The sequence below is a fragment of the Staurois parvus genome, unplaced genomic scaffold, assembly GCF_062004578.1.
Source record: "Staurois parvus isolate SC_StPar_1 unplaced genomic scaffold, SC_StPar_1.0 ptg000172l, whole genome shotgun sequence".
Taxonomy (NCBI): Eukaryota; Metazoa; Chordata; class Amphibia; order Anura; family Ranidae; genus Staurois; species Staurois parvus.
In genome coordinates this window covers 1,589,164-1,877,521 of record NW_028317968.1, presented here as the reverse complement: position 1 = coordinate 1,877,521, position 288,358 = coordinate 1,589,164, and the positions used below count along the sequence as shown (strand labels likewise).

General features: G+C 42.0%; 1 protein-coding gene and 2 pseudogenes across 2 annotated transcripts; 1 reads left to right on the top strand and 2 right to left on the bottom strand.

Moving 5' to 3' along the window:
• Positions 1–51,123: 51,123 nt before the first annotated feature.
• LOC149462581 (U2 spliceosomal RNA) lies at positions 51,124–51,216 on the bottom strand (annotated as a pseudogene).
• Positions 51,217–73,007: 21,791 nt separating this feature from the next.
• Positions 73,008–286,786, top strand: LOC149462579 (ras GTPase-activating protein 4-like). 2 transcript variants are annotated; one of them, XM_089676574.1, is made up of 21 exons: positions 73,008–73,329; positions 143,375–143,431; positions 150,456–150,564; positions 169,577–169,638; positions 192,067–192,196; positions 208,035–208,116; positions 209,342–209,473; positions 215,180–215,271; positions 225,098–225,215; positions 228,932–229,085; positions 230,827–230,891; positions 237,559–237,671; positions 245,811–246,003; positions 250,956–251,093; positions 253,141–253,285; positions 254,943–255,112; positions 263,129–263,266; positions 264,239–264,374; positions 265,674–265,794; positions 276,284–276,342; positions 281,518–286,786. In XM_089676574.1, the coding sequence occupies exons 2-21, from the start codon at positions 143,413–143,415 to the stop codon at positions 281,646–281,648; spliced, it is 2,307 nt and encodes a 768-aa protein (XP_089532700.1). In that variant the 5' UTR covers positions 73,008–73,329; positions 143,375–143,412; the 3' UTR covers positions 281,649–286,786. The 2 variants fall into 2 exon arrangements, with proteins under 2 accessions (XP_089532700.1, XP_089532699.1); XM_089676573.1 differs by having other exon boundaries at positions 150,451–150,564.
• On the bottom strand, positions 260,971–261,176 carry LOC149462580 (U2 spliceosomal RNA; annotated as a pseudogene).
• Positions 286,787–288,358: the final 1,572 nt, after the last annotated feature.

Below are 288,358 nucleotides of genomic sequence, written 5' to 3'. Positions count from 1 at the left end.
AAGAAGTGGGAATAAAAACAATTTACAAACTTCTTAAGCATTGATTTACAGTCTTGGAAACACCCAGCAAAACATACTTATAGTTGTCATAAACACTAACAAAATACAGAGCAGTCAAGGCAGCAGACATCATGAAAATGCTACACAATGGCCGCAGGAACCCTCTGTCAAGTTAGACATGCTTATTACATGATTAATAAAGTCATCTTCCTATTTCTCTGTTGTTATTATTATTATTTCCCATCATACACCTAAAATTTTAGTTTTTAGTAAACTTCCTCCAATTCACTAATCATTATTAAAAGTGACTTACATTTCTTATTCTCTTTTTTTATTATCATCCTGAATTCCACAGTGTTGTATGATTCAGGAGAAAGGGGTAGCACTGCAAGCCTAATAAACATTACTTTATTACTTTACAGGCAGCACAGTGGTTAAATGGTTAGCACTTCCATCTGGTATCGTACGAGAAAAATGTTCATACTTGTACATAATTTCACATGAAAGCTGTGTACTAATGATTAGATTATCGTGCGATCGCTTCGTATTCACAGTAATTTAGTACAATTTTCTGATCGAGTGTACTAGGCTTAAGTACAAGTGATAAAAAGTGTTTCCTGGCATCCGAAGCATTCATTATCACAAAGGGAGATACTGTAATGTGTTGGAAAACGTATGAGTGAAAGTATGTTCTCTTTTCAATGAAGATCAGAGGAAAACTTTTGTTTTGCGCTTCATATCCCAGCCATGGAGAAGATCCTGTTGTGTCTCAATAGTCCAGTAATGCATGTGAAGATACTTAGAACGTTCACTGTTCATTAACCTTTGTGAAAGATCTGCCCATCTTTGAACAGTTTTAATTTGTAGAATGACGCTTGTTTAGAAAATTGCAATTCCTGTATCTATTCAAACATTAATGATATCTGAAAACTTATTTTAAGCGAAATCTGTTTGGGACAATTATTGTTGAAGAAAATTAAAAAGAAATTGGCAAGTCTTACTCTGAAGTTGGACCAGGTCCCAGAATACAAACAAATTACACTGTACAAAAATAGATTTCTATAGTTGTTCTCCATCACATTAGAATGAACAAATGCAGAATTTGGCACTCAGTTCAACTGGTTTACCTACATCTAAGTGCTTTTCACAGCATCAACAAGGTCTAAATTGCCTATAGCAATAAACTAGTTTAGCTCACTTTTGGGGGGAGGGGGAGTTTATGAAAAATGGCCCTCTCCCTAAACAGGATATTACACTAAACCTGTAGGTAAATAAGAAAACCAGCACATTCGCTAAGTAGAAGAGTGGGTTTGATAATAAAAATATCAGTGTCTCCACTCAGGATAGGGCCTCTGAGGGGATTAATAAGTAAAAAATAAAATCAAAGTAATTGAAAGCCATAGCATATAACATTAACCATAAGTAAATGTACACCAGTATGGGAATAAAACAAGCTTTATATAAGAAAAAATCATAGTACATACATTCAATGTACAAACAGGTATTATCAACAAAGGGCCCAACAAGAGTCCGGTGAAACTGTGCACATATAGTTATTGATAGAAATACCTCTAGGAAAATGTTGCAACAAAGTCCAGTTGCAGAGGCCCCTGAGGATGATCAAAATTCAGCATCCGTCTTTGTGCTGGAGAGCTGAAGACAAGCTCAACAGTGATGGGAAGATAATGTAACTGTTGTCCAACCAGCCTGGAACTCAGCTTCTCATATGTAGAAACCGTGATGTGGCACTGGAACTCAGAGTCAGCCTGTTTGCTCATCACTTTAGTCCCCCCAGTATTTTGTAATTTGACATGCAACCAGGCTTTTTTTTTTATTTAGTTTTTATTGGGTTTTGAAAGGTATACAACAAGCAGAAGATTGCATAAGGTTGTGAGTAAACCGTCACAAATTAACAAAAGGAGAGAGGAAACAGGTTAATCGATGAAAATGCAGATACATACAATGTCAGAGTATAACCGTGAATTGGCTAGAAATATCAGACTTCTGAGTAGACCTAGCGGAAATTAAAAGATCCCATGGTTAACACACTGCTTCAAAAAGGGAGACAAGACTAGCTTGCATAGCGGTGAGGTACTCCATTTTTCTAATCTCAGCAACAACCTTAACCAATTCCGACCATGTAGGAGGCATAGTAGAAAGCCAGTGCATGGGAATGGTTCTCCTGGCTGCTGTTAGGACATGAGAAGATAGTTTCTTGGCAATTTTAGAGAGTCCTGTAAAAGGTAGGCCCAGTACAAAGGGAATGGGGTCAAAGCAGATGTGGACCTGTAGAAGTAGCCGCAAAAGACTAAGGACCTCTCTCCAGAAAGGTACAATGTGTTGGCAAAGCCTAAAAATGTGGAAAAGAATGCCAATTTCTTCACCACATCACCAGCAGATAGGAGAAACACTCGGATTGCGAGCATGGATAACCTCAGGAGTCTTGTACCAAAACATCGAAATTTTATAAGTATTCTCTTTATATACCACACATATGGAAGATCTAAAGGCAGTCTCCCAAATCTTGCTCCATTGATCTAAGGGGATATCCTGTTGGAATATTCGTGGCCACTTTTGCATGTACAAATGTGTTTCAGTAGTAAGAGGGTAAGTGTTTTGAAGCAACTTATAGATAGAAGAGATTAAGCCCCGTTGGTATGGACCCTGAATGCAGATACGTTCGAAAGGAGTAGGCTTCTCTAGGATCAGGGAAGGGATCTTGGAGGAGAAAAAGTGCTGTAGGTAAGCATAAAACTGGTGGGGAGGCAGGTGTGAAGATTTTTGTAACTTAAGCTTAGGGGCCACTGGGTGGATCAGGTGTCACAATTGAAACAAGTTGGCTTTAGCCCAGGGACTTATGTGGGCCGGGGTCAAACTATCAGGCAGACTAGGATTCAGAATCATACTGGTCAGAGGTGAGCATGATTAGGACAAGGCAAATCTACCCCTACACCTCCTCCATATGGACAGTGTAAAAAGCATGGGTCCAAGCAGGAGATGCCTATAGGAGGAGATGTCGGTGTTGTTTATAGACCAAAGTAGAGAGCAAAGGTGTTATGGATATAACTGCAGCCATTAAATCTTGCATCACTTGTTAGGGGGGAACTGAGCAGACCAAGAGGTGAGGGTACGGAGGTGAGTAGCCAAAAATACGATACCATATCTGGAGCCCCCAAACCCCCCTAGATCGTAGTGAGAGAAGAACCGAACGGGCAATGCAGTGAGCTTTGTGCCAGATAAAGTGAAGAAGCGATTTCTGAAGGGAACGGAGCTTGGACATAGGGACAATAACAGGGAGCGTCTCAAACAAATATAAAAGTTTGGCAGTATAATCATTTTCAGTACATTGATCCTTCCAAGAAAGGAAATGGCAAGGTTGTCCCAAGATTTTAAGGATTGAGAAATTGCATGAAAGAGAGGGGGAAAATTAGTTTCATAAAGGGAATTGTAGGAAGAGGTAAGGTTGGTACCCAAATACCTCAAGGAGTGGGGGCACCAGCGATAGGGATAATCTGACTGAAGAGAAGATAGCATGGCGGGGGGTATGTGGAGTGGTAAAGCTTCTGTTTTAGACGTGTTAACCTTACACCCTGATAAAGTCCTAAGAGTTGGAGAGTACAATGCAGAACAGGAAGAGTAGTGTGGAGTTCCCTCAGTGTTAGCAAAATATCATCTGCGAACAAGGAAAGGTTAAAATCACTATCGTGGGTGCATATTTCCTGAATATCCTGATAGCGATAGCCAGGGGTTCCAGGCAGAGAATAAACAAAAGAGGAGAGAGGGGGCAACCCTGGTGCATACCATTAGACATCCATAAAGAAGGTGATAAGAACAAAGCCAGCTTGACCTGGGAAGAGGGAGTAGAATAGAGGGCTTTCAAGGCTGCCACAAATGGCCCACTAAAACCAAATCTCTCCAAAACAAAAAACATATAAGGCCAACTTAGTCAGTCAAATGCTTTCTGCGCATCAAAGCTCAGCGAGAGAGTAGGTTTCAGGACCGAGGACTTGTTGACAAGATCTATAAAGTCAATGGTCCTCCTGGTATTATCAGCTACATGTCTAGCTGAGACAAAGCCCACCTGGTCTCTATGTATAACCTGTTGGCCAGCATTTTCATGAAAATTTTGTAGTCAGTTTAATAAGGTAATGGGATGATAGCTAGAGGGAGAGAATGGTCCTTATCCAGCTTCGGGATCACAGAAATATAAGAATGTGTAAAATCATTGTGTGGGGGAAACCCGTGCAGGAGATCCCAAAATAAATTTAGAAGATGAGGGGCTAAGATGCCAATGAAGGCCTTATAATATGAGTAGGGAAGACGGTCCAGACCCGTGGACTTGTGGAAAGGTCAGAAGGTGGTAAATCTGGTAATGATAAAGAGTCAAAAAGGCGTCAAAGGTAGATGTCTAAAGAGGAGGGTGAATGTCAGGGGACAGACAGTTATAAAGCTTTTCTGTCAGGCAGGGCTGTGGAACGGACAGGTAGGCCTAGTGGCAGGGTAACGCACTGGCTGACGACAACCACCACCAACAGACCGAAGTCCCTCAGGGCGCGGAGTCTAAGTCCCAGGCTGCCCTTCACCAGGGCCCCTGATGGTGGGGATGGACTTGACGCAGCCAGGAACCAGGTCGCGGCCCCCGAGACACCCCGGCTGCGGTAATGGCCGCCGCCAATGGCGTGTAGCTGGTGAGAATGACAATAGCGTAGTCAGGCAAGCCGAGTCGACAACAACAGTACAGAACAGTAGACAGAGAATCACAGGTCACGGGCCGGGTTCAGCAACGGAAGGTCAGATCGAAGGAAAACACAGAGAATGGTCTTAGTCACAAGCCGAGTCAGAATACCAGAAGAGTCACGAGCATATACACAGAGCTGTAGCAAGACAAAGACACAAGACACAAGTGCAAAGAGCATGTGCGGATCACAGGCTTATATGTACTCAGCCACACCCCTCTGGGGGATGGACCTCAGAGACCTGAAGGCATAAAAGCTTCTCACCATGCTCAGCAGAAATCCAAGATGGATGCCCGCACATGGAGTAACATAACCTCTGGGAAAAGGTAGGACCTTGACAGTACCTCCTCCTCAAGGGCCCCTCCCCCTCCGCGGCTCAACAAAAGGTTTCTGAGGAAAGCGGGTATGAAAAGCGCGGAGGAGGGCAGGAGCATGGACATCCGCGGAAGGAACCCAGGAACGCTCCTCGGGACCATAACCGCGCCAATGAACCAGGAACTGTAATCGACCGTGCACCAATCGAGAGTCCAGGATCCGACTCACCTCATACTCCTCATGACCGTCAACCCGAATGGGACGGGGCCGAGGCAGAGAGGCAGTGAAGCGATTGCAGATCAGAGGTTTCAACAGTGATACATGAAAGGTATTGGAGATCCGCATCCCAGGTGGAAGGGCAAGGGCATAGGCCACCGGATTCACCTTGCGGAGAATGCGAAAAGGACCGACAAAACGGGGAGCTAGTTTGGGTGTGGGCACCCGAAGATTAAGGTTACGAGTAGACAACCACACCCGATCGCTGACCTGGTATGAAGGAGCGGGCAACCGTCTGCGATCAGCCTGGAACTTCTGACGCTGAGCCGAGTCCCTCAAAGCCCTCTGGATCTGCCCCCATGAAGAACGCAGGGCAGCAAGATGGTTCTCCACAGCTGGAATGTCCTGTGGTGAGAACCTCTCAGGTAATACCGCGGGTTGGTACCCATAGTTGGCCATGAAGGGAGACATCCCGGAGGAGGAGTTGACCGCTGAGTTCCTGGCAAACTCTGCCCAAGGCAGGAGATCGGCCCAATCGTCCTGATGGTCCGAGACATAACACCTAAGGAATTGTTCTAAGGCCTGATTGGAACGCTCTGCAGCCCCATTGGACTGCGGGTGGTAGGCTGAAGAAAAGGAGAGACTAATACCCAACTGGGAGCAGAAGGCGCGCCAGAATCTGGACACGAACTGACTCCCACGGTCCGAGACAATCACCTTGGGCAACCCATGCAGGCGAAAAATCTCCCTGGAAAAGACCGTGGCCAGTTCTTGCGCTGTTGGTAACTTCCTGAGTGGAGTACAATGGCACATTTTGGAAAAACGATCGACGACCATGAGAATGACCGTATGACCCCGAGACACCGGGAGGTCTACAATAAAGTCCATGCCCAGGTGTGACCAAGGACACTCCCCATTGGGAATGGGTTGCAGAAGACCCATTGGAAGATGCCGTGGAGATTTATTCTGGGCACAGATCGAACATGCCGCTACATAAGAGGCGATGTCGGCACGGAGAGTTGGCCACCAGAACAACCGAGAGACGACCCAAGACAACTGGTTCCTCCCCGGATGCCCGGCAGTTTTGGAGTTATGGTAAGTACGCAGCAGACGGGTACGCAACCCCTCGGGTACAAAACATCTACCCTCTGGTCTCTCGGGAGGAGCGTCAGTTTGAGCCGCCAAAATCTGCTCCCCAAGGGGAGAAGTCAGACTGGTGCGAATGGCAGCCAGGATCTGATCCGGAGGTATGACCGAGGTTGGCTCAGAGTCCTCCCTGGACAACTCAGAGTATTGCCTCGATAATGCATCAGCCCTGACATTCTTGGAACCAGGCAAATAGGAGACCACATAGTTGAACCGCGACAAGAACAAGGCCCATCTGGCCTGACGGGGTGTCAATCTTTTGGCCTCCGAAAGATAAGTCAGGTTCTTATGATCGGTAAGAATGAGGACCGGAACCGCGGAGCCCTCGAGCAGGTGCCTCCATTCCTTGAGAGCCAGAATGATTGCCAACAACTCCCTATCTCCAATCTGGTAGTTGCACTCTGCAGAGGAAAGCTTCCTGGAGTAGAACCCACAGGGAAGTAGGGGTCCATCGGGTGCCCGACGTTGAGACAGGAGAGCGCCTACTCCTGTCTCGGATGCATCGACCTCAAGGATGAAGGGCAATCCAGGATTGGGATGACACAGTATCGGAGCCGAAGCGAAGGCGGATTTCAGAGCCTCGAAAGCTACGATGGCCTCGGATGGCCACTCATGAGGATTACTGCCCTTCTTGGTTAGGTCTGAGAGAGGCTTTGCCAGCGTGGAGAAGTTCCTGATGAACTTCCGATAGTAGTTGGCAAAACCCAAAAAGCGCTCAATGGGCCGAAGACCATTGGGACGAGGCCACTGCAGAACCGCCGAAACCTTTTGAGGGTCCATGGAGAATCCCTCCGCAGAAATGATGTAGCCTAAAAAGGCAACTTGGGATCGATGGAACTCGCACTTCTCGAGTTTACAAAAGAGTTCGTTCTCCCGTAATCGTTGCAGCACCCGCTTGACATCCTGGATATGGGACTCCATGGAGGTAGAGTAAACCAGGATGTCATCCAGGTAAACCACTACGCACTGCTGCAACAAGTCACGAAGGACATCATTTATGAATTCCTGAAAAACTGCGGGCGCGTTACACAACCCGAAGGGCATCACCAGGTATTCGTAGTGGCCGGTTCTGGTGTTAAACGCGGTCTTCCACTCATCCCCCTGTTTGATCCGTACGAGGTTGTACGCCGCCCTAAGGTCAAGTTTGGTAAAGACTGTTGCCCCCTTAAGGCGGTCGAACAACTCAGTAATCAAGGGAATCGGGTATGCATTCTTAGTGGTGATTCGATTGAGACCCCTATAATCAATGCAAGGCCTCAATTCACCACCCTTCTTCTTTACAAAGAAAAAGCCCGCTCCTGCTGGGGAAGTAGACTTACGAATGTGCCCCCGGGAAAGCGCATCCACAACGTATTCCTCCATGGCCTTATTCTCTGCAACCGAGAGAGGATACACCCTGCCACGTGGAGGAGTGGCACCGGGTTGCAAGGATATGGCGCAGTCGTAGGGACGATGAGCAGGTAAGGCACCAGCGCGTACCTTATCAAACACGTCCTGGTACTCCCCATAATCAGTAGGCAACGCAGAGTCCGAGGAGGCACACAACACCTTAACCGGCCCACGGATGCACCCGGCCCCACACTGTGGAGACCACGAGAGAATCTCAGCAGTTTGCCAATTGAAGGTTGGATTGTGCATCTGGAGCCAGGGATACCCCAAAACCACCGAATAGTGTGGAGAAGAAATCACCTGGAAACAGGCCAACTCCCTGTGAACAGCCCCAATAGCTACCTCAACTGGCATAGTCTCGTGGGTAACCTGCGGTGGTTGCAGGGGCCTGCCATCTATTGCCTCGAGAACCAATGGGGTAACTCGAGCCTGCAGGGGAATGGAGTGCTGGGCAGCAAACGAGCTGTCCATAAACAACCCGCCGGCACCAGAATCTACCAACGCCTGGGCCGTCACCGAGCCCTCCGCCCAAGAGAGGACAACGGTGATCAGTGGCTTATCTCTGCGGAAGGCCGGGGACGTGGAGACTCCACCCAAGATCTGTCCCCGACAGGATCTCAGGTGCGAGCGTTTCCCGGACGGACCGGACAGGACGGCCGAAAGTGCCCACCAAGACCACAGTACAGGCAGCGACCCTCCCGACGCCGAGCGGCCCGCTCTCCCTCGGAAAGGAGAGCAAACCCCAGCTGCATGGGCTCACCACCAGACAATCTATCCCCAGGAGGCGTGGGAGGAGAGGGAGGAATGGGTGGGACAGAAAACGCAGGTGCCAGTCGATTGGAAGGCCTCCGCAGGCGTTCCTTGAGTGAAGGCCTCTCCCTGAGCCTGGTATCAATCAGGATCAGTAAGGAAATTAGTGCTTCCAGCTCCACAGGCAATTCCTTGGCTGCGATCTCGTCCTTCAATGCATCAGAAAGACCCTGAGAAAACGCAGCCACCAGAGCCTCATTGTTCCAACCCACCTCTGCTGCCAGGGTACGAAACTCTATGGCGTACTCGGCAACGGTCCGTGAACCCTGATGCATAGACATGAGCAGCTTGGCAGCCGAGGCGGAGCGAGCCGGTACGTCGAATACCCTACGGAAGGCATCGACAAAACCGGAAAACTCGTGAATCACTGGGTCATTCCTCTCCCATAAGGGATTCGCCCAGGCCAAGGCCTTGTCTGAGAGTAGCGATATTAGGAAACCCACCTTTGACCTCTCAGTCGGAAAAGCGTGGGGTATTAATTCGAAGTAAATCCCCACCTGGTTGAGGAACCCACGACACTGACTCGGCTCACCCCCAAAGCGCTGTGGAAGAGGGGCTGAACCAGTCATACCTCTGGGCGCCGCGGGTGCCGCAGCAGTCGCGGCGGTATGCGCAACAAGCGGAACAGCAGCGGGAGCGACCACCGGAGTGACAACCGGCCTAATAACACCAGGAGTAAGGTGCGCGATGCGTGCCAGCAGAGTTTGCAACGCCTGAGCAAACTGATCCAACAGGAGATCCTGTTGATCCAGTCTGGCGACCAACATTGGAAGTGAAGGCGTACCTGCACCGTCAGGATTCATGGCACTTGTGTAATGTCAGGCAGGGCTGTGGAACGGACAGGTAGGCCTAGTGGCAGGGTAACGCACTGGCTGACGACAACCACCACCAACAGACCGAAGTCCCTCAGGGCGCGGAGTCTAAGTCCCAGGCTGCCCTTCACCAGGGCCCCTGATGGTGGGGATGGACTTGACGCAGCCAGGAACCAGGTCGTGGCCCCCGAGACACCCCGGCTGCGGTAATGGCCGCCGCCAATGGCGTGTAGCTGGTGAGAATGACAATAGCGTAGTCAGGCAAGCCGAGTCGACAACAACAGTACAGAACAGTAGACAGAGAATCACAGGTCACGGGCCGGGTTCAGCAACGGAAGGTCAGATCGAAGGAAAACACAGAGAATGGTCTTAGTCACAAGCCGAGTCAGAATACCAGAAGAGTCACGAGCATATACACAGAGCTGTAGCAAGACAAAGACACAAGACACAAGTGCAAAGAGCATGTGCGGATCACAGGCATATATGTACTCAGCCACACCCCTCTGTGGGATGGACCTCAGAGACCTGAAGGCATAAAAGCTTCCCACCATGCTCAGCAGAAATCCAAGATGGATGACCGCACATGGAGTAACATAACCTCTGGGAAAAGGTAGGACCTTGATATTTTCATAGTATTCCCCAAATATGGTAGCCATAACGTTCGGGCCATTTGTGGGTTTGCCATCAGCTTGAAGTAAATGACCTGGTAGGGAAGGGGATGTTTGAGACTTAAGTCTATTCACTAACATGCGGTGTGGTTTTTTGAAGAATTCGTAAAACTTTTGTTTAGCCCAGGCGAGACATTGAGCAGTTTTATGCAAGTCAAGAGCCCTGATTTGATCACGGAGACGGGAAACTTTCTGTAACCATGGTATGGATGGCCTATCTACTAAATGATGTTTCACTGTGGATAATTATTGGATAAGGGATTGTCTAGCGCAACCAGAGGCCTTCTTCAAACGGGTGCCCATGGAATTACAGAGGCCCCTAATAACAGCCTTGTGGACCTCCCATAGGGTAGAGAATGAGGATACTGAGCCAACATTGAAAAATAAATAAGCAGCCAGTCCCTGGGAGAGCTCCTCTCAAAGCATTTCCGAGCGCAAAAAACTCTCTTTGAAGCGCCAGTGGCAAACCCTAGGAGTGGATTCAGGAAAAACAAGGTCAAGTGATAGGAAGGCATGGTCCAACCAAGTTAAAGGATTGATCTCCAAAAAAACCAGGAAAGGGAGCAGGGGGGCAGTAACAAAAAAATTATCCAATCTAGAGTATATGCGATGTGGAGTAGAATAGAACGTGAATTGCCTGCGGAGAGGGTGTTTGACCCACAGGTGTCGAAGAGACGATGCTCCAGGATCAGTTTTCGAAAGGCTGTGGAGGAGGAGCATAGCCGCTTCGACGAGGTGGAGGCAAAGAGCACCTTTCTATCTTTATGGGGTGACATAACTAAGTTGAAATCCCCCTCAATGATCATATTGGGAGATGATAGCGAACATAACTTGTCTAAGGTCTGGGAGAGAAATAGCAATTGGCCAGAGTTAGGCGCATACAAATTCAAAAGTACAAATGGGGAGCCCGCATACATACATTCCAGCAACACTTAGCGGCCATGTGGATCGACTCGAGAGAAGGAGACACTCAGGGAGCAGTTTTTTCAGATCAAAATAGCTACACCAGCTTTCCCAGAGGGATCAAAAGCTGAGTAGGAATGGGGAAAGCTCTTGGAGGCAAAACGAAAGGAGCCATTCTGTTTGAAATGAGTTTCCTGGATGAATATAATATCTGCTCCCAATGATCTAAATTCGTTCAAAATCATCCACCGTTTTTGGATTCAGTTAAGTCCTTTGACATTATGGGGTTTATTTACTAAACCTGGTTGACTCAGAATCTCACTTCTGCATAAAAACCAATCAGCTTCCAGGTTTTATTGCTGAAGCTTAACTGAACATGCTGAGGTTAGAAGCTGATTGGCTACCATGCACAGGTGCCCAAGATTCTGAGTCAACCAGGTTTAGTAAATAAACCCCTATATGACAACAGCCATCGTGAAACAGCAAAGGGTATAATTGCTGCGTAACCTGAGCACATAAAAGAAATTATCATCAATGAGATATAACAGAAATAAACAGAGATAGAAAACCAGGTGATTATCATGGCAACAGGCCTAGTGCAAACAAATGTATCACAAAAAGTAGAGGCAGCAGATACTACAGCCAGAAACAAAGATATCATCAAAGATATATACCCAGGACATTGATGATATCCCAAGTTGTCAAGGCTGGGAGTCTGACGCTCAAGGGGGCAACATGGCAGCCGACCCAAAAATGACAGATGCCTACCTCAGATAATCATTTAACAGCTGTAATCAGGACACACAAGTGAGGGAGGGGGTAATAGACAAATTTTAAGGCACACATGGGAGCAAAAGAGTTCATTTAGCAAGGCGGGAAACCTGATAACTAAAAGAGTCAGGTGGTGGGACCCACCGAACCAGGAAGTCAAGGCTGTTGGGGAGCGTGTGGAAACCTCTTCCTCCCGGGTCTAGCGGGGGTCCAGATCTTACATGGAGTAGCAGAAGACCAGGATGGAGTAGGAGGTTGCAAGAGAGCCTCTTTCGGCAGGAGTCCCAATTGTTTAATAAAGGAGTCCGCCTCATGAAGATCACGGAGGAAATCTTGGGAATTATGTTTGGAGACAATAAGCTTAAAAGGAAAATCCCATTGATAAGCAATACGATGCTGCTGGAGGTGAGTGGTAACCGGCTTCAAGACACATCTCTTTGCCAGGGTAATGGGGGATAGATCACTAAAAATCTGAAGCTTGTCTCCTTTAAATTACAGGAAGGATTTGTTGCGAGTAGAGGCAATCACAGCTTCTTTGCTTTCAAAGTAATGGAAATGAATAATAACGTCTCTGGACCTAGTCAGGAGGCCGCAGACCTAGCAATCTAAGGGCCCAATCCATATCCCAATCATCTGGAATTTTGGGGGCCAGAGTGGTAAACAGAGACAGCAGGTGGCATTGAAGTTGTGAGTCAGGGACCATTTCAGAAATACCTCGAACACGAATATTCTGGCGGCGCTCCCTGTTCTCCAGGTCCTCCTGCTGGAGCTGGAACATGGAATGTTTCAAATTTGCGTTATCCTCTTCCAGGACATGCACATATTGCACCAATTTGTCAAATTTTGATTCAAGGTGGTCTGTGTGATCCCCCAATTGAGTAATCTCCCCCCTAAGCTCCTAAGCCAATTTCCCAATTTCAGCAGAGATAGTGCGGGTGATATTGTGTAAAAATACTTGCAATTTGTCCTCCAGGATATCCACCATCAGAGAGGGGGGTGCCGGCATAGTAAGCAAGGCAGCAGGTGCGTCTTTGTCCGCAGACTCTCTGGAGAACCCGCTTAGGCCCCCACAACTACTCGAGGCTGGGGATGCAGGCCTAGTAAAGAAATGATCCAGCATGGAAGGCTTCGGGTCCAGAGGAGGCGGCATGGGTGACTTCCAGCGACCAATTTTTCCCATGGATGCGTCCAGATGTGTCTTGACACGCATGGGAACACTCTCGGTCTTGTGGCTGCTTTAGAACGGTGTCTGGAGGCCGTTGTAGTCTGAGGGTTGGCAGAGCTCACCCTTCTTGTGTCCGCCATCTTGGTTTGCCGCACATGCGCCTCACAACCCTTTAACTACCACAAGTGGCTGTCGGATGCCTAACCTGGCTCAAGCCTATGCTGGTTATTGAGCCGTAAGTTAAAATTAGCTATAGAATTCCAGACCAGAAGGGACAGGGTTAACTAAAATAACTGCATATAAACAGGTTCACCTACTAATATACTGGAAGGTGACCACTGCACACATACAGTATCACAGACCTAACTATCTGACACTGTGCATGTGAAAAGAGACTTGTCTGACACTAAGATTCAGATTAATAATTTATGGGCAGTGTCAGGCACCGCCCGGCGGAATCTCTAGTGATCCACAGAACGGGATTCCCCAGGACGCGGAGTCTAAGTCCCAGTCTGCCTTTTCACCAGAGCCCCTGATGGTGGGGATGGACTTGATGCGAGACTGAAACCAGGTTGCGACCCCTGAGTGCACCCAACTGTGGTAGAGGGGTCCCGCCGAGGGTACGTGCCGGGGGGGTGAGCCTGCTGTGAAGAGGCTGACAAGTCCAGGTCCCAAGTGGGATAGATGGATGACAGTCAGGAATGAGCGTAGTCAGACTAGCCAGGTCAGTAACGGTGGAGGCAGGTAGGTACAAAACAGTAGACAGAGAGCAGCCGGGTCACGAGCCAAGGTTCAGCAATGGGAGGTCCAATAGTAATATACAACAGGCAGGAGAGTAGTCAGGGACGAGCCGGGGGTCAGAGCAGGAGAAGGTCAACACAAATCAGGACAAGCAGGATCGGCAACAGGAACACACTTCAGAACACAGGTACAGGAACTAGACCTTGCGGCAACCTAGTCACCATCTGGCCAGTTTAAATAGTGCACCCTGCACAGTCATTGGTGCAATTGCCGACGCCCAGGTCCTAGTGCCTGCATATTAGTGCACCTAGGCAATCTGTGTATGTGCAGACCTGTGCGCCGCTGCGAGACCCACAGTCCCTGACAGGCAGTTACAGTTAAACAGCCAGAACACAGGAGCAATTACCTAATAGTCTCTGCTGGTCTGAATAAAATAAAGTACTGTAGTAATGCAACTTCTGTATGTGGACATGTTGTGTCAGCTCCTCTCTCTTTTAATTTCCTCCCTATGGGGTTTTTGAAAGCCAGCCTCCAAGAGACAGGAAGTGCTAATACATAATTATATATAAGACTGTGATATTAGCATCGAACGGTAGAGGGCAGAAGATCCCCACACTGGTCTCTTACATGAATTGAGCACAAATGTCAACAGAAAAATGAAATCTACATAAGACCCTTGCAGGGACAACATAGTGCACCCACACCGTCCTTTCTGCCCCAGAAGACCCTGATCCCACTCAGAACGCAAATCACAGAAAGCAAACCTGTGCAGCTCCTTGGTTCTAAACTGGGCTACTATGCAAGTTTAGTTTTTGGCTAGGCTGTAGTTGGCTCGGACTGATTGTACAGTTTCTTATTTGGGTTTCCCCTAATCTCAGTTGGGTTGTGCATTTCTCACTGTTGCCAGTAGGTGTCATTGGTACCACAGGTCACAGTATGAGATTAAACACATAGACTGAGTTATGAATATTTATATTTCTTCCTCTGCCCAGTAGGAGGTTCTATGGCCCTGGTGCATTCTGGGAGAGGATATATATATTTAGGGCAGGCCATGTGCTCACTTTCTTGCCTCAGGCCCCCCCAGGCCCGAGGAGGTGCTGCTGGGAAGAGCTGCATGTTAGGCCCAGAAGCCTATCCGCTTTCAAGTGGTCCTGAGGTTTTCCTGCCTGGCGTGGAGGAGTCCCAGCCAAGGTGAGAAGATTCAGGGGAGACCCCCTGCTGGAGAGAGCCAGGATGAAGGCTGGTCTCTCAGAGGGGCCTGGTGACTCGCTTGGAGGATGCACTAAACTCTGAAAACATGCTTGCAGTGTTGCCAGGGTGGCTTAAAGGTTAAGACACTGTGAGGCTGGACTTTGTTCTGGATCCAAGGAGTCTTTAAGTGATCTGTGTGGCATCTGAAACCCCAAACCCTCTCCTTCCACTGCCTTTCAAATTCAATATTAAAGCTTTGGAAGAGACTTAAAGTGACTGGCGCCCAATTTCTGTTCCGATCTTTTTTTAGCCATGGACTCAGCCCTGAGGTAAATGCTAGCTCGTTCCCTGCCCTTTGGAGGTACCATCCTGTCTTCAGGGGAGTCAGGGGGCTTGCTACACCTGTCTTAAGAGAAACATAGTGGCTACAGCTGAAGTGTTGTGAACTTAGAAGATGCTAGTTGCCTGGCTGACATGCTAACCCTTTTATGTGTTTATTCTGAGGATTATACAATATTCAAGGCAAGAAAATTAAAGTGGGATTTTTGACTTTTGCACAGTTGTATTCATTTGATAACAATAGTTATTATTATTATTATACAGGATTTACATAGCGCCAACAGTTTGCACAGCGCTTTACAATATAAGGGAGACAGTACAATTACAGTACATTTCAGTACAGAAGGAATAGGAGGGCCCTGCTCGTGGAGCTTACAATCTAAAGGAAAAGGGGAGGTGATAGCTGCGGGGGATGATCTGGTGGAGGTGATTCAAGTACAGTTCTTAGGTGTAGGTGGGGTAGGCTTCCTTGAAGAAGTGAGTTTTCAAAGATCACCTAAAGGCAGACAGGGTGACCGGACATACTGTGGTAGGGAGTTCCAGAGGATGGGAGAGGCTCTGGAGAAGTCCTGGAAGCGAGCATGGGAGGAGGTGATGAGGGAGCTAGAGAGAAGGATATCTTGGGAGGAGTGGAGATGGCGATTTGGGCGGTATTTTCAGATGAGGTTGGCAATGTAGCTAGGGGCAGTGTTGTGGATGGCTTTGTAAGCTGTGGTTAGTATTTTGAATTTTATACGTTGGGTTAGTAGAAGCCAGTGAAGGGATTGAGAGAGAGATGCAGCAGTCACTGATTGGTTGGTAAGGTGTATGAGTCTAGCAGCAGCATTCATAATAGACTGAAGGGGGATAGCCTGTGTAACGGTAGACCAGTGAGGAGGGAGTTGCAGTAATCAAGGTGGGATATAACCAAGGCTTGGATAAGTTGTTTTATGGTGTCATTGGTCAGGAAGGGGCGGGAGGTTGAGGAGGCAGGATTTAGCCAGTGAGTGGATGTAGGGCCTGAAGGAGAGGTCAGAGTCTAGGATTACGCCTAGCACCCTGGCATGAGGGGAAGGACCAATGGTTGTGCTGTTGATATTAATGGTAAAGTTGTGAGTGGGGGATCGGGGAGGAGGAAATATTACAAGCTCAGTTTTAGAAAGATTGAGTTTAAGGTAGTGGTGTGACATCCATGCTGATATGTCGCTTAGTAGATTTGTGATACGTGAGGAGATTGAGGGGGTGAGCTGGGGAGTTGAGAGATATTTCTGGGTGTCATCAGCATAGAGGTGGTATTGGAAGCCATGGGAGGTTATCAGTTGGCCCAGGGAGGAGGTATAGAGAGAGAAAAGGAGGGGCCCAAGGACAGAACCTTGGGGTACCCCAACAGAAAGAGGAAGAGGAGCGAAGGAGGAGGTGTATGTGACACTGAAAGTGTGCTGAGAAAGGTAAGAGGAGAACCAGGAGAGAGCAGAGTCACTTCAAATAGTGACAGCTAATATGGGGAACTTCTCCCCGTATTGCTGTCACAGGGAGAGAGGGCAGCAGGCGGCGGCTGCAGCAGTGGAAACATGTTCCCAAAGGTGAACTTATCCTTTAATACTGGCATAGTGGGGGCCCTGCACGCAGGACAAAGAGATAGCATACCTTGTGTGCTGTCTTTGCTTACATACAGTAGATCCTTTTTCTATAAATGAGCTGAATGATTAAAACAGTGTAGGAACAGCAATGATGTACAAAATACTGTATAATAATGAAATAAGAATTAAAGGCTGATCAGTCTGAAAGATCAGTGGTCCTACTATAGGAACCAGTGGATGTGCAGAACAAAAAGGGTATAGTTACATAGGCTGGTATATATCATCATATGTACTTTGATAGCATGACATAAAGCACTACTGTGACAAAAAACAAACATTTTCATTCCAGACATGCAATAAGAAATGTACATTAATTTATGATTGCTATACAACTCTTAACAAAGCTGCTTGTGTAGTTTATAAATAATGAGAATAGATTAAACAAATCATTCATGCACATCACCTATATGCAAGAATAGATTTTTTTTAAAATGCCAGCAGGCACAGAGCTAAAAAGTCAGGTAAAAGTATTTCAATGTTTATTTTGAAGTTTTGCCTTGACATTTAAAACTGTGACTAAAGAATTTGGTGGCTTTGCTTTCCTAAGACATGAACATGAATGTTTGCTCTGTTCTGAATATTTTTTTTGCCAGAGGTGGAAAAGTAGAACATGTTATTTATTTGTTATTTAACGGCCATTTCACAAATAGTATGGTGACCAGTTTTTTCCATACTGGAGGTACACCAGTCATTGCTAGGACATACAGAAAGCAATTGTTTTTTATGTGTCCTATTCACACTGCAACAGATCCCAGAGTTGCACTGCAATGCTATGCTATAAAATGCAGACTTTCTGCATTTTATAGTAGTGTACTGGATAGGAATACACTGCGCTGCTGTACAGGGTCAGGACTAAACTGTTACTTTTGTGCACCTCATATAAAGCTGAGTGGAAAAAGAAAGGAACTGTGTGATGCACTGAAACACACACCACACTGCCCCCTACTGCTGGCTCACTGCAGCTGGAATGTACAGCTGCTCATTAACCGCTTCCCGACTGCCCTATAGCAGAAATACTACTACAGGGCGGCACGGGTGCGCAAAATCACGTATTTACATGTGATTTTGCATCTTTGGGTAGGGGGCATGCGTGTCCTACCTGCAACAGCAACGCAACTGCCTGCCAGGCATTTGAGCAGCACCATAGAATTGAATGGGAGGCTTCAACTCCTCCTGACTGGACATGAGGTGCCAGTTTTGCTGTGATGCGACGCCAATGCTTCAGTGTGAACAGCACTGTGTGCTGCCATGTGCAGAATTTTCATAGACGTTTGAGAAGTGTTAAAAACAAAGTACATTCACATATATTAATGTTGCTGATGTTTGGCCTGTAGCTGCTTTACAGATTCTCCACATCTACTACTGTCATAACAGGCTGCATGTGTTTTTTCACAGGGTCTTATTTTTTGCTGGCTGCAATAGATTTTTTAACATCCTGTCTATGCACACAAGATTTATAACATCCTGCATGTGTTTTTTCACAGGACATATTCCCAAACTGTTGCTAACCACAGATTTTTAAAGGCCTTTAAAAAAAAAAGTGATTACAAGGCAGGAGATTGCGGGAAACAAAGCAGAGCATTATCACTAGGGTTGCCACCTCATCCCTTTAAAACCGAACACATATTAATTACACAGGTTCTGAGGCTAAACTAACACAGATAATGCACAAAAGTGATTTTAATTACCACCTTAATCAGCCACAGAACCTCTGTAATTAATATGTGTTTTAAAGGGATGAGGTGGCAACCCTAGTTGTCACCCCATGACACAAAATGCCTTTATATCAGAAGCTTTTAAAGCTTGTTGAAATTTCAGTGGCTGGGTTTACATTTAATTTAACAAACTATGGTTGAGTTCTTTGCATTCTTTGGACTGGGGTACAATTTCTTTTAGTGCCCTGTCTGTGTGCACAGATATCTACCCCCACAAACCCTTTTAAGGACTAATATCTGACCGCAACAACTGATTGATAGCCAGCTCATCAGCTGCCAAAACCAAGCATTTTTATTTTTTGCCCGGGCACAAGAGCCCAGTCATTTGAATGGACTCCCGTGCGCCTGGACACACAGGAAAGAAGTCCCTGCACTACTTGGGGAATCGCAGCCCGCACGGGAACTGAGGTTCCTAGTACGGTTGCGATTCCCAGTGCAGGCAGGCCCTCTGTGTGGGTGGTGTGGCTGCAGGTATTTTGCGGGTCCCACAGATGTGAACCAAGCCTAAAATGAGGTTTATCCTTTTCTTTTTCTTTTTTTTTCTTTAGTTTATAACTTTTATCTAATGGCAATTAGAGTGCATCAGGCATTGTTGCTGACAGTCCATCCAAGAGTTGCCTGTTTTCTCAGCACCTCACTACATTAGTTGAAAAAAGTGTAAAAACATTGTGTGCCCAAAACACTGCAGGGATCTCATGCACACAGGATGTTTATTTAACCCTCCTAGAAGCCAGCAGTGTTTTTGCAGTAAAAATGCCTGACGCCTGTTAAAGCATTTAAAGCTTTTACAAACTTTAGGAGCTTTTACATGCATCAAGCTCTTAGGCATCAATTCATATAACTGGCAAGAATAAATAATTTATCCTGTTCATTGAAATGAATTAATGCTCTAGCCCTAATGTTTGGCGCGTTTAGCAACTTTTAGTAGCTTCAAGCATTTTTTCTGCCCAAACTCTGCTGCTCCTGGACGTACTGGCAGTGGGTTTTAATTCCTGCCTCTAAACGCTCCTGCCATTAAATGCTGCTAAAAGCCTATGTGTGCGTGGACACATATGCTAACATGGAGGGGCGCTTAGAGGCAGGAAGAAAAACGTCATACGCCCCTAGAAGTGGCTGTAAAAAACAACTTGTGTGCATGAGGCCTAAAAGTCTTCTCAGTCCCAAGCCACCTTCCCCCTTCTGCCCCCACTGCCCTAAGGCCGTATCTGACATAACGTGTAGCAGGGCAGGCTGGTTCTTCAAGTGCATATTGAGCCACCTCCAGCCAGTGGTACATTCTTGACACCCAGTAGTTTTTCGGAATGCTCACAAATACAGAGCTCAAAAGTCAGGTAAAAGTAATTCAATGTTTACTTTGCAGATTTGCATTGACATTTATTACAGCTGTAGCTAAGGTTTTGGCAGCTTTCCTTCCCTAAGACATGGATATGAATGTTTGCTCTGTTCTGAATAACATCTTGCCAGAGTTGGAAAAGTAGAACATGTTCTTCTTTAATTTGTGTGATCTGTAAGCCTAGAATAGGCAGATAGTGAGAAAAAAATGCAATTTGATAAACAATACATTTAATATGTTTAACAAAGTCACTACTGCTCCTCCACTTTTTTTTTGTATCTTTCTAAATGTGGATGTGTAAAGCTCTTATTAAATGAATATAGTTTGACTGAAAGGTAACTAGGGAGTTTTACAATATGTGCAAGAAAGCCAAAAAACCTCTTTTATGTCACAATTAATGATTTGGCAGGTAACTGACACTCAAAAGGCCTTTCTAACAAAATCATTTCTATATAAAGTCATATCATCACCGTCGTCACCATCATTTCAAACACAAACTAAAGCTAATGCAATGAATTCCTTTATGCCCCTGTAGGAAACTAGGCATTAACCACATGCCCTCCAGAGGATTTAACCCCCTTCCTGACCAGGCCATTTTTTGCGATACAGAGCTGCGTTACTTTAACCCCTTCGCACCAACGTAACACAAATATGCGGCCTCACAGAACTGGGCTTTTTTCCATGGGGCTGCATATTTGTGCACCTGTCTTTGTGCTGCTGCACAGCGCACTCCCAGCACAAAGACTGGGGTGTCACTGAGAGCCCCGGGTCCTGTTCTAATGATTGGGATGGAGGACTCCCAATTCTGGGTCACCTGATCGCTCTGATTGGCTGTCACAGTGATCAGCCACTGTGAAGCCCGCCCCCCTTGTTTTTTTTCTCTCTGAATGGAAGAGAGAGAAAAAAAAAGATAAATAAATAAATATTACAAAATAAAATAGAAAAAAAAAGAAAAAATACTTAGATCAAGGTTTGATCTAGTTCAGTGCCAGGGTTAGTATTTGGGTCAAGGTCAGGGTCAAAGGTCAGGATTTTATTTATTTTTTTAATTTTTTTAATTGGTGTCAGTGTCAGATGTAGGTCAAAAAACAAAAAACAAAATGCATATTATTGTTTCTGGGCTGTACTACAGGTACAAACAACAAATAGCACATAGGTGGTAGTGCTGTGATCATCACGAGCTGGAAAATGTATTTTGGGTTGTTCTTTGGTGGTAGGTTATGGTAGTAACAAGAAACACACAGCTAGATTTAAAAAATATTTTTTTTTTTACTTTTTTGGGCCAGTTTTCCTCTGATAATAAAAAAAATCAGGGGATATCCATTACCATTTACCAACAAATGAAAGCCCAATTTGTCCTGAAAAAGTAAGGTATAACCCACCTGGATGTACAAAGTAGTTGTGATGATATGTACGGTTTAACCAACATGTCAAAGTTGTAAAATTTTACTTAAGCTTTAAGATTTGTTTTACCCTTAGGCGTGAAGGGGTTAAGTGCCATCTTTGGACAGTAGCATTGTCAGTCTAGGGGGAGAGTAGTGTTACACTAGCAGATTTTGATGGACTTGACTAACAAATTAAAGCTGAACTCCAGCTAACACTTCATAGGCATTCAAAAGAAACAGTTTTATTCCTTTAGGGATAAAGGGTTTCCATAAATGAATAAAAGCTGACCATTGCATAAGCACCCCTGTTAGTGGTAACTAGTTTCTCTCAACCTTCTAACTGCTACTTTGCCTGGATAGCTTGCTCTATTAAAGGAAGTTGAAAAATAACAGACTTACTGGCTGGATCACCAGGTGTAAAATAAAGCGAAAAAGCCAAAAAAAGAGAAAACTAATGCAGCCACCATATCTAAAACATGGTAAGCTGCAGTTTAATATTTTTTTTGCTTTTAGGTTTAATAAATGTTAAAGGATACGTTCACCTTTCATAATCTGTTACACCCATATTCATGTTATGAAAGCACCAGCCCCCGCTCCAGCAGATCCCACTTTGACATCCTGTACGGGCTCGCAGATATACTGACAGATCTGCAGGAGACCTGCATGGCACCAGCAATCTACTGAAAAATAATAGAAAAAACTAGCAAAAAATAATAAATGCACATTTTTTTAACTGCAAAAAAATGTGCATTTATTATTTTTTTTACCAAAAGGCGAACTTATCCTTTAAATGTCCTCCATTAAATCACTTTGAGATACAGTATTGCTTTTCTTAGCAGAAAGCATTTACTTATATTAGATAATGTGAATGCTACAGAGAACATTCATGTGCACTGTACACCTTGTCTGATCATTATGTTTCTAACAACTAGGGATGAGTTTTGGTTCAGGTTAAGCATGGGTTTGACTCAAAAGAACATTTGAGGTTGATAAATAATAAATTAGTATACCAGCACACCATCGCTTAAGTTAAGCATGGTCACTGTAACCAAAAAATACTTCAACAAACACAGACAGCCCAAAAGATGGGTACAGTGGTTACTATTGGTGAAAATTTTTCTCTGGGCTGGGATGCCACAAAAGCAGAACTAAGTTCAGAGTGTAATCAAACAAGAATGCTTTATTATCAAATATTGGTTAAAAAACCACCAACGTGGATTCCACGCAATTGCCACCATAAATACAGCAATAATTAAACATGCATAGACAAAAAGGACAAGACAAACATAAAATAAACGTCCAGACGCATATAGAATCAGACATGGGATCTGTATCGCAATACACAATGCATATTGATTGAGATCTCATATATACATTTTCCCATGTGTGGGTCTTAAAACCCCTGTGAACTGAATAGTGCTATAAGGCATAAAGTACATTGAAGTATATAATAATTAACAAGGCCTATAGAGCATGCTCAATCTATGTAGCAGGGCCTGAGTGAGTCAGTGAATCTGTCCTTTTTTACAAGTTTATCCATTCAGTAATTTGATCCCATGTGGACTGATACTTTTTCCCACATAGAAGATCCTTCTGTGAGATATTGGAAGAGGGGAGACAATAAAGATCCTATGTGATAGTAGGCTTGAGTGTGAAGTGTACATTGAGCAGCATCACCAAAAGCCGTAAAGTCATCTGTAAATAGCACAGGTATGAGATATGAATAGAGCAAAGACAGCAGAAACCGTATAAAACCAAATTATGGACAACAGAATGGGACCATTACTCCATGTTCCTCCTGGTCCAAACTGACCCTTGTGTATGGGGAGTACTTGAGTGGTCCAGTGTCCATATAGGTCTGCACTGCTTCACAGTGAATGCGGCTGACACTTCACCGCTTCTTGCAGCTGTCCTCTTTGCTCCCTACATTCACAGCTCGTCCTGTGTCAAATGAATATATAATGGCTGCTACTCCCTTAGCCATGGTACATATCGCATGTCTCCCCTTACTCTTCGTTGGCTCCTTCAGACACCATCAGCTCTGGGTTTCCATATTGAGAGACTGCATCACGTGACGTTGCCTGTGACGTCAACGCATTTCGCTAGGCAGTAGCGTAGCTTCGTCTGCAATGGGTGTGAGGCAAACTTAGAAAATGTTTGGTTTATGGTTATGGTGAACTGATGGGCAATTAAGGGATTAAGTTAGGCTCAGCATTTTCCTGAGAATTTATTTTAGGGGGAAAGCTCTGTCCATGTGTGCTTAGCCGTGGCCTGGATAGAAAGTGAGACCAGAGACAGAATGGAAGATGTAACCCACAGTAATCTGCAAAGCACCATCAAGGGAGTTACACCAAAGGCCAGATTACAGACTTTAAGGACCCTTACCTTGGGGAACATATGCACAGGTCACCTTGCTGTTGGATAGTTAGGGAGAGACGTATGCAGTATGTTTGTTATGTTGCTGGATGTTCAATAAAGTTGCATTAAACACCACATCACCTACATGTATGTGATAGGGTTCAATGGTTATACTGGGATTATGGCTGCAGCTGTCAGCAATAACATTGGTGTTTTCTTTAGCTTGCGATTCTCTGCAAAGTAAAAGCAATCCAAGCAGCAAATTATCCACTGGATTGCTTTTACAGGTGGCACAAGAGGGACCGGACCTCTCCCGCTGTCCTCCAATGGTCCTGGCAGGGAACTAGGGATCCGATCTGATGGGCCGAGGAGATACCGCTCAGGCTACCGATCAACATCAAACCAACACAGGTGCAGACCCTGGCTCGCCATCACGTAACATGCAGGGAAGAAGGGTTGGCCACACACCGGAGGAATGATGAAAAATTTGCAAATGATTTATTAATCCATGGGACACAAAAAGCACCAGGACATAGGCATGGCTGTTAACGTGTTTCACACGATCACATGGTTAGTCATAACCCGTAGCTGCAGGAGGAGTTAATGAAGTCAAAACGTGCATGCAGGTCTGTGCCTGTACATGGTGGGGCCCATACTCATTACTGGGAGTGAGGTGATAGGAAAGCTGGATTGGTGGAATGGAACACAGGCTCAGCAGTGTTCCCTTTCAACATTCCACAGGACAAGGTATGCGGTATCATGGTAAAAAGTGGTTCACAGTATGGAGCCTCAAGTACAATACAGCTGCACCAGGTGTCACTTCTGAATACGGGGTGCTGCCTTAAAGTTGAGTCCACATGAATGAAGCCCTGCCTGGTCCCAGGCATTAGTGAGCACGCACACAAGAACAGGAGAGGAGTCCATGCGTGTGGGGAGAGTTCACCTTTCATGTACTCAAACTGTTGTGTATCTTGGGGAATTTAAGGGTGGGGGAGGGAAGGGTTTACCTCTAACATTACAGCTGCTTTACAGTATCTCTGCATTCATTACTGTCATAAAATGTGAATGTATTTTTTCACACTGCAAATTTTTTTTTCTGGCTCCAGTTGATTTTTTCACAGCTTGTCCCTGTCAAATTCATTACAGTCATAATACGCTGCATGTGTTTTTGTTAACGGAGCATATTTAGTAATTTTTGCAGGCTGCAACTGATTTTTTCACAATCTGGCCACATGCACAACATTGAAGACAGGTTGCATGTGTTTTTACACAGGGCATATTTCCAAATCGTTGCTGACTGCAATTTTTTTAAAAGGTTTTTTCTTTTAAAAACAAGATACTATTCCTGGGCAATGTGCACCAGCACAGAAGCTTATTTGTTTCCTTTGGGGAACATGCAACAAGGTAATTTACAGAGATTGTGGAAGATGGGGAAGAGCATTGTCACAATGCCTAAACATGGACCTTTACAGTATATCAGAATAAGCAGCTCTTAAATTTTAAAGAGATTTTAGTGGTTGAGTATACATTTAATTTAACAAACTTTGCTTAAGTTTGTTGGAACACAGTGCTGGGTACATTTTGTTATTATATTGCCCCACCTGTGTGCACAAATCTGTACATTCACAATCCATTTAAGCATCAATATCTGCCTGCAACAATTTATTGATAGATACAGGTGAAACTCGAAAAATGAGAAAATCGTGCAAAAAGTTCATTTATTTCAGTAATGCAACTTAAAAGGTGAAACTAACATATGAGATAGACTGATTACATGCAAAGCAAGATAGTTCAAGCCGTGATTTGTCATAATTGTGATGATTATGGCTTACAGCTCACGAAAACCCCAAAATGTCACTTATGTGAGATACAAACTGTCGGATTTTTTTTTTCATTGAGTCAAAAAAGTCATGCATTTTAGAATTGCCTGAATTTAGTGCATGACCCACTGTCAGAACCAAAAGTGTTGCAAATGCTTCATGAATTCATGCCTCATTGGTGCAATACATTAATGAGAGGGAGTAATGTCAGAAAAGAGGTGCAGCAGCTTTATTGAATTCACTGCATTGTGCACCCAAAACAGTGAGTACCCTCAACCCAAATTTTTAAAAGACCACTTCTCAGACATAAATCCCACTGATTGAGTTGAATCCTCCTGATTGCATTGACACATGTAACAGGGCAGACTAGTTCTCAAGTGTATATTTGGCCACCTCTATGAAGAAAAAACGAAACAAAAAAATAATAATTTGCAAATACTGTTAAAAAAACATGAAAACATAACAAAACAGTAACAGAGGGTAGAAAACGGCTGAGTCTAGACCAGCATTTGGCACTAAGGTTTCTGTCATGCGGATAGCACAGAGGGGCCACTATCAATTTTTACTGTGACAATCTGGTTCTCTACTTCTGCTGTCCTGCTAACAGTTAGCCAACAGTTAGCTAATAATACTGACAGAAGCAGTATTGTTTTTAATTTCAAAACTAAATTTACTTCTGTGAAAAGTTATTTAAAACTGCAATACAATTATATAAACTGAATTTACAATATGCTTGTTTATATGTTTCTCAGAAATGCATACAATGAACACTTTTCTTAGAAACAGCTTCTTACAAATCACATTGACATGCAATCTAACTATGTGTGTGACTGTAACAAATACAATGAAAGAACCTACAGGCATATGTGTATCAAAGGGAGAATGGAGGAGACCTTCACTGGTGTTCTTTTAGAAGCTGAAATGGCTGCAGTGGAAATTGTTATTCTTAACAAACATGAGACACTTCCTGTTCTTGTTGAAGGGAATAATAAAAACAGGTGCAGTTGCAGTGAACACCCAATAGATGGCTTCCTACTCAACACAATGATGATATACAGAACACTACTCCTACATGTAAGGTGTTATAACTTGTAGCCATCATCTGTGCTAGTTGGGTGTCAATGTTTTTTGCTGCAAAACTTCCTTTTAAAAAACAAGTGGCTTGGGTTGGTACTTTTGTGTTGCCATTTCTTTTGGGGAAGTTTATTGTTTATCAGTTTATGTCAGTAGAGCTTTTCTTTCACGTTTTTTAAAGGAAAAAGACTTTTGTGGTTTTCCTTTCTTTTGTATTTTTTTTAAATATGTATTTCATATTTATATGTTTTGAGAACTGAAAGTACAGCATTCACTTGTTAATGATGACTATCTGTTCTAGAACTGCCTTTTGTTCGCAGCAGGCCACTGCATCTTTTGAAGAGACTGTCTAAGCTGGGGGTTCTATGCACCCATTAGGAGGTGGATGAAAGGGGCATGTTAGCAGGTACTAAAAAAAATGGATGCTTTGAGCCCATAAGGAGGAGGAAAATTATGTTTTTAGCAGTCCTTTAAGAGAAAGTGGCTGCTATAGGCCCTTGGGCAGAAGGAGGAAAAGGACCAGGAACTTTCCACTAGATTATAGAGGGTTTTTATTTTCCTTTAGATTTTTTCCAATGGCTGAGAAGAATAAACTGAACATCAAAAAGAATTTGCATACAATCCAACAGGACTGAAGGTTGAGTTTTGAAAATTTAAAACAAACAATCAAGACATATTCAGTGAAAAGTGAATTTAATGCTAAGTAAATATAAATGGCACCTACAGAAAAGATCTTAATCTTATTAGCCAAATGGCCAATGTCTATTCTACCAGCTGCAAAATCCGCCCTATGATCATAAGGTGTATAGACAAAAAACAAACAATTTGCACTAGTAAAAATACAAATATATGTGAATAAATGTCCAAAAAAAATATAAATAAATATAAAGTCCAATAAAGTGAAAAAAAATATACTGAAAAAAAGTGTCAATCCACCACCAAATATACTAAATTAACTCACCACAGCTAAATGCTAACAAATTGATTTCCAGGGAGCAATACTCTGCAATTGGATGTGGCACTAGGAAAATCCTCTTCTTATAGACACCACCATATCCATATCCATAGGGTATTAGACCAGGCACTCGGGAAAAAACAACAGCTCATAGTGCATTACCTTTTAAAATTAATTCATTTAATATGCACACATCGCACTTACAACAAATGGTGTCCTAGCCGACACCAGCATCAATAGCATGTCAAACACAATAGACGAACCCAGCCGCTAAGCACATGCGCCATGGACCACTGGGAAACGTAATGATGTCACATCAATCAAGTCCCGCCCTATGCGTTTCGTCATCGACGTCCTCACACAGCGGATGAAAAGTGAATTTAAGCCTGAAAACTAAGGAACATGGTTGAAAAAAAGGAACTTGGTTGTTTGTGAGGGAGAGCCAACAGTTCAGCCTGAACCTAGGTTCATGGAAAACGGATGCCTGTACTTTTGCCTATTTGGCGCCCTGTTCAACGGAAGCCGAACATCCTATATAGAAGTGGTATTTCTATATATGATAACTTCCTGCAGTCAATGGTTGCTAAGGAAGTGGAGGGTGTCAGTACCCATTGTGTCCCTAGCAATTGTTGAAATCACCAGCACCATCAACTTACATGGCTGGGAATTTCCAGTCACGTAAGCAGGGGACTGACCATTTGGAAACTCGGGCACTGCCCGAGGGCCCGGGGTCAGTAAGGGGCCCCATGAGATGCCCCTTTCATAGGCGTTTTTGTTTGTGGTTTGAGTGTGGGCAAGGACACAGGGGCCCCATGATCCCCTATTGCCCGGGGGCCCGTGATCCCCTATTGCCTGGGGGCCCCATGATCCCCTATTGCCTGGGGACCCCATGAGTTGTCAGTCCGCCCCTGCACGTAAGCTAAGGAGATAGCAGTGACATGACATTTCCTTGCATCACACTGTTTACTCTTTCTTTTAGTTTAATTTTATTTAAAGTGCAAAAACTGACACTTTGTTCATGTCTCCACACATTGCATTGCACCACAATGCAGTGATGTGTGATGCCATCCAGTGTTTTTTTCCGCACTGGTATGTAGCCAATGCGGAAAAACTCCAGTCATTGCATTGGTACATGTCAGTAAGCAACTTCCCATGTAATTTTTCACAATCCTTTGCCTTTTAGCCTTACAAAAGAGCAAAATTGATTATCATAATTGACCTTACCTTATCTAGATGGTAAACAATTATGTCCTCAGAGAGAATTTTTATTATTATTACTGTCCGCCAGGCTGCCTAACATAATCTGGGCATGGATTGGCATGCTCTTACTTATTCTTCTTCCCTGGTGGTATAAGAATTTAGTTGAGGTTCCTTTACATTAAAAAAACCCAACAGTGGAATTATCCACATAGCAAAAACTCACCTAACTAGGACTAGGAGATACAGTGCTCCTCAATCCAACATATTTCAAGATGTTATTGCTGTTTATGTCCCCACTGGGGAGATTTCACCACAGTTTCTGTTTCTGAGACTGGTGCCACCAGGGACAGGAAGGAAGGGGAAATATCTGCAAGATGGATAAAGATAGAAATGGGAATGCTATTATCTAGAGAGAATTATTATAATCTATGCATTTTTTTTTTTGTGTCTCTACTGGGGAGATTTTTCTTTGCTTTCTGTACCAGAGACCAGTACCATTAAAGATAGAAACTGAGGAGAAATCCCCCATGGGGGATGACAGTCAGTGTACCGCCAGGGCTGTATGTCCATATGTACCGGTATATGCATGTTTACTTTCAGAGCTGCACAGACCTACCTATACAGCCCAATCCTGTAACTCATTTGGACAGGTGACAATATGCAACATCTGTGGCTCCCAGGCACTGAATCACGGCTGTATTTTGAATTATACGAGTCAATACACCCATGTGCCAGAGTCGTTATGTGTGAAATTAGGAAGAATACTGGACAGTCATATATGCTGAAGTTTTTAATATGTCAGAATTCATGTACATTTAATATACTTCAAACCTTTAGTTCCACCAATTCCAGGGGACATGCTCCAAGCTTACAGTTTTTACTCCCCTGTGTTTGTAGACTAATTTGTAACAGATGGGGTGCATAAAACGATGACACAGTAATGAAGTCAGAGGATTAAGTTCTGAAAATAGCATTTTACCTCAGTTAACACCAAGAAACCTATTTACATTAACAACATATTGATGCAAAAGTGCTGAACAAAGCCTCATATAAAGCTTAACTATAGAGTGGGATGCAAGCACTTTACATTAATTGTTTATCCTAAGAAAATGTACAGTCTATTATGGAGCTTAATGAATAATAATCCATCTGTGATAAATGAATAGTTATTAAAACAGGTTTTGTGATGAGCAGAAAATGTGAAAAGTTGCAACATGTGGTCTTTCAACTTCTTTTAACCACTTGCCCTACTGAGGATTTATCCCCCTTCCTGACCACGCCATTTTTTTTTGCATTACAGCGCTGCGTTAATTTAACTGACAATTGCACAGTCATGATACGCTGCACCCAAATGAAATTTACGCCCTTTTTTCCCCAAAAATAGAGCTTTCTTTCAGTGGTGTTTGATTGCCTGTGAGTTTAGATTTTTTGCACTTTAAACAAAAAAAGACCAACAATTTTGAGAAAAAATTATATTTTTTACTTTTTGCTATTAGTCGTGTCCAATAAAAAAAAATTTAAAATTAAATTTTGTCATAAATTTAGGGCAAAATATATTCTGCTACAGTACATCTTTGCTAAAAAAAATCAAAATACATGTAAATTAATTAGTTTACGTAAAAGTTATAGTGTTTCCAAATGGCAGTATATATACTGGAATTGTGTTTTTTTTTTACTAGTGTGGGCGGTGATCAGTGACTTTTAGCAGGACTGTGGCAGGCATTCTGACACTGGGGGGGGGACTGACTTGGTGTCACTAACATCCCCAGTGACACCAATGCAGTGATCAGTGCTAATAAAAAGCTCTGACTCTGTACTAATGTCACTGGACAGGAAGGGGCTAACATATGGGGCGATCAAATGGTTAACTATGTGCTGTTTTACTGTGTGCTGTTTCACAGTATGCTGTGTGTGTGCTTTCCACTGTAAGCACACTGCTTTATATGGCCCGTCAATGCAGAGCCATACAAAGCAGTGTGCAGGAGCTGACAGGGGAGAGAACTGTATTGTTTACATACAGTTCTCTCCCCCATCGATAATACTCGGTGACAGGGGCGGACTGACAACTCATGGGGCTTCCAGGCAATAGGGGATCATGGGGCCCTTGTGTCCTTGCCCAAACTCACAAAAGCGTATGAAAAAGGTGCCAGGGGCATCTCATGGGGCCCCCTACTGACCCCGGGCCCTCGGACAGTGCCCGAGTTTCCAAATGGTCAGTCCGCCCCTGCTCGGTGATCATCGGGTGCCAGTGCCAACGTGTAATCACTGGCCATGACCTGGCGTTTGACAGCCGAGGCCGCGAATGGCCTACCCGGAACTGCAAAATCATGTGTATAGTATTTCTGCTATAGGGTGGAGGGGAAGTGATTAAAGTGGACCTAAACTCTCTCAGTCACTATTAACTATTTTTAAGCCTTATGTTGCTAGCCTTAGTAAACAGAAAAAATATACTTGTTTACTTGATAAAAACATTTACTTGTTTTAAACTTTTTTTTTTTTACATTTCTTCAATTGCTTAAACAATTAAAATCTCTCATGGGACTATCAGTGGCATGAAATTAACTATATGTATAAAACAATGGGCTCCATTCATGAAACAGTATCTACCATTTTAAGATCCATGGTAAAATACCTCTTAGCCTTTTTCACAAATTTTTTTGTAATTCATGAAAACACGTTTCTAAAATACCGCATGCAGTATTTCATTAAAATATGCAGTATTTATCTCTTGAAACCATTCGGTATTTTATCTGATTGATGCAATATCCAGTAGGTTGGATACAATGGAGAGAGATCAGATTTCACTTCTGTCTGTGCCCCCATTAGGGAGATTCACTCTCTCTATATTTACTGTTTCTCCTTATCACTGAAGGTGAAAGGAAAGGAAATTCCCACATTTTAAGCTGACATCGAACACAGTGGGGAAATCTCCCCAATGGAACACAGATGCCAATAAAAAAAAGACAGGTTTTTTCCCACCCAGCAATGTCGTCCATTAGTGCCCATCGATGTCATACAGCAGTGCCGTGAGTCAGTGTCAACAGTCAGTGACGCCAGTCAGTGCTGCCAGTCAGTGCCACCCATAAGTGCTGCCTATCAGTGCCCATCAGTGCCACCTGTCAATGCCCATCAGTGCCGTCTGCCAGTGCCCATCATTGCTCCATATCAGTGCCCCCTCATCAATGCCAACCAGTGCCGCCTTATCAGTGCCACCTCATCAGTGCAGTTTCTCAGTTCCCATCAGTGCTGCCCATCTGTGCCACCTCATCAGTGCCCATCAGTGCTGCCTATCAGTGCTGCCTATCAATGCAGCCTCATCAACACACATCAGTGAAGCAGAAAATGACCTGTTTGCAAAATTGTATAATAGAAACAAAGAAAAACTTTTTTTTGCATTTTTTTGTTTATAGTGCAAAAAATAAAAACCCCAGTGGCGATTAAATACCACCAAAAGAAAGCTATATTTGTGTGAAAAAAATGATAAAAATGTCATATGGGTACAGTGTTGCATGACCGCGCAATTGTCATTCAAAGTGCAACAGCCTTGAAAGCTGAAAATTGGCCTAGGCACGAAGGGGGTAAAAGTGCCCGGTAGGCAAGTGGTTAAAGTCTTTTTTGCTGTGATATTTGGCAAAGTCATTGCTATATCTTTGGACAGGTCTGTTTTGTTATTCTCTAATGTTCTTGAACGTATCACTCTGGTATTCATCCACCAAACCATCAAATTGAGGACACCCCTCTCCTAACAGCTCAAATTCCACACCTTTGTAAGAATACTTGTCTATTCCTATTCTGATTCTGTCTTGTGAAAATTTTTGCTAAAGATATCTCCAAAGAATTTTGTAAAAAAGTAAAGTATTCCCACTACATATGACATACAGTATAGTCTAACAAGGAATCCGACCATTGTGATATATATTGACATTGTATCATGTTTGGAGTGATTCGGAGGTTTATGTAACAAATTATGCATATGCTTGTATATACACACACAGAACATTTGTTGAAATGGCAGGAGAAAATAAATATATTTCACTACTTGGGGTGATTTACTGAAGGCAAATAGACTGCATTTGCAAGTCCAGTTACCCCAGAGCTTAGTAAATGAGGGGAAGCTCTGCTAACTTGCATCATCCATCATGCTGTTTTTTTAATTTTCTTTTCATGAGATTGGGTATTCTTTGTAAAGTGAACTTTTACCTCATTATGTAAGCTCTGGAGCACCTGCCCGCACCGGATCGCAAGGTACTTTTGTACAGCGCATTTTAAAAAGTAGTGCATGCACTACTTTGGTGTGGTCCAGTGCAAATGTAACCCATTCAAAATTAATTGTCTTAAATTGCACCACACAGAACCACAGATCAATCACACAGGAACGCACAGCCAATTCCTGTGCAATTCATGTGCAGGTATGGTGTGAACAGGCCCTCAAAATGAATGGACTGAAATCGCATTGCATAAAACTGCATGTGAATCACACAGGAATGCACGGTGCTTTCCTGTGTGATTCATGTACAGGCATGGTGTGAACCGACCCTAAAATAAACGTGTGTGACAGACCCAACAGGGACAAGGGCTTTGGGAGGGGATTAGGGGCTAGCCTTCTACCCACTGATTATGGCCCATGGAGGAGACCGGGCATTTTGTCTGCTTTATCCGGTCAGAGCATGGAAAAGAGCTTGGTTCAGCCTCTGATCACATGTAGAGAGCGGATCAGTCTGTGATGTTGGATAAAACCATGAAGAACTCTGAGAGCAAGGCTTGGTTTGATTCTCTGCATAAAGACAATACATCTTCCCTTCCGGAGTGGATGAAAAGATGTATTATGGTGGCCCTCATGCGGACTGGGTTGGAGAAGTTCCTCTATTTGGCACAGAAATATTTTTCAACAATCTCCTTCATGAAATCTGTGAAGATAAGTTAATTCCACTTTTCAGACTGTTGGAATATTGTATGAGTTTTGTTCTATGATGGACAGAATATACAACTAAAAGCAAATACCTGAAAGACAGCATGTGTAATGGACTTTGTGTACTCAGGGGTGGGTTTGTTGCCAGTCTGTCTGCGGTGGGCTCCCTGATTAATCAAAGCATTGTTAGGGTGCTTACTGTTAATTAGATCACTGTTAGCTGTACTGTTTACCATTTATACTGTTTAGGATAATGTGATCAAGCTCTTGCCTAATTAGTGTGGGATGTTCACCTCAATGTGTAATACGTTTTTTATTGTGGGGACTACCCCTATTTCTGAAGTAGGAGGGGCGACTGAAAAGTTATCGGCCTACCCATGAAGCATTTGTCTTAGCCCAATTTTATTTTTGCTACTCATAGTACATATCTTTGCAAGGTTCCATACCAAATATTTCACAAACAGCTTTTTCTTTGTTTCAGTTATTGAAGACTGAAGCGCAGAAGGTCATCATTGTCTGAAAGATGGAGAAAGTGAGCAAACGAGCTGTTATCCAATACCTGCTGAAAAAGGGAATGAGTGGACCCAAAAAAGGCTGTAAAAGCAATCATTTCTCCTTCTCTGCGGCTACATTCCTGCAGCCATTGAGAAATACTGTGCAAGCTTTCATTGGTCACAGCTTGTCACATGGTACAAGGCTGTTGTGAATAGCTTTGTACCATGTGACCTCTGTGGTCATTCACAGATTTCACAAGTAGTAAGCAATGATGTCAGGAAGTGGCATCTTGTTTACTACTATTCATGTGATCACTGATTGACCAATTAGTGATCTCTTGAATCGGGATCTCATACAGAGGTCCCCTACAGCGATCTGTGTCAGGAGGACACAGCGGGCACTGATCACAGTGCCCTGCACTCCCAGGGAGCGTGCACAGGCAATGGATGCAAGGGGACGTTTAGAAACGTCCACCCACATCGGCAGTACTCCTGTCTGGCCCATTGCCGATAAACAGCTGGACAGGAGCACTGCCGATGCAGGTGGAGGTTAAATATATATTTGAATGGACAATATCATACTGAACAAATCAATGTCATACATGACTAAGCTAGGACATATGAAAGGAAAGAAAGCAGTCTCCTACCTCCTGGGTGACTTACCCATCCAAAATATTCTCTGTTTGATATCCCTGGACATTATTATTATTATTATACAGGATTTATATAGTACCAACGGTTTGCTCAGCGCTTTACAATATAGTGGGGGACAATACAGTAACAATACAGTTCAATACAAGAGGGATTTGAGGGCCCTGCTCCTTGGAGCTTCCAATCTAGGACAAGAAATATAATGCTGAACAAAATCTACAGTATCAGTTTTCAGAATGCAACCTATACATAGTGGAAGATATTAATATCAGTATAAAAGTGTGTGTAAAGGGAGGGCCCATTACAATCATAAACATGGTGGCCTCCCAGCCACCATCCCTTAAACCGGGTAATTGGACAGATGGCCTCCGTCAACACCCCCCTTGATGTCAGATAAAAAAGAGATTGCAAGCAGATTTGATAGCTCTTGTTTAAAATCAACCAAGGAACACCTAACTGGACTTGAGAGAGCCACTGTACTATTTTTGCTTGATCAGTTGGACTCTGGTAGAAACAAAGCTTCTGCAAGTATTCTTCATTTTCAATTCCTTTTTAATTCTCTGTTGTTTTACTGTCTCTTTATTTCTTTGTAACACTTGTTTTCTGTAAATATTTTATTTGCACAATTTTGACCTTTTCAATATTAAAGCCTATTTTTAAAAGTGTTAAACTGTCCCTAAGGCTTTTAATACAAACTAAAGAATCCCTTTCTCTTGAAGAGTGCTACTGCATAAAACATATCTCTGAACATACCTGTCTGTGGAGACAGTGTGTGTACAGACGTTTATTTTTTCATATTTGTTCTTACTAAGATTGTGGGTTTCCACCTTCTCAGTCAAAAAGTGTTGGTAGCTTAGTTAACTTAACCCAGTGACAATCACTATCAGGCTGCTGATACATAGATTGTGGTCCTACGAGCTGGAAAATCTTGGTGCAGGGTGCAGCTGAGAGTGGCATTGTTGCGTAAGTGACAGCGAAGTGTGAGATTGACAAGTCCTTTGTCATGAGTTGGTGAGAGCTGGGGTCAGACACCACATTCTTCACAACCATGAAATTAAATGACCTTGCATTCACTTACTTGAGCATTTGATACTTACAAAAATGTCATCCAGATCACCCCAATGTCATTGTTGCAACTTAGGCTTCAATCAGACAGGTGCGGAATCCCATCTTGTGCGCAGGTTCCCTTAGTTGTGTCCAATCAATACATACATACTTATTATATTATTTATGTTTTATATACACTTTTTTAAACATTTGTTTTCATTTTTAAACTTTTTTTTTTCTACTTAGGGGGTCTGAATTTGATCTGTGGAGATTGATTCATACCCTCCATGAAGATTTACAGCAGTAGATCACTGCTATTATAGTCATCTATTGCTGGCTGCAATCAGCCTGCAGTAGATCACTATAGCAGTGATCAGCTGCTGTGTGGAGGACTGGGCAGTGCTATGACAACTCTACCTGACCCTCTGTAGTGAATGGGTGTACAGTAGCATCATCACACACCCAAAGTAAACACAACACAGAAGTATTGTGTTTACACTGGCTTTCACAAAGCATTCCTTTGAAGCACTGTGCAAAAGAATCAGAAGCCCAGGAGCTGATAGTTTCAGCTCCTGAGCATAGCACTGGATGCCAAGTGTGACAGGCTGCCAGTGTTTTCAGCCTGCATCCCTGCCAAGACCTGAGGGAACTTCTGATCCCAGTCGTCATTTAAAACTCCACTAGGACAAACAGCTGCTATCCCAGTGGAGACTGGGAGATACCTAAAAGTGAATGTTGTAGCAAAGTCCAGTTGCAGACATTAAGGATGATACAGCATCTGTCCTTGTGTCGGAGACCTGAACACAAGATCTGTGGTCATCGGGAGAATCTCCAACTGTTGTGCGACCAGCCTGGAATGGAGCTTCTCACCAGCAGGTACTGCGGGTATGGCACTGGAACTATGGCACTGGAAATCAAGAGTCAGTCTATCTGCTCTACACATTAGCCCCCCTCTAATAGTTTCTAATCTGACATCCAACTGGACCTCTAAGCCTATGATCTCAACATGGCCGCTGGAAGCCTGATCTGGCTCTAGCTTATGCTGGTTATCGAGCCCTAAGCTAAAACTAGCTATAGAATCCCAGTCCAAAAGGAACAGCATTAACTGGAATAACAGGAGCTGCATAAAAAACTATATTGCAATAAACAGGTTCACCTACTATTATCCTCGGAGGTGACCACTACACAAACCTAGGGCAGAGACGCTCTGTCTGCTATAAGGATCTAAATATAAACTCAGCAGCTGCAGACAAACCATAAGATCATAGGGATACTTGCATTTTGGTCTCTTCTGGTCCAGCATTTAGCAGCATGGACAGGACTTTCTCTATCATTACATTTCCTCCTTCCAGGGTTTCAAAGTCAACATCCCAGGGACATGTGCATACATAATACATTTACAGGCATTTACCAATTCAGACAGTAGAGGGCAGCAGATTTCTACACTATTATATTGTGTCTCCCAGGAATAAATACTTCCTGGGATATAAAATATTTATATATATATACTTGTATAGTTGGTAAAATAGTTCTTATCATCCCAGGCTTTTCCACAGTTTTATGTTTCTAGAGTTCCTTTAAATTTACACCTATTCTCCTTTTTGAATAGTGGCAAAAAATACAGTTTTGTGCCAAATACAATTAAATTCCACTTTAATGCACATATTATATGGAAACATGTATTAACTGATTCTTATGGGAGAAACAAAAATTAGACATATGACTTTAAGCCAGAGCTTGTGCCTACACATCTATAGTTTCAAATAAATGGTTTTTGTCAAAAGCACAGCAAGTGATCTGTGACTGTCTCAAAGAGGTGGGTGAAGTATTTAACAATGAATTGCATTTCAATAAAACACATTCCAGCAAACAAATCATTAATAGTGTATCAAACTGTTTGAGGCAAATATGTTTTGAGAAAATCCAGAACAATTGGTAGATGACTGCAATTACAGTTTATTGTACAGGGCAAGCTTCTGTGAACTGACATTCACTTGGAGCTATTAAATCACCAGGAGAATGAATGTGGAGGGAAAATACAGTTTTTATAAATAACCAGCTTCATACAAAGTCTACATAATAGGACTGCTGGAAGGTAAGGCAAATTTCTTTTTATGAAATCTATATGGATTACATACTGTAGCTAAGTGTGTAAAGAAGCAACATCTCTAGTATTCCAGTATAGTGCTTGCAGTATTAAAATGTGAATTATATACAATATATATATATATAATACATATAACATTTTATATATATACACACACACTCAACAGCCACTTTATTAGGTACACCTTGCTAGTGCCAAGAAAATATCTCCCACACCATTACACCACCACCAGCCTGAACTGTTGATACTACAAGGCAGGATGGATCCATGCTTTCATGTTGTTTACACCAAATTCTGACCCTACTATACCATCTGATTATTGCAGCAACCAGTCTGCCCATTCTCCTCTGAACTCTGACATCAACAAGGCATTTTCATCCACACAACTGCCGCTCACTGGATATTTTCTCTTTTTCGAGCCATTCTCTGTAAACCCTAGAAATAGTTGTGTGTGAAAATCCCGCTAGATCAGCAGTTTTTGAAATACTCAGATCAGCCTGCCTGCCACCAATAACCATCCCACGTTCAAAGTAACTTATTCCCTTTCCTCCCATTCTGATGCTCAGTTTGAACTTCAGCAAATTGTCTTCACCACGTCTACATGCCTAAATGCTGCCATGTGATTGGCTGATTAGCAATTTGTGTTACCAAGCAATTGAACAGATGTACCTACTAAAGTGGCCGGTGAGAGTATGTACTGAATATACACTATAATGCCAAAAGTATTGGGAAGCCTGCCTTTACACGCACATGAATTTTAATGGCATCCCAGTCTTAGTTCAATATTGAGTTGGCCCACCCTTTGCAGCTATAACGGCTTCAACTCTTCTGGGAAGGCGGTCGACGAGGCTTAGGAGTGTGTTTATGGGAATGTTTGACCATTTTTCCTGAAGTGCATCTGTGAGGTCAGGCACTAATGTCGGACGAGAAGTCCTGGCTTGCAGTTTCTGCTCTAATTCGTCCCAAAGGTGTTCTATTGGGTTGAGGTCAGGACAGTCAAATTCCTCCATCCCAAACTCGCTCATCCATGTCTTTAAGGACCTTGCTTTGTGCACTGGTGCGCATTCATGTTGGAACAGAAAAGGGCCATCCCCAAACTGTTCCCACAAAGTTGGGAGCATGAAATTGTCCAAAATGTCTAGGTATGCTGACGCACTAAGAGTTCCCATCACTGGAACTAAGGGGCCAAGCCCAACCCCTGAAAAACAACTCCACACCATAATCCCACCTCCACAAAACTTTACACTTGGCATTATGCAGTCAGGCAAGTACCGTTCTCCTGGAACTGCCAAACCCAGACATGTCCATCAGTTTACCTAACAGAGAAGCGTAATTTGTCACTCCAGAGAACATGTCTCCACCACTCTAGAGTACAGTGGTGGCGTGTTTTACACCACTGCATCCAACGCTTTGCATTGCACTTGCTGATGTAAGACATGGATGCAGATGCTCAGCCATGGAAACTTATTCCATGAAGCTCTCTATGCACTATTGTGCTAATCTGAAGGTCACACAAAGTCTTTAGCTATTGGCTCTGCAGACAGTTGGTGACTTCTGAATACTGTGCGCTTCAGCATGTGCTGGCCCCACTCTGTCATTTTACGTGGCCTACCACTTCGTGGCTGAGTTGCTGTTGTTCCCAGTTGCTTCCACTTTGTTATAATTCCACTAACAGTTGACCGTGGAATATTTAGTAGCAAGGAAATGTCACGGATGGACTTATTGCACAGGTGGCAACCTATCATGGTACCATGCTTGAATTCACTGAGCTCCTGAGAGCGCCCCATTCTTTCACAAATGTTTGTAGAAGCAGTTTGCACACCTAGGTGCTTGATTTTTTACACCTGTGGCCATGGAGGTGATTGGAACACCTGAATAAAATGGTTTGGAGGGGCTGGCCCAATACTTTTGGCAATATAGTGTATCTGTGTGCGTTAAAATATTAAAATATTGTCAAGCTGAGGATTATTGTGTAGCACTACCCCCTAAGGCTCAGTTCACATCTATGCGGGTGGCTGCAAGTTCAGGAATTGCATCAATTCTCGCACCCACTGTAAAAAACGGCTGCTGTGAGAAAACACACAGGGCTGCCATTGATTCTAAATGGCACCCCTACGCATGTAAAAATTCAGCGCGTTTGCGGGTGAAGGAACCACAGGGAAATGGCATGGTCAAAATAATAATGAGATTTCCCTGTAGGCTGCTTTTCGTAAAAGGTGCGTGCACCTTTTTCTGCAGAAAGCGCAAGCACAGCAGCCCATTGAAATGAATGGGAAAGGGAAAATGAATGGGCTGCTGTGCCCAAGTATACTCTGCCCGCAAAAGCAGTTATATATGTGAACCAAGCCTACAGGGCAACTGGTTTAACTGATTTTAACTGGTTCTTCCCTAAAAGTACAGAGACCTCCCACCACTGCAAGCACCAATCCATTCACACCAGCTCCAAAAACACAGTCTAAAGGATGTCTTTTTAGGATTTATTGCTTGATGAAACTTAACTGGAGACGAGTTAGGGCATGGGATACGCCAACAAATTAGCACATAGCAATCAGAGTACAATCTTCTCTTTAAAGTGGAACTTTATTCATAACAGTTTGATAACAATTAATGCTCTTTAACAAAAACATATTCCACAATAATAATTATGCTACCAAAATGAGTTTGTGTACTGCAAATTGCCTCCAGCACTGCTCTTGTTTCTTCTTGCTGGAGCACACTAATTTCCTACATACACATATAGTCTGTCATACCCTTTGCACTCCTTTACTGCATATACTGCCCACTAAGAAGCTTCTGTTTGTTACTTCCTCAGCCTTTCCTGTTCTTGAATGGGTATAGTTTTGCTGGTGTTTTCTAAAATAATTAAATGAACCAAAGCCAAGCCCCAGCATAAGCAAATAATGTCTAGGTACAAGAGTCATGTGTGTGTTCTTACTTGAATCTTGGTGTGCTTTGTGTATTTCTTCCAGATCTGTGCAGTAATCCAGTGTGAAACTTTGCCTTTGTGCAGTAACTTCCTGTACCAAAGACCAGTTACTGCTGCTCTCCCCTTGTGCTGGATGACTGGTCTTGTCTCTGCCCCTTCTGTAGTTTTCTACAGGCAGCCTATAATGGGTGGGTCCACTGAGTCCCTCCAACAGCTCTGCTCTCTGCACAAGCTATGTACACCACAGTGATGAGGTCCCAGCTAATTCTTCAAAGTAATATATTGGTTTGTAAAGGCATTTGGTGCACAAAAAGTAGATTTATATCTTTTGTGTCTAATGAAAAATATATTTAAATGACTCTGCCTGGAGTTTAGCTTTAAGTAAGATCGAGTAAAATGACTTTTCTTTGCTAATTAGACTGAATAAGATACATTTTCTTTGCTAATTTGCCATTAAATAGCTTAAAAGGAAAAAATTTAATTAGACAGTGCATGTGATCAAGAAAGACTGTTGATTTGTTCTATAATAGCTCACTGCATTTGGTGGAGTCGAAATGGCATTTTGTAATTGCTTAGAATATGAGCTCAATATGTCTATCAAATTACCTATGAAGTATCTAGAAAAGCGTACAGCTATAAAACAAAAATAGTCACTGAGTCATATAAAAACTCTTAAGCACAGAAAAAGTATCTCTGTAATTTTCTCCACAGCTTGTTGGCAAAAACTTCACAATCCACATGTCTGTGGTTTCTGAATTTCCATAGTAAAAAAAATATTATTTCCCTTTTCCAATAATGAAATATTCTGTCGAATGAAGAAACGAAAAGGAATAAAAAGTAAATTGCATCCATATTTTAAAATTTTTATTATAACGCACAATAATATTTTTACCTAATAATATCTAATACCTAATAATTTTGTACTGATGTGTTGGAAATCATTGACTTTCCTTAGTATTGTTATAATCCTTTGTTTACAAAACACTGAATATGCAGTGTGCTCCAAATCATTAACCAGTGCATTACAAGCTAAAAAAAAATATATACTAAACAAAAACGCAAGAGGAGGAGAGGGTCCCTTCCAAATATGCTCTCATTGCTTGCAGTCTCAATGGCGGCTAAAAATAATGTGTAGTGTGGCAAATAATGATCATTATACCTTAGCGGTAATTGGGGCTATAATCACGCATTGTCTATTTTTGCACAATGTATAAAGAAAAAAGTGCTAACAAGAATATTTTGTCCATACCATTAAATAGCTTCAAACTGTCATGTCATGTCTAGAGCATACTGTAGAGTTGAAAATGAAATGATTGTGAGTGCCTGATAGAGGCAAAGACTATTGGTATGTCTACTGGGGTCAGCAATGGTTTGCAGGCATAGATCTTTCCCCTAAGCAATTGCATGGGTCATGAAGGACATTCAGACCTCTGATCCCCAATTTGACTATAAGTGGTTGGTTCCAGTGAGTGTTGTGTTATAGAACTGTGGCCAGGCTATGGACTTTTATCTTTTTGCATATTATTCACTATTTTCAGGCTTTTTCTCTCTAAATGCCCTTGAGTCCCAGAGTATTTTTTTGATTTGGCGATGTTTCGGTTGTGCACAGTATACTTTTTAATGTTTGTAGTCTACCCTAGTGTCATTGTTATGATAGAAAGAGCTTTAAAGTGTTACTAAACCCAGGACCTTGCATCCACTATATCTAGTCTCCCACTGTACACAGAACATGGAAGTGCAATAATTTTTAGTAAATATAAATTGCTAAATACCTTTTCTCATCAGCAGTTAGAGCAGTCTTGTGACTATCTGTGCCCAGCCCACCACTAGCTAAAGCTTGTAGGAGGAGTTTTCATTCTGCTCTAGGAGGATGCAAATACCCTGTCCTCTGTCTGGACAGTGCTGATTGGCCCTGTGCTGATCACATGCACTCTCCCAAGAAGAAAAAAAAACCTCTCTAACAATATACACCAAACTGAGCATGTGCATGCCTACAGTTCAGTCTGGAGACAAGACGTGGTCACTGGAAAAAGGGGAGGACCAGAGAAAAAAAGTATCAAATGGTCTTTTTATGCAATACAGAGGATTATCCCCTTAGGTTCCACAGTGAGTATAACAAGCATGCTTTTACTGTATATACAGACTGATTTTACTGTTGTGGGTTTAGTAACACTTTAATTTAGTAGCAAATGCGGATATATAATTTTTTGGACAAATATTTTTATTTCCTTGGTTTTTATTTGGAACAAAAGGTAAAACATAAGGAAATTACAATTTTTTCTGTAATTTTTCCCAACACAATCTTTATGTAATGTGCACACCCCCATATATTTACCAATATAATAAATCTGGTGATTAAAATTATACCACATTGTTTGCTGCTTTACAAAATTGGTGGTTTCCATTGTATATGCAATTTACTAATGAGGACTGGACTGAGTTTGTTGAAACCTAAAGCTTGCTACATGTGTCAGTTTTTCCCCTTGTAGATCCCAGAGAGTGCTGCTGTACTCACTCTGTCCTCTTTGATCCCTGCTGTTCCAGGTCTCGGTCCCATTCACGCTACACTGTTGAATGTATCCTCCCAAGCCAGCCTGAGCCCAGCTTGGAGGCCATTCCCCTCTGGACCTAGGGGACCACTCCCAGGCACCAACTGTCTCCTCAGCACTCCATCATCCAACCGACTCTTCTGACAGCCTGACTCTCCCATATTTATGAGTCAGTCCACCACTGTACCAAGGCCTCCAAACCTGGGATTGGCCGGACTCCCATAAAAATGCAGATTAGTTCTCCAACCATTCCTGCTAACCGACTTCTGGAAGGTTCTATGGTCCTTCAGAGTCAGGAAGAGGATAGAGCCACAACCTGTTAAGTCATCCAGCTGACCTGCCATAACCCGACCTCAATCACGGACTCACACGGTTACCATCAGTCATACACAATGATTTTACCTGCAACACAGTGCACTATTCTAGTAGTACACTAGAGGGTGCTACAATTAAAACAAAAAAAAACACTCAAAAAAGCACCTGCAAAGACCATCAAAAAAGCCTGTGCAAATGCTCAAGAAAAAAGCATGTAAAAGGAATCAAAGACTCTCAGATCAAGTTTTAATGTTGCCTAAGGAATATTTCTAGTTAGTATGAAAAAGGGAATGTAGCAATGTGGAAAATGTCAACTATGCAGTGACCATTCAAGTTTCCAGGAATGTATCGTGGTACAGGGAACCAACCACACCTTCACAAACAGTATTTCCTCTCTGAACTGTGGTGCTTATACATTGTAAACTTGCTAGACAGTTTGAAGTAACACAGATTTAGGAGTAGGATGTGAACTACTGTATTTAGTAAGTACACAACACAACCCTAGAACAGATTTATCACTTACAAAAATACAGCGGAATCCAGTTATACGTGTCTAAGCCTGCCTAGCCTGTAGTAACTAACACATAACAACTAGGTAACAGTTGTGGAAGTTCCTTTTTCCGAGTACAGAGGAAGGATATTATTTTTATCTTAGTTTACAATATTTCTAAATATGTCTAGCTGTAGATATTTTAATTTACCATGGGCTTGTATATACATACTCAGCTGGTGAAATCATTGCAAAAAATGTAGCTCTCTTTTTGTTTTTTATGTGCACTTCTTGGAAGAAACATCCCTGTACCTACACACAGACATAAGCTGGCCACAGCCTGTGTACTGAATGAAACAGATCTAACAGATTTCTCCATCCACTTTGCTTTCTGAATAGACAAATCTCCCACTGTGCATATTGGATTCTGACAGCCTCAGTAGTCAGCTGTCAGAACACCTGAATATTGGCTGCATCTAATTAGATGCAGCCACTGTTTGGATGGAAATGTTCCATCTAGCTCCTTTAGGTTTTCAATTAAAAGATGTCAGACAGAAGGGGACCAACAGGGTCACCCATGCAGCAGAATCCCTGCTGTGTATTCCAGGATTCCCAGGACCTCCACCACCTCCAGGACTTCCAGAGCACCCAGTAAAGGTGTTGGGCATATCCTTTTGTATTTAAGCACCAAAGTGGCCAGAGCTGTGTCTTATCAGCTATCACAGAGCTAAAAGCACTATACTACTACTTATGTACTGCCTGTTTTTTCTGAAATGGATTGACCTGATCACTCACTTGCCTGCCATCTGCCAAGATTACTGCTTGAACCTGACATCTCTCTCACTTGCCACTTGCCAAGACCTAGACCTGACAACTTCTTGTCAGCAGCTTTGTGAACAGGCTGGGGCAATCATGAGGACTGCAATCAGGTCTCAATTTGCAGTAGGATTCCCGGCCCATCTCTCCCATAAATTCTGACAAAGACCAGCTACCACTTAGACTCTGCAACTTGAGTGAGTCCATGTCACTGCCAGGGTACGCACTAGCAGACTAAACTGGAACAAAGTCCTAATGTACAGGTAACTAGAGTTGTCTGCTATGCACTACCTTTAATTGCACTTTGAAAGTTACTTCTTTGCATGTGGGTTTTTGTTCTTGTCTGAATTTTCTCCCCATAGCAGCAAAGGAAAAGCAAAAACAGCATAATGCAGCTTAGAAGGCAGTTAAATGCAGTTCAGTAACACGCAAGTTTAACCACTTGCCTTCCAGAGGATTTACCCCCCTTAATGACCAAGCTTCTTTTTGGTACTCAACGCTGCACCAATTCAACTGATAATTTTGCGGTCATGCAATGCTGTACCCAAACTAAATTTACGTCCTTTTTTTTTCACTCAAATAGAGCTATCTTTTGGTGGTATTTGATCACCTGTGCGCTTTTTATTTTTTGCGCTATAAACAAAAAAAGACTGAAAATTTTGAAGAAAAACTATATTTTTTACTTTCGGCTATAAAAAATATATAGTAAACTCAAAGTTAGGTATAAATTTAGGCCAAAATGTATTCTGCAACATGTTTTTGGTAAAAAAAAATCCCAATACGTGTAAATTAATTTTTGATTGAAAAGATACTTTTATTACAGAAGCATCAAAAACAACATGATACGTGTAATCGGGGTACATCTCACCCTGTACTGCGACGCAGCGCACCACATAGCAATACAGTTCAAGCATACAATAAATACATTCAGAAATAAATACATTCGCTCAGCGGTATGATGCCTGACGTGATGTGCAGAGGATGAATCCCCAGACCGCCACGTCATGCATGACGCCGCTTACCCCAAAAACCATAGCATCCTGATACACAGTGCTAAGTCATGCAATAAACGAAAGCGAAAAAACCGAAAAACCGAAAATCAAAGTTTACAATAGGCATCGGGTGTGTGGGGGGGGGGGGAAGGGAGGGGGAAACACAGGCCCGAAGCTTTATTGAAAAGACAAAGACACGCAAGGGGGAGTAGGGGGAAGGGGGAAATCTTCAGACGTCCTCTTCCTCCTTAAAGTCCATCAAGGAATAGTCTCTGAGCAGACTGAGGATCAGTCTGCGGCAGTCCTCAATGGACATCCTCTCCCGCTAGTGGATGAGGCGCTTTCTGGCGCACCATAAAGCGTCCTTAAAACAGCACAGCACCCGCCAGGCGCCGTCAATGTCCTCCAGAGAAAAGGTTCCACAGAACAGTCCATTCAACACCCCAAAGTGAGTGATGGCTGTCTGTGGCACAAAGTCTTTGAGTTCAGGTTCCAGGGCCCCCAACAGGGCCTGAGCAAATGAGCACTCCCAGAAAACGTGGTAAGACGTTTCCTCGTGGATGATGCAGAAGGGGCAGTGTCTGTATCTGCTCAGGTTCCTGGCATGCATAAATGTCCTGAGAGGCAGTCCCCCCTGGATAGCCATCCATGCCAGGTCTTTGTGCCTGTTGGTGAGGATGTTGTAAGACACATTCTTCCAGACCACCTTACAGGTGTCTGAAGGCAGGCCTGGAACCGACTCCAAAATGTCGCTGGCTCGGATGAGCTTGTAGATAGTCTTTGGCTTCCACAAGTCAGGCTTGACTCCCTGCAGCCCTTGCTCCCTGATGAACTTGAAGGTGTCCAAGTAGTACCAAGGAGTGTCCCAGTTGTAGGGGATGGAACTATCCCAAGTGTCCCACCCCAGGGACCTCCAGAGAGGCAACAGGAAGAAGCGAGACATTGCGTTCCCGCCAGAGTCCATAATCCGTCTTGGCAAAGTTCTGCGGATGCAGTTGCAAGCAAAGAACACCCTCAGCTGGGTGGCGATGTCGGGCACGCCCTTACCGCCCTTGAGGGGTTCCTTGAACATGACTGACCGCTTCACTCTGTCCATCTTGGAGCCCCAGGTGAAGTGAAACACCGCCCTGGTGATGGCCTTGCAGGTGTTGACCCGAGGGGGCCCGGCCTGGGCGAGGTACTGCAACACAGGGAGAATCTCGCTGCGGAGTACCAGTGTCTTCCCTTCGATGGTGAGGTCTCTGAGGCTCCAGAGTCCAAACTTTTGGCGCATCTTGGCCAGTCTCTCCTCCCAAGACTTCAGGGCTGCGCCCTCGGCACCAAACCAAACTCCCAAAATCTTCATGAAGTCTGTCTTGATGCCAAAGGGCATGGATGCAGAAGAAGGCAGGAACCACTTTCCGAAGAGCATGACTTCCGACTTCCCGCAGTTGACCTTTGCCCCCGAAGCTTGGCCGAAGTCCTCGCAGGTCTGGACGAGCAGGTTGATGGAGCGCTGGTTGGCACAGAACACCGTCACGTCGTCCATGTAGAGCGAGCACTTCACTTCCCGTCTGTCTGGTCCCGGTGCGGTGATTCCCCCGATCTCTGGATTCCGTCTGATGCATTCGGCGAAGAGCTCTATACAGCAAACAAAAAGCAGAGGTGAGAGAGGACAGCCTTGTCTGACCCCGGAGAGGACCGGGAAGGGGTCAGTCTTCCAGCCGTTCACCTGCACGGAACTACAAATGTCATTATACATGATGTCAACATATGAACAAAACATTTCCCCTAGACCAAACCTGCGCAGGGCTCTGCACATAAACCCATGGGAGACACGGTCAAAGGCCTTTTCCTGATCAAGACTGACCAGGGCCGCGTGCACACGGCGGTCCTTGATGTATTGGACCGTGTCCCGGACAAGCGCTAGGCTGTCCGCAATCCTGCCGCCAGGAATGCCACAAGTCTGATCCGGGTTGATGATCTGTCCGATGACAGCCTTCAGCCTGTTCGCCATGACTTTGGCGAGGATCTTGTAGTCCACGTTCAGGAGAGAGATGGGACGCTAATTTTTCAAATCACATCTCTCCCCCTTACGCTTGTACAGGATCGTGATCATCCCCTCCCTCAACGAAGGAGGCATCTTGCCCTCCACCACCATCTCCTCGTACAGCTCGAGCAGGTCCGGGCCCACGAGATCCCACAGCGCTACATAGAGCTCCGCTGGGAGACCGTCGCAGCCCGGGGTCCTGCCTTGCCTAAAGGATTTAGCGGCAGAGTGCAGTTCCTCCAACGTCAAGGGGGCGTTGGTGGCCGACAGACCTGCAGGATCAATAGCGTTAGAGATACCTGACAAGAACCTGTCGGCCGCTTCCGAGTTTGTTTCTTTGGGGGAGTAGAGGTTGGAGTAGTAGTCGCTGACCACTTCCATCACGGCCTCCTTCCCCTTCTGGAGTGTTCCGGTCTTGTCACGCAGCTCCGACAGGGGTGTGTGTCCTGAGTGGAGTTTCCTGAAAAAGAAAGAGTTACACTTCTCACCTTTCTCGAGATGCTCCACCTTGGCACGGAAGACAATGTGCCTGGATTCTTCCTCAAAGTGCTTTTTCAAGCACTTCTTGGTGTCCTCCAGGTCTTGCCTCACGTCCCAGCCACAGTGATGAAGGTCCTGTAGGGACTGCAGCTGACGCTGCAGCCTCCTGCGTTCCTTCCTCCTGGCACACACTTGCTGGCGTCCCCTGGCCTGAAAGAAGCTGCGCAGCTTGACTTTCACGAACTCCCACCAGTCGCTTACCTTAGGAAAGAAAGACTTCTCCTCTCGCCAGGCACCGTAGGTTTCCCTGAGCTCCTCTAGCAGTTCCTCATCGTCCAGCAGGGTGCAATTCAGCTTCCAGGAGCCTGGGCCCGGGGCAAAGCCCTCTCCCAGATCACCTTGAAAGTGAATGGCCCTGTGGTCAGAGAAAAAGCAGGGAACCATGGAGAACCCGCGGTGCCTGACTGCCCTGGAGGTGAGTACAAAGTCAATCCTGGAGCGCACAGATCCATCGGGGCGGCTCCATGAGTAGTTCACGGAACCGCGCCCCACGGATCCCACTGCGTCTCGCAGGGAAGCCTCCGCAATCAATTTTGCGTACATGCTGGAGCTGCGCCCATCCTCCTCTATCGGACAGTTAAAATCACCGCCGATTACTACTGTTCTCGTTGTGGCGAGTTGCGTCCGCAGGGTTTGGAAAAGTTCCAGCCGCGCATTCTTCTCCGGGGGGGCGTACACGTTGATGAGCCTAACGGGCTCCCCCGCCCACGAACCGTCTATGACCAGAAGGCGGCCACAGACGAGCTCATGGACGGAGTCAACAGTGAAACGTCCTCCCCTGATAAGAACCGCAACCCCTGCGGACTTGCAATCGCCACCCCCAGACCAGTAGGAGGGACCGTGGGTCCACTGGGAGGACAAATGAGTGTACCTCCTCAGAGGGGGAAGTGCGCACTCCTGAAGCATGTACACATCATTCTGCTGTGTGGAAAGAAAGGTCAGCACAGTCTGCCTCCTAGACACATCCTTGATGCTCCTCACATTAATGGAAAAGATAGATATCTCAGCCATCATGGGAAAGAGATGAAGGGGTTAGTCGGCAGGGGCTGTGCCTACCTCCCCTGGAGAGGGGGGGCGACCTCTGTGACCTCTGCAGCCTGACAAGTGTCCTGGCCCAGACCAATCTGATTGAGGACCTCGTTGAGGACCTCATCGAAGTCGGTGGAGAGATCTAGTTCCGACTGGGTCGGAGCCATCTCTTCTTCCACCTCTTCTTCCTCCAGCGTGTCGAGGTCCTCCCCCACGGGGTCGGGACCTGCGGCATTCTGGAGGACGGCAGGCCGCTTGGTGGCAGAGGAGGTGTCCTCCGCCGCCGGGCTGGCCTGCTCCTTCTTCCGCTTCCTGTACCCCGTCGCAGAGTTGCTGACAGGGGTGACAGGGGGAAGGGGCGGGAAGTCCTCCTGTGAGGACAGGTCAGGGGGGGGTGGAACCGGGCTCGGGGCAGGGGGACCAGGGGCAGGGGGCCCAGGGGCAGGGGGGCCAGGGGGACCAGGGGCAGGGGGACCAGGCTCTGCCCGTCCACAGAGGTTGCAGGTTCTGGACCTCGGGCAATCCTTGGTCTCGTGACCTGCAGACCTACAGAACCTACAAGAAAGCACATTGCATTCCTTACCCTCGTGCCCCGGCTGGCCGCACCTGCGGCATGACTGGGGTTGGTCCGGGTAGTGTAGGAGTCCTGTTGACGATCCCAGGGAGAAGCACTGCTGCAGGTGTTGGAGATCTCCAGCGGGACGATCTCTTAGTAGCCTGAAAAACACGGCCCACTTAGCTGTCCAGAAGCCGTTGGTGTCTAGTATCCGGACTGGGTCCTTCAACACGACACAAAACCTTTGGAGGTAGGTGGCGATGTCTCTACCAGGGACGTGAGGGTTCCTCATGGATACCGTGATCCGCCTTTCGTCCCTTTGAATGGGAGAGTTCGCAGTGAACTTTCGGAAGAGGGAGTCGGGTCCAGAGGTCTTCACTGCCTCCCAGTACCTTCTGCATACCTGTAGGGAGACAAAAGTGACAAGGAACATACCTCTCACGAAGGACTGCACCGACAGGGTCTCTGCCTTGCTGAATCCTTGTTCAAGGATCATTTTCTTCCCAAAGACTTCCGGGGTCATGTCCGGGATTCTGCCTTCCACTTCTTTCAGCCGCAGCACGACTGTCTGCTTCATCCAGGGCTCCAGGGGAGGGAGACCGTCTGCAGGGCCGGAGCGATCTGGGGTGGAGGTGGAGGCGGAGGGGGCTTCTCCCGGGGTCTTGGCGGGGGCGGCGGTGGCGGTGTTCTGTGGCTTCTTGGTCTGTCTCTTCCCCATCTTGTCGCAGAGGAGTTCTCAGGAGGGCTTCCCAGAGATCTTGATCGGATTCCTTCTCCTTCTTCTTCCTTGGCGGCTTCACTCTCGCTTAGCCTTTGAAAAGGCTATTGAGCGTCTACTGCCCGGAGGTAGTAACGCAGAGTGAACAAGGGGGGGGAAGATCACAAACTCGTTCTGTGTGGGGGCTAAGCCTCAAACCCAATAGCAGCGAGCAGGTGAAGCCGAATTTAATCGACGATCCTACAAGGCCGAGAAGAGGGTACCCCACACAGACCAAATGGCTGGGATAGATGCAAGTGGTTCTCAACGTCCTAGCTGGAAGCAGGGACACCCCTAAAGGCAAGGTCGATACTACACTTGATCTTAGCCAAAAGGCCGAGAAGCGATCGTAAATCGTTAATACGTGTAAATTAATTGGTTTACGTGAAAGTTATAGCATTTACAAATAGCGGTATATATACTGGAATTTTTTTTTTAATACTAATAATGGCGGTCATTAGCGACTCATGGCGGCAATCAGCGACTTATGGTGGGGATCAGTGACTTATGGCGGGACCTCGGTGGACATTCTGACACTGGGGGGGAACTGACTTGGGGTCACTGACATCCCCAGTGACACCAATACAGTGATCAGTGCAAAAAAAAAAACCACTGACACTGTACTAATGGCACTGGAGAGGAAGGGGTTAACAATTGAAGGCAATCAAAGGGTTAACTGTATGAGGGGATTGTTTTACTAGAGGGCGGGGAGTGTGTGCTTCACAGTAACACACTGATCCGGAAAGCTGAGCTCAGCGATCCAGAACAGTGTGCTCAAACTGACAGGGAGGAGAGCTGCAGTGTAATGTGCTCCCTGTCAGTGATTGCCGGTAATCGCCGGGCTCCGGCGAAGGGTAATCACCGGGTGGGACCCGGTGATTGACACCTGCAGTTGCGATTGCTGGTGCGGGTAGGGCGGTTGCGCGCCTCGCGCTCCCCCTACCCGATATATATATATACGTGATTTTGCACAGCAGTGCTACCCTGCCACAGTAAATGTACTGTGGCTGGTTGGCAAGCAGTTAAACACCAAAACCATAAATAGGCAGGCACTTGCTCAATAAAATCACAACATATACGTATGTGTCATGTAACATGAAAGTTGAAATACAACTATATATAAAGTGCTCTCCCAACACCACATGTAATAGTGATTCCAATACAGGGTATGGTAAAGTCCAGAAAATATAAATGAATGAGAGTCACATAGGAGGGTGTCACATTGGTCCAATTGGTTCTTCTCCACCACTTGTGAGTAATAAATTAATTTCCCACTCACCAGAAGGTATTGACCCCCACTCTGGTCGGTCAAATAACACTAGGATAATCAAATGACATATAGATTCCCAACTGTAGGCTCTCATTTGGTGGGTCTCCAGGCTCCCATTCTTGTAGTAGTAGCTCTCAAAGAAGCATCTGGGTGGGAATGTAGGCGAATATGTCCAACATTGTTGCAGCTGCTCCAGCCTCTGTCACACAATCGGGCCCCAATCCGGAAGCTCTTAGACCGCCAAGCAGCGTCAGCCCTATGAAGGACCCGCATAGGTGCCCAGGTGGTGCCTGTTGGAAAATTAACTAAACAAAGCTGCCTCATGAACCATAAAAAGCACCAAGCATAGCTTTACTTGTCAGCAACACTCAACAACTTGTGAAATTCCACTCTCTGCCTTAGTATTAGCTGTGGCATACCAGAGAGATGGGTTTGGGGAACATTTGCTGACAAGTAAAGCTATACTTGGTGTCCAGCATGCCATCAGACCCAGTCTCTCTGGGATAGGCTGGGGCTCTATCAGTATTCATGCTGCTATCTGCATAGCTCCACACCTTCTCAAGCTTTCTAGATGCAGAGGGATCTTTCAACCTGGCAGCAGATGATCACACGGAGTAGTCCTAACTAGCAGAACACAGTAGCACTGATTACAGTGTGCAAATTATGCTTTTTCCTAACAACAATCACAGTCACACTGACTAAAGTGTCACAACTAAATTTATCTAACTAACCTAGCACATATCTAGGAGGGTGCTACATTTTTATTTCAATTGTTGTTATCTCCATCCAACCTAATGATCATAGCCTATCCCTCACCACTCCGGAGTATTGTTGAATATTCAGGTGTTGTCTTGGAATTAATCAACATGCCCATGTCTTATGAAACTGGGAAATTCTGTCATAAGAAATGTGAATTAGTTCCTCAAATTCTGCAAACTTTTCAAAATGAGAAAACCATTTGCCTACAGTCGGGGGTTCAGGTGATCTCCAATGGATTGGTATGCAAAGTCTGTCTGCATTCACCATATGCATAACTAAGGATTTTTGATATTGATGCTTGGGCATGCTAGTGTGATGCAAAGAGATTTGCACAGGGGGAAAATCCAAAGGCAGGAGACAGATGAGAGTATATGATAAACCAAGGTCCAAAAGTGACATAATGCTGGACAGTTCCAACAAATATGGAGCAAAGTACTGGTTTGGGAATGACATCTCCAGCAGGTGTCTAGGACTGCTGGAAAAAAATGTATGCGGTACCACCTGGCTTGCAATTTAAACCCATTTTCCTGAACGGTTACTTTCAGTCAATTTTGGTAATTTTAAACTGCCAATGCTCATTAGAAAGGGCACAGTATAGGTCCTTTTCCAATTTGCGACATTTTCTCAAATCTGTTGATTCTCTAGAATTTTCTGAGACACATATAATAATTATTTGGTGTCTATAGGCGATTTCGGATAATTAAAGAGCCAGCCAAAAAAAAAATAAAGTGTGATTTTCTTTTATCACACAATGGCTTAACCACTTGCCTACAGGGCACTTATACCCCCTTCCTGCCCAGGCCAATTTCCAGCTTTCAGCACTGTCACACTTTGAATGACAATTGAGCGGTCATGCAACATTGTACCCATATGAAATGTTTATCATTTTTTTGAGACAGATAGAGCTTTCTTTTGGTGGTATTTAATCACCTCTGGGATTTTTATTTTTTCTTAAACAAACCAAAAACCACTGAAAATTTTGAAAAAAAAACGTTTTTTCTTAGTTTTTGTTATACAATTTTGTAAATAAGTGATTTTTCTCCTTCACTGATGTGCGCTAATGAGGCTGCAGTGATGGGCACTGATAGGCTGCACTGATGGACACTAATAGGTGGCACTGATGGGCACTGATGAGGAGGCACTGGTAGGTTGCACTGATGGGCATTGACAGGCATCACTGATGGGCACTGAAAGGCAGCACTGATACATGACATTGATACATGACACTGATACATGACACTGATAGGCAGCACTGACTAGCACTGATAGGCAGCACTGACTGGCACTGATAGGCGACACTGACTGGCACTGATATGTGGCACTGATTGGCAGCACTGATAGGTGGTACTGATTGAAATTGATAGGTGGTACTGACTGGTACTGATGAGTGACACTGAAAGGCAGCTCAGATGGGCACTGATATGTGGCATTGATGTGCACTGGTATTCACTGATATGTGGCATTGATGTGGCACTGGCATGTGGCACTGATGGGCACTGGCACTGATGAGCACTGACAGGTGGCACTTCTGGGGCCACACTGATCATCAGGGCGGAAGGTGGTTAAAATAACAATGTAAAACATATCATGAATAAAAGTTCAGTGTAGGGAAAAAAAAAATATAAAAACAGAAGTTATAAAGATGTGTCAAACTTATTGTCATGGCCAGGGGTGGACTGACCATTTGGAAACTCGGGCACTGCCCGAGGGCCCGGGGTCAGTAGGGGGCCCCATGAGATGCCCCTGGTACCTTTTTCATAGGCTTTTTTGAGTTTGGGCAAGGACACAGGGGCCCCATGATCCCCTATTGCCCGGGAGCCCCATGAGTTGTCAGTCCGCACCTGGTCATGGCTATTCTTCCATGTGCTTCTTTTCTTGTTCAATGCAGCTGAGTTTTAGCAAGAAGAAGGAAGTGACGTGATCTTAGGTCTCTAAGAGAATGCACCTGTTTCAGCTTCTCAGTATGTGAATAACGACAGCATCTTCATGCTTTGCTTCTGTGTGTGAATGGACAGACATGTGTATGTATGTGTTGTGTATTGCGTCCTTCGCATCTTTTAGGATTTTTTTTATGTTACATGTAGATGTCATAATTCTCATAACTCAGAACTTTGTATGGCAAACAGTTCTGCTTAGTAGAGCAATTTCATTGAAGGGAGGGGATACTACATACAGGGGTGGACTGACAACTCATGGGGCCCCCGGGCAATAGGGGATCACGGGGCCCCTGTGTCCTTGCCCAAACTCAAAAAAGCCTATGAAAAAGGTGCCAGGGGCATCTCATGGGGCCCCCTACTGACCCCGGGCCCTCGGGCAGTGCCAGAGTTTCCAAATGGTCAGTCCGCCCTTGACTACATATATGGTATTTTGATTGACAAGCCCATATGTAGTTGCTTCATAAGTTGACAATGTTGCATCAGCCTATGCCTGTGACCAGTTTCTCTGTTTAAAGGATAGTATAACTAAGAATCTATCTTTACAACATATCTCAATAATGTTGTATAACCAAAAATCTACTTATGTAACACATATTACCAACTTATAAAACATAAATTAGATACACACAGATAGTATTAGAATATATATTATTTCATACTAATTCTATTTTGGTTCACTTCAGACTCCCATGATATCCTATACAAGAGATCTTCTAACCAGCTATGCCCATCTATAGAAATGTCCTAAATACTCAGCTTCCAGCTAGTTAACTTAACTTCAAATATGCTGACAGTTTACTGTCTCAGCTATAACTAAAGAATTCAACACTATCACTTGTTCAAGGCCAACCACACATTTTAATGCTAATTATGATTAATCATAAAAACCAAATATTTTGCAAGCTTGCCATAACTATAATATAATTCCTATAAGTGCCGAATTATGAATTTTGAATTAATATTTAACAGATTCACAGTCCCTAAACAGGGTGAGATAGAGGATATAAGGAGAATTAGCTGTACAACTAAGTTTAAAAGGAGTACATGGTCTTGAGTACAGTGTATGATCTCTTGGTGAATTAAGAAAGTGACGGATCTGGAAGTAGGTTCACAAAGGAACTGTCCGTTCAGGAGAGGTTGTGGGTGGGGCCAGCCAATCTAAAAACCGGCCTATGTCAAAGAAATGTAGAGCCCATACACATGGTTCAGGCCAACTCTTTTGCAGGAACTTTCCATCCAAGCTAGGTGGAAAAGTAGAGTTATAGTGCAGAAACAAAAGGGGTCCTCTCTCCAATGAGATGGAATAGGCAGCACATATTTTCCATTGTTTATATAGTGCCTGCAAATTATGCAGTACATTATAGGGTATATGCACACCAGCCATTGTTCTACAAAGGAGTTTTGCTAACAGAAACCCAGTTAACCTAATAGTACATTTTAGGATTATGGTAGATAACATTCAAAGTCTATGCAGATATTGGGTGGGATTGGCACCCAGTGCTTCAAAGGAATAGTGTTAGCCACTTTGCTGCCTACTATGGGCTCCGCTCTTTCAAAGTTAAAAAGCAGGGTCAAGAGGAAGCCATGCTGCTCATAATGAGCATTTTTATTTGTCACAGAAATGTGTCAGAGTCACTATAAGATTCCTTCTTCATGGAATGACAGCATCCTCTAGTGTTTTTGAAACTCTGCTGTTTCTATGTGATTAATAAAAGTGCTCATTAAGAGAAGTATGGTGTACTGGTGGCTTTGCTTTCTAATTGCTAAATATGATACAACGGCACCATGGATTGTCTGATTGCTACAAACCTTGCCTCGGTCTATTGCCAACTACAGTATATCTGATATCACTGTTCAACAGGTAAAAAGTTTTGGGCATAAAATTAGCTAATCTTACATAATTTTGGGGTGCTGAAAACGAAAATGACCCTAAAAAATGTTGATTGGCTCTAGTTTCCATGATATATTCACCCATCTAATGACGTAAGCCATTCAAAATTATGATGCAAATTCAGCTGCATATTGCGCAATTGATACTGGTGACCAATAGAAAATTGCATGTATACTGAGATGATGCAATATTAGCCTTTAGTTGCATCACTTCACTGCATAAAAGCTGCAGTATCTGTAGCTGATTGTAGTTCGACAGCGTCTTTACATTTCGTTTTATGCTTATATAGGCTACTCAGTAATGCCTCGAACTTGTGTGAATAAAGGAGATAATTTCTGCTATATCTGCGGTGAAATAACTTTTATCTCACAAAAAAGGAGGATAACAGGAATGATTAAGAAAGCCTACAACTTGTATTTTGGCTGCAAGATAGGAGACCAGGACAAGAGCTGGGCACCACATATATGCTGCAATTCTTGTGGGACAGCACTGGAGCAATGGTTGAATGGAAAAAAGGCATCTATTCCTTTCGCTGTGCCAATGATTTGGAGAGAGCCAACAGATCATGTTAGTAATTGTTACTTTTGTATGGTGCCTCCAATTGTAAAAGGGCTAAATAAGAAGAAAAAGTTATCTGTGCACTATCCAAATATTCCATCGGCAATACGTCCAGTTCCTCATGGAGAGGGGCTACCAATTCCTAAAGCACCAGAATCCTTCGTGGTTGAGTCAAGTGAGGAAGAACCTGAAGCGTGTAGTCACGTGAAGTTGTAAGAGATAGCCCTTTCCTCGAATACAAGAGAAAAGCCAAGAGAAGCAAAACCGACACAAACTGAAGACAAAACTAGTGAGAATCCTAAGTATTAAAATGATTCAACTTAGCTTATGGCTATAATTTTTCTTGGTAATCCTATGCAATATATTATGCCATTTAGGCTTTGTTATGTAGTCAATATCACTTGCTTTATATTTGTGGAAAGACATCTATCTATATAATTATTGTGCATTATGTAGTCATTACGCCTATAGTAGAAAACTTTCCGTTTACAGAAAAACTAGAGCCAATTGACAAATTTCATTGTTATATTTGAACTCAGAATGTGAAATTCATTAAGAAATGGATCCTTTTCTTTCCAAAACTGGCAAAAAATAAAAATTTGTTGAACAGTGTATTTAATTATTTACCAGCACTGCTGGAGAAATCATGACTTCAGATTGAAAGAACAGTAAGATCAACCTGTCAAAGGCCATCTATCATTTCTGTCGCTGTGCTGGATCATCTGGTGTACAATATGTAAAAGCTGTTTGTATTGCAGTCAAAAGAAATACCAAGATGATGAAATTACTTAGTTCTGTTCCCTGTTTTTTAAATATTAGGTAGAGAGGCAAACGCATATGTTGTTGCAAATACCACTGCTACCACCAACAAAGTTTGTTTACTCAAGCCAAGTCAGCTGGCCCAGCACAAAGGACTTACTGTTTTACCTCAGCAAACCAGTCCTGTCCATCAGCAATCACTTGTTTTTTCTGTAACATGGAAAATCCACAAAACAATATAGTTTACTGTGCACTAATTATGCACAACTGCTTTATGAGATTTCTTTCCACGTCACTTCCAGTTTGCTTAGAGTATTGAATCCCTCTGGACAGTTTAATTATTGGAAATCCTGCAGGAACATTTAAAAAATCTGTTCTGTTGCAATCCCTAAATAAATGAGATCGCTTCATAGAGCCCATGCATATACCAGCTATGGTCTGAAGTGTTTTTTTTGGCTAGAGGGATGGAAATAAGTCAAAACAGGTCAAAAAGACAAATTAAAGGATAAGGTTTTGTTTTGCTGCAGACTTGGAAAAACAAGATTTTTTTTACTGGCTCTATGTGGTCCATTTATAAAAAAAGAATCATTGTACAAATGTTCCATGCATTCCCTCAGCTATAATGAATAATTACCATATTTTGCTAACATGATTTTTTCCTCGATTGTCAGCTGCCTCTAGTGGCCATAATGAGGTAATTTTCTGAAAAACCTCAATGAGGAAAATTTTGCACTATGGCCACTAAATTACACTGTCGATAATACGAAATAATAATATTTGATAAAATACAGAAATAATTTGATATGGCTGGTCAAATGTGTGTGACATTCATTCTTAATAAATAGACCTCATGTATATACAGTGGATATAAAAAGTCTACACACCCCTGTTAAAATGTCAGGTTTCTTTGATGTTAAAAAAATGAGACAAAGATAAATAATTTCAGAACTTTTTCCACGTTTAATGTGACCTATAAACCTTACAACTCAATTGAAAAACAAACTGAAATCTTTTAGGGTTGGTGAAGTAAACCTAAAAAACTAAAATAATGTGGTTGCATAAGTGTGTACACCCACTTATAAATGGGGATGTAGCTGTGTTCAGAAGTAAGCAATCACATTCAAAATAATGTTAAATAGGAGTCAGTACACATCTGCCATCATTTAAAGTGCTTCTGATTAACCCCAAATAAAGTTCAGCTATTCTAGTAGGTCTTTCCTGACATTTTCTTAGTCACATCCTACAGCAAATGACATGGTCTGCGGAGAGCTTCCAGAGCATCAGAGGGATCTCATTGTTAAAAGGTATCAGTCAGTAGAAGGGTACAAAGGAATTTCCAAGGCATTAGATATACCATGGAACATAGTGAAGACAGTCATCATCAAGTGGAGAAAATATGGCGTAACAGTGACATTACCAAGAACTGGACGTCCCTCCAAATTTGATGAAAAGATGAGAAGAAAGCTGGTCTGGGAGGCTGCCAAGAGGCCTACAGCAACATTAAAGGAGCTTGAGGAATATCTGGCAAGTACTGGCTGTGTGGTACATGTGACAACAATCTCCCGTATTCTTCATATGTCTGGGCTATAGGGTAGAGTGGCATGACAAAAGCCTTTTCTTATGAATAAAAACATCCAAGCCTGGCTAAATTTTGCAAAAACACATCTGAAGTTTCCCAAAAGCATATGGGAAAATGTGTTATGGTCTGGTGAAACCATGGCTGAACTTTCTGACCATAATTCCAAACGATATGTTTTGTAAAAAAACAACCCTGCACATCACCAAAAGAACACCATACCCACAGTGAAGCATGGTGGTGGCAGCATCATGCTTTGGGGCTGTTTTTCTTCCAAATACCAGTCAATATTGGCACAAAACCTTCAGGCTTCTGCTAGAAAGCTGAACATGAAGAGGAACTTCATCTTTCAGCATGACAACAACCCAAAGCATACATCCAAATCAGCAAAGGAATGGCTTCACCAGAAGATGGTGAAAGTTTTGGAATGGCCCAGCCAGAGCCCAGACCTGAATCCGATTGAAAATCTGTGGCGTGATCTGAAGAGGGCTGTGCACAGGAGATGCCCTCGCAATCTTACAGATTTGGAGTGTTTTTGCAAGGAAGAATGGGCAAATATTGCCAAGTTAAGATGTGACATGTTGATAGACTCATACCCAAAAAGACTGAGTGCTTTAATAAAATCAAAGGCGCTTCAAGAAAGTACTAGTTTAAGGGTGTGCACACTTATGCAACCATAAAGATTTCAGTTTGTTGTTCAGCTGAGTTGTACAGTTTATAGACTATATTAAAGGTGAAAAACATTCTGAAATGATTTATCTTTGTCTAATTTTTTTACATCACAGAAACCTGGGGTGTGTAGACTTTTTATATCCACTGTATAGAAACTTTCTTTTGCACAGCATAGGGAATGGCAAAAACCTGCCCACACGGAAGAAAAATATATTTGAAATATATTTTAAAAATATTCTTCCCAAATATATTGGCATATATTTGAAATGCTACAATTTTGGCCATATTCAATATATTTCAAAATATATTTCAATAAATATATATACTACTTTCCAAAAGGGGGTAATTTGGGGGGGGGTGTTTGGTGCTATCCTGGCATTTCAGGGCCTCCGAAACTGTGATAGGTAGTCAGGAAGTGTAATGAGGAAATAAAGCCCTTTAAAAGCCTGAAGGTGCTTATTGGATTTTGGAGTCTTCTGCTTGGCTAGACTGCCAAAAAGTCTCTCATATGTGGTACCCCCATACTTGGGAGAAGTAGCAGAATGTATTTTGGGGAGAAATTCCACATATACCCATGGCATGTGTGAGCAATAAATCATTTAAGAGACAATTTTGTGTCAAAAAAAAAATATATTTTTTTTTGTCATTTTCCAAAAACTTGTGGTAAAAAAATAATTCTTCTATGGACTCCTCATGCCTCTCAGCAAATAATTTGGGGTGTCTACTTTCCAAAAAGGGGTCGTATTGGGGGGTGGGGGCATTTTATGCCCAGCATTAGAAGTTTATGCCACACATCATTCACTCTTCTAACCAACTGAAGACCAAGCCTTTTCTGACACTTTTTGTTCCCTTGAATAAAATCTGTATTTTTTGCTAGGAAATTACTTTGAAACCCCAAATATTATATATTTTTTAAAGCAGACACCCTAGTGAATAAAATGGTGGATGCTGCAATTTTGTATGTTACATAGTACTCACGCAGCGATTTTTGAACCGCAGACTCTTTTGCAAAAATACACTTTTTTTACTTTTAATGCACAAAAATATATTGGCCAATTATTTGGTAACATATAAAAGATGATAGTATGCCGAATAAATGGATACCAAACATGACATGCTTTAAAACTGCTCATGCCTCGTGCAATGGCAACAAACTGCATACATTTTTAATATCCATAGGCAACCCTTTACAGAGGAGGTCTAGTGCTAGAATTACTGCCCTTGATTTGACGTTCGTGGCAATACCTCACATGCATAGTGCAACAGCTGTTTACATATCGGCACAGGATTCACGCTTGCGTGGGGGGGTGAGTTTGCTTTTTTTATTTTTTCTTCTTCTTTTGTTATTTTGATTTTTTCAATTATATTTACACTGTCCCTTTCATGTTTTTTTTTATCACTTTTAATGCTATCACAGGGAATGCAAATATCCCCTATAACTTCAATGGGCATTGTCTTATATTCTTTTTTGAGAAATCTGGGTTCTATCAGACTCTAGATATCTCCTCTGCCCTTACATTATCTAATCTCACCAAGATCGGTGTGATCAGATGCTTTCCCAATTTACAAACGGCGCTGTTTATATCCTGCAAAACTGAAGTGATGAAATGCTCGTAGCTTCTTATTTCTTAGACTATAGAGATGATTGGCACCATTCTGGTCTCCAATCAGCTCTATGGTCAGCTGGCAGAAACACCGGCTGCATTCTCAGGTTCCACCAATGGCACGGGACTGCCTGAGAAGGCCATGGAAGGCAGCAGGGGAGGAGGGGGCATCATCTTCTGCTGCTAGTAAAAGCAATCCTGCAGCTAATTAGCCACTAGGATTGCTTTTGCCTGAAAGCCGATCACCGGTTAAAAAAAAAATGAGACCAGGATGAGACCTGCATCTGTAGGCATCATCCTGGTATATCCATTCAAATTCCAGTGAAGTACCAGTACGTTGCTCGTCTTTGTTGGATATTTATGCTATGATTTTTTTTTGTAGTCAGCCTGTGGGCTGAATGAAAAAAAGAGAAGAAATCTGTGCCAGAAAAAGTGTGTGGTATGCCCACCATTAGAATATACCACCCTACATCCACCTACATTAATTAACCCCCGTTAATTTAACTGACAATTACACAGTCATTCAATGCTGCACCCAAATGAAATTTTTCGTCTTTCTTTTCTCACGAATTGGGCTTTTTTCGGTGGTATTTGATCGCATGTGTTTTTTTTATTTTTTGCGCTATAAAAAAAAAGAGAAAAAAACAATATTTTGGCCTTTTTGCTATTAAACATGTCCAGTAAAAAAAATTTAAAATCTAATTTCGTCATAAATTTAGGCCAAAATGTATTCTGCTACATGTCTTTGCTAAACAAAAATCCCAATTAATTGGTTTACGTGAAAGTTATAGCGTCTACAAATGGTGGTATAGATACTGAGATTTGTTTTTATGCTAATAATGGCGGTAATCAACAACTTATGGCGGCGATGAGGACTGCGGGACTGCAGCGAACATTCTGACACTGGGGGGAAACTGACTTGGAGTCACTGACATCTCCAGTGACACCAATACAGTGATCAGTGCAAAAAAAAGCACTGGGAAGGAAGGAAGGTACTAATGACACTGGGAAGAAAGGGTTTAAAATTTGGAGGCAATCAAAGGGTTAACTGTGTGATGTGAGTGTTTTACTAGGGGGCGGGGGTGTGTGCTTCACTGTAAGCACACTGATTGGGATGGTTCTGCTCAGCCATCCCGATCAGTGTGCCCAAACTGACAGGGAGGAGAGCTGCACTGTAAACAATGCAGCCCTCCTCCCTGTCTGTGTCTGCCGGTAATCACCGTCCGGGACCCAGTGATTGACACCCGCGGCCACGATCGGTAGCACAAGTAGGGCGGTTGTGCGCCTTGCACGCGCCCCCTGCCCGGAAATGCAAAGTCAAGTATATATACTTGATTTTGCGCAGCGGTGCCGCCCTGCTGCAGTAAAAGTACTGTGGCTGGTCGGCAACCAGTTAAAAATAAAAATCTACATTTTTGGAATGCATTTACAAATATATGTAAAAATATATGTTAAAATGACTTTTTATATTTAAAAAAAATCTGAAGAATATATTTAAAAAATATATATATTTAAAATATATGGCAATATATTTGGGAAGAATATTTTTAAAATATATTTCAAATATATTTTTCTTCCATATGGGTGTGTCAGGGTATTTTGTTGTCTGTGTACTGGTTGGCAGATTTCCTTTCACTTCCTCTTCTGGAAATTCTGGAAGTTATTCTCTCCAAAGTGAGGGCACATCCAACAGTTGTCACTGGAACAGCTGTCCCCAGTGGAATATTTCCCCAGACCTTCTATTATTGTGACACCAATAACATTTTGAATTTCCCATCATCTGTTCCCAGCAGAGTGCCAAACCTAAAAAAAAAGTTTCTAATCCTTACCTACATGGTGCTAACTTAAAAAAAAATGTTTTGGCTATAGTTCCAATTTAAGCACAGTGCAAAAGTTGTTTACTCGCATCCTTAATGGACTTGCAAGGAACTGTCCTGCTTGGATCCCCATCCATTAGCCAATTACCATTAGTGAAAAAAGCAGTAATTAAACTCATAGAGGACAGTAGCTCCACATATCCAGCACAATGCAGAAACTGCCCATTAGGAGTATGGATTGTTGTCCTTCCAGCAGCCTTGTAGGTGATTAGTAAGACTAAGAAAAAAGCACAGGCTGAGGATTGTGGCCAGGGAAGGACGGGCGTAGGGAGCAAGGGAGACATTTGCTCCCTGGACCAATATTAATAAGATATGCTGGAATGGTGACTCAGATTTAGCATATTTCATCGTTCAGACAGCTATCACACCAGGACCCATAGTCAGTGACACATCTTAGACATTATACAGTTACTTCATTTTAATCACACTGTCTGGCAGTAGGAAGAATTGTGACCAACTTTTGAAAGCCACATAGGAAGCTGATGCTGTGAAAATGTGAGTCACAAGAAAACACGTCTTTTATAAATACCCACCTATCACCATGCCCACCATTCAATACGCCACTATGATATACTTTGCAAGCTACACTTTACTAAACCCATAGTTGTGTTTGCCTCCCAAGCCATAGTTTCCTAATCCTTCCCTGGTTGTGGCAAACCTAAGAAGTGGAGATTTCCACTTTACTAGAGGAGGTGGAAATCCCTTAAAGTATATTAAAACGCAAACCTCTTTTTCTAATCTTTTCAATGTGACGGCTATCCCCTCTTAGACAGTTGTTATAGGAAGAGGTGTCACCATTGGATGATTTCCCCTCTTTTTCTGTTCAGATGGCAAGTCCAAATAATTAATTTACCCTTACATTTCCAGTGATATTGGTGACCAGGACAATTTAAGTGATTGTAAAGGATTTTTTTTTGTTTAAATAAACATGTTATACTTACCTACCCTGTACAACACCTTTGCACAGAGAAACCCTGATCCTCCACTTCTTGGGTCCCCCGCTGGCATTCCTGGCTTCTCCCCCTTCTGAGTGCTACCATACAAGCTTGCTAGGGGGGTATTCGTGCGGGCTCACTCTAAAGCTGGCTCTGTATGTCCATTGACACGCAGAGTGTGGCTTGGTCCCACCCCCTGCTCAGTCATCACTGGCTGTCACTGACAGCAGCAGGAGCCAATGGCTCTTGCTGCTGTCTCTGAGCCAATAAGGACGGAGAGAATCGAGAGAGCCCCTGCTCTCGTGCACATTGCTGGACACTGCTGCACACTGATGGTTTTTTTTACCTTCATGCTTAGAATGCACGAAGGTAAAAACTCTTCTGCCTTTGAAACAACATTAAAGATTGACAATCTCCTTAACAGTGACCCAGACAGCACAGAACACCTGACAGTAATTTTAACCCCTCACCACTCTATCCAAGTTGTTAAAAAATTGTATTCTTCATAGCATGCTAAAATTCCAACCAAACATCCCAGGACAGATAAAGACTTTCCTCCCTGTGCTCTCATTTTCATACATACTGTACAGATGAAGGGCCAGATAAAATAACAGCACTCTGCTCAATGCATGCTCTGTTGTGAGGTGGGCATAGGTTCTGTAAAGCTGATCTCTGGTCTGTGCCAGGCCACAATGGAAAAATGAGCACAAGGTGAGGAAATGCCGCTCCACTTCTTGGAGCAAAAATCTGCAATACGCTGTTGTACAAGAATTTGTTGGGTTTTTTTTTTTTCTTTAGCTTTGAACGGGGTGGAGATAGATTAGAACACCTGTTAGGATTTCATTGCTGTCTGTGCCCATTGGGAGATTCATCCTCTCTATTTGTCCTCATTGATCATTATCACCCAGAGTAAAAAGTGAAAGAAAATCGCAAATTATGAGTTGTCACCAACAGGAATAGGTCTCTAGTAGTAATATGTACTACAGTTATTGCTGCTGCCTTCTCATTTCCATGCAGAGTGGCTGCCCTGCTGCTGAGTAACCACTGGGGGTTACTCACTCAGCATAGGCATCATTTACTAAATGCCTTGCATTTTTGTTATTGAATAAAAGCAGTTCTCTGATTGGACGAAGGTGGAAATTGTGTAATCACCATCCCACATTTCAACCTTGTCCAGTCAGAGAATGCCTTCATTGAGAAAAATGGTGACCATGGTGAGCAAGTGATCCTCTGTGCTCACTATGCAGCAGGGCAGCTACTGCTGCTGGGCATCAAACCCAGAGGGCAGCTGCAATCACTGTAGTATTGGTGAATACTACTGATTTCCAGCTTCCATAGCGGCCCCACAAGTAAGGTATATGCATGCTTACATTGCTCCAAGCAGAATCAGTGTAACTGCAATAATATCTATAACTGGAATTCTGTAATGTGACTAATGTGCAAGTGGATCTTCCTTAAAAATGCATCAAAGGATTTCCTGTCAAGTGTGCAGTGAATGCCTTCATAAATAAATGTTAAATGTCCCTGTCCCCCAGCATTCAAAGAATTGAATAAGCAGCACCATGTAAAAGAAGATGTTAAATACTTACATGTCCAGTAGGTGTCCATTTGCAGGGCTACTGATGCCTCTATTATTCAACACTGTGCCCTGTAGTGATATAGTGGTCAGAGGAGGATGCCTATCTCACACATTTGAAGGTGTCAGACAACAATAGTGCCCAGTGGTGTATTTTGGTTTTGTCCTCCCTTGTTTCTTTTTTCCACTTTCATCACCATGCTAATGTCATTTTTAAATAAAACATTTCCATTTTCAATACATTTTAGATCCAATGACATCATCACCAGGTCTCAGTGCTTCTCTGTGCAGGCTGATCATGACTAGTGGAGGAGTGGGCTTTCCTAGAAAGGGTGCATTTGCATGCAGGCCAGCTTAAGTAGCACCCACATTATCCTGAGCCTCTATGATTGAAAGAGCTGAAATCCAATGAATGAAAGGGGTGGCTAAGGACAATAAGACTGCGGAGGAAAGGGCTAAATAATTCTCGATGTCCTCATGTCAGGAAATGAGGTGGGCTCTATCTGACGTTCTGCAGCTTTGAATGTGCATTCTGAGGAGCTCACAGTGTAGTGAAATCAGAGTAAACAATTTCAGTACAGAATAGCCTGTACTACATTGCAAACCTAATTTTAGGTTTGGAGTTCAGCTTTAACCTCTTCCCTTCCAGCCCATGCCGATAAATGGCCAGATGGAAGCACTGCCGATGCAGGTGGACGTCCCCCCGCATCCATTGCCTGTGCACGCTCCCTGGGAGTGCGCGGCACCACCATCGGTGCCTGCTGTGACTGGAGGACACAGTGAAACACAGATCACTGTACGGGACCTCTGTGTGAGGCCCTGATTCATGTGATCACTGATTGGCCAATCAGTGATCACATGAATAGTAGTAAACAAGATGTCACTTCCTGACATCTGAAATCTGTGAATGATCACAGAGGTCACATGGTACAAGGCTATTCACAACAGCCTTGTACCGTGTGACAAGCTGTGACCACAGCTCTCATAGTATTTCTCAATGGCTGCAGGACTGCAGTCAGAGAGAAGGAGAAATGATTGCCTTTACAGTCTTTATGGGTGTAAAATCAATCAGTGTAAAAAAAGAAAAAAAAATCTTCATCACCCCCCACACCTAGTACAGTGTCACTATGGTGACATTGTACTGCTAGGTTGACAGCATGTAAAAAAAAAGTACATAAATAATAATATAAAAAAAATAAAAATGTAAAAAAAGTTTAGAAAAATTATAATTTTTGTTATAAACTAATTTGGGTTTTTTTTTTTTACTATAAAGATAGATGAATACATTTTGGCCAAGATTTATGAAGGAAGATTATTTGCAAAATTTTATAAGAAAAATACTTTTTTTTCAAAATGTTGTCTTTTTCTTTTTTATAGCAAAAAAATAAAAATCCCAGTGGTGAATAAATACCACCAAAATAAAGTTTTATCTGTCTCAAAAAAATGCTAAAAATTTCATATGGGTACAGTGTTGTATGACCTGAAAGCTGAAAATTGGCCTGGACTGGAAGGGGGTGAAAGTGTCCGGACTTGAAGTGGTTAAAAATATAAATAATAGCTGCTTGAGGAAGTCCTCTATATTAACATATCTGGGACTCCTTGTGACTTTTGAAACTCAATACAAAGTATTAAAAAAACAGAATAAATAAGTGCAACAATGTACAATGTATGGGCAGCACAGCGGCTAAAGGGTTAGCACTTCCGCCTGGCAGTACTAAGGTCATCGGTTTTAATCCCAACCATGGCACCACCTGCCTGGAGTTTGCATGTTCTCCCTGTGGCTGCGTGGGTTTCCTCCGGGTACTCCGGTTTTCTCCCACACTCCAACTACATGCTGGTAGGTTAATTGGATTCTGTCTAAATTGGCCCTAGTATGTGTATGTATGAGTGTAAGTTAGGGACATTAGATTGTACACCCCTTGAGAGTTAGGGACTGATGTGAATGTACAATATATATATGTAAAACGCTGTGTAAATTGATGGCGCTATATAAGTACCTGACATAAATAATAAATGTATGTAATTCCTGTGTGAACTCGCTTCAAAGTAATACAGCTTTTCATTTAAAGCACACAGCGACTCGCTTCTTTAAGGGCCTTTTTGCCCAATTTTATTTAAACAAATGTCCCATAACATAAAGCTTCCCACGCAGGGGTATCCACCATCAAACAAAACAATGATTCAGCCTCCTGGCTTATACTCAGCTTGATGTCTATCTCCTGCAGACTTCTTCAAGAATTATGGCTCTTGCACACAGCTGGCCACTAGCACACAGCTAGTCTCTAGCAGCCCCTTGCTGCTTTTGGCTTCCACCTCTCCTAGGTAAAGCCCACCTGACTTCCAGGCAGTGACCTCCTGTCTTCCAAGTGGAGCCCTCCTAACTGCCGGGGTGGAGCCCTGCTGACTCCTATCTGCCGGGGTGGAGCCCAGAACCCTGGTCCTGACTCTATGAAAAGGCCTGCACACACCTGTGTAATCAGTCTCCTGGCCATTCCCAAAACCTGGTCCCAGGATTGGAGATTTCATCCCTCCCAGATCTCTTTGAAATCTCCAGGCTCCAGATCCCAAAGCAGACCTTACAAACAAAGGAGGAAAGTGAAAAGCAACTTCCCTCCGTATCAAACACTTACCCTGGAGCCCCTCAACCTGCCTTGTTGAGAATCCTGGGTGACAGATCGTCACACTGTCACATTCCTTACAGCACTTCAGCCTGTTTTTGGTGAAATTACATAATTAATATATAATAGTCTATGAATAGAACGATGTTAAAGCAGACCTTCACCATTAAAAAGAAAATTTCTCCTGCTGCAGCCCAACATCTCCTGCTTCCGTGTCTATGTGAGAATGACACCTGCTGTGTCCTTGAGTGTCCTCATCACACATCCCAGGAGGCAGTGTTTTACTAAGTGGCATGTGCACACTGCCAGATTCTGTGCATGCGCAGTATGACACTGCCAGGTATACAAGGGGGGGATTTGTCCTTCTATTTGTACTGTGACCACTGTCACCAAAACAAAAGAGTAAGAAGAAATCCAAAATGGTAGAGTTTTCCCCAGAACAAGAAGTGAGGGAAAAGCTTCTAATAGACACTTGTCCTAGCCACGTCTGTCTAAGCTAAGCTTAGGTCTGCAGCTGTTTCTACCACTCTCTGAGAAGTGATCCATGTTGGTTCACTTTTCAAAGGGTGGTAGAAGCTCGGCTTGTTCAGGAGATCCTATTTCCTTCTGGATACCTGTTTTGCTATTTTTTTGCAAAATGTTGATTTTCAGTTAACGGTAGATTACTACGCCATGTCCCATTGACTTCTATGGGCAAGTAAGACAGGTGCCGACACTTGCCAAATTCGACAAACCAAGTTAAATTTGCCATGGCCTGTGTACAGCCCCCTTCAGCTGCAGGTTATCTTTTAGACTGCAATTCAATGCCTGTTTTTACCACCCCCTTGCCATCCATTTAAATGAGCCCTAAGAGGGGAATTCTTACTTTGGGAGATTTCCAATAACTTCCTGTAGTGTCTCTGGGTCAGGAATTGAAGGGCAAAAAAAAATTACAGGGGCCCTAGCCCTCCCCTAAGCTATTCAAAAATGTATTAAAAAATGTTTGGTTCTTCGCGTAATTTAAAGCAGCACAAGGTGATATCATTATTCTCTAAAAATAATCCACACACATCCACTACTTAATGATCCGGTAATCTATTTTTTTACATATCTTCAGTCACTTCCTGGTTTCCAGGCCTAGGAAAAATGATGTCACACATCCCAAGAGTCTTCAGGATGGAAGGGAGGGTTTTCTCAGCTAAGCACATCCTTCTGAATGCATGCCTGAGCTAGGGGCAGATGGATTCCAGGAAGTAAATGGTACATGAATCATCTGCCCTTACTCAAGATGGCCATGATCAATGATAGGGGGTGTTTATCAAGGCGATTTCTCAGCAAAATAAATCATGGAGACATGGATGGATGTCGAGTTTCTTTGAATATTAAAAATCAAATAGCATTTTTGGTTTGTGGTGCTCAGATACAGTGTAGTTCCAAGTGTTACTTCACTTCTACAGAAAAAATTAAAAAGTGAACACTGTACACCATAGTCTACACTCAATAGTCAATAATCCATATTCCATAGTCTATAGGTCCTAGTTCATATTCCATAGGTTATAGTCCATATTCCATAGGTCATAATTCATAGTCCATATGTCATAGTCCATAATCCATAGTCCATATTCCATGGATCATAGTTCATAGTCCATAATCCATAGTCTACATTCCATAGTTGATAGGTTATAGTCCATATTTCATAGGATGTAATCCATATTCCAGAGGTCATAGTCCATAGGCCGTAGTCCACAGTCCATAGTCTGTAGTCCATAATCCATAGGTTATAGTCCAAAATCCATGTCATAGTCCTTATTCCATAATTTGTAGTCCAAAATCCATAAGTCATAATCCAAAATCCATAGGTCATAGTCCTTTTTCCCTTGGTCATAGTCCAAAATCCATATTCCATAGGTTATAGTCCAAAATGCATAGGTAATAGACCATAGGTCATAGTCTTTATTCCATAGGTTATAGTCCAAAATCCATATTCCATAGGTCATAGTCCTCAGATCATAGTCCATATTCTATGGGTTATAATCCAAAGGTCTAAGTCCATACACTATAGGTCATAACCCATAGTCTGTAGGTCATAGTCTATAGGTTATAGTTCATAGGTCATAGTCCATACACTATAGGTCATACTCCATAGGTCATAACCCATAGTCTATAGGTTATAGTTCATATGTCATAGTCCATACACTATAGGTCATACTCCATAGGTCATAGCCCATACACTATAGGTCATACTCCATAGGTTATAACCCATAGTCTGTAGGTCATAGTCTATAGGTCATACTCCATAGGTCATAGTCCATACACTATAGGTCATACTCCATAGGTCATAACCCATAGTCTGTAGGTCATAGTCTATAGGTTATAATTCATAGTCCATACACTATAGATCATACTCCATAGGTCATAACCCATAGTCTATAGGTCATACTCCATAGGTCATAGTCCATACACTATAGATCATACTCCATAGGTCATAACCCATAGTCTGTAGGTCATAGACTATAGGGTATAGTTAATAGGTCATAGTCCATACACTATAGGTCATACTCCATAGGTCATAGTCCATACACTATAAGTCATACTCCATAGGTCATAACCCATAGTCTGTAGGTCATAGTCTATAGGTTATAGTTCATAGGTCATAGTCCATACACTATAGGTTATACTTCATAGGTCATAACCCATAGTCTATAGGTTATAGTTCATAGGTCATAGTCCATACACTATAGGTCATACTCCATAGGACATAACCCATAGTCTATAGGTTATAGTTCATAGGTCATAGTCCATACACTATAGGTCATACTCCATAGGACATAACCCATAGTCTATAGGTTATAGTTCATAGGTCATAGTCCATACACTATAGGTCATACTCCATAGGTCATAGTCCATACACTATACGTCATACTCCATAGGTCATAGTCCATACACAATAGGTCATACTCCATAGGTCATAACCCATAGTCTATAGGTTATAGTTCATAGGTCATAGTCCATACACTATAGGTCATACTCCATAGGTCATAGCCCATACACTATAGGTCATACTCCATAGGTTATAACCAATAGTCTGTAGGTCATAGTCTATAGGTCATACTCCATAGGTCATAGTCCATACACTATAGGTCATACTCCATAGGTCATAACCCATAGTCTATAGGTCATACTCCATAGGTCATAGTCCATACACTATAGATCATACTCCATAGGTCATAACCCATAGTCTATAGGTCATACTCCATAGGTCATAGTCCGTACACTATAGATCATACTCCATAGGTCATAACCCATAGTCTATAGGTCATACTCCATAGGTCATAGTCCATACACTATAGATCATACTCCATAGGTCATAACCCATAGTCTATAGGTCATACTCCATAGGTCATAGTCCATACACTATAGATCATACTCCATAGGTCATAACCCATAGTCTATAGGTTATAGTTAACAGGTCATAGTCCATACACTATAGGTCATACTCCATAGGTCATAGTCCATACACTATAAGTCATACTCCATAGGTCATAACCCATAGTCTGTAGGTCATAGTCTATAGGTTATAGTTCATAGTCCATACACTATAGGTTATACTTCATAGGTCATAACCCATAGTCTGTAGGTCATAGTCTATAGGTCATAGTCCATACACTATAGGTCATACTCCATAGGTCATAACCCATAGTCTGTAGGTCATAGTCTATAGGTTGTAGTTCAAAGGTCATGCTCCATAGGCCATAATCCAAAGCCCATTTTAGGAGCAAGCAAGAGAGTGTGTCTAACTTCCTACATACATTTCACAGCAGCAAAAAAAAAAAATGGAATTTGGAGGAGGATGAGGGGAATAGAAGGGACTTTTCTGAGGTAAGAATACATATTAGAATTTTTTTTTCACCATAGTCTACTGTTACCGTAAAGTCCCCTTTTTCCTCAAGGACAACCCATAGTAGGTTACCTCAGGGCAAAGACTAGTGAACCAATATGGTGGTTTTCTGAAGTGTGGAAAAGGTAATTTCCCTGACGTCAGACCTCGCTCGCACAAGCCTAGAAGAGGCAGAAGAGAGGGATGGCAGTGCAGTGGTGTGACTATTTGAGAAGTTGTCAGCACGTCACCCGGAGCCGTCACCCAGAGCCGCCCCCCAGCCCGGGACTCCGCTCCACATTGACAGACTGGCAGAGTCGTGGAGAGAAGAGGTCTTGCCCGTGTGCACTTTCCTGGCCACGCCCTCCCCGCTCCCCTCCAGCTAGTGGCTGCGATGTGATTGTTATTTGTTCCCAGCTCCGACCACCTGCCATACAGAGCGCTGAACGCACAGCCAGCCGAGGAGCCGTGCAGGAGAGGCGCCTCATCCCTGTCTGTGTGCTCAGCCATGGCTAGAAGGAGTTCTCTCTTCATCCGGATAGTGGAGGGGAAGAACTTACCGGCCAAGGACATGTAAGTGAGGGGGGAGGGGGCACATGTGTCTTGTTGTGTACACATCTGTCAGCCTGCAGCCCGTTATATCCTGACACACGGTATGGTCATGTGATCTGCCATCATCCTGAGCTCATCACAGCAACTTTATTCCTTTATTGTCACCTCTCCATGTCATGTCAGTGAACAGGACTGCAATCATTGTCCTGGATGAGAACAGCCAGATGACATGAATTAGGCACGCCAGTCTTCGATGTATCAAAAGTCATGCGTACAAATGACATGGAGCGCGTTCATATGGACGCAAAAAATGCTTTTAGATCCGTATGGTGTTTTTTTACAGATCTGAATGCAGAAGTTACGTGTACAGTGTATATATCCATGCACACAGTCGCATTGTGCTCTGTAATATTGCAGTGCATTGCATAAAACTAGAACATTCTGCCTCATTGCTCCTGTTTGTATGAGCTAAAGGAAAGAAAAAAAACGTTTTACCGATGTTTGCTCACCTAAGGGCTCATTTACACCTAGGATTGTGCTTGTCAGCCTTGCCCAGTGCAGTCCAAACGCCCCGCACAGCCATTCACTGGGAAGACCAGCGTGCTGTTTCCTATTAGGTCAGTTCACACCAGTGCGTGCAGCAGTGTGCGCTGACAAAGTAGTGCATGCACTTTTTTTTTCCCCAATGCAGCACACAGTCAACCTGTAGGAATGAATGAAATGGCACTTTGTAACATTTCATTCAAAGTCAAGAAAGAAAAATGGTTGGCGTGTGATGGGCTCAGCATAGCAGTCTTCTTACTGCACACTAGCAGCTGCGATGTAATGCAAATAAGCCCTAAACTGGTGTAAACTGAGCCACTTTACAGACCATTACATAGGATCCTTCTGCCAGCAGGATCCTGTGTAGATTTCCATGTTTTATTATGTCAGTGTACATGAGCCCCTATATATCCAGACAATCAGCACCACTACAGGTAGGCAGCGAAGTGCCGCTGCAGTAGTAGTTGTCTCCAGACAGCAATCTTTGCCTTGGGCTGTGAAATTGCAGGAGCTGTCTACCCATCATAGTCGTCCTGTCACACAAGCCGGCTACTGACATACGTGCCATTTGCTTTTATTAAGCACCTATACCCAGAACATGAATATATTGCTTCAGATCCTGACTACGTTAGACTTCATGATGTGTTAGCTTTTGTAACGATCTAGTGACATATACACAGTTATGCCAAACAAACATAGAAAGCATTGGAGATGTTAGCATCTCATCGAAAAATGTAAGATTTCAATTAAGATTAGGCTATTACCTGTGGCAGTTTGTTAGTTTGGCACAGACTATTCCAATGAATAATGGCCACCCAAATGAGAAAGGCAAGGAGATCATCTGGAATCATTGTTTATCTCATCCTTCTATGTGAAATACTTAGATACTGTATTCCCTCGTATGATAGATATTGTATTGTGTGTGCTGGTGCTATCATTGTATGTATTTGTGTGCAAGGATCAGAGCACAGCACAGTAGTGAGTTCAACACTCAATCTACCTGAAAACAGTAATAAAGCTAAATACAATAAGGGTTTATTCATTCATTATTACAGATATTGATATACCACCGTCAATTTACGCTGTACTTTACATATATATATATATATATATATACATATACATACACAAATACACAGTATATACCACATAAGATATATATAGATATAGATACATTCATATTACACATACATAAACACACATATACAGTATATATCACATTTTATATATATATATATATATATATATGTACAGATACATATATATTACACACACACACATATATATATATATATATATATATATATATATATATTTATATACGGTACACGCGTACACAGTATATATCACATAAGATAGATATATATATATATATATATATATATATATATACACACAGACATACACAGTATATATCACATAAGATATATATATATATATATATATATATACATATATACACAGTATATATCACATAAGATAGATATATATATATACATATACACACACACATACACAGTATATATCACATAAGATATATATATATATATATACATATACACACACACAGTATATATCACATAAGATATATATATACATATACACACACACATACACAGTATATATATCACATAAGATATATATTTTTATATATATATATATATATATATATATATATACACACATACACAGACACACACACACACCAGTCCCTGCCCTCAAGGAGCTTACAATCTACAGTCCCTATCTCACATTCATATATAAACATACTAGGGCCAATTTAGGCAGAAGGCAATTAACCTACCAGAGTGTCTTCAGATTATTATATTATTATTATTATTATAATATAATAGTTTATTGTATTGCAGCCTACCAATTTGTGGACACGATGGCTTTATTAGTTTTCTTTTTTTAGACTTTCTTTGTGTTATTTTCTTCTTGTAATCCTGTCAGTAAGTCTGTTGTTTTTCAACAGAACAAGTTGTCCTGAAGATGTGGCAGTTAGCGAGTTGAGACAGACCATTTACCCAGAGCCGGATCTACCCACATGGAAGAAAAATATATTTGAAATATATTTTAAAAATATTCTTATATTTTAACATATATTTTTACATATATTTGTAAATGCATTCCAAAAAATGTAGATTTGTATTTTTAAAGACATACAGTATATTTGAAATGTATTTTTAAAAATATTCTTCATATATTTTGTAATGAAAACGCATTTCAATATGCAGTATATATATATATATATATATATATATATATATATATACATACAGTGAAGGGAATAAGTATTTAATCCTCTGCTGATTTTGAATGTTTGCCCACTCACAAAGAAATGATCAGTCTAAAAATCGAATGGTAGGTGTATTGTAACACAGAGAGACAGAATATCAATAAAAAAATTCAAAAGAAATGCATGTCTAACAAATTATGCACTGATTTGCATGTTCATGAGGGAAATAAGTATTTGATCCCCTATCGTTCAGCAGGATTTCTGGCTACCAGGTGTCTTTCATACAAGTAACAAGCTGAGATTAGAAGCAGTCTCTTAAAGGAGTGCTGCTAATCTAATTTTGTTATCTGTATAAAAGACACCTGTCTACAGGAGCAATCAAGCAATCAGATTCCAAACTCTCTACCATGGCAAAGACCAAAGAGTACACACCTAATAGCACGTAAGCATGTCTAAAACCTACGTGTGTATTTATTTCAATGGCCAGAATAAATTAAAATTCTGATCAATGATATGAAAGAATGCCCAAAGTTTATATTTACTATAATAATTGCATTTCCATGTTGTGTGTACTGTGGGAGACCAGATATAGTAAATGCAGTGTCCTGGGTTTAGTAACACTTTAACCCTTTCTAGATTTACAGAATCTGCATTATCACCAATTACAAAACAGTTGGTAACAGTCACAGATTTAGTTGGAGCATTTGCTGCATTGTAAATGCAAGTCCTGTTGCTGCCCAGAAAGTGGTGAATCTGCATTCACCTGGTCATTATAAATATACCCCTAGAATGCACAGTGATTGCAGGAAAAGACTGCCTGTTAATACCCTTGCTGTACATGTGTGTGACTAACAATGAAAACTACCACAGCTGTTGCGATTATGTGCCTATTGTGTAAAAAAAGAAAAGGTGTGTGACTGCACAGGTGGCAATCATTTCCCTTCACGTGTAAGTACTGTATGTATAGGCAATCCATAGACAGATATCAAAGATGAATCGTAGTCCACCACTTCCATCCTGACAATCTCTCATTCAGCACTTGCTTGTTGCAAAATTACATTCACTGGGTTTATGTTGGGCAATCATAAACCTGTGCTCAACCTGGCCCTCAAAGCCTTCTGATGTGGCCCTCGACTTCAAACCAGGGAAGCGCACTTCTGTCATATCCTGTGTTTTTGTTGCACTTTCTAAAAGCATAAAAAAACTGAATTTTCAAAAAGTGCACCACACCCGCAAGATATAATAGTAGTCTATAGCAAAGCGCGGCTAACCCACAAGAAAGGCAGGTACAGGACAGGGGTCTTATAGGGGGCTCAGGACAGCATTTAAATTTGCAGTATGGGGGCTGTATATTCCGATAGTTGAGATGTGTTGAGATGTCACCTTCTGTTTTATGCTTGCACAGGAGGGGCGGAGGGGGGGGGGATATACAGGAAACGATCCTTTCCATTTTTCTCCTACAAGCTTTAACTAGTGCTCTGCTGGACACTGCTAGAAGTAACAAAACTGCTCTATCTGCTGATGCGAAAAGGTATTTAGCAGTTTATATTTACTACAATAATTGCATTTCCATGTTCTGTGTACTGTGGGAGACCAGATATAGTGAATGCAGGGTCCTGGGTTTAGGAACACTTTAAGAAACCTAGCTCTCCACAGCATAGACTTTGCTAGACCCTGGAACCTGGGGCACATAAACAAAATCTCCTGTCTGGTGTCCCAGTCTAGCGACATCTCTCTTTGTCCAGAGTAATTCTGACTTTCCTGTGGTCTAATTCTGACTTTCCTGTGGTCATGGTAAAAGCTGTGTCTCTCGATTACAATGTATTTTATAGACTGTTTTTAAACAATCTTGTGTGGAATAGATAATTCAATAAAAGGTGCAGCACTTAAGACATAAAACATATAAAACTGATCCGATTGTCCAAATACGTGACAAAATAGTAATGTATATATATGTAAAAAAGAGCTGTGCATGTGACAAATAGATATATCTCATAAACCACTGATCAAAGTGCAAAATATTTGAATAGTCCAAGTGATGGATCAAACGTGCTTATTGTGATCAAAGGTATCTTCAAGTGGGTGATCTGTGCTTCACAACCGCTCAGGTGATGTGTCAGAGAAGTTAAAAATGCACACTCACCAGAAGAAAGATCATGAAGCGCATGGTATATCAAATACAGCCAGAGGTTCCCTTTTAAGAGGTGGTCAGCCTGGTCAGGTCCAAAGGATCTCCTTCCTCCCTGGTACTCTGTCCCACAGCTAGCGTCCTCCGGGTATGGGCTCTAGGAAGGTATTGGCTCACAAGGAGCCAGAAAGAAGGATGCCCATAGTGTAGTATTTAGGTAACCAAAACCGTTTAAGGGTAGGTATCATAATACATGCAGCATAAGAAAGGAGCACTGACCATGTACAATAGTAAAGATGGCCGCCGGACCTCCTCGTGGTCTCGGCGGCAGAGTGACGTCACCGCGTATGGCTCATCCTCTACGCCTTTCGTGCACGAGCACGTATTCATTATTATATTATTATTATACAGTATTTATAAAGCGCCAATAGTTCATGAGGGGTATGCGCATACCCCTCATGAATACGTGCTCGTGCACGTATGATCTCATGATCTTTCTTCTGGTGAGTGTGCATTTTTAACTTCTCTGACACATCACCTGAGCGGTTGTGAAGCACAGATCACCCACTTGAAGATACCTTTGATCACAATAAGCATGTTTGATCCATCATTTGGACTATTCAAATATTTTGCACTTTGATCAGTGGTTTATGAGATATATCTATTTGTCACGTGCACAGCTCTTTTTTACATATATATGCAGTACTATTTTGTCACATATTTGGACAATCGGATCAGTTTTATATGTTTTATGTGTTAAGCACTGCATCTTTTATTGAATTATATGTTGTGAGGTTTTTTGGTTGCCTTTGGTGTATCAGCTGCTAATTAGTATTGGCGCTCGCTCATTTCCATTTTTACTACTTGTGTGGAATAGAGATTGAGAGCCCAGTTAGTCCTATGGACAAAGTGTGGTTAGAAAGAAAAGCGCAGATAGCACCAGGTGAAGTGATATTTCTCTCGATGCTACCTACGTAGTTTCTGCATTCAGAGACATGGCCCCTCTGCATCTTGTCATATGTAATTACCAATCAGCACCAATGATTTGTCTTTCTAAGCTCCAGTTAGCCATAGGGCTGTGATGAAGGAGGCAGTTACCACTTAACACCAATGTTACAGGGGGCACTGATCATCTGTGCTGCAGAGCACATTGGACACCATTGCTGCAGAGGATACTAACCACCGTACTGCAGGGGACACTGACTACAAATGCTGCATCGGGCACAGACCAGCAACGCTGCAGAAGGCACTGACTGCTGAACATTAATATTGTAGGGGGTACTGTCCACCACCATTTAGGCTATTGAGCACTGAGAACCACCTTTTAAGAGGTCGCTGACTACCAGCATTTTAGTGTGAATTGACCAACAGTGTTTTAGGGGGTACTTAATACTAACCTTACTCATCACTTACAACCACTGCAAGGAAGATCATCGGTAAATGCAGTTGCCGGTTATTGGCTGTACTTTCCTCACACTGTCACAGCATAAGTTAAGCATTGCCGATAACCGACAATTGTCAGCGAACGGATCAGTACCGATCATCAGGGCACTGATGATCAGTGCCCAGCAGTTTCACCCACCAGTGCCCAGCAGTGCCCCCCACCAGTGCCCCCCATCAGTGCTGCCCAGCAGTGCTGCCAGTCAGTGCCCAGCAGTGCCGCCAGTCAGTGTCAACAGTCAGTGCCACCCATCAGTGCTGCCTATCAGTGCCGCCTATCAGTGCCCATCAGTGCTGCCTTTCAGTGCCACCTCATCAGTGCCACCTATCAGTGCTGCCTATCAGTACAGCCTCAGCAACACACATCAGCGAAGAAGAAAAATTACCTGTTTGCAAAATTTTATAATCGAAACAAAGAAAAACTTCTATTTGTTTCAATTTTTTGCTATTTTTTTGTTTATAGTGCAAAAAACAAAACACCCAGTGGCGATTAAATATGACCAAAAGAAACCTCTATTTGTGTGAAAAAAAATGATAAAAATGTCATATGGGTACAGTGTTGCATGACCTCGCAATTGTCATTCAAAGTGCAACAGCGCTGAAAGCAGAAAATTGGCCTGGGCAGGAAGGGGGTATAAGTGCCCGGTAGGCAAGTGGTTATAATGATCATCCTTTATTTATTAAAGTGGAGTCAACAGCAACAAAAACTGTAGCTGCTGACTTTTAAAAAACAGCTATTTACTTGTCCCATGATCCAGCGGTGTATTCACTGCATCTGGTTTCACCGGCCATCCTCGCTCCCCAGTGCCGGCATCCTAAGTGTGGGCACCCGGCTGTGACAGCTTGTGGCTTCACAGCTGGGTGCCCACTGCGCATGCACGAGAAGTGTTGCACCTTGTGAATGGTCCTGTAGTCTTCTGGGACTTGTTACATGTCCCAGAAGACTACGGGGAGGGAGGACAATTTCTGCTTGCAATCGCCTAGGCCAGGGGTAGGCAACCTGCGGCTCTCTAGCTGTTGTGGAACTACATTTCCCATAAAGCATTGCAACACTACAAAACTGACAGTTACAGCTATGACTTGCAGAGGCATGATGGAACTTGTAGTCCTGCAACAGCTGGAGAGCCACAGGTTGCCTACCCCTTGCCTAGGCGGTCACAGCGGACATTGGAGCGGGTACCTGTCAAATCGGGTAAATGCTCCCCAAACGTGGCAGTACTTAAAGTGGAACTTCCCTTTTTGGGTGGAGCTCCACTTCAAAGTAAATCCTTTATCCCAAAAAAAACAGTTTGCGATAACTGATTATAAAGTATTAGCTTCAGTATTCAGCTTCAATATGTTAGTGTATTTAAATCTGCTAATGCATCTAACACTCCTCCCCCCACCAGACTGACAATGTTGCTGTCCAAATGTGCCCCCTGAGCTGCTTTCATCCAAATAGTCTGTATAATACAGGAGGTATGTTACTGGCCAGATCACCAGGTGAAAACATGAAGAAAAAGCCTAAGAAAAGAAAACGAATGCAGCCACCACATCGAATGATTGGTAAGCTGCAATATAACATTACATTTTTGGTTTTGGGTTTAATATTTTAAATATTTGAATCAAGTTCTTCTGTAAGGTATGCTCAGTAAAGTGTTAAACCTATGCCTACAGTATATATTGTGTGCAGAAAAAGCATACATAATGGAATTGTGTCATTTACTTTAAAATATTCGCTTGTCGTGAGGTTTATGTGCATCTGTGAGACTCTTCCCTGTGGCACAGTTATTAATGTTCATTTTGTAAGTACAAGGAACTCGGTAAATGTGGAATTTATACAAAGAACTGGCTCATGTATCAGCTCCCCAGCTACACAGTATCATTATCCCTAGCTTTGGAGCTAGTAGTTTGCTAGGCTTTGTTCTTTAAAACGTGACCAACAGCAGCAAGTAAAAAACTAGTACAACAAGCAGCTTGGAGGCCCTGTTCACGCCATTATTTCTTAATAGCACCCTGAATGCAGGTAGCAGTCACGCATTTTGCAGCGTGTTTTCCACATGATAAAAAACCACACAACACAAAACACACTTGGCTCATGTCCGGAGTTTGGTACATGAGCTTCTTTAGCTCTTTGGTTTTGGAGTGGAGGGAGGCCTATTCAAATGAATAATGTCCCTCCAAAAACGTGCTAAGAAATGCGCAAAAAACTGTCCCAAGTGTGAACAGGGCCTTAGGGCTCATGTACACTGCAGCTGATAAACTCACGTTTAGGAGCTGTTCAGCATTTTTTTCAGCAGCCCCTGAACTCTCCCTAATGTTTTCCTATGTGTCCATGTACACATCGTTTACAGTCGTTTAGTTGAGTTTACAGTAGTTTTTTTGAACACAGAAAACTTGCGTTCAGGAGTAGATTTTATCAGCGTTTCAAACACCAAATGCTTGTAAATGCAGCTAACTGCGTTTATAAGCGTTTGCGTTTGAAATTTTTTTTTATCTCTTCCATTTCCAAATGTTGTCCAGAGCCTTTTATTATCATGAAAAATGCATGAAAAGCGTTTTCCCGGTACTCAAATGGACCTGGTACACCATACTTTGAGGTTTTGCATGAAAGAAAATATGTTAGACACTGCTGCAATAATTTCGACATAGAAATGAGCTGGAACACATCCAAACACCACAAAAAAAAAGACAGCTAATCTCAACAAATACTGCTCTCTCTGCTTCTGCTCTCTCTATTTCTCTCAAAATGTCTGAAATAGTTAATTTTTTACTGTTTTTCAGTGCATTCTGGGCATTTTAGAAGGTCTCCTGAGGTTATCTTTAAAAAACCATTCTAAATGCAAACGCTTATAAATGCGCACAAACGCAGTACGCACATGTGGCTGTTCTTTAACCAACGTTTTCCAGCAGTCAGTTTCCATTGTTCAGAAGTGTTCTGTGTGCATAGGACCTTAGTGCCTGCACATTGGTTCCCTTTCCTGCAACCTTCAAATTGTATTCTTTTATCTAAGTAACCACTTTAGCCAGGGTTGTATCTTTGTGTGAAACCATTAAGGGAACCCCATCTCTCTAATCTCTATCTGAAAGTCAATTCTTCTAGTTATACAAGATGTTAATTGCTTCCATTGCTATTTTGTAGTAGTTCCCAGACTATAAAAACATTCACTGTGTAGTCAGACATTTTTGGGTCCCATAACAGTTGCTTGCTTAGCTATGGCTTTATACCATTGATGTAAAGTGGAATTCCAAGCTATTCCTAACTAAACTTAAATTGTTACTAATCTCAGGACCCTGCATTCACTATATCTGGTCTCCCACAGTACACGGAACATGGAAATGCAATTATTGTAGTAAATATAAACTGCTAAATACCTTTTCTCATCAGCAGTATTTAACATTTTGTCATGACTTCTATCAGTGTCCATCTGTGCACTGGTTTAAGCTTGTAGGAGGAGTTTTCATTCTCCCTTGATTATCCTTGTTCAAACATTTTATTAATTTTCCAAGTTAGAAACAAGCTTAGAACATGTAAATACATATACAAAAATATTGGAGAACATGTTGCCCAAAGGCATGGAGAAAGAAAAAAAAAAAGTCACGTGAAAAACATACAACTGAGAACCACAAAGAAACATTTAGAGAATGCAATACAAAGAGAGGTAAAGCATGGTTATGGTTCAGCTACTCCCTTGAATATCCTATGAGGCTGCAGGGCCCCTGACCCTTTTTCTGGACAGTGCTGATTGGTCCTGTGCTGATCACATGCATTCTGCTAAGAAAAAAAAACCTCTAGCAATACACACTAATCTGAGCATGTGCGGCGTGCCCCCAAGCCTCTGTTCAATCGGCAGATGGATTAGGGACTAGAAGGGAAGGATCAGAGAAGACAGGATCAAACATCCTTTTTACATATTGCAAAGGATTACCGCCTTAGATTCCACAGTGAGTATAACAAGCATGATTTACTGCATATACAGACTGATTTTACTGTTGTGGGATTAGAAACACTTTAAATCTGTTCCCTCTCCCCATCTAATTCTTATTCTAGCTACCCTGTAGAAGGAAGATGCACATATTTTACCTATTCTCAGGGCACTTCGGGCTGGTCACATGATCAGCTCTCAGGTGCATCTTTAGGGGAGAAGAGGGACAACCATTAACAGATGCCCTATAGTAAGCCTATAGGTGATGTCAGCCATTGTCATTATGAAAACTTAATTGTTGATACAAAAGGTGAATTAAGCCTTTAAGTCCTTGAAGAGAAAGGTAGCATGAAAGACTTAAATGTGAAGTTCATGAAGCAGTATGAGAAACCTGATGAATCATTATGCTTGTTATTATATAAAACATAGTCTGTACATGCACAATAAATCTAATCAAGATAAAGTACTGCAGGGTGCCCTAGAAGGTGCCAGAAAAACAGTGCTGATAGCATGGACCAGAAAAGATCAATGCCTCTTAAATTTCGGTCATCATTGTAGTAAGCAAACGACTTGTCAAGAAGAACTTTGCCCTGTATTCTTCCAGTTTTTTAAAATAATGGATATGGTGTTTTCCCTCTTGGGATTGTGCCACATTAACCACTTCAGTACAGTGCACTTTTACCCCTTCCCTGCCCAGGCCAATTTTCAGCTTTCAGCACTGTCGCACTTTGAATTACACGGTCATGCAACACTGTACCCAAACACATTTTTTTATCTTTGTTTTTCACACAAATATAGCTTTCTTTTGGTAGTATTTAATCACCACTGAGATAAATTTTTTGCTAAATAAAAAAAGATCGAAAAGTTTAAAAAAAAATGCATTTTTCTTCATTTCTGTTTCACACAAATATAGCTTTCTTTTGGTAGTATTTAATCGCCACTGAGTTATAAATTTTTTGCTAAATAAAAAAAGATCAAAAAGTTTGAAAAAAATGCATTTTTCTTCATTTCTGTTATAACATTTTACAAATAAATAATTGTTTTTCATAAATGTAGGCCAAAATGTATTCTATTATATCTCTTTGGTGAAAATAACTCAAATCAGTGCTTATTATTTAGTATGTAGGAAAGTTATAGAATCCACAAACTATGGTATGTATCGAAAAATTGATCAACCCTGATGTACTGATGGCCCATCTAATTTCTTGAGGCCCAAAAATGTCAGGACAGTATAGGTATCCACCAAATGACCCCTTTTCTGGAAAGTAGACAGTCCTAGGTATTTAGTAAGAGGCATGGTGAGTTTGTTTGAAGTTGTAATTTTTTTGGAAAATGCTGAAATTAAAAAAAAAAAAAATCTAAATTTTTTTTACATTTACCAGTGCAGTACAGAATCATCATATAATTGGTGTGGAAGTGATCAAGGACACTGACTGCTAATATTTTTTCTTTATTATATTTTTTTTCTTTTTTATGATTTTTTCTTAATACACTGTGGCCACAGTAATATAATATTACTATAGTAACATTGTAATTCTGGGGACATTATCAGAATTTTTTTTACACATTGTGATTGCTTATAGCAGTGAATTTCACTGCTATAAGCAAACATCTTACTGAATGAAATTGATTCATTTAGTTTGTTTTGTTGTGATTAGGTGTGATTGGACACAGATAATCACATGGTACAGATGGGCTGTAATTGGCCCTGTCTGTACCATGTGATCACTGTGACCAATCACAGCTAACAATACAATTGTAACAATGAATGTCATGAATCAAAGCCATTCATTGTTTACAATTGTCATGTGATCTGCTGTGATTGGTCAGCTGGCCAGTGACAGATCGTGCCTGCAGGGCCACCGCAAGGCTGCGCACAAGGCTCATTCGGGCATCATGTCATATGACGTCCACCCGAAACTACGAAAGTCAAACTGCTATAGGCTGGGCAGGAACTGGTTGAAAAATATGTTACTGCAATATTTCATATTCCTGATATGAGTATGTGGGGGAGGCCCCACAGCAAGAGTATTTTGCATGGAGTTAGGATTTAACAAGCAATACAAATGCTTTAAAACAAGCCATCCCTGACCTCTCCATCTGCTTGTTATGTGAAGTAATTATCTCTAAAAAATCCTTATCCCATTGCCACCATCTCCCGCCAACCATTTAAAGGGTTCTGAATGATGGGAAGTGGAGGCAGAATTCCAGATTATGTAACCACAGTGGTTGGCTGTCACAGTGATCACATGATGCATTTTGGGGAATTCACCTGTACATCCTTGTATGAGAAAAAACAGCACTCCACATGCAGACAGTTATGTACATCCTATGATAACGAGTCCTAAATGGTTAGTTCACCTTTCAGAAATAATTAAAAGGGTCCCCCCGCCCTGGTTCCCATTGCATGAACTGTCAGTGCCCACGCAGGCGGTGTGGCCTCCCAGGGATTTGAATTCCTTGCTCTTCTCCCTTTTCTTTCTGCAGTGCTTTTGGGATGTATAAGTGTGATTTCGATTGGTCAGATCCGACACTCTCTGATCCGGCCCAGATTCTATGTTGTTTCAGCATTATTAAAGATTTTAGTATGTTTTTGGAAATATTGTTTGATAAAAATTTGCACAGCTGTTGTGGGACTTAAAAAAAACAGTGGCACCATCCTTTTATTGTAGCTGTCCTATGCCGAGTTAATTGATTACAGTTGTGCGTACCTTTGATTGTTACTGTTTTGGAAAAAGGCACAAATTAAATTTACAAATATTTACTTTTATTTAGTACAGTTTTAACTTTTAAATGTACTAGGAAATCATTAGGAATTCTGAAAGTTATGTTATGTTTGTGAGCACTTTAGTGTATTTTCATTGATAGTATTGTTTTTCAATAACATTTGGGCAACTCTTATGGGACCTACAGCAGCCCCATCTTTTTATTCTACCAGTCCTTTACTTTGAAAAATGTATGGTTTGGGGGGTTATGGAGCAGAGAGGTTTTTTACATTAAGGTCTGTTTTACACTTGCTTTACTCTGTGAAGAGCTATCCAAAAGACATTGTGTAGCCTCCTTCCCGTCTGTTTTAACCCCCTAAATGCCAGACTACCACACTACAACAGCATGCATTGTGCGTGGCTGCGGGATGGTTGCAGCATGGGCGTATTCACTTGAATGCGTTTAGCAGGCGGTAGTGCCCACTGAGCACAAGGGGGATATAATTTCTGCTGTGGCTGTGATGATTTGCCATGTGTACACCCCTGCCTGCTGCCTTCCTAGCTAAATGGGAAGCAGTTGAGGGGCAGTAAAAATGTGGCTCAACTGAAGGGTTTTGCTACCCCCCAACAACAAGTCTAAATCAGCCCTATGACGTAACACTAAGCTAATTTATGAAGCAAAGCATTTACAGCATCTACAAATGTAGAAGGATAAGATACATATGCAGGTAAAACAGAGTTCCAGTCCCCTGTGAAAAAATAAAAGTCAGCAGCTACAAAAACTGTAGCTGCTGACTTTTACCATTTACCTGTCCCTCGGTCCCACGGTGTCCTCCCAGCAGCCCGTTTCACCAGCCGTCTGGTGTTCCAGCCGCTGGTATCTTCAGTGTGGGCACTTGACTGTGATAGCTTGTGGCTTTACAGCCGGGTGCCCACTGCGCATGTGCGAGTAGCGGTGTGCTTCCTGAATGGCCTCGTAGTCTTCTGGGATCTGTCACGTGTCCCACAAGACTACGGAGAGGGAGGGGGGAGTACAACTTCTGCTTCCGATCGCCTAGCTGATCGCAGCGGAAGTAGGAGCGGTACCTGTCAATTTCCCCCCCGCGCTCCCTAAAGGTGCCAATCCTTAATGGGGAGCGGGGGACCAGTCACTAAAGCGTAACTTCGCCTTTTGGGTGGAGCTCCGCTTTAAGTATCTAAATGTATCACACGTTCGAGTACTTCGATCAATGCATCAATGTTTCTTTTATTTTTGAGATAGAGAAGATGCACTTACATTTGATTTTATTTTAGCTTTGTATATAGTAGAGTAAGGTTAAAATCTTTAAATGTTTACTTTTGTTGCCTGTATTTCATTGGGGAAATTTCCCTTTACTTCTTCTCCCTGAACACAGCAGGTAGTGAGAGGAAATTTTTACAAAGTGAGGGGAATTCCCCTCTTAGACAATTGTCACCTGGACAGGCGACTGCAGTGAAAGAATTACGCAGGGACAGCTCTAAAACGTAGGTTTTGGCTATATATATGCACTTAAAAAAAACAGTTCTCCGTTTCTGTGGGGATTTTGCCAATAAAATATCACAGACTGCATTAATACCCTGGGACTATAGTCTCATAAAAAGGTTAAAGTATAAGAGAACAGCTGTTTATAGTCATAGGTTGCTATGTATAATACACATGTACACAATGACGTCTTATCTTATATTAATACTACTATATGTGAGTTAGTCATAAAAATGTTCCATCTTCCACACATATTAGTATTCTGATTTCAGCATATATAGTTAGTATTTATATTTGAACAAATGCTATTCAATTTTGGGAAGTGATGTGACATATTTGAGCTTCTTAGTGAGAATCAAGTAATAGGTGAGTTAAGCAGGGAGTTAAGAATGAACTATTGACAGCAACAATCTGCGGCTTTTGTTTCTAAGGTTTAAAATCTCTTTATGCTATATTAGCAAATTGGTTTCTTGGAAGATATTCTGTTAACCCTTTGAGGACCAAGGGACGTATTTGTCCCATGTTTCTAATTGCCTGTATCATCTGATTAAGAACTTAAAATACTTTTTTTTTTTTTGGTTTGAGTCAAAATATTAGTTCTTATCAACAAATGGATCTAGCTTTTTGCCAATTATTTCATGAAATGGCTTAGTTACAGCAACTGAAGTATACGAACTTTAAAAACAAAAAATTGATTCTTTTGGCATTCCGTAATCTTATGGTCCTCAAAGGGTTAAGCCTAACATTTCCAACCTGGCTGATATTTTATATAAAGTACAACTAAAGGCTCCTGTATAACCATCTAAACAAGTGCCAAATTCAGATACTATGTTGGTACAAGCTTCATAATGTAAACAGAAGACTTCCTTTACCTTCTCTAACTGAGCCAAATCCTCCCTTGTTTGCATCTCACATGTTCACCTTCCCAGACACTGCAGCTCTCAGTTGGAGGGTTTAACCACTTTAATACCGGGCACTTATACCCCCTTCCTGCCCAGGCCAATTTTCAGCTTTCAGCGCTGTCACACTTTAAATGACAATTGCGCGATCATGCAACACTGTACCCATATGAAATTTTTATCGTGTTATTCACACAAATAGAGCTTTCTTTTGATGGTATTTAATCACCACTGAGTTTTTTATTTTCTTCATTTCTGTTATAACATTTTGCAAATAAATAATATTTCTTAATAAAGTTAGGTAAAAATGTATTCTTCTACATTTCTTTGGTGAAAATAATAATAATAATAATTGCATTTGTATCTTTTTTTTCAAATGTTTCTATTTTTTTTTTCTTTTATTAAATTTTTTTCTTTTTTTACCATTTTATTTTTTTTAGCACACTGTGACCAAAGCAATACAATGTTACCATAGGAACATTGAACTACTTTGGGCAAGTGATCAGGATTTTACCTTTTTTTAACACATTATGATTGTTAATACCAATTTATTTCATTGATATTTGCAATCATTGTTACTGAATGAAACTGATTCATTCAGTCTTTTGTTGTGATTAGCTGTGATTGGGCAAAGCTGATCACATGATACAGATGGGCTGTAATTGGCCTTGTCTGTATCATGTGACTACCTTGACCAGTCACAGCTAACAACATAATTGTATACAACGGAATTGTATACAACGGATGGCATTTGACATGTGATTTGCTGTAATTGGTGACAGCGGTCACATGACACTGGTAACAGGCCGGTGTAGTGATATGTCATCAGCTGTGGACACAGTCGGTGACAGATCGCGCTGCTGCGCAGCCCTGCGGCTTCGTGAGTGGCTCATTTTGACAGGATGTCATATGACGCCCAGTCACAACAACGAGTGTCCCCCCCAGCCGTCAATCTGCTATAGGCCGGGTGGGAAGGTGTTAAGCAACAGAAGCAGTACTGCCAATCCAGAATGCAGTGGGCAGGACTAGGTGTGGCCAGGTTCTGCTTGACAAGCTACAGGCTTGAGAATTACCAGTGGCAATGCTTATAGCCATGCCCCTGCAACATTTTTTTACCCCTAAGTAGTGCAAACAGCCACCCCACCACAAGAAGCTGGATGGACTTCACTGGCAAGTTCAACAGGCTTTTGTAGGACTTTGCTGGAAGAAGAGAAAGCTGCAGATGCACTTTTTATGAGATTATAGTATGTCCCAAGGCATAAATCTGTCCAAGATAGTAGCACATTTTTTTAAATAAGGCCATAGTTCTACTTTAATAGTGATAAATAGAGGATGTCTGTTGTAAACATTCCTGCTTGATACATTTTCTGGATTTATCAGCATCAAAGTCATTGGAAGATGGGCATCTTATATATGTGGGTACTTTTATGTTGTTAGTTATTATTATTAATAATAAGGCCTATATCAATTAACCCTATTCATAAGTTAAAACATCAGTTACTTCTATATGCAAGTTCAGTGAACAGTCAGAGTGGTCATTTAAAGAAGAACTAAAATCTAAACAAAACCTTCTATTGTCAATCACTAATAAGGGAAAAATTCTAAATATAAGCAATTCACTTTGTATGTTTTACAAATAATGCAGGTTAAAAAAATCTATATATAAAGATTTGCCCCTTATATCCAGGAGTGCCCATCAGAGTCCTTCCTCATATATAGGAGTGCCCATCAGACTCCCCTGCTACATATAGGAGTGCCCATCAGACTCCCCTGCTACATATAGGAGTGCTCATCAGTTCCCACTTACAAGTAGGAGTGCTCATCAGAGTTCCCGCTTACATCCAGGAGTGCCTAAGAAAGTCCCCCCTTACATTAAGGTGAGCCCATCAAAACCCCCCTTACATCCATGCGTGCATATCAGAGTTCCCCTTACATCTTTGTGTGTCCAGAGATCAGTTCCCAGTATCTATACCAGCAGGGAGGTCTGCACCACCTACAGAAGTCAGTGCTGTATTTTTTTGTACTCATGAACCAATTTATGAACAAGCAAGCAATGTCACCCTAAGAGAATGACACATCCAATTTTTAGTGCTCTGCCATGCTCCAGCTTGTGAGCAGTGACAGCTGATCACACATTCATGCCAGTGCTGACTGTGGTAGTACACTTTGTATATCCTCAGCCTCCTTGGTTGCCTGGACACACCGCAGGGAAGTTATACAATTGATTCTGTACAGTTATTTTATGTGCACTGTCATATAGTGCTGGTTGTAGTTCTTCCATGAGACTGCTCATAAATTGGGCTTAAACCTGAGATGGAGCTAAAGCCAGCACAGAGAAAAATAAAAATTGCCTTTTAATAAACAAGTGGGCCAGGGATCAAAAGAGGGTCAAGTGCCACTTGGTTCTATTGAGGATTCACCGTAAAATGTTTGTGTTGTGATATTTCTGTCAATTGCACGCAGTGCCTTATGATGTATTTTACATGCAGTGCCTTATGCCTCTCTATTACAGGTTTTAAACACAACTTCCCAATTTATTTATTTCAGGTACTTATATAGCACTGTCAATTTACGCAGCGCTTTACATATATATTGCACATTCACATCAGTCCCTAACCCTCAAGGGGTGTACAATCTAAGGTCCCTAACTCACATTCATACATACACATACTGTGGACAATTTAGACAGGAGCCAATTAACCTACCAGCATGTCTTTGGAGTGTGGGAGGAAACCAGAGTACCCAGAGGAAACCCACACAGTCACAGGGAGAACATGCAAACTCCAGGCAGGTTGTGTCATGGCTGGGATTCAAACCAACGACCCTAGTACTGCCAGGCGGAAGTGCAAACCATTTAGCCACTGTGCAGCCCACCAATACCAAGATGTGGTGGCTGAATTCATTTAAATTTTTTCCCCTTATTTTCACCTGATGATCTGGCCACTTACACACTTCAGGTGAGATTTACTAAAACCGGTGCACCCACAATTTGGTGCAGCTGTGCATAGTAGCCAATCAGCATCTAGGTTTTATTGTCAAAGCTTAACCTAACAAGCTGAAGTTAGAAGCTGATTGATTAGTAGGCACAATTGCACCAGATTCTGTGTGCACCGGTTTTAGTAAATTTACACCTTCCTGTCTTTAGCTGAGGGTACACTTAGTGTTGCTTTCATTCAACCAATGGGTTGAACAAAAAAAAATGTAACAGATACCTCCATCCGCACAAACCAGGTGGATGGAGGAATTCTCCGTTCAGGGCATTGTATTCTGACAGTGGGACCCGCTGAGTATCCCTGTTTGTGGCAACAGTCATCGCTTTCTTGTCCCAGCTGGGGAGAGTGGGGGAGCTAAGAACTGACTGGGAATCTTGTCTTCTCCCACCCAAGATGCTCTGTATTCATTCTTTGCGCTGTCAACTGTAGGTGTTCTTTATGTAGATATTATCATTTGTCTCAAGTCACTGGGTAGGGAACTGGAAATTTTGGGGTGTTGGAAGTTCCAGAACCTGACCTGCATCAGTAGACAGGTTAAACTTGTGACCCTGGTCAGGTTCTTCGATATCAAATCAGGCTTTCTACAAATAAAAGAGGCAAGCATAACTTTTCTATTGTTGTAGCTAGATTGGCACATGTTGGTTTTCTGATTTGGATGAAACCACAAGTTTCCAATAAGACATTAAAGGAAGTGACAGCTTGTCTTTTTTTGCACTGTAACTTAACATTTCCTATGAATATGAGTAATCAAAACTATGTAAATCGATAAATGTACTCATTAGAAATCATCTAAATGTTCTCAGTAACAGATTTACTGATTAGTGATTAGAAATTCACAGAATGTTTGTATGCTAAGTTCCTACATCCTAACTGAATTATAGTGAATTATAGAGCATTTTAAATGACATATAAATGAAAGCAGAGCATGTGTATTAAAATGAGCCTGTTCTTCTAACAGATGATCTCCTGTTTTAGATAGTGAGTGTCAGGTTGTATTAAATTGACAGCCATATGCCAGGCTGACCTAGACATCATCATGAAAGGAACAGACGGTGAACAGTAAGAAGTGGTATAAAAGGGCAAGTGGCAATATCATATGTCACATCGCAGGTAAAACATATCTCATGTAGCCCACGCCAACCTGTCCCTGTTTCCTGTACTTTATACAGTGGCTCAACATTCCACTGAGGGTAGTATAAAAGGTTACCAAAACATTACAGAAATAATTTTGCATTTGTTCATTGCATTCAAATGTTTGTTGATTACCACAGTTTCATTAAAGAAGAATTCCAGGTATGCATATTTATACATACGTAGCTAAATTGATACAGCATGGACCAATTTCACACTCTCCACCTTGTCCAGAAAACACCTTGCATTCATTCAGAAAATGCAAAAAATTCTATGAATGGAGCCTGTGCTAACCTGCTGACCTCCTCTGTTCAGAATTCAGCAGGCCAGATGCTCTGCACAGGAGCTGGAGATCATTGGAGTAACAATGTCCACTTCAGTGATTTCCAGCATCTAGAGGCATCTGCCAGGTATGGTACAAACTGTACATAGCTACATTGGTCCAAGCTGGGCCAATGTAACTAAGTATAAAATATCCATACCTGGAATCCTCATCTTTAAAGTGATTGTAAACCCCTGTTTCTATTTTCTTTACTATAACAAACATGTTATACTTACCTGCTCTGTGCAGTGGTTTTGTATAGAGCACCCCTGATCCTCCTCTTCTCAGGACCCCCTGCCGAGTTCCCACCATAGCAGGTTGCTATTTGTGGCAAGTTGCTTGTGTGGGCTCGCTCCCAAACTAGCTCTGTGTGTCCATAGAGCTCCCAAACTAGCTATGTGTGTCCATAGAGCTCCCAAACTAGCTATGTGTGTCCATAGAGCTCCCAAACTAGCTATGTGTGGCAAGTTGCTTGTGTGGGCTCGCTCCCAAACTAGCTCTGTGTGTCCATAGAGCTCCCAAACTAGCTATGTGTGTCCATAGAGCTCCCAAACTAGCTATGTGTGGCAAGTTACTTGTGTGGGCTCGCTCCCAAACTAGCTCTGTGTGTCCATAGAGCTCCCAAACTAGCTATGTGTAGCAAGTTGCTTGTGTGGGCTCGCTCCCAAACTAGCTCTGTATGTCCATAGAGCTCCCAAACTAGCTATGTGTGGCAAGTTGCTTGTGTGGGCTCGCTCCCAAACTAGCTCTGTGTGTCCATATACACACATTGCAGGGCTAAGCCCCACTCCCTTCTCTCTGGCTGTGATTGACAGCAGCAGAAGCAAATGGCTTTCTCTGCTGTCTCTGCGCCCATGAGTAGGGAGAGAACAGACAAAGCCTCTGTGCCCTCTGCACAGCATCCACTTTAAGTTTCAGAGGCATGTTGTTTGTTTTTTTTTTCATTTAAAATGTATGTAAACCAAAAATGTATTTTTTCCGTGGGTCATGCTTAACTTCATACAATTTTCTAGAGCACATTTTTAAAGTGCTTCTAAACCCTAACCACTTTTTTACCTTTGCATTCCCTGCATGAACCCCTTCACGCCTGCTCCTCCTGGCCCTTTAAGGGGTTCCTGATGCCGGGAGGCAGGGTGGGGTATTGGGTCTTGTGACCGCCGTGATTGGCTGTCATGGCAGTCACATGATCGGAAAGGTCTCGATCGCAAGGAGAAATCAGGAACTTTCCGCGGGACCCCGGCACATATGCTGGGAGCGCGCAGGGCGCACGCTCTCATCACATGTTTGTTTACTAATGGTACGCAAATATGCAACCACTTGGTGTCAAGGCCCAGCCGCTGAGAGGCGTATACTCAGCGTGTAAAGGTTAAGGTAAAAAACGCCCCCCCCACCTGTCCTATCCCCTCCCGCCTCTAAACACTTACCTGGCTGCTCTCTCAGATGTCTCTTTATAAGCTCCTGCTGATGTCAGTCAAATCCTGTGAAGAAGGAGAAAGGAGCAAGGCTGAGCTGTGCTTAGTGTCGCTCGGGAGTGAGTGAGCAGAGAGACTCCAGTAGAGGCAGTAAGGGACCTATATGTGCAATACCATTGCAGAGCGGGAAAGTATAACTTTATTTTTTTTTATTTAAAATAAATAGCCTTTACAACCATGGTAATCTTTTACAAAGTTTCTTACCAAGGGATCCTGACAGTAACATCACTTCCCACAGACACCGCTAAGCCACTCTCTCACAATTGGCAGCAGCATTGTTAGCTGTAGGGCTATCTGAGCCACATAACCAGCCCAACAGCCAAATAAGGAGTACACATGGCAGGGTTTCATCAGGATATCATCTAAGAAATTTTGCAACAGGTTTACAAACAAGTGTTTTTTTAAAGTGAATTAAAGCTTAAAAACATGTTATACTTACCTGCTCTGTGCAATGATATTTCACAGAGTGGTCATTTACCTCCATTTATGCCATTCCCCACTGGCGCTGTCCACTCCTCCTTCTTGCTGGTGCCCCCTCAGCAAGCCCTGTAAAAAAGGAGCACCCATGAGGGCGCATTCCCAAGCCGGGCTGTGTGCATCCATAAATACACACAGCATGGCCCAGTGATGCCCCCTGCTCCCTCCCCGCAAGATATGACTGACAGCAGCAGGGACCTTTGGCTCCCACTGCTCACAGTGTCCCCTGAGAGACCAAAAAAAGAGAGTGCTGGTGCTGCACTGGATCGGTATAGGAGTCAGGTAGGTGTTTAGGGGGAAAATGGGAGCACAAAAAGTAGTGGGACTTTATATACCTTAATGCAGGGAATGCATTAAGGTAAAAAAAAAAACGGTTTGCCTTTAGAACCACTTTAAGGCCCCATTCACACTTAGAAAGGAATGTATGCAATATTGCACACATTCCCACAGTACATGAAAACCAGTGCCATTTATTCATAATTGTTGGGAATAGAACAGCCTGTTGTAAGGAATAGGCTGCCCATAAAGAAGAGTTCCACTCACGCTGTCAAAAAATAAAAGCAGCTACAAAAACTATAGCTGCTCACTTTTAAAAAACAGCCACTTACCTGTCCCTCGGTCCCGCGTTGTGTTTCCTGTAGCCCATTTCACCGGCCGTCCTGTGTTCCAGGAGGCCAGCATCTTCCGCGTGGGCATCCGGCTGTGATAGCTAGGTACCCACTGTGCATGTGCGAGTAGCACTGCACTTCATGAATGGTCCTGTAGTCTTCTGGGACCTGTCATGTGTCCCAAAAGACTACAGGGAGGGAGGACACCTTCCGCTTCCCTAGGCGATCGGACCGGGAGTGGGACTGGGTACCTGTCAAATTCGTGCCAATCCTTAATGGGGAGCAGGGGAGCAGTCCTTAACCACTTGCCTACTGGGCACTTATACCCCCTTCCTTACCAGGCCAATTTTCAGCTTTCAGCGCTGTCGCACTTTGACAATTGCGCAGTCATGCAAGATTGCATGATGCAAGAGAGCGCGTTCTGGGAGGATGTCATATGCCGCCGTCATTCGGCTATCTGCGGTCGGCAACTAGTTAAAGCGTAACTTCCCTTTTTGGGTTGAGCTCCGCATTAATGTGACATACCTAAATGAGCAAAAGCGCAAGTGCACCATCACACTTGCATATGTGTGAATGGAGCCTAAGAAAACTGTTTATATTGAAACATGATATCAAATATATTGAAAAATACATTTTGAGTTTACATGGACTTAAACAGACAAAAGACTTTTCGTTTTGTTTTATGTATGTTGCACCTTCCAAAAAAATGTTATGTTATTACAGATGTTGCTGAAGAACCGATTAGTTGTTCACCATCTTGTGTTCTTGTTCTTATAGTCATCCTGACAATTGTATCGAATAAACCACTTTATCTCAGAACCTATGTAGAGCTGTAGGTCTGCGGTAATATTGTGCTAGACTTGCCTTGACACAGGTTCCTAGCTTTGTGTAAGACAGGGGTTCTTAACCTGCGGTCTAAGGACTCCTAAGTGGTCCATGTATAGATTTCAGAGGGTCTGTGAGGGTCAGATAAAAAATAACATTTGCATTCACTATACAGCCCTCCCCCTTGTCCCAATCAATGGTTTCCCATTTAAAGAAATGAAAGTGGTTGTAAACCACAAAAAAAACAACAACCCACAAATAAATCTAATCCTACAGTTAAATAGATTTTACCTTAACTAAGCATTTGAAGTTAGTTTGGTATCTTGAAGTAATCCCCTTCTCCATATATCCCCCTTCCCCCCTGCTCTTCTGAACAGTATAAATCCGACACAAGAAGAAAAATGGTGTCACCACTCCCCTTCTCCTGCAAGTGACAGGCTGTGCTGAAGACGAGACCAGCATGAGCCTCCATGTAATACACTGTAAAGGGGTGGGGGAGCGAGTGTCCTCTCCCTGCTGGTCTCTGCCTTCACAAGATGGAGAACTCAGCACCAGTGATTTATGACATAGATCGGCATCACTTCAGTAATGCTGTAGTCTAGGTTATCTAGGTAGGTCAGCTGATTATTGTCCTGCTCTATTCACAGCACCCATCTTGTGAATTGTGGTTTACAGAGTTTTACATGAGAATGTGTCCTGGTCCACATTGCCTCTTTGAGCTGCAAGATTGCAAGGATTTTTAACATTAGCCCCTTCCTACCAGCTTTCTCCTGATTAGCACAGATGCTGTGCTGTAATCAGAGCTGAATAAAGTCACTGGCACCTGTATATTCTCCTGAATGCACTTAGGAGACATGCTCACAGACATGCTCGCAGGCACAGAGATGTCAGATAGCTGTGCACATTCTTGAGCCGAGGCTGCAGGTTGTGTATAACTGAGGGATTGTGTGACATCACCGCTTATAATGCTCTTGTCCTAAACCACGCCCACAGACCAGCAGTTTTTGGAGGGCTGAGTCAAGCTAAGAGAGCATTTTTCTGAGGCACACTAACAGCTGTATGTATGTTTACCATGCAAATCAGTGTGCTTACAGTGAAGCACAGAGACACAGAACATCATGTAAAACAGCACAGAGCACACAGTTAACCCTTTGATCACCCCAGATGTTAACTCCTTCATGCCCAGTGCCATTAGTACAGCTCCAGTGCTTTTAAAGTTAGCACTGATCACTGTATTGGTGTCAATGGGGATGTCCAGTGACACCAAGTCTGTTCCCCCCCAGTGTCAGAATGCCCGCCGCAGTCCTGCAGTCCCTCTATCAGTCGCTGATTGCCACCATTACTAGTAAAAATTAAAACAAAAAAGGCCAGTATCTATACCGCCATTTGTAGACGCTATAACTTTCATGTAAACCAATTAATTTACACGTATTGGGATGTTTTTTAACAATGACATGTTGCAGAATACATTTTGGCCTACATTTATGACAAAATTAGATTTTAAAAATTTTTTACTGGACATGTTTTATAGCAAAAAGTCCAAAATATTGTTTTTTTTCTCAAAATTTTATAGCACAAAAAATAAAAAATGCACAGGCGATCAAATACCACCAAAAGAAAGCTCAATTCTTGGGAAAAAAATGCATAAATTTCATTTGGGTGCAGCGTGGCATGACCGCGCAATTGTCAGTTAAAGTAACGCAATGCCATAACGCAAAAAAAATGGCCTGGTCAAGAAGGGGGGTAAATCTTCAGGAGGGCAAGTGGTTAAAGAAAACGTACCCTACTCATTGTTGGCCCATGTTTGCCATTTCAATTTGTATCATCTTTCTCTGCACAACCACCCACTTGTCCACACCATATTAGCAAGTGCTATTTTCTCATTTTTTAGTACTAGTAGTTGCAGTAGAAGATTTGAGAAGAATTAGAATTGTTTTGTTTAATTTGCTGATTGTAATTCATTTTTGTAATGAGTGGTCTTTACTTTTTGCATAAAAAGGTGTGTGTTGCTTTGAAAAGATTGTTTACTTTATTCAAACTTTGTGTATGCATGCAAAGTTGTGTTTGTGTGAATATTTCTGGAAAGGGGGTCCATAGCTTTCATCAGATTCTTAAAGGAGTCTGTGATTCAAAAAAAAGGTTAAAGTAGAGCTGCACCCAAAAGGGGAAGTTCCACTTTAAGGCCTCACCCTCCTCTCCCCATTAAGGATTGGCACCTTTGGGGAACCTGAATTTGACAGGTACCCACTGCCACATCCGCCTAGGCGAATGGAAGCAGACATTGTCCTCCCCCTCCCTCCCCGTAATCTTCTGGGACACGTGACAGGTCCCAGAAGACGACAGGACCATTCACAACATACAGCGCTGCTCGCGCATGTAAAGTGTGAAGCCACAAGCTGTCACAGCCAGGTGCCCATGCTGAAGATGCCGGTGCCAGGGACACGGGACGATCGCTGCGTTATCTTAACTGACAATTGCGCGGTCATGCAACGCTGCAACCAAATTAAATGTATGTCCTTTTTCCCCACAAATTGAGCTTTCTTTTGGTGGTATTTATTCGCCTGTGCATTTTTTTTTTGCACTATAAAAAAAAGACCTACAATTTGAGGAAAAAACTGTATTTTTGACTTTTTACTATAAAACATGTCCAGTAAAAAATTAAAAAAATCAAATTTCATCATAGATTTAGGCCAAAATGTATTCTACTACATGTCTTTGGTAAAAAAAAATCTCAATCCATGTAAATTAATTGGTTTACGTGAAAGTTATAGCGTTTACAAATGGCGGTATATATACTGTGATTAAAAAAAAATGTTTTTACTACGAATGGCGGTGATCAGTGACTTATAGCGGGACTGTGGCAGACATTCTGACACTGGGGGGAACTGACTTGGTGTCACTGACATCCCCAGTGACACCAATACAGTGATCAGTGCTAAAAAAAAGCACTGACACTGTACTAATTGCACGGGACATGAAGGGGTTAACATGAGGGGCGACCAAAGGGTTAACTGTGTGCTGGGTGTGTTTTACTATGGTGTCTGCGTGCTTCACTGTAAGCACACTGCTTTGGATGGCTGTGCTGTGCTGTGCACAGCCATTCAAAGCAGTGTGCCTGAGCTGACAGGGAGGAGAACTGTTAGTAAACAAAACAGTTCTCCACCCCATCGGAGATTCTCAGTAATCACCGGGCGCCGTTGAGTAATCACTGGCCGGGACTCGGTGATGGACAGCCACAGCCACAAATGGCAGCGCGGGTAGGACGCATGCACGCCTCATGTGCACCCCCCACCCATAAATGCAAAATCAAGTATACATACACATGATTTTGCACACCCGTGCCACCCTGTAGCAGTGTTTCTGCTATAGGGCAGTCAGGACGCGGTTAAAACATGCACCTGCATGAATAGGAACTGCAGTGGACTAATGCTATGTCATGCACAGCGCTGGAAATATAAAGGTTATTATGATTTATTTTCTTCTAAGAAGGTAGATGCTTTAATTGATGTAATGCCTTGTAGATGTGGTATTTTCCTGACTGGGGGTTATTTATACTTTAAAGTGTTACTAAACCCAGGATCCTGCATTCACTATATCTTCCACAGTACACACAACATGGAAATGCAATTATTTTAGTGAATATAAACTGATAAATACCTTTTCTCATCAGCAGTTAGAGTAGTCTTATGGCTTCTATCAGTGTTCAGCAGAGCACTGGTTAAAGCTTGTAGAAGTCTTCATTCTGCTCTAGGAGGATGCAGAACCCCTGACTTCTGTCTGGACATCACTGATTGGCCCTGTACTGATCACATGTACTCACATGTACTGAAAAAAAACCCACGCCAAATATATACCAAACTGAGCATGTGCAGTGTCTCCACACGATATGTCTTAGCAGAAGATGAGGGAGACACTGGAAGGAGGGGAGGATCAGAGAAGTCAGAATCAAACAGTGTTTTTACAATGCGGAGGATTAAACCCTTTGGTTCCAGCATGATTTCCTGCATATAGAGACTGATTTTACTGTTGTGGGTTTAGCAACACCTTAAGTACAGGTGAAACTTGAAAAATTAGAATATCGTTCAAAAGTTCATTTATTTCAGTAATGCAACTTAAAAGGTGAAACTAATATATGAGATAGACTCATTATATGCAAAGCAAGATAGTTCAAGATAGTTATTGTGAAAAGGTGCAATATTCTAGGCTCAAAGTGTCCCACTCTAATCGGCTAATTAAGCCATAACACCTGCAATGGGTTCCTGAGCCTTTAAATGGTCTCTCAGTCTGGTTCAGTAGGAATCACAATCATGGGAAAGACTGCTGGAAGAAAAAAGGTGCACAAGCAGCAGGGATGACCGCAGCCTGGAGAGGGTTGTCAGGAAAAGGCCATTCAAAAGTGTTGGGGACTTTCACAAGGAGTGGACTGAGGCTGGAGTCAGTGCATCAAGAGCCACCACACACAGACGGATCCTGGACTTGAGCTTCAAATGTCGTATTCCTCTTGTCAAGCCGCTCCTGAAACAACTTCAGAAGCGTCTTACCTGGGCTAACGAAAAACAGACCTGGTCTGTTGCTCAGTGGTCCAAAGTCCTCTTTTCTGATGAAAGCATTTGGAAACCAAGGATCCAGAGTATGGAGGAAGAATGGAGAGGCACACACTGCAAGATGCTTGAAGTCCAGTGTGAAGTTTCCACAGTCTGTGTTGATTTGGGGAGCCATGTCATCTGCTGGTGTTGGTCCACTGTGCTTCATTAAGTCCAGGGTCAACACAACCATCTACCAGGAGATTTTGGAGCACTTCATGCTTCCTTCTGCAGACAAGCTTTATGGGGATGCTGATTTCATTTTCCAGCAGGACTTGGCACCTGCCCACACTGCCAAAAGCACCAAAACCTGGTTCAATGACCATGAGATTACTGTGCTTGATTGGCCAGTAAACTCTCCTGACCTGAACCCATAGAGAATCTATGGAACATTGCCAAGAGAAAGATGAGAGACATGAGACCGAACAATGCAGAAGAGTTGAAGGCCGCTATTGAAGCACCCTGGTCTTCCATAACACCTCAGCAGTGCTACAGGCTGATAACTTCCATGCCACGCCGCATTGAGGCAGTAATTGCTGCAAAAGGGGCCCAAACCAAGTACTGAGTACATATGCATGCCTTTACTTTTCAGAGATCCGATATTGTTCTATGTACAATCCTTGTTTTATTGATTGCATGTAATATTCTAATTTTCTGAGATTGTGGATTTGGGGTTTTCATGAGCTGTAAGCCATAATCATCACAATTATAACAAATCACAGCTTGAACTATCTTGCTTTGCATGTAATGAGTCTATCTCATATATTAGTTTCACCTTTTAAGTTGCATTACTGAAATAAATGAACTTTTGCGCGATATTCTAATTTTTCGAGTTTCATCTGTATTGTACCTTCCAACGCCGTAAAAGGGAAAAAAAAACAATTCTTTCATAAAAGTTACAATGTTACATAACAACCAAAAATCTTTTGAGCCCTCTACCTTTACCAACTCGTCATGCCGAGAAATATGTGCAGATAAAGATAAAATTATTACTGTAGGTTTCAAATTATCTCTGCTGACTAGCAACAATAAATCGTTTAGGCCCTAAATCCTATCTCTGAAATCTGTAATCATCCATTAGAACAATAGCTTATCCTCCTGGGAAAAGTAAATTATTTTCAGGAAATATGACTAAACAATTCAAGCTTTATTTTAGGTAGATTACAGTGAACAAATTATCTGTTGACACATTTTTCTAGGTCAATACAGTAATGCTCCCAGTTCCCCCTTTTATTTGTTCGATCTTCCAAATAGATCCCCCGGTGCACATCCATAGACTGACCATATCCATCCATCTCACTTACAATAAACAATCAATACAAAATGACATTGGATACCTGAACTCTGAATGCTGTGGTTATTACGGCTCACAGATAAAATACATATAATTACCGTAAAGGAAATGTAAAGCTTAAATACAACAGTATGTACATGAGTCCTGCAGCATGCCAAGTACTGTTCCGGGACAGTTTACATGAATCTAGTCCCACATTTACACAACACTATTGTTAGGCAATACAGAATCAGTTTTTTTTCTTACCTAACATTCACATGAAATTATGCTTTGTGCATAACATAACAACTGATTCTAGCAGATTGGAAATCGCACCTGAACTGGACTGAAAATCGCACAGGACTCGCACTGCGATTAAACGGGCTCCACATAAAAGCCTTTTGGTTCACATGTCATGCAAATCAGTGCACGGACGGTGGCAGTGCAGGGTTGGGTGGCCGTTTATAAATGGCCTCCCCGCACCCTGCTTGTGCACGCTCCTTGGGAGCGCGCAGCACCGCGATCCGGTGCCCGCTGTGTCCTCCGGACACAGTGAAACACCGGTCGTCGGACGGGACCTCTGTACAAGCTCCCGATCATGTTATTATTGATTGGCCAATCAGTGATCACATGCAAAGTAGTAAGCAAGATGTCACTTCTGACATCATTGCTTACTACGTGTGAAATCTGTGAATGATCACAGAGGTCACATGGTACAATTCTATTCACAACAGCCTTGTACCATGTGACAAGCTGTGACCAATCACAGCTCACTCAGTAGTTCTCAATGGCTGCAAGAATGCAGACAGAGAGAAAGAGAAATTATTGCTTTTACATCCTATATGGGTGTAAAAGCAATCAGTGTAAAATAAAAAAAAAATCTAAATACCCCCCCAAAAGTAGTACAGTGTCACCATGGTGACACTGTACTGCTAGGGTGACAGTATGTAAAAAAATAAATAAATAATAATATATATATAAAAAAAAATGTAAAACAAAATATTTAAAAATTACAATTTTTGGTTATAAACTAATTCGGCTTTTTTTTTTCCCCTAAAAAGATAACGGAATACATTTTGGCCAAGATTTATGATGAAATATTATTTATTTGCAAAATTGTATAAGAAAAACACTTTTTTTTCTAAATTTTTGGACATTTTCATTTACATAGCAAAAAAAAAATAAAAATCCCAGCGGTGAATAAATACCACCAAAATAAAGTTTTATCTGTCTCAAAAAAATGGTAAAAAATTCATATGGGTACAGTGTTGCCTGACCGCGCAATTGTTATTCAAAGTGTGATAGCGCTGAAAGCTGAAAATTGCCCTGGTCAGGAAGGGGGTAAAAGTGTCCGGACTGGAAGTGGTTAAATAAATGGTTATTGAGATAATGCTGGTGTGCCCTCTCTCTTCTTGTGTTTTTCTAGTTGCTATTGGGACACCCCCAGTCTGGAGAGGGCAGTAAGGCATTGTGCATTTACATCTCTAATTTTAAAACAAATGTGCAACAAGTACTGGCATTAGTCCATCGCAGTCATGTGCAGGAGGTGTTATGTTATGATCCTGCCATTCGCTAGTGCTCTCGCTTTACACTGGCTAGGCACACAATTAACCCTTTGATCGCCCTATATGTTTATTCTCTTTCCAGCCGGTGTCATTAATACAGTGACAGTGTATATTTTTAGCTCTGATCACTGTATTAGTATCACTGGTTCTCGCAAAGAGTCAGTTAGTATCAGACCGCAATATCGCAGTCCTGCTGAAAGTCACTGATTGCCACCATTACTAGTATAAAAAAAATTCCATTATATACCGCCATTTGTAGAAACTAGAACTTTTGCGCAAACCAATCATGATATGCTTATTGGGATATTTTTTTACCAAAAATATGTAGCAGAATACATTTTGATCTAAATTGATGAAGAATTTTTATTTATTTTTTTTTATTGGATACTGTAGGTTTTATAGCAGCATATATATACAGTCATGGCCGAAATTGTTGGCACCCTTGATATTTCTCCAGGAAATCATGTATTTCTCACGAAACGTATTGCATTAACACATGTTTTGCTATACACATGTTTATTCCCTTTGTGTGTATTGGGACAAAACAAAAAAAGGGAGGAAAGAAAGCAAATTCGACATAATGTCACACAAACCTCCAAAAATGGGCTGGACAAAAGTATTGGCACCCTTTCACAACTGCGGATAAATAAGAATGTTACAAGCATGTGATGCTCCTGTAAACTCACCTGGGGCAAGTAACAGGTGTGGGCAATATAGAAATCACACCTGAAAGCAGATAAAAAGGAGAGACGTTCACTTAACCTTTGCATTGTGTGTCTGTCTGTGCCACACTAAGCATGGACAACAGAAAGAGGAGACGAGAACTGTCTGAGGACCTGAGAACCAAAATTGTGGCAAAATATCAACAATCTCAAGGTTACAAGTCCATCTCCAGAGAACTAGATTTGCCTTTGTCCACAGTGCGCAACATTATCAAGAAGTTTGCAACCCATGGCACTGTAGCTAATCTCCCTGGTCGTGGACGGATGAGGAAAATTGATGAAAGATTGCAACGCAGAATAGTCCGGATGGTGGATAAGCAGCCCCAAACATGTTCCAAAGACATTCAAGCTGTCCTGCAGGCTCAGGGAGCATCAGTGTCAGCGCGAACTATCCGTCGACATTTAAATGAAATGAAACGCTATGGCAGGAGACCCAGGAGGACCCCACTGCTGACACAGAGACATAAAAAAGCAAGACTACAGTTTGCCAAAATGTACTTGAGTAAGCCAAAAGCCTTCTGGGAAAACGTCTTGTGGACAGATGAGACCAAGATAGAGCTTTTCGGTAAAGCACATCATTCTACTGTTTACCGAAAACGGAATGAGGCCTACAAAGAACAAAACACAGTACCTACGGTAAAATATGGTGGAGGTTCAATGATGTTTTGGGGTTGTTTTGCTGCCTCTGGCACTGGGTGCCTTGACTGTGTGCAAGGCATCATGAAATCTGAGGATTACCAAAGGATTTTGGGTCGCACTGTAGGGCCCAGTGTCAGAAAGCTGGGTTTGCGTCCAAGATCCTGGGTCTTCCAGCAGGACAATGACCCCAAACATACGTCAAAAAGCACTCAGAAATGGATGGCAAAGAAGCGCTGGAGAGTTCTGAAGTGGCCAGCAATGAGCCCAGATCTAAATCCCATTGAACACCTGTGGAGAGATCTTAAAATTGCTGTTGGGAAAAGGTGTCCTTCCAATAAGAGAGACCTGGAGCTGTTTGCAAAGGAAGAGTGGTCCAAAATTCCGGGTGAGAGGTGTCAGAAGCTTATTGATGGTTATAGGAAGCGACTGATTTCAGTTATGTTTTCCAAAGGGTGTGCAACCAAATATTAAGTTAAGGGTGCCAATACTTTTGTCCAGCCCATTTTTGGGGTTTTGTGTGACATTATGTCATATTTGCTTTTCTGCCTCTGTTTTATATTTGTTCCAATACATACAAAGGGAATAAACATGTGTATAGCAAAACATGTGTTAATGCAATACCTTTTTTGTGTGAAATACTTGATTTTCAGGAAAAATATCAAGGGTGCCAACAATTTCGGCCATGACTGTATGTATACAGTTAGGTCCATATATATTTGGACACAGGCACAATTTTTTTGGGGTATTTACCAAAACATATTCAAGCTATAGTTATATAATGGATATGGGCAGAAAGTGCACCCTCTCAGGTTTAATTTGAGGGTATGTACATCCAAATTAGAGGAAGGGTTTAGGAATTACAGCTCTTAAGAGTAGCCATCCCCCCTTTTTCAAGGACCAAATGTAATTGGACAAATGAATATAATCATAAATCAAATGTTCATTTTTAATATTTTGTTGATAATCCTTTACTGGCAATGACTGCCTGAAGTCTGGAACCCATGGACATTACCAAAGACTGGGTTTCCTCCTTTCTGATGCTTTGCCACGCTCTAACTGCAGCTGTCTTCAGTTGTTCTTTGTGGGTCTTTCTACCTTTAGTTTTGCCTTCAGCAAGTGAAATGCATGCTCAATTGGGTTGAGATCAGGTGGTTGACTTGGTCTTGCAGAATATTCCATTTCTTTTCCTAGAAAAGCTCCTGGGTTGCGTTTGCAGTGTGTTTTGGAGCATTGTCCATCTGTACTGTGAAGCGCCATCCAATCAACTTTGCTGCATGTGGCTGAATCTGGGCTGACAGTACATCTCTAAACACTGCAGAGTTCATCCGGCTGTTTCTGTCTTCTGTCACATCATCAATAAATGACCCAGTGCCACTGGACGCCATGCATGCCCATGCCATCACACTACTGCCTCCACCATGTTTTACAGATGATGTTGTATGCTTTGGCTGACAAACTGTTCCAAGCCTTCTCCACACTTTTTTCCCCCATCATTCTGGTACAGATTAATCTTAGTTTCATCCGTTCAAAGAATGCTTTACCAGAACTGGTCTGACTTTTTAGATGTTTTTTGGTAAAGTCTAAGCTGGCTTTTCTATTCTTCAGGCTTATGAATGGTTTCCACCTTGTGGTGAACCCTCTGTATTTGCACTTGTGAAGTCTTCTCTTGATTGTAGACTTTGACAATGATATGCCCACCTCCTGGAGACTGTACTTCACTTGTCTGGATGTTATGAATGGGTTTTTCCATAGAGAGGATCCTACGATTATCCACCACTGTTGTCTTCCTTGGACATCCATGCCTTTTTATGTTGCTGAGCTCACCAGTGCATTCTTCTTTCCTCAGAATGTACCAAACTGTTGATTTGGCCATCCTAATGTTACTGGTATCTCTCTGATGGATTTGTTTTGTTTTTGAAGCCTTACAATGGACTGTTTCACTTGCATGGACAGCTCCTTTGAACACCTAATGTAGGTTCACAGCAATAGATTCCAAATGCAAATCCACTCCAGACCTTTTACCTCCTTAATTGATAAAGAAATAACGAAGGATTAGCCCACACCTGGCCATGAAACAGCTTTTGATTCAATTGTCCAATTACTTTTGGTCCCTTGAAAAAGGGGGGATGGCTACTCTTAAGAGCTGTAATTCCTAAACCCTTCCTCCAATTTGGATGTACATACCCTCAAATTAAACCTGAGAGTGTGCACTTTCAGCCCATATCCATTATATAACTATTGCTTGTATATGTTTTGGTAAATATTTGAAAAAAATTGAAAATTGTGCTTGTGCCCAAATATATATGGACCTAACTGTATATACAGTGAAGGAAATAAGTATTTGATCCCCTGCTGATTTTGAATGTTTGCCCACTCACAAAGAAATGATCAGTCTAAAAATCGAATGGTAGGTGTATTGTAACACTGAGAAACAGAATAGCAACAGCAAATTCAAAAGAAATGCATGTCTAACAATTTATGCACTGATTTGCATGTTCATGAGGGAAATAAGTATTTGATCCCCTATCAATCAGCAGGATTTCTGGCTACCAGGTGTCTTTCATACAGGTAACAAGCTGAGATTAGAAGCAGTCTCTTACAGGGAGTGCTGCTAATCTCATTTTGTTACCTGTATAAAAGACACCTGTCCACAGGAAAAATCAAACAATCAGATTCCAAACTCTCCACCATGGCAAAGACCAAAGAGCTGTCCAAGAATGTCAGGGACAAGATTGTAGACCTACACAAGGCTGGACTGGGCTACAAAACTATCGCCAAGCAGTTTGGTGAGAAGGTGACAACAGTTGTTGCAATCATTCGCAAATGGAAGAAACACAAAACAACTGTCAGTTTCCCTAGGTCTGGTGCACCATGCAAGATTTCACCTCGTGGAGTTCATGAGAACAGGGAGGAATCATCCCAGAACTGCACGTGAGGATCTTGTCAATGATCTCCAGGCAGCTGGGACCACAATCACCAAGAAAACAATTTGTAACACACTTTGCCAACAAGGATTTAAATCCTGCAGTGCCCGCAAGGTCCCTCTGCTCGAGAAAGCACATTTCCAGGCCCATCTGAAGTTTGCCACTGAACATCTGAATGATGCAGAGGAGGATTGGTTGAAAGTGTTGTGGTCAGATGAGACCAAAATCGAGCTCTTTGGCATCAACTCAACTTGCCGTGTTTGGAGGAGGAGGAATGCTGCCTATGTCCCCAAGAACACCATCCCAACTGTCAAACATGGTGGTGGAAACATTCTGCTTTGGGGGTGTTTTTCTGCTAAGGGGACAGGACAACTGCACCGCATCAACGGGAAGATGGACGGGGCAATGTACCGTCAAATCTTGGGTGAGAACCTTCTTCCCTCAGCCAGGGCATTGAAAATGGGTCGTGGATGGGTGTTTCAGCATGACAATGACCCAAAACACACAGCCAAGGCAACAAAGGAGTGGCTCAAGAAGAAGCACATTAAGGTCCTGGAGTTGCCTAGCCAGTCTCCAGACCTTAATCCGATTGAAAATCTGTAAGGAGAGCTGAAAGTTTGAGTTGCCAAACGTCAGCCACCAAACCTTAATGACTTGGAGAAGATCTGCCAAGAGGAGTGGGCCAAAATCCCTCCTGAGATGTGTGCAAACCTGGTGGCCAACTACAGGAAACATCTGACCTCTGTGATTGCCAACAAGGGATTTGCCACCAAGTACTAAGTCATGTTTTTTGAAGGGGATCAAATACTTATTTCCCTCATGAACATGCAAATCAGTGCAAAATTTGTTAGACATGCATTTCTTTAGAATTTTTTGTTGCTATTCTGTCTCTCGGTGTTACAATACATCTACTATTCGATTTTTAGACTGATCATTTCTTTGTGAGTGGGCAAACATTCAAAATCAGCAGGCGATCAAATACTTATTTCCTTCACTGTATATATATATATATATATATATATATATATATATAATGTAAAATTATATTTATTTAAATGTTGGTGTTTTTTCATTTATAGCACAAAAAAATAGAAAAATGCAAAGGTGATAAAATACCACTATATGAAAGCTCTATGTGTGGGGAAAAATTACACAAACCTAATTTATGTACAGTGTTGCATGACCGTGCAATTGTCAAAGTAACACAGCCCTGTATCACAAAAAATTGCCTGGTCATGAAGGGGGGTAAATCTTGCGTAGCTGAAGTGGTTAAAAAAATATAGTATAAACAGTGGCATTATCTATATGCATTATGAGAATGAATAATAGAACGTAACCCTTGTCTGTTTAGCATCACTTTAAATTACATGCAACATTTAATAGTCGCATTTAAATGGGAAGCAGTTTTTAACAGTCTCTATTAACATAGAAGTAACATGGAAGTAGAGTCTACTGTAGTATGAAAATGACTTGTAATACACACCCCTGTATAAATGTATAGTCTCCTGTCCCATGTAAATGTGCCCAGAGCCATCTTTATTATTGATTAGACCCCTGGCAAACATTTTCATGCCCCCCCAAAACCATCCCCCCTGGCACCCCGCCGTGCAATATCGCTCTCCATCTGCTCAGAGGCATACAATAAATAGCAGCTAGACTCAAAATCAGTTTACTTCAGCATATCAGGCAGCGATTGTGATTGGTTACAGCATATCATTACCACTCACAGATTACTTGCTAGAGGTTACAGTACACATTATGGCTCACTGATTATTTGCTAGAGGTAACAACACAATATTTCTGCTTGCTGACTGGTTGGTAGAGGTTACTGCACATCCTTACCGTTCACCCATTGGTTGCTAGAGGTTACTGCACATCATTACCACTCACGATTGGTTGCTAGAGGTTGCTGTACATCATTACCACTCACTGGTTGCTAGAGGTTACTGAACATCATTAATGCTCATCCATTGGTTGCTAGAGATTATGCACATCCTCACCGCTCGCTGATTGGTTGCTAGCAGTTATTGTACATCATTACTGCTCACCTATTGGTTGCTTGAGGTTACTGCACATCCTTACTGCTCACCCATTGGTTGCTAGAGGTTACTGCACATCCTTACTGCTCACTGATTGGTTGCTAGGAGGTTACTGCACATCATTACTGCTCACTGATTAGTTACTAGAGGTGTGGCAGTGCGGTATCCAGCCACAGTGGAAATCACAGTGGTGACCCAGGATTCTCGACTATACAGGTTCAGGTGCTCCAGGCAGTTCTCATAATGCAGAGGAAACTGGTTTACCAGTTTCCTCTTTTGTTTGTAAAGCCTGTTTTGGGAACTGGGGCCTGGAGATTTCTAAGAGATTTGGGAGGGATAAAATCTCCAATACTGGGTCCAGGTTTTGAGAGCAGCCAGCACACTGATTGAGCAGGTGTGTGCAGGCCTTTTTGTAGAGGCCCAAACCATGATTCTGGGCTCCAACCCGGCAGACAGGAGGTCACTGCCTTGGAGTCAGGTGGGCTTCACCTAGGAGTTTCACTAATTAGTTCATCTCTATGCCATTCAATAATGTGCCCACCAACACTGAGTATTCGCTTGTTCTTTTTGTAGCTTTTGTATGAGCATCAATCTTTGATTTGAATGTATCGTACTGTATATGCACACATTGTATAGACTTTCACTGTAACACTTTCTTTATGTGATTAATAAAATTAATGCTGGTACCAGTGTGTGACAGTCCCCACTTGACAGAATTTGATTGTTTGATCAAATTCTGTCAAAGGGGCATACTGGAAAAATTTTACCAATCAGCTGTAGCAATTGACCACTGTATCATGACAGCTGCAGGTGCCTCCATCAAAACACAATGTCCCAGTGGGGGAATTCCTCCATCCCCCACCTCTTATGGATGAAGGAATCTGTTGATTTTTTTTTTCCTTCAGCCATCTGGCTCAGTGAAAAAAAATGAGTGTGTGGCCAGCTTTAGAATATGATTCCAAGCACTACCATCACAGATGTGACAGTTGATGGTGTCACTACTATGCTGCTTGTTGGTTTGGGGTTTCCTGGTTGGGTTTCTTGACCCCTGCACTCTGCACAATATGCATTCTCAGCCCTGCACTCTCACTCTGTGTTATGCACTTCTGGCTTCTGTACTCTCTGTGTTACAAACTCCTGGCCCCAGCATTCTGTTAGATACACACTCCTCAGCCCTGCTCCCAGCGCATTATACACTACTGACCTCTGCACTCTGTGCAACAACTGCGTCTGGCCCCTGCACTCTGTGTAATACTCACCTCTAAACCATGCACTCTCTGTGATTCCCACTCCTGACCCCTGTAAACTGTGGACTATGTGCTCCTGATCCCTGCACTCTGTGTGTCCACTAGTGGCTATTGTATTCAGACCCATTGTTGTCTGAATACCCAAACAGTGAGTGCATCTGATTGGACACAGTCATTGTTCAGCTGATAATTTTCCACATAGCTCAGTTGGTTATTAAATGGACTATTTTTGATCGAGGTGATGCCAATAGGGCCACCCATGGCTCTAATTTCAGATGATTCAGCAGGAGTTCCAAGAGACCTTAATTATCTCACATCTATAGGATGTTCAACAACAAAGTGTTTTTGTTGCCTGTTGCAAGTATTAAGATTCAAACCTTATTCTTTATCTATCTTATGCACTTTCCTGGAGCTTATAGGTACAGTAAGTATAATTTGTTCTGCCTGGGGATACCAAAGACAATCCTCTTCACAGTCTTTGAGAGATGTGACAGAATTTGCCTTTGTAATTTGAAGAAATAATTTTAAACACAATAGATGTTCAAAGTAGTGTATGAACTTTTCTGATCTGGGAAAAACACTAGAGGCTGCCTTACACCCGCTAGCTAGCCATCCCTTCACAATAAAAAGGAAGTAAATTACCATGAAATGCTCTTGCCAATTCCATTTTTTAAATCTGCAATGATTTAAAAAAATGAGTTTCACCTACCTCGCTGGAAAAAAGTCTGCATTCATGTTAACTGAGGTTGAAAACTAGTATATAACAGCGAGGGATAGGCAATATCCAATTTATGGCTTATTATTTGGATATAAAATGGAGAACAGAAAGTCACACCTTATCTACTAGAGATCTAACTAGGATGACCTTAGAAGAATATTTTATCATACTTATTCTGCTGCTCTGTTTGCCTTGATGGATTTTTTCCAAATGGCATTTACTGAACATCCAAGAAGGCAGAGAACACTAAATTAGGTGTTTCTTTAGTAGACTAAACACAGTCTGGACCACAGAAAAATTCTGTTTAAACATATGTTACAGCAAAATCCTTGTTTTTAAATACATTTTCTGATGAATCTTAGCTTTGACATTTAATATTCTTAGCACTACAATATCTTCTGACAGATTGGTGTTTATGTTTGTTTAAAAAAAGGAAAGGTAACTTTCATCAGCATCAGTAGTTTTTCTTTTTATGAAAGTTTACAGGGGTTGTTAAAAGGATCATTTTCAAATCAACTTTGGCAACATACAACTTGAGCCATTACTGCAGCCTTTTATTAGTATTGCTAGTTATGCCTGTATGATCAGGCCCTGATAGAAGTAGCTGCTTCCTGACTCATGTGCCATATGCTAACTCCAATGCAGCAACATAGCAAAAAGGTTTAACTGCCTTGCTTCAGAAATAGTTTGAACACAAGAATAAAGCCAGCCATACATGGATTGAAAAGGGAGTGAGTCATGTGATTTGGACATAACGTGTAGGACGGAAGCGTGGTGACGTCATTTCTGGTATGGATGGCAGCCGCCATCTTGGTACTCCTAACCTCATACACCCTGTACTGTTTGATACAGTGATTGCCTGTAGACCCGTTTTTCACATGTGAGTACTTTTATTATCTTTTTAATAAAATCTTCTTAACTTACTACACTATGGGAACTTTTTTTGATCCTTTCATGCGAGGATATTGGAGGAGAAGGAGATCTAAGGTCACACACTTTTAAGGACATCTGTGGTACTGCTGGAAGTATTTACCATGGAGAGGAGTCCTCGGTTTATTTACTACTGAGATTCATCTGGTCTGAGATCATTTGTCTGTGTATATGCCTTTTGACCCCTTGCGTGTCGCAGTTGGAAGGTGAGCTAGCTGTTGAAGGATTGCCCGTTTGTTGTTCTCACTGATGTCTCATGGCTTGTGCTGAAGATTCACTGTCTGTTGAGCATTTGGGACTATTTGTTCTCATTTATCTACTCATTTTCTGTGTCACATTTTTACCATTTCACATTATTTGTCAAGATTTATTTTTCACTTTTTCACTTAATGATTTTAGCGTATCCACTATTTATATATATTTTTTTCGGTCGTATTTCATCTTTGTTGTTATTTGGTACACTTATTGTTGCTTCTACACCCGTTGGTTTAGCATTGACTATATGGGTTGTCCACTTTGCACAATATTTATGAGTTTTTTTCATGTTGATTGTTCATTCACTTTATAATACAGCGAAGGAAATAAGTATTTGATCCCCTGCTGATTTTGAATGTTTGCCCACTCACAAAGAAATGATAAGTCTAAAAATCAGTCTAAAAATTGAATGGTAGGTCTGTTGTAACACTGAGAGTCCAGCCTTGTGTAGGTCTACAATCTTGTCACTGACATCCTTGGACAGCTCTTTGATCTTTGTCATGGTGGAGAGTTTGGAATCTAATTGTTTGATTGCTCCTGTGGATAGGTGTCTTTTATACAATTAACAAAATGAGATTAGCAGCACTCCCTTTAAGAGACTGCTTCTAATCTCAGCTTGTTACCTGTATGATAGACACCTGGTAGCCAGAAATCCTGCTGACTGATAGGGGATCAAATACTTATTTCCCTCATGAACATGCAAATCAGTGCATAATTTGTTAGACATGCATTTCTTTTGAATTTTTTGTTGCTATTCTGTGTCTGTGTTACAATAAACCTACCATTCGATTTTTAGACTGATCATTTCTTTGTGAGTGGGCAAACATTCAAAATCAGCAGGAGATCAAATACTTATTTCCTTCACTGTATGTAGTGCAGCACCACTTCATATTCATTTATACATACATGGACTGAAATTTGGCCAGTTCACAGGGACCGGATGAATTTCAATCCATGTATGGGCTAGCTGGTTGTACACAAGTCGATATATCGATTGACTTGTGTACAACCAGCATGTTGTGTTTTTCCCGAACAAACAGTGCCACTGGCTATAGCCGGCAGTACAGATAAATGTATTGTTCAGGCAGGGAAGGAAATATTCCCCCATCCACATTGAATGTGTGGATGGGGGAATCTGTTTGGATGAACGAAAAAAAAAGAGACACTTATGGCATGCCTTAGCGAAAGTTACATTGACATTTTGCTTCATAGTATAGTGTTAAAGAGAGCTCATACTTAGAGAAATATGAGGGCTCCCACTGCTGTCTTCAATTTGAAATAATTGAGTACTGTCTGTGATACTTTTTTTATTGCACTAACATACAATTTTTAGGACAAGCTTTCGGGAAGGTCCAAGCAGTACTACCTGCTTGGATTTTGAAGAAGGGGACATTGCCCGAAAATTTGTCCTGAAAACTGTATGTTAGTGCAAATAACAAAAGTATCACGGACAGTACTCAATTGTTTCTGTTGTAAGTGCACTAACTTGGCTACAATCACCTCAAGCTGACTTCCATCTAAAACTGGCGGCTGGGTAAAGCTTGGGCACTCTGGATAGACCAGACCTCTCCATTCTGCACTGCACTGTGCATACTGCCCAGTATAATAGCAGCATTTAAAGTGTTACCAAACCCACAACAGTAAAATCAGTCTGTATATGCAGTAAAGCATGCTTGTTATACTCACTGTGGAACCTAAGGGGTTAATCCTCTGCATGGTGTAAAAATTCTGTTTGATCCTGACTTTTCTGATCCTCCGCTTTTTACAGTGTCCCCATCTTATCTCCTGATAAGATATATCGTGTGGAGACACTGCACATGCTCCGTTTAGTGTGAAGTACTAGAGGGTTTTTTTTCTTGGAAGAGTGCATGTGATCAACACAGGGCCAATCAGCACTGTCCAGAAAGAGGTCAGGGGTTCTGCATCCTCTTAGAGCAGAAATAAAACTCCTACAAGCTTTAATCAGTGCTCTGCTGGACACTGATAGACGTCATAAGCCTGCTCTAACTGATGATGAGAAAAGGTATTTAGCAGTTTTTTTATTTACTAAAATAATTGCATTTCCATGTAGTGTGTGCTGTGGGAAACCAGATATACAGTAGTTTGCTAACACATTAACTGTCACTTCACAGTTAGGTCCCACTTTATGTTTCAACAGCACTGTTAGCTGCCTTTGTGTGAAAGAAGCCTCAAATCAGTGTTTGCAGGCTTCTTTCATAGTAGTAATACTTGTAACAATATTTTTATAAGGTATTTTGTTTAGTGCTTATGTGCAGACCAAAGTACATAATGGCAGCTCCACAAAACCTTTCTAAGTATAATTTGTTCCTATATAACCCCTTATTAGTGTTTTTTTTTTAAGGTGAATTTTTTTTTGCATCTTTGGTTATGTAGTACAAAGTATAGAGTATACAAAAGTTGAGTATGTTAACTACTTGCCCTCCAGAAGATTTACCCCCCTTCATGACCAGGCCATTTTTTGCTGTTTGGCACTGCGCTATTTCAACTGTTAATTGCGCAGTAATCCAATGCTGCACCCAAATAAAATGTATCTCCTTTTTTTCCACACAAATAGAGGTTTTTTTTGGTGGTATTTGATCAACTTTGTGGTTTCTACTTTTTGCACTATAAACGAAAAAAAACTATATTCTTCACTTTTGGTTATAAAAAATATCTAAAAAACTCAAAGTTAGTCATAAATTTAGGCCAATGTGTATTCTGCTACATGTCTTTGGTTAAAAAAAAAACAAATACATGCATATTAATTGGTTTGTGTGAAAGGTATAGCATCTACAAACAATGGTATATATATATATATATAAATATATATATATTGGAATTTACACTGCTTTTACTTTCTGACTGCCTATCACATTTCTTGAGGTGCTACAATGCCAGGGCAGTACAAATCCGTCCCCAGATGACACCTTTTTGGAACGTAGACAGCCCAAGGATTTTGCAGGGAGTCCATGGAAAATTTTATTTTTTGCTACAAATTTTTTGAAAATGGCTATTTTTTTTTTTTACACATAGGTGTCATTTTGCCCCCAAATGACCCCTTTTTGGAAAGTAGACACCCCAAGGAATTTGATCAGAGGCATGGTGAGTATTTTACAGATATAATTTTTTCACAGGGTTTTGAAAGAAGAAAAATACAATTTTGTCTTCTTTCTTCATGACAACAAGTGAGATGGGCAAAATACTCACCATGCCCCTTCGCAAATACCTTGGAGTGTCTACTTTCCAAAAAGGAGTCATTTGGAGTGGGGGGGGGGTCTTTTACTATCCTGGCATTTCAGGGCCAACATTAAAAGCTTATGCCACATACCACCCACTCTTCAAGACCAAACCTTTTCTGACACTTTTTGTTCACATGAAAAAACTTTCTTTGCCAGAAAATTACTATGAACCCCAAAACATTATATATCTTTTTAAAGCAAAGGCCCTAGAGAATAAAACAGAGATTGTTGAAATTTTTTACGTCAAACAGTATTTGCACAGCAATTTTTTTAAATGCAAACCTTTTGGGAAAAATACACTTTTTAGAATTTTAATGCACATAATATACAATATATTGCCCAATTGTTTGATAAAATATAAAAGATGATGTTATGCTGAGTAAATGAATACCAAACATGACATGCTTTAAAATTGCGCATGCCTGTGCCATGGTGTCAAATTGCATACATTTTTAATATTGATAGGCGATGCTTTAAAAGCCTTTACAGGGGAGATTTTTTTAAAATTCTTTTTCTACTTTTACACTGTCCCTTCCTTCTTTTTTTTTTTTATCACTTTTATTGTTATCACAGGGAATGTAAATATCCGCTGTGATAGCAATAGGCAGTGACAGGTACTCTTTTTTGGAGAAACCTGAGGTCTATTAGACTCTAGATATCTCCTCTGCTCTTAAAGCAACTGATCTCACCAAGATCAGTGTGATCAGATGCTTTCCCAATTTAAAAATTGCGCTGAAGTCCAGTGAAATGGAAATGATGAAATGCTCGTAGCTTCCGGTCTCTTAGACCATAGAGATGATTGGAGCCATTCTGGTCTCTGATCAGCTCTATGGTCAGCCAGTGGAACTTCCAGCTGCAATCTCAGAGTCCCCGTGGGACAGGAGAGCCCAAGAAAACTGGAAGGCAGCAGGAGAGGGGGGAATGTCCCTTCCCGCTGCTTGTGAAAACCATCCAGCAGCTAACTGGCCACTAGGATTGCTTTTACATGAAAGCAGACCACCAGCTGAAAAAAACAATACCAGGATGATGCCTATAGTTGCAGGCATCATCCCAGTATAACCACTCAAAGTCCAGTGACGTACCAGTACATTGTTGGTCCATGTTGGTCATATATGTAACAGCAGAGAACATGGGCATATGATGAATCGGGTCTGTGGACCAATACCCATGTTGAGGGTTAGGCCCAAAAAAGTTTTAAATTCAGAAACCGTGATAAGTTTCCATGCGAATTGTCTGGCAAGAGCTGAATTTGTGTGGGCGGCAATGTATTGTTGTGCGTATAAATTGCTTTGGCCCACAATCGATTGGTACAACTCTTCCATGAAAAATATGAGAGGGGCTAAACGCTAGTGCTGGCAGGAAACGGGGCTGATCCCTCTAACACTGCGTTTTTGGGGACACTATACTAAGGAGGCACTAGTTTAGTTCTGTTCATGATCAATATATTGATCTGTACCAACACTATACTAGTAATGGCGGTGATCAGCAACCTATAGCATGAGTGCGATAGTGTGCAGGCAATCTAACGCTAGCTGACCCTGGCTGGGAGGGGTGCTAACTGACCCTGACGCTATCTGATGTCACTAGTGGCAGTAATACAGTGATCAGTGAAAAATTCTATATACTGACACCATACTAATGGCACTGGCTGGGTGACGGGGTAATCAAAGGGTTAATAGGGGCGATCAAAAAATTATATGTGCTAATCTAATGTGTGTGTAAGAATGTAGTGCTTTTACTCGGTGCCATGTTTGTTCTTCTCTCCCTGGATCGATGGGGGGCATAGGGGGGTGCAGGCGCATTCACACTCTGAAATAGAAAGCGACATAATATTACGTCTCTTTGCCCCGAGCTGCAGCTTGCCCGCAAAATGTGGGTAAACGGTCAGCAAGAAGTTAAAAAAAAACTTAATTTTTTTTTAATTCTCATTACGGTATTTTTATTTTATTGTTCTTAACTTTTTTTTCTTAATATTTTTTCAAACTGTTAGCAGAATAGTACAATGTAAAATTTTACTACTGTGGTGGGGGGTGAGCAGGGTTTTTTTTTTCATTTTGCTTTGCAGATAAAGATAATTTCTCCTGCACTGCAAAACTTGCTGTCATGAACCTAACTCATTCATGAACTGTCATGAATGGGTTAAGTTTTGACAGCTCAATATAGTGATCTATGATTGGCTGGAGCTGGTCACATGAGACAGGGTGCTGTTATTGGCCCCATGTATGATGTGACAGCTGTGGGCCAATCACAGCTCACTAGGAAAAGAAGCAGAGCTGTTATGAATCAGATTGATTCATAACAGCTTTGCTAACATTGTGATCATGTGATTGCATATCGATCACATGATCACCGGGTCCTGTTCACCGGGATCTTCCTTTTGTGGCGGACACAGCAGTCACGGGTGGTGAGTGCTGCACGCCCAGTTGGGTGTGCAGCACCCCCCCCCTGTGTTAGTACAGCCAGAGCAACGTTCCTATACATCGCTTTGCTTGTACCTGCCACCGTTCCGCAGTACATTGCGGGCGGGCTGGCAGGAAGTGGTTAAACTGTCTTCATTTTAATTATTAAACACCTTTTGCCTTTTGAATTGTATATTCCCATTTTCCTTTGCACACTTTATTCCCATTTGACTTTGCACATCTTCCCATCATAGAGAGTATTTAAAAAGAAGGGATGGTTATTTGTGTTTCTAGTCCAAGAGACCAAATCTTTAAAAAAAATACCCTTATCAAAGTGGTTTTACAGGCAAGTCATTTTTTTACCGTAATGCATTCCTTACATTAAGGTAAAAAATGTCCCAGTAATTGTATTGCCCCCTCACTTTGCTATATACAGTACTTAATGGAATCCTATTTTGACCCAACACTTGTTTGTCTGCATCAGCGCTGGTCTGTGTTCTTCTCCTCACAGTACACAAGAGGCAGCAGCGGGAGTCCAACCTATTTGCCTGTACAGCTGCTTTTCACATTTAGGTTAAATCCCAAGTGACTGATTGCACAAACTCTTTGGGAACCAACTGTATGTTTGCAAGGTTTCCTTATTTATAATAATTTCAACACTTACAACATCCAGCAAATTATATTTTTTATATGTCTTTGTTATAATTTTATACATATGCCTTCATAATTCAATTTCTGTTCTTTAACACATGACTATTACTGTTACAATTTTAATGTAGGTGTAACAACTTTACAATTTTAATGTGTACTTTTCTTTTTCAGTGATTTTTATTAAAGGTTCAAAATACAGTAAAAGGGATTTAAAAGAAACGTGATAACAATTTAAATCAATTTAAATCACAACATAAAAATGTAAAACAATTATTAGAGTCAGTCTTGGTCATATATCAATAGTTTGCAGTACTCACAGATTTCCAGAAGATTAGATCAACTCATGAACTAAACTGTAGTTTATTACTTGATGTACAGTACTGTGCAAAGGTTTTAGGCAGGTGTGAAGAAATGCTAAAAAGTAAGAATGCTTTCAAAAATATATTATTTAATTGTTTATTTTTATCAATTTACAAAATGCAAAGTGAGTGAAAAATCAAAATCAAAGCTATTTTTGGTGTGACTACCTTTCGGCTTCAAACCAGCATCAATTCTTACACTTCATACACTTTCATACTCTTCATGCACAAAGTCAGAGATTTTGTAGGATTAGAGTCAGGTGTATGAATAACCAATTACACCAAGCAGGTGCTAATTATCATCAATTTAATATGTATATTGAAACAAAGTCATTAACTGAAACAGCTGTGTAAGAGGCATTAAAACTGGGTGAGGAACAGCCAAACTCTGCTACTAATGCTGGCCATACATGATTAGAAAATCATTAGAAAAAACGGTCGGATTTATAAAGATCTGTCGAACGTGCATGTAATAATGCCATTAGTGTAGCAAAGTATTTTCCCCAATTGTCCACATATTATCGTCTGTTAACATCATAAATGGTACATTTCTCATCAGCCGGTGGAAATGACGTAAAGATTTTTTGACCTTCGTGAACCCTCCCACTCTCACACTGTATTTAAAAGAAAGATCTTTCTTTTCGTTGCTTGTATTTTAACATGCGCTATAGATTTGTTTGAACTATTTTCAATTGATTCCACTACTAATGTTTAGAAAATCAATTGTTTTGACTCAAAAAATCCGACATGACGGTTCATTTTTTTGCCATAAAAGTTTACATTTCAATTATCGAAATGATCCCACTAACGTTTCAAAAATCGAATGCTTTTTCAAATGATTTTCTAACCGTGTATGGCCAGCATTAGGAGAGCTTGTAGAAGACAGATTCATGTCACAGGTTATGCACCATGGCAGGACTGAGCAGAGCAACAAGACAGAAGATAGTTATACTGCATCAGCAAGGTCTCTCCCAGGCAAAGATTTCAAAGCAGACTGAGGTTTTAAGATGTGCTGATAAACCTATTTTGAAGCACAAAGAAAAAGGCAATATTGATTACTGTAGATGCAGTGGTCAGCCAAGGAAACTTAATGCAGCAGGTGAAAGATACATCATGCTTATTTCCCTTTGACATCGGGAGATGTCCAGCAGTGCCATCAGCACAGAACTGGCGAAAAACAGTGGGTATTGCATACTAGCACATTATGAAAAACTTAGCTGAAAATGAAGCCCTCCAGTGGAGCACTGTCACCGCTGTAGGCACTTCCATCTTCACCTGGTCTTCATTACAGGTTCATGGGCTTTGGCTGTTTGACAGGCTGAGCCACGATGATGTTACTCCTGCGCATGGTGTACATTTAGGTGATATTTATTGTACCTACAGGTAATCCTTATTTTAGGCTCACCCGTAGGTACAAGTAAACAATGGGGTTTTACTACCACTTTAAAGCAAACCGAATAATGTTATTCTGTTGATCTGCCATAAATGTCCTATCCAGGTCTAATTCCACTTTTCTAGGAAGGGCAATTGGTAGTGTTCTGGGGGTGCTCTTAGCATGGGGTACATCTTTGCGAGTGTATAAGGTAAAGCTCCTTGGTCAGAGCAGTATACCTCCAAAGGAGTTATACTGCGGCATAAGAGTTAGAATGGAGCCATAAAATGGTTTAGCTGTAAGGTCCTCTATAAGTCTAGGTAGAAAGGGCCCTCAGGGTCCACCAGGGCTTGCAGAGTGGGCCATGCATCCTCTACCAGAAAGTAAGAGGCCCGATAGCACCCGGAGTTAATTAAAGTGTGAAACTCCCCATCCCAAAGGCCTGGTGGAAAATTCCATAACCACATAACCAGAATCTGTAAATTTATAAGTATACTTTTAGAAAATGTAAAAGTGTCTTTAAAATTTCACATGCCTTAATTTTCATTATGTTTTTCTCATTCATTGCATCATTCATCTGTTGAATGAGTAGGCACATGTTTGGCTAGGTTAACTTTTGTATCATTGGATAAAAGCAACAGTAGGAATATACCATTTGATAAGTTGTGTGTTTTAGCAGAAGGTTAGTGTGCAGTTAGGCAGAAAATTGGCTCTGTGGCAGTTTGTGAGGAATAGCTATTAAGAACAGGCACTTGCTCTATTCGTAAACTCTGCTGCTCAGTCTTTCCTGTGAGTTGCAGCTATTTCCTGAGAAATCTCATTAATTCTTTGCTGTGAGGTTTATGTAAGGCAAACAATAAGAAGCTTGCAGCCTTGCCAAAGGCAGAATTTACATAGTGCCCATGTCATTGTTTAAGTGTATGTACCATGAAGAAAAAAGTAGGCTGTGGTGGCTGACAATATTATCAAACCTCCCGCAATCACTGAGATATGACTTGTGAGGTTTCACATGCTATTAAAAAGTAAATAAGCCTTCTGCTCTATTAAAAAATAACAAAAGGCACTTGTCTGAGAATACATAATATTACTTCATTGCACAATGATCTTGAGGGAAAAAAATATAGACCTTGTGCCTGAGAAAAGGCCACTGGAAGCATGCTCAGTGCATATAACTAAATGTTCTTCTGAACTGAATATACACGTTTATGAAAAGAACTTTTGTAGGTAAGGTCTCTTGACAGTCAGGTCTTATCATTTCATGTAAACACCTAGCCTAAAGCTGTTCATGTACCCATAGTTTCCTTTCATTCCGTCTGTGGACTGAACAAATGAAATCTAAGAGATTCCTCCATATGTGCTAAACAGCGCAAATGAATGAATTTCCTGCAGTGGCAATTTTTTTTCTGAAAGCCGGTGCTACTGTTCAGCTGACAATTTTCTACCCTGCTCCTTGGATATTTCAGTTAAAGGATGCTGAGGGGAGTGTTACTGACTGGGCCAACCACTGGTCGAATTTCAGCCAGTTCATTAGGAAATGGCTGGAATTCGCTCAGTATATGGTCAACGTAAGTCACAATAATTAATCAGAATTTTAGCAATATCATGTAGCGAAACCACTGAAAGATAATTTTGTTTTAATGATTGGTTTCTATGCTTTACTACACATAATTATGTTTTTGAGAAGAAAGTAAAAGACCGCCCTGCTATACAGAGATATCTAGGTTTAAAATCTCTTTTTGTGATAAGTGCATATAGTAGTCATAAACACTTGTTTTTGCATCCTAGGAAAGCCCTACAAACCCTTGTCCTCAACTCTTTACCAAATCAGGTCATTATGTAGAGGTGGAACAGAAGCATGTGCGCTATTTCTAACATTTAATTAGTGTGCTATGCCAAATGTTATTTTCATCTCAACTGGCTCTGGCTCAGTGGTAATCTCAGCCCCATTCGCTGCTTAGGCAGTCTTCGGCAATAAGGCCTTGCTCCACATCCCCAGCACTAGGTCAGCTGTTCCTGGACGCCATGACATAGTCCATGCTAATAACCTGAATACATTTTAGTGTCTCCTTTTCAACCTCCATTGTCCCCAATTTTACCAACAGACTCCTTCTGTTTCAGTTTCCTTTTCACCACTTTTACAGTTCTCAGTGCTGCTGACACCATCCCCACCATCTACATTCTCTCAGAATACCAGTTTTGATTTCAGCCAGCCTGTTTTCTGGACACTGATTTAAACTGTAGATCTCTTTAAAACCCTCAGTAAAAATAGCTTGACTCTCATACTGCTGCTCTATATTTACATTCCTCCAGCCCTGTCATTCGCCTGTATGGCCATGACCATCTTTTTTATTGATTTGGTTGCTAATTCTAGAAAGATCAGTAACCACCTTTTGTGGGTCAAAAGATTTATTGTTCTTCCCACTGTCATACCCTTCACCATCCTCTCCCGCACACAATGTCTGCTGTCTTACTTTCCACAAGTTCCTTTTGCACATACATCTCCCTGTCATACCGCTAGACTCCTCTATGCACATATTGCCAATTGTCATACCCTCTACAACCCACTCATGCACATACTACCTACTGTCATATTCTCTGTACTTCTCTCCTATACATATTTCCTCCTGTAAAACCCTCCACACTTTTCTCTTGCACATAATTCCCAATGTAATACCCTCTACACTCCTCTCCTGCACATATATGCAGCCATATACTGCACACTCTCTTCCTGCATATATTACCCTTGGCATACCACCCACACTCCACTACTCTACATAGTGCCTACTGTAATACAATATGAAAACATGTTCTGTAGATACTGACTGGTGTAATGCCCTCTATATTTCTTTCATACACAAACTGCCTCCTGTTATATCCTTTACATGCTTCTTGTGCACATACATGCTTCTACTGCCCATATCATTTCATCCACACTCCTCTCTTGCACATACTGCCCCCTATCCCTCATCCACACTCCTCTCTTGCACATACTGTCCCCTATCCCTCATCCACACTCCTCTCTTGCACATACTGCACCCTATCCCTCATCCACACTCCTCTCTTTACATACTGCCCCCTATCCCTCATCCACACTCCTCTCTTGCACATACTGCCCCCATCCCTCATCCACACTCCCCTCTTGCACATACTGCATGCTATCACTTATCCACACTCCTCTCTTGCACATACTGCCTCTTATCCCTCATGCACACTCCTCTCTTGCACATACTGCCCCCTATCCCTCATCCACACTCCTCTCTTGCACATATTGCCCCCTATCCCTCATCCACACTCCTCTCTTGCACATACTGCCTCCTATCCCTCATCCACACTCCTCTCTTTCACATACTGCCCCCTATCCCTCATCCACACTCCTCTCTTGTACATACTGCACGCTATCACTCATCCACACTCCTCTCTTGCACATACTGCCCCCTATCCCTCATCCACACTCCTCTCTTGCACATACTGCCCCCTATCCCTCATCCACACTCCTCTCTTGCACATACTGCCCCCTATCCCTCATTCACACTCCTCTCTTGCACATACTGCCTCCTATCCCTCATCCACACTCCTTTCTTGCACATATTTCCCCCTATCCCTCATCCAAAATCTCTCCTGCTCACACCGTCCTTAACATACTCCACTGAATGTTGAAGGTGACGTGGGAAGCTAGAGAGCTGCCGATTTTGAAAAGAAGTGTTACTTTCTAGCTCTATAGTATATAAATCCTAATGGTGGTTAAGCAGACTTACTAATGTTATGATAATTTAAACAATTCATGTCTATAGAAAATATAAATCCAGATAGTAGAGGGTTTTATTTTTTTTTGCGTTATATTCTTATCACACATTACTTTCTATTTTAATTATTTGATTTGTATTCTTTTCCTCTAAGCTAAAATAAATAATTTAAAAGAAAAGAGAAATAAAGTAGTCATACAAAGTCTTTAAAAATCTGAGCTATTCTCAGGACAAAAGCTTTGCCTGCAAACCACCTCGGGGAGACACTCAAATATTTATTTGTCCTATTGTGTCTCCTGCTATTAAACATATACACCAGTATCAGCTGCATTGTGAATAACCTAACATTCCACTTTATAAAGCTGCGCACCTGCTGATACTTGCCATTTAGTCATTGACTATATTTGAGTTACATTTATTATTAGATTTTTATTTTTTTTTTTGCATTACCATTATAAATCTATTGTTTTTTTTTTGTTGTTACCCATGTTAGCCTGCAATTCTTGCTGCAATATACAACATATGCTTCATGGAGAATAATTTAGAATGTGATTATCCACATGGCCATCTGCTCTTGCTGGTAATGTTGGCTTGATATGTGAATCAGAATGAAACTTGGCAGAAGCCGTGTAAATCCACATCTATTTGTTTCTAAAATATCACAAAAGAGCCATTGAGTATTTAGAGGAGAGAAATGTCATGCTTTAACAGGCATTAACTCATGAAATTAGGAAACGTCAAATGGGCACATCTAATCATAATATATAGTAGATAGGTTCACTAAAATTGAATTTTGGGCAAATCTTTTTATAGCACTGGGGCATGTTAAAATCTCAATCAGAATTATTGCAATCAGTATTGCAATTTGTGGACCATAGGTGAGATTCCCCTTCCTTTCTATTACAGTGGTGTCCTCAGAACAGGACATAAAGTGGTTGAAAACCCTTACATATACCCAGAGAAATGACTGGCCTTAGGTGATACACAGAGATGAAACAGATCCCTCTAGATATGTTTTACCTGTTTATATGCAGCCCTGTCTTGTCTACATTCATTTAAAGTGCTACATTTATAAAGCGTGTCTTAAGAGTTCAGAAAAAAGGGGGTGAGGAGCTGAAATTATTCACTGCAGAGCTCAGTGAGTAGAGCTCTGAATACTGATTGGAGGGAAGGGACAGACCCTCCTCCACACATCTCACAGGAACAGAGCTGAGGCTCTCAGTCTGTTGGAGGTACCTCCCCTGTCACCATTTTTTTCTTGGTGTCAGGAAAATTTGTAAGAAGTGATCCATGCAGATAGCAGAAGAATGAAGCAGCAGACAGAAATGACACTTAGTGCTCTGGATGTGCACACTATAGAGGAAAATGCTTTGTTCATAATTCATGTCAGGGGTTTACAACCACTTGAAATATATATATATATATATATACAGTGGGGATCGAAAGTTTGGGCACCCCAGCTAAACATTTGTATTAATGTGCATAAAGAAGCCAAGGAAAGATGGAAAAATCTCCAAAAGGCATCAAATTACAGATTAGACATTCTTATAATATGTCAACAAAAGTTAGATTTTATTTCCATCATTTACACTTTCAAAATAACAGAAAACAAAAAAATGGCGTCTGCAAAAGTTTGGGCACCCTGCAGAATTTATAGCATGCACTGCCCCCTTTGCAAAGCTGAGACCTGCCACTGTCATGGATTGTTCTCAATCATCATCTGGGAAGACCAGGTGATGTCAATCTCAAAGGTTTTAAATGCCCAGACTCATCTGACCTTGCCCCAACAATCAGCACCATGGGTTCTTCTAAGCAGTTGTCTAGAAAACTGAAACTGAAAATAGTTGACGCTCACAAAGCTGGAGAAGGCTATAAGAAGATAGCAAAGCGTTTTCAGAAGTCAATATCCTCTGTTCGGAATGTAATTAAGAAATGGCAGTCATCAGGAACAGTGGAAGTTAAAGCAAGATCTGGAAGACCAAGAAAAATATCAGACAGAACAGCTCGCAGGATTGTGAGAAAAACAATTCAAAACCCACATTTGACTGCACGATCCCTCCAGAAAGATCTGGCAGACACTGAAGTTGTGGTACACTATTCCACTATGAAGAGATACTTGTACAAATATGGTCTTCATGGAAGAGTCATCAGAAGAAAACCTCTTCTACGTCCTCACCACAAAAATCATCGTTTGAACTTTGCAAATGAACATATAGACAAGCCTGATGCATTTTGAAAACAAGTTCTGTGGACCGATGAGGTTAAAATTGAACTTTTTGGCCGGAATGAGCAAAGGTACGTTTGGAGAAGAAGGGGCACAGAATTTAATGAAAAGAACCTCTGTCTAACTGTAAAGCATGGGGTTGGATCAATCATGCTTTGGGGTTGTGTTGCAGCCAGTGGCACAGGGAACCTCTCACGAGTAGAAGGAAAAATGGATTCAATAAAATTTCAGCAAATTTTGGATGGTAACTTGATGCCATCTGTGAAAAAGCTGAAGTTAAAGAGAGGATGGCTTCTACAAATGGATAATGATCCTTAACACACCTCGAAATCCACGGGGGATTACATCAAGAGGCGTAAACTGAAGGTTTTGCCATGGCCTTCACAATCTCCTGACCTCAACATAATTGAAAATCTATGGATAGACCTTAAAAGAGCACTGCGTGACAGAAAGCCCAGAAATCTCAAAGAACTGGAAGACTTTTGTAAGGAAGAATGGGCAAAGATACCTCAAACAAGAATTTAAAGACTCTTGGCTGGCTACAAAAAGCGTTTACAAGCTGTGATACTTGCCAAAGGGGGCAGTACAAGATATTAACTCTGCAGGGTGCCCAAACTTTTGCAGACGCCATTTTTTTGTTTTCTGTTATTTTGAAAGTGTAAATGATGGAAATAAAATCTAACTTTTTTTGACATATTATAAGAATGTCTAATCTGTAATTTGATGCCTTTTGGAGATTTTTCCATCTTTCCTTGGCTTCTTTATGCACATTAATACAAATTTTTAGCTGGGGTGCCCAAACTTTCGATCCCCACTGTATATATATATATATATATATGTGTGTGTGTGTGAATCAAGTGAGGCTGGTTGTGTTTCTGGGCCTTGGATTGTTCTCAAATGGTGAAACCCAGTTGTTGCATGGTTTACAACCACTTAATCCTTTCAATGCATTAGGGTAAAAAACACTACACTGCCTGCTCACCCCAGCCCAATCCCTACACACTTCCCAGGTTCCTCTTCCCTTCCTCACAGGAGACTGTGACTGTGGCCATTGGCTCTTGATGCTGTCAATCAAATCCCGCAGAGAGGAAGCAGAAGTGTGGCCAAGCCGCGGTGTGTGTCTATAGACGCATATAGCCTGGCTTGGAAGCGAGCCTGCATATGTGCCACCTTAGCAGCTGGCTTGTTGAGGGGGCACTCAGAGGAACCAGACGGGCTCCAGAAGAGAATGTAGGAGTCTGCCTATCAGTTCACAGACCAAGTATGGATAACATCTATTTTATTGTAAGATAAAAAAAAATTTGAATTGCTTTTAAGGGAAAATCTCCAATGGAGCACACTAAAACATCAAAATTAACTTTTATTTTAGCGGTAACAGGCTAGAAGCTTTTTATTGCTGTAAGTGTTCTTGCTGGAGATTTACCCTTACTTCCCATTTTGGTGACAACAAAGCCAGAATAAATCTCAGTAGGTCCAGACAGCAATAAAAACGTGACAAAAGCTCTATGCTTTCTCCATTCTATCCAAAACAAAAAGACAAATTTGTGGCTGGATTTATCCTGTAACCTCCCTGGCGGTATTCCTGAGTGTAGCTCGGGGTAAAGTTTCAGTACCACAAGCGGTAACCCTGAGCTACACTCGAGCTTAACATGCTGCGCTGCTCTGGGATCTGTTCTTCTCTTTCCTTGTCCTGCGCTCCCGCGATGTCTCCCCTGCAGTGTCCCCTGTAATGTCCTCCAGTGGATGCCGGCATCTGTCTTCTGGGTTCCGTCCCCTGCGACGTCGGGACGTACGGGGATGGAGCGGCGGGAAATTTGAAAATGACAAAAAGTGACATTCACTAAATTACCTTAGTAAAACATTACTGTATCAAACCATTTCACATACATTTTGTCCCGAGTGCCTTGTCCTGTGCCCTGCTTGCATTTTTACTGTTCTTTCTGCCTGGAAACTGAGAAACGTCCATGGCGTCCAAAAAGCGTCCCTTTAGGTCAAACTCATTTTTAGACCAGCTAGAGAACAGCGATAGTAAATTAGAACCACTTGCAGAATTGAGTGATAATGATTCGTGGGGAAATTCGTCATCAGACACTGAAAACGATTTTGCTTAGTGATGTGCAAACTTGGCGCTATATTTCAAAATTCAGTGTTTTTGGTTTGATTATATTATTGAATTAAATCTATTATTATTATATTATTATTTTTTGTGATTATATTTATTTATTAAATTATAATTTATGATTTCGTGTTTCAAATTTTAACATACCTGGGATGTTTACTAGACTCTTGTTCGGACAGAAATGTACCGCTTTGAGCACAGAAATATGGACATAATCAGACCGCTAGGGAGGTTAAGCTTCCTTTCTATAGTTGTTCATCCAGTTGATTAACCTAGCAAAGTCAGACCATTTAGTGAATTTCTCAGGCTGAAATCAGAAATGACATTCAAGGTGTATATAATTGCTCATTGACTAAGTAAAGCTTTCAGTAAACCTCTGGGAGGGTGGTTGTTTTATTCATTTTGTTCTGTGCTATCTCCCAGTTTCCAATACAATGTGGGCGGATAGGGCTCAAGCATAATTAGAATGGTACTGTCTTGTGTATAGCTAGGAAGAGTTTGTATATGTTTTTAGATGACTAACAAGCATATTTATAAAGTGGCGGTAATTCAACTCTCCAAATCAAGTCTCTTTATAACAGACATTCAACAAACATATGGATTACCAAAACTTTTATGGAAAATCTAGTTCTTGTAGATTTGTAATGCATGGAATGAAACATCCATTAGCTACTGCTTTCAAGTGACAAATCATTGATATTACCACTGATCCTGCTTCTTCCAATCTGATGTAATTCTTACTACACATATTCTCTAGTTATCTATAGGCATGCCTCCAGATTAATGTTGCATCAAAGTCCATTTGAGGATGATGCAGCTTCTGTCATTGTGTCAAAGACCTGAATACAAGATTTGTGGTAATAGGGGGCTTCTCCAATTGTTGTCCAACCACACTGGAATGGTGCTTCTAACCAATAGGAACTGTGGTCTGGCAATGGAAGTCAGTTTTTTTTCCTTTAAAGCACTAGATCAATGCTTTTTTTTGATCCAATGCTTTACATTGTAGAGGAGAGATGTGGGGTCTTATTGACCCCATATCTCTCCATAATGAGGACCTGTCACTAATTATTTCTGTCACAAGGATACATGCATTTCTTGTGATAAGAATAGAAGTGATTAAAAATTTCTCTAAAGGAACAGTGCAACCCCCCCCCAAAAAAAATTAAATAAATAATAAAAAAAAGTTTAAAGTGCCCCCATGCTCGCACGTAGTGGTGAACGCATACGTAGGCCATGCCCACATATGTAAATAGTGTTTAAACCACACACGTGAGGTATTACCACGAACGTCAGAGTAAGAGCAATAATTCTCACACTAGACCTCCTCTGTAACTTTACACTACTAACCTGTAGAAATTTTTAAAGCATCAACCATGGAGATTTTTAAGTACCGCAGTTTCACGCCATTTCATGAGCGTGCGCAATTTTAAATCTTGACATGCTGGGTATCTATCTACTCGCCATAACATTCTCTTTCATATTTTACAAAACAATTGGGGTATATATTGTGTTTTGTTTTGTTTTTTAATCAGTGTATTTTTTCCAAAAAATATATATTCATTTTTAAAAACTGCATTTTGGTTTCAGTTTCGGTTTTCGGGCAAGTGCATTTTGAATTTTCCTTTTCCTTTTCGGCACCAGAATTTTCATTTCGGTGCACCACTAATTTCCAGGGATACTTTACTGCTGAAGCAGTATACCTAACCCAATCAGGTAAAATGCTGTAACAAAGGATGATGCTGCATTACAACACTAGCATTTTAGCTGAGCTCAATGCAGACAGAAAAATTACACATAAACTACATATAAGGGAGCTCCGTTACCTGCCAGAGGATTTGTATTTCTGTCAATCCAGTTCTGAGATTTACACAGCTTTGTCACATTAATACAACCTTGTCTGAAGACCCGATTTTTCTTTGCAGCAGTATAGTAATACTTACAGGTTTCCTTTCCACCCCTCTTCTGTAACTGGTTAATAAAAGGATAAATAACAAACTTTTAAGATCATCTATCTGTCACTATGCTCTCTTCTCCTATAAGCATGCCACTAGCATTGTAGCATGACTGATTCTCTTGTTGTGCTGCTTCTCCCACACCCATTTAAGCTCTACTGTACAGGAACGGCAAAGGACTGATATCAGGTCAAATTCAAGCACTTACACTGCTTGTGGTGAAAAAAATGTAAGAATGTATTTATAAATTCAAAACTGCATTCATGTATTTTTATACCTGCATTGAGTTCAGCTTAACGTATTTACTAAACTAGAATTTAAAGCAATATCTTTTGCACTGTAAAACAACCTATTAACCTAAAAACGTGTTTTGGTATAGAAAGGAGGTTCTTGGAAATCAATGTCATTGAGATCAGCGGAACTGCAAATTTGGGACTCCCTGACTGGCATAATCATATGCTTGGGAATATGACACATTATGAGTTGTCCTCGGCATCTGACACCGTTGACTATCTTGTTTTTCTGTTTTTCTTGACTTTCAGTATTTTAGCAGGCTTTTTATTACTATCTGACCACTCTTTCTGCTTCAGTAATGTTTAATTAGCTTAGCTTATTGGAATACTTTAAAGGGAGGGGGTTAATATTAACCCCCTCTTACTTGGATGACTAATATACTTATCTGCTCAGCAAATCCAGTGCTGTCCTGCTGTCATTCACCAAAAGCTGTTGCATTACTTAGTCCAGTGCCTCATCCTACTTGTGATGACACCAGGAGGCTACCGATGTCTTCTGGGTCCTTGCTCCACCACCTGATGACACTCCACATTGCTCGTATAGTAGGTTATACAACGCCCCAAGGCCTCATGCTGAAGGGGGGGGGCAAATAAATGGAACATGAAAAATAGTTCAAGTGCTTTTACCAAAGTGCAAATTTCGTACAGCTTCTAGCAGTACCTATACCTAGATGACCCACAAATTTGCTTGTTTAATGGACAGAGGGAAGATGGATTAGATCCTTCGTCTTGTCTTTATTGTCGCTGTCGCCGTTTGGGAGATTGTCCCTCTCTGTGTGTCTCTATTTGTCTTGTTTAGCATTAGCATTGAAAGTGAAAGTATATGAAAATTCTAAATTTTGGGTTGTTCCCAGAAAAGAAGGGGAAATCTACCAATGGGGACACTAGTTCTGGTGACCCTGATGACAACCAGGGATTCCCTTAATTTGTAGGGATTTCCTCCCACTTGCTGTTTTGGCTATAGGACAGGAAATGAATGTAAATCTCCCCAATGGGACAGAGATGGCAAAACACCTGACAGGGGTTATAACCCTCCTTTTCTCTATCCAAAATTAGAAAAGTGGTTTTGCTTATAGTCTACTTTAACAAACATTTAAAATAGTTGTGAATGCACTGTTTTAACTGCAGACAGTCTTGTTTTTTACACACATATTGCACTTTAAATAAAATCAGTGGGAAAACATGGAGGGGGTGGGAGGACTTGAGTGCCGCTTTAAAGTGGCTGTAAAGGTATTCTAAGCATGAAGGTAAAAAACGTTTGCATGCTGTTCCCCCCTAATGCTTACCTGAGCCCAATCTCGATCCAGCACTGTGCACGAGAGCAGGGGCTCTCTTGGCTCTCTCGCTCCTGATTGGCTCAGACACTCACAGCTAGTGAGGAGGGAGAAGGGGGCAGGGCTGAGCCAGGCTCTGTGTGTCTTATAGACAAACAGAGCTGGCTCGCGATCTAACACGATCTATGGGGAAGCTGATTGGTTTAACAGCTGCCCCATATTTTGTCTGCTCCAGGTTTGATAAATTGTGTGTGTGTGTGTGTGTATATATATATATATATATATATATATATATATAAACCTTTTTTCAGTTTTGGATAGAATCATGAAGGGATAGAAACTGTGAAGTTATGGTTGTTGTCTATGTCCCCATTGAGTCATCCCCACTACAAAAAGTGAAGGGAAATTTTCCTAGGGGTTCACCTGTTCTAGCGACAGCTTTCTAGAATGGGTGCTTCCTTAAAGGACAGCACAGTGGCTAAATGGTAAGCACTTCTGCCTGGCAGTACTGGGGTTGTTAGTTCAAATCCCAACCACGGCACCACCTGCTTGGAATTTGCATGTTCTCCCTGTGCCTACGTGGGTTTCCTCCGGGTACTCCGGTTTCCTGCCACACTCTAAAGACATGCTGGTAGGTTAATTGGATCCTGTCTAAATTGTCCCTAGTATGTGTATGTATGAATGTAAGTTAGGGACCTTAGACTGTACACCCCTTGAGGGTTAGGGACTGATGTGAATGCACTATAAAAATGTAAAGCGCTGCATAAGTTTACAGCACTATATACAGTAAGTACCTGTAATAAGTAAAGTGGTAGTAATCTCATTAAAAAAAAAGTTTCCTGCAGTAAGGTAATCTCATAATGTGCTAGTATGCATTCCATACTAGCACATTATGAAAGACTTACCTTAGAACAAAGCCTTCCAGCAGTACACTGTCACCACTGCTGAAGGCTTCCATCTTCACCCAGTATTCCTTCTGGGGCTGCGGCTACTTGAATGGCTGAGCCGCTGATGACATCACTCCTGCGCATGCGTGCCGGAGTATTGGCCATGGCACACAGCTCTGAAGGAACGGCACAGGTATGCACCGATATCACTGGCTGCTGCTCCATTGAATATCTCCTAAACGGTGCATGTTTAGGAGATATGTATTTAATGGTTCATGGGGAAATTCGTCATCAGACACTGAAAACGATTTTGCGATTTTGCTCAGCGATGTGCGAACTTGGAGCTATATTTCAAATTTCAGTGTTTTTGGTTTGATTATATTATTGAATTACATTTATTATTATATTATTATTTTTTATGATTATTTATTAAATTATAATTTATGATTTCGTGTTTCAAATTGTATCATACCCGGGATGTTTACTAGACTCTTGTTCGGACAGATTTCAGTGAGTTATTCCTAAAAATTACAGGCCTACAATAAAAAAAATACATCTTTCCATGCAAAAAAATGTACCGCTTTGAGCACAGAAATATGGACATAATCAGACCGCTAGGGAGGTTAACGCCATTACTCCTGTCCGGTAAGCAGGAACTGACATAAGGAAGCAGTAAAGCTAATCAGGAAGTATTCCTATTAAAGATGTGTGTTTTCCACATCCTTTGGCAGGTATAACAATAAACATGTATGTATTTTACTTTTGTGGGAAAAAAATATCACAATTAAAAAAAAACATGTAGCATATACAATCGCGACAAAAGCCATATTGTAATTATGTTATTAAAAATTACATTTCCTTTTCAATTTACACCGCTTGAATTTTCTGTAAAATTCAATGCAATGTGGCTACCTGGAGGTGTTCCATACACATATTTTAGGCATCCTCTGGAACAAAAATTACAGGTTTGGTGAGATGTTACTCCCATTCAATGAAGCTTCACCACTATTCTCTGGGGAAAATTAATACAACTGCAATTGCAAAGTTCACAGTTTATTTGCCTTTAGTAAATCAACCCCATGAGCTAACAAAGATCAGAAAAAGGTAGGATTCTGCAACAAAGTTTGATAAAATCCATGCAACGTACAGGGGATTGTTTTTTTTTCTCAACAAAAGTGGAATTGCTCTTTGTCTTAAAGTGGAGTTCTACTCATCTGTCAAAAAATAAAAGTCAGCAGCTACAAAAACTGTGGCTGCTGACTTTTAAAAAACAGCCACTTACCTGTCCCTCGGTCCCATGGTATGTCCCCTGCAGCCCGTTTCACCGGCCATCCTGGATTCCAGGAGGCCGGCATCTTCAGTGTGGGCACCCGGCTGTGACAGCTTGCGGCTGCACAGCCGGGTACCCACTGCGCATGCACGAGTAGTGCTGCGCTTCATGAATGGCCCTGTAATCTTCTGGGACCTGTCACATGTCCAAAAAGACTACAGGGAGGGAGGACACCTTCCGTTTCTGATCACCTAGGCCAGGGGTAGGCAACCTGCGGCTCTCCAGCTGTTGCAGGACTACAAGTTCCATCATGCCTCTGCAAGTCATAGCTGTAACTGTCAGTTTTGTAATGTTGCAATGCCTCATGGGAAATGTAGTTCCACAACAGCTAGCGAGACGCAGGTTGCCCACCCCTAGCCTAGGCGATCGGACAGGAAATGGGAGCCGGTACCTCTCAAATTCGGGTACCCCCCCGCCTCCCAAAGGTGCCAATCGTTAATGGGGAGCGAGGGAGCAGTCATTAAAGCGGAACTTCCCCTTTTGGGTGGAGCTCCGCTTTAAGCTAACTATTCTCCTTTATGTTGCAAAACACAGCTTAATAACATGTATACGTACTATTACTAATCACACACTTGCAGTTGTAATTTGCCTGCCCATTGATGTTACTTTTGCTGATGTTGCATGTCCTCTTCAACACATTTTACATTGAGAACATCACTGTTATAAATAGACATTATTCGAGCAGTTACAGCATTTCTGTCTCTCACTTGATGTTTTATTACTTCAGGTTTCTGTCTAGTCATGTTCTAGAGACCAAAATCCTTGAGAAGTATAAGGTGCATAGGTATATAAGGTACCAAGATTGGCCCATGCTCATTGACCCATAAGCTGTATTTTATTTTATTTTTATTTATTTCAGGTACTTATATAGCGCCGTCAATATAATATATATTACATTCACATCAGTCCCTAACCCTCAAGGGGCGTACAATCTAAGGTCCCTAACTCACATTCATATATACACATACTAGGGCCAATTTAGACAGTAGCCAGTTTACCTACCAGCATGTATTTGGAGTGTCTTTGGATGAATGTTAATCAAAAAAGCAAAATATAAGAAAAACATGAATTGCCAATTAAATGATAAAATAAAACGACAACCTTTCCTGCAATATTTACCTTACAGTCAGATTTAAGACCAGTAACATTCCACCCACATTCTCATTCCAGCTTGTACTGGACCCTGTGACTAGATAGTGAATGAAGAAGGAGCTTTCTTCAATCTAAATTAAAAAGTTTTGCCTAGAGTTTGGCTTTAAAATGATTACTGTTCTGACAGCTAAAGCAGGTACCACAGTTGGCAGCACAATAGGGCTGCTCATACCTTTATACTTTACTTACATTAAGACTCCATGTACACTGCAGCTGATAAACTCACATTTAGGAGCTTTTCTGCGTTTTTTTCAGCAGTCCCTGAACTCTCCCAAATGTTTTCCTATGTGTCCATGTACACATCATCGTTTACAGTCATATACAGGCAGTTGAGTTTACAGTCGTTTTTTTAACGCACCAAACTTGCGTTCAGTAGATTTTATCAGCGTTTCAAATGCCAAACACGGCTAACCGCGTTTATAAGCGTTTGTGTTTGGAAATTTTATCATGAAAAATGCATGCAAAGTGTTTTCCCGGTACTCAAATGGACCTGGTACACCATACTTTGAGGTTTCGCATGAAAGAAAATATGTTAGACACTGCTGCAATAATTTCTGCACAGAAATGAGCTGGAACACATCCAAACACCACAAAAAAAAAAAGACAGCTAATCTCAACAAATACTACTCTCTCTGCTTCTGCTCTCTCTATTTCTCTCAAAATGTCTGAAATAGTTAATTTTTTACTGTTTTTCAGTGCATTCTGAGCATTATGGAAGGTCTCCTGAGGTTATCGTTAAAAAACGCTTCTAACCGCAAACGCTCATAAACGCAGTATCTAAACATGGCTAAACAGACGTGTTTTAACGTACGTTTTCCAGCAGTCAGTTTCCATTGTTCAAAAGTGTCCCCTGTACATGGAGCCTTACACTTTACTTTTTAATGTTCTAAAATCTTCTACTACAGGCCTGGTGGGCTTTAAGGCCACTTTCCCCTGAGCGCTAACTGGTCCATTCAGCAGGGGATCCATGAACAGATGCCCTGCTGAATCAGAACAGAAGGGGATAGGTATCATTTTATCAGTTGTAATTTACTTTCAATAAGTTTTTATTGAATTGTTGACATAATACAACAAATAACCATCATCAATTCCAAAAATGATTAATATGGGATAACAGAGGATAAGGAGCCCATAATGAATGCATAGGAGTGCATACAATCCATAAGTGTCTAGCTATAACAGCTAAATTCAGATAAAATCAAAGAAGAACAATGTTCATCATCCCTATGTATCACTTTACAATCTCTCTGGAAGGGAGCCCCTAGCACCAGACACCTCAGGTGCCTGCTGCAAATACAGCTTTGAGACTGGTAACACTACCAAAGAGAAGGAATAAGAAGAAAGAGATAAGAGAAGATTCAGTTGTAATTTATGTGTCCATTCAGTGTTTAGCTGCATTTAAAAAAAACTTAGCTTTTACTATATTAGATCTATGAGCTGGCAGATGGAAATGGACTTGTGTCTGTTTTCAACCAACTACCTCCAATCTTTTTAGGTGACCTTTTCCTTTTTTTTCTGGGCCTGGATGCACTCAGAGTTATACAGGTGTATATCGGTGCAAGTCTGTTTATATCTGCCTGTTTTTAGACTTACATTCCACTTCCTAAAAGGTCTACCTGAGAAACTGATTGGACCGCCTGATAGAAAAGGGGCCTATTTCTGGCTGCAGGTATTGACCTTGTTCTACATCAGAGCTCAGGTACAGCTGCATTTTAGTGTCTTGCATTGTGGGATGGTGGGGAAATAGTATTTATTTCGATTTGTCATAGTGAATGTACCCAGGGGAAAGAATATCTACACATAGCCAGGAAACAGATGTGTCCCAGTTTTTTTTATGCATCAGAGGAAATTCTTTACTGAAGGAATTTCATATTGAAAATGGAAATCACTGAGTTTTCTTAGTTAGACTGTGTTAAACACATTCACTTTTCTGTCTGAATAAACAGCTATTGTTATTTAGCCACATTTCATCTTTGTTCATAAATAGGAGTTTTGAAGACCTATACGGATCTTAAAGTGGTAATAAACCCACAATAGTAAAACAGTATATGCATTAAAGCTTGCTTGTTATGCTCACTGTGAAACTTAGGGGGTTAATCTTCATCATGTTAAAAGGATGTTTGATCCTGTCTTCTCTGATCCTCCCCTTCTTCTACTGTCCCCAGTCCATTTGCTGATAGAACAGAGCCTTGGGGGCAAGCTGCACATGCTCAGTTGCTGTGTATTGCTAGAGAGTTTTTTGTAGAGTGCATGTGATCAGCACAGGGCCAATCAGCGCTGTCCAGATAGAGGGTTAGGGGTTATGCAGCCTCATAGGACAATCATGGGACAATGAAAACTCCTCCTACAAGCTCTAACCAATGCTCTTGTTAGACACTGATAGAGGTCACAAAACTGCTCTAACTGCTGATGAGAAAAGGTAAATAGCAGTTTACATTTACTAAAATAATTATGTTTGCATGTTGTTTACTGTGGGAGACCAGATATGGTGAATGCAGGGTCCTGGGTTTAGTAACACTTTAAGGCTCTGTGCACACTAGCATTTTTTAAGCTCCTAGTAGCTGTTATTAGCCTTTTTTCTGCTCCTAGAAGCTAAATAGTGTTATATTATGTGTCCATGCACACTACTTTAGGCTATTACTGTAGCATTTTGAACTTCACGTTCTAGGAGCAGAAAAAAAAGCTGAATGCTCCTAAACGATACTAAAATGCTTACTTCATGCACTGTAAAAACGCTAACACTCCTAAATGCTTCTAAACACTTCTAAAACACTACTATAAGCTGGCAAAAAAGAGCTATAATCAGTGTTTTACATCCAGTGTTTTTTTTTTAGCATTGTTTTGAGCTTATAAAAAATGCTAGTGTGCATGGAGCTTAAAAAGAAAACTACAGCAAAAACAAAATAATATATATAAAGACAAAAAAGACCTCATGTTTGCTCCAATTTTATTTTAAAGATTTTCATTTATTGGTTTTATACTTGATATGAAATTCTAAAAAGTAAACCTGCATCAGAAACCAGGACAATTCAAAAAACATTTTACAAAATTACAAAAGCAACCACAAAGAACACAACATGTATAATACTGTATATTGTATATATAATACAATTATGCTGCGACAGGTGGGCGGTTACATCACAGATGAAACAAAAAACTGATCGCTCCACCCACAGAATCAAGTCATAATTCAGAGCAGCCTGTAAATGAAGATACTACAAGTCCAATCTTTCACCACAGCAGACAGACTTACAGTTTCAATGGACTGTGAGGGTGCTAATGAGTGCGCTTGCATTCTGTACTTGCTTCTTGAAGCTCTCAAAACTGACAGCCCGTACAGAGGTATGGGCACAGAGCTGTAGAAAGACTGTCCAGGATTGTGTGTGCAATGCTCTGCAGACTCCTGAGAAAAAAATACTCCATATTTTTTACCTGCAAAATATGTGCATTTATTGTTTTTTTTTTTAAGGTGAAATTAGCCTTTAAGGCTTTCCAAGCTTGCAGGATAAGCAAAGCTGATTTCTTCCAATTGCAAAACAGTGGTTTCTATTTGTAATTTGTAATGTTTATCAAATGGGCCAAGTTCTCCATGACCCCTAAGGTGTAAATTTAAGATCCAAGGTGATTGGAATTGTGGTAAGCCTAGACAGAAAGCAAACCACCTCACACCAAAAGACTTGAATATGAGAACAGTCCAAAATAATATGTATGAAATCTGCCTGATTATGGGACATCTCAAACACCTAGTGGGCTGGAGTGTAGATTCTGGCAAGTTTGGCTGCTGTTAGATAAATTGAAACTGATCCATAGCAGCAACCAGCATAGTAAAGAGTTGGCTCCACATCCCATTCCAGACCTCAGCATCAAGACCTGGAGAGTTCCCAACCCAGGCCTTCCTACATAGCTGCAGCAGACTATCCACAACTGGATATAACATTTCGCAAATCCTTAATAATTGTTTATCGATATCAGCTTTCTATCGGTGGAGTTCAGTCATAGTTGGCTAAAGGGTTAACCAGACAGTTCAAATTGAAAATGATAGGCATGTCTAAACTGTACGTATCTGAAGTAATGAATTGGTAGTTGTAGAGGAATTTTAAGGTCTGCAAATGCTACCAAAGATCCATTATTAGTGATGCTGTAACCCCTTAGGATGACCACTGGGTCAGTTATGTCTAGAAAGGGCACAATTATTGGATTCTTCTATAAAGGTGTTAGATTGAATAAGAAGTAGGTGCAGAGAATCCCGCACTGTGAATGACCCATCACACACCAATACTGGTTTTCATAGAAATTGTTCACAGGTGTAGAGACTCAGGACCACAAAAGAAATAGATGACAGAGGGCCTCGTGGGATTCTACAACCACATTCTCCAAAGAGATTGCTGGACCATCTGATTTCATAGTCAGCCATCTATGCTCACAAATTATTTGCTCAGACAAAAAGTATTTGTAGAACAAATACCAATGAAAACTCTGTGCCACAGGCACAACCAAAAGAAACCAAAAATAAGGAAACATAGATTAATGTGATTATGGCTGCTGCAGTCTTCAAAATGTGTCTAACTTCCACATTAGTGAGTCATAAAAAAGTGTATATAGACCGCTCTGCCAAAAAATGTGAATCAAAATTATTAAACAATTTGCCGCGTAAAAATGTAAAAAATAAATGAACAACCAGAAAATACAAATAATGTCCGATGTATCAGTAAGTCCTATTCAAATGATAATTGTTTGAAAATTAAAAGATAGGTAAACAGGTGCTGGTGCCATTAGTAACAGAAAAAAGGTGACTACTTCCATGTGCTCCAGGTGGCCCCACATGGATCTGCACTCACCCCAATGGATGGACCTTCTATTACTAGATAGATCTCACTGCGCTTTTTTTGGTTGGACCAACTGTGTGTCTTGTAACCAACTTCATCATTGATAAGTACCAGGAATGCGATTCTTTCCCATGCAGTACACCGCCACTCAATAAACAGTATCAGAGAAAAGGTTCATTGCGCAAAGCAGCCAACTTTATTCAATCAAATAAAACCTAGCAATAACATCACACTCACATGTATATGTGCCTATGGCACCAGGTTCTTAAAGCGCTTGTGGTTAAGATGGCTGCCGCCACCCTGAGACCAGAAGCTGGCTTGCGCTCCAGGGATGGGATGTGATGTATCGGTTGGGGAACACTGCTTCAACCAATTTCGTCTGTACTTGGATGTCTTCAGGAATTCGTGGGATTCTACAACCAAAGCCTCCAAAGAGGTTGCTGGGCCCTCTGATTATATAGTTAGCCATCTATGCTCACGAATCATTTGCTCAGCCAAAGGTAATTTGTAGAGGTTTAGGACTGTCAATCCCTCCCAGCCAAGGTTGCTGTAACACTGTCCAGGGTGTCCTATGTGGAATAACATCATATGAGATTTATTTTGCTACAGGATAAGGTGAGATTTTTCTAGCCATTCTGTTTGTTCTTTAGGATTATAAGAAAGGGGAGCCACCCAAAGGAATGAAATTCAGGATTGGTTTAGGTATTTTAAGGCCCAAACATTTTATCATTAAAAACCTATTGCAGATGGACAGAGGTCAGCGGGTAAGTCTTGTCTAGTGGATCTAAAGTTTGGGTATTGAATTTCCCCCAGTTCACTTTCAATGCAGAATAAGTGGAGAAGCTGTTTATGTTTGCTCTATTATGGATGTGCTATTTGGGAAAAAAAAATCTGTTTCAGTAATTTTCATTCAAGTTTTATAAAGTGAAACAATTTAACAGATAGGAAACATAAAACTATAGTAAAGAAAAAGTGTAATGCAAATGTAAGTAAATGATAAATTAGGAAGATAGAGAGTAGAAGCTAGAGGGTTTACCACTTTATTAGAATTTCAAGTAACTGGGTTGTATGGAAATAGCAGTGAAGGTATCTAACCTTCATAATTGGAGGTGGTGAGGAGGAGAGTAGGTGGGAAGGAGTAAGTGAAGAAGGAATGACCATCGCCAAGATTAGGTCTGCTCACCAGGCAGCTCCTACACATGTAAACAATAGAGTCCGGCCTGGTTGTCTAAGGTAGGTTTTGGTAGCATACACATTGCTGCTGTAAAGTAGTGAGAATATAAAAAATGCTGTTATAGGCTGAAGAAGGTTGCAGACTGAGCATATCAGAACTTTGTTTTATAATAGGCTGCTGAAAAGCTATACGGGCCTGGTTGCTTATCTTGTTTCAGTATATGTAAACCCTCACTTTGTAAAACAACCCATTCAATTTAAAATAGAAATGGAAGGCAAAACATTTGTGCACAGATATAAAAAACATTATAAAAACCATATTTTCCCTGTCTTATAAGTAAGTAATCACATACCTTTTAGACCTCCTTTGCAGCTGAGAACAGTGAGGTGGGGGACAAGAAATGGAAGTACACTGAACTTCCCAGTGAATGGCTGTAGAGGATGGGGGGTGTCATTGGAGGAGAGCAGGCTGAATTCCCAGCACAGCTAGAAAGCTGACCACGCTTTGCTCTCCTGCTTAGTATAGTCAGCATAGGAAAGCAGAGGGACTGGCAGGATCACCTGGGATTGCACACAAAGGAAGCAATACAAAGAGAACAGGATACTTCTGCATACAAGTACATGGTACAGCAGGAACATATCAGGAATATGAAATGTTGGATTTGCATACCAGGCAAGTATAGGTGCCTTTATGAATGTTTACACACCCTGTTCTGAAACCTTCAAAACCAAGACCTTCTAAATTAGAAAAAAGATTACTGAAGAGTGAATTTCACATTGAAGAATGGGGAATCCAGATTTTGTTCTACCTTTGGCAAGAGAGATTCAACTTGTCAAATGCCAGGATGAATCGAGCTAGCTGACCGGCTTTAAAAATGTAGCAAATTACAGTTGTACAGCAATGAATGATCTGTGAATAGTTGATTTGCCAATTTAAAAAAATATGCTCCTATGGTCCTTTTGATTATATATATATTTTTTTTTTTTCAGAACTGGCAGCAGTGATCCATATTGCATTGTGAAGATTGATGATGAGACCATCATTAGGTACAGTCCTCTTGAATAAAAGTTGAACTCCAGGCAATTAAATATTCAGTTGAAATATATATGTGCAAACTGTTTTACCTGCCAAAAGATTTGTAATTCTGTCCTACAGTCAGGACCTTTCTACAAACTACACTGCGGTGCAACCTGTAACTTGAAGGTTAAATATAATGCGGTCTGGGAACTTTCTCCGTAGGAGCACATTACTGAGATCTTCACATTGCTCTCTCCTACTTTCAAGAAGATGCCAGAATTAGATGGACAGCTCTATGAAATGCAATAGAGCTTATCTGGTTTAAAAAGCTGTCCCCGTCCCCCAGTTGGATTGCTACTGTACATGCAATTATAAGTCCATAAGATATCAAGAAGGATTTAGATACCTTTTCTCTGCTGTATATAAAAAATTTGTCTTTTTAAATTAAACCATAACTGGGTCCAATATCAACATTTTATATTTGCCTGAAGTTCAGCTTTATTTTTCTACATTTACAGCTAAGCTCGTATGAATTCATCTAATGAACCTTTATCTGACATTTACCAAACCTGAAAGACAGTGTCAATGGCTGCCATCCAAGTCAAACATTTGGCTTTACCTATCAACGTGCGTAGTTCATAAAACAACTACAATCGTTGTCCTCTTTGTGGCCACTGGAGATTAATGAAACCGAAATAAAGTTTATATGACTGCCATTTGGAAAATAACAAGAAAGTTATAAATAGATATTGCAGCCCTGAAGTTCATAGACAAGAAGTCTAAAAATGTAATTTTCTCTGTACTGGATGTGCTTTATAATTTTGGAATCACAAGGGTTTTTCCAACATGAATAAATCATAAATCATATGGTTACCAGTGGGTTTTCATGTTATGTAAAGTATTGAAACACGTGCATATTTGTGGCTGGGTGTTAAGGGATTTTTAATTAGGGACAACTTTAGTGCAAAGTGCTGTGGTAATCAGTTACATACACCAAATTTCAGCTGCATTGCTGCATGCAGAACAATGAGATGATAATTTTTCTTAGGTTTACTATTATGTGTTATTATTATGTGTGGCTACAAGTGGATATTGCTTCTGGCCCTAATAAAGAACAACGTTAAAGTATACAAAACTATAACTGACACTGACTTTTTAGTTTACTAAAGCACTGTCCCACATAGCAATTGAAATTTTTTTTAAATAAATTACTTTTTATATAATTTGTTGCTTACCAGCCCTACTGATTTTCTGCGCCTCTTTTTGTGTGCATGCACGTACCCCGGCAATAGCAGCATGGCATTTCTCAGGAATAATTTCAGAGTAACATACCTGTGCAATGGGTGTCGGTACAGCCACTTGTAGTCTCCGTTTGTGACTGGGTTACAATGCAAGAGAACAACTGGGAGATAGAGACAGAGTGTCCCCCTATAACAAGAACTGCCTGAGCAGGAATTTTACTTTAACCAGTTGTGGACAATAGGCATGCTACATGTTATGGGATTTGTTGTGTAGATTCAGCAGCTAGCACAGCCATTGAATAAAAAAAATGGTCTGCATTACACAATGTTTATAAACACTGTTCAGATGCAAGATAGAAAGATACAAAGTAGAATTTGCATTCCTGTTGTTGTTAAAACCCAAATTGGGGCATGATAAACAAAAATACCTTTGCAATGTGTCCCCTATTGCAAGGGTTAGAGGCTTATGTTTTCCTAGGAGTAGAGAAATAAGCTGTAACACTTACAACTTACTGTAATACTTACCCTATTCCTCTCTCTCTCTCTCTCTCTCTCTCTCTCTCTCTCTCTCTCTCTCTCTCTCTCTCTCTCTCTCTCTCTCTGTGACCAGTCCCTTGCAGCCTCCTCCGTAGGGCACTCCCAAATGTGATAGCACACTTACCTCCTTCACATACAGTGCAGGACTAATAGCCTTGCCTGTAGTTAAAAGAGAAGTATGGACTTTTAAAAGAACAAACATTCATACTCACCTAGGTGGATGCAGCATCAATCCAATGAAGTGAGAACTGAGCGATTGAACACCGCTGATCAGTCAGTTCTCCCCCTCCGCTCTGAGCAGAGAGCCGTGATTTTCAGTCACTAGCTGTCTGCTCTGCCCCTCCAGCGATCACTGGAGAGCTGGGCTGTAGAAGGAGTGGGAACGGCTAGCTCAGGCTCTCAGCGTACTGCTGAGAGGCTGATCCATCTACTGATGCAGGCATTTGGATGGATCCTGACCATATGGTCCAGATCTTTTCAGAGCCTGGACCAGTTTTAGCTTACTGTCGGCTGAAAATGGGTCACAGGAGTGCAGAAATAAGTGCACTCCTGTGACCTTAGGGAGAAGTATAGCTAAAATAGCTTTGGCCTTTCTGCTCCTTTAACCGCTTTCTCGCTGCCCTATAGCAGAAAATACTGCTACAGTGCGGCAGGGGTGTGCAAAATCAGGTATATATATGTGATTTTGCATTTCCGGTTTGCCATTTGGCGGCCTCACCTGTCAATCACTGGTTCCCCGCCATCACCAATGGGGGATAGACCTGTATGTAAACAATACAGATCTCTTCCCTGTATATATATATATTATATTAAAAAAAAAATCCAGTATCTATACCACCATTTGTAGACGCTATAACTTTCACGTAAACCAATTAATTTACACTTATTGGGATTTTTTTTAGCAAAGACATGTAGCAGAATACATTTCGGCCTAAATTTATTACGAAATTAGATTTTTTAAAATTTTTTTACTGGACATGTTTAATAGCAAAAAGTAAAAAATATTTTTTTTTCTCAAAATTAGGGGTCTTTTTTTTATAGCACAAAAAATAAAAAACGCAGAGGCGATCAACTATCACCGAAAGAAAGCTCTATTTGTGGGGAAAAAAAGTACATAAATTTCATTTGGGTGCAGCGTTGCATTGTCAGTGAAAGTAACGCAGCATCGTATTGCAAAAAATGGCCTGGTCAGGATGGGGGGGGGGAGTAAATCCTCTGGAGGGCAAGTGTTTAATAAAATCTGGAGAGAGGGAGACCAGAGGGGAGAAGAAAAGGTGAAGTGAGGGTAAAAGAAAGTAATACAGCCTCTTTCTCCTAGAGATAACAAGCATTTAGCCCTTGCATTGCGTGAGGCCCCACTGCAAGGGTTTGTTTTTCTACCCAGAAATCTGTTTTAAGTTTTGTTAGTGTTGCCTTTAAAAATGTGAAAAAAAATCCTTTAATTTATTAATAACTTTACAAATCTTTGTACCAGAATCATAGTTCTAGTGTCATTTTAGAAGGACACATTATAGAGCAATATCTATAATTGTTATCTACAGTAATGCAGGCCATAGACGGGTCGAACATCGGCTGATTTTTCGATTGATAAACAAAAAATCGGTCATTCGTTTGGCCAACGTTACCACCAACGATTAAAGAAAATCGTCCGACTAAATCATAAAGTTCACCCCATAATTTCTGTCCCTCGCAGGTCACAGCTCATGCGCAGATTTTTTATCATTAAAACGATCGTCCGATTTGGCCATCATTGCTGGGAAAATCGGCCGCAAATTTCCCAACATAACCGATAGTCTGAAAGCGCAAAATACATGAAAAACGGCCGACGAACTAATCCACTAACGGCACGAAAATCGGCCGATTAACGACCCATCTATGGCCTGCATAACACTAATTTTATTTAAACAGGTCAGAGTAGAAGAAAGTGTTTTTAGTTTTATTACATTTTTTTGTCTATGGATTACATAAAAAATTAAATCATGATTACATTACAGTAATACCAAAAGGAGGCTTTCAAAAATAGTAATATACAAATTCACAGCACTGCCCTCTCCTAAATGTGTCACACTATGTAAGGTATATTTATGTGTCCATGTGCACAAAAGTCCAATACTATCTAAATCAAATAAGTTAAGTGAAAAATTGAGTGCAGTCTTTATAATAAAGTGCAGGTGTGAAAACACTTTTCATGGTGCAGAAACCACAGTCCTATGCTCCCCTCCTTTGTCCCCCCCCCCTCACCAGCAGAGTTTGACCCTTAAGCTAAACAATAAGAGTCAAAATGTGCATGCATTGGAGTATCCTGGACTTTGGCTTTATTTCTCCTAGTACTCCATCGCTCCTCCGGTTTAATGGTAGGGTTCAGTAATAAGTATTTGTTACATGTAGAGAGGATTGCAAAAGAGATTTACATAGCATAATTCCAATTTTTTTCCATTAGTAACAAACTTTAAAATCAAGTTACACTCACAAAGAACGATGTATAAAGGCACAAAACAAGGGACAGATGTAACATCACCGAACTGCCAGTTGTGTGGATTTGGAAATTTAAAAAAATGGAATGATGCTATGTAGATCTCTTTTGCAATCCTCTCTACAACTGCTCTCAGTTGCTTCCTGGATTAGCTCTTCAGCATCAGAGGATTTTCAGAAAAAATGCAAGGCTTTATGTGATTAAACACTTATGGCCTTATGTATCAACATACAGTGGCGAAAATAATTATTTGGTCCCCTGCAGATTTTGTACGTTTCCCACTGACAAAGAAATGAAGGGTCCACCATTTTTATCATAGGCGTATTTTAAATGATAGACAGAATATCAACCAAAAATCCAGCAAAAACACATGATACAAATGTTATAAATTGAATTGCAGTTTAGTGAGTAAAATAGGTATTTGATCCCATACCAACCAACAATAATTCTGGCTCCCACAGACTGGCTATATGCTCATGTGGTACACAGATTAGTCCTCTCAATTTAAGAAGGTGCTCCTCGTTATGTGTATAAAAGACACCTGTCCACAGAATCTCTTTCTTCCTTTCAAACCTCACCACCATGGGCAAGACCAAAGAGCTGTCAAAGGCTGAAATGGGCTATAAGACCATCAGCAAGAAGCTTGGTGAGACGGAGACAACTGTTGGAGCCATTATTCGCAAATGGAAGAAATACAAAATAATCATCATTCGTCCTCAATCTGGAGCTCCATGTAAGATTTCGCCTAAGGAGTTAAGGATGATCATGAGAAAAGTGAGAGATCAGCCCAGAACTACACGGGAGGAGCTTGTGAATGATCTCAAGGCAGTTGGAACCACAGTCACCAAACAAACCATTGGTAAAACAATATGCCGCCATGGGTTGAAATCCTGCAGTGCCCAAAAGGTCCCCCTCCTCAAGAAGGCATATGTATAGGCCTGTCTGAAGTTTGCCGATGAACATCTAAATAATTCAAAGAAAGATTGGGAGAAAGAGCTGTGGTCATATTAGACCAGAATTGAACTCTTTGGCATTAACTCGACTTTCTGTGTTTGGAGGAAGAAAAATATTACCCTAAGAACACCATCCCTACAGTCAAGCACTGAGGTGGAAACATTATGCCTTGTATTGTAAAATCTTGGATGAGAACCTTCTTCCCTCAGCCAGAACACTGAAGATGGGTCTTCCAGCATGACAATGACCCAAAACATACCGCCAAGGCAACAAAGGAGTAGCTCAAGAAGAAGCACATTAAGGTCATGGAGTGGCCTAGTCAGTCTCCAGACCTTAATCCTGTAGAAAATGTATGGAGGGAGCTGAAACTTCGAGTTGCCAAGCAACAGCCAAGAAACCTTAAGGATTTAGAGAAGATCTGTAAAGAAGAGTGGACCAAAATCCCTCCTGAGATGTGTGCAAACCTGGTAAACAACTACAAGAAACGTCTTACCTCTGTGCTAGCCAACTAGGGTTTCTCCACCAAGTGCTAAGTCATGTTTTACTTGAGGATCAAATACTTATTTTACTCACTGAACTTCAACTCAATTTATAACTATTGTATCATGTTTTTTTCTGGACTTTTGGTTGATATTCTGTCGCTATCATTTAAAATTCACCTATGATAAAATTATAGACCCATTTCTTTGCAAGTGGGCAAACTTACAAAATCTGCAGGGGATCAAATAATAATTTTCCCCACTGTATTTCTATTAAGAGCTGAAGTTCTCATTAAACCTTCATTCAGAAATAAGACCTTCTGTGATTGGTGGTTATGGGAGAAAAACTCCAGTTCTTAGTTAAAAAACATTCATACTTAAAGCTGAAGTTTATTGAATTTTTAAAATTAGCACAGGGGATGGTATCCACATTAATGAAGAGTGTCCTATGTTCTTCAACTCATTCACCAGTTCTCCATTCATAGAGCACTTTTAATTGTCAAATCAATAGTACTACATCTATGAATGGTGCATGGGGGCAGAAAAGATTGGTATAGTCTGCACTTTCGACAAGTGCCAGTGACAGGTGAAGCTATTCATATTAATGCCTCGCAGCACCATAAGATCATAGCAGTGAGGGTATCAGGACAGAGGTTGGAAGATTTCAAGGAACACAGCTGCCACCAACACATGGTTCAAACTTCATTAATGTAAGTACTATCTCTGGTGTTGATTTAAAAAAAATATTGCTAAACTTCAGCTTTATGGCAGTTATTGTCCTTGGGGTGCCCGTGCCTTTAACAGTCATTACTAAGAATTCAAAAACCTACGAGCCCCTGGTTCTCCATAAGAATGTTGTCTTTCAGTGGGATTAGTAAGTACAAACTCAGCATTGCTTCCACTAGCTCCCAGTTATCTTAAAACAAGATGGCACAAACAACAAGTTTTTAGAGTCTGGTTTAGGAGATAAAAAATAATTTTAACATTTTAAAATCTTAACATCTTTGCCCCAGAGACAATAGATCCCATGCATTGGATTCATATACATTATTTTGTTTTTGTAATGGGTGACTGCCATCTCATGGAAGCTTTAGACCATACTAATATATTCTGTTTTCATGGGAAAATAAAAAAGGTTATTTTTTAACTTATGGGTGTTTTTACAGTTGAATTCCTTTTTTCTAGCCTCTTCCAATTATTTCCCCTAGAAAGGCTCTGTTACTTTAGCTATTCAGTTGACAATTTCAGAGTTGCTTTGATAGTGTATATAGTAAAGCTGATTACTATAAAGTATTTTTCCTCCTATTCTTCTAGCTTAATTTAATTTTCTAAAGGAATAAACAGTGACTATTATCTTTGCATAGGACAGCAACAGTGTGGAAGACTCTGTCACCATTTTGGGGAGAAGAATACAAAGTTCACCTGCCACCCAACTTCCATTCTGTCTCTTTCTATGTCATGGATGAAGATGCTCTTAGGTAAATTTTTGTAATATATATAGTATATGTATGCAAAGTTGGACTTTTTTTAATGGTTCATTATTTTTTATTGATTACAAAATGACACATATTAATTTGATTTCTAAATATGGTTACTATGCCTTACTTCTTAAGCAGCCATTGACCACTTCAAAACCGGGTCAATTCTGACACTCCTCATGTAAAAAATCAGCATTTTTTGGCTAGAAAATTAGTTACAATCCACGAATATTATATATATTTTTAAACAGAGGCCCTGTAGAATAAAATAAATTTTTTACTTAACACAAAATTTGCGCAGCCATTTTTAACATGCAGATTTTCAGGAAAAAATACAGGATAATCAATTTTAGTGCATACAAACATATATTATTAATATTATTATACAGGATTTATTTAGTGCCAACAGTTTGCTCAGCGCTTTACAAAATGAAGGCAGACATTACAGTTACAATACATTTGGTACAAGAAGAATCAGAGGGTCCTGCTTGTTAGAGCTTACATAATATGTTACCCACATTTTTTGTAGAATATAAATGATGATGTTGTTCCGGGGAGCAGAGAGCAGGAGGCAGCATAGTGCTGAATGGAGGGTGGGTTCAGGGGCGGAAGCTGCTCAGTGATTGGTTGCTAGGCAGTCCTAGCAAGCAATCACCAGCTTGGCAGCTCCTGCTCCCACCTTCCACCCAGCTTTGTGTTGTCTTCTGATCTCTGCTGTGCTTTAAACACGCTGACAGGTAGGAAGTGCTACCTGTGTATGTGACATGAAGGGGACACAGGAGACACTGGGGGGGGGGGGCAGAGGAGACACTCTGAGAGGGGGGGAGCTTGGGAGACTCTGTGGGAGGAGGGACACAGGAGACACTGTGGGAGGGGGGACACAGGAGACACTGTGGGGGTGGGGCATAGGAGACAATGTGGGGGGCTTAGGAGACATTGTGGGAGGGGGGACACAGGAGACACTGGGAGTTAAGCTTAGGAGACACTGTGGGAGGGGGGACACAAGAGACACTGTGGGGGGGGGGCTTAGGAGACACTGTGGGGGGGGGGCTTAGGAGACACTGTGGGAGGGGGGACACAGGAGACACTGTGGGAGGGGGGACACAGGAGAGACTGTGGGAGGGGAGCTCAGGAGACACTGTGGGAGGGGGAACACAGGAGACTCTGTGGGAGGGAGGACACAGGAGACACTATGGGAGGGGTGGGCTTAGGAGACACTGTGGGAGAGGGGACACAGGAAACACTGTGATAAGGGGGACACAGGAGACACTGTGAGAAGGGGGACACAGGAGACATTGTGGAAGGGGGACATAGGAGATACTGTGGGAGGGGGAACACAGGAAGACACTGTGAGATGGGGACACAGGAGACTGTGGGGGGGGGGAGTCTTAGGAGACTCTATGGGTGGGGGGGCTTAGGAGACACTGTGGGAGGGGGGACACAGGAGAGACTGTGGGAGGAAGAACACAGGAGACACTGCGGAAAGTTGGACACAGGAGACTCTGTGGGGGGGGGGGCACAGGAGAGACTGTGGGAGGAAGAACACAGGAGACACTGCGGAAAGTTGGACACAGGAGACTCTGTGGGGGGGGGGGGGGCACAGGAGAGACTGTGGGAGGAAGAACACAGGAGACACTGTGGGAGGGGGGGACAGGAGACACTATGGGAGGTGGGGGGGTTAGGAGACACTGTGGAAGGGGGCACACAGGAGACACTATTGGAGAACGGGGGCTCAGAGACACTGTGGGAGGGGGGACACATGAGACACTGTGGAAGGGGGGACACAGGAGACACTGTGGTTGGGGGCGCTTAGGAGACAACGTGGGAGGGGGGACACAGGAGACACTATGGGGGGGCTTAGTAGACACTGTGGAAGGGGAGACACTGCGGGAAGATGGACACAGGAGACTCTGTGGGGGGGGGGACACAGGAGAGACTGTGGGAGGAAGAACACCGGAGACACTGTGGGAGGGGGGACACAGGAGACAGTATGGGAGGGGATGCTTAGGAGACACTGTGGAAGAAGGCACACAGGAGACACTGTGGGAAGGGGGGCTTAGGAGACACTGTGGGAGGGGGGACACAGGAGACACTGTGGGAGGGAGACACTGTGAGAGGGGGGGGGCTTTGGAGACACTGAGGGAGGGGGGACACAGGAGACACTGTGGGAGAGAGGACACAGGAGACTCTATGGGGGGGGGGGCTTAGGCGACTCTGTGGAAGGGGGGTACACAGTAAACTACAGTGGGGAGGATTTTGATGAGAAAAGGACAGGGGACACTGCTTTGTGGGATGGGGAGTCAGAGGGCACTTTGTGGGGGGCAGAGACATTACATAGTGGGGGGGTGATGTGAACGGGGGCAGAAGACACTGGTTTAGGGGGGGGGGGGGATACAGGAAACTACTGGGGGGGGAGGGGGCAGAGGATATGACAGTGCGTGGGATGTGGTGTGAAGGGGGGCAGAGAACACTGCTTTGGGGGGGGGGTACAGGACACTACTGTGGGGGATAAAGGAAACAGCATTGGGGGTACAGGACATTACTGTGGAGGGGAGGGGGCAGAGGACACTACAGTGGGGGGAGATGAAAAGGGGGCAGAGGACACTGCATTGGGGGGTACAAGACACTACAGAGGGGGGTGATGTAGAGTGGGACAGAGGACACTACTGTCCCACTTTTTTTTTTTAAGGGCGCCACCAAGAACCCCCCCTCAGGGGATCTTTGCTTTACTCCATGTTGTCCAGGTAGACCTCAACCTCTGAAAGGTTGCCTACCCCGTGTTACACCATGTAAATAGATACCTAGCATGCCATACTTGAAAATTGCACATGCCCATGGAGTGGTGACAAATGTCTGTACAATAAATTATCCATAGGTGAGGTTTTAAATGCCTTTGCAAGTTACCAGTTTACAATGACTCTGGAGCTCTGGCACTAGAATTTTTGTGCTCACTGTGACATTCATGACGATATCTCACATGTGGTGCAATCACTGTTAATCATGGTGTAGGTGTTCAGCAATGAAACTAAGGTCATGCCCCTGTAGCAGAAAATAAAGTGGAATTCAAGGTATATATTTAAAAAGTATGTACAGTGCAGTGCAGATTTCTTCACTGCTGCTAGTTAAAGCAAAGCACATACCTTTCCTTTGCTCCCCTATCCCTTCATTCCACCCCCAATATATTTCCATGCATAATGGAGCATGTAATATACTCCCCTTTTTGTTTTTTTTCTAATGTGACTGTGCTGGTGATTGGTTCAGTGCTGTCAACTGAGGATATTGTGAGTCCCCACTCCAGTGAAATCTCCAATTGGAGCTGCTTGGAGCTTACATGTTCCTCACTTTCCTTGCTCCTACAACTGATTGGCAGAGGGGGAGCAAAGGAAAGGTGAGTATGCAGCTTGGAAGTAGGCTATTAAAGCTGGCTTGTTGCTGTGCATTGCATGAGAAAAATACAAGTTTTTTTAAACATAATGGATAGTTTCAATAACCAGTAGTCGGGCACAGGAGGCAACAAATGTTGGCCAGCCTTTGATTTCTTGTCAGTATCTGCCTATTAGAGAACCCCAGGATTCATGGCTCCCGGGAAGCTGTAAAATCATCTGAAAAGTACGTGTAGGCACATACATTAAAAGCATATAATGCACATACATTCAAAGCATGTAATACAAAGAAGAAAATCTTAACAACATAATTACATCTCATTGAAGAAAACATGTTTTTGGAAGCCTACTGTGCAGATTTTTTACCGTGCAGAACCCCGGAAGACAGTACACAACTTTTCTGGGAAACATAAACTGATTAGTAAATTAGAATCTCAAGCAGCGGAATGAGGTTCATTAGTGTCTTAGCTAAGATGATTACAAATGATATGAATTCCACAGAGGTTTTGTCCTTTTCTACTGTACACGTTTGCAAATGAAAAGAGCCGGAACCTTCATAATGAGATAATCCTTCATTCCATCTGAATCGTGAATTAAGTGAAGAATATTTTTGCAGGGGAAACCAGGTATAGTGTAATAAGTGTAATAAAAAAAACATATATGCTTAAAATTTCAAGTCCTGAGCTACTAGCCAGGCCTTAAGATTTACTCGCCACTAATTGCCCCACCCAACCTCTACCCTGCTACACCCCTAATTCTGCCCCTAAACACACCCTCGTAAATTATTTCATGAAATGACACTGTTAAATTTTACCCACATTACATCAAGGTCCCCAGAGTCCCCTCACATTACATCAGTGTCCCCAGAGTCCCCTCACATTACATCAGGGCCTCCAATGTCCCCCTAAACACTCCATGATACTTAGACCATGCACCGCATACAACCATAACCCCCCATAATCTTTCACTCACAAAACCATAACTCTACCAAGCATATCCTACCTATTATCCAACCCAGCAGTACCTCAAATGTCCCATACTCTACCACCCATAATAACCACATAATCCTGAACCTAACCAAACCATCCATACATGTAGGTTTCCATACAGACACATGTACATACACAAACAGAGACACCTGTACACACACAGCGACATGTACATACACACACACAGAAACATGTACACACACACACAGAGATACATGTACACACACACACACACACACACACATAAAGACACATGTATGCACACACAGGCACGTACAGACACACATACATGTACATACACACAGACACATGTACATACACAGAAATACACACGCACAGACACATGTACATACACACAGACACATGTACATACACACAGACACATGTACACACAGACACATGTACGTACATACACACACATGTACATGCACACACAAATGTACACGCACACAGGCACATGTACACGCACACACACACGTACACACACACACATGTACATAAATGCAGACAGATGTACAGATACACACATGTACATACACACAGACACATGTACATGCATACACAGACACACACGAACACACACACAGATTCATGTACATACACACACATATAAATACACACACCCACACACACCCTATAAAAAGTTGCAGTACTGCGTTACCTTCACTCACAAAGCTGGGTACTGCACTATAGGGGGAGACAGAGAGCACAGCACACACTTCTTCCTTTGCTTTCACTTTGCAGTCTGACGGCTTCCAGTGCAAGTGCGACAGATCCGGCCCTGAGTTCCAAGCCTGCTCAGCAAGATGGCCCTGGGGACACACTCGCCCCCACCATAATTTCCACTCGCCAGTGCGAGCAGGTGAGTGGAAATTTCAGGGCCTGCTCTAGGTAACTGACAGGTTTTATCACATCCTGCTACCGACTTTTGTTTCTGAACCAATATATGTATATATACATGCAGTATATATTATGCACAAATCAATATAATTAAAGGGTCAAGTTTACCAAAAATTTTAACTCGGTTTGGACTAACTGACAGCAGGTTGAAACACGGGGTTTTTTTTATATCTAAATAGGACCACAGTAGGGAGTTCCACACAGCTACATTTTACAATCTTTCCCAGTGCAACATCTGTTCCATAACATAGTTCTGATTGCATTATGAAGAAATAGAGGAAGAAGGTCTCCATGGTGGATATGCCTTTTCATAAATACTTTAACACGTATGCCCATGTGGTTTTACAGAGACAGCAATAAGTGAGGGAGCTCTAGTAAATGCAAACTAATGGTGATGGATGGGGAAAGGGAACATAGGGAGAAAGGAAAAGATCTACTACTTATGCTGACACATTCATTCTCATTTAAAGCTGCACACACCAAATCACAGTCTGTATTTTATGTTTGAAAATGTTTTTTTTCCCGACAAATACAATAAAAAAAATCACAATACAAAACAAACCACATCCAAAATAAACCACAAAAATACCATATTAAACCCAACATTGCATATGCAAAACAATGCACATTCTGCTTTATCCCATCCCATCCATCTTGTCAGAAAAGAAAATCATACCATTTTTCCCATGTTTATAGCATCTTTCATATTCTCACCAATTCAATACTATACCAGGTACCTTCAGTCATGCCAGCTAAACCTTTTTATTAATATTATTATTACAGGTACTTATTTACTGCTTACAATTTATTCAGCACTTTACATATATATTGTACATTCACATCAGTCCCTGACCCTCAAGGAGCTTACAATCTAAGGTCCCTAACTCACATTCATACATACACATAATAGGGCCAATTTTTACAGGAGCCAATAAGCCTACCAGCATGTCTTTGGAATGTGGGAGGACACTGGAGTACCCGGTGGAAACCCACGCAGGCAGAAGGAAAACATGCAAAATCTAGTTGTGCAGTGGTTGGGATTCAAATTAGCAGCCTAGTGCAGCTAGGCGGCAGTGCTTTTTACATTTATTTGAAGCTCCTGTATTGTGAAAAGTTAGCAGCTTTAATTTTAAATTTTAATTGACTGGCAGTATCAACGAACCATTATCACTGTATGTGGCAAAATCTGCTTTTGTGCAATTCTTTTTCAAACAAGGAAAAATCTTGTACATAAGTCCAAATCTCAGGCCAACAATAATTAACGGAGTTACTCTTTGAAATGCCATCAAGAAATAGTATTTGTGATCACTCATCCTCTTCAACATTACCTATGTTTCAAGACCATTACTCTCTGCATTTTAGGGGATATTTCATCAAGTAATTTTGAATTAAAATCATGCATACAGAAGGAATAATGATCTGACTTTGACACATCTTTTTTTACTGGGATCTTATAGTGCAGTGATGGCGAACCTATGCCAAGCACGCCAGAGCTGGCACGCAGAGCCATCTCAGTGGGCACGCCAGGAGGAAGAGAGGAAGAGAATGCGCTCTCCTGCGCACCCCCGGGGGCGCGCACCGGGCGATCTCCGTGATCGCTGTGTCCTGCGGACACAGCTGATCACGTGACGTGGTAAAAGGCCAATCACAGCGGCCTTTTACCACGTGATCAGCCATGTCCAATGACACGCTGATCACCAGGAAATGCAAATGCCGGTTCTCGGCTGCACTTTCCTCACGCTGTCAGATCGTGAGGAAAGTACTGCCGAAAACCGGCAGTTGTCAGAGCAGGGAACGGCACCGATCATCAGGGTCACTGATCATCAGTGCCTTGATGATCGGTGCCCAGCAGTGCCACACACAAGTTCCGCCCACCTGTGCCCAGCAATGCACCCACCTGTGCCCAGCAGTGCGCCCACCTGTGCCCAGCAATGCACCCACCTGTGCCGCCCAGTAGTGCCACCCACCTGTGCCCACCAGTGCCACCCACCAGTGCCCATCAGTGCAGCCCAGCAGTGCTGCCAGTCAGTGCCACCAGTCAGTGCCCAGTGGTTGTGCCAGGCAGTGCCCAGCAGTGATGTCAGTCAGTGCCACCTATCAGTGCTGTCTATCAGTACCCATTATCAGTGTCGCCTATCAGTGCCACCTATCTGTGACACCTCATTAGTGCTGCCTATCAGTGCCACCCATCAATGATGCCCAGCAGTGCCGCCAGTCAGTGCCATCTGTCAGTGCCTCCAGTTGGTGCTATCAGTCAGTGCCGCTTATCAGTGCCCATCATTTCCTGCATATCAGTGCATCATCAGTGCCTCCTCATCAATGCTCACCAGTGCTGCCTCATCAGTGCTACCTATCTGTGCCGCCTCATCAATGCCCATCAGTGCTGCCTATCAGTGCAGCCTCACCAACGCACATCAAAGAAGAAATATTACCTTTTTTTGCTCTTTTTTCATTTATAGTGCAAAAAATAAAACACCCAGTGGTGATTAAATACCACCAAAAAAGCTCTATTTGTGTGAAAAAATGATAAAAATTGCATATGGTTACAGTGTTGCATGACCGCACAATTGTCTTTGTTAAGTGCAACAGCACTGAAAGCTGAAAATTGTCCTGGGCAGGAAGGGGGTAGAAGTGCCCGGTAGGCAAGTGATTAATTCCAGTGTTGGCACTTTGAAATAAAAAAGTTGGTTTTGTGTTGCAGTTTGGGCACTCGGGCTCAAAAAGGTTCGCCATCACTGTTATAGTGTCTTATAGGTGTTATCTTCTCCTGGGAACCTATTGCATGACAAAATTGTAAATACTTATAAAAACGTTTCATTTTAGGAAATCATTACTATACAATTGTTCAAACCTTAAAGAGGACCTTCATTGCATCTGAGTACCACAAACCAAAAACGCTGTTTAGTTTGTTTTTAATGTTCAAAGTAAACTCCCTCATTCATCCATGTCTACATGCTTTATTTTGCAGCGAAAGCACATTGAAAAGCACCTCCTACCATTTCTGGCCATGGCCATCTTGAGTAAGGGCAGATGATTTATGTAGCATTTACTTCATGGAATCCATCTGCCTTTAGCTTAGGCAGGCAGGGGGGTGTTCAGCACTCAGAAAACCGCTCACCCCCAAAGATCCCTGGGATGTATGACATAGTTTGCCTAGGCACGGAAACCAGAAAGTAACTGAAGAAATGTAAAAATAAAAAGTTAATAGGAAACTTTTTTGGAAGCATTATCACCATGTTACTGGAATAATATTTTTAAATGAAAGATAATCCCCGCGCTAATAATGTGCTACAGAATCCAAAACTAACGCAGAAAAATAATATAAATCAAAGAAAAGTGAAAAAAATGAAAAGCAACAAATGCTAAATAGCTAATAAAATATATAGTTCCCGAGCTGCTACCACGGAACAGTGTAATCACCACACGTGTACAAGGAAATATATATAATTACAGTGAAGATCTTCACTAAAGGCAATAATGCCACACAAATTGTTTTGTGTGCCGTTATTGCTATAGTTGCATGCCTAACTGTAATTATATATTTGTAGCGCCACCCGCGAAGGAGCTGCTTAGTAATTTTAGGTTCTCTGTTTTGCGCCTCAATCCAAGAACAACCTCAGCCCCTCTGGTAGAATAAAAACACTGCGAGCAAAAGTAACAACACAAGTGTAAAATACTGTTCGCCTGGCTGTGGGGTATTGCTGATAAATAAACATACACCCGTTTAGTGGTGCACACTTAATCTATAGATATAGATGAGCATAAATGTCAGTTTGAAAATGATCAGACACAGAGCAGGCCAGTTAGTGCACAGTCTGCCAAACAGGGTGAAAACTATACCCAAGTAAAAGAAGGAAAGCAAATATATATATCACTCACATCTTCAATCTTTCCCTCTCTACTGGTGCCTTCCCCTCCCCTCTAAAGCATGCACACATCACTCCCATACTTAAAAAGCCCTCCCTGGACCCCACCAACCTGAACAACTTAAGACCCATCTCCCTGCTGCCGTTTACCTCTAAACTCCTAGAACGCTTAGTCTACAATTGCCTGAGCTCCCACCTCACCGACAACAACCTTCTTGACCCTTTACAGTCTGGCTTTCGCTCACTCCACTCCACTGAAACTGCCCAACTAAAACTCACTAATGATCGACTAACAGCTAAAACCAATGGCCACTACTCTGTACTCTTACTACTTGACCTCTGCAGCTTTTGATACGGTTGACCATCCCCTCCTCCTCAAAAAACTCCACTCTCTTTGTCTCAGAGACTCTGCTCTCTCCTGGTTCTCCTCCTACCTATCGCAGTGCTCCTTCAGTGTTACCTATAATGCTGCCTCTTCCTCTTTGCTCCCTCTTTCTGTCCTTGTCAAAGTTCTGTCCTTGGACCCCTTCTCTTCTCAATCTACACCTCCTCCCTTGGTCACTTGATAAACTCCCATGGCTTTAAGTACCATCCCTATGCTGACGACACACAAATCTATCTTTCTACCCCTCACCTCACCCCTTCAGTCTCCTCTCGCATTACTAACCTACTAAGCGACATATCAGCATGGATGTCACTCCACTTCCTCAAACTCAATCTTTCCGAAACTGAGCTCTTAGTATTCCCCCCAGCCCGTGCCCCTCCCCTGACTTCTCCATCAAGATCAATAACACAATCATCAGTCCCTCCCATCATGCCAGGGTACTAGGTGTAATCCTAGACTCCCATCTGTCCTTTCACCCCCAAATCCAATCACTGTCCAAATCTTGTAGACTTCACCTCCGCAACATCTCCAAGATACGCCCGTTCCTAACCCCGGAAACCACTAAGCAACTTATTCACTCCCTTGTTATATCTCGCCTTGACTATTGTAACTCCCTCCTCATTGGCCTACCTCATCGCAGGCTATCCCTTCTTCAGTCTTTCATGAATGCTGCTGCCAGAATTATCCACCTTACTAACCGTTCTGTATCTGCCAACCCTCTCTGCCAATCCCTCCACTGGCTTCCCATTGCCCAACGGATAAAATTCAAAACCTTAACAATAACGTATAAAGCCATTTATAACTCCAATTACATCAACGGTCTTGTCTTAATATCACCCAAACCGTACTCTCCGCTCCTCGCAAAACCTGCTGCTCTCTATGCTCTCTAGCTCCCTTGTCTCCTCCTCCCATGCCCGTCTCCAGGACTTTTCTAGAGCTTTCTCCATCCTCTGGAACTCTCTACCCCTATTTATCAGTCTGTCGCCTACTCTGCTCACTTTTAGGCGATCTCTAAAAACCTATCTCTTCAGGGAAGCCTATCCTGCCCTCAGCTAATAATGGAATCTTCTACTCTTCCTACCAGTCCATCCCCCACAGTTATTAGCTTTTGTACCACTAGCCCCTCCCTCCTAGATTGTAAGCTCCAAAGAGCAGGGCCCTCCTATCCCTCTTGTATTGAACTGTATTGTTGCTGTATTGTCTCCCGTTATATTGTAAAGCGCTGAGCAAACTGTTGGCGCTATATAAATCCTGTATAATAATAATAATAGTAGATTAAAGGCGTTTTTGAATGATAACAGCTCTATACTGGTTGTGAGTGCACTCAAATGAATGGACAAGGGTATGGTACCACTTTAGCAAACAGACTAGGACCTTGGGTCATTTACGATTAGGGGCAGTCCTAAGTCTTCACCAGCTAAACGTTGGAGCTTGTTGGTGCACATTGGGCCATCAGTAAAAGGCCTGCAAGCAGTATTAGGGCCATATGATTGCAGGTTAGGCAGTTCATAATGGTTCAGTCTATAGCAGTAGTGGCAAGTAATGAGCGCAAGCCCTCTCACCAGGTCCAGTGACACAGCAGTAATGATGAATAGCGCGGGGGGGGGTTGGCTTCACCCACTACATATTTTTATTCTAATACAGAATTTATATAACGCAAACAGTTCACACAGCACTTTGCAATATATGCAATATAAAGGGGGACAGGGGAGAACAAATCAAGACAGTTAGGAGGGAAAAAATGAATCAAACATATTTACCACAATTTACATCAATACAAAATATACATACTGTAGATTGTAATGTGTAAATAGCATCATTCCCCTTTGACAGTGTAAATGTTCAAGGTTTGAAAGGAGGAAAAAATAAACCCTGAATTTGCAACTTAGTCATACTAGGGAACAGAATGCCTGCATCTTTTTACTCCCATTTTCCATAAAAGAAGATAAAATTCCAGTGCTTTGCAGAACCATCAGGTGCAGTATTTTTTCCAGGCAGTGTTATCATAAAATGTTTTTCTTTCTTTTCAATCCATGCAGTTGCATCAGTTGGTTGCCCAGAAAATAGGTTTCTCCTCTAGCAACAACTCTCGGTCCTGCAGGATAGAACATAGCATGTAGCACTTTCAGCAAACAGTTTTCAATTTCCTGGAACTAAGCTCTTTTTTTTTTATGCACATCAGCAGAGAAATCTGGATATGACATTTTTGCACCATTTATTGTAATATTGTCAAGGCATCGTGCTCTCTACAGAACACGATGAGCATTCTCAACTGCAAACACAAAAAAAGAAAATGCATCTTTCATAAACACACGGAGAAGCCATTTGTCAATATACTCTGTCATATTGCTCCCTTCAGTTTTTCATGGAATGCCAACAGCTCATGTTATTCTGACACAGTCAGTTATCAGTTTTATCTGCTTTATCTTGAATAGCATTTGTTGAGCGTTTGCTTAAAACAATACATACACTGCTCAAAAAAATTAAAGGAACACTTTGAAAACACATCAAATCTCAATGGGGAAAAATCTCATGCTGGATATCTATACTGATATGAACTAGGTAAAGTATTAGGAATGTAAGGATGCCCCATTGTTTGATGGAAATGAAAATGATCAACCTACAGAGGACTGAATTCAAAGACACCCCGAAAATCAAAGTGAAAAAGTGATGCAGCAGGCTAGTCCATTTTGCTGAAATTTCATTGCAGCAATTCAAAATGGTACTCAGTAGTTTGTATGGCCCCCATGTGCTTGTATGCATGCCTGACAACGTCGGGACATGCTCCTAATGAGACGACAAATGGTGTCCTGGGGTATTTCCTTCCAGATCTAGAACAGGGCATCACTGAGCTCCTGGACAGTCTGAGGTGCAACCTGGCGACGATGGATGGACCGAAACATGATATCCCAGAGGTGTTCTATTGGATTTAGGTCAGGCGAGTGAGGGGGGCCTTTCAATGGTATCAATTCCTTCATCCTCCAGGAACTGCCTGCATACTCTCACCAAATGTGACCGGGCATTGTCGTGCACCAAGAGGAACCCAGGACCCACTGCACCAGTGTAGGGACTGACAATGGGTCCAAGGATTTCGTCCCAATACCTAATGGCAGTCAAGGTGCCATTGTCTAGCCTATAGAGGTCTGTACGTCCCTCCATGGATATGCCTCCCCAGACCATCACTGACCCCCACCAAAACAGTCATGCTGAACGATGTTACAGGCAGCATAACATTCTCCACTGCTTCTCCAGGTCCTTTGACATGTGCTCAGGGTGAACCTGCTCTCATCTGTAAAAAGCACAGGACGCCAGTGGCGGACCTGTCAATTCTGGTGTTCAATGGACGTCGGGCCCTCGGACCACCCTCATGAAGTCTGTTTCTGATTGTTTGGTCAAAGAAATTAACCACTTCCCCAGCACCAGAAATACTGCTACAGGGTGGAAGGGGTGCGCAAATCACGGCCCTACCCAAGCCACCATTCGCAGCCGCGGTTGTCAATCTCCGGGTCCCGACCAATGATTACCCGCCGGTGACAAGTGATTACCAAGGATCACCGATGGGGAGGAGGGCTGCTTTGTTTACTAACAGTCCTCCTCCCTGTCGGCTCAGGCACAGCCATCCAGAGCAGTGTGCTTACAGTGAAGCGCCAACACATCGCCCCCCACTAAAACACTCTCAGAACACAGTTAACACTTTGATCACCCCTCATGTTAACCCCTTCCTGCCCAGTGCCATTAGTACAGTGTCAGTGCTTTTTTTTAGCACTGATCACTGTATTGGTGTCACTGGGAATATCAGTGTTTCCCCCAGTGTCAGAATGCCGGCGCAGTCCTGCTATAAGTCATTGATTGCCACCATTACTAGTAAAAAAAAAAAATTTAAGTATAAAGTATATACCGCCATTTGTAAACACTATAACTTTCACTTAAACCAATTAATTTACACGTATTGGTATTTTTTTTAGAAAAGACATGTAGCAGAATACATTTCGGCCTAAATTTATGACGAAATTTGATTTTTTAATTTTTTTTTACTGGAATTGTTTAATAGCAAAAAGTAAAAGATATTATTATTTTCTCAAAATTGTCGCACTTTTTTTTTATAGCATAAAACATAATAAATGCACAGATGATCAAATACCACCAAAAGAAAGCTCAATTCGTGGGAAAAAAAGGATGTAAATTTAATTTGGGTGTAGCGTTGCATGACTGCACAATTGTCAGTTAAAGCAAAAAATGGCCTGGTCAGGAAGGGGGGTAATCCTCAGGAGGGCAAGTGGTTAATGAAATGAGTTTAGAGGTGTGTTTTAGAGCTATACTGATCGACACTAAAGGACACTCAAACATTTTAAGACTACTGTACATAAGAAGCGTCAGCTGATGTAACCCATGCCTCACAATAAGAAGCTCTCTGTCATGTACCTTAGATAGTGATCCAGACGTGGAGGCAGGTCTCCCGTACAACTCCGGCTCGAGGTCCAATGGTAGTGGGACAGTAGCCACAGGGGCACGGTGAGGTATAATTGCCTGTGATCAGTCCAGTAGTAGGTGCGTGAGTGGAAGTCTACAGACAGGTGAAGAAGCAGGACAGGTTGAAGGTGGACAGCTAGGCATGGATCTTGCTTGACGGAAGGTTATAGGTAACAGCAGGAAGCATAATCCAGATGCAGACTTGCCGGACTGATAAACTGTAGCCAGCAGGAAGGCAGATGCAAAGTCAGACGAGTAACAGTTGGGCAGATCAAGCAAAGACGACAGGCGGCAGAGAAGTCAGGTCACAGGCCACGTCAGCAGCAGAGGTACAGTCGGACAAGATCAGGAGGCAGAAGAGTAGTCAAGACAATCCGGGGTCGGGGCAGGTAGCAGACAAGCGAAGATCAGGAACAAGCCAGTTAATATCAGAGGTCGGGCACAAGGATCAGGAACACACTCAGGAGCTGCAGACCAAACAGCAATGAGACACGACTGCAACCAGTTTGACCATTAGCTTACAGGGCACTTATACCCTCTTCCTGCCCAGGCCAATTTCCAGCTTTCAGCGCTGTTGCACTTTGAATGACAATTGCGCTGTCATGCAACACTGTACCGATATGAAATTTGTATCTTTTTTTGTGACAGAGATTTATTTTGGTAGTATTTAATCACCTCTGAGTTTTTTTATTTTGAAAAATTTTGAAAAAAAATGTTTTTTCTTAGTTTTTGTTATAAAATTTTGTAAATAAGGTATTTTTCTCCTTCACTTATGTGCGCTAATGAAGCTGCAGTGATGGACACTGATAGGCTGCACTGATGGACACTGATAGGTGACACTGATGGGCACTGATGAGGAGGCACTGGTAGGTGGCACTGATGGGCATTGACAGGCAGCACTCATATATGGCACTGATAGGCGGCATTGACTGGCACTGATAGGCGACACTGACTGGCACTGTTAGGCGGCACTGATAGGCAGCACTGACGGGCACTGATAGGCGGCAATGATGCACACTGATAGGTGGCACTGACTGGCACCGATAGGCGGCACTGACTGGCACTGATAGGCGGCACTGATTGGCAGCACTGATAGATGGCACTGACTGGCATTGATAGGTGGCACTTACTGGCACTGATGGGTGACACTGAAAGGCAGCTCAGATGGGCACTGATATGTGGCATTGATGTGGCACCGATGGGCACTGAAATGTGGCACTGATGGGCACTGGCAGGTGGCATGGATGAGCACTGAGAGCTGGCACTGATGGACACTGACAGGTGGCGCTGCTGGGGCTACACAGATCATCAGGGCACACTGATCATCAGTGCTCTGATGATCTGTGTACATGTCCCCTTCAAGGAATGCCGATTACCGGCTCTCCTCTCCTCACGAGCTGTCAGCGTGATAGCTCGTGGGGAGAGAAATACCGATAACCGGCATTTCCGTTTACATGTGATCAGCTGTGATTGGACACAGCAGATCACATGACCGAGCCAACATCCTCGGCTCTTTCCGTGGATCGGTGATCCGCTGTGTCCGAGAGACACAGCGCACCGCCAATTGCTGCGCTGCGTGCTCTGTTAGCCGCACATGCACTGTTAGAATGGGAGGACGTCATATGACATCCTCCCAGAACGCAAGAACCACCTTATGTCCATCATATTACTATATGGCGGGCGGGAGGTGGTTAAATAGCCCTTTTGGTGCCAGCATTAGTGACAGACGTGCGCCTGGATGCGTGAGTACGCGTGCGCATTTGTGCGCGCCTTTGCCCAAATCCATACACATCTGTGTGGCCCATTATTGTTCTGCGCATGCGTATATTTATGCGCCGCGAACCCTCACTTGCACTATGGACAAGCCTTTCCTGACAATCTCTTCAAACATATGATCAAGAGTAGATGATCTGCATAAGGCTGGAAAGGGATACAAAGCAATCTGAAAATTTATAGGCATCCATCAGTCGACAATTAGACAAATCATATATAAATAGAGACAGTTTAGTACTGTGGCTACTCTTCCCAGAAGTGGGCACCCAGCCAAGGCACAATGCAGAATACTCAATGAGCTAAATAAGAACCCACAAGTAACAGTTAAAGGCTTGAAGCCATCACTGGAACTGGCAAACCTCCCTGTTCATGAGTCTACCTTATGTAAGTTTTTGAACAGGCAGGGTGGCCATGGCAGAACACCATGGAGAAAGCTGCAGCTCTACAAAAAAAAACATTGCCGCGTGCCTGACGTTTGCAAAAGAGCATCTTGGCAAACTGCAACACTAATGGGAAAATGTTCTGGTGACTGGTGAAACAAAAGTTGGATTGTTCAGGAACAATAATCAGCACTATGTATGGTGCAAAACAAAACAGCCCACCGACTTTAAAAATGAAGTGTGGTAGAGAGAAGATCATGATTTGGGCTTCATTGTCTCTAGGCCTGGACTACTGGCTATCATCAAGGAATAAATAGTTCCGAAGTTTACCAAAATATCCTAGAGGATAATAACTGGGTGTCTGCCCACCAGTTGAAGCTTAATAACAGTTGGGTGATGCGACAGGACAGTGACCCTGAGCTTCAAAGTAAATCAACCACAGACTGGCTTCAGAAAAAGAAAATCCACCTTTTAGAGTGGTCCACTCAGAGCCCATATCTTAACCCCATAGAGCCATTCACACCAGATATCCTACAAATGTTTCTGAGCTAAAGCAGTTTTGTAAAAAACAGAATGACCACAAACTCCTGAACGTTGTGCAGGTTTAAACCAGAGCTACCGTAAGGGTTTGCTTGAAGTCACTGCTATCAAAGGAGGTTCGACCTGCTATTAACTCCCAGGGTTCAGTTATTTTTAGGCCAATGAATTTGCCTGAGTTTGTCTCATGTTTATACATATGCCTCTTCTGCTCTTACTAAACCTATACCAACCAAATTCAACTTAGTTGTAGTCAGACCAGTTAAAGATGGATTTTGCTTATCTGCTATGGGTTACACATTTAAGAATGAGTACTTTTCAGTTGTATATAGAGTGGGAAAGGATTGGTATTTGTTGCAAGATTCATCCCTACAACAATCTAATAGAGAGAGTGTCTACTACTTCCTGTTGCATGTGCAAGACAGGAAGTGAAGGGCAAAAAATAGCCTGATAGTGGTTTTAACATTTCCCTACTCCAGACCTTTTCAACTAGAGTGCCGTCTGGGTTGTTCAGAGGTGCTGTGATAAAATGCCTAAAAATTGCCCAAAAATTGTCAACAAGCCGGCACATGGATCCAGCCTGACTTTTTTGTTGCACAAAGCCACAGGTTTTTATTATGTACCAATACAGCCTTAGGCACTATGCAGGCCAGCTGCTGGCATCCTAACAACTGATTACGTCATAAGGAGCATGTGAGGCGCCTGCACAGCATCCTTGTTTGCCCTTCCCCTGCCCAACTCCCCCTGTCAACAATGGGGTCAAATTTTGGGGTCCGTGCAAACCTCCTTCCATCAGCAAGGGCATGGAAGATGAAACATGGCTGGGTCTTCCAACGTGACAATGATCCCAAACATACTGCACGGGCAATGAAGGAGTGGCTTCGTAAGAAGAATTTCAAGGTCCTGGAGTGGCCTAGCCAGTCTCCAGATCTCAACCCCATAGAAAACCTTTGGAGGGAGTTGAAAGTCTGTGTTGCCCAGCGACAGCCCCAAAACATCACTGCTCTAGAGAATGGGCCAACATACCAGCAACAGTATGTGCCAACCTTGTGAAGACTTACAGGAAACGTTTGACCTCTGTCATTGCCAACAAAGGATATATAACAAAGTATTGAGATGAACTTTTGATATTGACCAAATACTTATTTTCCACCATAATTTGCAAATAAATTCTTTCCAAATCAGCCAATGTGATTGTCTGGATTTTTTTTCTTATTTTGTCTCTCATAGTTGAGGTTTACCTATGATGCCAATTACAGGCCTCTCTCATCTTTTTAAGTGGGAGAACTTGCACAATTGGTGGCTGACTAAATACTTTTTTGCCCCACTGTATATAGCGCCGTCAATTTACGCAGCACTTTACATATATATATTGTACATTCACATCAGTCCCTAACCCTCAAGGGGCGTACAATCTAAGGTCCCTAACTCACATTCATACATACACATACTAGGGACAATTTAGAAAGGAGCCAATTAACCTACCTTTCAACCTGCATTCACTATATCTGGTCTCCCACAGTACACAGAACATGGAAATGAAATTATTTTAGTAAATATAAACTGCTAAATACCTTTTGACTTCAGCAGTTAGTGCAGTCTTGTGACTTCTATCAGTGTCCAGCAGAGCACTGGATAAAGCTTGTGGGAGGAGTTTTCATTCTCCTCTGATTGTCCTATGAGGCTGCATAACCCCTGACCCACTGTCTGGATAGCGCTGATTGGTCCTGTGCTGATCACATGAACTCTCCCAAGGAAAAAAAAACTATTTAGCAATGCACACCAAACTGAGCATGTGCAGCTTGCCCCCAAGGCTCTGTTCTATCAGCAGATGGATTGGGGACAGTAGAAGAAGGGGAGGATCAGAGAAGACAGGTTTAAACAGCCTTTTTACACAGTGCAGAGGTTTAACCCCTTAGGTTCCACAGTGAGTATAACAAGCATGCTTTACTGCATATACAGACTGATTTTACTGTTGTGGGTTTAGTAACACTTTAAAGAATGTTAGAGATATTATTATATTATTTACCTTCAAGCAGTGGTGAAATCAGATTTCCAAGGAATGTTATATCTAGAACTGTATCCTTCCTTTCTTCAATGTTCACAAATTAATACGGAAACTGAAATTTCATAGCACAAAATGCCATCAGCTTTCTTATCAGGTTCTAGCAAGCAATAAATGTAATAGACTGCTAATAAACGGTTCTATTGATGATTTGTCATTTGCATAATGGAAAGCCTCAAGCTAAATGAAAACGCAGCAGCCCATGACAAGCAAATTGTGAATGTCCTACAGTCTTTAACTAGAGCTGTTTTGTTTATTTTCTAGTCGTGATGATGTCATTGGAAAGGTCTGTTTAACACGTAACACTCTGGCAGAATATCCCAAAGGTATGATCTTTTTGTGTAATTATGGCATGTGTCCTTTACTTAGCTAGTGTACTTTGTGTTGTGAAATTTGGGGCCTCAGGTACATTTGCCATAATGTGCAATAATGTTGCCATAATCTACTGTCATGCTGTGCATTGAGAGTGCAGTGTCCTTACACTGGTGACATCACCAACGCTGCTAGATACCCTGTAAACGGTGCACATTTAGGAGATATTTACTGTACCTACAAGTGAGACTTATTATAGCTTTACCTGTAATCATTAAAGGGTCTTTACAACTTTAACAGAGATGTGTACCTTAGCAGGTTTTCAAATTGCATATTTGTATTGTATGTGGGCTGTTCTATAGCACAGGGCCAAAAAATGTGTTTGTTGCAATCTTAGATAGAAAAAGGCCCCCCGAAACCCTAAAAGGTATATAATATGGATTGTAATGCTGTAAATGAGATCATATATCCATATAGTAACTGCTACTCTTTTTTTTTTTTAAATCGAAAGGTATTATAGTCTAGGTTATGAGATGAACGGGATCCTACACATGCTTTTTCAAATAAAAAATGACTATACAATGAAATGTTAACCTTAAAGTTTAACTTCCTGTACTTCCCGGAGGAAGATTATTCTAGTATTTGACATAAAGCTCAGGGCGTCTGATTTTCAGCCTTGAGAGTCATTTTTAAACAGTAAATAAAGTAAGCTAAGCCAAAAGGAGACCGATATATACAGTCATGGCCAAAAATATTGGCACCCCTGCATTTTTGTCAGATAATGCACGTCTTCACCTAGAAAATTGTTGCAATGACAAATGTTTAGGCATTCTCGTGTTTATTTCTTTTGTTTGTATTGGTATGACACAAAAAAGTGGAGAAACACAAAGCCAAATCTGACACATTCCACGCAAAACTCCAAAAATGGACTGGACAGAATTATTGGCACCTTCTCAAAATTGGAAGAAATATTGCATTCCGAGTTTGTGATGCTCCTGTAACTTATAATTAAACTCACCTGTATCAGTTAACAGGTGCAGAAATCAAACCGGCAACTAGCTAAAATGGTGAAAAATTGACTCAACCTTTCTGTTGTGTGTCTCTGTGTGCCACATGGAGCATGGAGAAGAGAATGAGCAGCAAAGAATTGTCTGAGGATTTGAGAACAAAAATTGTGGAAAAGCATAGACAATCTCGAGGTTACAAGTCCATCTCCAGAGATCTTAATGTTCCTGTGTCCACTGTACGCAACATTGTCAAGAAGTTTACAGCCCATGGCACTGTAGCTAATCCTGCTGGACATGGACGAAAGAGGAAAATTGATAAAGATTACACGAAGGATTGTTTTAATGGTGGCTAAAGAATCTTGATCAACTTCCAGACAAATTCAAGCTGACCTCCAGGCACAGGGTACAACTGTATCATCTCACACTATACATCGCCATCTGAATGAAAAGGGACACTATGGTAGGAGACCCAGGAGGACCCCACTGCTGACACAGAAACAAAAGAAGTCAGATTGGAGTTTGATAAAACTTACCTAAGGAAGCCAAAATCCTGTTGGAAGAATGTGCTGTGGACAGATGAAACAAAATTACAGCTTTTTGGTAAAGCCCTTCATTCTACTGTTTTCATAAAAAGAAATGAGGCCTTTAAAGAAAAGATTACAGTCCCTACAGTCAAACATGGTGGAGGTTCACTGATGTTTTGAGGTTGTTTTGCTGCTTCAAGCACTGGATGTCTTGGCCATGTGCATGGCAATATGAAATCTGAAGAATACCAAAGAATTCTGGGGTGTAATGTAGGGCCCAGAGTGAAAACAGACAATGAACCAAAGCACACATCAAAAAGCACCCAGAAACGGTTTTATACAAAGCGCAGAATAGTACTGAAATGGCCAGCAATGAGTCCAGATCTCAATCCCATAGAGAACCTGTGGAGAGATCTCAAAACAGCAGTTGGGAAAAGGAACGCTTCCAATCTAAGAGACCTGGAGCAGTTAGCGAAAGAAGAGTCGTCCAAAATTCCAGTAGAGAGGTGTAAGAAACTCATTGATGGTTACAGGAAGTGATTGAGTTCAGTTTCATTTATTCCAAGGGGTGTGTTACCAAATATTAAATTGGCGGTGTCAATAATTTTGTCCAGTCCATTTTTGAGGTTTTGCATGGAATGTGGCAGATATGGCTTTTTGTTTTTCCATTTTTTTGCTTCATACCAATACAAACAAAAGAAATAAACATGAGAATGCCTAAACATTTGTAATTGCAACAATTGTTTGGGAGTAGTGGTGTATTATCTGACAGAAATGCAGGCATGCCAATATTTGTGACCATGACTTTACATATATTTTTTTAAATAAAAATTTCAGACTGACTATTCAGATTCTTGCATTTACCCAGTGTAACCTGATTTCTGCTGAATTAGAAGAGATTCCGTTTATGTTCTATCTATTTTTCTTTTTATGAGCATGACATTAAAGTAATCTTTTTTGGATAGTTCACTGATTAGTACAGCATGCTACAGTAGGTTATTACCATACACATCAAGGCTGAACAAAGGACAAACTGTTTTCTGAGAATATTACAGGCTTCTGGAAGCTTTGTTTTTATTGAAAAGCTCCCAGTGAAGTAAATGACAATGTTGTGTCTCCAATTGCAGTATGGAAAAGTTTCTCATTTTTACATTTTCCAGCAATATATACAGAATAATTGTTTTCCTGAAGCCACACTAGCACACATAAGCTTTTTCTTCGTTTGTGTTTTTTTATGGTGTGGGGGTGGAGGGAGAAAGTCTGCCATGTTTTTTCTTTTGTTGTCTGTGCCACCTGATACAGTATTTAAAGCTGAAAGGGAGCAGAATCTTTCCAACGGGGATAAAGATATCCATATAAACATATTTTTTTAGTTAATGCAGAAGTAAAGTAATTCTTTATGCAAACACTCTGAAATTTGTAAGTTAAAATTGTGTATGTGTACTTGCTAATCTGTTACCCTTTATATTATCCATAATTCTTAATATTACATCCTATGATGCCTAGTCTATTCCTCAGCATTAGTACGAGGTGATATTGTAGGTGCTACTATCTGAAAGTGATGTGATCATTTTCTCATAGGAAATACTTGGTTTTCTAAATGCAGCAGTCAGTCAAATGAGAAGGGAGAACTTAATGTAGGACTAGGAATAAAGGTTTTACATAAAAAAAATAAAAGATGACCATCCCTGTCACTTTTGAATGGGTTGTCTCAACTCTCTGTTAGATGTGCAGGACAGCTTTGTTGAAAAACACCAGACTTACTTTCAGGATCAGCAGCTGAAAATAGAACAAAGAAAGCCTGAGTGCTGGTTCACATATATGCGTATTGGATGCTGTTTGAACCGAATGACATGAAATAATATTGCTTTCTATGGCGCCTGTTCACATATGTTCAATGCACTGGCAGTGCTGCAGTGTGGTCCAGTTCAGGTACGGATTACAGGCTATTGACTTCTATGGGAACCATTTCTAAACCGGAAATGTCATCAGTTGTGAACATGGCAAGATCCTGACCTGAACCTGATCTAAACGTGACCTGAATCTGATCTAAACCTGTCCTGAACCAGTGAACAACTATTGTGTCAGTTATCTGTGAAACCTGAGCTTCTGCACGCACACACAAAAAAAAGAAAACTAATACAGGTATCACATCTAAGAATTGGCAGGGCTGCGCAAAATAACGTATATATACGTGATTTGAATTTCCAGGTAGGGGGCAAACGCACGTTTCCCTACTCGTGCTGCCATTGGCAGCTAGAGATGTCAATCACCGGGCGATCATCAGGGAAAGCTGACAGGGGAGAGACCTGTGTATAAACAACACAGGTCTCTCTCCTTTCAGCAAGGACATGCTGCTTTGTATTTCTCTGCACAGCAGAGAAATACAAAACAGCATGTCTCCATTGTAAAACAGCTCACAGCACATAATGTGAAACACACACAGCACACAGTTAACCCTTTGAACGCCCCAGATGTTAACCCTTTCCTGCCCAGTGCCATTAATACAGTGTCAGTGCTTTTTATTAGCACTGATCACTGTATTAGTGTCACTGGGGATGTCAGTGGCGGTTAGTCAATTCCCACCCAGTGTCAGAATGCCCACTGCAGTCCAGCTATAAGTCACCAATCGCCGCCATTACTAGTATAGAAAAAATAAAAATAACAATTCCAGTATATATACTGCCATTTGCAGATGCTATAACTTTCCAAATATATTTACATGCCAATTGATTTACATGTATTGGGATTTTTTTTAGCAAAGACATGTAGCAGAATACATTTTGGCCTAAATTTATGTCGAAATTAGATTTTTTAAATTAGATTAAATTAGAATTTTAAAAAAATTGTTTATAGTGTAAAAAATAAAAAATGCAGAGGTGATCAAATACCACCAAAAGAAAGCTCTATTTCTGAGGAAAAAAGGACATAAATTTCAATTGGGTGCAGCATTGCATGACCGCGCAATTGTCAGTTAAAGTAACCCAGCGCCGTATTGCAAAAAATGGCCTGATCAGGAAGGGGGGTAAATCCTCTGGAGGGCAAGTGGTTAAATCAGGACAGTTAGTACAGTAGGTATTTGGATAAGGTTTTTACCTTGATAAGGACCCTGAAAGAACTGCTTTGTTGTAACTAATTGCAATTTCTTGTCCATATTTATGCTTGAAATCAGGGGCACCACAACTTAGCAATGTTATCTACTAATACAATATTCCTCACTTGATCCACCTTCTAAAATGATTGGGACACCTAAGGTATCACAGATGTGCTTTATATAAACAAATCTCTTTTTCAAGTTCCTCTTTTGCAAGACAACTGACTTCATATGTACCTATGCGTGAAATGTGAAACAGTACATCTGCATTATATCAAAGTTATGATCAATGCTCAGAAATGGACCTCTCTTGCACTGGATTATAGACAAAATGTATTTCTATTATGATAGGGCATCTGGCTAATCATTGACCTAGTCAAATATATATAGAAACAGTAGCTGAATTTTTTTCTGATCAGAATCTCTGCAGATTCTCATAATAACTAAGTTTATCATGGTTTTAACTAAGTAGTAGGGTAGTTATATTTCCTGTGTTGTTTTTTGGCTTACATTGCAATGACGGGCTCACATGTTGTGACTGCAGTTTGTAATGTCATGGCTGATCAATTCACCTATGTACATACTGTATATTGCTTCAGCTAGCTGGTCCCTCTGTTCCAAGGGAACAGGACAAATTTCTGTTCTGGGTCACACAATGTTCAATTTATACCTCACCATTCCCTCTGTGTTGCATCAGAAATATGGGAGTGTTAATGTAATAAAACACATCAACTGGCTACATGAGTAAGCTTTCTTTATGTCTGTGAATGCTCTACCTGCTTGTGTCTATATCAGATAAAATTACTTTGTAGTTCCCACCTACAAGAACACTAGACAGAGAGACCCAGGGTTTGTGGGATATATTGTTTTTTTTCATATAAAGTGTCAGGCCTCATGTTTTAAAGTGATTGTGAAGTGTAGGTGCTTTTTTACCTTAATGTATTTCCTGCATTAAAGTACAAAACACCTCACTTACTGTTTCCCCCTTCTATAAATACCTACCTGAGTCCTCTCTTGAGCTAGCATTATGCCTGTCTGCAGCGCTTTCTTTTCCTGGCCTCACAGGAGCAGTATCACCCATTGGTTCCTGCTGCTGTCAGTCAAATCCTGTGAGGAGGGAACAGGGGGCGTGGCTGAGCCTTGCTGTGTGTGTCTATGTTTGCACACACCCCAGCTCAGGGGCACACCTGCACCATAGCACACAGCTTGCAATGAAGGCACTAATAACAAAAAGGAGGGGACCGTCATTGAAGAGGTAAGGGACCAGCTCTGTGCAATATCATTGTAAAGTGCAGGTAAGTATAACCTATTTCTTATTTTAATTAAAAAGTGCATTTTCAAACTATTTCAATACAAACAAATAGTGCTGACACAGGAATGTGAAGATTTATTCTTCTATAGGATGTGCATATAAGCAACAAATGGCACCGAGAAGCCATCATGAAATGATCAATGCACATCTTATGCAGGTGAAAAACACAAGGTGAAGGATAGAATGTTTACCATGCCATTACAATCATATCACAAATTCTGAACCTCCTCAGACACCAATTTGTCTATATTCACTCTTCCAGATGGTCCTCCTCTGGTTTAAAAAAATGCTAGGAGCTACATGTATTAACCACTTAACGCCAAATCATGTACATGTATGTCATTTGGCTTTAAAGGGTTGTACTGATGCAGGCATCATCCCGGTATCATTTTTTTTTAAGCTGACTTTTATGTAAAAGTCATCCTAGTGGCTTGTGTTTGTGTGCATTAAAATTCATTAAAATGTACCGTATTTTTTGCTCCATAAGACGCACCTGACCATAAGACGCACCTAGGTTTTAGAGGAGGAAAACAAGAAAAAAAATATTCTGAACCAATGGACTGCAGACACAGTACAGGAAATGACCAGAGGCTGCGGACACAGTACAGGGGATGACCAGAGACTGCGGACACAGTACAGGAGATGACCAGAGACTGCGGACATAGTACAGGAGATGACCAGACACTGCGGACACAGTACAGGAGATGACCAGAGACTGTGGACATAGTACAGGGGATGACCAGAGACTGCGGACACAGCACAGGAGATGACCAGAGACTGCGGACAGTACAGGGGATGACCAGAGACTGCAGACAGTACAGGGGATGACCAAGAGACTGCAGACAGTACAGGGGATGACCAGAGACTGCAGACAGTACAGGGGATGACCAGAGACTGCAGACAGTACAGGAGATGACCAGAGACTGCAGACAGTACAGGAGATGACCAGAGACTGCAGACAGTACAGGAGATGACCAGAGACTGCAGACAGTACAGGAGATGACCAGAGACTGCAGACAGTACAGGGGATGACCAGATACTGCGGACAGTACAGGGGATGACCAGTGACTGCGGACAGTACAGGGGATGACCAGAGACTGCAGACAGTACAGGAGATGACCAGAGACTGCAGACATAGTACAAGAGATGACCAGAGACTGTGGACAGTACAGGGGATGACCAGAGACTGCACACATAGTACAGGGGATGACCAGAGACTGCAGACAGTACAGGGGGTGACCAGGGACTGCAGACAGTACAGGAGATGACCAGAGACTGCGGACACAGTACAGATGACCAGAGACTGCAGACAGTACAGGAGATGACCAGAGACTGCGGACACAGTACAGGAGATGACCAGAGACTGCGGACACAGTACAGATGACCAGAGACTGCAGACAGTACAGGGGATGACCAGAGACTGCAGACAGTACAGGGGATGACCAGAGACTGCAGACAGTACAGGGGATGACCAGAGACTGCAGACAGTACAGGGGATGAACAGAGACTGCAGACAGTACAGGGGATGACCAGAGACTGCTGACCTTTGGGGAGGGAAGGGGAGTGGGTACCTGAATTTGACAGGTACCCGCTCCCAGTTCCGTGGAGTTGTCCTCCCTTTAGTGTGAGCACCCGGCTGAAAGCCAGTCTTCTGGGACCTGCCATGTGTCCCAGAAGACGCTGGGCCATTCACAAAGCGCAGCGCTACTCGCGCATGTGCAGTGGGCACCGGGCTGGCGCCGGAAAACTGTACAGCGCTGGACTGAGGAACAGGTAAGTTTCTGCTGCAGAGAAGAGACGAGCGGCCAGCCCAGTATTCTGACATGGCGGCGGTGGGAATACCCGACTGGCCGTTCCATATTTGCTCCATAAGACGCACTGACATTCCCCTCCCCTTTTTGGGGGGAAAAAGTGCGTCTTATGGTGCGAAAAATATGGTATTTTTTCCCAAAAACAGTGTGACATAAAAAATAGCAAAACCCACCATTTTATTCTCTAGGCCTTAGCGAATATATATAATGTTTTGGGGGTTCTAAGTAATTTTCTAGCTAAAATTACAGATTTTTACAGTAAACAAAAAGTGTCAGTAAAAGGCCTTGTCTTCAAGTGGTTAATGTTAACTCAGTCCCTTCATTTTAGGGAAATAAAGGTTTCCGTGATCTGTTAGAATCATGGCGTGTTAGAGAGACCAAAAAAACCTTCAAGTAATATCCATGTTTTGGTTGATCTGAAAAAAATGAACTTTTGGCATATTAGAAACTCAGCCTAAACAGGTAATAGTCAGTGTCTGTACTGTAATTTCCATTCCGGTTCTTATTTGACAGGAGTCAGATTTCTGCAAACGTTTTCCTTTTAGAAATGAGTTAAAATACTCTTACATTAAAACTGAACTTAGCAGTCATTTTTTTTTTAATGGAAAATCAATTTTCTAGATAGAGCTATTTCCCTTTCCAGAAGAACCTGTGTAACGTTTTCTAATGATTTATTAGAAGGAACTTTGGATTTTGACCAACAAGGATTTTTTTTAAGAGGAAAAGAAAGCTTCCTTTACAGCTCAACAATGTGACCAACCCTTAACCAAATATAAAGAATATTTTCTGTCTACCAAAGGAGATCCTAAGATCCCCAATCAACTGATCACCTGTCTAGAATTGAGACAAACAACTTGATTTATCCTAAAAACTAATGTTTACTAATCAGCAGTATATATATAAAAATCTGTCACTGGGTGACCCAGCTTTAGCAGCGGGGCCAAATGACAGCTTTGCTTCTCCAGGTATCGCTTTGTAGGCAGCAAGTGGCAGAGCCTCTGTGTACACACTCCCCCCCCTCTGTACACACTGCCCCCTCTCTGTACACACTGCCCCCTCTCTGTACACACTCCCCCCTCTCTGTACACACTGCCCCCTCTCTGTACACACTCCCCCCTCTCTGTACACACTGCCCCCTCTCTGTACACACTCCCCCCTCTCTGTACACACTGCCCCCTCTCTGTACACACTCCCCCCTCTCTGTACACACTCCCCCCTCTCTGTACACACTGCCCTCTCTCTGTACACACTCCCCTCTCTGTACACACTCCCCTCTCTCTGTGCACACTGCCCTCTCTCTGTACACACTCCCCTCTCTGTACACACTCCCCCCTCTCTGTACACACTCCCCCCTCTCTGTACACACTGCCCCCTCTCTGTACACACTGCCCCCTCTCTGTACACACTCCCCCTCTCTGTACACACTCCCCCCTCTCTGTACACACCCCCCCTCTCTGTACACACTCCCCTCTCTCTGTACACACCCCCCCTCTCTGTACACACTCCCTCCTCTCTGTACACACTGCCCCCTCTCTGTACACACTGCCCCCTCTCTGTACACACTCCCCTCTCTGTACACACTCCCCCCTCTCTGTACACACTCCCCTCTCTGTACACACTCCCCCCTCTCTGTACACACCCCCCCTCTCTGTACACACTCCCCTCTCTCTGTACACACCCCCCCTCTCTGTACACACTCCCTCCTCTCTGTACACACTCCCCCCTCTCTGTACACACTCCCCCCTCTCTGTGCACACTGCCCTCTCTCTGTACACACTCCCCCCTCTCTGTACACACTCCCCCCTCTCTGTACACACCCCCCCCTCTCTGTACACACTCCCCTCTCTCTGTACACACCCCCCCCTCTCTGTACACACTCCCCTCTCTCTGTACACACCCCCCCCTCTCTGTACACACTGCCCTCTCTCTGTACACACTGCCCTCTCTCTGTACACACTCCCCTCTCTGTACACACTGCCCCCTCTCTGTACACACTCCCCTCTCTCTGTACACACTCCCCCCTCTCTGTACACACTCCCCCCTCTCTGTACACACTGCCCCCTCTCTGTACACACTCCCCCCTCTCTGTACACACTCCCCTCTCTGTACACACTGCCCCCTCTCTGTACACACTCCCCTCTCTCTGTACACACTCCCCCTCTCTGTACACACTCCCCTCTCTCTGTACACACTCCCCCCTCTCTGTGCACACTGCCCTCTCTCTGTACACACTCCCCCCTCTCTGTACACACTGCCCTCTCTCTGTACACACTGCCCTCTCTCTGTACACACTCCCCTCTCTCTGTACACACTCCCCCCTCTCTGTACACACTGCCCCCTCTCTGTACACACTGCCCCCTCTCTGTACACACTGCCCTCTCTCTGTACACACTCCCCTCTCTCTGTACACACTCCCCCCTCTCTGTACACACTGCCCCCTCTCTGTACACACTGCCCTCTCTCTGTGCACACTCCCCTCTCTCTGTACACACTCCCCCCTCTCTGTACACACTGCCCCCTCTCTGTGCACACTGCCCTCTCTCTGTACACACTCCCCTCTCTCTGTACACACTCCCCCCTCTCTGTACACACTGCCCCCTCTCTGTACACACTGCCCCCTCTCTGTACACACTCCCCCCTCTCTGTACACACTGCCCCCTCTCTGTGCACACTGCCTTCTCTCTGTACACACTCCCCTCTCTCTGTACACACTCCCCCCTCTCTGTACACACTGCCCCCTCTCTGTACACACTGCCCCCTCTCTGTACACACTGCCCCCTCTCTGTACACACTCCCCCCTCTCTGTACACACTGCCCTCTCTCTGTACACACTGCCCCCTCTCTGTACACACTGCCCCCTCTCTGTACACACTGCCCCCTCTCTGTACACACTGCCCCCTCTCTGTACACACTCCCCCCTCTCTGTACACACTGCCCCCTCTCTGTGCACACTGCCCTCTCTCTGTACACACTCCCCTCTCTCTGTACACACTCCCCCCTCTCTGTACACACTGCCCCCTCTCTGTACACACTGCCCCCTCTCTGTACACACTGCCCTCTCTCTGTACACACTCCCCCCTCTCTGTACACACTGCCCTCTCTCTGTACACACTGCCCCCTCTCTGTACACACTCCCCTCTCTCTGTACACACTCCCCCCTCTCTGTGCACACTGCCCCCCTCTCTGTACACACTCCCCCTCTCTGTACGCACTTCCCCTCTCTGTACGCACTTCCCCTCTCTGTACACACTCCCCCCTCTCTGTACACACTCCCCCCTCTCTGTACGCACTTCCCCTCTCTGTACACACTCACCCCTCTCTGTACACACTCCCCCTCTCTGTACACACTCCCCCTCTCTGTACACACTCCCCCTCTCTGTACACACTCCCCCTCTCTGTACACACTCCCCCCTCTCTGTACACACTGCCCCCTCTCTGTACACACTCCCCCCTCTCTGTACACACTGCCCCCTCTCTGTACACACTGCCCTCTCTCTGTACACACTCCCCCCTCTCTGTACACACTGCCCCCTCTCTGTACACACTCCCCCTCTCTGTACACACTGCCCCCTCTCTGTACACACTCCCCCTCTCTGTACACACTGCCCTCTCTCTGTACACACTCCCCCCTCTCTGTACACACTGCCCCCTCTCTGTACACACTCCCCCCTCTCTGTACACACTGCCCCCTCTCTGTACACACTGCCCCCCTCTGTTGTTTACATTCTGCTTCCCCACTGACAGCAGAGATGAGTCACTGGTTGTTAGGACTCCGGTTTGTCCATTTACATCCATTTAGATCCACTTTCGTTTTTTTTATTGTAACACAAATAGAGCTATGATCTGCTTCAAAAATGGATCTTAACAAATGTGGATGGAAATGGATGATCATCTGTTTGTCCATAGACATGCATTGCTGTCTGTTTTTTTTCTATCAACAGATGGATGAGGAACGAACAAACAGTCCACCTGTGTGAAAGGGGCCTAACTGAAATGACTTTCATTTATAAGAGAAATCCTTTCAAGTAAGGGTCAATGCACACTGGGTTTAAAAAAACGCCAGTTCCTTTGGCAGAAAAAAACACTCATTTAAAGTAATTTTGGAACTAGCGGTTAGGCGCGTTTAATGTTTTTTTCAAACTGCTCTCAAAAACACATAACAGAAGGTTTTTGTTCCTGTCTCTAAACACTGAGCTTAACCACTTCACAACCGTGCTATAGCCAAATGACGGCTACAGCGCGATTATCCAGTGCTGGGAGGGCATCATATGACATTATCTCAGAACGCTCCCTCCCACGCGCACCTGGTGCTCTCTGTGATCGCTGGGTCCTACGGACACAGCTGATCACATGATGAGGTAAAAGGCCAATCACAGCGGCCTTTTACCAACTGATCAGCTGTGTCCATTGACACAGCAGATCACAGAGTAAATACAGTTGTCAGTTATCGGCAGCACTTGCCTCACGCTGTCACAGGGTGAGAAAAGTACTGCCGATAACCGGCAAATGTCACATAGCAGATCGGCACTGATCATCAGGGCACTGATGATCAGTACCCTGATTATCAGTGCCCAGCAGTGCCACCCAGCAGTGCCCAGCAGTGCTGCCCAGCAGTTGCTCCCATCAGGGCCCATCAGTGCCGCCTAGCAGTGCCATCAGTCACTGCCGTCAGTCAGTGCCACCAGTCAGCCCGCCTGTCAGTGTTGCCCAGCATTGTCCACCAGTGCTGCCTATCAGTGCCCATCAGTGCTTCCTATCAGTGCCCATCATTGCAGCATCATCAGTGCCTCCTCATCAATGCCCACCAGTGCTGCCTCATCAGTGCCACCTCATCAGTGCAGCCTATTAGTGCCCATGAGTGCTGCCTATTCATGACACCTCATCAGTGCTGCCTATCAGTGCCCATCAGTGCAGCCTCATCAACACATATCAGTGAAGGAGAAATATTACCTGTTTGCAACATTTTATAATAGAAAAACTTTTTCTTCCAAATTTGTTGTTTTTTTTTGTTTGTAGTGCAAAAAATAAAACACCCAGTGGCAATTAATTACCACCAAAAGACAGCTCTATGTGTGTGAAAAAACTGCTAAAAATATCATATGGGTACAGTGTTGCATGACTGGGCAATTGTCATTCAAAGTGTGAGAGCACTGAAAGCTGCAAATTGGCCTTGGCACAAAGGGGGGAAAAGTGCCCGGTAAGCAAGCGGTTCTAATATGCCTCCATATGTCCTAATGTGCATGGACACATGGAATAACATTGAGCTGTTTCTACAGGCAAAACACAAAACTCCTGTAGAAGCTGAGTTTTTTTCCAGCCAGTGTGCATGGACCGTAACAGTGTCTCTTACATAAAAACCCCTACTCTATAGAAGCCTTGGTTTCCATTCATTTTACTGATGACGGCCAAGAAAGCCTGAAACAGCTGTATGCAGTTTGGGTTAAATGGCTCATGTAATAGGCTATATTTCCACTATACACTAGTGGTTCTGAATGTGCATTTGGCTGATGGGACACAAAAGAATGATTTGCATGTCTCTGCCCACTGTCCTGATATTGGGCACTAATTCTCTGATTTTTGGGATATGCAATGAAATGAGACATCTTTTGTTGTAAGAAGCCTTTACTGTGCTACGCACTGAAGGCTTTTTTTCTTCCTTTAGTCACTTCCCATCTCATATAAAAACTGTGAAAGAATAACAAAGTGTTTCTAAACCCAGGACCCTGCATTCACTATATCTGGTCTCCCACAGTACACAGAACATGAAAATGCAATTATTTTGGTAAATATAAACTGCTAAATACCTTTCTCATCAGCAGTTAGAGCAGTCTTGTGACTTCTATCAGTGTTCAGCAGAGCACTGGTTAAAACCTGTAGGAGGAGTTTTCGTTCTCCTGTAGGAGGATGCAGAACCCCTGACCTCTTTCTGGAAAGTGCTGATTGGCCCTGTGCTGATCCCATGCACGCTGTCAGAAAAAAAAAACCTCTTTAGCAATACACACCAAACTGAGCAAGTACAGAGTGTCTCCACACAATATGTCTTATCAGGAGATAAGAGTAGGACACTGGAAGAAGGGGATGATCAGAGAAGCCATGATCAAACAGCCTTTTTACACAATGCAGAGGATTAACCCCTTAGGTTCCACAGTGAGTATAACAAGCATGCTTTACTGCGTATACGGACTAATTTTACTGTTGTGGGTATAGTAACACTAAAACTGTATAAAGTGATTCTCCCTCAGATTCAGTGGACTTGTGAGAGGAAAGTTTGAGAAAACCTCTTCCTTTGCTTTAACCATACAGTGTATACCCTTCCTTTAGATTGTAAGCTCCATGAGCAGGGCCCTCCTATTCCTTCTGTACTGAAATGTATTGTAATTGTACTGTCTCCCTTATATTGTAAAGCACTGCGCAAACTGTTGGCGCTATATAAATCCTGTAAAATAATAATAATATACCTTTCAACCGACAAGTTTTACATTCCAGTGGAAATCTAGCTGACTCTTTTAGAGTGGCATGTAGGTATTGCTAGGTATTAAAATCCTTTAAGGCCTGGTTCACACCTATGCATGTTGCAATCTGCTGTGAGAAAAAGTGTCCCTGACCCTATTCAAAAACAGTGTCTGAAAATGCATAGATGTGAACGTGTCCCATAGGAAACCATGTTAAATGGGCTGTTGTGAGTTTCTGCACAAACACAAAAAGCTCTGAAAAACACATAGGTGTGAACCAGGCCTAACTGGCAGCCACACTCTCCACCATACGATACGCTGCACTGGAGGAAAAAATTCCCAAACTGTTGTGTCTGGTCTTTCACCATTAGCTGTGTGACCATGGCACTTCCAATGCCCTGTTCATGACTACGGCTAACTGCAGAAGGTTTATTCATTATAATCACATTTCAGCTTGTTGCACACAAATGATTTAAAGGAGACTTACATCTTTTAGAGCTTCTTGACTTGACTAAATTTCTAACTCTTATCAAACGCATCTATATTATTATTATTATTATACAGGATTTATATAGCGCCATTTGTTTGCTCAGCGCTTTACAATATAACGGGAGACAATACAGCAACAATACAGTTAAATACAAGAGGGTTTTGAGGGCCCTGCTCCTTGGAGCTTACAATCTAGGAGGGAGGGGCTAGTGGTACAAAAGGTAGTAACTGTGGGGGATGGACTGGTAGGAGGAATAGAAGATTCCATTATTAGCTGAAGGCAGGATAGGCTTCCCTGAAGAGATAGGTTTCAGAGATCGCCTAAAAGTAAGCAGAGTAGGCGATAGTCCGATAAATTGGGGTAGAGAGTTCCAGAGGATGGGGGAAGCTCTGGAGAAGTCCTGGAGACGAGCATGGGAGGAGGAGACAAGGGAGCTAGAGAGTAGGAGGTCCTGCAAGGAGCGGAGAGTACGGTTTGGGTGATATTTGCAGACAAGATCGGTGATGTAATTTGGGGCAGAGTTATAAATGGCTTTATATGTTATTGTTAATGTTTTGAATTTTATCCATTGGGCAATGGGAAGCCAGTGGAGGGATTGGCAGATTACTATGTGCATTAGCTGTTTATGAGCTTTAGTATGGGTGTTAGACTAGCATTTTACAAGCTTTAAAAATGCTCCCCAAACGCCCTAAGCATTTTAGAAGCGTTTTTCAAGCGTTAAAACCTCACCATAAATGTCTATAATAAACGGTAATGTTATTAACGCCCCGCAAATGCCTGCCAACGCGTTTTGCGAATGGGAGGTATTGAAAGGCTTCAAACTTCTCCAGATTCAACATGAGGCTTCGATTTTTGAAGAGACAAGATGCTAACACTTTACGTTTTGATAATGTGAATAGCACTGTGTGGGGTCCATAGTATCATTTGCATAGACATGAGAGCGTTAAAAATGCCTGCTTTCAATGCCAGTGTGAATTATAGTGGTAGTAAAGCCCCATTGTTTACTTGTACCTACAGGTAAGCGTAAAATAAGACTTACCTGTAGGTACAGTAAGAATCTCCTAAACATGCACCGTTTAGGAGATATTTACTAAAGTATCACGCGCACTGCGCTCTCAATGCACAATGCGCCGTTCATTGAGAGGGCAATGTCGCAGCCGTGACTCCCACACACGCATGTGCGGGAGTGACATCATTACGGCTCGGCCAGTCAAACAACCAAAGCCTGCAAACCCGGAAAGAAGACCGGGTGAAGATGGAAGCACCTACAGCAATGACAGCACACCGCTGGAGGCTTTGTTTTCAGGTAAGTCTTTCATAATGTGCAGGTATGTGATGCATACTAGTACATTATGCTATTGTTTTGCTGGGGACATTTTTTGGGGAATTTTTGCGGTGTACTTCACACTGGTGCGGTGCGGAATTTGCAGTGGTTCCTGTGCAAATTCCACACCACATCACGATCGCACCCTGTTTATGCCAACCGCTGCAGGTGTGTATGTTAAGTTAACCGCACCCGAAATTGGTTCGCAAAATGCGGTGGGATGAGCAGAATCGGATTGCATGGGTGACGGGGAAACCCAAAACACATGGGTTTCAGTAACAATTTGACTGCTGAAGCCAGATTGAAAAGTAGAAGTGTTTATTATACCAGCATGTAGCTAGAACTACATACAGGGAGAGCAAAACAATAGTGTTGGATTCAAAGCAATGCTCTAACTGTCTTGGAAAACTAATACAATATATATGTCCTAAGATGGGTGGTACCTAGCAACCTAATCATTCTTTGAAGTTCCATCTGTGTCATTGGTGGAGTTCATTGAAATGTAAATGGACATTAACACAAGCATGTTACTTCCCTTAGCTTCTTTAGATAGCAATCTTCCCAGCTGTAGGTGTAAATAGCATTCTAACACAAAAAATACAGCTGTTACACAATAAGACTTCTAATAACAAAATATATGTAATGGAACCGACCCAGTCTGTGCTTTGGTACTTCCTTTATAATACCGCTTCCTCATCCAAACACCGACCACAGACACCACAGTCGACCAAACAAGATTAGACGACACCAGTCTATCTGAACATGAAACTATTTGAAACTCAAACTGGCTTTTTATACACTAAGGGGGCAATCCCCCCTCCCTGCATAATGACACAGGGCGGGGCAATCTATACTTAGCAAGAAGAGACACACAGGTATTCAAACTTCACACCAGAAGACAGTCCCATCAGAAGGGAGGGCTGCTGGAGACACCCCCCACTAAGCTAATACACTTAAACACATACATCCCATAATAGTTTGCTCCCAAGCAAGACACCCAATAGAACCATGGGATGCAGCCACATGGCATTAAACAATCAACAACCCCCCCATCCCAATATTAGGACAGATCACCCTGTACCCCTAACAGGCACAGGGTGACTTACACACAATAGGGATATGGAGAGCTGAGACAGGGGTCTCCCCACCTCTCCAAAGTGAGCTGGGTTCCATGGGCCCTCCACCCAAAGTGACTCCCGTCACAATATACATTCAATATATATCCACTTAATAAAACTAAATGTTTGATATATAAAATGGCTGTTCCATTTTCCCTCACAATAGGTGTGAATACCCATGCAATTCTATTCTAGTGCGGACCAAAAAAAGAGTCCCGCACCTTTTTGGTATGGATGCGGTGTGATTTGAGCCATAGAAAATGTATGGATCCAATCGCACCGCACAGAATTCGTATATGTGATTTGCACAGGAATACAGTGCGGTTCCTGTGCGAATCACATGCGGTATGCCGCACCGCATCAGTGTGGATGCGGGCTAAGTCCAGTTTTATCAGATGAGAGCTTATTTGTGGGCTAATTTGAACTCTTGAAACTTCCATATGATGATTGAAAATACTTCCCAGTTCTAAACTTGAAATTACAGCATTGTGGAAGATTTCAAATCAAATACAGTATGTACGTCAAGCCAGGGAAGTATGTACTTTAAACTATTTATGGAGTTTTCAGTGGAATTCTTAGTCATAGCAGATCACATGCTTTTAAGCAGTTGAAGGGACTTTGTCAACACATTATCTCTGTGAGAAGGTTCACTAGTTCTGAAAGGGTAGGGCTGATTTACTGTCTTCTGCAGTTAGCAAAATGAAGCTATAAGTCATGTGCAAAGGAAAGAAAATAGGGACCTTCAGTTGCACTCGATTTAGGCTGGATTCACGCTTTGCATTGGGAAAATGCATGCAGTTTTTAAATGCTTGTTGTGGCATCCTTGTTGGTTGTTTTTTGTTCACTGATGTGCTTTTTTAACTTATTATTATACAGGATATACAGTTTGCGCAGTGCTTTACAAAATGAAGGTAGACATTACAGTTACAATACAATTTGGTACAAGAGGAAACAGAGGGCCCTGCTCCTTAGAGCTTACAATCTAGGACTCATAACATCAAACAATATGTTTTGCATTTTCTTTCCTGAAATAAACAAATTATGTATGTGTTGTAAAGCTCTGCGTAAACTGTTGGCGCCATATAAATTCTGTATAATAATAATATCTTTCCAGCTCATATAGTATACTATGTTAAAATATGGAAACTATACTACATGTGCATTTTAGCTTGGCCATTAACTATTCCAAAACTATATGGAGGTGATTTCACCCAAAAGAGAATGCCAAGATCCCCCAAATTTGTAATCTTGTACAATGACAATTCTATATGAGACTTTATAGGCGTTCAAGGTACACAGTGGCTAAATGGTTCGCACGTCTGCCTGGCAGTACTAGGGTCATTGGTTTGAATCCCAGCTACGGCACCACCTGCCTGGAGTTTGCATGTACTCCCTGTGCCTGCGTGGGTTTCCTCCAGGTGCTCCAGTTTCCTCCCACACTCCAAAGACATGCTGGTAGGTTAATTGGCTCCTGTCTAAATTGTCCCGTGAATGTAAGTTAGGGATCTTTGACTGTACACCCCTTGAGGTTAGGGACTGATGGGAATGTACAATATATATGTAAATCGCTGCGCAAATTGACGGTGCTATACAAGTACCTGAAATAAATAGTAATATACATACATAAAAATGAATAATGTTCTTGTGTGTATAATTAAAAACTTTCTTATATTGTGAAAGGAGTCTCTTCTTCCCTGAGGAAGAATTTCTAAATGTATCGTAATTGTAGAGAAACATTGGATAATGATCATTTTTGGGTGTATATAATGTCAGCCCGTTTTCTGTCTAGTTTTATACTGTATAAAACAAAGTTTTTAATTATCCACACAATAAAATGATTAGTTTTTATGTTCTATGTTTGTATATCTTAAACGTCAATAAGGTCCCATACAAAATTGCCACAGTATATGATTATGTATTGATACAGGCTTCATTTTTCATACTGCACTACATTTACAGTGCTATGATGTAAAAAGGCTATATTGCTTTGAATTCTGTTTTCCTACACTAGCTATGAATCACCCAGATCTGAACACAGCCTGGATTATTGAAATGACAACTAAGTAAAATATGTACTTCTTTAGCAAATCAGCCCAAGGCTTTAGGCCTTACGAACCATTAATTGTTTTTTTATATCTGCCTGGAAGTCAGCTCTAAAATGGTCATAGATGGTAAACTCCCATTGTCCTGCTCTTGCGATTTTTTGTGCATAATTAAACAATTCGAATACCAGGGTGCACAACAGATTGAATGAAATTTACTACTACGTTTGCTATCAGGGGTTAAAAGTATCAGCTGAAAAAACTTTCCTCCAGTTTCATGCTGTTCTTTCCCACATTAAGAAGATAAGCACCAGGGCTACAAGACCTTGCCATTAGCTACAAATCACTGATTGCAGGATATGAGTATGCTTCTGTACAGTATATAAAAGTTGACTTGGGCAAAAGTGTCAGATTGCTTTATCATATCTGACCAAAGAATAATATTTTCAATGTGTAAGCACTAAAACAAAGGCGAATATGAGTCCATGCCCTATACTTCACACTCTAACCACTTGCCCTCTAGAGGATTTATCCCCCTTCCTGCGTTACTTTAACTGACAATTGCGCGGTCATGCAACGCTGCACTCAAATGAAATGTATGTCCTTTTTTTCTCACAAATGGAGCTTTCTTTCGGTGGCATTTGATCACATGTGCAGTTTTTTTTTGTGCTATAATCAAAAGAAGACTGACAAAAAAAAACATTATTTTTAAATTTTTGCTATAAAACATATCCAGTAACAAAATTTTAAAAATCACATTTTGGCATAAATTTAGGGCAAAATGTATTCTGCTAAATGTCTTTGCTAAAAAAAATCCCAATACCTGTAAATTAATTGGTCTACATGAAACTTATAGAGTCTACAAATGGTGGTATATATATATATTATTATACAGTATTTATAAAGCACCAACGGTTCGCTCAGTGCTGTACATTACAAAGGGAGACAGAACATGCGACAGTACAATAACAATACAATGCGATACACGAGGGGTTCGAGGGCCCTGCTCCTTCGAGCTTATATATATATATATATACAGTTGTGTTCAAAATAATAGCAGTCAGACATCACTAACCTGGATCAATCACTGTTTTTGGTAGAAATGATATTTCTACATGGCAAATAATTTACTAGCAGGTGTAGTAGAGTAATAGAAATCCAACAGACCCAACAGTCATGACATGCATGCTGCTGATTCTGTGTAATTGAATCACTAATTGAAAGGGGCATGTTCAAAATAATAGCAGTGTGGAGTTCTATTAGTGAGGTAATGTGAAATACAGGTGGCAATTATTGCCCTTATTGAAGGAAGGAAGGCAGCAAATGTTGTACATGCTGGTTACAGTGCATTTCTCTCTGAAATTCTGAGGAAAATGGGTCATTCCAGACATTGTTCAAAAGAATAGCGTACTTTGATTAAAAAGTTAATTGGAGAGGGCAAAACATATAAAGAAGTGCAGAAAATGATAGGCTGCTCAGCTAAAATGATCGCAAATGCTTTAAAATGGCAACCAAAACCTGAAAGACGTGGAAGAAAGCGAAAAAATACCATTCAAATGGATAGAAGAATAGCCAAAATGGCAAGGACTCAGCCAACAATCAGCTCCAGGAAGATCAAAGAAGGTCTAAAGTTACCTGTGAGTAGTGTTACAATTAGAAGACGCCTATGTGAAGCCAAGCTATCTGCAAGAAGCCCCCGCAAAGTCCCACTGTTGAAAAAAAAGACGTGTGCTGAAGAGGTTACAATTTGCCAAAGAGCACATTGACTGGCCTAAAGAGAAATGGCGCAACATTTTGTGGACTGATGAAAGTAAGATTGTTCTTTTTGAGTCTAGTGGCCGGAGACAGTTTGTCAGACGACCCCCAAACACTGAATTCAAGCCACAATACACTGTGAAGACAGTGAAGCATGGTTGCGCAAGCATCATGATATGGGGATGTTTCTCATACTACGGTGTTGGGCCTATTTATCACATACCAGGGATCATGGATCAGTTTCAATACATCAAAATACTTAAAGAGGTCATGCTGCCTTATGCTGAAGAGGAAATGCCCTTGAAATGGGTGTTCCAACAAGACAACAACCCCAAACACACCAGTAAATGTGCAACATCTTGGTTCCAGACCAACAAGATTGACGTTATGGAGTGGCCAGCCCAATCCCCGGATCTTAATCCAATATAAAACTTGTGGGGTGACATCAAAAATGCAGTTTCTGAGGCAAAACCAAGAAATAGAGAAGAACTGTGGAATGTAGTCCAATCATCCTGGGCTGGAATACCTGTTCACAGGTGCCAGAAGTTGGTTGACTTCATGCAACACAGATGTACAGCAGTTCTCAGAAACAGTGCTTATACAACTAAATATTAATTAAGTGATTCAGAGGAAAGCAAAATCTTCAAACATTTTTCAGTTTATATAGTGAATGTTTGAGTTTGTAAAGAAGAATACAAACACTGCTATTTTTTTGAACAATCTAATATTCACTTTTTTTCAATTTTTTTAGAGGAACAACACACATTTGATATATTTTTCTTCATGTTTTCATTTGGAATAGAATTTGTAGTGTTCCCAATGCATTTGTGTGTATGGAAATAAAAGCTATTAGAAGGATTTTGAGCTTTATTCACTTTTTTCAACACACTGCTATTATTTCGAACACAACTGTATATATATATGTGTATATTGGAATTTTTATTTTTTCATTTTTTTATACTAGTAATGGCGGCGATCAGTAACTTATAGCGGGACTGAAGCAGGCATTCTGACACTGTGGGGGAACTGCCTGTCACTGACATCCCCTGTGACACTAATACAGTGATCAATGCTAAAAAAAAGCACTGACACTATACTAATGACACTGGCAGAAAGGGGTTAACATCTGGGGCGATCAAAGGGTTAACTGTGTGCTGTGTGTGTTTTACTGTGTGCTGTGCTTTACTGTGTAAGCACACTGCTTTGTATTGCTTTGCTATGCAGAGCAATACAAAGCAGCATGCTGGAGCTGACGGGAGAGATCTGTATTGTTTACATACAGACCTCTCCTCAGCCAGTGATACTCGGCGATCGCCGGGTGCCGGCAGGGAATAACTGTCTGGGACCCAGTGATCGACAGCTGAAGCCGCCAATGGAGATACAAAATCAAGTATATATGTAGCAGTAGTTCTGCTATAGGGCAGTTTTGAAGCGGTTAAGTAGAGAACAACCTTGAAATTGAGCATTTGAAGGCTGAAGCAGAGTTTAATGAGTAATATTGTGTTTTGTGTAGGATACAATGGATGGATGAATTTAACAGAAATTGATCCTGATGAAGAAGTTCAAGGAGAAATTCACCTCAAAATTGAAATAATAAACAGCGAATTGTCTCGTAAACTGCGCTGCACTGTGTTCGAAGCAAGGTAAGATTTAGTTGTGATCTGTAATGTAAACAATGTAGGGTACTTGTATCTTCTGCATTTAATCCTGCTGTCACTTTTATGGAGTTAAATTTTGATAGAAGCAGTATGAGCTTCAGATGCCCATTTTTTTGGCTAACATACTAACTGGGTTCAGTTTGAATCACTGACCAGGAACAAATATGCTTACCTGTAAAGTAAGATATCTTTACTTGTTTCATTGCTCCATTTAAAGGATGCACATAATTGATGAAAGGGGGTAAACATGACAGGCAGAAAATTAGCATTTTCAGAATGACCATTAGCGATGATAGCCTCATTATCCATATTCCAGTCCTGAATGTGCTGTCTGAATGCCTGGCGCAGCTATATAAGGAGTGTTAGGTTTAAAGTAGACCCGTAGTTATATCAGTTTTGTTGAAGTGTTCAAAATGATTAAAGCAGAAATCCAGGCAAAACTGTTTTTGAACCATGGAGAGGCGCTTCGCCTGCACTGCATGGGCTAACTACTCGTTTTTGTCTGAGAGTGATAACAGTAAAGATATACATAATGAATCCGCCGATCCTCGGAGCACAAGACTGGTCTCTGCCGCTTCTGCCCCCCTGCATGCTAGAAGTCTTGTGAATGTACTGTTCCTGACATCATCATGCCCATAGATTAGCTCCTGATGTGAGGACAACAGGAACAGACCACCGCTGGACATGGGGGAGCGCGATTTTCCAGAGAATCGGAGGACATGGTGAGTATAGTTCTTCCCTAAACCCCTGGACAAAACAAGCAGTTTTCCCATGCAGTGCAGGCACAGCCCCACTGCATGGGAAAATTAAAAATGTACATGGAGTTCTGCTTTAAATTATTTAAAGCAGAGGTCCAGTCAAATATTTTGTCTGAGCCTAAACTTGCTCTCACCCCCATTCTAAACCCTATACTAACTATCCTGTAAAAGAAAAGATATCTGTACTTACCTATTCTGAAGGCACTCCGGTTTGGTCACATGATCTTCCCCTTCAGTGAAGAGAAGTGGCCACTGGCATTGGCTGCAATGCCTGTACGGTAACTTCTCTCATAAGCATCCATTGTCGGCTGTCCCTCCTCTACACTAAAGCCAGTGTTGGGAGCCGATCATGTGGCCAGACTGGAGCACCCTCAGCATAGGAAATTATGAATTTCTTTCCTTTACAAAGTAGTTAGAATAGGGCTTAGAATGGGAGTGGAAGCAGGTTTAAGTTTAGATAGTGTTTGACTGGTCTTCCATTTTAAGTGATTACTCCTATCTGGACATGAGCTCAGTGTTTGTTACTATTTTCTCCTTTGTTTTTATGATATTGCCAACAAGCAACCCAATAAACATGTCTTAAGATATATATAATGCAACCTGCCATTACTTACCTTCTTCTTTAATGGACTTTTTGCCAAGCTGTTATTCTGAGCAACTTGCTGCAATACTAGCGGAGTCAGTGACCCCCATCATGTTTACAGATTAGAAAAATCAGTGAAAATTTACAAACCCATATCTGCATACTTTTTCTGGTTTAGTGACTCAAGGTATTGAAGCCATAGGGTAACATGAGAGCCAAACAATTAACATTTTAAGATTTTCAGGATCAGCAGTGGCAGCCTCCATATTTTTTGCATGACATGTTTACTTTGCATAGTGCTTTTCAATATTTCATTATTTATTGAAATTGTAGGGCAGCAGTAAAACTATTGTAAACCAAACCAAGGCAATTTCTGTGCTTAGCTACAAATACACAGTTTTGTGTGGAGCAAAATGTGGATATCAAAACTATTCTATATAATCATGAAATTAAACAAAAACTAATGATGGCCAGAAATAAGAGACCATGACTCACATAGGGGTCAAAATATGGAGATAATAGTGGCATGGTTTGATATCCTGCAAGGAATTATATTTGTAATATGGTCCTATAGACAGTGGTGACTTAGCAATAATTTGGTGCAAAAATGACAATCCTGACAATATCCTCAGCTATGGCAATCAACTGTCAAATGTTTTAATACAAGGGCCACAAACCTGCAGATGTCACAATTCACAGGTCACAAACAAGCAGTTGCGAAAATACATAGGTAACAAAAGGCATAGTGTGAAAGAGGTGTTCACAGTACCAGATTGTGAAGAATGGAAGGAAACCAGATTTTGGAGGGGAGAGAAAGAGGTTAGGTAGACCAATTTGTGGAAGAGATGCAGGAAGACAGGCAGTTAGATCAGAATGTGTAGTAGCGACATTTTTTTCTTTCATTTTTTCTTTCATTTTTTTTTAACTAGCAACACCAGCAGTGGACTAGAACAAGAAACTATTTTGTCCCTAGATCTTTAAACTTTGAACTTTAAACATTGTAAAAAAATGAAACACCTAGAAGCTTTTTTAAAAAAAAAAATAGCTTGCTGTATCTTTACATGTGGTGCTTGTCAGACACCCATGAGTATTCTTTCTGCTTTTGTAAATATGATGTGTAAACTGCAAGGTGCCATCATCTTTATTTAAGAATCTTTTTTTTTTCCTTAATAGGTGTTGGGCTAGAATAAGTAATAATCATTTAGGTGTAGCGGGGGTCCTTTCTTGGTTTTCTTGTTTCCTATAGAAGAAAATGTGGGAGAATGGACCTTTGCACCATTTGTCACCACCAAGTGTAACCACTAATCCTTTTTACAAAAATGTATGGTTTTATATACTTCCTGCACTTCATTTACATGTTTCTATCAAGGGAAAAGGCTCCACCCAACTTCAGGACATAAAGTCCCCACTCCATGCCCCACCCAATCTCTGGTTTAGTTAAAAAAATATATACAGGATATTCTAAATGCCCACAAACAGGGTGAGCAAGGTCCTGAGTCTCCTAACTCTTCTTCAGTGCAGAGTAGGAAGGTTCTTTATGAGTTGTCCACACAACCCAGGCAGTTCCTAACCACTTTCTATTAGCTGTCAAATTATGACATTACACAGAGGTGACCAGCCAGCGAGGATAGACCGCAGTGCTGGATCCACCGGTCAGGGGCGGACTGACCATTTGGAAACTCGGGCACTGCCTGAGGGCCCGGGGTCAGTAGGGGGCCCCATGAGATGCCCCTGGTACCTTTTTCATAGGTTTTTTTGAGTTTGGGCAAGGACACAGGGGCCCCATGATCCCCTATTGCCCGGGGGCCCCATGAGTTGTCAGTCCGCCCCTGCCACCGGTCATCACTTTCAGAAGCAGTGCTAAAAGGGTATCATACAGCTGACTCATGTGAGTTTTAAAAGGGGCTTCAGAAGGTATAATTTTTTTTTAATCATGTGCAAATGGCTGAAAGGTGGGTGATAGGGAGGGATGGGAAGGAGGAAAAAAGCTTAATCTGGAAGTGGGCTTTAAAGGCTGGTCACACATGGGGGATCTGGACATATCAAAAACAATGATCAGATCCCCAGGTGATTTTATCTAACTTATTTCTACATACAGATTATTGCGGTGTTGGATAATGCTTGCTTAACTAAGTATCCTTTAAATTTTAAAGGGAAATTTTAACTAGATTAGTCAACTTCTTTTTTTCTTTTTTTTTAAGGGGAGTGAGTCCATTTCCATAGTCTCCTAAATACAGTAAACACAGGTACCCCCAAGTGATCCTACAGTATGTGTACATGCCTTTCAAGTCTAGTGAAGGTGCACAAGCTTGGACTGCCCAGCACTTGATTTATACCAGTCCGGCTGCAGACAGTACAGGAGGAGATCAGCTATGTGTGTTTATTAGGCTAGGGAGGAGTTGAGAGGTTTTTGTAAAAAGGACTTTAAGCACTGATCTTTCAATGTGTTCAGCTGTGCCCACAAGCATGCAGAAATGTTTGTATGATTACGCTAATAATTCATGTATCCTGCAATAGTATGTATTTGGGTGCAGTTGATTCAGCCCCCACTGTGTAATCATCCTGCACAGCAGCATCACAAGCACAGATGCCTCAGACTCAAACTGTGCTGCTCAAATCAGTACATCAAATCATTATCTATTTATGGAGTATGTGTGTGTTACATTAATGCTACATTTAAAATGGAAGTTATATCAAAGTGTTCAGAAAATGTATGCAGGAGAAAGGCTTAATTAAGTAAATACCATTTCTAAGGGGTAGTGTATTTATATGAGTCAAATTATTACAGCCACTGGCTATTTCACTCTAGGGAATGCGTACACTGCTTATCTCAAAACATATTGTCAGCAGAGAAAACTAATTTACCAGCAAATGTTTACGTGCTAACATTTCATGCAGAATACATAAAATCCAGTAAATGGCACTTACAAAGGGTGAGTCACATTCCATTTAGCAAATTGTGCAGTTGTTTTAGAAGAGCTCTTATTGCATTTATTAATCTGAGATTGGGTTATTAAGGTAACAGTATATAAGATCCAGCCATTCAGCCGGTCTGGCTGTTCACACTTGGGATAGCTATAGATGTAGAGAGTGGTTGAACTTTTGCAGATCATCCAATTGTTGACAACTGTCTGTCTAGCTAATTCTCATATAAACCGCTGCACTCAGATCCTGAGATTCTACATTCTTTTAGAGTCAATATCTATTGCGGGGTAAACATCAGAAAACTGAAAAATAACCCACAGACATTTTGACTCCTTTATCTCTGCAGTGAGCTTGTTCTGAGGCCATGGGTTTTCTATACAGACTTTGGTCTTTGCCCTGTGCTTCTGAAATTGCAGTTTTCAGATCAAAGTTTCTAAAATAAATAGCTGTAAAAAATTACCAAATTGCTCTGGGCATTCATAGGGGACACAGTGTTCAACCTCTAGGTATGTGCTTCTGCCTCTAGGACAGCCTTTCTCAAACTTTTTACCCCAGAGTAACCGCTGAATGCATATTTAGGACTTGGAACCCCTACTGAAAATCATTGTATCTGCAGCTCCATTAGTGTTCTGTCTCTCCAATCTAAGCATTGATAGTGTGATCTCTATAACTTACAGTTGTGATAAGATAGCGATAACTTCAACCTCAGTTGGATAGCAGTCAGTGACTCAATGAGAATGACATCTTGTAGATCTTGTGAAGTTTATTCCATAAACTGAGAGAATCTTACAACAATGAAATTCCATAGGTCAAAAGATCATACTGTTTCTTGCTCCATGCCATGAGGCTTACTGCAATGCATTTCTGGGAAAGGGGGAGGGCTATCTATGCAACATTAACTAAACCAAAGGAAAGGGAGGAGCAGAGACAAAATATAGAAAACATTTAAAGGCATATGACAGTCAATATGACAGTCATGTGAAATATTGCAATTAGTGTAAGTTGAAGAAATTTAAAAGAAAACAAACAATATGACAATAATAATAATACTGTACATAGAGTATATTTGACAGCCTCCTGCTCTATACTATCACTAATATTCATTAGGTGAAACAAATAATAATAATAACGGACAATCATTCAGATCCCTGCATTGTTTTTTTATTAGAGGTGAAAATTTCCATGGGGGGAGGGGGGTGAAATCTGCTATTTCCATATTGGCCCAGGTGGCTAAAGTACTCCACTTGGCCAGACTACTCGTGAATGCCCTGTGGAGTCTTTCAGAAAGTCTATCTTCATTCCTTTGGACTGCTTTACTATCCTACTTTTCAGAAGCTGACTAATGGTCTGGCTGTTGTAGCCTGGGTCCTGGAAGATGAGTGTCCCTGAATTGGCCATTCCAGCTCTGGATATGTTAGCTAGCCTACTTTCTGCCAAGTCTGCCATTGGTCATGCACAGTATTTTCACCTGTTGTGAGTAACACAGCTTTGTCCTTCAGTGGGCAGAATCCTGTCCTGCTTACAGTCGGGTTTGATTTATATTACTTGCATCTAAGGACCATAGGGGTGCATTCCAATCTTGCAATCCTATTAAGAAATGCTAGATTTCCATTCCTTGTTGAGGCTTGTATAGGGTGTATCCTATGTAGTTCCGTCTGTATTATGTAATTCCTCCTGTAACTTTGAATGAGTTGAGTTCTCCCAGAGCCTTTTCTCTATTTGACCCTATTAGGACTTTTCCCATTTCCACTTGTGCTCACTGGGTCACCTGGTTTCCACTGACTCTGAAATGTGTAAACTAGAAGCCTGTACTTTGTAGAACGTAATTGTGGCTTTACACGTGGTTGGATTGGTGTTGAGGCCCAAAGCCTCCTTCCTTCCTAATGTGGATTTGCCTTTCTACCGCAACCTTGTTTTTTTGTCCAACTCCTGTGCATCAGTAGACACTTTTCTCTTCACTGTCTAGATCAGCAATGGGCAAACTACGGCCCGCGGGCCGTATACGGCCCGGCGGACCATATACGGCCTGGCGGACCTTTTAATCTGGCCCGCGGAGCGTGATACATTGGCTGTCAGGATGTGTGTAGGCGGGGCAGCGTGACGAACGTGAGGGGAGCTAGGCTCCTCTCACAGTCCGCCCTGAAGACCGGAATGGCGCGGGAACACGGCGAGAGGAACGCGCGGAGCAAAGGTAAGTAAATTGACACAGGGGGGACTTGGCTTACTACTTGGGGGGGAATAGTACTATGGGGGATGAAATACTATATGAGGGATGAATTAATATGGGGGATGAATTAATATGGGGAATGAATTACTATATGGGGGATGAATTACTATAGGGGGGATGAATTACTATAGGGGGGATGAATTACTATATGGGGGATGAATTACTTTGGGGGATGAATTACTATATGGGGGATGAATTACTATATGGGGGATGAATTAATATGGGGAATGAATTACTATAGGGGGGATGAATTACTATATGGGGGATGAATTACTATGGGGGATGAATTACTATATGGGGGATGAATTACTATATGGGGGATGAATTACTATGGGGGATGAATTACTATGGGGGATGAATTACTATATGGGGGATGAATTACTATATGGGGGATGAATTACTATGGGGGATGAATTACTATATGGGGGATGAATTACTATGGGGGATGAATTACTATATGGGGGATTAATTACTATGCTTACTATGGGGGAATATTACTATACTTACTATGGATGACACATACACATCATTCATCTACTCTTGGTCCGGCCCCCGGGTCCAATATATGAACCCATTGCGGCCCTCAAGTCAAAAAGTTTGCCCACCCCTGGTCTAGATGTACTTTATGATGGGCAGGGTTCCCTCACAGACTCTGTTTTCATTGGAAGACTGACTCTTTCCAAGCTCCCTAGAAGAGGCCTCCAGGCCACTAAGGCCATTTATCTGGGTAAATTTGGCCCTTGCATGTACTCAGTTAGGCGACATCTTTCTCTGTATTCCATTTACAGCTTGTGTATCTTCAGATGATATTGTACTGTTCCTGCCTAAGGAGAGTTGTTTAGTTTTCCCACCCTCAGTAGACACTGCTTTGGGACATCCCAATGGTTAGAGATTCAAGATCTCTGCTGTGTCCTTCAATGAAGAGAAAGAGAAAATGGAATTTTAGTACTCACCATAAATTCTTTCTCTCTGTTCACTGAAGGACACAGTACCCTCCTCTGTTGTTCTTTATGTACTGCTTGTGTCTAACTGAGTTGCCTCTAACAAATGCGGGTGTGGCCACTGTCGGGGGCTGTTCCTAGGCTTTTGTTTGCTTGCCTAGTGTCCTGCTCCTGAGTTTGGTGCTATAACCCAATGGCAAGAGATTCAAGAGCTCTACTGTGTCCTTCAATAAACACAGGTAACTAAACCTAGTACTTTCTGTGTTTCAGGGCCCCCTGTTGAACCACTGGAACTTTGTTTGAGCTTTCTTTTATTAAAAATGGGCAAAAAAGGAGCTTAAAAAGAAGAAAAGCCACTGGAAGTGTCCTTAAAAACTCACTTGCTGTTTATTTCCTGCTTGCTATTCCTGCTCCTATTTAGGCAACATGCTATTATGAGCAATTGTTTTTCTGCTCCAAAAAGCTAACAGTGTTATTCTATGTGTCCATGCACACTATCTTAGGCTAGAATCATTTTTCAAGTTTCAGCATTTAGGAGCAGAAAAAAAAATTGTTTTTGTAGAGTTTTTGGGAGCATTTTACCGGCAGAAAAAACGCTCCCAAATGCTCCTAAAAATGGTACTAAACGCTACTAGAAGCTGGCACAAAAACGCTAGTAGCTTTTTTTTACCCGGCACTTTTTTCTAGAGGTTATAAAATACACTAGTGTGCATGAAGCCTTAGTATGTGCAGGGGTAAAGCCACTAGGCAGGGCTGTGCCTTTATAGTTTTCTTAGTGTTCAACCGCCTAACAGGAGCATATACTCAGAGGTCAAAGAATGTGTCCCACAATGAGCTACTGGAGAAAATGATTTTAGATAATCACATTTTCCCTTTTATTTTCTTTCCAAAACATATTTTCTCTTTGCAGAGGGAATTTTCACTGCTTAGTGAATGACATAAAGTTGTATTCGCTTCAATTATCCAGTCCTACAAGCAAAAATTCTGTTTCCTTAATTGCATTGCAGAGTGCTGTGTTGCCAAAATGCTGCATGTACATTATTGATTAACACAATGCTTCAATGCACCAGGTTGCGAGGTTATTGTAAATCATCTCAACCACTCTTCTACAAGCCTCCCCTCACTGCTCCATTGACTGAAGGATGCAGGCTCCAGAATGGTCCGTGATCTGATAACATCAGTGGCAAACAGACCAGGATGGAGCAATTCAACTTCCAAAAGTCCTACTATGTTTATTAATGTTATCCAATACAAGACTAACTGCTCCTTCTACATGTTTCACTCCATCAGGAGCTTAGGCTATAGAATCTAAGACTGTGTTCCTAATAGAGTGAAATCCGTAAGAGGAGCAGGTGGGCTTTCCCTGTATTGAATGGCATCCTTGTTTGCTTGCCATTCAGGGTCATTGCTTATCATTTGTTAGCACAAAAAATAAATATATTTATATTTAAATATTCATTCAACGTGTGTCATCTGCAATATTCTGTATACCCTTCATTTCATCTTCTTATGGGTTTTTAGAGAATATAATTCCTGATTCCGGTCATTTGTATTGAGTTTTTTTTTTATTCTGGTGACCTAGAAAATACGATTATGTCATTTTATTAAGTACCATCAAGGGAACATTTAATTCATCAAAGCAGCTCAGTGAAGGGGTTACCTTAGACTAAATGCCACTGAAAACAACAAAGTAAGTGTAGACTTTTGATTCTCAGGTGAATATTAATGTTAATTTTCTTAAAAGTTATACATTTGACATGTTATTGCTTCTGCTTTTCCGTTTAATTATATTTTGGCAGTATTTATTTTGTAGTAATAAAATACTTTTCATGTGTCAACTGTTAGACATTTGTTTTATTTGATATTACATGTTATTGACTAAAAAGCTTCATTGATGAGCCTATAGCACTAGACCAATAGACAACACTAAAATATTATTCTATGCAGTGTCAATGTATAACAAAAAATTTTAATATGGGCAAAAACATTTGTTATTGGTTGGACACTAGGCAGACATCCAAACATCAAAAAATCTTTTGCAGATGTGCTTGTGTCCTACTAGTCCAGTGGTGGGCAACCTTTTTTTTCAACTGAGCCAAATCTCGCCAAAACCATGATTGAAATTTATTTTGAGAGCCACATTTTTAAAACTGAAAATACATCTCCCATATAGTAATTCATCCCCCATAGTAATTCATCCCCCATATAGTAATTCATCCCCCGTAGTGTAATTCATCCCCCATAGTGTAATTCATCCCCCATAGTAATTCATCCCCCATAGTAATTCATCCCCCATATAGTAATTCATCCCCCATAGTAATTCATCCCCCATATAGTAATTCATCCCCCATAGCAATTCATCCCCCGTATAGTATTTCATCCCTCGTATAGTATTTCATCCCCCGTATAGTATTTCATCCCCCATATAGTATTTCATCCCCCATATAGTATTTCATCCCTCATATAGTAATTCATCCCTCATATAGTATTTCATCCCCCATATAGTAATTCATCCCTCATATAGTATTTCATCCCTCATATAGTATTTCATCCCCCCATATAGTATTTCATCCCTCATATAGTATTTCATCCCCCCATATAGTATTTCATCCCTCATATAGTATTTCATCCCCCCATATAGTATTTCATCCCTCATATAGTAATTCATCCCTCATATAGTATTTCATCCCCCCATATAGTATTTCATCCCTCATATAGTATTTCATCCCTCATATAGTATTTCATCCCCCCATATAGTATTTCATCCCTCATAAAGTAATTCATCCCTCATATAGTAATTCATCCCCCATATAGTATTTCATCCCTCATATAGTATTTCATCCCCCCATATAGTATTTCATCCCTCATATAGTAATTCATCCCTCATATAGTATTTCATCCCCCCATATAGTATTTCATCCCCCCATATAGTATTTCATCCCTCATATAGTAATTCATCCCTCATATAGTAATTCATCCCTCATATAGTATTTCATCCCTCATATAGTATTTCATCCCCCCATATAGTATTTCATCCCTCATATAGTATTTCATCCCCCACAGTACTATTCCCCCCCCCCCCCCCTTCTAGTAAGCCAAGTCCCCCGTGTCAATTCACTTACCTTTTGCGTTCCTCTCGCTGTCTTCCCGCGCCGTTCGGGTCTTCAGGGCGGACTGTGAGAGGAGCCTAGCTCCCCTCCCCTCACGTTCGGCACGCTGCCCCGCCTACACACATCCTGACAGCCACATGCGCAGGCCGGATTAAAAGGTCCGCGCGGACTTTTGGGGCTGCCAACCGAGAGGAGGCAGGGGAGCGGCCGACCGAGAGGAGGGAGGGGAGCAGGCGCCCGGCACACAGAAGAGCCGCATTAGACTGGGTAAAGAGCCGCATGTGGCTCGCGAGCCGCGGCTTGCCGACCACTGTACTAGTCTATACTCTTCGGCATTGATATGTATCTCTGCAGTGCACAGGAACAGGAAGCTATCTCTTGAAACTTTTCAACATGCTCAGTATTCTAAACCAAGGTAGGCTGGTGATGTATGGTACAATCTGTGGTATCCCAAAGCCATTCTGATTGTTGTGTGAACCTACTGAAATCAACAGGCATCTAATATATATTTTCCTGTGAAGTGAAATAAATGATTTGTGTTTAGTCACAGATTTTTTTCAACATGTGTGAAAATATCTTCCTGTGATAAGATGCACCTGAAGTTATTGTAAAGGTACAAATTACAAAAAAAAAAAAAAAAACATGCCATACCTGTTCTGTGTAATGGTTTTGCACAGAGCAGCACTGATCCTTCTCGGTCCTTTCCTGCAAGCTGCTCTGTGTGTGCATAAGATACACAGAGTGCGGCTTGGCCCTGTCCCCATTTCCCTCCTCACAGGTTGTGTTGTGATTGTCTGGGCCAATGAGGAGGGAGAGACCTGGGAGAGCCAATGCTCTTGTGCACATCGCTGGAGTGGGATAGGCTCAGGTAAGTACAAGGGGGGGGGGGCTAAGGGGGGAGTTGCACAATGAGGGTTTTTACCTTCATGCATAGAATGCAGTAAGGTAGAAAACCTTCAGTCTTTAGAAACACTTTAAGGTACAAAGGATCATTGTAGTAATATACTTGCTCGCATTGGGTTAACCTGCAAGGTTTACAATAGGAAAGGGGGGGGGTCTATCCAGGCCAATCATTTCAGTCATTGTGTGTTGAGGAGCTGTTGGCCAGCGCTCACATACTTAAAACGTATTTCTACTTTGTCAAATGTGAGAAAACCCCAATAGACAGTATGTTTGTTATGTGTTCCCATTTACCCAACATGCCTAAATGTTTTAAAATTTTTTGTTTACCTTTTAGATGTTTCCCAAGAGGAGGTGACATGGCTGACTGCAAGGGTTTAGAGTGAGCCTGTCCCAAGTCTGTCTTCAGTAACATACTGATATATCATATAACATATATCTTCAACCACTTCCCATCCAGTCGTTGTATATAAACGGCCGGACGGTGGCAGTGCAGGGGCGGGTGGCTGTTTATAAATGGCCTCCCTGCCCCTGATTGTGCGCACTCCCTGGGACCTCCCAGGACACATTGGAACACCAATCGTCGGACGGGACCTCTGAGAGGTCCCGATCATGTGATCACTGATTCGCCAATCAGTGATCACATGCAGAGTAGTAAGCAAGATGTCACTTGTGACATCATTGCATACTACGTGTGAAATCTGTGAATGATCACAGAGGTCACATGGTACAAGGCTATTCACAACAGCTTTGTACCATGTGACAAGCTGTGACCAATCACAGCTCACACAGTAGTTCTCAATGGCTGCAAGAATGCAGCCAGAGAGAAGGAGAAATGATTGCTTTTACAGCCTTTATGGGTGTAAAAGCAATCAGTGTAAAAAAAAAAAAAAAAATCTTCATCACCCCCCACAAGTAGTACAGTGTCACTGTACTGGTGACACTGTACTGCTAGGGTGACAGTATGTAAAAAAAATAATAATATAAAAAAATAAAATAAAAATGTGAAAAAAAAGTTTAACAATTATAATTTTTGGTTATAAACTAATTTGGGTTATTTTTTTTTTACTAAAAAGATAATAAAATAAATTTTTAGATTTATGATGAAATATTATTTATTTGCAAAATTTTATAAGAAAATCACTTTTTTTCAAAATTTTTGGACTTTTTCATTTACATAGCAAAAAAAAAAATCCCATTGGTGAATAAATACCACCAAAATAAAGCTTTATCTGTCTCAAAAAAATGCTAAAAAATTCATATGGGTACAGAGTTGCATGACCGCGCAATTGTCATTCAAATGTGTGATAGCACTGAAAGCTGAAAATTGACCTAGACAGGAAGGGGTAAAAGTGTCCGGACTTGAAGTGGTTAAAGGATAGGTTCACCGTTTAACTAAAAATAATAAATGCACTTATTTTTGCTGGTAAAAAAATGTGCATTTACTATTTTTTGTTTTGGGAGCCTGGAAAGCATTGCACCAGCAATCAGCAATTTGCTAGTGCCATGCAGGACTCCTGCAGACCTGTCAGTGTATCTGTGTGCTTGTACTTTGTACGGGCAAGCAGATACACTCTGACAGGAAGAATCAGTGAACTACCACAGCTGACAGCTGCAAAGGATGTTGGAACTTGTAATTTTCCCATTCACAGAATACTATGAATGAGTGAGCAGGCGGAGCCCCACATGGCCATGTTATTTTAAATTGTAACAGCTAGCAAGGGCAGAAGATTGCCTACTAGCTGTCAAAACAGGGGAGTGGGGGGGAATTCCTTTCATAACATGTTACATGTTATACCCTGAATATGTGTGTAACATGTAACATGTTACGAAAGGTGAACCTATTCTTTCACTCTTTAGGACAGACAGTGTTCAAATCTAGTTACAATTGATTATGAAGATCTGCCTGCATGGCAGGCATGGTTAATTATGGCAAACACAGCTGTCCAGCTCCTTAACCTTTACCCGCCCAGCCTATGGCCAGATGGCGGCCGGCAAAATTCCTCAGTGTTCTGGGTGGACGCCATATGGCAGTTTGCGCGCCTGCAGAGCCGCGATCTGTCACCGGCCGTGTACCTCGTACCGTGTGATCTGACCAATCACAGCAGGTCACATGACAGTTGTATACAATGGATGGCTTCATTCATGCCATCCATTATATACTAGTGTGCCTAGCTGTGAGTGGTCACAGCGATCACATGCACAAGCTGGGCCAATCACAGCCCAGCGGTGTCATGTGATTAGCCGTGGCCAAATCACAGCTAAGCACAAAAAAAAACCCTGAATGAATCAATGTCATTCAGGTAAATGCTTGCTTATAGCAAAGTAATTATTTGCTATAAGCAAATTGTGTAAAAAACAAATACTGATCACTTCCCCAAAGTAGTGCAATGTTACTATGGTAACATTGTACTACTTTGGTCATAGTGAAATATGAAAAAAAATCTTAAAAAAAAAGAAAAAAAATGTAATAAAAAATTAAAAATAATAAAAAAAATTAAAAAAAAATTTTTTTCATACTGTCGCCAGTCAGTGTCCCTGATCACCGCCATGCCAGTTATATGATGACGCTGTACTGCACTGGTGACAGTATGTAAAAAAAAAAAATTGTGAACATTTTTTTAATTTTTTCATTTTCTGAAAAATTCTGACAAAAAAAATACAACTTCAAAAAACTTGCAATGCCTCTTATGAAGTACGTCGGACTGTCTACTTTGCAAAAAGTGGTAATTTGAAGGATATCTGTACTGTTCTGACATTCTTGAACCTCAAGAAATTAGATTGGCTGTCAGTACTTCAGGATTGATCAATATTCAGATATATCCTATAGTTTGTGAACTCTATAACTTTCCTACAAACTAAAAAATACATCCTAATTTGGGTTATTTTCACCAAAGACATGTAGCAGAATACATATCGGCCTAAATTTATGAAGAACAATTATTTATTTGCAAACTCTTATAACAGAAACAAAGAAAAACGTGTTTTTATTTCAAAATTTTCAGTTCTTTTTTGTTAATTTAGCAAAAAATAAAAACCCCAGTGGTGATTAAATACCACCAAAAGAAAGCTCTAGTTGTGTGAAGAAAATAATAAAATTTTAGTTTGGGTACAATGTTGTATGACTGCGCAATTGTCATTCAAAGTGTGACAGCGCTGAGACCTGAAAAATGGCCTGGGCACGAAGGGGGTAAAAGTGCCCGCTATGGAAATGGTTAAACAAAATGAAGTACCTAGGATTTTTCCTTGCTGGAGGGTCTAGAAAAGAACACCTAAAAGAAGTAAGCTGCAATTTTTAAATATTGTTTTAGTCATGCTATGTGAATTGGGTTATGTAACAAATAGTAGTTGTTATCCCAATTTGGCTGCAAAAAAATGGAAATATAATTTAAGTTTCTTGACCATACCCAAATAAGGTGAATGTACACTGTATGTATGAATGTAGTCAGAACATAAAGTCCTGCTAGATCACTTCAGATTGGCCCCTTTTGTAGGTATAGCTTTGTAAAACAATAAAATAAGTGTCTATACTATTTAAACTCCAGTAATACAGGTGGGGTTGATTTACAAAAGGCAAATAGGCTGTGCACTGCAAGTGCCCTCCAATTGCACTTGGAAGTGCACTGACAGTGCAGTTGCTCTAAATCTGAGGGGAACATGCAAGGAAAATAAAATAAACAGCATTTTTGTTTGCACATGATTGGATGAAAGAAATCACCAGAGCTTCGCCTCATTTCAGAGCTTCCTCTCAGATCTAAAGCAGGTGCACTTGCAGTACACAGTATATTTACCTTTAGTAAATCAATCCCACTGTCTCACCCTCCTCTGCACATGCTCAGTTGCTCTCTATTTTGTGCCAAAAATGTGGAGGCCGATCTGCTGACAGCCTAAAGATTTCATGCTGCTCAGGGGCTCTGGGCTTCAGCAAAATGGCAGCCTCCAGCAAGAAGAAACAAGAGCAATACTGAAGGCAATTTACAGCTAATTTTGGTAGCATAATTATTAATGGAGAATCTATGTTCCTTGCTAAAGAACATTATTTTGTATCAAGGTGTTATGGATAAAGTTTCACTTTAACATTGGTAAGCACCTTTATAAAACTGGAAAGGTGTTGTTATATCTGCTATTAATCTTTACACATTCAGATTATTGTAGCTGGTGCTTAAATTTGTTGGATTACTTCTAGAACCATTACTTGCCCTCTTTATAGAGCCCTATCTTTGCTATTATATATCCACTAATAAAGTTTTTGCTGTTTCTTTGGCAGTGATCCTAGAGCTAGAAAGCCAAGTGTCTTGCAGACTCTGTTTAACATTCCTTCATAAAATCAACTAATCCCAGAGTGAGCTTTATCTCTCAGTTTACATTTTACCTTTCAGGGACTTGGCAAGAAAGGACCGGAACGGAGCATCAGACCCATTTGTCAGAGTGCAGTACAATGGCAAAATTCAAGAGAGCTCAGTAAGTGCTTTGTATGGCTTTCTTATTATTCCTCAGTTTATTTCTGCCCATGAAATTAGTATACAATGTGCCTTCTGTTGATTACAGAAAGTAAAAGTCAGAGACAGTTATTACTAAAATTGCTTGGTTATTATTGATCTTACATATATATTTTTTATACCATGAATATAATATTGATTAAAGCTCTCAGTAAATAATGATCATCATTGTGGGCAGCATTTATTATAATAATAGTGAATCATCAGGAAGCTCAGAGAGCAGTTTACATAATTGTTTAACTTGACGTATGTCTGCCTGTGTTCCATGTTATTTTAAGCTCAAATAAAATACCAAAGTCAATTCAAAAATCCACTTGCATTTGCAACCATTTTCTTTGGTGCAGCCTTCAGTGTAGCAGCAGAGAGAAGGTGAAAATGTAAGGTATGTCTAAACCAGGGGCGGACTGACAACTCATGGTGCACCCGGGCAATAGGGGATCATGGGGCCCCTGTGTCCTTGCCCAAACTCAAAAAAGCCTTTGAAAAAGGTACCAGGGGCATCTCATGGGGCCCCCTACCGACCCCAGGCCCTCGGGCAGTGCCCGCGTTTCCAAATGGTCAGTCCACCCCTGGTCTAAACCCAAGAAAAAAAATGTAATTTATCCTAGTTTACAATTTAATAGACGTGGTGACTACATAGTCTCTTTTCACAAGCTTTCTTTCCCTTTATTTTCAGCTGGGGATCCCACCACATTTCTTGGTCTAGGGTGATAGTATCTCCCTAATCTATCATATTTATGCCAGTGTTGTCACTGTAGGACAGGAAGGGTGTAAAGATTACAAAACACATCCCACTTTTTTTATCTCCATAACATAGGGGATTGTTAACCTAGTTTTGTAGTCCACTGAGGTAAACTGAGAAAGGCTGATAATACCGCATGAGATAACACTGTAGAAAGCATATGAATTCACTGAATTTCTGGCAGAATCACAGATATTTTTTGTCATCTAATGAATGTAAATAGAATATTTTCACCAAAAAATTCATATTAAACAAGAATAACTGCTGTGCAACATGAATACACACAATATAATCTATGTCAGCCTAGGCTTCTAGATGACCATCATTTACCATGAATTACTGAATTTTGAACATCATCCTTGTTTTTTCCAGTGGAGTACTGAATTAGCCTGCAGTTGTCCACTTTCAGTATGTGTTCACTATTTATCAAAGTTTTACTTCACAGGTTGTGAAAAAATCATGTTATCCACGGTGGAATGAGACTTTTGAATTTGAATTGGATGAATCTTTTAATGAGAAGTTAACAATAGAAGTGTGGGACTGGGATTTGGTCAGTAAAAACGATTTCCTGGGAAAGGTAATGTCCTTTTTTCTTGCCTGATGTTTAATATGGTAATACAATCTGTGAGTCCCTCGGGTCGGTCCTCCTAAAAGTAATATTTTAGGTGCAAGCTGTGGGAGTATGGTGGTCTGCACCACTCAGTGGTTTCTTAGAACTCCTGTGACATGGAGTATCATGATTTCTGGGATGTATAATTATTACTTGTTCCTGTTCAACTTGGAGTCTTGCCTTGTTAGATCAGGGGTGTTCTTTCTACCCCCTGTTCTATCTTTTTTTAAAGATGACCCTAACTGGCCAATCCCCCTGGAAGCTAGAAATCACAGCCGTGGACACCACTATTTTAGAGATCTCCACTTGCTTCCGGGTCCTGTGCTGAGTGGCTGGTCCACTGAATTCTGAACACAGGAGGTCAGCCACTTTGCATTTTTTGAATGAATGCAATGTGTTCCCTGACTGGATGAGGTGGAGAACATGAGAACACCACCCTGCCTCTGCACTTTGTCCAATCAGAGAATGCTTTGCATTCATTCAGAGCATGCAAAAGATTTTCTGAATGGCTCTTGTACTGAGCGGGCAACATGCTGTGTTCAGAATGCAGCACAGTAGCCACCTGGCATAGGAGCACGTGGCGATCACTGGAGTAGCAGTGTCTACTTCAGTGATTTCCAACTTCCAGCTCTCCAGCTTTAGTAAATAACCCCCAGTGGGTCCTAATGATTGATACAGGCAGTACAGACACTACTTCAGGTATTATTCAGACATATTTATACAATTATATTTATACAATTATACAAAAAACAGACACGTGTGAAAACCTACATATCCAAGTACAAGCAGGTTGTGGGAATTTATTTTATACTTCAATATTTTTATTGAGAATTGGTGTACAGTGGTATGCATAGGAACAATAACATTTCCTCCCATATGGCGAAATGGTGAGCATAAACAAAGTCATAGAACATATCAGCATATATATAAAAACCAGCATGCTCACCAGGTAGCAAACGTTCCAACAGACGATGGACAAGGGCATCGCCAGAGAAATTAACCACCAATATAAAACCCCAATTCAAAAGAAAAAAAGTTAAGAATAGGGAGATCGAAAGAAAAGATCTAGGATAAGACAAGGAGGAGAGAAGAAAAGAAAAAGAAAAAAAAAAAAGGGGGGGGGGAGGGAGAAAATGAGAAAGAGTCAGCTGCGGCGTTATTAAGCAATGGAGATATATCTGATCCATGGTCCCCACGTTCCCTCAAATCTAGATTCATCATTATTGACAATGCTAGTTAACTTATCATTTACCATTATCCAATTAAGTTTTTGTTTAACCCCATCTAGCGGAATCAATGATTGTCCCCAACTTCTAGCTATGGTAATACGTGCCGCCAGTAAGAGGTAATGAATTAGTTTTGTCGATTTTTTGGGAACGGTAGCAGGTAACATTAATTCCCGTAACCGAGTAGATAAAATTTAACATTCGGATCCAAAATCTATTCACTACTGGACATTTCCACCAAATATGAAACATAGTTCCCTCTTGTCTGCAGTGCCGGAAGTAATTGGGTGATACTGAAGGACATATTTTAGCGATGCACGTAGGAACCAAGTACCAAGTAGCGTTTTGTAATTGGATTCAATAAGAGCAGTATTAATCGATATCTTTGATAGAGAATGGGCCGCAGTCTGCCAAGTTTTCAGATCTAAGGAGCTATTCAAGTCCCTTTCCCATTGAGTCATATAGGATAATTTAGTGAGAGGATCGACAAGGGAAGCATAGACAATGGACAAACGACCCCTCATCAACCCAGTTGCCCCGGGAATTTATTTTAATATGAAATTAGGAACACAAATGCTGAGATCTGAAATGCTGATAGTCCATACCTAGAAGAGTGATTATTACAAGGCCTGAATCTATAATTCTCATGGTTGGTGATGTAAAGATGCTGTTTAAAGCTATTTCACGTGAACCAAAAAATAAGCTGCTTACAGGATGGTGCCACTTGAAATTAAAAATGATTACAGATTGGTGTTTTGTCAGCCAGTGAGTTTTATGATGTCATGTTCCTGCTTTTGTGCATAACCAGCAGGGAGTTAGTTGCTTCATATTGCTGTTCTAGCTCAAGAAAATTAGCTGCTATTTTTGGCTTGTATCTATATTCAGCAATGTTTCTATTTTCTTTCTCTCATTCTTCTTTCTTCTGTGTTGGTGCATTGTACAGTATAAAACTAAATTGGCTTTGCATCAATACACAGCATTTCTTTCTTTCATGCCCACACCTTTAGACTTGTAATAAACTGAGTTTTAAAATGAACATATTATTACTTAAAGCTAAATACATACACTATGTTGCCAAAAGTATTGGGACGCCTTCCCTTTACACGCACACAAACTTTAATGGCCTCCCAGTCTTAGTCTGTAGTGTTCAATATTGAGTTGGCCCACCCTTTGCAGCTATAACAGCTTCAACTCTTCTGGGAAAGCTGTCCACAAGGTTTAGGAGTATGTCTGTGGGAATGTTTGACCATTCTTCCAGAAGTGCATTTGTGAGGTCAGGCACTGATGTCAGAGGAGAAGGCCTGGCTCGAAGTCTCCGCTCTAATTTATCCCAAAGGTGTTCTATCAGGTTGAGGTCAGGACTCTATGCAAGCCAGCCAAGTTCCTCCACCCCAAACTCGCTCATCCATATCTTTATGGACCTTGCTTTGTGCACTGGTGCGCAGTCCTGCTGGAACAGGAAGGGGCCATCCCCAAACTGTTCCCACAAAGTTGGGAGCATGAAATTGTCCAAAATGTCTTGTTATGCTGATGCCTTAAGAGTTCCCTTAATTGGAATTAAGGGGCCAAGCCCAACATCTGAAAAACAACCCACACCGTAATCCCCCTCTCCACCAAACTTTACACTTGGCACATTGCAGTCAGGCAAGTACCTTTCTCCTGGCAATCGCCAAACCTAGACACGTCCATCGGATTGCCAGACAGAGAAGTGTGATTCATTACTCCAGAGAACATGTCTCCACTGCTCTAGAGTCCAGTGTTGGCATGCTTTACGCCACGGCATCCGAGCAAACGTTGCATTGCACTTGGTCATTTAAGGCTTGGATGCATCTTCTTGGCCATGGAAACCCATTCCATGAAGCTCTCTGCGCACTGTTGTTGTGCTAATCTGAAGGCCACATGAAGTTTGGAGGTCTTTAGCTAATGACTCTGCAAACAGTTAGTGACTGCTGCGCACTGTGCGTTTCAGTATGCATTGACCCTGTTCTGTCATTTTACTTGGCCTACCACTTCGTGGCTGAGTTACTATTGTTCCCAGTTGCTTCCACTTTATTATAATACCACTAACAGTTGACTGGGGAATATTGAGTAGCAAGGAAATTTCATGGATGGACTTATTGTACAGGTGGCAACCTATCATTGTACCACGCTTGAATTCACTGAGCTCCTGAGAGTGACCCATTCTTTCACAAATGTCTGTAGAAGCAGTCTGCATGCCTAGGTGCTTGATTTTATACACCTGTGGCCATGGAGGTGATTGAAATTCCTGAATCCAATGATTTGAAGGGGTGTCCCGATACTTTTGGCAATATAGTGTATTTGAGAACTGTTTTGTTTGCCAAAGTCTGTCAGTCTTGAGATTTAAACAGCTCTGCTCACAAAAACACCTCTGTCTAGCAGTGGAGGAGACTTGATCTTCCTCTGCTGCAATTTCACTTTCACTTACAGGTCCTTTTCCCACCCCCACCATTTGACTTGACTATAAAAGGATAAGCAGCACACTGATGAGCTCATCCCTCTGTCATTATGCTCTTTCTTCCACGCAGTATGCATCTTGCATGGTAGCAACCCTTATTGGCCCCTTGTGCTGTTTCTCCCTTTCCATTTTTGAGCTCTTCTGTACAGACTGTGCTAAGAAAACTGCAAGAGGATGATACCAAATTCATGCACTTACACTGTTTGCATTAAAAATGTATTTATGGATTTAATAATGATTGCAGGGAGACATTATTGTGTACCTTTTATATTTGCCTGGATTTCAGCTTTATTCTGTTCTTTCTAATTGCTCTTAAATCCAGCTCTGCTGAAAAAAGCTTGCTGTTCACACAACTCAAGCATTGGAACAGTGACTCCTCTTTGACCATGTCCAAGGTTTCAGACAAACAGCCATAACCAAAACTACAGTGCTGTGCTATCTTGTTTGATAACCCACAGTGCTCGTGAACCCTTTCTTATGTAAAATATGTTTATTCCAAAACAAAGATTAAATATAGATAGATAAAAAAAACAGATGAGCTGCAGAAGTTTAAGACATGATTAAAATGATAAAATAAATAAATGTGCCATGGTCTTATTGTTTTGCTAATAAACTTTGGAGAAATCACGTAAAGCAGGACTGGGTTTCAGATTGATGGAGTGAAAAATTTTCCAGTGGTAAATAGCAGGGATGGAATAGACCAGGAGTATCAGACTCATGGAGGTCTAGTCAGTAAAATTTACTTCCATCAGGGGTCCATATCTCATGCTTGTGCAATCACTTAGATCCTTTATATCCCAGCACCCTCTCTCCTTTACATGACAGTCAGCTTCTTACATCATTGTCCTTAGTTCCCCTTCACATCACAGTCCCCCTGCTTACATCAGAGTCCTCAGCCCCCCTTTGAGATCACAGTTCCCCCTTCTTACATCAGTGTCCTCAGTCCCCCTTCACATTACAGCCCCCCCCCCTTTATATCAAAGCCCCTCCTCTTTACCTCTTCACATCTAACTCACCCTTTTACATCAGTGTCCTCAGTCCCTCCCTTTACATGACAGCCCCCCTTTACATCACAGCCAATTTCCTATTTTACATAACAGCCACGTTTTACATCAAGTCTCCCCTTCACATAACAGTCCAACCTCCCTTTACATTGCAGTCCCCCCTTTACATCATTATCCTCAGTCCCCCTTCTCATCACAGCCCCTCTTCACAGTTCTACCTTACACAGCAGGGCAGAGGGCAGGGGGCTCAGAAGGTCTGGACAGAGGTTGAGAGCTGCCCAACTTTTCATCTTAATAAGCGGGTGATTGATACTAGGACCACCCTGAGTCCTAGCAACCAGTCACTTGCTTGTTAACATGAAAATATTGGTAGACTTGTACATTTACTATGTCTTTTCTGTTATACAGCAGGCATGCTGTGAACATGTATGTGAAAATGTATGGTTATATACTCATTTGAAAACCAATAAAAAGACTAAACAAGAAAGCTGGGCAGACCTTCTGTACCTCTTGCCCTCTGCCCACTGAGGTTGACAACAGTGGCGGCTGGGTGGAGACCCAGGAGAGGTATCTACAGGGTGGCCAGGGGGGAAGCCAGAAGACAGAGACACCTGGGCTGCTTAGTGCCGATTGGACTGACAACATCTGTATCTTTCCATAAAACAAATATGTGGAGCCCTGTTGGAGATTTCATGTTATGTTCAGGTGTTAGTAGAAACATTTCCATTGGGATCCAAATGCATTTTGTTAGATAATCAGGGTTATCAAAATATAGTTTCATTTTTTAGGATTATTCTCCAATAAATGAGGTTCTTATCATGCCAATTTCTGGCAGATGAACTTTAACATAGACACAGATAAGCTACTGTAAGTTGTATTTCATGAGTAAAATATTCTATTCTCAACATATGAGGGCTAATAGATGCAAACATTTGTAATTTGGTTTTTTATTTTTATTTTGTTTTAGATAGTGATCAATGTAAATGGACTTCAGAAAGATTTACAGGAAGAAGGATGGTTCAGACTTAGCCCTGGGAAGTCCAAGGCCAGCATGGATGAGTAAGTACCTATCCAGTAAAATATTATATATACTGTATACATCCACAGTCTTTGTAGTACAAGTGTCCTCTTCCAGTCTGTCTTGCTGAAGATCCAAGTAGGGGATTGATTGTTATATAGTTGTCCTAGAAAATATGGTACCTACATTTCTTTATGCTCCTTTATGAGATTACTATCTTTGAGCCTGCTTGGTGATAATGTTGGTTAGGATACATCATAACAAAAATGCACCAATGAAGACATTTGTACTAACACCTAAACATGTCAGGGGGTTATTGGATGTTTCTGCGTTCAGGTTCATTAGGTGTTCATTTAAATAACATCCTGTCCCATGTATATATGAATGAGGTATAGGTTTACCCAAAGGTAAACATTAAAAAACTGAATGAGATTTTGGTGTAGAATACCGCTTTTATATATAGAACTCCCACTGCATTATAACCCACTTATCAACACCCTGCTCTCACACTCCCATTCTGTTGAGCAGCAAACTTTATATTTTAGGCCATATCTAGCTCTGCTATGCCCTCTGCAAACTCTATTGTTTTACCACTGGTACAAAATACATATTAGATTTGATGCAATATAAGATCAGTGATTAGCAAAGAACACGCATTAGTGCCCAGCTTCCTATTTTAATTTTCAGAAATTTTCCCCCTTCGCACCCTGTATTCTCTTGTGTAAAGTGCCTGCATGCAACATGCATTTGACATTTTAGTTACACGATCTTCTGTTTTATACATCTAGGCTGATTGTGTTATAATCCAGACTGTTTGCCCAGTATTCAGTTTTGGAAAAAGTGTACTGCTTCATGAGTCACCAAGTCTTTGGAAAGTTTGTTCAGCCAAGAAAATGTCAAACCTTTAGATTACAGTGTACTTTAAGTAATAGTTAAACTGCACAGGAAGCTTTCAAAATCTATACATTCAGGTCTATATTTGGTATATCTGTAAACGTGTTAGCCAAGAGGAATTTAGAATAGAAGGGAATCATTCTTTAGTGTTGCCTACAGTAATCCAACAGTTTGTGAATTTGAAAAAAAAGAGAGAGGGAGTATTCTGCAATGAGAAATGGAGATTTCCCAACAGAGTTTTAAATATCCACATCTGTAACTTTGGAGCAACACATTATTGACATATGTTGTGGTTTTCCAAGGTTAGTAATAAAATACAAATTTACGTGCTACTCAGTACCCATATCAATCAATGAGAAACTGTACTGATCTGGTAAAGTAAATACTGACTGCTATGGGTTGCTGCTATTTAGCTTCTGGCATTTTTATTGGAAATGTTGTTTTTACTAAAAAATATTTTTAGCTAAAACTAATATTTATGGATTCTGACTAAGGCACCATGGGTGGAAGGAAAGAAAATAGCTTGATTCCCCCATCAACACAGTTAGTGTTGTAGGGGGAATCTCTCCTGCAGCAGTATTGTGTTGTACTGGTGGGGAGCCTTCAGATATGCATACTTACATTGAGCCAAGCTGGCCCAATGTAATTATGCAAAAAATGTAATTCCTGGAGGTGAGGTTTAATTACTGTGCCACGAGCAAGAGTCTCACAGGCATCATTATTACAGGTTATTATATAGTGCTGACCATTCGGTGCTTCACATATTGTACACTAATGCAGGCCATAGATGGGGAGAAAAATGGCAGATTTTTCTTTTAAAAAACGAAAAATCGGTCGTTCAAGTGGCCGACGTTACCATCAATGGTAAAAAAAATCGGCCGATTTTCATCCCGTCTAGAGCCGGCAAAAAGTGTCCCTGCAGAGAGCTCTGCTATTTCTTTGACAGTTCTCTGACAGTTCCTTGACATTTATAGAGGTTGCAACAATGTATCTATTTGTTTCCATTTAGGATACAGATGTTTTTATTCGGAAACAAATAGATACAATGTTGCAACCGCTGTAAATGTCAAGGAACTGTCAGAGAACTGTCAAAGAAATAGCGGAGCTCTCTGCAGAGACACTTTTTGCTGGACTGGAATTCCTCTTATTTTCATCCTACTTCTTCTTCTTCATCCTCTTCTTCTTCATCCTCTTCTTCTTCTTCATCATCATCCTCATCTTCTTCTTCTTCATCATCCTCTTCTTCTTCATCCTCATCCTCTTCTTCTTCCTTATCCTCATCCTCTTCTTCCTCATCCTCTTCTTCTTCTTCTTCTTCATCATCCTCTTCCTCTTCTTCTTCATCATCATCCTCTTCCTCTTCTTCTTCTTCATCATCATCCTCTTCTTCTTCTTCATCATCATCATCCTCTTCCTCTTCTTCTTTTTCATCCTCATCCTCTTCTTCTTCTTCATCCTCATCCTCTTCTTCTTCATCCTCTTCTTCTTCATCCTCATCCTCTTCTTCTTCATCATCCTCATCCTCTTCTTCTTCCTCATCCTCTTCTTCTTCAACATCATCATCCTCATCTTCTTCATCATCATCCTCATCCTCTTCTTCATCATCATCATCCTCATCCTCTTCTTCTTCATCCTCATCCTCTTCTTCTTCTTCATACTCATCCTCTTCTTCTTCTTCTTCTTCATCCTCTTCTTCTTCATCCTCATCCTCTTCTTCTTCCTCATCCTCATCCTCTTCTTCCGCATCCTCGTCCTCTTCTTCTTCATCCTCATCCTCTTCTTCTTCTTCATCCTCATCCTCTTCTTCTTCTTCTTCTTCTTCATCCTCATCCTCTTCTTCTTCATCCTCATCCTCTTCTTCTTCATCCTCATCCTCTTCTTCTTCCTCTTCTTCTTCTTCATCCTCTTCCTCTTCTTCTTTTTCTTCTTTTTGACTTCCTCTTGCAGGTCACTGCTCATGCGCAGATTTTCTATCGGTAAAAAATCGTCCGATTTGCCCACTAATTGCCGCGAAAATCGGCCGATCGGCAAAATCGGCCGATTTTTTTCCAACTTTAGCGAAAAAAAACCCGGCCAAAATACCGAAAAACAGCCGACCAAATCGCCCACTAACGATCCGAAAATCGGCCGATTTTATTTTCGGCCGAAAAATCGGCCGATTTTCGACCCATCTATGGCCTGCATTAGGCCTCTTGCACACAGAACATAAAAAAACTCTCCTAGAAGCTGTCCTCCTGGCAGCAGTGTTTTTGCAAATAAAACGCCAGACACTTGTAAAAGTATATAACACTTTTACAAGCGTTCAGGCGCATTTACAAGCATCAATCGCTTAGGTGTTAATTCATTTCATTGGTCAGATTGATAATTCATTAGCTCCGTCAAGCATTTTTTCTGCCAAAATGCTGCTGCTTCTGGATGCATTGGCCCTGGGTTTTTTTCCTGGTGATAAACGCTACTGCTGATAAAAGCTTCTAAAAGTCTAGAGGGTCATTTGGAAGCAGTAAAAAAAAAACGCCTGATGCCCCTAAAAGTGACTGCAAAAACCCCCTTTGTGCATGAGGCCTAATATTGTCCCTGCCCTCAAGGAGTTTACAATCTAAGGTCCCTATGTCACGTGCATACTATACATGTACATACTATTTTTAACAGGAGCTAATTACCCTACTAGTATATCTTCTTATTTCAGGTACTCTTATAGCGCCATCAATTTACGCAGCACTTTACACACACACACACACACACAATTTAGACATGGAGAGAACATGCAAACTCCAGGCAGGTGGTGCCATGGTTGGGGTTCGAACAAAAGACCCTAGTACTGCCAGGTGGAAATGCTAATTATTTAGCCACTATGCTGCACTGTGCTTTGGAGAGTGGAAGGAAACGAGAGTATGCGGAGGACATCTACGCAAGGGAGAACGTGCAAACCCAGTGCAGGTAGTGTCATGGTTTGGGATTCAAACCAATGACCACTAAGCCATTGTGCACCCCAAACCCTAATTTCAATGCAATCATTGGAAAAAAAACTCTTTCATTACATATGCTTTTTTTACACAGAAAATAGATACTTTAAAGCTAAGTTCACCTTTTCAGATAGAATTTCACATTTCAAAATAAATAGACACCTCTTCTAATGTATTTTCTGCCCAAGCCTTCCCGATGAGCTTGTCTTTCACTTACCTAGTCCATGCCAGCTTTGAATCTGTACCTCACTGTTCAAAATTTCCGAGCCCATTACTTCCTGTAATATCATGACCATTCAGGAAACTTCATATCTCATCATGCCCTGCCTTACTGCATCACGGAATAGGGCATGTTTTACCTCTCTGGACCACATGCCCCTCATTACTATACCATCACTATACTTTTTTTTTTCCACCCAGTTTCTTACTTTTTCCTCTACGGTGGCCATACACTGTAAAATCGCCTTTAGTTCTATTATAAACTATGTAGTGCAAGGGCCTGTCTGATTTGATACAATTTGAATGGATTGTTCAGGTAGGTTCTCCTATTCCAAATTTTTGGTAAATCTAAAGGAAATTGTATAGAGACTGTACAATCAGATTGCATAATGAATGGCCAGCTTTATACAAGCACATGGGGGAGAGTGGGCGGAGACTCAGCTGTCATTGTTCTTGTGTAAACACACCAATTTTATTCTCAGGCCCCATCTCATTTACATCTAGAGTTTAGCGAAAGCGCACATTTTGTGGTGCGTTTTTCCTGTAACGCACATAGGTCAGCCCATTGATTTCAATTGGCTGCCCTACGTTCAACAAAGTAGATCATGGGGCATGTTGTGGTTTGCACGTCTTTTTTGCTGCGTTTGTCACACATTTTTGTGCATAGCAGAATGTATGTTTGCTTTCGCATTTGGGGTGCTGTTAATAAGTAATGTCGCAGAAAGCATGACTACCTCATTTTAGGTGTATAAAGGTGGCCAAACAGTATACTATCTAATTATACAATCTCTGTACAATCTCCTTTAGATTTACCAAACTTTATAATAGGAGGACACACCTATCTATCTAGTCTCTCTGTATCCATTCAAAGAGACCCTTGCACTACATAGTTGATGGTAGATCTAAAGGAGATTGTACAATGATTGACCAAATGAAAATCTAGAAGCCTAGCCATGCAGGGGTGTATTTACCAGAAGGCAAACAAGGCACTTGCCTAGGGCAGCATTTTTCAATGGGGCAGCACCTCCCCCCAGAAGAAGGCAGAAGGGACACCATTTGAACAAGGTGGGATCCGAGAGAGGCTGGAAGGCTCTCCCAGGTGGGGGGCAGGGGTGTTGGTCAATGACATAATGGCAGGCTCTCTCCGTGGGAGGGGGAAGGGGGGGTTGTGTTGGTCAGTGTCCATGAGGGCAGATGATTTTTGTGTTGCCTAGGGCAGCACAAAACCTAAATACGCCACTGTAGCCATGGATATGAGGGTGTATTCAGAAGATACTGCCACTGCAAGTTCTGGATTAATAAAACCACTCCCAACTATCTCTCAGCTACTTTATAGGATTTGTCACACCTCCAGGTTTGCATATGGAGCGACTCCACCTGTACCAAATGTGTTTAAACAGACAAATCCAGAAAATCTGTGTAACGTCACCCCTGAAAGAGCCGCTTGGTAATTTTAGGTTCCCTGTTCTGCACCTCGACTCCAAGAACACCTGGTTTTTTTAAATCACTGCGAGCACAAATAACAACACAAGTATAAAATACCTTTCGCTTGGCTGTGGGGTATTGCCAATAAACAGTTAGGCTCCATGCACACTGGGTATTTTAATAACGCTGGTAACATTACCTGTGTAAAGTCACGTTGAAAACATGAGTTTCTCAGTGTCTTTTAGCATTTTTGCATTAGCGTTTAGTGGCGTTTTGCCGCGATTTTTCACGTTCTTGTTTTTTAGTGTTTTTTTTAACTTTAAAAGAACTTTATTGTTGTGAACATCAGATACAAAAAAAAAAGAGGAAAAACGTGGTACATCAATAACAGATGTTACAGCGGTAGGAACCTACAAGTGTTACAACAAGGAGCATTACCAGAAGATTGTTGGCGCGACAAAAGAAGAGTAGACAGCATACATATTATGAATCAAACAACTGAGCAAAGTGCACTGATATTGAATGCCTGGGGCTAGAGTAGTACAAGTTCCGGTAAAGGGGTGGGAGCAGGGGAAACCAAACCACTAACAATTCTATTATGTCAGGTTGCATAGGTGTTGGGGGAAGAAAGCCATCTATCCCATATTTTGTTGTACTTCGTGGGGCATCCTCTGTGAGTATAAATAAGTTTCTTATACAGAAGAGCTGAATTGACGTCTATTAATCATGCCTGAAGGATGGATACAGTCGTCTGCATCCAGTGGCATGCGATTAATTTTCGGGCACTAAATTGGGATTCACGTAAGAGAATAACAAGGAATTTGTCCTCGGGCAGGTCTAGGAGACCAAGAAGACACACTTTGGGATCTAGTTGTAAAGGTGAGCCCATATGATTATGCAGGAACTTGATGATTTCTTCTCAGTACATCTGGACAATTGGACAGGACCATATAAGGTGGAAAAAGGTGCCAGGGTACCTGAGGCATCGGGGGCAAAGAGGGCTCTGCTCAGGGCAAAGTCGAGAGACCCGAAATGGTCCCTGAGGCTTTTGTGGGCAAAGACGTCTCTGCTCGGGCAAAATCTAGAGACCTGAAATGGGGTAAGGTAAGCTTGGTGCACTATATAAAGCTGAGTAAGTCTGTCATGGAGTCTTGGTGAAGCCAACTTGGTGCCTTCTAATATCTCATCCCAGATCTCTGTCTCCAATGGCCCAATATCTGGCTCCCAGCGGGATTTGGTCCCCTCCACTACGCTATTGTGTCACGAGGTGCATGCGTACTAAGATGCCCACTGTCTCGCAACGCCACCTGCAGGGGGGCGGGAAAGGTACGACCGGCTGCCCACACACCAGGGCCTGGTAATGATCAGCCTCTGATTTAGCTAGGTGAAAAAAATGTGTTGCCAAGTAGTAAGAGTGAAAATCTGGGAGGGACTCTCCCCCCATCGTAGTAGGGTTCTTGAGAACGAGCCAAGAGAGCTTGTGTCTACCCGATCCCCAAATTAATGAATTAAGAATTCCATCAAGTGTTTTGAAGGTTTTCAGGGGTAGCAGTATCGAGGAGTGCCAGAATATGTAGGAATTTAGGCAGGAGGATCATTTTAACTAGGATAATTCTTCCCTTAACCCCCAGTGGGAACCTTGCCCACGATTGGATGATTGCCTTGAGGATGCTAAATAGTGGCTCAATATTAAGCGTCGGGTAGTCTCGGAGCTCTCTGGTAACATATACCTCCAGATATGGAATTGTAGAGACTCTGCATAAGGGCAGGGTACCAGAAATGTATGATGGAGGACAGGCATCTAGGGGAAGGATCTGCGACTTACTCCAGTTGACACGTAGCCCAGAGTGTGTTCCATACTCCTCAATAACCAATAAAGCGGTGCTTAGAGAGGGGCCTGTGTCAGCCAGGTAAAGAAGCATATCGTCTGCATACATTCCAACGGATTCCACCAAGCTACCTACGTGGAGGCCTCTAATATCAGGATGACGTCTGAGCAAAGGGTAATGCCGCAAGCGCATACAACAAAGGGGACAGAGGGCAACCATGATGAGTCCCTAGGCCCAAGGGAAATGCGTCTGATATCCACCTGTTGATGACCACCCTGGCAATAGGGGAGTAATACAGCAATTGCACCCATTTAATGAAATTGGGCCCAAAACCAAAGCCCTCCAGACACTCCCAGAGATATCTCCACTCCACTGAGTCGGACGCTTTCACAGTGTCCAGCATCACCACTGCCCTAGTACCGACTTCATCATGGGAGGCTTGTTTATTCATATATAAACGATGAATATTCATAGCAGTGTTTTTCCCCGGCATAAATCATGTTTTGTCAGGATGTATTAAAGATAGGATAATCTGGTTGAGACGTAAAGCCAAAATTTTAGCCAAGATCTTAATGTCTACCTGAAAAAGGGAACTAGGGCGATATGATTCTAGATGGGAGGGGTCCATGCCAGGTTTAGGGATCACTATTATAAGAGCTTCACGCATATGTGAAAATACTTTCATAGAGATGCTGTAGTTCCGAAACCAGAACCTCCGAGTAGGTAGAATAGAACTCCAGGGGAAGTCCATCTTGGCCAGGAGACTTCACTGGGGCTAAGGTGGTGATAGCCATGGCAATCTCCTCTGCAGAGATAGGGGCCTCAAGGTCATTCTTCTGGGATACAGACAACCGTGGGAGAGTTATATTTTGCAGAAATAAATGGATTTCCTGACTTGCAACCATCACCTGAGAGGAGTATAAGGAAGTATAGTACCTACAGAATTCCACAATGGTCAGCTTTGGGTCAGTGACACGGGTTCCGCCAGGGTCCATGAGTGTAATGACCACTGGTGGTCTCAAGTTCTGATGAGCCAAGTGGACTAACAGTTTACCAGCTCGTTCCCCCTGTTCAAAAATACGCGGTCAGGTAAAAAAAAAGTTGATTGGCTTTTACAAAGTGTAGCTGTTCAACGAGACGAGTGTGAGAGCATAACGCAGCGGAGTTTGAAGAGGAGGGGTCAGCCTGGAAAGTATTAGCCAAGGAAGTCAAACGGTCGCAGAGCGAGGTTAGAAGAGGCTTTCAGTTTATTAATGCGTGTTGATAGCACCATACGGGCATGTAATTTAAATGAGTCCCACACCAACCCCACCGACGCTGTGTTGCGATTGGCATTAAAGTAGTATTGCCATTCCTGTTGGATATCCTCATGATCTGTTAGGGCAGATAACCAAAAAGGGTGCAACCGCCATGAGGAGGGTTCTACTTGTGGGGCTAAACAAAGAGTGGTCCAGCAAGGGGAGTGGTAAGATAATATTCTCAGGTGGAATCCTGCATCTTCCAATAGAGGTAGCAAAATTGCGGACACCAGTATGAGATCTATACAGGACATGGTGGGGTGAGTTGCCGAAAAACAACAGAATGCCTGTGTGTGGGGGTATCTATAATGCCAGGTGTTTGTCAGAGCAAAGTCAGTAAACAAACAACTAAGTCTGGTTGTCGTCAGGGTAGGGGGGTGTGTTGAGGAGTGCAGTCGGTTCAGAGTGGGATTCAAACCCATATTGAAGTCATCAAGCCATATTGCAGGTATCGTTGTGTGATGAGCCATGAAAAGAAAACCCTCACTGACCACTCCGGAGTTATACGGGGGTGGAATATCACAAGCCAGGATTAAATAGGGGCGACCATACAAGGTTACATGCATAAAAATGTATCTGCCTAGGGGGTCAATACTAAGGGAGATCAATTTAAATTGTACCGTTTTAGTCACCAGCACAGATACCCACAAGAATACTGAGTGTGTGTGGCATGGTATGCCCAGCCTATCCATGGGTGGTTTAAGATCAGCTGAAGTTGGCCTGTGACATGCGTTTCGACCAGCACTACTATGTCTGCCCAATGGGCTTTAAGGCAGTTGAACATGGTTGACCGTTTGAGTTTATCACGGATCCCGCGGGCATTCCAAGTGAAAAACTTAACCGGAGCCATGAGGTGTTGTGTATCATGGATCCGCGAGCGACCGGTAGCAGAACCCCCTTGACTGAGACTTTATGAGGAGCATCCTGAACGTAGAGAGGTGTATATAGTGCTATTACAAAACATCTTACAATGTACCAACAGTTCTGATAGATGCAGACTATAACAAATGTGAGAATTTTGAAAATGTCCGTTGCCTGACTGTCATGCAGAGTTCTAACTTCAAAAGTTGCATATTTATTCTGACGTAAACTTACTAAGGAAAGGAGATTATAAGTGTGAAAGACAGATGGCAGGGATTTTTAGTAGAAGTCAGTGTTGCAGTGTACATACTTCTCTTGTGACAGATTTTCTATTATAACTATAATTGTTGCATTTAGCTCTTCCTTTTTTTTATCCAGGGGAAACCTTGGTTCTCTTCAGCTGCAGGTGCGGCTCCGTGATGAGACTGTTTTACCATCAGATTACTACAAGCCTCTGGTGGAGCTGCTGTGCCAGGAAGTCAAAACTTCTTACAAGGTAACATAAGCAAATCAAAGGCAACTTCGTTGTATTAGCTAAACTCCAGGAACGATCTTTATTGCAAAGTTAGGCTACATTCACATGGGCAACTAGCACCAGTGCGATTGACGGCCGCAGGAATATGCTGATTCCTGCTACTGTTTTGCTGCCTGTGAGCAGCGGCAGAGCCCTGTACACTTCAATGACAGGTCGGCAGTGGCTGCAGCTATTCACTGCAGGTAATCACCGTCTGTGTGGACAGCCATAGATAGCTGTGGCCACCAGAAACCTGTCAACAGATTCATGCCGCTCTCATTTGCACCAGTTATAGTTGTCCATGCGAATGTAGGCTTGCATTTGTTCAGCTTAGACCAATATTAAGCTTGACATGAATGGATCGAAAATTCAGCCAGTTCAGCCAAATTTCAATCCATCTATGGCCATTTCTTTGTCGAACGGGATGCTGGCAATTTACTGCAGTGCTCATCAGTGTATTCTGACAGTGGCGGGGTCTACACTGTCAGAATACAATGGCACAGTGGGGAGGACTGCTCTATCCACCATGCTTGTGTGGATGGAGGAATCATTTCTTGTTTTTTTTTTTTATTTCGATCAGTCAGCTGCATATTGACCACAAAGGATCACTTTATCAGCACTGCCATCATTCACAGAACTCCTTGTATTTTTGAATGAATGGACAAGGTAGAAAGGCAGATAGGTATTGTCACGCACATATAACCTCCCTGTGGTCACTATGCAGAAGGGAAACCGCTTGGCACAGATTTGTAGTAGATTGTGACTACAGTGATTGTCACCTTCCACAGAAAGTAAGGGTCCATTCACACCAGAAACGGCATGTAACTGTGTGATTTTTCCTTGTACCTATGCATGCATTTGAGGCATGCAGTTGACGCACGCTTTTCTATCTGCATTTGACCTGTGAGGTCACTTCTTTCTTCCCTTGGGCTTCTTTGCGCACTGTGATATGTTGCAATGCATTTGTTTTTGCACATTTGCAGTGCAGAATAATGCAGCATGCTGTACTTTACCGCACTGCGCTGCACTGCAATGGTGTGAACTATGGCCATAGGATAGCCTGGATTTTGGACTGTTTATGCAGTTGGAGTGCACTCCAAGATGCATCCAACTGCATCCCACTTCATTTGGTGTGAAAGGGCCCTAACTTAGGTATGAGATTTGCACACTTACATTGGTCCAAGCTGATCCAATGTAACTATGCAATAAAGATCGTATCAAGACTTCAGTTGTAAGAAATAAGTGTTTCTTGTAACTATATTTTCTAAAAGGAAAGTAGCATTGATAGATTAAGGGTAATGTGAATCAGAAGAGTAAACAAATGTCTTAGATTCCGCCTTATTTTATTTTAGCAAGCAAGCATAAATGAAGGACCCTGCTAGGCATAAGTGCAAATTAATTTTTAAAAATATTTTACATTTTTTTATACACACGTTTTTGTATTGCACAAGGAAGCTGAATATTTTTGAATAATGAGGGGTTAATGACAATGTGGGATTAAATAACCTTTCTGTACAATAATGTATGAGTAGTGGCTTTGTCATTCTTTGAGAAAGCAATGGGCCTAGTGTGAATCATGTCAGAATAGAACCTGTTCCTCCTGGCTGTTTTAGTAAAAGAAGAATACTATTTTGCATCTTGGTGTGTGGCATTCCTGTTGCTGGTGTGATTGATATGTGTAAATTAGTTGTGTGCTTACCTGCAGAAGATTACAAAGCACATGGACTGTAGATAGAATATAAACACACACACTAACATTGCACACACGCACACAAATAATGATAAGGTTGTGTCCACTGCCTTCCCTGTTTACTCTTACATCTAGTGTTCAAGTACGAGGTGATATCAAAAGGTTTTGAGACTAGTTTTGTGTTTCACGTTTGCTGTTTGTTCTAACTTTCTGTCCATGATGAAAACGCACGTGGTCAGAATAGCACCAGTCACATAGCTCCCGATGTACACAGGACTGTGTCTTTCGGCACACTGTCTTATGAAGGTCGGTGCTCCCTGTGACTGTGCGTGCAGCCTTGTTGGCGTGTTACGAAACTGGTCTTGAAACTTTTTGATGGCACCTCGTATAATATTATTGAAGGTCACTTTATAGTTTTTTAAGAGAGTACAGAGGTGAGAGATAGTTACCAATAGGAAATAATTAGAAATCAAATGTGTCTGCCTAAAGTGAGAGTGACTATCTTGGCAGCTAAAATAAGCGGGTTTGGTAATGAGCGTCTAAAAAGTCTAGTTGCTTTTCACGGACAATAGAAGATGGGTGCTTCAGCACATAAGCCTTTGTTTATTTTGGTTGCTTATCATACACTCCCAGACTCTCAATAGTTATGCATACATATAAGCACAGATAGTAATACTTGAACAATGCAGTGTTTAGTGATTTTTAACTACATCCTGACGGTCATACGCATATATGTGGCAACTCATCCCTTTAAACCCGAACACATGAATTCCACAGGTTCTGAGGCTAATTTAATGCAGATAAGGCACTAAGTGAGTTTAATTACCACCTTAATCAGCCACAGAACCTGTGTCATTAATATGTGTTTGGTTTTAAAGGGATGAGGTGGCAACCCTATTGTGGCCTCTCCATCTCCAGGTGGTCATTAATGCATAGCGGCGGCATATAAGCGTACCTAGGTAAACAATTTACTGTGCTGAGAGCGCGCGCTCTGCACACTCCCAGTACACGAGCAAGTACCAGAAAGCTCCCGATGCATACTTACCATCAGGAGATTTCCGATCATGTGACTGCTGTTACTGCCAATCACAGCAGTCACATGATCAGAATGCCCACCTCCCGACATTTAGATCCTGGGAGTTGGCAGTGGGAAGGAGTTAAATAGCTCATTTGGAGCAAGCTGATCCAAACTAACTATTTCCATCACTAACAGATGCAGTGCGCTGTATATATTGTATGTAATCTAAGCTACATACAGTATGCAGTCGGGCTGAGCGCTGCCCAGTCATTCACAGGAGCTTTGTATTCTGTGAATGAATACAAAGCGTCCTCTAATTTTTAGATTGGAGATATCATGCCCGCTTCTCCACCTTGGCCAATCAGAGGAAGTTTTTTATTCATTCATAGAATTCAAAGCTCCCTGTGAATGGATTAGCAGTGCTCAGCCCTACTTGATTTTGTTTCGGGAGCAGGACAGGAAGTTCTTGTTCCACTACCGAAACACAGCACTGTATGCTGTATGTAGCTGAAGCTGCATACAGTTTATACGGCGCACATAGCCACTGCATCTGATAGTAAAGTAAATAGTTCATTTGGACCACCTTGGTCCAAATGAAGTATTTAAACTTCACTAAATCATGGTGATCAGCTTTAAAGTGTATAAGATGTAGCAGGGGAAATTAGATTTTTCTGAGAAGGCCCTGGACATTAAAACTGTAGTCCTGCTACCATGACTAGACCCCATGGGCGATGCGAAACTCGTCTATGTGTGTGGTCAGAATGGAGATAGACTGAGGCTGCTGACATGTTTTTGGTGCCCAGGGTTGCTTGGTGTGCTGCTTTCGGGACATCATTTTCATTCTGTGGCTCTGACAGCAGTGTAGACAGACTCTCAACCCAGCCTTCCCCTTGGATGGAATCCACCAGATATGGCTGCACAAACCCGAGCCGGGACCCGAAGTTAAGTTACTAGGTTTACACCTGCCAAATTCTGTTTGTGTTTCAACAGGAAAAGTGTGGACCTTTAATAACATTGATAGATGAAACCACATCTGCTGAATGTAGACAGGAAGTGGCCACCAACCTTGTGAAGATTTTCTTAGGACAAGGGCTAGCAAAGGAATTCCTTGATCTGCTCTTTAGGCTTGAGCTGGAAAAAACAAGTAAGTGACATCTGTGCAAGTATGTTTTCCGTTTCAGGAAAAGAAGTAACATTTCTCAGAAGAGGTACTGTTATTGCATTTGATATTTTATTAATGAGCAGCATTGAGTTGCAAAATTAAAGGAAATATTTCTGAAAGGCTCACCCCTAACTGATATTTATGTTTTGTTGTGCTGCTGGAGGTTTGAATCACCTAATGACTTCTGAGGTCTTTTGATGATTCCAGTCATGCAGTATCCCCCACCAGAGCTCAAAGTTCCATCTGTCATGGCCTTCACTAAAATTCAGTATAATGTAACAAACAACTATTGAATCCAGTGAGAGTGAGAAGTTGCGGAGACACAAACCTTACAATCTAGATCACCATAGAAGTCTATGAGAGATGTAAGAAGATTGAAGGCCATTCAGACTACAAACATTTACACACAGCAGAAGTAATATTTTTTTAGAATTGGTTGTTCATGGCTATTTTAAAATATCAACATCTGCTACTGTATATACTGTAGACTTAGAGCTCATGTACACTGCAGCTGCTAAACTGACGTTCAGGAGCTGTTGAGCGTTTTTTCCAGCAGCCCCTGAACTCTCCTTTGTTTTCCTACGTGTCCATGTACACATAGTTGTTTACAGGCAGTTGAGTTTACAGTCGTTTTTTTGAACGCACCAAAATTGTGTTCAGGAGTAGATTTTACCAGCGTTTCAAACGCCAAATGCTTGTAAATGCGGTTAACCGTGTTTACAAGCATTTGCGTTTAGACGCGTTTTTTGACAGGTTCATATCCAGATGCTGTCCAGGGCCTTTTTTCTTCATCAACGCTCTTGCATGCAAAGCATTTTCCAATGGACCTAGTACACCAGTGTAGTCAGTTCCAGGTTTCACGTGAAGGAAAAAATGGTAGAATGTGCTGCATTATGCTCATGATGGGATCCACAGTGAATACAACCAGAAAAAAATGTAATCTCAACACATACTGCTCTCTCTGCTTCTGCTCTCTGTATTCCTTTCAAAATGTCTGAAATAGTTAATTATTTACTATTTTTCAGTGCAGTCTGGGTATTCGGGAAGGTCTCCTGAGGTTATCTTTTAAAATCACTTCTAAACACAAACGTGCATAAACGCAATATGCAAAAGCGGCTAAACTTACGTTTTTTAACCTACATTTCTAGCAGTTTTCAGCAGTCAGAAGAGTTTTCCAAATGCCCTGTGTACATGAGCCCTTACATTATTTGCCTGCATTTCTTCTGCCTTATTATATTCAAACTAGAGGGATTTAGTGGGAAATCCCACTATAGTCATTCATATACTCACAGTAAGAATAGGTTCACACTACTGCAATTTGATTGCAGTGCCATTATGTAGTGTGATTTGGTTGCATTTTGGATGTGCTTTGCATATTTTGTGGGGCTAAAATCGCACTGGAATCTCACCAAAGTAGTACAGGATCCTTTTCCAAAATCACACCATGTGATGTACAACATTAAAAACAATCCAATTTCCCTTGGCATGCGATTCTGTGCAATTCAAAATGTAATATCCATCAAAAATAATACTTGTATCAACATGTATGTATTGGGAATTGTGTGATGTTGGTAAAATGATGACGGGAATCCGAGCTAATAAATAAGCATTGAATCTGCACTTGTGTGCTTCACTGTTCTGTTCAATTGATGGTTGATATATAACATTTCTAGATTTTATAAATTGATGTTTGAATTGTAAATCAAATATATTATTATCATAGATGAACCAAACACATTATTCAGAAGTAATTCTTTGGCTTCCAAGTCAATGGAATCCTTTCTCAAGGTAAATAATATATTTCTGATTTATCTTCTTAATTCTTCTCAGTCTTGTAAATCAGATGCTTACGTGTGAAGGCTTTATCTGATGTAAAAGGAAACACAAGTTATTCATTGTTTTGCACTAATGATTGTACAACATTATTTACGTTTACAGGGCAGGATAGCACTGTAAATTATATATATTGCTGATTAATATGCAGGATTGTATAGTAGTGTTCTATACCTGATACTCTATGGTAGTCTGAACCATATGTTAATTGGAATTTCTGACTGCAGATGATAGTTATCAAATTTATATTTATTTAGGAGCTTCTTTTTTATGCTATACAGCTTGGAAACGTTTCTTAGGTTTTTGTGAACTTTGTGAATTACCTTTTCTGCTGTAAAGCAGTGTTTTCTATACCCTTACAAACACTCTAAAATCTATCTATGGCAATACAAGATGAGAATTCTAATGCATGAGAATCTGACAGATATTCTTATTGTCTTGCTGAATAAACCCTCTTTTGTCTTTCTGATGTGGAATTTCATGGATATTATATTTTTTGATAGAAATCATAATAGTTTCTGGATGAGCCTGTAGATCAGTGTTGATCAACGTTGAAATGATAGAGTACCCAGCCCCTGTCACTTCCATAGAGCCACACAATAGCTGTGCCTTTCTGTATCTCAACGCCAAAAAATGTACTTCCTGCTGCATTTTTGGAAGTGTATTGCAATGTACACTGATGAAGTACAACAACCCTCAGCATTGGTGCCAGTGGATGCAATACTACCCCCCAACATTGGTGTCAGTGGATGCAATAATACTCCCCAACATTGGTGTCAGTGGGTGCAATAATAACCTCCAGCATTGGTATCAGTGAGTGCAGTAATAGTACCCTCCAGCATTAGTGTTGGTGGATACAATAATAACCCTCAACAAGAATTTTTGGATGTATCTGAGTACACAGGCAGGGCACATAAAACATTTATCCAAGCACTACAATTTTAAGAACACAAGTAAAGTAGATATAAAGCAACCCACTGAAATCTTAGTTTTTACATGACAATATCACTTGGAAAGCCTGTTTTTATTTTAATTGCTTGTTTTCGTTAAAAAAAAGCTGGTGATAGTAATATTGTATAAAGGTCTTTGTTTGGGCACTTTGTTATGTGGGGTGAAAACACCCTTGCCGTCTCCCAAAATCTCCTGCCTGTATATCACCTTGTTCCAGGATCTCCTAAAACAGTGACCTCCAAACTGTGGCCCTGGGGCCTAATGCGGCCATTTGCTTGCTTTTTTCCAGCCCTTGGACCATTATTTCCCCCCACTGTCAGCAACAGTGGGGCATAGTTTCTGCCGCTGACACCAACAGTGAGGCACTATTCCTCCCACTGTCACCAATGATGGGGCACTATTCCTCCCACGACACCAACACCGTGGCACTATTCCTCCCAATGACGGGGCACTATTACTCCCACCAACACCAACAACGGGGCACTATTCCTCCCACAAAAACCAACAACAGGGAACTATTCCTCCCACTGACACCAACAACAGGACACTATTCCTCCACCGACACCAACGACAGGGCACTATTTCTTCCACCGACACCAACGACGGGGCAGTATTCCTTCAACTGACACCAACGATGGGACATTGTCAACTCCAACTGACCCCAAGACATTTTCTACTCCCGCTGGCCACAATCTGGCCCTCTTAAAGTTTGAAGGACAGTGAACTGGCCCTTCATTTAGAAAGTTTGGAGACCTGTGGTAAAGGAAACTATTCTCTCCTGTGCTGATGCACATTGCCCAGGTATATTCCACTGTATATTACACTATTTTAAAAATCCTGTGAAAAAAATTGCAGCCAGCAACAATCAGGAAATATGCAAAAACACATGCACTCTGCTGTCACTGTAGTGCATGTGGACAGGGACAGTCTGATATCAGCATCATTATGATGTAACAGAGGATCAAAATAGGTGAACAACATTCTCTCCCCAAACCCTTCATTTCTCCAAGATACTCGGCATTTTGATACCTACATAACATTCACTAAGGGTTTACATCTACTTTAACCCTTTTACTACCCATAAGTATTGGGATGTGAATGCAGCCACACATTTGTTTACTTTTTTTTCCCAGCTGACTTTGGGATGTCAAATAGTAGTTACCTATCACTCCATATATGATATTTTATAGGGGACTTGGTGGCCCCCTTGTGATAGCAATATTGTTTAGTGAAAAAAATCTTTTGAAAGCCTGCCTACCCCTATATGCACTTGCAAACATGTGTATGGTGCACACAGGTACGTTAACTAGAATTGCATTACGCATATTTGGACATTGCAATGCACACCATTAAAACCCTAAAGTAGAACTATAGGCAAAACTTTTTTTGGTCAATTTGGATAGAGTAAGGTAGGGTTACAGCCCCTGTCAGTTTTTTTTCATCTGTATCCCATTTGGAAGATTTGCTTCTTGTCTGTCCCACAATCAAAACAGGAAGTGAGGAAATCTGTGCAAACTAAGGGATTACCTTGGGGCCCCCCAGGTCACCTGAATTAGTGTCCCCATTGGAAGATATACCCTCTAATACTTTTCTGGTGGCACCCTAGAATTTGGGATTTTCTTTCACTTTCAATGATAATGATAAACAGGACAAATATAGAGGGTGAATCTCCCTAACAAGGGCACAGACAGCAATAAAAACCTGACAGGTATTCTAATACGTCTCCACTCTATCCAAAACTAAGAAAACCGTTTTTGCCTTTGGTTATACTTTAAGACCATCATTAAAGTGTTACTAAACCCACAACAGTAAAATCAGTCTGTATATGCAGTAAAGCATGCTTTTTATACTCACTGTGGAACCTAAGGGGTTAATCCTCTGCATTGTGTAAAAAAGGCTGTTTGATCCTGACTTCTCTGATACTCCCCTTCTTTCAGTGTCCCTCTCTTATCTCCTAATAAGACATAGTGCGGAGACACTCTGCACATGCTCAGTTTGGTGCGTATTGCAAGAGAGGTTTTTTTCAGGCCCTCATCTTCTTGTGTAAGGCAGAAAGTTTGGCAAGTTTGCTAGTCATTTTTTTGTTTGTCGCACGAATACCAATAGGCACACTTTTTACATTGAAAGGTGCTCAAATCTCCAAAACATTCTATATTTTCTGAAAATATATGTTTCAGAAAGAATACATTTTCATTAAAACTAATTTTTCATTTTAGTGCATACGAACACAATACAATCGTTAATTCTTCTGTAAATTATAAAATAAGAGACTGATTTGAGGATATTGTTAGACACCTTCTTTAATCCAATATCTAATATGCTGGCATACAGCGGGTAAATTAAGTATTGAACACGTCACTGTTTTTCTAGGTAAAGTTGCAAGAAAAAGTATGTGAACCCCTTGGGATTACGTTGAGTTTTGCATGAATTGGGCATAAAATGTGCTCTGAACGTCATCTAAGTCACAACAATAGAAGAACACAGTCTGCTGAATATAATACTACACAAACATTAGATGTTGCCATGGTTTAACTGCACATAACATGTAAACATTCACAGTGCAGGGAGGAAAAAGTATGTGAGGCCCTAGCTTAATGACTTCTCCCAGAGCTAATTGGAGCCAGGAGTGAGCCAACCTTGACTCCAATCAGTGTGATGATATTGGATGTGTTGCTGACAGCTGTCCTGCCCTTAAAAAACACACACCTGTTTTGGATTTACTGGTTTCAAGAAGCACTGTCTGATGTGAACCATGCCTCGCAGAAAAGAGCTCTCAGAAGACCTACGATCAAGAATTGTTGACTTGCATGAAGCTGAAAAGGGTTACAAAAGTATCTCCAAAAGCCTTGATGTTCATGTGTCCACGGTAAGACAGACTGTCTACAAATGGAGAAAGTTTAGCACTGTTGCTACTCTCCCTAGGCGTGGTGGTCCTGTAAAAATGACTGCAAGAGCACAGCGCAGAATGCTGCATGAGGTAAAGAATAATCCCAGAGTGTCAGCTAAAGACCTACAGAAATCTCTGGCACATGCTAACATTTTTGTTGACACATCTACAATAAGGAAAACGTTAAACAAGAATGGAGTACATGGGAGGACACCACGGAGGAAGCCATTGCAGTCCAAAAAGAATATTGCAGCACGTTTGAAGTTTGCAAAAGAGCACCTGGATGTTCCACAGCACTACTGGCAAAATATAATGTGGACAGATGAAACCAAGATTGAGTTGTTTGGGAAGAACACACAACACTATGTGTGGAGAAAAAAAAAGCACAGCACACCAACATCAAAACCTTATCCCCACTGTAAAACATGGCGGAGGGAGCATCATAGTTTGGGGCTGCCTCAATCCTGGACGGATTGTTGTCATTGATGGGAAAATTAATTGCAGAGTTTATCAAGACATTTTGCCGGAAAACGTACGACCATCTGTCCGCCAACTGAAGCTCCGCAGAGGATGGGTGATGCAACAGGACAATGACCCAAAGCGTACAAGTAATTCAACAAAACAATGGCTGCAACAGCACAGAATACGCCTTCTGGAGTGGCCCAGTCAGAGTCCTGACCTCAACCCGATTGAAATGCTGTGGCATGACCTTAAGAGAGCGATTCACACCAGACATCCCAAGAATATTGCTACACTGAAACAGTTTTGTGAAGAGGAGTGGTCCAAAATTACTCCAGATCGTTGTGCAGGTCTGATCTGCAACTACAGGAAACGTTTGGTTGAGGTTATTGCTGCCAAAGGAGGGTCAACCAGTTATTAAGTCCAAAGGTTCACATACTTTTTCCTCCCTGCACTGTGAATGTTTACATGTTATGTGCAATTTAACCATGGCAACATCTAATGTTTGTGTAGTATTATATTCAGCAGACTGTGTTCTTCTATTGTTGTGACTTAGATGACGTTCAGAGCACATTTTATGCCCAATTTATGCAAAACTCCACGTAATCCCAAGGGGTTCACATACTTTTTCTTGCAACTGTAAATATATTTCTAAAGATGCTATTAACATGACATTTTCACTATATGTTGGTGACAACCCATACAATTCATACATACAACAAAACCAAAACAAATAAGTTCAGAAATGAAGTTATGTGTAATAAAATGGAATGACACAGAGAATAAGTATTGAGCACATAAAGAAAGAGAGGTGTAAAAAAGGCATGGAAAGCCAAGACACCAGCTGAAATCTATCAGTATCTAGAAAGCACTCCTGCCCCTTGTCAGTGTAAATTAATATCAGCTGGTTCAGTCTCAATTGATTGCCTATAAAAAGGTGTCTCATTACCAAGGCATCACACAAGAAACATCTCATAACAAAAATGCCAGAATAGTACAAAAAACCCTAATATGACCCATTTTGGAAAGCATACACCCAAGGTGATCTTACTTTTGCCACAATTGTTTTGAAATTAAAAAAACATGCCAGTACTGAGAGGGTTAAACATGGAACTTGAGAATAGTGCACTAGATAGATGTACGTGAAGTGCAGATTTTAATGTACAAGTCACATAAAGTGGCATTTTGGAAATTAGGTGGTTAATGTTCAGTTGTGCAGGATAAGGAAGGTGAAAGGGTTAATATACAGGCCACATCATTGGAGATAATATGCTTAGGAGAGGAGGGGGGCATAAATGGCCTTTGTTGATGATGGATCTACATCGAGGGTCATTTTTTTAAATTAACTTGTCAAAAACTGTGTTGTGTGTTTTTTTTAACTTGTCAATCTTTTAGTGAATGAGTAGGGGAATGTACCCCATACTCATTCACATGGGGGGGGAGCCGGGATCTGGGGGCCCTCTTTTTAAAGGGGGCTTCCAGATTCTGATAAGTTGCTCCTCGCACCCCCACAACCACCAGGCCAGGGTTGTGAGGAAGAGGCCGTTGTACTCATCGACATGGGGACAAGGTGCTTTGCCTCTCTGGCACGGTACCTTCCCCCCAATGTTGAGGGCATGTGGCTTGGCATAGTTCAGGAGGTGGGGGCGCATGGATAAGGGTCTGATATGGATTGGCAGGCGGATTTACAAAAAGATGTAAACTGAGGCTAACTGAGCCGAACTGATGTGAAAATTGAAATCCATTTTTTCTTTGAAAAAACCTAACTGAACAGATGATGCTTGTGTGAAAGGGGTATAATAGAGCATTTATGAGTTGGTGATTATTGTTCTTTATTATTATGTAATGAATGTGACTCCTTTAAAGAAATATTCTCTGTCATGGGTAAGACAGGAAATATGATCCTGGATATCTTTAAAACCTAGGGACAGAAACTTACACCCCAACGTTGGTACAGCAAGCAAATGATATACCAAGCTCAATTATTCAGCTAATCTTTGAACCAAATGAACTCATTTTATATTCCTGAAGAGAATCTATGAGAGAGCAGATGAAAAATCACTTCTGCTTCCAGTTGTGGAATGTTCATACGAATACACAAAAAATTCTAAAGCAGGTGGCTCTGGGGATGCAGTTTAAAGCCAAGCTTGACTTTTCTCGGTCTTGCTCAGGAGCTAGAGGAAAATCTAGATAATAAGGCTTCATACATCTGTAAAGATAGGTAGAGAATCAAAGCTTGACCCTCCAGCCAGCTAAAAAAAAAATCAATACAGTTTTTTTTTCATATTCTTCATGTTTATGATGTAAATATTGTTTATGCTGTAGGTAGCAGGAACCCAATATTTACACAACGTTGTTGGACCAACGATCAATCGTATCTTTGAAGAGAAAAAATATATTGAACTGGATCCTAGTAAAGTAGAGATTAAAGAAGCTGGGTAAGTGTGAATACTTTATTATCATCTGTTTTTATCTAGTAAGTTAAACCTGAACTCCAGGGAAATCAAACAGACCAGTGGGACTGCCGCCAAACTGCAAGGGTTAAATTGCTTATTTAGGTCTAGAGTACCAGTAGAGGCACTTTTACTGACCCACTTGTCCACTCTGCAAGGTTCCCTCTGCACTTCTGGACCAGACTCCGTAGCCTCTTCTCCTTTATGCCTCAGCAGTTGCAGGTCCTCTGATGTCATACAGTTTATAACTATGAGCCTTGCATTGGACATGAGGACATTAAGGGGCAGTCTACTGCTGGAGCTTAGGGAAGTAGATCAGAGTGGCAGCTGCTGGAGAACCAAGGGAAACCAAGTATGCAAAATAGCTTTTTCTGGTAGGCAAAAATAAGCATTTAATTCTTGCAGGCAGCCTCACTGCAGAAATGATTTTTCTTTTCCCCAAAGACAGGCTTCAGTAATATATGTTTTACTGAATTATATTATGCACTGTGAATTTAGTTTAGTGAAGACAAAACATTTATCAGTTATCTAAATCATAAAGCAGGTGGTTTTTATGGGCAGTCTTGTACAGTACAGCATTTTTAAACAAAGAGCAGCTGCATGCAAGCATCACACTTTAAAAACTTCAGCATTTCCATGTTTCCCTTGGGTATTCCTCATCTGAAAATTGTGGTCAAGCCAGGAGATTTACTGCTGAGCCACAGCTGTCATTAGAGTTAGGGAGAGAGCTCCATGGGCACTGACAGAAACACAGGCCACGCAAGACGTTACAACCTGCTCTTCTCCACAAAAAACAAGTGAATAAGTAAAATGAGGATTGTATAGAGTTCTGCTTTAACTAAAAAATGTAGCTCATTGCAGTTTTTTCTATGGAATAGTAATCTGCTCCGTGGGCACCATGGGCACTGACAGAAACACAGGCCACGCAAGAGGTTACAACCTGCTCTTCTCCACAAAAAACAAGTGAATACCTAAAATGAGGATTGTATAGAGTTCTGCTTTAACTAAAAAATGTAGCTCATTGCAGTTTTTTCTATGGAATAGTAATCATACAATGTTCATAAATGTTACACTGACCAAAGGCTGAACATCTGACCTTCCGGTGTTCCTTTTGTTCACATGAAACAATTTTAGACATAGTGTATCAGATAAAAAACTAGGATGTCAGAAACAGGGCTTTGCCTGTGAATCAAAGAAAGGAGGAAGTAAATACTCATAACTAATGATTTTCACATCCTTTTTACGTGCATGACTTTACATTGCATAAATATGTACGGTATGTTTTTTCTTTTCCATTGAGGAACACAGGACATCTTTCAGCTTCAGGTTGTATGGATGCCTGCAAGATGATAGAACAATGGCAGAAAAAAAACCTCTAGGCCTAGGATAACCCCTCCTACTACTAGCTAGCTTCTGTTTTTGCTAGTGTCCTAGGATGATGGATATCTTCTCATCAGCTCTGCTGTATGGGAGGCTATCCTATTTTTGCTAGCACCTGTAGCACTACCCCATTAGGATTCACTAGACGATTTCAGTCAATCTATAGTCCTGCACAGCCATGCATCACACATTTCCCTCCAGAGTCAAAAAATCAGTCCTTCAGCTTAGGTTTTGTTGTTTATTGAGGGGGATTTTAACAGGGATAGGGTTAGGGGTGTAAGGATGCCCAAGGGTACTGACAAACTGAGGACAACTTCCTGGAACTATTTACAAGCCTTCTCTGCAGCACAGTCTTTGTTGGAGAGCTAACCAGCATACCTTTAGTGTACCACCCCAGACCCTAGATGAACTTCTCCTCTTCACCCAGCAAACTGGAGACATCCCTGAGCAGGGGATCCTGTTCCTGTCACTTTAAGAGGTAAACAGTCACTGGTAGATAGCTAATTTGTTTTCCCACCAGAGTGCTCCTTCCCCTATCTACCGTGGGGGGTGTAGGTATACTCACTCAGATCCTCTCCTGTACTGCTTATTGGTTGGTTGATGCTACCAGGCCTATCAACTGGGCTGCTCCTTCCCTGCCATACAGGTGGTCCTCTCTAAGGGGGACAGTGAGTTCCAAGCTTCCTCCCTTTCCAGCTCCAGGCCTGTAGGTGGGTCCCATCCCACTGGGCCTCCTCACAGCCTCACATCTTCCTTTCTCCTTCTTTCACCCAACTCCTCTCACTGGACAGGCTCACTCAAATTTAAGGACTGTTCTGACTCCTTGCCAAGCCCCCTGTTGGAGATTGGTCAGAGTCCCTTGAATATGCATATCGGCCTCTCCTTACATCTGCCCACTGCTTCTGGAACTTTCTCCAAAGTTCTAGGCAGGGTGAAGTCTCAGAGGGCTGAGCCTTGCAGCTCCTGACCAAAATTTGACCACTCTGATTACCTGGGCTGCTGCTCAGCCCCTGTCTAACTATTGGAGTCTAGCTCCACCTAGATAAACTAGAAGGGTGCTACTGTCTAGTACCTGATAGGAGACTGAAATAACCAGGTCAGCCTCACTTGTGTCACTAGCCCTGACCCCGCTGGAAGTGGAACAGGGGGTGTCTAGGGACCAGGAGGACAAGAGTGCCAGCAGATGTTGCCTGAAGAACTTGCAGCTGGAGTCCTTAAACAACTGGTGAACCACCGATTCAGGAACAATAGCAATATGCAGAGCTGGTATGGTAGACCGCCAGGCGTGCACCAGAGCAAAGCAGGAAGCTGGGATGGGAAACAGGAGCAACGTCATAGGAATAGCCAGGGTCATCAATGGGCGGACAGCGAAGTGCCAAATCATAAGCAAGACAAAGCCAGGAACAGAGTCGAGGTCAGGAACGAATATCAAGCGGAATCGCTCAGGAACACAGCAGGACATGGGGACAGCTGAAGATCAGTCAGCACTAAGCACAGGCAGAGGCACCCTTTAAATAGTCCGTCTGGCACCAAGATTTGCTGCGCGTGTGTGCTATCGCGCGCATGTGCATTTCTATTTGCCAGCCATGTCACAGGAATTCCCTTACAGCTACACACTTTTTTTTACTCTTCAATATTTTTCTTCTTCAGTTAAGACTCTTTTCTACATTGCTGCTAGTATTTGTCTTTTCCATAACAGCTATCGGGTATGTCTGTCCTCTGCCATGCTAATGGAGAGCCCTCACTGGACTGGACATTGCAGGCATAGTCTAGAAGTGACCTCCAAGCAATGGGTTCTGTGCAGGGTGCTTTTCATTCTGCTTACTGGTGAATTTTAGCAATGGAATGTCTTGCAAGTCTATAGCCCAGTGCTTTCCCTGTTTCTGAAGACTAACTTTGTGGGTATGCTAGTTGGGATGAGTACTCAATTACATAGGTTGCTGGGCACTTTAAATATTCACTGTTTTTTACCTGTTTTGCTGCAAGATACTGAGCCCTGATGTCATCCACTGGGTACACTGGCACGTTTGGACGGTTTGTGCTTTCTTTACAGCCATACAGTCTTGAGGAGGCATCTCCCCGTTGGTGCTCCTACTTGCAAAGAGCTATGTAGCACTTTGATCTTCAGTACATTCCTGCTTCTTGCCTCCAGTGGTCATCTTCATCTATCCAAACCTTTCCTTCTACCAGTTGTTACTAAGTCTTATTAGTTCTTACGCTACCTTATTGTCATGTAGTCTCAACTTATGTGATTATAAACAAAAAGGGGGGACAGTTCCACAAACTCTACTAACAGCTCCAGGGCTACATGCATCATGCCCACTGACAGTGCTGACATCTGCAGCCTGAAATCCTGTTGCCCTCTGCTCTATTACATCATCGGAGTCCTTTTTACCTCCGTCAAATGATTTTAGTTCCACTGCCCTTTAATTTGAGGTTTTTACTACAGTCATGCAAGACTCCATGACCCATATCACCCATTTATTAACTGACTTTGACCACAGAGGCCACAGGCATGCTTCTGCATTTTTTCCTGCAGATTTAGGTTGAATTGCCAATAGCCCTGGCATCTCTAGAGGCATCAGTCGCTGAGACTCTGATTCTGAATTGCTCTAGTCTTTGATGATGAGCTTGCTCTTGAAGAGTTGCAGTCCACTGCTATCACCCCAAAATTAAAAGAGAATATTGTGGTTATAATCAGTATGGTACTGTCCACTCTGAAACTAGAGGATGTGCCTATTGATTCTACCAGTGCTGATTCCAATCTTGTGCGCTTTAGTGGCCCTAAAGCACAAAGGCTTTCCCATTTCACATTCTGTTCCAACTCTTTAACTTCAGATATTGTAAACACCCTGAGAAGCTATTTGAGGAACATTTTGTACAAAGGTGGTCTACCTTCACTGTGATTCCAGCAGTGTCCTGCCTTAACAAATTGACTACCATATCAGTGAAGGGTGTACCTGTCTTGAAAGAGCCAAATGATAAGTGATTGAAAGCCCTCTCTAGAACCTTGTTCTCAGTGGTGGATCCTGCTGTTTACCCCATCTTGGCTGATTTTACTGTGCTAAACCTGACTGATAAAAATTCCCTAAAAGTGATGTTATTATCACTGCTGTGGTTGATCCCTTGATTATGGAATGCATGGAGTAAATGGCTGTCGCTTTAAACTTTAGTTGTGTCAGTTAGCAGAAGGCATCCAGATTTTGCTTTTACATGGGGCTACTGTTAGTAAACATATGTGGGACACTTTGGTTAAAGTGCTGAACTTGCTTCCAAGAAGCATCTGATTTGCATGACCTTTGAGGGACATCGCTTTGTATCTACTCTTGATACCATTATCAAGGACGCTACTGGTGGCAAGAGCACCCTTCTTCCTCAGCAGAAGAAGACTTGGGAACATCGAATGTGGATCTCCTGGCCCTCAGGTTCAACATCAAACTGGACAGATTTGTCTAGGTGCAGGCATACTCCGGTGGAATGTGGGTGCTCTGGTGGCTCATAGGATAAGTACATCTTGATCTATACCTTTTTCTCCTCTAAAACATCTTCCTTGTCTGCTGTGTAAAATGACCTCGCTCTGTCATTTTACGTAGCCTACCACTTCATGGCTGAGTTGCTGTTGTTCCCAGTTGCTTCCACTTTGTTATAATACCACTAACAGCTGACCGTGGAATATTTAGTAGCAAGGAAATTTCATGGATGGACTTATTGCACAGGTGGATAATGATATAGCTGACACCTAGCTACATCTGTACATATACAGTATACAAGAAAAGTTTTTACTTTAAAGCAGAACCCCATGCTTATACTGAACACACCCCTAAACCTCCCTCCCCCTCTAAAATGATCTGCCCAGTATGAATTTTCAACTCACTTTTTTCCTGCAGTGTGATTTTTCTCTTAATCTCTTAATTTCTCTTAATATGCCCTCTTAAGTCATTACTGGGTTTACCTCAATTTTTTTGCAGAGTGGCAGTCAGGAGGAGGGGTCTGCTGGGCAACCTATGTATTTTCCTAATCTAAACTGCCTTGCAGTATTATATATACCAAGCACTGTCTGCTTACATACAGTGGATATAAAAAGTCTACACAGCCCTGTTAAAATGTCAGGTTTCTGTGATGTAAAAAAACGAGACAAAGATAAATCATTTCAGAACTTTTTCCACCTTTAATGTAGCCTTTAAACTCAGTTTAACAATAGACTGAAATCTTTTAGATGGAGGGAAGTAAAAATAAAAAACTAAAATAATATGGTTGCATAAGTGTGCACACCCTTAAACTAATACTTTGTTTAAGCACCTTTTGATTTTATTACAGCACTCAGTCTTTTTGGGTATGAGTATATCAACATGGCACATCTTGACTTGGCAATATTTGCCCACTCTTCCTTGCAAAAACACTCCATATCTGTCAGATTGCGAGGGCATCTCCTGTGCACAGCCCTCTTCAATGCATCCCACAGATTGTCATGCTGAGAGATGAAGTTCCTTTTCATGTTCAGCTTTCTAGCAGAAGCCTGAAAGTTTTGTTCCAATATTGACTGATATTTGGAACTGTTCATAATTCCCTCTACCTTGACTAAGGTTCCAGCTGAAGAAAAAGAGCCCCAAAGCATTATGCTGCCACCACCATGCTTCACTGTGGGTATGGTGTTCTTTTGGTGAGGTGCAGTGAGGTGCCAAACATATCTTTTGGAATTATGACCAGAAAGTTTAACCTTGGTTTCATCAGACCATAACACATTTTCCCACATGCTTTTGGGAGACTTCAGATGTGTTTTTGCAAAATATAGCCGGGCTTGGATGTTTTTCTTCCTAAGAAAAGGCTTCCGTCCTGCAACTCTACCGCATAGCCCATACATATGTAGAAAACAGGAGATTGTTGTCACATGTACCACACAGCCACTACTTGCCAGATATTCCTGCAACTCCTTTCATGTTGCTGTAGGCCTCTTGGCAACCCCCCAGACCACTTTTCTTCTCGTCTTTTCATCAAATTTGGAGGGATATCCAGTTCTTGGTAATGTCACTGTTGCGCTATCTTTTCTCCACTTGATGATGACTGTCTTTACTGTGTTCCATGGTACTGTATATCTAATGCCTTGGAAATTCTTTTGTACCTTTCTCCTGACTGATACCTTTTAACAATGAGATTCCTCTGAAGATTTGGAAGCTCTCTGCGGACAATGACTACCTAGAACAGCTGAACTTTATTTGGGGTTAATCAGAGGCACTTTAAATGATGGCAGGTGTGTACTGACTCCTATTTAACATGATTTTGAATGTGATTGTTTAATTCAGCTACATCCCCAGTTATAAGAGGGTGTGCACACTTATGCAACCGCATTATTTTAGTTTTTCATGTTTACTCCCCCCCCGAAAAGATTTCAGTTTTTTTTCCAATTGAGTTGTACAGTTTATAGGTCACATTAATGGTGGAAAAAGTTCTGAAATTATTTATCTTTGTCTCATTTTTTTACATCACAGAAACCTGACATTTAACAGGGGTGTGCAGACTTTTTATATCCACTGTATAGTATGTGGGCAGTGATTGAGGAGTGAAGAAACCCCTTTGATTGTCAGCACACATTTGCCAGCAGTATCTTGGCTTTTAGCTTGGAGAGCGACAGTAGTGTAGACAGTGAGTTATCAGATAATGTTAGAATATCCCAGCCCTGGACTGCATGCTGCAGACATAGTGGATTCTCAGATGTCTTTCCTTGTCCTCATTCTCCCCCCCTGTGACCATCTTGTCTGTTTTTTTTTTTTTCTCTCTTCACGCACTCCACTGTGTTTTTAACTAGCTCTGCTGAGAGTTGCAGAAGGAAAGGAGCTGGGCAGAGCTAGGTGGAGTTGAGCAAGCAGAAGTGGAGCTGGGCAGGCAGAGGCAATATGAAGGCATGGGTAACTATTATTCAGCAGCACAGATGTCAGTGCTGCCTGACTGCAGGAGGGTAATGAGGCGACCAGTCAACCAGTGTGCAGAAAATAGCTGGTCACCTAAATAGAAAGTTTGTATGCTAGGACCCTGCTAAGGCAACATTTGAACTATTGGCAATGAGTGAAATAATTCAGCATAAAGTAAGTTAATTGCTGCATGAAATCATTATCTTTCATCTGCCTGGAGTTCAGTTTAAAGTCATTCTAAACGTTGGGTGTTTTTTTTACCTTAATGCATTTCATGCATTAAAGTAAAAAAACACCCCACTAACTATTTCCCTCCCCCCTCTCTAAACTCTTACTTGAGCTTGTCAGCGATCCAGCGGTGTGCCTGGCTGCAGTCTTCTCTCCCTTTTCTTCATTTTTTCACAAAGATTCGGGCAGCAGCAGGAGCTATTGGCTCCCGCTGTTGTCAATTCAATTAGCATGAGGATGGATCGAGGGGTGGGGCTGAGTCACACTGTCTGTGTCAATGGACACAGGCAGGGCAGCTCAAGAGCGAGCCCACAGGTGTGCCCCCATAGCAAGTGGCTTTTTATGGGGGCGCACAGAGAAAAGGAATATCCTGGAGCGCTGGTGGGGGACACCAGAAGAGCAGGCTTGGGGTTCCTCTGTGCAAAATCATTGCACAGAGCAGGTAAGTATAACGTTTGTTATTTTAATTTAAAAAAAAAAAGAGGCTTTACAATCACTTTAATATAGGAAATCTCTGTGCCCCAAAAGTGTCCTTATAAATGCACTGTTTTCTTACATGAAACTTCAAATCCTGATTAAAATTCTACATTTTCATCCTTTTTTTTTGCAGGTGCTCAGGGCTACACCGGATCCAGACTGAGAGTGAAATAATTCTGCAAAGTGCTCAGTATCTCCAGTCTTACCTGACCGATCTTCTTATTGCAATAGCCAAGTCAGTTAACACTTGTCCAGTTACTATACGAGCTACATTCCGGCAACTCTACAGGCGGGTGGAAGAGTGTTTTCCGGAGAATAAACATATGGTTTGTAAAGACAGTTTATCAGAGCACAAATCTGTTTGAATCACATACTTTTCTAAAAGACTTGCCACCCCTTCATCTTTAAGAATTCTAATAATGAGTATTTATATTTTTCAAACTGTCAAAATATTTGAATCCTCTTTTAACCAGCTAAGCATCAAAAGCATCCTTTCTCAACTAGGGTCCCGTGGAACCCTGGGTTTCTTCTGGAGATTGCTAGGGGTCCCTTCCACTGACCAGCAATATAAGGGTTCATCTCTCCTATTGACCACCAGTGTAAAGGTGCACCTCTCCCATTGACCACCATTGTAAAAGGGAAACTTTTGCTATGATTTTCAGTGTAATAGGTTGCACTTTTATACTGCCCATCAATGTAAAGAGACTCCACTGACCACTAATGCATGTATCAATTTTCCCTTTATTGAAAATTCTTGCTGACAATAAAGATAAAATACTTGGGAATATACATAAAAAATAAATACATATTAGCAAAAAAAGAAAAACTTTTCAGCACAACAAATTCTGTGCTTCTTTATGCCAAAAGAAAAATTGTATAAATTGATATTTCATTACTGGAGGGAAAATAAAACTTTAGAATCCCACTACTATGCTAGACATCAAGGTGATGAAGAAATAAACCCACGCCAAACATGCACGCAGCCCTTCTTCAAAAAGAAAATACTAAACAGCAAACACCAAGGGAGTGAAAAGAACAGCATAAGAAAAAAAAGCTACCCACCCAGAGATAGTTCACCAGACAAAAGTCTGATATTCCTCCATTCCCTTATCCATATGGAATTTTTTCACTACTCCCAATGTAAAGCAATATTACAACTTTTACTGTCCTGCCATTATTATTAATAACCTGGTCATAGATGTATTGAAATTTGGCTGGTTCAGCAGGGACCGGCTGAATTTTGATTCATGTTTGGCTGCTCCTGCTCAACAGAAACCCATCTATCGACTTGTGTAGAATGGGAATGTTGGAAATTTTTTCTTGATCAGTTGCTGCATTGCTTGCTTGTGTGGATGGAAGAATCTGTCCTTTTTTAGCTTTAGATTTTAAATAAATGATTATTATTGAAGGTAAAGATATATAATGGAGTGTTTAAAAAATGATCTGCTCTGGGTGTCAAATATGCTAGGTATGCCATATTACTTATTCCTTTAATATTATATCTGCAACTTACTGATCATGCTACTGTAGCATAATATTTTTTAGCAAAGGTTCTCTAAGACCTACACATTTTTTTCAAAGGTTCCTCCAATTTAAAGCGTTATTAAACCCAAAACCAAAAATGTAATATATTGCAGCTTACCAATCAGGACAGCCATCAGAAATTTTGGGGCCCTTTACACAATTTTATGCCTGGGCCCCTACGGGCCCGACCACCAACATTTTCCAAGGCCCGCCCACTGGCCATCCCACCGAATCCACCCACTGTCCAGCGGTGTACACATGTCGCAGCCGCAGCAGGAATTATACACCCTGTCACACTTAAAAGGTGTAAGGCCTGCCAAGTGTGACTCTACAGACGCCCTGCAATTGTATGCAAGGCATGTTATAAAACACCTCTTCACCTCCTGCTTTATCCCTTTGGTCACTGTACTGCACAAGGTTGCAGGGCACTTGCAGAGCAGCCCCATTCACTTTAATGGGTCACGCTTGGCAGGCACTAAACCTGTTAAGTGTGACAGGGTGCAAAATTCCTGCTGCGGCTGCAACATATGTACATCCGTTAAAGAAGGTGTGGTTGAGAAGTGGTAAAAACAGGCCTCAACTATGCGGTTTTACCACCCCCCAAGCTGCAAATGCAAAGAAGTCCTTACTGTCCTGAGCCCCCTATCATAATTGCTTTTCAGGGGATCCCTGATGAGGACAGAGAGGGACCCCTGGGATGAGGACAGAGAAGGACCCCTGGGATGGGGACAGAGAGGGACCCCTGAGATGAGTACAGAGAGGGACCGCTGAGATGAAGACAGCGGGGGACTCCTGGAATGAGGACAGAGAGGGACCACTGGGATGAGGACAGAGAGGGACCCCTGGGATGAGGACAGAGAGGGACTCCTGGGACGAGGACAGAGACAGGCCCCTGGGATGAGGACAGAGAGAGACCCTTGGGATGAGGACAAAGAGGGGCCCCTGGGATGAGGACAGAGAGGGGTCCCTGGGATGAGGACAGAAAGGGACACCGTGGGGCGAGGACATAGAGGGGCCCCTGGGATAAAGACAGAGTGGGATGTCATGGGATGAGGATAGAGAGGGGCCCCTTGGATGAGGACAGCAGAGAGGGGCCCCTGGAATGAGGACAGAGAGGAGCCCCTGGGATGAGGACAGAGGGGGACCTGCAGGATGAGCACAGAGAGTGGCCCCTGGGGTAAGAATAGAGAGGGGCCCCTGGGATGAGGACAGAGAGGGGCCCGTGGGATGAGGACACATAGGGAACCTTCTCACATGTCCCATGCCTATTGCCTCTCTGTTGCAGGCAGCATCTCTTTGATTTGGGGCAGAGGGGGTGTAAGAGGATATGTGTTGGGTGGGTGCTTTGTGAGGGGAGATGGGGGGTGTTGGATAGTGAGTTGGGAGTTGTTGGATTTTAAATCCCCCCACCTCATCTTCCAGCACAAGTCCTCTCCCCTCTGAAAACACTCCCCAGCATATTTCCTCCCGGTCTCATCACTCCTCCTTGTGTGCATGTTACCTGCACCCCCTCCACTCCCTTTTACTGTGTCTCCCTCCTGTGGGTCCGTAAACTATACACAGACCTCAGATCAGTGCAGCTCCCCCCCCCCCACATGTTCCTTCTCCTCCTGTCTGTACTTACCTGCGCCCCATTGCAATCCAGCGCTGTGCATGAGAGCAGTGGCTATCCAGTCCCTGTCCCTCCTCACTGGGCAGATCGATGGCAGTGGGAGCCATCGGCTCCCTCTACTGTGATAACGGAGCAGGGGGCAGGGCCGAGCCCTGCTGTCTGTGTCTATGGATGCAGGTAGCAGGGCTTGGGAGCAAGCCCACACGAGTACCCCCATAGGAAGTGGCTTCCTATGAAGGCACTGGATGAAGAGCAGGAGCCAGGAGCGCAGGTGGGGGACCCAACCAGAGGAGGTTCAGGGATGCTTTGTGCAAACCATTCCACGGAGCAGATAAGTATAACATGTTTATTATTTAAAAAAAACAAACAAAAAAAGCCAAAGCTTTGGAACCAGTTTCATTTAAAACTGTAAATATAAGCATTTGATTGATTCACCTGTGCTGTGCCTGTGCCTGCTTATCTGCTTTTCATTTTGGCTGTATGTTGATGATGAATGTTAGCTAGTTTCTAGCATTTTGAGAATATCTGCACATTGAAATGGCCTTTCCAGTAAAGTAGTGGAAAAGCCAATGATGACATACAAAGTGTAGTATCCAGTAGCATCAGCATACTGTGTTTGCCCTTGTTGAAGGCAGTAAGACCATCAACAATACCCATTTGTTTTATAAGGAAAACTAAAAACCCTGGGCATGATTTTTAAAGTGATCTTGTTTTTTTTGTTTTTTTAAATAACAAACATGGTATACTTACATGCTCTGTGCAGTTGTTTTGCACAGAGCAGCCCTGATCATCTTCTTTTCTGGTCCCCCACTGACATTCCTGGACCCTCCCTCCTGCTGAGTACCCCAAGAGCAAGCAGCCTGCTCTGGAGGCACCCAAGCAGGCACACTCCCAAGCTGCGGCTCTGCTTGTCTGTGCACACATGAGCCAAGGCTCAGCCCTGCCCCCTCCCTCTCCTGATTGGCTTACTGGCTGTGATTGACAGCAGCGGGAGCCATTGGCTCCCATTACTGCCTCACCCAACCAGGAGTGAGAGTCCTTGGAGAGCTGAGGCTCTCGTGGACATTGCTGGATCGAGATGGGGCTCAGGCAAGTATTAAGGGGGGCTGGGGGGGCATTTGCACACTGAAGGTTTTTTTACCTTTATGCATACATGGCCTTGAAAAAGTATTCATACCTCTTGAAATTTACAGTCAAAAACGTAAATGTATTTTATTTGGATTTTATGTGATAGACCATCGATGGTGAACCTATGGCACACGTGTGCCATACCCTGTCTGTGGGCATGCAAGCAGATCGCTACTCCCCGTCAGCCATCGCCAATTCACATGCTTGGAACCGAGTTGCACCTCTTTTAGTGACGTCATCGTGCCTGATGCTTGAGCATTTCAGCCCCCTCTTCTGGATCCTTCACACACAGCCAGCTTCTGGACCCAGCAGAGTGGTGTCACCTGCAGCACAGCGGTATCCATGGGGATTTCTCTTACCTGGGCACAGCGGGCCTTGTTGTTCCATATAACGTTGAACTTGCATGGTGGGAGTAACATCTGGTTTCATACAGTTCTTTGTTATAGAAGCAAAACATCCAGTCATTCAGTTTCACTGTATTATACATCCAGAAGCTCTTTGTTCCAGGGAAAGCAGCAAAACATTAGGTGATATCCTCAACGATGTCACAAAAATGGTGATTTACATCATGGCTCAAGCTCTTAATTGTTGACAGTTTCAAGCACTTCTTGATGAGGTTCAGGCACAGTATAATACTTTTCTTATGTAGAATAATGTCCGGTGGCTGAGCAGAGAACGAGTCCTGGAGAGATTTGTAGCCTGCTTGGATGAAATTAGGCCATTTATGAATGAAAAGGGGCAGGAATATCTGCAGCTCACTGATATGGCCTGTCTTACCACCCTCATGTTTTTTACAGATTTTACACTACACTTCAGTGTACTGAACAAAAAACTACAAGGTTTAGGGAAAACAACAGAAATGATGTTTTGTGACATCAAAACATTTGTGAGAAAAATGCAGGTTTTTGAAAGGGACCTTGAAAGTGGGCAGATTAAATATTTTCCAAATCTAAAAATGCAAAATTGTCTTGGTTTAATACTTTTGGTAATTTTGTTGGTCTTTTTGTTTTCCAGAATGTGAAGTTTATTGCAGTTACCAGTTTCTTGTGTCTTCGGTTTTTCTCTCCTGCTGTCATGTCTCCTAAGCTTTTCCATCTCAGAGAAAAACATGCAGATGCTCGGACCAGCCGGACACTGTTGCTCTTGGCTAAGGTAATGTCTTTTTTTATATCACATGTGATACAGAGACTATACAGGGAATGCTTAGAATTGCTTTTATATTTTCTGTGCCATGATAGTCTAACTGTAAAAATAAAATAAATAATAACTGGGACTATTTTAAATGTACACCAATAAAATTGTGGTATGTACGCTAGTAGCATACGAATGTGTCCGGTGCTGTATTTAGCCTTGTTCTAATAATGAATAAAGGTTGTGTGTTTTTTGTAGGATCATATTCAAAGAAGAACCACAAGAAAGAAAATTTAGGGATGAATCATTATAAATGTCAACCTATCACTGTTTGTTTCTTTATTTCATATCCACAATGAGGATGAAAAAAATATTTAATGATATTTTGGTATATAGTCAAAAAGAAGTCCGTGTTCAAGTCACATGCATCAGACTAACTACATTAAATTATTAATTTTAGCAAGCATTAAAATAGCTTTAAAATACCCTTACCATCCCCTGTAATTGTGGAGAAATGTATCTTCATTGTAGAGAAATATATCTTCAAAATTCATGACAGAGGCACTGAAATTGCAGCTCCTTTTCCCCAGTTTTTTACCTTTCTAATGTAGCCAAACAGCAGGGGCTTTTAGAAAGAGTAACAAATCAGCACTGCTCAACTATGACCTGCTGAAGAGCTAAGGAACCAGTGACCTGGCTTTACTGTCTCCACCCTCAGCTTCAACATACAGGAGAAATTCCAGCAGGCAACTTGGTATAGCTCTGTTAATCTAATTTTTATTGGCTACATGGTTAATGATGGTTAATACAAGACAAATATGGCAATGCATTTCAGGCATCAGGCCTTAATCATAGCATCATGTATGATACTGAGTTGTTGGCTGGACTTGTTATGTTGAAGCTTTTAGAAAGAGACTGAAATCCAGCATAAGAGTCTCGGTTGTAATCTTTGAGCATGAACTACTCCAGAGTGCCTATATCATTAATGACTTGCTTTAAATATCTTTTGCTGTATGTTAAGAATATGTAAATAATAAAATTTCCATAGTCTGGGCACTGTCCTTCTAGTGGCGGACAGCAGTATTAAGGGCTGTGAAAATGGTATTAGAGTTGGTTTTATCTTCCCAGGTAAGCTCTCTCATCCATCTTCCTCCACTAAACAAGGTTCTCATTTCAGTTAGTGAGGTACTTTATGGGCCTGATTACTTTGACTTCTGGTGGTAGTTATGGCATTATTTTGCTGGTAACAGGTGTTACTGAATGGAGAAAATTAGGTTCTTGAGCATGCTAGTCAGTTTTGGGGGACACAGGATGGACTGCGATACCTCATTTAAAAATCAATCTCCTTTGCTCCTTTACCCTTGATACCCCTGTCCATGACAAAAACCATTCCTCTCTGCCTCCATACTGTAAGCTCGTTGTCTTGAAGGTACTAGTAGATTAGGTTCAGGTGTGGCATATTTTTCATTTATTCAGCACATAGGAACACCACTGTAAATTACACCAATTGTTTTCAACATCTAACCTTTGTACAGTTGCCATATATATTGTACATTGGTAAGAGTGTGGGGATCTAGATTAGAACAGATGACAGGGATTAAATTATAAAGGCACCTTTAAAATAAATTTTGACCTAACCCAGCCCTCCTAATCAAGCTTGCCAAATATATAGTCCTTGGATGCAGTACTTCACCATTGCCCTGTCCTCCCCTGCAGTGTGCCCTCCAGTTTTGGAGGTCTTTGAAGTGGACATTCATGCACAATGAATGAGCATAAGGAATAACAGCTGCCAGATCCTTGTTTTGGTACTTGGGCTTGCAACAATCATCACTGGAACATATCTATATTCTCTACCCATTCCCTTTACAGAGTGTTCGTTTTGCAGTATTAAATTAACACACAAGTAAATGCTAGCACTAAGAATTTTAAAACGATAAATATATCTCCTTGCATTTCCATGAACATCATCAAATAATCAGTAACTATAAAACATTAAGAAAATGAAACTAAAAGATTATATTTTATTCATATATTTACCATTTCATAATAAATATTTTGTTTATTTTAGGCAATACAGAATGTTGGTAACATGGATGCTCCAGCAAGTAGAGCCAAGGAATCCTGGATGGCTCCACTACAGCCAACCATTCAGCAAGGAGTTTCACAACTGAAGGAATTTATTATCAAACTTATAGATATTGAAGAAAATGAAGGTATTAGTGCTTAATAACAACAATTTTAACTTTAATTTGGACATTGTTCAATAATCAAATGTGCATACATGTCTGTTATAGCAATGTCAAAGTGAAAGTGAATTAAAAGTGAAAAAAAAACAACATATTAAAGACAGTAAAAGTCTAGGTTAAAGTCAAAATTATAATAATGGATGATACCCAGTTTAGAGTGACACAAGTAATTGGTGAAATGTTATAATCATTATAAGCAGGTGAGGTTATCTGCAAAACAAAACTTGTTGGGTTATCCCCACGATTCTCAGAATTTGTTGAAAATGAGCTCAGAAATTGCCCAGGGCAGAATACTAAATATAAACTAGACAGATTCATGCTCAGGGTATAATTCAAAATATAGATGAAAAGCTGCTAGCACAGTAATATAATACCTAATATTACCAAAATGATGCTCCAAAGTGCTGTTCTACTCCTTACAATGCAATTTCCCCCATCCTCTGGAACTCCCTACCCCAATCCATCAGACTGTCACCTACCCTCCTCACCTTCAGGCGCACCCTGAAAACCCTCCTCTTCAGGGAAACCTACCCCAACCTCACCTAACACCCGACCTCACCTAACAACTAACCTCCTCCACTCCTCCCACCACTCCATCCCCCACAGCCTTCTCCTCCTGTACCACCTTCCCCTCCCTCCTAGATTGTAAGCTCGAAAGAGCAGGGCCCTCGAACCCCTCGTGTATTGTATTGTTACTGTCTTGTCCCATGTTCTGTCCCCCTTGCTACTGTACAGCGCTGAGCAAACCCTTTGGAGCTATATAAATACTGTATAATAATAATAATTAAACCAAAATATAGCACAACAATTTGTCACAAATTTAAATATGAACACACATGTATCAATGTACAAACTGTATCAGTGCAGTTACCTAAAAGACACAAAATCAAAATGTAAATAATTAAGTGTCCAATTAATAGAGCAAAGGTGTAAATGAATGGGCTCAAATCGCACCACACAGAATCACATGTGAATTGCACAGGAATGCGGTGAGATTCCTGTGCGATTCACATGCGGTTCACAGTGTGAACCTAGACTTAATATTTTAGTGTTCCCTCACAAGTTCCAGAAATGCAACATGCCACCACTGTGTGTGCAGGCAGCTTACCAGAGGCTAGCGACCCCCCAGCGGTATACAGTGTGTATATTGTAACCAGGAATCACAGGTTAAGAAACAAGACGCATTCTGGAGTTTATTTGCTAAGGCTGGAAAGTGCAAAATCGGGCTCAATTCTGCATAGAAACCAATCAGCTTGTAACCTCAGCTTGTTCAACTAAGGGTTAGCAATAAAACCTGGAAGCTGATCGGTTTCTATGCAGAAGTGAGTCTGATTTTGCACTGTCCAGCTTTAGTAAATAAACCCCACTGTAAAGAGAAAACATAGCAAGGTATAGACAGAAGAGATAAAATAACATACACAAGGAAATGCACAGAGAGACGAAAAAATACATTGACTCCATTGACACCAAATGGATCTGAAAGGATCATTACAATTGTCAGTATTTTAAGCTGCGTGTCTGCTTTTGTAATATCATGATGTAACAGGACACTAAGGATAAATGCACATCTGCATGTTTAATTAAGCTGGTCATTGCATTTATTATATGGGCTGTTATCTTGCAGAGCTAGATCTACAGAAGTCACTAAATCTTCAGAGCCTTACTGTTAAAGAAGGTCAGTTAATGGTCTACAAAACTAAATGCAAAGGATACCTACTGACTTCATCTTTCAAAAAGCTTTTCCTCTCACTAACTGTTGATGCCTTAAATTTTGCCAAGACTCAGTTTTCAAAGGTAAAAAATATAAAATATCACCTTTTATCTTCATATTCTTTATTCCTTTGTAATGTTCAAACTTTTTGTAAAGCTACTTTTTGCATTTTTAAGTGAAAGCACAGTCCAATCAAATATTTTCATCTGACATGTCTGCTTTGCCCAGTACAAAGGTCTCTGCTAATACTTTTTTTTTTTTTTTTGCACTGCACCAGTTTTCACTGGAGCAGTGCAAAAGAACTTAGTTTCAAAGAAACCAGGCACTGCTTACTAAAATAGTAGACATGAGGGTTAAATGAACTTTTATTGCAGAAGCATCAAAAACAACATGTTACGTGTAATCGGGGTACATCTCACCCTGTACTGCGACGCAGCGCACCACATAGCAATACAGTTCCAAACATACGATAAATACATTCAGGCAAATAAATACATTCGCTCAGCGGTATGATGCCTGACGTGATGTGCACAGAGGATGAATCCCCCGGATCACCACGTCATGCATGACTCCGCTTACCCCAAAAACTGTAGCATCCTAATACACTATACATTTCCTAGTCACTATGTCATGCACGAAAACGATAACTGAAAAAACACTATCAACAATAGGCATCGGGTGTGTGGGGGGGGGAAGGGGAGGGAAGGGGGAAACACAGGCCCGAAGCTTTATTGAAGGGACAAAGACACGCAAGGGGGAGTAGGGGGAAGGGGGAAATCTTCAGACGTCCTCTTCCTCCTTAAAGTCCAACAAGGAATAGTCTCTGAGCAGACTGAGGATCAGTCTGCGGCAGTCCTCAATGGACATCCTCTCCCGCTGGTGGATGAGGCGCTTTCTGGCGCACCATAAAGCGTCCTTAAAACAGCACAGCACCCGCCAGGCGCCGTCAATGTCCTCCAAAGAAAAAGTTCCACAGAACAGTCCATTCAACACCCCAAAGTGAGTGATGGCTGTCTGTGGCACAAAGTCCTTGAGTTCAGGTTCCAGGGCCCCCAACAGGGCCTGAGCAAATGAGCACTCCCAGAAAACGTGGTAAGACGTTTCCTCATGGATGATGCAGAAGGGGCAGTGTCTGTATCTGCTCAGGTTCCTGGCATGCATAAATGTCCTGAGAGGCAGTCCCCCCTGGATAGCCATCCATGCCAGGTCTTTGTGCCTGTTGGTGAGGATGTTGGAAGAAACATTCCTCCAGACCACCTTGCAGGTGTCTGAAGGCAGGCCTGGAACCGACTCCAAAATGTCGCTGGCTCGGATGAGCTTGTAGATCGTCTTTGGCTTCCACAAGTCCGGCTTGACTCCCTGCAGCCCTTGCTCCCTGATGAACTTGAAGGTATCCAAGTAGAACCAAGGAGTGTCCCAGTTGTAGGGGATGGAACTATCCCAAGTGTCCCACCCCAGGGACCTCCAGAGAGGCAACAGGAAGAAGCGAGACATTGCGTTCCCGCCAGAGTCCGTAGTCCGTCTTGGCAAAGTTCTGCGGACGCAGTTGCAAGCAAAGAACACCCTCAGCTGGGTGGCGATGTCGGGCACGCCCTTACCGCCCTTGAGGGGTTCCTTGAACATGACTGCCCGCTTCGCTCTGTCCATCTTGGAGCCCCAGATGAAGTGAAACACCGCCCTGGTGATGGCCTTGCAGGTGTTGACCCGGGGGGGCCAGGCCTGGGCGAGGTACTGCAACACAGGGAGAATCTCGCTGCGGAGTACCAGTGTCTTCCCTTCGATGGTGAGGTCTCTGAGGCTCCAGAGTCCAAACTTTTGGCGCATCTTGGCCAGTCTCTCCTCCCAAGACTTCAGGGCTGCGCCCTCGGCACCAAACCAAACTCCCAAAATCTTCATGAAGTCTGTCTTGATGCCAAAGGGCATGGATGCAGAAGAAGGCAGGAACCACTTTCCGAAGAGCATGACTTCCGACTTCCCGCAGTTGACCTTTGCCCCCGAAGCTTGGCCGAAGTCCTCGCAGGTCTGGACGAGCAGGTCGATGGAGCGCTGGTTGGCACAGAACACCGTCACGTCGTCCATGTAGAGCGAGCACTTCACTTCCCGTCTGTCTGGTCCCGGTGCGGTGATTCCCCCGATCTCTGGATTCTGTCTGATGCATTCGGCGAAGAGCTCTATACAGCAAACAAAAAGCAGAGGTGAGAGAGGACAGCCTTGTCTGACCCCGGAGAGAACCGGGAAGGGGTCAGTCTTCCAGCCGTTCACCTGCACGGAACTACAGATGTCATTATACATGATGTCAACATATGAACAAAACATTTCCCCGAGACCAAACCTGCGCAGGGCTCAGCACATAAACCCATGGGAGACACGGTCAAAGGCCTTCTCCTGATCAAGACTGACCAGGGCCGCGTGCACACGGCGGTCCTTGATGTATTGGACCGTGTCCCGGACAAGCGCTAGGCTGTCCGCAATCCTGCGGCCAGGAATGCCACAAGTCTGATCCGGGTTGATGATCTGTCCGATGACAGCCTTCAGTCTGTTCGCCATGACCTTGGCGAGGATCTTGTAGTCCACGTTCAGAAGAGAGATGGGACGCCAATTTTTCAAGTCACATCTCTCCCCCTTACGCTTGTACAGGATCGTGATCATCCCCTCCCTCAACGAAGGAGGCATCTTGCCCTCCACCACCATCTCCTCGTACAGCTCGAGCAGGTCCGGGCCCACGAGATCCCACAGCGCTACATAAAGCTCCGCTGGGAGACCGTCGCAGCCCGGGGTCCTGCCTTGCCTAAAGGATTTAGCGGCAGAGTGCAGCTCCTCCAACGTCAAGGGGGCGTTGGTGGCCGACAAACCTGCAGGATCAATAGTGTTAGAGATACCTGACAAGAACCTGTCGGCCGCTTCCGAGTTTGTTTCTTTAGGGGAGTAGAGGTCGGAGTAGTAGTCGCTGACCACTTCCATCACGGCCTCCTTCCCCTTCTGGAGTGTTCCAGTCTTGTCACGCAGCTCCGACAGGGGTGTGTGTCCTGAGTGGAGTTTCCTGAAAAAGAAAGAGTTACACTTCTCACCTTTCTCGAGATGCTCCACTTTGGCACGGAAGACAATGTGCCTGGATTCTTCCTCAAAGTGCTTTTTCAAGCACTTCTTGGTGTCCTCCAGGTCTTGCCTCACGTCCCAGCCACAGTGGTGAAGGTCCTGCAGGGACTGCAGCTGACGCTGCAGCCTCCTGAGTTCCTTCCTCCTGGCACACACTTGCTGGCGTCCCCTGGCCTGAAAGAAGCTGCGCAGCTTGACTTTCACGAACTCCCACCAGTCGCTGACCTTAGGAAAGAAAGACTTCTCCTCTCGCCAGGCACCGTAGATTTCCCTGAGCTCCGCTAGCAGTTCCTCATCGCCCAGCAGGGTGCAATTCAGCTTCCAGGAGCCTGGGCCCGGGGCAAAGCCCTCTCCCAGATCACCTTGAAAGTGAATGGCCCTGTGGTCAGAGAAAAAGCAGGGAACCATGGAGAACCCGCGGTGCCTGACTGCCCTGGAGGTGAGCACAAAGTCAATCCTGGAGCGCACAGATCCATCGGGGCGGCTCCATGAGTAGTTCACGGAACCGCGCCCCACGGATCCCACTGCGTCTCGCAGGGAAGCCTCTGCAATCATCTCCCGGAGCAGCTTCGAGGTGGCGTCGAGTTTTGCGTACATGCTGGAGCTGCGCCCATCCTCCTCTATCGGACAGTTAAAATCACCGCCGATTACTACTGTTCTCGTTGTGGCGAGTTGCGTCCGCAGGGTTTGGAAAAGTTCCAGCCGTGCGTTCTTCTCCGGGGGAGCGTACACGTTGATGAGCCTAACGGGCTCCCCCGCCCACGAACCATCTATGACCAGAAGGCGGCCACAGACGAGCTCATGGACGGAGTCAACAGTGAAACGTCTTCCCCTGATAAGAACCGCAACCCCTGCGGACTTGCAATCGCCACCCCCAGACCAGTAGGAGGGACCGTGGGTCCACTGGGAGGACAAATGAGTGTACCTCCTCAGAGGGGGAAGTGCGCACTCCTGAAGCATGTACACATCACTCTGCTGTGTGGAAAGAAAGGTCAGCACAGTCTGCCTCCTAGACACGTCCTTTATGCTCCTCACATTAATGGAAAAGATAGATATCTCAGCCATCATGGGAAAGAGATGAAGGGGTTAGTCGGCAGGGGCTGTGCTTACCTCCCCTGGGGAGGGGGGGCGACCTCTGTGACCTCTGCAGCCTGACAGGTGTCCTGGCCCAGACCGATCTGATTGAGGACCTCGTTGAGGACCTCATTGAAGTCGGTGGAGAGATCTGGTTCCGACTGGGTCAGAGCCATCTCTTCCTCCACCTCTTCTTCCTCCAGCGTGTCGAGGTCCTCCCCCACGGGGTCGGGGCCTGCGGCATTCTGGAGGACGGCAGGCCGCTTGGTGGCAGAGGAGGTGTCCTCCGCCTCCGGGCTGGCCTGCTCCTTCTTCCGCTTCCTGTACCCCGCCGCAGAGTTGCTGACAGGGGTGACAGGGGGAAGGGGCGGGAAGTCCTCCTGGGAGGACAGGTCCGGGGGGGGTGGGACCGGGGCGGGGGCAGGGGGGCAAGGGGGGGTAGGGGCAGGGGGACCAGGGGCCAAGGGGCCGGGGGCCGGGACAGAGGGACCAGGGGCAGGGGCAGGGGGGCCAGGGGCAGGGGGACCAGGGGCAGGGGGACCAGGGGCAGGGGCAGGGGGGCCAGGGGCGGGGGGGCCAGGGGCAGGGGCAGGGGGACCAGGGGCAGGGGGGCCAGGGGCAGGGGGACCAGGGGCAGGGGGGCCCGGGGGGCCAGGGGCAGGGGTACCTGGGGCCTGGGGGGGGTTCCTCTTACCCGGGTCTTTTGGAGGCTTTTGTGGCGTTGGTTTGGTGGCCGGGCCCTTGCTCAGGGCCCCGGCGTACGTCCTGCTTCTTTCTGGGCAGTCTCTGTAGACGTGCTCGGACCGTCCACAGAGGTTGCAGGTTCTGGACCTTGGGCAATCCTTGGTCTCGTGACCTGCAGACCTACAGAACCTACAAGAAAGCACACTGCATTCCTTACCCTCGTGCCCCGGCTGGCCGCACTTGCGGCATGACTGGGGTAGGTCTGGGTAGTGTAGGAGTCCTGATGACGATCCCAGGGAGAAGCATTGTTGCAGGTGTTGGAGATCTCCAGCGGGACGATCTCTTAGTAGCCTGCAAAACACAGCCCACTTACCAGTCCAGAAGCCGTTGGTGTCTAGTATCCGGACTGGGTCCTTCAACACGACACAAAACCTTTGGAGGTAGGTGGCTATGTCTCTGCCGGGGACGTGAGGGTTCCTCATGGACACCGTGATCCTTCTTTCGTCCCTTTGAATGGGAGAGTTCGCAGCGAACTTTCGGAAGAGGGAGTCGGGTCCAGCGGTCTTCACTGCCTCCCAGTACCTTCTGCACACCTGTAGGGAGACAAATGTGACAAGGAACAAACCTTTCACGAATGACTGCACCGACAGGGTCTCTGCTTTGCTGAATCCTTGTTCAAGGATCATTTTCTTGCCAAAGACTTCCGGGGTCATCTCCGGGATTCTGCCGTCCACCTCTTTCAGCCGCAGCACGACTGTCTGCTTCATCCAGGGCTCCAAGGGAGGGAGACCGTCTGCAGGGCCGGAGCGGTCTGGGGTGGAGGTGGAGGCGGAGGGGGCTTCTCCCGGGGTCTTGGCGGTGGTGGCGTTCCGTGGCTTCTTCACGGTCTGTTTCTTCCCCATCTTGGTGCAGAGGAGTTCTCAGGAGGGCTTCCCAGAGATCTTGGTCGGGTTCCTTCTCCTTCTTCTTCCTCGGCGGCTTCACTCTCGCTTGCTTAGCCTTTGAAAAGGCTATTGAGCGTCTACTGCCCGGAGGTAGTAACGCAGAGTGAACAAGGGGGGGGAAGATCACAAACTCGTTCTGTGTGGGGGCTAAGCCTCAAACCCAATAGCAGCAAGTAGGTGAAGCCGAATTTAATCGACGATCCTACAAGGCCGAGAAGAGGGTACCCCACACAGACCAAATGGCTTGGATAGATACAAGTGTTTCTCAACGTCCTAGCTGGAAGCCGGGACACCCCTAAAGGCAAGGTCGATACTACACTTGATCTTAGCCAAAAGGCCGAGAAGCGATGAGGGTTAAATGAACTATTTCACTCCTACATGTCAGAAGAGTTACCAATGATATAGTAATGTGTACCAGATAAATAAAGTCATGGTGAGCCAAAACCATTTCTATTAGTGTGGAAGGATAAGAACTTATATCAATTTTTCAGGGGCATTATTAGAGTGTTTTTCTCTAACTTCCTCTCTTGCTGACAACAGTTTCACATAAAGGAAGTGAGGGAAAATTTGCAATTAGATAGACAGAAATAGGAAGCTGACCAAAGTTCTAGCATTACCATGCTCAATTAAAAAACAAATACTCTTACAACCTTGTTTGCTGTGGGAGATTTTGTTTTTTGCTTCCTGTCTGTTGGAACAGTTGTCACCACAACAATAACTGGAAGGAAATGTCCGTAATGGAGCCCAGGATAGCAGTAAAACCTGACAGGGGTTCTTATCCTTTCCCACTCCATATGCAGGAATAATATAGTGCAAACAATATATCACTGTAATACAGTAGAGGTTTTTACTAAAACTTAAGAGTGCAAAATCAGGTGCACCTCTGCATAGAAACCAATCAACTTTCAGTTTTTATTGCCAAAGCTTAATTAAACAAGCTGACGTTAGAAGCTGATTGGCTACCATGCAAAGCTGCACCAGATTCTTAGTGTTCTAGTTTTGGTAATTCTCCTCCAGTGTATTGCACTTCTCAAAAGAATATACATTATGTGACTTGTGACCTGATTCTTGCAACAATGGAGCAAGAATGTAGTGTATAACCTATTATGGTTTTAAATAAATTCAACATTTATAATATATATATATATATATATTTATAAAACATGTACCATGAGTACAAAGGGAGAAGGGAGTGAAAGGGAAAAGAATGGACAAAATCAAACAGGTTCTTGTGGACATCCACAAATCAGAACTCCGTCATAAATGTACTCTAAACCCAGAGGTTTAATGAAAAACTATCATACCTAAGACACCAACTCACATAACTTTAAACTTACAAAGCCAAAGCCAACCTTACCCGATGTCTTAAGACCTTTTATGAATCAATGACAGATATAGCCAATGCCAATACTCTCTCAAATATTCCCTCAATTACTTTGCAAAAGAGAAGAAACATTACATACCCTTAAAAAATCACCAATGCCTTTGGCACCTTCTATTTTTCTCACCATAACCTATACCCAGCACTACTTTTGATTTGACAGATAGCATCAATTTATACTTTGCCTCCTCTAATCCCATGTCTCTAAAGTAATGGGTCACGACCCAAAAGTGGGTCGTGACCAGGGGCGGACTGAGCCACAGGGTAAGTACCCCCCAGGCCTCTCTAATGTCCCAATAAAACATCCAGTGCCTGGACAACATAGTTTAATAAAAAACGCTGGCCGCACTAATATAGTTGTTAAGAAGGCTGGGACCGCAAATACGGTCAGCCTTAACATTTATATTATTGCGGCCAGCCTGTCCCATAAAGGTGATGCGCATGGTGCACGTACAAAGCGGTCCCATGGCCCTTGCGCTCATTCATCTTTACTCCTACTCCGTGGCAGCGCTACGAGAAAGTAACATATATCTACACTTCCTTCCACTGAGCCAGCCATGCAGGAGGGAAGAAAAGCACTACTGGACACCAGGGAATGACTTTGCTATTTGCCATATTTACTGTTTTTATCGAAAGTGAAAGTTAAAGAAAATCCCATAAGTTGAGTTTTCCCCAGAACAGTAATAAAGGAGGTATAAATGAGTAATAGAAATTTTCCAATGACTAGATCTGGTAATCCTGGGAATTCCTTTCACTTCCTCTTTTGGCTACTGGACAGGAAATGAAGGTAAATTTCTCCAATGGGACACAGATGACAAAAGTAAGCCTGACAGGGGTTATAACCCTCCCTTATTTATCTAAAATTAAAAAAATTATGTTGCTAGTTCTACTTTATGGAAGGGTTTATTTTTTTTTTACAGACAAGTTCATTTATACCTCTATCAAGAATCCGAGCCTTGGAAAAGGTAGAAGAAAAGTGTTTTGGAAATTCCAACGTAATGCAGATCATTTACACAGATGAAACTGGGAGCCTGGAAGCGTTATATTTGCAGTGTAAGGTACTGATAAATTGCATTTTAAGAACAAACAATGTCACTGAGACTGTAACATTATTGTGTAAATAGGATTGAGCAATGAACGTATACATTAACATATTCATTTAGTTACATTATGTTGTTACTATTTGTTAGTATTGGAGATACTTACTGCCAAACACCCATCTCTTGTGTGTTTGCTGGATTGCATAGCATTTGACAAATATCTGTGTTTCTCATTCTTCAGTAGGGAAATGCAAGTCTTTTTAACATTTCCATATTTATAGTATGGTGAATGTTAAAGGCACAGATTTCAATTGATTTTTTTGACAGTCAAAGTTTACAGAATTGTTTAATCATTGTCTGTCCACTGATTTTTTTGGGGGACCAACCACTTTGCAGAAAAAAAAGAAACATATACAGCTAGTCAGTGTCCTTTCTATAGGTTGGTGTGGCTCAAATGTTACATGTGAAGTTCAGGTTCACAATATGAAGGCATGCCCACCAAATGTGCACAGGTGTAATGGGCAGCACAGTGGCTAAATGGTTAGCACTTCCGCCTGGCAGTACTAGGGCCGTTGGTTCGAATCCCAGCCACGGCACCTCCTGCCTGGAGTTTGCATGTTCTCCCTGTGCCTGTGTGGGTTTCCTCCGGGTACTCTGGTTTCCTTCCACACTCCAAAGACATGCTGGTAGGTTAATTGGATCCTGTCTAAATTGGCCCTTGTATATGAATGTGAGTTAGGGACCTTAGATTGCACACCCCTTGAGGGTTAGGGACTGATGTGAATGTACAATATATACGTAAAGCGCTGCGTAAATTGACAGCGCTATATAAGTACCTGAAATAAATAAATAATGAGCAGAACACACACTTCAATCTTTCATACCCAGTTTTTGACTGGCCACTTACGGATGTAAAAAAATACTTGCCAAGCACCCCCTTTTAAAACTTGTATGTTTAAAAAGTAAAATAAATATATCGATCTATTTTAGTGTGTTAATGAACTGAATCAGTGGCTGTCAGCTTTGCGAAAGGCTTGTGTCAACAACGCCAACATGCTGTGCTCATATCATCCTGGAGTTTTTAAAGGAGAGAAATGGAGCTGCTGCCACCAGAAGGACAAAGGAGGTATTGCTCACAATTTATAGAAATACACAAGAAATGGTGTTGATTATTAATGATTCTTTAGTTAGCACTGCATTTGTATCTTGTTTTAGAATTCAACCAAGCAAATGTGTCACTTGCTTTTGTTTAAACCAGTACAAATTGTTACAATATTCAGTAAGACATTAGAACTGAGAAATGTCATGGTTATGATTGCTTTTCATGCTCCTAACATACTGTCATCTAGCAACTTGGCTTTTTTTGGACCAGTTGTAATAGCTAAATTTTAAAGTATTACAGAGTTGTTAAATTGTGGTGCTGTGAACTGCAGCTACCTGTAATATATTGCAAGAAGTGTAACCAACCCCACCATTCCCAAAGAGCTCAGTTGATTACCAATAGTGTTGAGAGAAGGCTGGGAAGAGAAGTCAAGGCAATACATGTGGGCAATTTTCTGTCATAATAAAACGCTTTCAAAAGAGCTTTTTAATCAGAAAAACATCTGAATGGATCAAGGAAACCTACCTATCTCAGGCATATAAAATGTGTGTATGTATAAATATATGGTGTATATATATTGCTAAACCATCCCTCAGGAAATTGCACAGTTTGGTTCAAACGTGTGCAAATGACCCAGTCATTTATTTTTACTTTTAATGTGGTATCAGAGTCCACAGTAATTTCAGTACCATACAGTGTATGTTGTTTGTTTTTTCTACAATAGCACTCTCTGTTCATAAGAGCAATGATTAAGAAGTTTAAACTTGACCTTTACTTGTACAAAAGCAGCTGCCTAGTTAATGCATTTATTTTCTTTGAGCTTCTGTGGAGAATGTGTATATCAAATATGACTCCATTCCCGATACTGTGTTACTGGGAGGTAAACTCTAAAATGAAGATCCTGCACGTATGTAAAAAATAAAATTATGTAGAAATCGCCCACAATTAGTAAATTTCGAATTCCAAAACCAGCAAACAATGGTGAAGTGATTGCTTCCATCACAGACTCTTCTAAATTAATTCCAGGATAGTCTCCTTGGAAATTTTTACTGCTTTATTCCCAGTCTATTGTATGACCCCCTAACAGCTTTCCATACAGCATACAGGCATTATTTTCCTATGGTATCAATATTTACAGTGTAATGCATACAGTAATAAAAGCCTTTATTTTATGGATGTATTTTACTTACAATAAAAAGGGAAAGTAGAATTTGCAAAACATAGTAGGTAAAATGCCAGATATTAAAGGTAAATAAAAAGCAAATCTGTGATTCAGTACAGTACAGTGACCTGTCTGTTTTTCTGTGGTCTTGTGTAAATCAGTTGCTGGCTGTGACAAAACACGACATGAAGTCACATTACAGGAATGGAATGATCTCTTGAATCCTGATCTAGAGGCTCAGCTCATTTTCAGACACCTCATTGGAGTGAGAGAACAGATGAAGTAAGTGGGAGCAAATATTTTTATACATCTGTGCCAGTATATGTTGGAATGTTCCCTCAGTTTAAGAATTTAGAAGGAAATGCTGTGTAATTCATAATGAGTATCATAACGAGAATCACATAATAAAATGTTGTGCTCCCCATAAAATCCTTTGCCTGGAGTCCATCGAGGCATACAGCTTGATGATAAGTAACCTAGGGTTATATTGCTGCCTGCAGGAAAAATGAACACTAGACACATAGAAAATTGAAGGCCAACACCCATTGAAGCTATGCCCCCTCACACCTTCTGAGTTGTTGCTAACAGTTCAAAAAGAAAAAAACACTTGCAGGATCTTTTGACCAAAACTAGCATCTGCCAAAGCAGACACCCTGGCCATAAAAACGTAGACAACGTATGTACAAAAGATCAGGGTGCAGTCTTACAGATCTAAGACATAGAAGTCTGGTGATGAAAAATGCAGAATTACTCACTGTTCTAGTGGAATGGGCTTAAACAAGAAAAGAGACACTTTTCTCACAACTCACAGGCCTACACAGCGACCTATCAAAACCACTTATAAATAGTGGATCTGGAGCTAGAGACCTTATTTTAGATTGTTCTCGAATAACAAACGGATCAATCTGTCTACCTAAAGGAAATACTGACAGAAAGGTAAACAGCCAGGCATTGGAAAGACTAAGACCTCCTTGGGGATAACCAGTGCCAGACAAAGGGTAGGTAACACAATGAAGATGATTTACTAAGAGCAAATACAGTGTTCACTTTCCAAGTGAAGTTGCACTCCGCAAAAAATATATCCCCAAAGCTTAGTGAATGTAAATGGTAAAATTTCAGTTTGCAAAGAATACCCAATCACGGGTAAATAACAAAAAAACTGCATTTTTACTTGCACATGATTGGATGATGGAGGTCAGCAGTACTTGAAGTGGAACTACACTGTATCTGAGCATCACAAACCAAAAACGCTATTTATTTAATTTTTACATTTCAGAGCAAACTCTGAGAGTCTTTTTGCTGATAAATCTCTTTGAAAAACACCCCATAGCATTTAGAAAAAGAGATGATTCATGTAGCATTTATTTCCTGGAATCTATATCCCCTTAGCTCAGGCATGCACACTGAGAAAACCCCTCCTTTCCTCCTGAAGACTGGAATGTGTGACATAATTTGCCTAGGCCTGGAAACCAGGAAGTAACTGAAGACATGTAAAAAAAAGTTTAAAACCAGTAAATATATTATATCTTCCTATCTATTTACTAATGTTAACAGTGTAAGGATTAAAACCAGTTAATGTTGATTGAGAGAATGAATTTCCCCTTACAAAAACAACGAACAAAAATTCCCAGCTCCCAGCTCCGAACAAAAATTCCCAGCTCACTTACCGACCAGCCTGCAACAAACCAAATTGATCTAACAGTGGGGAAGGCATAGTGCCACATTCCTTGAAAAGTGAACAGCTTATTTGCCTTTGGTAAATCAATCCCTATATCTTCATTAAGGTGAGAGGCATAAACCACTGTGGGGGAAAAAAGGAGGTCCTTGGTCTCAAAACTCAGAAACCCTTTAGACTTAAGTGATGACCACAAGAAAGGCTACCCATACAGGACAGTAATGTCAAGAAAATGTCACAAATAGGTATAAAAGGAGGGCTTTGTAACTTGGACAACACCAACCTTAAAGAGTACCTCCACATTTGTTGAGAAATGTATATTGCAGGGATTTTACCAAACTACCTTTTGTTGCTGTGAAAAAATAGCTGCTTGTTTCACCATTCTGATTGCAAATAACTGATTCTGAATATTAGTCACCAGTTCATTATAATCAGTTGATACATGGTCTGTGTTCTAGTGTGGAAAGCTGCAGTGTCAACATCCCTTTAGGGATTTTTAGGGAATATCTCTTGCACGGGATGCCTAATATTTGACTTTTATCTTAGTGCAGACTCCTGAGGAAATCAGTAGGCCAATCACACAAGCAAGACATGACATTTCTGAGCACATTCTTTACACCAGCCTTTCTCAACCAGAGTGCCCAGGCACCCTGGGTGCCTTGAGGTTTCTTCAGGGGTGCCTTGGCAAAATGTCTAAAAATGGCCCAAAACTGGTATACAAGCCAGCAGGTAGAACAAGCCTGCCTGTTAGTTACACAAAGCCACAGGTTATCATTGTGCACCATTACAACCTTCTAGTCGCCAGCATCCTGACAACCAATGACATCATCAGTTGATAAGGAGGATGTCAGCTGCCTGCATAGCATCAGCGAATTATTAGCTAAAGCATGTTGTAAAGAATCAGACAGTGCAGCCACATTACCACATTTGATTGAGCTAAAGAACAAATATTTGTCTATTCCAAATATAGGAAGGAAGGAACACGGCAGAAAAGACATTGGGGAAACGTCCACTCACACCAATGAAAATAAGAATGTTGACCTACGTGTAAATTCCAGGCATCGTAGGGCAATTTCCTTGTCAAGTATTGAGGAAAGACAAAGGGAAAAAAGATCAATGTACAAATTAAGGTGGAAAGAAGAAATCACCATGTAAAAAGGCAGGTTTTTATCTCAAAACCACCTTTTCCTTGTGCAAAGAAAGAAAAGACTCTTTACAGGAAAAGCTGCCAACACAGAAACTAGCCGAACAGATGTAATGGCCACCAGAAAGACAAATTTACAATTGGGGGTATTCCAATGGAATATCTCTAAACGATTCAAAGAGGGTGTCTGAAGTACAGAGAGCATCAGGTTGAGATCCCAAGGTGACATAGGAGGTCAAATTGGGGGATTTATACGATCAACTCCCAAAAGAAAAGTCTTGATTAGAGATTGTGAGGCAAGAAGTTTTTGGAAAAGAATTGATAGGGCAGAAATCTGTTCCTTAAGGGTACTCAAGGCCAGATGCTGCCCAAGACCAGAAAAACATAGGCGAAAGTATGAATGATTGAGTATTCACTGGGACTTAGTTTCCTGTCCTCGCACCAAGCAATGTAAGCCTTTCATGAGTGACAGTAAATCTTGCCAGAGTTGTATTTTCTTGCTCTGAGTAGGGTGGGGATAACAGAGGTAGAAATACCTATAGCCTTTAGGACTTGAGTTTCAACAACTGTGCTGGTAAATCCAGTGACTGAAAGCAGGTTGAATTAAGAGGCCTTGGGCCAGTAAGCATGAACCTGTTTGGAAAAGACCAAGGCTCATCTGCCAAAAGTCTGAGTATGTCTGTACCATGTTCTTCTGGGCCAATTTACTGAGAGTCACTGGAATCTTTTCCTCCTCTATCTCACGCAGCAGTTGTGGGAGGATCTTCATTAGAGGGAAGGCATAAACCAGTTTGAATTGAATTCCAGGAATCAATCTACTGCAAAGACTAGAGATTCCCTGGTCTTGGATATTTATTTTGTTAAGATTGTTGTTAAACCTGGATTACCAGGATGTCCACATCTGGTTTTCCCCACCTTTTACAGAGATTTTAAAAAGATATCCGGGTGCAGATACGACTTCCCCAGGTCTGTACGTTGACGACTTAGGAAGTCAACTTGCCACTTGTCCATTTCAAGAATGATGATGGCTGAGAGAGCTGGAATGTGAGCTTTCACAGAGGAGAGTATCAGTAGGAGGTCTTACAGGTAACCTGTGACATAAATGCCCTGGGTCTGCAGAACAGCCAGCAGGAGGGAAGTACTTTTGTGAACACTCAGGGTGGAAAGGAGAGCATGAATGGTACTGCTACAGATTGGAAGTGTTGGTCTTCCATGGCAAAACACAGAAAGTCTTGATGTGAGGGAAGGATGGGGATGTGTATATAGGAAACATGTATGTTTACTGATGCTCATATGGTTTTGGCTTGAATACGTAACTTTCTTCTGAAGGCACTGGAAAAGCCATTCCTCATGCTGGAAATTGGTGCAAGACAGTCATTAAATCTGCTTTCTTTTGTTTTTCTGAAACTTGCAAGGTTTCTGGACAGGCCTGGTGGACTTTGGATCCCAGGACTAGCATCAAAAGAAGGTGTAATGCTGTGGTTTGGAAACTGATGTCTGGGGAGAGTGAAATGAACTTTTTTGTCTGAGCAGAAGTAGTAGCTGTAGAAGAGGATGCTGTTTCTTGTGAGGTAGAAGTACCTTTTCCCCAGTGACGTCCTTGATAAATGTATCAAGGGATTCCCCTAATAGGCGTTCACCATCAAAAGGCATGTGTAGAAGATAACAAGTAGGTTCAGCAGACCAAACTTTTAACCATAACGTTCTACTCATATGCACAATCTGTAGAACATCAACACCAAACAATAAAGCTAAGTGCATCAGCTGTAAATGTTCTAAGATAGCAGGGTCCTCAAGGACAGGTTCCTGGTTTCTTTTTTTTGTCTTGTCCAGTTATAAATAGTCTGGCAAATAGACATGCAGCAGTAGCTGGCTGCAGGACAGGGCTGGCAAGAGCAAAGAAGGCCTTTAGGATGGCTTCCAGCCACCTATCAATAAGATCCTTAAAAAAGGAAACATCCACAATAGGAACTGTAAGGTAACAGATCCAAATCCACAGCTCCACTCAAGACTCACCCCTCCTGTACATGGACAATTTGGGTGTTGGCCACTGTAGTCTGTTTCCACTCCCCAACAGAAATATGAAAAAATGTATCGGCATTCTTAGCTCCTGTAACTGCACTCTTATCTCCTGTTGCTGTATTTATTAGTTGTCAACAAAATGACTGCTTACAACAATGTAATGTATCTTCCCTTATCCTTGTGAGCAAGCCAGGAGTGGGGAAATTGATCAAGGAAGGTTGATGCAGTAATTTTGTTGACAACTAATAAATACGGTAAGGGGAGCTAAAAGTGAAGTGCAGCTGATACATTTTTTCATATTTCTGATTAGGAACTGTAAGATGTTTTGAAAACTGAAATGGCTGGACCCACTACTGGAACAGTCCATTTCTTCTTAAATTCCCATTCCATAGGATAAACTTCAGCAATAAATTTAGGAGTAGTGAAATATTCTTTCAGGATGCGGCCAGTCCTCATAAAGTGCACAGTCAATCTGTGTGTGTATTGCAAATGTCTTTCTTAAGTTAACCAGTTTTATAGTGCCCACAGGGACTTGTTCAAGCTGTGGAGAGTCACCTGCTACCCTGTTAATTAGTGTGTCCACAGTAGAGAACATTTGACACAAAGCCATGGCTTCTACCTCATAAAATGCAGGGGAAGGAAAATCCTCTGTGGTTTCTGCAACAAAGAGTCCTCAATACTTCCCTCCATAATATCCTCAAGTAATTGAGATTCAGCCTCTTGATTCCTAAATAGGGTCAAGGGGAATAGAGGATGTGTAGTGTTTCTGACCTCAGGAAACCGAAGGTTGTAGAAATGCCAAGAGTTTGCCAAAGAATCCAGACTTAATGGCAGAGAAATCTACTTTTCTCAGGCAGGCCTCATGGTGCATGCCTGAGAGGAAGCTAGATTCAGATAAGCAAACTGATGTTATAATAGGACATTGCTCCAGGACAAAGAAACAGCCATTATAGTGAGCAGTAGTTTGAATTTCCTGTGGCCATCTGCAAACGCGTGCTATTCATCCCTTTTCTTCCAGCTCCCTTTGCACCTGTGATCCACCATTGCGAACTGAAGGGATCTTGAGTGGGGTACTCATATTATGGAGTTCAGAATGGAAGGGGTTTTGTGTGTCTGGATAAAAGAACTGCTAAACCAAGGCACTGACAGTGTTCTGTGGCTGAGTATCTGTGGAAAATGGCAGCAGGAGTGCATCAATATAATGTGTGTATTTTCAATGGAAAAGCCTGACAAGAATGCATCTTCCAGGAAGTGTGATGCAGTTAGCTCATCCTTGTGAGATTATTGTATCTAGGAGAAGAAAAACCACAGATTTTAAAATGTTCATGTTGAGAAATGTTAGAGACAAAATGGCAGGGGTTATTACAATAAAGTGAATAATACCTAAATCCTCTGCCAATAAAACCACATACTGTGCTATGCACTACAGATTGTATTAATAAAAGCCAGGAACCAGTGTCATCCCAGTCTTACTTTATCCATGACACTGATCTTACTAAGGGTTCAGGCTTCGGTCCGTCATAGTGGGCATACTTCTGAAGTGGTCTTTAGGGTCTGGGAAATGGACCATGGCCCTGGACCGTTTTAGCACCCTGTGGCTAACTACACATTTTGCACTACATGCCAAGGTGAGCGTCTAATGCAGGATCCAGTTCTTGAAGCAAACATTACAGGCCAGCCTCACATAGCACTGAGGAGACTGATCTGAAAGCTGCTAAATAGCCCTGGGCAGTAAGCAGTCAGATCTTCATAGAAGCTTCTGAGAAAAAAAAGAATTGTTTAAAGCTATATAAATGAATGGAATACTCTCAACTTCAATCATGAGAGAAGATAAAGTAAAAGCTTTAAAGGAGGAATGGTATAGATCAGGGAATATTGATCCCATGGCACTACCAGGACATCTGCTGCATCTGCTCAAGGTCAAGAGAAAGGGTTACCTGAGTCATAACTCGGATAGCATCCAGCTATTGAAAATAAAGTTCAATGCAACAGCCTTCTGGTCAACCACGTTAAGTAAGCTGAGTACCAAAGCCAGCCACCTCTAGGCCCCTTTGTAGAGATTTTAACCAAACTTCCAAAGATTGGGAAATAAATGTGGATCTTAGCATGAGCTAAGGAAACACCCAAGCCCATGCAGTAGGTTAGAGGGAAAATAGAATATGAATTTGTGGGATTCCTTTAGCAGTAGGGCAACCAATCTCGTGTAATAGCAGACCAGCAGAACTTGGGCTGAATCACCCAAGTAGGCTAAGTGCAGTAACCTCTAGGACTGTATCTGCCATGTCCTAGATGCTGGTTTACAGAAGAGGAGAACTGCTGTAGCAGTGCAGTAGCCACTGCATGCACTGACCACTATACACTGGCTGTTGCATGTACTGTCTGAGTAGGAGAGCTGCTACGTTTTGTGCTAGAAGAGACTTTCAAAAAGAAAAATGTCCATTATGTGCATGCATTACTGCATTGTCCAATGTGTACATGCTTGCTGCCCTGCATTCCCTTCCATTTAGACCTAAGGGAAGGAGGAAGCAGGAAAATTAAAATGTCAACTCAGGCTAAGCAGAGTCCAGTCCTGCCTGAGACAAAAACAAGTGTAAACTTTCTCTTGTGTAGCCCTTGTAGAAAGTTCATAGATTTTGACCAAGCCTTCAAAGTTTGGGAAATGAATGCAAGTGATCATGGGCTAAGGAAAAACTCAGCCTATGCACCATGTTAGAAGGAGGAACTTGAAATCTGTATTTGTGGGATTCCTGCAGCGGTAGGGTGATCGCCTTTCTGTGTAATGGCAGAAATCTTGCTAAAATAAAAATGGTAAAGCCCCTTAAGGCAAAGTTGCTGCCCAGTCTTCCTGGAATACTCTTAATCAGCAAAGTTTAAAGTTTACGTGAGGAAATATTAAGGCTGGCTTATTCACTCAAGTAGGCAAAGTGCAGTAACCCCTAGGACGGTGTTTGCCAAGTCCTAAATGCTGGCTTACAGAGGAGGAGGACTGCTGTAGCACTGGCTGCTGCATTCATTAGTCACTGTATGCACTGGCCACTATGCACTGATTACTGCATGTACTTGCTGAGTAGGAGAGTTGCTAGCCTGGGTTGTGGAAAGACTTAAAAAACAATGTCTAATGTGTACATGCACAATTCCATGCATCCCCCCCTCCTCCTAGAGTTAGAGGAAGGAGGAGGCAAAAGAATCAAAATGTCAGCTCAGGATAAGAAGAACCTGCCTGAGACAAATTTTTTTCTTGTGTAGCCTTAGTAGAAAATCCCTCCAATGTGGCCAGCAAGTGAATTATACAAAAGTGTAAATTAGGCCAAGAAGTAAAAGGGGAATATTAACTCCTTCACAAAATGGTCAATAAGTTACAACTACTTCTGTAGAAAATACCACAAATGGCTCCCTAGTACCAAACAAAGGAAAAAACCTCAACACAACATAAGCCTGCTAGGCACTCAGTGGAGACCGTGAGTCTTCAGAGATAGGGACAGGAATGCTGCCACAGCTCTGGCTCAGTTGCTCCACAAGAAAACCCTAGATCTGACCCAAAAGTGAAGTCCCTTCCATACAGGGCAGAGACAGGTAGTCACTGCTAACTGCAGAACCATCACGGAGAGAACACCAGTTTATTTAATTAACTGGATCTATCTATGCTTCTTGACTGACTGACTGGAGAAAATTCCAAGAATTCAGGGCTGTTGCAGAGAGAAGGTCAGTATACTTCATGAACCAAGAAAGTCTGCTCTAGTTGGCTAACTGAAGAGACTTCTTGATTTTCAGTATCTGGCCAAATTCTAACAACATCTGTTCATAGTAGAAAAATCTTCAAAGTTAAAGCGGAGCTCCACCCAAAAGGGGAAGTTCCGCTTTAAGTCTTTGTCGCCCACTCCCCTTTAAGGATTGGCACCTTTGGGGAGCTGGTTCCCGAATTTGACAGGTACCCGCTCCCACTGCAATAGGAAGTGGAAGTGACAGGTTCCAGAAGACTACGGGGCCATTCACAAAGCACAGGGCTTCTCACGCATGTGCAGTGGGCACCCTGCTGTGAAGCCACAAGATGTCACAGCCGAGTGCCAACACTGAAGATGCTGGTGCCAGGGAGAGAAGACAGCCAGTGAAACCAGCCGTGGTGAGGACACCCATGGACCAAGGGACAGGTAAGTGACTGTATTTTAAAAGTCAGCAGCTACAGTTTTTGTAGCTGCTGACTTTTATTTATTTTTTTTTCAGCTGGAACTCCGCTTTAACATAAAGCAGCAGAGCCAAAGAAAACACAATCTCCTGAGGACACTAAGTGAAACTGAGCAGGTAGGAGGGCTCATAGCCTCAAGGGAGGCTGGCCTTCAGAGCAAACCTTTAGGCCTCATGCACACAAGATGTTTAGGCTTGGTGCAGGTGGAAGACACAGGCTGTCGTCCCTGGGCATTCTTCCCTGAGTGTATGTTGCCCTAGACATTAGCACCACTAGGATCACTGTCCAGACCTATCCATTATTAGTTTTCAGCCTCTCACAGAGTTTTACAGGCTGCTGACAGTGGATGGTGCATCTGTGCCTCCTGCCCACAGCATAATGACAGGATCTTGCTCACCAGGTCTAAATGCCCAGTGTGCATAAAACCTTAGTCAGGTTGGGGATATCCCTTCCACTTCCTGTGAGCTTACCAGAACAAATTAATGTACCTGTTACATGTACACTCTTTTAGGAATAAAGTTTATTAGGTTTTCGATATACAGAGCAAGAGCACAGTGTGAATGTACATTTTACTGTTTAAAGATACAGTACATTGAAACAACCCAACATCGCAACAACATAACATTTGTCATGTCAATACTTCAGCTTCCTTGGGTTCCCACAGAAGGGTCATACAGTCAGCTTACCACGCCTGTTGGACCGGGGCACAAATTTATGGTAGCCATACTCAACTTAGTATTCTGGATGGCTCTGTTGGTCAATCAATCTACCTTTTGTTTAAGACCTAAAATAGAGTTGACAAGAAGAAAAGAATACCAAAACAGATGAAGGATAAGAACAGAAAGGGGGCAAAACTAGAAAGGGGAAGGTAGGGGGAGGGAAGCAAATTGGGGGTCTCCAGCTGGCACATTGTTACATGTATACTCTTGACCACACTTTTAAACCAAACTATGATCTATTAACTCGAGTCATGCATGAGAAGTAATATACAGTTCCTATGTACAGATAAAGATGGTTGACAGTCTTCTTGTTTAGCCTGAGCTGAATGAGAGGGGAAAGGACAGGAAAATTCAAGGCATTTGAAGTAAAATTAAGTATTGGGCCTAGACATTTAATGGTGTAGAGTAGACTTACTTATAATACTGTTATATTTGGCGGGTCAGACCCCCCCCATAAAAAAAAACAAAAAAAACATGGCAGTTCTTTAAAATACACAGTGTGTTAAAGTAAACATCGTCTAGTTAGGCTTTAGCCCTGTTTTAAATAAGTAAATACCAGGGTTTCACAAATCCAGCATTTTTGATATATTAAAGCCTACTAATTAGGGTATAATTCTAGGCTAAACCTAACTAGTCTTAAAATGTCCCCCCCCAACAACTGCTGACTAACCTGCATAAAAGCCACTTACCTATTTTCCAGTCAGGTCATGTGATCTGGCTCCCTTGTGTCAGCCAGCGACTGTTGCAGGGGAGTGGAAGGTGCACCCACAGCGGCTGGGTCATAGGAGCCTATGAGTGACGGCATCATGCCCAGTCGTTCCCAGCCAGTGTCGAGCTCAATCGGAGCAGGCTGATAATAATTAAGTATAAAAACCTTTTGTACACAGCTTAGTCAACATAGGTGTTGGGGGAGTGGGGGGGAAGCATTTTCAAAACTAGTTAGGTCAAGGCTGCAATACTCCTTTAATGTATAGCTTTCTACTGAATATCCTTTACATAATAATAAAATAATATGTTTGTATATGCAGGGAAAAATACGTGGAGCTGACAAAGCATGATTATACTGGCAAATCTCATTCCAGTTCAGGTAAGTCTTTCAGGTACTAATTAAAACTTACAGTATTTTGCAACAATAAGACTATGGCACTTTACTGCCTTTCAGTTTGTTTGGTCACATCTTTCTTATTTAACCACTTCTTTCTCATAGGATGTACCCTTGTGTCCTCTGGTAGAAGTGGCTCTACTGGAATGATCAGGCATTATCCCAGTATTTTTTTTTTCAGCCAGCGATTTTGTTGTATTTAAAAGCCATCCTAGTGGATAAGTAGCTGCTGTATTGCTTTTACAGGCAGCAGGAGGGGTCGACATCCCCTACCCGCCGCTCTCCGGTGCCTCTCCAGTCTCTCCTGTGCAATTAGGGAGCCTTGCACTGAAGCCGACAGTTGGGTTAGCTTACCATAGAGGTTTTTGGAAACCAGATGTCTCCGGTCACCTCTATGGTATTAAGAAGCGGCCAGTATTTTGTCACTTCTAGTTCCAGTCTTTTGTTTACAAGCTATTCCTAGCTTGTACAAGCATCAGATCAAACTGATCTTGGTCTTATCTGATGCTGTAAAGGGCAGAGGAAACATCTGGGGTCTATCAGACCCCAGATGTCTCAGTAAAGTAGACCTGTCACTGCTGATTGTTGCCACAAGGGATGTTTACATTTCTTGTGACAGCAATAAAAAATTTTTTAAAGAGACAGTGTAAAAAATTAAAGTAAATAATAATAATAAAAAAAATTGAAAGTGCCCCCATCCTCCCATGGTTGTGCACAAAGGCGAACACACATGTTTGCATATGCAAACAGTGATCACACCACATGTGAGGTATCATCAGAACGAGAGCAAAAAATCTAGCCCCAGAACTCCTGTGTAACTCTAAACTAGTAATCTATAAAGGCATTAAAGCGTCGCCTTTAGAGATTTTTAGGTACCATAGTTTGCCGTTGTTCCACAGGTGTATGCAATTTTAAAGTGTGACATGTTAGGTATCTACTTTTTACTATTTATTCGGTGTAACATCATCATTTGTATTTTACAAAACAAATAGGTATTTTATTGTGTTTGTGTGCACCAAAAATGAATCAAAGTGCATTTTATTCCCAATATTTGCGTTGCTGTGCAAATACCTTGTGACAAAAAAAAATGCAATGCTCACCAATTTATTCTCTAGGGCCTCTGCTTAAAAAACATATACAGTACGTCCTCTACTTACAAGTGAGTTCCGTTCCGAGAGCTCGTTCCTAAGTCCAACTTGTTCGTAAGACCAACAAAGATCAGCACTTGCAGACAATGCTGATCAGTGAATCAACCTGTCAGAACACAAATGCATAGTGGGGGAGATCACCATACCAACCCGCTGGGTTGAACGAAAAAAAAAACTGAGTGTATGACATGTGAAAACATGTTCGCATTCATATTTATGGAACTAACTGTATGTTTCAGGGTTCTAAGTAATTTTCTAGCAAAAAAAAATGATGATTTTTACATGTAGGAGAAGTGTCAGGAGAATAGTACTTGCCTGACTGCATTGTGCCAAGTGTAAAGTTTGGTGGAGGGGGACTATGGTGTGGGGTTGTTATTCAGGGGTTGAGCTTGGCCCTTTAGTTCCATTGAAGGGAATTCTTAAGCATACCAAGACATTTTGGACAATTTCATGCTTCCAACAGTTTGGGGATGGCTCCTTCCTGTTCCAACATGACTGCTCATCAGAGCACAAAGCAAAGTCCATACAGACATGAATAAGCAAGTTTGGGGTGGAGGCACTTGTCTGGCCTGCACAGAGTCCTGACCTCAACCCAACAGATCACTTTTGAGATGAATTAGAGAGGAGACTGTGAGCCAGGCCTTCTCGTCTGACATCAGTGCCTGACCTCACAAATGCGCATCTGGAAGAATGGTCAAACATTCCCATAGACACTCCTAAACCTTGTGGACAGCCTTCCCAGAAGAGTTGAAGCTGTTATAGCTGCAAAGGGTGGGCCAACTCAATACTGAACTCTACGGACTAAGACTGGGATACCGTTGAAGTTCATGTGCGTGTAAAGGCAGGCATCCCAATACTTTTGGCAATATAATGTATTCATTTTACCTACAGGTAAGCTAATAAAGCTGTAGGTAAAAGTATAAAAAAATAGTTTCCTACCACTTTAATTTCTAGATTTTGGAAAAAAACTACTTATCCTACACTTTCTGACTGAAAGAGGGAAGAATTTGTAATTATGGAAGGTGAACAATGGGTGCATATGGTTAAAAATCAAGAAGAGTATGGATGGGATGGGTGTACTACTCTTCCGAGATACCAGATGATTATTTCTCTGTATACTATATAGCAGTTCTATTGCCCCCTTTCAAACAGATGGGCATCATTGCTTACCACTGTGTTTTTTTCTTTGTCCACCCGGGTACTGTTCATTGGGCAATTTTTTCATCTACCTCACTCCCCCTCCCTTTGTTTTCTTTTACTTCTGGGTTGTTATACATATATATATATATATATATATATATATATACAGTTGTGTTCAAAATAATAGCAGTCAGACATCACTAACCTGATCAATCACTGTTTTTTGTAGAAATGATATTTCTACATGGCAAATAATTTACTAGCAGGTGTAGTAGAGTAATAGAAATCCAACAGACCCAACAGTCATGACATGCATGCTGCTGATTCTGTGTAATTGAATCACTAATTGAAAGGGGCATGTTCAAGATAATAGCAGTGTGGAGTTCTATTAGTGAGGTCATTCATTCTTTCAAAAACAGGTGCCAATTATTGCCCTTATTTAAGGAAGGAAGGCAGCAAATGTTGTACATGCTGGTTACAGTGCATTTCTCTCTGAAATTCTGAGGAAAATGAGTCGTTCCAGACATTGTTCAGAAGAACAGCGTACCTTGATTAAAAAGTTGGAGAGGGAAAAACATATAAAGAAGTGCAGAAAATGATAGGCTGCTCAGCTAAAATGATCGCAAATGCTTTAAAATGACAAAACTTGAAAGACGTGGAAGAAAGCGAAAAACTACCATTCGAATGGATAGAAGAATAGCCAAAATGGCAAGGACTCCGCCAACAATCAACGCCAGGAAGATCAAAGAAGGTGTAAAGTTACCTGTGGGTACTGTTACAATTAGAAGACGCCTATGTGAAGCCAAGCTATCTGCAAGAAGCCCCCGCAAAGTCCCACTGTTGAAAAAAAGACATGTGCTGAAGAGGTTAGAATTTGCCAAAGAGCACATTGACTGGCCTAAAGAGAAATGGCGCAACATTTTGTGGACTGATGAAAGTAAGATTGTTCTTTTTGGGTCTAGTGGCCGGAGACAGTTTGTCAGACGACCCCCAAACACTGAATTCAAGCCACAGTACACTGTGGAGACAGTGAAGCATGGTTGTGCAAGCATCATGATATGGGGATGTTTCTCATACTATGGTGTTGGGCCTATTTATCGCATACCAGGGATCATGGATCAGTTTGAATACATCAGAATACTTGAAGAGGTCATGCTGCCTTATGCTGAAGAGGAAATGCCCTTGAAATGGGTGTTCCAACAAGATAACGACCCCAAACACACCAGTAAACGTGCAACATCTTGGTTCCAGACCAACAAGATTGATGTTATGGAGTGGCCAGCCCAATCCCCGGATCTAAATCCAATAGAAAACTTGTGGGGTGACATCAAAAATGCAGTTTCTGAGGCAAAACCAAGAAATAGAGAAGAACTGTGGAATGTTGTCCAATCATCCTGGGCTGGAATACCTGTTCACAGGTGCCAGAAGTCGGTTGACTCCATGCAACACAGATGTACAGCAGTTCTCAGAAACAGTGCTTATACAACTAAATATTAATTAAGTGATTCAAAGGAAAGCAAAATCTTCAAACATTTTTCAGTTTATATAGTGAATGTTTGAGTTTGTAAAGAAGAATACAAACACTGCTATTTTTTTTAACAGCCTAATATTCACTTTTCTTCAATTTGTTTTAGAGGAACAGCACAAATTTGATATATTTTTCTTCGTGTTTTGATTTGGAATAGAATGTGTAGTGTTCCCAATGCATTTGTGTGTATGGAAATAAAAGCTATTAGAAGGATTGTGAGCTTTATTCACTTTTTTCAACACACTGCTATTATTTTGAACACAACTGTATGTATGTATATATATATATATATATATATATATATATATATATATATATATATATATATATTGTATAGTGATTTCTTTGACAGTGTACATGCTTTATGTGGTTTGTCCTAGTGTGCTACTACTATTCCAGGCAATGCTGCAATCTTGATGATTCTCCTGGACCAGGGGTAGGCAACCTGCGGCCCTCTAGCTGTTGTGGAACTACATTTCCCATGAGGCATTGCAACATTACAAAACTGACAGTTACAGCTATGACTTGCAGAGGCATGATGGAACTTGTAGTCCTGCAACAGCTGGAGAGCCGCAGGTTGCCTACCCCTTTCTTGGACCCATGGATGCCTGATTAGACCTGCATGCCTCTGTGTATGAGTGGTCTGGCTTACTCTTTGAGAATTGACCTGCATCTGAACCTTGACTGTCATACTTTAGGCATTTATTATCTTTACACAATGCTGTGTTTTGAACATATCCTATTCTGGGTTCATTTCCTTTTTTTTGCACTGCCTGAAAATGTTAATAAAGATTGAGTATAAAAAAAAACAAAACTCACAAACTATCAAGCCATCAAATTGCAGGTGAGCAGCACACTTTGCAGCACAATGGCAACTTCAGAACAGCAAACACTAAATACTCTAAAGAATAGGAGGGTTTAATTATACTTTAAGTATACCATTTTGATACAGAGGGCAAGGAGGGCACACGGGTTGCTGTTACGCGCAAGTTCAGTTATACTTTAGTAATATTTACTAGTAAAGTTAACAGCATCCCCAAAAAATGTAACTTGTGAATATAGCCCTTTATAAGAACTGCAGTGCGCTGTGTGTTCTATTTCAGCATCAAACTGAGTAATATGTAATTTGTGCTGTACAGTGTGACCCCATGGATGTCGCTGTGATAACACTGGGTTGACAAGGAATGTAGGCATATAATGTATTCATTCCACAGAGGAGTATGGCTACATTTCAAATAATGGCTATACAATACATGTGGAACTACAGAATTCTTGTCACTTTTCAAACATCCAGCAAAAAATATGACCACATAATAATTCTTACAAATTGTGTTCTTCTTTTAGATCCTGCAAAGACAGACAGTGTTACCCTGCTTTTCCAGATACTGCAAGATCTTGAGGCTGCCCATGATTCTTTCTTATCTGACTCTCCAAGTATAGCTGATCAAGAGAAGAAATACTTGTTGGAATTGTAAATAGCATCTCTACAATGTAAGGACAAACTGTAGTGGTGATGGCAGAGGTGATGGCACTCTTTCATGGCTGGTTTCCAGAGAGTCGAAAGGTGTAACCAAGAGAAAGGGAACAATTGACTCTTTCTGCTCTGGGCTATCTCTATTCAGATCTAGGATGACTATTGGCATTGCCAGTTTGATAGTGTCTGATAAGTAAGCTACACAAGAACAGTGATTATGTTTGAATCAATCTGTCCCAACAGCACACAAGCAGATGCAGCACATTTTCATTCAGATAATCCCAGGATGCATCACTCAGACTACTCCAGGTATAATGACATTAGGCTCAGTCCTGTGGCAGTCACCCATGCAGACTTGCCCAGATTCCCCTATGACTACAATTCTTCCAAGCACTACAGAGCACTTCAGAAACTTGCAGGATCAGAAGTGGAGCAAGACAGCAGAAGCTGAGGGTGTTGTGTGTCTTTAGGGGGAAAGGTTTTCTAACCTGTTTTGATCAATGATCCAGCTGTTGGCTGGTGGGCAATTACCTGCCCCATAGACATGATCATTGCCTGGTTGAGTTGGAAACAGCCAGAGTGGGGTAACTATCACCTTCTGCTTCCTCCTCATTCATGGTTGTGTTGTAATTCTACACTATGGCAGGCTCAGAACAGAATCAGTGGAATGCAGGGAGGATTAGAAGCCAAACGTTGAAAGTATATATCACTATTAGCGTTTTCAAATTTGATAGTGAGCTGTTAAAATGTAGTCACTGCACAGAAGTCGTCACCAGTCACAATATTATTGTAGACATCTCAGTGTGCTCAGAAGTAAAATTTGCCAGCTGTGATATTTACATGGACTCAAGGCAGTATTAACCATTTGCCCTCCAGAGGATTTACCCCCCTTCCTGACCAGGCCATTTTTTGTGTTATGGTGCTGCGTTACTTTAACTGACAATTGCGCGGTCATGCAACGTTGCATCCAAATGAAATTTACTTCTTTTTTTTTTCTCATGAATTGAGCTTTCTTTCGGTGGTATTTGATCACCTATGCATTTATTTTTTGCGCTTTAAACAAAGACCAACAATTTTGAGAAAAAAACAATATTCTTGACTTTTTGCTTTTAAACATATCCAAAAAAAATTTTAAAAATCAAATTTCGTCATAAATTTAGGCTAAAATATACTCTGCTGCATGTCTTTGCTGAAAAAAATCCCAATACGTGTAAATTAATTGGTTTACGTGAAATTTATAGCGTTTTCAAATGGAGGTATATATACTGGGATTTTTTTTTTTTTTACTAATAATGGTGGTTATCAGCGACTTATAGCGGGACTGCGGCGGGCATTCTGACACTGGGGGGGAACTGACTTGGTGTCACTGACATTTCCAGTGACACCAATACAGTGATCAGTGCAAAAAAAGGCACTGACACTCTACTAATGGCACTGGGCAGGAACGGGTTAGCATGAGGGGCGATCAAAAGGGTTAACTGTGTGCTGTTTTACTATAAGCTGAGTCAGTGTGCTTCACTGTAAGCACACTGCTTTGCATGGCTGTGCTGCACCTCACACAGCCCCCTACCCAGAAATGCAAGATCACGTATATATACACATGATTTTGCGCACTCGTGCCACCCTGTAGCAGTATTTCTGCTATAGAGTGCTTGGGAAGTGATTAAACCCAAAAGCAAACATTTATTATATTGCAGCTCACCATTTCTCAGATATGATGGCTGCATTAATTTTATATTTTAGGCTTTCTTTCTTCTATTTTCATTTGGTGATCCAGCCAATAAGTCTTTTGTACAAAAAGAACAAGCTGTCTTGCAGATGTCACAGCTACAGCGATGAGACAAACCATTAAGCACTGACAGGGGTGCTAACAATGATCAGCTTTTATTTGTTAAACCTTTATCCCAAAAGGAAGAAAACTTTAACTGCTTATAAGGTATTAGCTGGAGTTTGGCTTCAATTTGTTAGATGTACTGGCAGATTTAAATACACTAACACTCCCCTACCCACAGACTGACAATGCTGCTGTCCAAAGGTGCCCTCTGAGCTCCTTCATCTAGAGTGGAGGCACTCTAATACAGCAGGTGTGTTACTGGCCAGATCACCAGGTGAAAACTTGCTTAAAAAAGAAAACTAATGCAGCTACCACATCTAATGATTGGTGAACTACAATACTGTATATTAAATTTTTGGTTTTGGGTTTAATACTTCTTTAAGTACCCCATAGTATCCAATCAGACTAATATTTCACTGATTTTAGAGCATTCATCTTAAGGTTAGATTGGTTTCAATGGCTATCACCCTTTTGCACATCAGCATAGTTCTTTGAATTGTCTTCTTGAATAAACAGAGTGCAATGTTTAGTGTACTTGTAGTGCAGATGTATTACTACCACACAGCACCTTATGATGCAACATGTATGGTAACCTGAAAGTAATAACATATTTAACCAACAACATATTTAAAGAAGATGGTAATTTATATTTATAAATCAGATTTAAATAAAAGTAAAAGAATCCGTAAGTATACTTTTTTAGGGTTCTATGTGTTTTTATTATGTAAAATCTTTAGGATGAGATAAAAAGGAAACTCTCTTGCTCAGAAAAAGAACAAGGTTTCCATTTTACATCTCGTGTTTCTGAAAATCGAGACTAAAGCGTTAGGTCACATGCAGGTTTTACTTACCGTATTTTTCGCTCAATAAGACGCACTTTTTTCCCCCAAAAAAGGGGGGGAAATGTCAGTGCGTCTTATGGAGTGAATATAAAGCGGCCGGTCCGGTATTTCCCCCGCCGTGTCAGAATACTGGGCCGGCTGCTCAGCTGTTCTCTGCTGCAGGACCTTACCTGTTCCTCGGTCCAGCGCTGTGCAGTCTTCCCGCGCCGGCATCTGTGACAGCCTGGTGCCCACTGCGCATGCGCGAGAAGCGCTGCGCTTTGTGAATGGTCCAGCTTTTTCTGCGACACAACAGGTCCCAGAATATGCTGGGCCATTCACAAAGTGCAGCGCTTCCCGCGCATGCGCAGTGGGCACAACACTAAAGGAAGGACAACTCCGCGAAAGTGGGAGCAGGTACCTGTCAAATTCAGGTACCCGCCTCTCCCTAAAGGTGCACAGTCTCTGGTCATCCCCTGTACTGTCTGCAGTCTCTGGTCATCCCCTGTACTGTCTGCAGTCTCTGGTCATCCCCCGTACTGTCTGCAGTCTCTGGTCATCCCCTGTACTGTCTGCAGTCTCTGGTCATCCCCTGTACTGTCTGCAGTCTCTGGTCATCTCCTGTACTATGCCCGCAGTCTCTGGTCAGCCCTGTACTGTGTCCGCAGTCTCTGGTCATCTCCTGTACTGTGTCCGCAGTCTCTGGTCATCTCCTGTACTGTGTCCGCAGGCTCTGGTCATCTCCTGCACTGTGTCCGCAGGCTCTGGTCATCTCCTGCACTGTGTTCGCAGTCTCTGGCCATCCCCTGTACTGTCTGCAGTCTCTGGTCATCTCCTGTACTGTCTGCAGTCTCTGGTCATCCCCTGTACTGTCTGCAGTCTCTGCTCATCTCCTGTACTATGTCCGCAGTCTCTGGTCATCCCCTGTACTGTCCGCAGTCTCTGGTCATCTCCTGTACTATGTCCGCAGTCTCTGGTCATCTCCTGTACTGTGTCCGCAGTCTCTGGTCATTTCCTGTAGTATTTCCACAGTCTCTGGTCATCTCCTGTACTGTGTCCGTAGTCTCTGGTTATCCCCTGTACTGTGTCCGCAGTCTCTGGTCAGCTCCTGTACTATGTCCGCAGTCTCTGGCCATCCCCTGTACTGTCCGCAGGCTCTGGTCATCCCCTGTACTGTGTCCGCTGTCTCTGGTCATCTCCTGCACTGTGTTCGCAGTCTCTGGCCATCCCCTGTACTGTCTGCAGTCTCTGGTCATCTCCTGTACTGTCTGCAGTCTCTGCTCATCTCCTGTACTATGTCCGCAGTCTCTGGTCATCTCCTGTACTATGTCCGCAGTCTCTGGTCATCTGAAAGTTGGGAGAGCTCAGGGTTTCTGTGTAGAATTACTTTTTAAGGGAAAATGCATGTTTAAAGTGAGTCACTAAAAAAATGAGCTGCTAGTAAGTAAAAAAAAGTACATTTACTTACTTGACTGCAACTGCTTTCTTTGGCCCTTTTATGCCCCAAAGCCAAATATTTAAGCTGGCCATACATGGATAGTAATGAATTCCTCCGTTCACCTTATACAGCATGGATGAACAAACTGCTGCTGTAACTATTACATTTTGACAGCCAGCCCTAATGGTTTAAAAAAAGCTTATTGGGTGCAGACACTTTTTGGGTGATAATTTTCTGTGTGGCATTTTTTTAAATCAAGGGATGTCAGCCAAGAGGTGGACGACAGGGCCACCCACTGAGCAAATTTCATCCAGGTTCTTCAGAAAGTGGCCAAACCTTGTACAGTAGATGGCTTGGTTGGGTGTATTTGGGTGTGTTCAATGCTTTAAAGTGGTTCTAAAGGTTGAAGGCTTTTTATCTTCGTGCAGTCTATGGCGGGAGCTGAGCCATGGAAATGAGGCTGCATGATTTCCCCCAAAGCAAGCAACTTTCTCTAGGGCTCTCAGCAGGGGGGCTGAGAGCCAGGAGTGCCAGCAGAGAACCTGAAAAAACGAGGATCAGGGCTACTCTGTGCACAACCATTACACAGAGCAGGTAAGTATAACATGTTTGTTTTTTGGGTTTTTTTTTTTTTTTTAATTTGAACTGGATCATATTAAGCAGTGTTTACTTTTGCTGTATTTACCATGCATCACTTTTATCCCTGAAAACACTCTGCTCCAGACTCTGATGCTCATGTACGGTATCCCAAAGGAACACAGATTTCCAGACATCTAAATCAATGTTGTATTACATAAGGGTACAAGATGTAAAGGTCGTGATGGTGACACATGGACTAACAAAACTGTGGGAAATAATTGTTATAGACTTGTTATTACAAGCTTGAGAGAGCATCTCATAACTGTACATTCTGGTTCCATTTATAAATATGGTAGATAACAGACACCGCTGGAGAGTAAAGTTGTGTTTTTGTTTTTATTATTATTATTTTAATCAGCCTCCATGTAAATGGTGTATATAAACATTAAACACATTTTGGATTTCAATTCAGCGCTTGCTTATTTATGTATACCCCACCCCATTTTTCTGCTTCGATGTATTTCTTGAAAAAATAAATACAATTTTATATCTCTCTCCCTCTATATATATATATCTATCTATCACCAAAGATAAATCTTTCTATATAACAAGGCAACTAAGCCACACCCCAGTTGATTAAACGCCATTTAATAAGGCAATAATGTAAAGGAAAATGTACAGTTGTTTCAAAATATTTGAGAAAGTGATGTGAAAAATGGAATAGAACTCATCAATGCCTGTCTGCCCCTAATTAACAAAAGGGAATACAGCAATTTGTTTTCTAGAAAACTGCAGCAGATTCCCGTCACCTGGCAGTAGACCACTCACATCCCTCGATGTATGCATGTGCAGTCATTACGCTACACGAGCAGAGCATGAAGGGTTAACAACTGTCCTCCTTCCTGCTGAGAGGTGCGGGACAGACATGCAACTTCAGCTCTCACATTCTCTGTGCGGCCTGTCAGACATGGCAGAACAGAGAACGGAGTGCTCCTAAGGCTGGCTATACAATTTTCTTTAGATTTACCTTCAACTGTGTAGTGCAAAGGCCCACCTAATTGGATACAATTGAAAGTGTTGTTTAGGTTTGACCTCATATTATACGGTGTTTGGTAAATCCAAAACAATTTTCTAAAGAAAATTGTATAGTGTATGGCCAGCCTAAATGGGGCTTGCATCTATTTTGTTCATTAGGAGCAGCATCTTCTCCATTTCTTTATGTTTAGAAGTGTGGTGCAAGCTTGTACAACTTTGTAAATTCTTTGTAAATTCCACATCATTCACAAAATCTGTGAATGAAACAACTGAGTCCCATATGCCACCACAGTAGATTCATAGATCTCAATAAAGAACAAGCGCAGTAACATCACTACATTTGTACTTCATGAATGCTTTCTTCAGCCCTATTATTAAAAGTCCATACCTTAGTATGGAGAAATAGTCTGCAGGCACCTGAGAATTGAACTGGCAATCCGTTGCTGGTTGTAATGCCTTGCAGGCTCCAACACCAATAATAAATGCCATTTTGTTTTTTAACCCCTTCACGCCTAAGGATAAAACAAATCTTAATGTCTAAGCACAATTTTGCAATGTTGACATGTGTTAGTAAAACCATACATATCATCACAACTACTTTGTACATCCAGGTGGATTATACCTTGTTTTTTTTCCAGGACAAATTGGGCTTTCATTTGGTGGTAAATGGTAATGGATATCTCCTGATTTTTTTTTTTATTATCAAAGGAAAACTGGCCCAAAATTGTAAAAAAAATAAAATAAAATATGTTTTTTTTTAATTTAGCTGTGTGTTTGTTACTACCATAACCTACCACTAAAGAACCCCCAAAATAAAATACCAGCAATACCATGTATGTGTATGTTATTTGTTTGTACCCGTAGTACTGCCCAGAAACAATAGTGCACATTTTGTTTCTTTACTTAAATACACACTGACACCAATTAGAAAGAAAAAATCCTGACCTTTGACCCTAACCCAAACACTAACCCTGGCACTAAACTAGAGCAAACCTTCATCTAGG

What these genes read in the sequence shown, in the direction of transcription:
- LOC149462579 (XM_089676573.1), top strand. Translation starts at nt 73,265, where the DNA reads ATGGCTAGAAGGAGTTCTCTCTTCATCCGGATAGTGGAGGGGAAGAAC. An exon ending in TGCACTGTGTTCGAAGCAAG is followed by an intron (nt 192,197 to 208,034) that starts GTAAGATTTAGT and finishes TTTACCTTTCAG; the next exon opens with GGACTTGGCAAGAAAGGACC. An exon ending in CGTTATATTTGCAGTGTAAG is followed by an intron (nt 263,267 to 264,238) that starts GTACTGATAAAT and finishes GATCTATTTTAG; the next exon opens with TGTGTTAATGAACTGAATCA.